The 288,358-nt window shown below is 39.4% G+C and overlaps 1 protein-coding gene across 1 annotated transcript; it reads left to right on the top strand.

Annotated features, from left to right (window-relative positions):
* The first annotated feature begins 71,026 nt into the window (after positions 1–71,026).
* Positions 71,027–261,224, top strand: MSANTD1 (Myb/SANT DNA binding domain containing 1). The gene is made up of 3 exons (XM_053700912.1): positions 71,027–71,457; positions 242,937–243,209; positions 260,491–261,224. Exons 1-3 carry the CDS (start codon positions 71,042–71,044, stop codon positions 260,729–260,731), a joined length of 930 nt encoding a protein of 309 aa, XP_053556887.1. The 5' UTR covers positions 71,027–71,041; the 3' UTR covers positions 260,732–261,224.
* Positions 261,225–288,358: the final 27,134 nt, after the last annotated feature.

The following is a 288,358-nucleotide window of genomic DNA, read 5'->3' as shown; positions in this document are numbered from 1 at the left end:
AGGCATTACCAGTTTGTAGCTCTTCCCTTCGGGTTAGCTACGGCTCCAAGAATCTTTACAAAGGTTCTGGGCTCACTTCTGGCAGTACTAAGACCGCAAGGCATAGCGGTGGCTCCGTACCTAGACGACATTCTGATACAAGCGTCAAGTTTCAAACTGCCAAGTCTCATACAGAGATAGTTCTGGCATTTCTGAGGTCGCATGGGTGGAAGGTGAACGTGGAAAAGAGTTCTCTATTACCACTCACAAGGGTTCCCTTCCTAGGGACTCTTATAGATTCTGTAGAGATGAAAATTTACCTGACGGAGGCCAGGTTATCAAAACTTCTAAATGCTTGCCGTGCCCTTCATTCCATTCCACACCCGTCAGTAGCTCAGTGCATGGAAGTAATCGGCTTAATGGTAGCGGCAATGGACATAGTACCATTTGCGCGCCTGCATCTCAGACCGCTGCAATTGTGCATGCTAAGTCAGTGGAATGGGGATTACTCAGATTTGTCCCCTCTACTAAATCTGGATCAAGAGACCAGAGATTCTCTTCTATGGTGGCTTTCTCTGCCCCACCTGTCCAAGGGGATGACCTTTCGCAGGCCAGATTGGACGATTGTAACAACAGACGCCAGCCTTCTAGGTTGGGGCGCAGTCTGGAATTCCCTGAAGGCTCAGGGATCATGGACTCAGGAGGAGAAACTCCTCCCAATAAATATTCTGGAGTTAAGAGCAATATTCAATGCTCTTCTAGCTTGGCCTCAGTTAGCAACTCTGAGGTTCATCAGATTTCAGTCGGACAACATCACGACTGTGGCTTACATCAATCATCAAGGGGGAACCAGGAGTTCCCTAGCGATGTTGGAAGTCTCAAAGATAATTCGCTGGGCAGAGTCTCACTCTTGCCACCTGTCAGGGATCTACATCCCAGGCGTGGAGAACTGGGAGGCGGATTTTCTAAGTCGCCAGACTTTTCATCCGGGGGAGTGGGAACTTCATCCGGAGGTCTTCGCTCAACTGATTCATCGTTGGGGCAAACCAGATCTGGATCTCATGGCGTCTCGCCAGAACGCCAAGCTTCCTTGTTTCGGATCCAGGTCCAGGGACCTGGGAGCGGTGCTGATAGATGCTCTGACAGCCCCTTGGGCCTTCAACATGGCTTATGTGTTTCCACCATTTCCGATGCTTCCTCGACTGATTGCCAAGATCAAACAGGAGAGAGCATCGGTGATTCTGATAGCGCCTGCGTGGCCACGCAGGACCTGGTATGCAGACCTAGTGGACATGTCGTCCTGTCCACCATGGTCTCTGCCTCTGAGGCAGGACCTTCTAATTCAGGGTCCTTTCAACCATCCAAATCTAATTTCTCTGAGGCTGACTGCATGGAGATTTAACGCTTGATTCTATCAAAGCGTGGCTTCTCGGAGTTGGTTATTGATACCTTAATACAGGCTAGGAAACCTGTTACCAGAAGAATTTACCATAAGATATGGCGTAAATATTTATATTGGTGCGAATCCAAGACTTACTCATGGAGTAAGGTTAGGATTCCTAGGATATTGTCTTTTCTACAAGAGGGTTTAGAAAAGGGCTTATCCGCTAGTTCGTTAAAGGGACAGATTTCTGCTCTGTCTATTCTTCTACACAAGCGTCTGGCAGAAGTTCCAGACGTTCAGGCTTTTTGTCAGGCTTTGGCTAGGATTAAGCCTGTGTTTAAGACTGTTGCTCCGCCGTGGAGCTTAAACTTAGTTCTTAACGTTCTGCAAGGCGTTCCATTTGAACCCCTTCATTCCATTGATATCAAGCTGTTATCTTGGAAAGTTCTGTTTTTGATGGCTATTTCCTCGGCTCGAAGAGTCTCTGAGTTATCGGCCTTACATTGTGATTCTCCTTATCTGATATTTCATTCAGACAAGGTAGTTCTGCGTACTAAACCTGGGTTCTTACCTAAGGTAGTTTCTAACAGGAATATCAATCAAGAGATTGTTGTTCCATCATTGTGTCCTAACCCTTCTTCAAAGAAGGAACGACTTTTGCATAATCTGGACGTAGTCCGTGCCCTGAAGTTCTATTTGCAGGCAACTAAAGATTTTCGTCAAACTTCTTCCCTGTTTGTCGTTTACTCTGGACAGAGGAGAGGTCAAAAGGCTTCGGCTACCTCTCTCTCCTTTTGGCTTCGTAGCATAATACGTTTAGCCTATGAGACTGCTGGACAGCAGCCTCCTGAAAGAATTACAGCTCATTCTACTAGAGCTGTGGCTTCCACCTGGGCCTTTAAAAATGAGGCCTCTGTTGAACAGATTTGCAAGGCTGCAACTTGGTCTTCACTTCACACTTTTTCAAAATTTTACAAATTTGACACTTTTGCTTCTTCGGAAGCTATTTTTGGGAGAAAGGTACTTCAGGCAGTGGTTCCCTCCGTTTAAAGTTCCTGCCTTGTCCCTCCCTTCATCCGTGTACTTTAGCTTTGGTATTGGTATCCCATAAGTAATGGATGACCCGTGGACTGACTACACTTAACAAGAGAAAACATAATTTATGCTTACCTGATAAATTTATTTCTCTTGTAGTGTAGTCAGTCCACGGCCCGCCCTGTCTTTCAAGGCAGATCTAAATTTTAATTAAACTCCAGTCACCACTGCACCCTATGGTTTCTCCTTTCTCGTCTTGTTTCGGTCGAATGACTGGATATGACATGTGAGGGGAGGAGCTATATAGCAGCTCTGCTTGGGTGATCCTCTTGCAACTTCCTGTTGGGGAAGAGATATAATCCCATAAGTAATGGATGACCCGTGGACTGACTACACTACAAGAGAAATAAATTTATCAGGTAAGCATAAATTATGTTTTTTCATCTTGGCCCTGTCATCCTAAAATTATTTTCTATGAGGTCTGTTACAGAAAAATGTTTCCCAACCCTGGACTGACAAACATGGAATCTGCAAAGCAGGCTAAAACGTAAAAAAACAAATCTGTTATGTTTAGCATCTAAAAAAAAAATGAAGAGTCATGTAATTTATAAGGGGGGGGGGGATAAGCAGTATTAATATTTTTTTAACACATATAAGCAAAACCTTTATGCATATTGAGGGGGCTGTTTGATTGTAGAATAGACTCCAACTGTGAAGCAACTTAGCTTCTCTGTATTCAACAATCAGACTGGGTAGGAAAATGTCCAGTCAGGTAAGCATTGGTCCTGCCTTAATGCAGGGGTGAGGTGATATCATTTTTAAAAAATAGAGCAAGTTCAAAGACACAGGATTTTACTCCTAGATCTTGCCTGTCCCATGAGTGCATGATATTCTTTTGTGACTAAATAATACATATTGGAAATAATATTAAAGAAACAGAAAAAGTCAAAATTGCTCCAGCATAGCCTCGCAGGGTTTGGTATGTAGATCTGGTTCAGATGTCCAGTTACCCTCCAAGGTCACTTCCTCTGTGTCCGGACCTTTTGTTTTAAAGGGACAGTCTAGTCCAAAATAAACTTTCATGATTCAGATAGGGCATGTAATTTTAAACAATTTTCCAATTTACTTTTATCACCAATTTTGCTTTGTTCTCTTGGTATTCTTAGTTGAAAGCTCAACCTAGGAGGTTCATATGCTAATTTCTTAGACCTTGAAGGCCACCTCTTTTCAGAATGCATTTTAACAGTTTTTCACCACTAGAGGATGTTAGTGCATGTGTTTCATATAGATAACACTGTGCACATGCATGTGAAGTTATCTGGGAGCAGGCACTGATTGGCTAAACTGCAAATCTGTCAAAAGAACTGAAATAAAGGGGCAGTTTGCAGAGGCTTAGATACAAGATAATCACAGAGGTTAAAAGTATATTAATATAACTGTGTTGGTTATGCAAAACTGGGGAATGGTTAATAAAGGGATTATATATCTTTTAAGACAATAAAAATTCTGGTGTAGACTGTCCCTTTAAGATCTGTTTTTCCATCAGGATCTCATACCTCTGTTTAATTGCTAAACCGTTTCTGAGGTTTGCCTTTCTGGAGAGGCATTTTCAGTTTGTTTGTCTTCCATTTGGTGGCTATGGCTCCAAGAATATTCACATAGGTTTTGGGTGCCACTTTGTCTGTGATCAGGTCGGTATTGTAGTGTTTCCATACCTGGACGACATCTTGGTTCAAGCTCCATCTTTTCCTTTAGCTAAATCTCAACCCAACCAACTCTTATTGTTTTTTTTAAATAGCATGGTTGGAGGATCAATTTTCCAAAGAGTTCCCCAGACAAAGGTAATTTTTTTTAGGTTTTCAAATAGATTCAGTATCCATGATTCTTTCTCTAGCAGAGCAGGTTAAAATTGATGTCAGCCTATCTGAACCTTCAGTCTCTCTCATTTCCCTCACTGGCTCTGTGTATGGAAGTTTTAGGTCTCATAAGTGCAGCCTCAAATGCAATTCCATTTGCTCAATTTCACGAGGCCTCTTCAGCTTTGTATGCTCCGTTAATGGTGCAGGGAATATTCTCAGCTGTCTCAAAGATAATTTTGGATCCTAGTACAAGTCGGTCTCTAACTTGGTGGTTGGATTATCAATTTATTATTCAGGGGGCTTCTTTTTGCTCGTCCTAGCTGGACTGTGATCACTACAGATGCAAGTCTTTCAGGTTGGGGAGCTGTTTTGGGGTCTCTGACAACACAGGGGAAATGGGATCCTTGGAAGGCAAAGATGCCAATCAATGTTCTGGAACTCTGTGCAATTTTCAGGGACCTTCGGGCTTGGCCTCTGTTGAAAATGGAGTTTCCAGACAGGCAATGTCACAGCAGTAACTTATGTTAACCATCAGGGGGAACTCACAGTTCCCTGGCTATAATGGAGGTGTCTCTGATTCTCTCTTGGGCAGAAGCCAATTCTTGTCTAGTTCCTGCAATTTTCATTCCAGGAGTGAACAATTGGGAGGCAGACTTTCTTAGTCATCAGTCTCTACATCCAGGGAAGTGGTCTCTTCACCAGAAAGTGGTCAATCAGATTGTGGATCTTCGGGGTCTCCCCAAAATATTTCTGATGGCCTCTTATTTGAACAACAAACTTCCAAGGTACTTTTCAATGTCCAAAGATCCTCAGGCACAGGTAGTGGATGCAAGTAGTCCCTTGGTCATTTCAGCCTGCTTATCTGTTTCCTCTTCTGGTTCTTCTTGCCGGGGTGATTTCCAAGGTAAGGCTAGACAAGTCATTCTTAATCCTGATTGCCCCCAGCATGGCCTCAAAGGATTTGGTATGCGGATCTGGTTCAAATGTCCAGTTGCCTTCCTTGGCTTCCTCTGCGGTCAGACCTTCTTTTTCAATGCCCTTTCTTCCATCCAGATCTCAAGTCTCTAAACTTGATGGCATGGAAATTGAACACTTAGTTCTTAGACATAGGGTTTGTTTCAGATTATGTGATTGAAACTCTGATTCAGGCTCGTAAACCTTTTTCTAGTAAATTTATCACAAGGTTTGGAAAGTTTTCATTTCCTGGTTTATAAATCCTGTTTTTTCCTGGCATTCTTTTAGAATTAAAGGGTCTATCTGCCAGTTTTCTGAAAGGGCAGATTTCTTTTCGTTTTGTTCAACAGAAAGATTGCTAATCTTCCTGATGTTCATTGTTTTGTTCAGTTTTTGGTCCATATTAAACCTGTTATCAAGCCTATTTCTCCTCTATGGAATCTTAACCTAGTGTTAAGGGTTTTGCAGGTTCCTCCTTTAGAACCTATGCGTACATTGGACATTAAACTACTTTCTTGGAAAGTGTTATTTATTTTGTCTATATCTTCTGCTAGAAGAGTTTCTGAATTGTCTGCTCTCTCTTGTGAGCCTCCTTATCCGATTCATCAGGATAAAGCTGTTTTTTAAGGACATCATTTAATTTTTTTGACAGCTCCAAGAATATTTTGTCTGTAATCAGAGCTCAGGGTATTGCAGTGTTTCCTTACCTGGATGATATCTTAGTACTAGGTAAATATTTTAATTTAGCAGAATTTCATATAAAATAATTGTTGTTTCTTCAAAAACATGGTTGGAGGATCAATTTACCAAAGAGTTCCTCGATTCCTCAGACAAAGGTTACCTTTTTAGGTTTCCAAATAGAGAAAAGAGAAAAAAATGGGATAGCGCTAATGAAAGCAAAAGAGAACTGGTAAATAAATATGACCCATATGTCGTATATATAAAACGATCATATAAAAAATATATGTGTATAAAAAATAAATTGTGATTGATAAGAAAATATTCTAGTGTACCAATATAATGTGATCAAAAAAATATGTGAAAAAATATACTTGAATGATCTACTAGGGTATGGTAAAAAGGCGTGTTACTATTGAACATTAAATATAATGACCTAGAAGTAGTAACAAATATAAGGTGTTGATAATTATAAAAATGTATTTAATGATAAAAAATATTATATAAAAGATGCCGGCATCACATTTTACAAAAAAATAATACATATTGAAACAAAATAAAATTGACACAATATTAGATTAACATAAAATAACCGTAACACTAGTAAAGCACAAAGTACGAGTGATATTGGATGTGAACCAATATTGGATAAGTTGGTCAAGTTATATCGCTAAAAACAAAATACCAGACTGTGCAATACGCATAACTAAGTGCCTACTAATACCTAATAAAAAAATAACTCCCAATGGGGTAAAAGTCTGCTTACAATGGTATTAGTCCAGCAAAGTGTCCAGAAAGATATCCTTACTTTTATTGGATCCAAAGTAAAAGTTAAAGCTGGAGATGGTTCGTGAACCCAAAAATGTGGATGGTCTCCGGGAATAACGCTCCATTTGAGCCTTGAAAGATGATATAGATCCTCGATGTTTCAGACAGTTAGGTTAGTGGTTTAAGATAGATACTGGGGCAAGGAGTGTGTTTTCAAACCAGGGAATGAATATGGCGATGCCTCTCAGTCCTACTACCGATTCCGGTTTAAGGGTCAAAGTAAACAGGTCACTTTGTGTGAGAGCTGTGTATACAGCAAAGATTCAGATATCCATTTCAAAGGAAGACTCCGTAGACTGGTAGATCCTGGGGCAGGAATTACACATAGAGACCATTCATGTGAATGTAAAAATGGCTCAATGTACCTGACCTAACTACCAGTACTTACAGGAATCAATATAAAATAAGAGTGAGCAGATCAACGCGTTTCAGCCTCTTGGGCCTTTATCAAGATGCTCACTAGTTGCTGGGTTTAAATAGCATGTGCGTTGTCCTGATTGTTGAAATTGTAACAGCCAATAATAACATACAAGTATATGCGCATTGTTAAAGGTACATATAATAGTATAAACGAAATAATGTTAATATCTACATAGTTACTGGGTCCTGAAAATAAGTTGGTATTAAAAATGTAATGATGTTAAACTAGAGTAAATATGTTACAGTGTTCTCATATCGTGTGTATGTTGTATAAAGTGATTAGCGCCCAGATAAAAGATCGATAGTCGTGTGCATAGGTGTTAATAAGATATTAAAGTAGTGAAATTTAAAAATGGTGAATTGAGGAAGAAATACAAAAATTATATATATGTATAAGAATTTAGAGGAGGGTAAAAAATAGAAAAAAATATATATCTCTGCACATATAAAATACTTGTGCACTTTGAGAAAAATTGAGGTTTTAGATCGTTTATATAAATAACATATGGGCTTAAAACATTATTGTAATAGTTTAGTTTATATTAGACTAACTTAAAATTAATTAGTATGGTTGAATTTAATTGAGATAGAAGCAAAAAAAATTCAGAAAATGTGAAACAACTGAAATATATATATTTAAGTATCTATATATTTGAATCTCAGATTCCATAGTATAGGTTTTTGTATAAAATAATACGTTTTTAGGGAAATATTTAGAAAAAAATATTTATTTCACATTTAGATAGCGGTGATATTTTGAACTATGGATAACATATGTTCGATCAGAGATACATGACGTAAAAGGTCTAAATGATGTTAACAACTCATGATGACTTATTATTAGTTGGTATTCTAGATAAGTGAGTTTAAATCCAATTCAGAGTTTAGACCATAAGGATGGAGCGTTTTGAAATGGAATATGAGTTCAGCTTCCTTTTTGGATAATAGTGTGCTCATGTTTCCTCCTCTAATCCCTAAATAGAGTTTCCAGGGGCGTATTTAGATTTTGTGCTGCCCTAGGCACTCAAAATTCTGCTCCACCCCACCCCAGGTTTAAGGTATTTTTTTTAGACATAATATTTTTGGGGCAGAGTGTAAAAAAATAAAAAAATAATGTCTTTTTAAGTAGATGTTCACCAGGGCTTGCATTCACTCTGGTCACACACACACATATATATATATATATATATATATATAGATATATATATATATAGATATATATATATATATATATATATATATATATATATATATATATACAGGTAGCCCTCAGTTTACGCCGGGGTTAGGTTCCAGAAGGAATGGTTGTAAATCGAAACCCAGTTTATAATGTAAGTCAATTGGAAGTGAGGGAGATAGGTTCCAGGCCACTCTCAAAATTGTCATAAGTAACACCTAATACATTATTTTTAAAGCTTTGAAATGAAGACTTTAAATGCTAAACAGCATTATAAACCTAATAAAATAATCACACAACACAGAATATATAATTAAACTAAGTTAAAGGGACACTGAACCCAAATTTTTTCTTTTGTAATTCAGAAAGAGCATGCAATTTTAAGCAACTTTCTAATTTACTCCTATTATCAATTTTTCTTCGTTCTCTTGCTATCTTTATTTGAAAAAGAAGGCATCTAAGCTTTTTTTTGGTTTCAGTACTCTGGACAGCACTTTTTTATTGGTGGATTAATTTATCCACCAATCAGCAAGGACAACCCAGGTTGTTCACCAAAAATGGGCCGGCATCTAAACTTACATTCTTGCATTTCAAATAAAGATACCAAGAGAATGAAGAAAATTTGATAATAGGAGTAAATGAGAAAGTTTCTTAAAATTTCATGCTCTATCTGAATCACAAAAGAAAAATTTTGGGTACAGTGTCCCTTTAAATGAACAAAAACATTTGCTAAACAGCATTATAAACCTAATAAAATAATCACACAACACAGACTTCACTTGCATTTTTCTGCAAACAGTTCTTTCTATGCATTCCAATCTGGACTGATTTATAGACAGGAGAGATCTTGTTCCCTTGATATCTGCTCGATAGCTCAGGTCTGGTTAAACTGATTAATTTCAGCTTGCTTCGCTTTGCTGCAACACAAGCGGACAGCTCCACCTACTGGCTATTTTAATAAATGCACTGCTTCTCAATGCTTTTCAATAGCAGTCACATGACTGGAAAAAAAGGTTGTTATTCTGAAACGGTGTAAATTGAACCGTTGTAAAACGAGGGCCACCTGTATGTATGTGGCACCCAGGGCTGAGCATGTTGCAGGGTCATGGGATGTGTACCCGGTCCGGTATGAGAGTGCAGTTCCCTTCCGTGTTTTGTATATGTCTAGGGTGATTACATATTCCTGTGCACCCTTCCCTTGTTTTCAGTTTGTTTGGATTTGAAAGCTTGCATTGTGTGGCTGTTTTAGGGTCTCAGGTATTGGAAAGGACCTTGACGTGGTACCTGAGCTTGTCCCATTTGGCCAGATGCGGTGACTAACCTTTCCATTTTTGCTTTTAAATCTTAGCTGAGAGCTTGTAAGTGAGTGCTGGGTTTTATCTGTGTGTTGTATTAATTTGTTTTGTAATTTTCCCTATGGTTCTTGCACCCAGACCTGTCTGGGGTTAACTGCTTGTGGCTCTGGGGACAGCACAGCTTCCTGTGAGTGCCAGTGGCACCCAGGGCTGAGCATGTTGCAGGGTCATGGGATGTGTACCCAGTCCGGTATGAGAGTTCAGTTCCCTTCCGTGTTTTGTATATGTCTAGGGTGATTACATATTCCTGTGCACCCTTCCCTTGTTTTCAGTTTGTTTGGATTTGAAAGCTTGCATTGTGTGGCTGTTTTAGGGTCTCAGGTATTGGAAAGGACCTTGACGTGGTACCTGAGCTTGTCCCATTTGGCCAGATGCGGTGACTAACCTTTCCATTTTTGCTTTTAAATCTTAGCTGAGAGCTTGTAAGTGAGTGATGGGTTTTCTCTGTGTGTTGTATTAATTTGTTTTGTAATTTTCCCTATGGTTCTTGCACCCAGACCTGTCTGGGGTTAACTGCTTGTGGCTCTGGGGACAGCACAGCTTCATGTGAGTGCTAGTGGCACCCAGGGCTGAGCATGTTGCAGGGTCATGGGATGTGTACCCGGTCCGGTATGAGAGTTCAGTTCCCTTCCGTGTTTTGTATATGTCTAGGGTGATTACATATTCCTGTGCACCCTTCCCTTGTTTTAAGTTTGTTTGGATTTGAAAGCTTGCATTGTGTGGCTGTTTTAGGGTCTCAGGTATTGGAAAGGACCTTGACGTGGTACCTGAGCTTGTCCCATTTGGCCAGATGCGGTGACTAACCTTTCCATATACATATTAAGACATTATTTTGCAAGTCAGATGATTAAAGTGTTTATATCAGAAAAAAATATCCTTCACTGTATGATAGTTTGTCAGTAGGTAGTTGTTTAACCTTAAACATCTTCTTTGGTGATTGACAGTTATTTAAGCAAAATATTTGCTTGGATAAATATGTAATGAATATACAAACTGGCCTTTAAAAGTACTTAAAAAATACAACAGTAGTTATGATAGGTTTAGGAATTGTATCCTAGGGGATAAAGTCACATGATACAATCATAATAAAGTATATACTTCTATTGTTTCTGAATGTATTAAATGCATACAACATATTTTCAGTTGTGTTTTAAGTCACATAGTTGTATATATTCAGCAATAAATACTTATTCTTTGCATGTATGACAGATAGACAAACAGTAAATGTACAAGTATGTAGTGACTAATCCGTTTAAGTATTTTAATGCCTAATGAAGATGTATTGAAGGGAGAAAGGCATATGCTGTTTCACAGTGGTCACGTTGTAGTGCACACTGCACTGTGTAGTCTGTGTGAGTCTCAATCACGCGGTGGAGCCAAGAAGAATACCGCATTCCCTCTCAGTCCAGGCCAGGCTGCGCAAGTGAGCGCTCTGCCTCCACTGTCACCACGTCATGCGCACCCACATACAATCCCATAGGATAGCAATAGCCGGGTCAGCCATTTAAGTCATTAGTCATTGGTTGATTTAGCCACCCGGCCCTGAGTTCAGTAGAGTGGCCCTAGGGACTCAAAATTCTGCTGCCCCTTAAAAATCTGCTGCCCTAGGCACCAGCCTTGTTGGCCTATGCCTTAATACGCCCCTGAGAGTTTCTTAACACCTCAATATTTGAAATCTTTCAAATTACCCTGATGTGTCTCTTTAAAATGAGAGTATAGATTGGTGTCTGTTGATTCATGTTCTATTTTAAGTATATGTTCACGTATCCTATCCCTTAACATTCTGCTAGTTTGGCCAAAGTAGAATAGATTACAAGAACATTGGATACAATATTTTATATTTTTATCTGAACATCTGATTAGCTCATTTATTCTGATGGAGTAACCTGTGTTAGGTGATTTTATTTCTTTCATTTTGGTACTGGATTTACATGATTTACACGTGTTACAGGGATAAAAGCCAACTACTGCATTTCCTATTAAATCTCTGTTTGCGATCTATGCCCTTTGTATTCGCTCAAGGAGAGTATATTTTTTAAATTTTTTGCTTTCTTAAAAATGATTTCTGGGTAGTTTTTTAACTTTATTGCCCAATATGTGATCTTGTTTTATGAAATGCCAATGTCTGTTAAGGATTTTTTTAATCTCAAAATGTTGTGAACTAAAATCTGTAATAAATGGTAAAAAGAGATGATCTTGTGTATTGGTTTTCTTCTCTCTATTTTTGGTTGCAAATAATACCTCTCTACCAATATTTGCGATCTCTTGTGTTCTTTCTATTATTTTTGGGTCATAGCCTTTTTCAATAAATCTTGTAGTGTGAATTTGAGACTGTGATTGGTAACTATCTATTGAAGAAGTTATTTTTGATCCTCATGAATTGACCTTTAGGGATATTAGATTTCCATTAGCCCAGATGACAACTTTCGTAGTGTATGTAATTATTAGCATCAATGGCTTTAAAATATGTCTTAGTGTGTATTTGATTTTCAATTATTTCCACTTCAATGTCCAGGAAATTGATTTTCTGGCTACTATATTCATGAGTGAAGGAGATACCCAATTCATTGGTGTTAGTTTCAACCATAAAGGAATCTAGTAGTTCAATATCTCCCCTCCAAACGATTAAAATATCATCTATGTATCTGCAATAGTGCACAAGGTTCGCCCCCCAGGGTTTCCAAATAGATTGTGTCCATTCATTTTTCTGTAACAGAACGGAGACTAATAAAATTGATATCAGCCTGTCTGAATCTTCATTCTCTCTTATTCCCTTAAATGGCTTTTTGTATGGAAGTTCTAGGTCTCATGATTGCAGCTTACAGATGTAATTGCATTTCCTCCTTTTCACACAAGACTTCTTTAGCTTTGTATGCTACGTCAATGGTGCAGAGATCATACCCAGATATCTCAAAATATATTCTTAGATTTCAGCACAAACCTGTCTCTAACTTGGTGGCTGAATCATCAGTCTATTATTCAGGGGGTTCTTTTGCTCATTCTACCTGGTCTGTGATCACCACAGATGCAAGTCTTTCAGGTTGGGGAGCTGTTTGGGGCTCTAACAGCACAAGGGGTTTGGGATCCTCAGGAGGCGAGGTTACCAATTAATATTCTAGAACTCTGTGTACTTTTCAGGGCCCTTCAGGCTTGGCCTTTGTTGAAAAGGGAGCCTTATTTCCGTTTCCAGACAGACAATGTTATAGCAGTAGCTTATGTCAACCATCAAGGGGGAAACTCACAGTTCCCTGGTGATGATGGAGGTGTCTTGAATCCTCTCTTGGGCAGAAATCAATTCTGGCCTAACAACTGCGATTCACATCCCAGGAGTGGACAATTGGGAGGCAGACTTTCTCAGTCGTCAGTCTCTACATCAGGATGTGCTCTATCTGATTGTAGATATTTGGGGCCCTCACAGAAATAGATCTGATGGCCTCTCGTTTGAACAACAAACACAACAGGTACTTTGCGAGATCCAGGGATCCTAAGGCAGAGGTAGTGGATGCTCTAATAGTTCCTTGGTTCTTCTAGTCTACCTATCTGTTTCCTCATCTGACTCTACTTTCCAGAGTAATTTTCAAGAAGTAATTTGTAATCATTATTGCCCCAGCAAGGCCTCACAGGATTTGGTATGCAGATCTGTTTTGAATGTCCAGTTACCCGCCTTGGCCTCTTCCTCTAAGATCAGACCTTCTATCTCAAGGTCCTTTTTTCAATCCAGATCTAAAGTCTCTAAACTTGATCGCATAGAAATTGAACGCTTAGTCCTAGAGGATTCTCAGATTCTGTGATTAACACTTTGATTCAGGCTTGTAAGCCTGTTTCTAGAAAAATTTGTCACAAACTTTGGAAAACGTACATTTATTGGTGTATAGACCATAATTTTTCCTGGCATTGTTTTAGAATTCCTAGGATTCATATATCTTTGCAGGATGGATTAGATAAAGGTTTATCTGCCAGTTCTATGAAAGGACTGATTTCTGCTTTTTCTGTATTATTTCACAGGAAGATTGCTAATCTTCATGCTATTCATTGTTTCATTCAGGTTTTAGTCCAAATTAAACCTGTTATTAAGCCTATGGGGCTGATTTATCAAGCTCCGTATGGAGATGTATGCCGGAAACAGGAGTTAAGAAGCAGCGGTCTTAAGACCGCTGCTCCTTAACCCGTCCGCCCCCTCTGAGGCAGCGGACAGCAATTGGCCCAATCGCATGCGATTGGGTTGATTGACACCCTGATTGGCCACGAATGTGCAGGGGCGGCATTGCACAAGAATTTCTAGTGAAATGCTTGTGCAATGATAAATGACAACAGCGTATGCTGTCCTCATTTATCGATGTGCGGCGGAAATGATCCGCTACAGCGGCTCATGTCCGCCCGCACATTGATAATTCGGCCCCAATTTCTCCTTCGCAATTTGTGCAATTTGAGCCATAGCCTGTTAGAAATGGACTTACCAAACTCTGGTGCTCAGCTGGAATCTTGGGAACACTGTGGAGTCAGGTGTATGAGCTACAACAGGTCAAAGTGACTCCTTGCCTCCCCCCACTTGGACGGTATATACTGTGTGCCCTTAAGATAGCTCATAATTCTTTGTGTTTTTTTAAATGTGAATGTGTTTTTATGTTTTATATTAAATGTTTTTACACTGAATACTACACTTAGATCTGGCTGTTAGCGCTTCTGTTTCTTTGCCAGCACTGGTTGTTTCTGACCAACAGTTTATGAAGAACAGCAAAGCAGATCTTTAGAGAGACTTTTGCTAAAATTTTCAAACATCCTTTTGTTTTGTTTTTGTTTGTTTTTTACTTACATATTTTGGTTACCACATGAAAGTTTATTGTACAAAAGTAAGGGACTGTGAATAGCTGAAAATGTTAGCTCATGGATTAATAACTAGATAAAAGACAGTGAGCAACGAATAGTAGTAAATTAATCATCCTCAGATTGGACAAAGGGTAATCAGTAAAGTCCCCCAGGGATCAGTTCTGGGTCCTGTTCTTTTTAATATTCTTTTTAGTTGTGTAAGATCATTATGTCATTGCAGGAGGAAATTGCTTTGCAAGGAGATTTACAACAATTGGAAGAATAAGCTGGTAAATGGAAAATGAGATATACTATAATTCTGAAAAATGTAAGGTTCTACATTTTGGAAGTAAAAATAAGAAGGCAACCTAATATTTAAATGGGACTAAATAGCAAAACAAGAGGAAAGGGATTTTGGCATACTTTTAGATAATAAGCTAAAAATGGATGCACAATCCAGGGCCGTGGCTTCTACGGCAAATACGATACTAACATGTATTAAAAGAGGCATTGATGCAATGGAGGAAAGCATAATTCTGTCATATAAATCCCTGGTAAGACCTCACCTTGAGTATGGAGTGCAGTTCTGGGGACCGATTTTAAAAAAAGACATTGAGGCGTTAGAAAAAGTTTAGAGAAGGGCCACAAAACTAATAAGGGGAATGGAGAATTTAAACTATAAGGAGAGGTTAGCCAAACTGTTTCTGTTTTCCCTAGAAAAAATGTGCTTTAGAGGTGATATGATTACTTTATATAAATATGTTCAAGCCCCATTTACAGAGTTGGTGGAAGCTCTGTTTATTCCGAGGAAATTGTTTGCAATAGGAGGTCACAATTTAAGGCTAGATGAAATGAGATTTAATCTCCAGCAACGTAAATGTTTTTTTCACTGTAATAGCAATCAAATTGTGGATCTTATATATGCCAATACGTTAGATACATTTAAAAATGGCTTAGATATATTTTGGGCTAGAAACAGAATTCAGGTAGATGATTGTGTTAAATAGGTCACCTTTTTAATGGAAGTTTGCTCAATTAAAGCTTTATTGTAAATCAGGTTGCATCTGTATAGGTTGGACTTTGGTCTCCTTTCAACCTCATCTACTATGTTACTATGTAATATTTCAATTTCTTTCATAAAGGTTGCGAGAGTCCACAAGCTAGTTACTGATGGATATACATTCCTACCAGGAGGGGGCAAAGTTTGACAAACTTCAAATGCCTATAAATACACCCCCCACTTCACTCATACCTCAGTTTTAAAAACTTTGCTTCCTTAGGAGGTGGTAAAACATGATGTGCTTGACAGGAACAAGGATTGGGTTTTTATTCAAATATATACATTGTACCAAAGAAGGAAAATTCTTTCAGTCCAATTTTGAAATTCTGAAACCTAAATCGTTTTGTAAGAGTCCCAACTTTTAAGATGGTGACTATAAGGATTATTCTGCCTTTTGTTCAGCAAGCACAATAGATTTACCGCATGCTTACCTTCACATTCCGATTCATCCAGATCACTATTGATTTCTGAGATTCTCTTTTCTAAACAAGTATGACATCTTCCGTTTGGCCTTGCAACAGCACCAATAATTTTCTCAAAGGTTCTAGGTTCCCTTCTATCTGTAATCAGGGAGCAGGGTATTGCGGTGTTTCCTTATTTGGACAGCATCTTGGTACTAGCTGAATCTTTTCATTTAGCAGAATCTCACACAAAATAACTTGTTGTTTATTCAAAGACATGGTTGGAGGATCAATTTACTGAAGAGTTTATTGATTCCTCAGACAAAGGTCACCTTTTTAGGTTTCCAGATAGATTCAGTGTCCATGATTATATCCCTAACAAAAAAGAAAAGTTTGAGATTGGTTTCAGTCTCTTATCATTCCCTTCAGTGGCTATGCGCATGGAACTTTTAGGTCTCATGATTGCAGCATCAGGCGCGATCCCTTTTGCTTGTTTTCATATGAGACCTCTACAGCTTTGCATGTTGCACCAATGGTGAAGGGATTATACTCAGATATCACAACTGATATACTTAAATCCTAACATCCAGAATTGATATTCTTAAATCTTTCTGACTTGGTGGTTAAACCATCTCCTTATTGTTCAAGGGGCCTCTTTTGTTCATCCTACCTGAACTGAGATCACAACAGATGCAAGTCTCACAGGTTGGGGAGCTGTCTGGGGGTCTCTGACAGCACAAGGAGTTTGGAATCCTCGAGAGGCGAGGTTACCAATCAATATCTTAGAACTCTGTGCTATTTTCAGAGCTCTTCAGACTTGGCCTCTATTAAAGAGAGAACCGTATATTCGGTTTCAAATAGACAATGTCACAACAGTGGCATATGTCAATCATCAAGGGGGGATGTCCCCTAGCAATGAATGAAGTATCTCTAATACTTTTTTTGGGTGGAATCCAACTCTTGTCTAATCAGGTGTAGACAATTAGGAAGCAGATTATCTCAGCCGTCAGACTCTACATCCAATCACTAATGAACCTAATTACATTATGTTGTGTTTTCTAGATATTGATGAATGTGAGGATAACCCAGAAATCTGTGATGTCTTGGGATCACACACCTATGCAACATTTCTCGTCAAATTCACTTTTTACTTACCCAAGAGATCAGAAAAATACTAATTAATTCCCTCATTTTGTCATGTTTTGACTTCTGCAACCTACTTCTAAATGGTCCTCCAAAACACTGCCTCCCCCCCCCATCATGAATGCTTCAGCTATGCTAATACACCTAAGTCACTGATCTACATCCGCTGGTTCGCTCTGTCAGTCCCTACACTTTAGAATACAATTCAAACACTAAGCCTAATCTATAAAGCAATCAACAACCTCACTCATCTCCAAAGAGTTTAGTATAACAAGTATATTTTAGGGTAACTGAAGATGCCCAAATGTAAAAGTCTTGGTGGTGGCAGCTTTTAATAATCTGGAGTGGTGTAGGTAGGATTTGGGGTAATATAGTGCTTCTTTATGTCCTTTAAGGTGATATGCATAAGATAACCAGTGGCCTTTTGCCATTAACCCTTTAGTGTTCACACTCTCGTCACTGTGGCAGTTGGGCACATTGTCCTGTCCATGAGTAACTGATAACATCATGAGTATCTTTAGCAGGGGCGTAACTAGAAACCACAGGGTCCAGGTGCAAGAATCTAAGAAGCCCCCCCCCCACCCCAAAAATGTGAATTTGATACATCTTTTTTTTTTTTTCTTCAACATAATAATGTCAAAATTAAACTTTCATGTTTTAGATAGAGCATGCAATTTTAAACAAATTTCTAATTTACATCTTTTATCTGATTTGATTTGTTCCCTTGGTATCCTTTATTGAAAATGCTCAGAAGCAGCAGCAGCGCACTGCTGGAACCTATGTGCTGATTGGTACACTTTAAAACAAAGTGTATAGATATATGTATATATATATATATATATATATATAGAGAGAGAGAGAGAGAGAGAGAGAGAGAGAGATAGATATATCTATATATAGATATAAAGAATTATATCTGAATATATATTTATTTTGGTTTATATTCTATATATATATATATATATAAATAATATGATATCAGTCTTCTGTAACTATTCTAGAGACTAGAGCTGAAAAAAATTAGTTGCATCCATCTAGGTTTTTTTTAACAGTGCTATTCACTGGGCATCCATGCAGGAGTACTAGATGGCTGCCTCCATGCTGACAATGTGAGTTACTCTCTGAATTGACACTCTGGTTGCCTGGCATGTAGCTAGATGCATCATGGTCCCACTCACACAGGACCCCAAGACAGCCCTGATTCTCCACCTGCCCCCCTGGGTAGCTGCCCATATTGTCAGTGGCGTGCCTGATAAGGGACCTGCCTCTCTGTAAAAGTCTAGGCTCACTGCACTGTGTCTGCGCCAGTCTTTTAGAATTTAAAATAAATAATAATAATATTATGTGTACGACGGGGGCGAGGCAGACACGGTAGCAGAACAGCATTCACAAGCTCAGCAAGTACAATGTACTCACAGGCAACTCACTATTTGTCTAGCTGCTGCAACTGACTGCTGAAAGTTCTTCATGTCTGCTGCTGTGCAATGCCTGTGACTTCTGAATTCTGGGGATGGGTGGGTCCCCCCGTGTGACAGGAACGGATGATCTTTGCGCAGCATTGTGCTGTAGCCTGATTGTGTGTGACTGATCTTCTAGCACAAGGCCTGTGCTGGAAGATCAGAGTCGTACACAGCCAGGCTATAGTGGTAAAGCTGAGTGCGTTGCACCCGTCGAGAGTCTGCCCAGTGCCCACACTTGAACTCCTTATCCAGGTGGCAGCCTTGTAAGGTGGGACTGGGGATCATGACGTAGCCATGGAAATGTGCCTTCAGCAGAGCAGCATCCCATGAAGAAAGAAAAATAAAAATTTGGGGGTTTTTTTGTGTGTGCTAAAGCTGTTGGGGCACCCTGAGGGCAGTTGCAACCTCTGCATCTCTGGTAGTTCCGTCCCTGAACTTTAGAGATTTTTAGTGCCATTTGATTTGTTTGGTAAGGAGGTTTTATCAATTAAATAAGTTAAACTTTTTTTGTGTAATAGCCAAATACAGAGCTTCGTGCTTAAAAGTACACTGAACACCTCTTGGTTTTGTGTCAAAATGGTGCTTGTCCCACACTCCCTTGCAAGATAAAAAGCAAATGATGTGGTCAAAACTCTGTAATTCCCCAAACCAGGCTCAGATTGAGCATCGGGCAAATGCCCAGTCCGCCGGTTGCCATAGCCCCACACAGGCAGTTCAAGTCCAGTGTGTGTGATTTTTTTTATTTTTTTTCCCATAATAACTAAGTTCCATAGGAGACCAACTGTATGTCACATATATACATCTGTGGAACAGTGTTTTTTGTCCTCATGTAACTGTTATCATGTTTAGAATAGACAAAAGAAAAAATTATCACAAGGTGGGGGGAAGGCTGGATGGATTATCCCTCTAATAAAGACTGCCCTTGAAATCTTGAATCACACAAGAAAACATTCACAGTACATGACAATTACATATATATACATTATTTTAGTTTTCCCTACATAAAAGCAGGGACACGAACAGTGTGGTTAAATGACTTATTTAGAACAAAAGTGAATAAGGGACTTGGATTAAGTCACTAGACCAGGCAAGAAATGGTGAAAAAGGTCAGTCACCCCATATCTGTAGGAGCAGAAAAAAGAGAGGCGCCTTATGGGACAGTATCGTTTACACAACGATCGGGGAACAGGAGATAACACACAAACCCAAGAGCGGGGTACTCACAAGGATTGCGGCATAAACGTATGCCTCACTGCGCAGGACGGGACCTTAGTCGCCCGACAGACAGACCAGTAGGAGAGAGTGTCCGGAACTCCAGGGTCCAATCAGCAGCTGCTGGTAGTAGGAGTGTCAGGAGATAGCCGTCCGTGGTGCATCCAATCACCGATGACTCTTACAGAAATACATCTACGACCACACAAAATGAGGGAGTGCCTTGTGTGTCTATAGGATAGGTCAGTGTTAAGGTGCTGGTCATCTGTTTCCAATAGAACTTCCCATCATAGAAGAAGATATGTTGTTGTTGCCTGAAATAACGGTCTTCTAGTGACATTTATTCTGATGTCCTATTTATCCAAGCTGATAAGGAAGGTATATTTGAAGACTTACAATATCGGGAAATCAGGGATTTGGTACTATTGAGTATGATTTGAGCTATTGTGCATCTAAATGGAGTTTTACTTTTGTTATACGATATGTTTGGCAAATTACATTAAGGCGTAAATAAACGTCAAAGTTGGGGAAGGGGTTAATTATTGCTATTTCTTATGGGTCATTTTGAGTGGAATGTTCTTTTAAAGGGATATTGTAGTCAACTTTTTTCTTTGTTAAAAAGACATTTCAAAATGCCCATAATAACGCCACTTGTGATATGGTCCCACTCACAACATGGCGACGAGCCCATTATGACCACCTGCATCCTAAAAAGCCACAGAGCAATGTTAGGAGGTATGCTTCAGTATTTTTTACTTTAAATCAAATAGCTTTTAGTTAACCGTTTTTCAGACAAGGAAAAAAAATATTTTTATGCTTGCATACTTCTGTATGTACAACAAAAAATGTGAGAGTACAATGGAGGAGAGTGAGGACCTTTACTCAAATATAAAGACACAGTACCTGACCTTGACTGAACTTGTTTCTGTGCCATATTCCTTTGCTCTGTTATCTTGCCACTTCCTTCTTGTAGTTCTAATTTAAAAATCACCTAATTATCTGGAATGATTGTCACCTGGACCTAATCAAGTCCTGTTAGTGAGCCTGTAAAAACATATTTTCTGCTGCTACTGATCTTCATATAATTGTGAATCTTTTGCCCTGTTGTCCAGGTATTTCCTGACTTATTGGTCCTAGTGTACTGACTCCTGCAGGGTTTACTAACTACTCTGCCTTCTCCTGCCCTTTGACCAGGTTTATCTTCTGCTGGATTCACTACTTAATTATTGTTTGCTGCTTGCTCCTGCCTAAAGCTGTAGCTTCTCTGCCTTCTGTTGATTTTGCTGCTTTAGCCATTGAACGTTAGCCTCCTTGCGGAAAAGACTGGCCACACTATTGAGTCCTCTGGAACAGATTCAGACCTCTCACAGCAAGTTAAAAGGACAGTCTACTCCAAAAATGTTCATTTTTAAAAAGATAAAAAACACATTTACTACCCATTGCCCAACTTTGTACAACCAACATTGTTATATTAATATACTTTATAACCTTTAAACTTTTAAATAAATTCCTGTCTTTAAGCCACTACAGACAGCCTCTTATCTCAGTGCATTTGTATAGCTTTTCACAGCAAGACACTGCTAGTTCATGTGAGCCATATAGATAACATTGTGTTTCATCCCGTGGAGTTATTCATGAGTCAGCACTAACTGGCTAAAATGCAAGTCTGTAAATAGCACTGAGATAAGGGGGCAGTCTGCAGAGGCTTAGATACAAGGTAATCTCACAGGTAAAAAGTGTATTAATATAACTGTGTTGGTTATGCAAAACTGGCGAATGGGTAATAAAGGAATTAGCTATCTTTTTAAACAATAAATATTTTAGAGTAGACTGTCCCTTTAATCTCAATGTTCAAACTATGCAAGCTTATACACTCATTACTGGATCAAGTGACTGTACTAGATAATGTGTCTGTTTAAACTGCTCCTGCTGTTCCTTCACCAGAATTTAATTTGCCTTTGACACAATAATTCGGGTAAGACCAAAGCAGGTTATGTGGGTTCCATAAATAGTGTCACTTGTATTTTATAATGCATCCCGCTCAATGCTTCACAGAGAAAACTAAGGTGGCATTTGTGTTATCTCTGGTAATGGATGATGCATTAGCCTGAGCCTCACGTTCGCTTGAGCAGGAAAACCCAGTCTTGAGCCAGTTACAAAAGTTTCTCAATACTATGAGTTTAGACCACAACTGTTTTGCTACTGCTGAAGTCACTTTACTAAAGCAGCGCCAAGGCAGACTATCTGTAGCGGAATATACTGCTGATTTTCGACAATGTGTTGCAGACACTACAGGGAATCAGTCCATCATTATGCTATCCATTGCATTTGCAAAACCGGAAGACATGAACTGCTCAAGGACAAGTTACAAAGCAATCCAAACCCTGGCAGTTTAGATATGGTTGATAAACCTTTATTGTCTCTGGCACACGGAGAGGAGGGAGAGTTAACTAGACACCCTCATTTGTTACTGCCAATTACACTTAATGATGCAGAGTGTAAACATTCTAATAAAGCTATGCTTTACTCAGGTGCAGGAGGTAACTTTATATATGAAAAGCAGGGAAAGTGGCACTCAGGTAAAAGACAATACCTTTATTAAGAAGAGCAATGTTTCGGCATCTGGCCATTTCTCAAGCTGATTTGTTATACATACAAAGCACAATTTATAGGCATAACACTTAAAACAGGTGACCAATCAACTCATGGTGGGAGTGGTTAAACAAATTGACATCATCACTGCCATGACCTATAACTTACACATTTACTCCCTCTGGTTGAAAAGAACACGGAAATAACAGATGCAGCAAGTTACTAACTATTATACAGACTAAAAGTCTACTTTTATTATTATTCTTTTTTATTATTAAGGTCAAAAAATCCGCTTTCATTTTTTTCTGAACATTGTTGCCAATGGTTCGATTGCAAGATTGAAGAGGAGAAATTGGAGATCCTTGTCGTGTTCCCGTAGTAATAGGGAAAGATTTTGTAGGTGAGCTATTGACCAATAGCATTGAGGATGCGTTTGCATAAATACTGTAGCCCGAATACAGTTTAGATAATGACCTCTAAAGCCAAACATTTTCATGGTATAAAACAGATGGTCCCAAGTAATTGAGCCAAACGCCTTTGAGCGTTGACTGATAGTATAGCTGAATCAGAGTTACGGCTGCACTTAGAAGTGGTATAAAAGTCTAAAAGAAGAAATATTTTTCGAATATTTGCAGAGGGATTCCTTTGTGACATGAAACCGACCTGGTCCACATGAATCAAAGAACAGAGAATTGATTTAAGCCTATGCGCCAAAATAGTTGTAAATATTTTATAATCTGAGTTTGATAATGATATTGGACAATAGGAATCTATTGCTTCAGGGTCTTTGCCCTTTTATGAGAATCAACGTAATTTTGGACGCTGAAAAATTAGCTGAAGGAGTTGTACCGTTACAAAGATAATCATTAAATAGATTCACAAGAGGGGTGTTTATCTCATTTCTAAGAATTTTATATAATTCAGCCAGCAGGTAAAAGGTCTGGACCCGCAGCTTTATCGCCTTTAAGATTATCAATAGCTTGCAATACTTCTAGATTCGATATAGGGGCATTAAGTTTGTCAGCCTCATATGTAGGCAATTTTGGCAACACAATTTTTTCCCAAAAAGCCTCTTTATTTTGCTCATCAATCTGTGGGACAGAATATAGTTTTTTGTTTAATTCATAGAACCCTGTTTTAATTGCCTCAGCATTGATTACTCTTTTCCCATCTATAGTGATAGCTTTTATAGACTTATAAGATTTATCCATGTTCACACATTTAGGTAGTAATTTCTCTATCTTATTACCATATCTATAAAAATTAGTTCTATGTCGCAGTTCCTGAATAGAAGCTTTCTGTAGACTGATGATTTCCTATTCCTGTTTTGCCGTATTGCTCGCCGTATTCAGCGAAGTCTGGCGGACCTGATCCGCACTGTCGGATCAGGTCCGCCAGACTTTGATAACTTGGGGTCTATATGTGTTTTTAAGATAGTTTGGTAGTTCAGATTCCCTGAAAAGGATTTTTTTTAAGTCTACAAGTGTACTTTTTAATTTCTCCTCTGATCATAGCTTTGGCCATTTCCCAAAAGATCTCTTTTTTATGTACATAAGATATATTTTGAGTGGCGTATTCATGCCAGATAGAGACAATACGATTTCTAAACTCAGTGTTATTAAATAAGTATTGAGGAAAAGTATAGCTTCTAGCAGGTTCATAATTGCTATCACCCCACTTCAGTTCTAATGATATGGGAGAATGATCGGAGATAGTAAAGTCCCCTATCTGAGCTTTAATATCGCAAACAAATAATCTATCTGAACCCAAAAAGAAATCAATACGTGAAAACGATCTATATTGTTTAGATTCATATGTAAATGCTTGATTATTAGGGTATAAAAGCCACCAAATATCCTTAATCTTGAGTGTACTGCAAAAGGATTTAAGAGTTCTTGACGCTTTTTTAGGGATCTTAATACTTTGTTGGCTGGTGGTCTGTAGTCTATCAATATTGTTAAAGACCATATTAAAATCGCTAGCTACTATCAAATTTGTATTAACGTATTCGAACAATTTAACCTTCAGCCGTTCCCAAAAGTTCTCATCAGTGTTATTTGGGCCGTATACATTGCATAAAGTAAGTATACGGAATCCCAGATTTATTTTTAGAATAATATAACGTTCCCCAGGGTCTATGTCCTGTAAAATAATTTTCTAAATAACACTGCAACTCCCCGTTTGCGCGTAGAGCAGGGAGTGAAAACAACTTCTCCCACCCAATTGACTTTCAGCTTTTTATGCTCTACTTCTGATAAGTGTGTCTCTTGTAGAAGAACTAAATCTGCCTTACTTTTATTGAGTTGGGCTAAAATCCGTTTTTTTTTTTATCGGGCTTGTGATCCCTCCTACATTCCAGGATATGATCTTTATCATAGACATTTTATTCTATAAACAACAACAGCCCCAGGAGAAACCCCCCCAAAAAACGCTGACTCACATAATTAAACATTATAGTACTTTTCAGAAAAACAAACTTCATTATACCATTTGTGCATGTGTATACAATAAACCTCATTCTCATATATGTAGAAAAGTAACCATTTTCTGTATAGTATCTACTGTCTATCTTTATACTTGTCTGTAAAGGCCTTGGCCTCTTGGGGGGTTTCTAGCGTAATTGTTTCATTATCATTAAAGAGCTTAATCTTAGCTGGATATATTAGTCTAGCAGAGAGGCCCAAATTAATAAGTGTGGTGCAATATGGCGCCATTTCTTTCCGTTTATTAGCTGTCTGAGAGGAAAAATCCTGGAATAACAATATTTTGTTATGATCAACTTTCAAATTTTGGATTTTCCTATATGCTCTTAGAATATTATTTTTTTCCTGAAAATTCAGGTATTTGATCATAATGGGTCGCGTCTGTACAATATTTTCTGGTAAGTTTCTAATAGTGCCAATCCGGTGGGCTCTTTCTACATGGATGTTCTGCAATTGTAAATTAATACCAAGTAATTGTGGAAGAGTTATGGCCGCAAAGTATATTAAATCTTGATAGCTGGCGCTCTCTGGTAGGCCTACTACCTTTAGATTGTTCCGGCGTGACCTGTCCTCTAACTCTTCAATTTTTTCATTGAGTTCACAGATTTTATTAGTATGTTGCTGGGTAATTTGTTCTAATTTAATCGAGGAGTCCTCAATATCAGAGATTCTGGTCTCCACCTCTGAAAGTCTGGAGGTGAAATTTTTCATCTCAGAAGAGAGTGAGGAGAGCTCATTTTTAATTAGATCAAATTGAGGTAATAGTAACTGCGCTACTTGTTTTGAAATCTCATCGATATTAGATGTACTTATATTTAAGCTATGCATCTCTAATCTAAGGTCTGAATTAGCTTCCAAGCTATTCCTTGGTCTCCTGTCTTTAGATTTTGCTGGCATTGCATGTATTTTGAGTGAAAGATATTTATCCATATGTAGTATTATCAAGTTTGTGTGAATAAAAATAACAGAGGAGGAGAAGAAAATGTAATAAGAGGCCAAAAAGGCTTGTGGGAAGAAGAGAAAAAGAAAATGTAAGTTAGGAGTTAATGTGTAATTTATAATATCATGAGTGAGGAGAAGGTAATGTGAGGTGTGCAAGGTTGGATTCTATGGAGAAATAATCCCAGTGTGAGAAGGCAATTGCCAGCAAGTACAAATTCATGAACCTAACTTCTGATCAAGAGACAAAGGGGCCTATTTATCAAAGGTCTTGCGGACCTGATCCGACAGTGCGGACCAGGTCCGCAAGATCTTGCTGAATGCGGAGAGCAATACGGTCTCCATATTCAGCATTGCACCAGCAGCTCACAAGAGCTGCTGGTGCAACGCCGCCCCCTGCAGACTCACGGCCAATGGGCCGCCAGCAGGGAGGTGTCAATCAACCCGATCGTATTCGATCAGGTTGAATTCTGGCAATTCCTGTCCGCCTGCTCAAAGCAGGCCGACAAGGTTATGGAGCAGCTGTCTTTGTGACTGCTGCTTCATAACTGCTGTTTCTGGCAAGTCTGAAGACTTGCCAGAAACACGGGCCCACAAGCTGCGTTCGGAGCTTGATAGATAGGCCCCTATAAATTTTCAATACTTTTTGATGTTTGGAAAAGTATATATTCTTTATGGAAGATAGTGTATCTACTGTATATGGCATAGCAACAATCTAATCAGTTGATTCTCTTCTATTAACTTTGTTAAGTAAAGGACTTTATGGAATTAGAATTACCACCTCTGCACCTTATAGGTCAGTGTGAACCCATAAAATTGCCACTTTCTAAATAGATTAGTCTATATATATTATAGCAATTATCTTACTATGGCCTATAATCTCCTGTAGAAATGAAAAGAAAAGAAAGGACGCCTCCTAGTGTAGCCAATATGTAATAGGACAATTTTTATCAGAAAAAATTATACTCACAAATTTTAGAGGCAAAGATAATGCCTAGGTAAACGGTCTGGGAACTCTGCAGTGTCCCAGTTGACTGTGCACCAATGCAAGGGCAGCTCCTCCTGAAGAATGTTGTTTTATGTAATCTAAAAAGTGAAAGAATACAGAGGGCGACTCCTAGTGCACGTGATTACGTTAGATTAGACCCACTTACTGTTCCCAACAGATGGATACTCACAAAGTGTAAAGCACACTATAGTGCAATTGTAGCCTGCTGGGTATATTATAGTGGCCCAGCGCACATTATGACCAGGGTTGTTTGCTGCTCCAAATTCTTTTGGTAATCAATGAAGGAACGGAGACTCCAGTGTATAAAAAAAGTTTTATATTAAAAATATAAAAACAATTTCACAGATAAAAATGAATCAATTTTATCAGTATAACACGCTACGCGTTTCTCAGTGCTAACCTTGCTGTTTCCTCAGGCAGGTAATACTGATATGTGACTGAAGTCTCCTATTTATGTAACCATTAGCCAATGTTGTTACAGGCTACACCCAGGTCACACCCTTTTCAACAGGTGTTGCAGTAATTCATTATACAATACATCAATAAAAGTGAATGAATACAATGTGTTTTACCTAATTAAACCCACAATAACATTGCCCAAAAACATTTACATATAAAACTGTGACAAGGAATACATGATCAATTCTCACTTTACCTAAAGAAAACATACATAGTGAACTCTAACTTAAACCTAAAAAAGGTAATCTATATATCAGTAGCACACTCGATAAAATATACCTTGTGAAGATTGTTTCTTTTAGAACCCAGGGCTCCTATCGTTGTCCATATTGAACCGAGCCTCTTATTTGTATTTAATAACTATGTTATTACGATTGAAGTGTTTGGTAATTTAACACAACGTTTGTGTATGCCAACCAATCAAATTAGTATTGTATGGGGTGTGTGAATCTCAACCAATAGCTGTGTATTATTTTGAGCATGTTCCGGTATCAGCGATATAGCTAGTATGTTTACTTTTGAGCTTGTGCATATTGATAACCTGTTAGAGTGTATGAGCATAGTATCAAACACATTTGTCCCAACACTCCAAAAGAAAATATAGAACGAGTATATAGTGCTCTATAAATGTTGTGGATAGTGGATGCCAGATTTTTATGTTATGGTGACGTTTCACGAGTGATCAGCCTATGAGAATTATACCTAAAAGTGGGTGTGTAAATTTAAAGCAATGGCTGTGAGTGGTTCTATCTTGCCTAACCAGCCTAGCAAAATGCTTGCAATTTTCCTAGCCTTCTCCTTCACCGCGGCTATATTGTCGTCAAACAAATGCAGCTCTGTCTGCAACAATAAATACAACCTTAATAACCTGTGAGAGTGTGTGAGCTAAATATCAAACACATTTGTCCCAACACTCAATAAGAAAAGAAAGTACAAGTGTCTAGTGCCTTACAAATGTTGCGGATAGTAAATGCCAGATTTCTATGTTGTGGTGACGCTCCACTAGTGATTAGCCTATGAGAACTATACCTAAACGTGGGTGTGTAAATTTGAACCAATGGCTGTGAGTGGTTCTATCTTGTCTAACAAGCCTAGCAAAATGCTCGCAATTTTCCTAGCCCTCACCTTCACCACGGCAACACTATCGTCAAACAAATGCAGTTCTGTCTGCAACAATAAATATAACTAAAATGGCCTACAAATGTACCTAGTCCCTTAAATCCCGATGGGCAATTGATAATGTATCTGTGTATGAGTGTTAAAATAAATAATATAAGTGTGTGATAGTGAGATCTTAAAATTTGATCATTTCTAAACTAATAAAAACCTAAAGTGGCAAAATGAATACCATACATAATGTATAGACTAAACTATATATCACTTATGTCTATACTAAAAATCCTCTATACAATAGATATTATCCTAATATATACCTAATAACTAATATAAAATCAAAACAGTGTAAGTCTTCCATTCTAAATAGAAATAAATAAGTGATATCATATAGTGACACTAAAAAGTGCATATTATGTACCTAATGCCTAGAAAATAAGAGAATAAATATATTTCTACCATTGTACATATAGAAAATGGATAACCATCTTACTGATAACTAAATAGTGACCCATTAAAAAAGTGCATGTATATGTAAACGACTATGTATAACTTCATATATGCATATAAATGCATATATGTATATAAATTATATATTTATACTAAAAAAATAAAATAATATATTTATGAAAGCTATATAGTCACAATTTGTTATATATAAAGAATATATGTTATAAAACTACCATGATATTTATTGTGACAGTGACAATAAGGAATTTCCATTGTCACTGTTGGATTTTTGAATTTCAAAATTATTACCACAAAGTATAAATATGGTGTGTCTATATATAAACACTAAAATAAAATGTGTATCAATTTGACAACTACATTTGTTGAGTGTGTATAAACTAATAAACTGTAAGATCCTAATACATACTATAATAGTGCACTAACTAATATATTGTGTGATATTAAAGAATTGCCACTTTCTAAATAGATTAGTCTATATATATTATAGCAAATATCTTACTATGGCCTATAATCTCCTGTGTTACGTATGTTGGTAGATTTCACATATGAAAGTTAGTTATATAAGCACAGAAAATTTCCAATTTGTAAGTAACTAAACTCTTATAGCAATTTTACACCATCAAGATACTCTACCCAGACTGAAGATTATACTTTCTAGCTTCACAGAAATGACCACCTACTGTATTTCAGTCTCCTAGCTTAATATAACGGGCCATTCAGCTATCCTTTATATAGCTCCATGTATCCTATATAAAGGAATATGATAATTAGAGCAATTTAATACCAGAAATAAACACCTAGGACATTACTCTGAAAAACTCCTCAACGAGAGCTTAGATACTTATTGATAATTCTTTAAAACTTTTTTAGCTCTCATATTACTAATATCTTTAGAATGGCAGGCTATGGCCCCTATTTAAGAAAGTCTGGCGGACCTGATCCGACAGTGCGGATCAGGTCCGCCAGACCTCGCTGAATACGGCGAGCAATACGCTCACCGTATTCAGCATTGCACCAGCAGCTCACAAGAGCTGCTGGTGCAACGCAGCCCCTGCAGACTCGCGGCCAATGGGCAGCCAGCAGGGGGTGTCAATCAACCCGATCATACTCGATCTGGTTGATTCCCGGCGATGTCTGTCTGCCTGCTCAGAGCAGGCGGACAGGTTATGGAACAGCGGTCTTTGTGACCGCTGCTTCATAACTGCTGTTTCTGGCGAGCCTGCAGGCTCGCCAGAAACACGGGGCATCAAGCTCCATACGGAGCTTGATTGATAGGCCCCTGTACATTTTCAATACTTTTTGATGTTTGAAAAAGTATAGATTCTTTATGAAGGATAGTGAAAGTATGACGTATGACGTAGCAACAATCTAGATAGTTGATTCTATAGCTTCTATTGGCTTTATTAAGTAAAAATTGTAATTACCACCTCTGCACCTTATAGGTCAGTGTGAACCCATAGAATTACCACTTTCTAAATAGATTAGTCTATATATATTATAGCAATTATCTTACTATGGCCTATAATCTCCTATGTTACGGATGTTGATAGATTTCACATATGAAAGTTAGTTATATAAGCACATACAATTTCCAATTTGTAAATTTGTAAGTAAATAATATAGCAATTTTACACCTTCAAGACTGAAGATTATACTTTCTACATTTGTAAGTAAATAATGTCTTATAGCAATTTTACACCATCAAAATACTGTACCCAGCCTGAAGATTATACTTTCTAATTTCACAGAAATGACCACCTATTTCAGTCTCCTAGCTTAATGTAACGGGCCAGTCAGCTATCCTTTATATAGCTCCATGTATCCTTTGCAAAGTAATATGATGTTTAGAGCAGATTAATACCAAAAATAAACACCTAGGATATTACTCTGAAAGACTCATCAATGAGAGCTTAGATACTTATTGATACTTCTTTAAAAATTATTGGCTCTCATATTTTACATATATGATATTACTAATATCTTTAGAATGGCAAATCAGAGAGAGCCAGGGCCTAGTTGACGAGCAACATATACAACATATACAGTGTGTCCCACTGCAGAAAAGTTAGTTGGCAACCAAGGCATCTCCACCCACAACTGGGAGGCTGCAGTTCACATAACTGTAGGGACCACAAAAGGAGTCCCTCTGAGAGCATAGCGTGCTTCGAGCTCCTACGAATGCCTTTGATATGAAATTCCCAGCTATCTGTCTGATAGCAGTTAACAAAAATAGACAAACCATCAAGCCCACTCAGCAGGTCTGATATCCACAGTTTATCAGTAATACCCGATTTCTTGGAAAGTGGCAGATGTAGTTCTGTACAAACTTAGCCCAGCTCAGCTTTTTTTTGTTTGTTTTTTGTTGTTAAAAGATATTAGTTGACGTTGGTATAATTTTGAGTAGAGTTACAGTCACTGTTGTCTTATGTTATCCAGACATTCACATATCCTATGAGTATATCAGCGTATCTCTGACTTGAAAAGTCCAAAAGATCTGTAGGCTTTCAATAAATAAGTATACAGATATAAAGCTGTCTCCGTCAGTAATTAATGTAGCCTTCAGCATATGGCAATAAGTCAGGGCAGTTGATTCATTATACTTATAAAAAACGTAGTATAAGAGAGTACTTCTACCCCACAGTCTCTTCTTACCTTCACCCTGTTGTAGCTCAGGGACTTACACATAAGATGACTGGGGTTATTCGTTCCTTCCATAGAGTGTGCCAGATAGACCAAGCTGCTGAGATGGTACGGACTCTTGAGGCAGCTATATTCAGTTTACCAGCAGTGATTTTGAGCCAGTGCACAAATTCCTAGATCGGGTCTTCCCCGGTAACGCTCCACCTCCCCTGAAGCAGATGCGTCCCGGGCAGTACAATCTAGTCAGTTTCCAGCAGGCTTTGAGGTTGTGCGTTGGTTCCTCCGTGGGGTCTATTCTGCAAGTGACCGCAGCTAATCGGCGGCTAGCTGTATTAGGACTTCCACACGCCGACAACTGTTCGGTGCAGCTGTCCTATGGCTTCCGGGCTAGAGTGTGTTATCCTCGGCCTATGGAAAATGGCGCGTCCGCACGATGTCAAGGGCAAGGGCTGAGGAGCGCGCAGCGATCTGCACGAGGCTGCTCCTCCCACCGGAAGTTCTACTTTTCTTTATATATTTTTAAACAAATTATTAAACATAATTTGAACATTTCATATAGACTAGATCAAAGGAAGCAAGTCAAATTCCATATGTAAACCTTTAGGGTGCATTGTATTGAGCCGCCAAATCCACTTGGCTTCTCTACTTAAAAGACCTCTAGCCCTATCACCCTCTCAATCTTTAGGGGTGACTATCCATGACCATAAATCTTAATTGATTAGCTTGGTGGCCCATTTCTAAGAAATTGGCTGGAACAGGGAGGTGGGCTGTATTTTCCTTCTTGATAGTCGTCTTATGTTGGCAAATGTTATCTTTGATCTTTTGGGTCGTCTTGCGAACATATAAAAGCCCACATGGGAATTTGAGGGCGTATACCACATAAGTCGAGTTACAGGTAAAATGTCCATTGATATATTTTTTGCCTATATGTGGATAAGAAATTAGCCCTCCCTTAATTACATTATTACACTGTGCACATCCAGGACAAGGAAAGGTCCCATGTCTAGGAGTACCAAAAAACTTTTTTGGGTCATTACCAGGGCATTTTTGGGAATTGCATGAACCAACCTCCTACCTATGGTATTACCCCTACGGTAAGAGGATCTGGGAATTTCTTGAAATTCTTTCATGTCATGACATGATTCCTTCAGAAGAAACCAATTTTTCTTAATAATTGAAAAAACTTTTTACTCATGGTATATGTGCTGACAAAATTCATTGCATGTATAACAAATCAACTTGAGAAAGGGGCAGGTGCCTGAAACGTTGCTCTTTTTAATAAAGGTATTGTCTTTTATCTGAGTGCCACCTTTCCTGATTTTCCTTTATGCTGACTGGGACCCAGTGAGGGGGGTCTACAAGGTGTTGCACTGGCACTAAACGCATTTCACTTGCTTACCGAAAGGATAATATGTGTTTGTACTGATCCTTTGACTTTGTTCACATGAAGGTAACTTTATAGACATTAAGGACTGCTCCAGTATTGATGGATACAGTAGACTGCTCTCCCCTTATACTGGGCCTATAACTCACAAAACTAGTTCTTTAAATCTTGTTGAAGTTTATCAGGAAAAATTCTCCTAATTAATTTCATCAACCCAGTTTCTAGTAATTTTAGGTATTCCTTGGCTTCCCATACACAACCCACAAATTGACTGGAGTAGTAAGAAAATATATTTCCCTTCCAAATATTGCTTACAGCATCAGCAGTTCAAGAGACAGAACTTTTTTGATGTTGGTGATAAAAGAATTAAACTTCCTCCTCACCAACCATATGACTGCCCTGTCACGAAGGATTCATGATTTTAGTATGTCAGGGGTTAAATTTGGCATTGTTTTTCTTCGCTGCTATTTACCACCCTGTATCAGAAATGTCTAAAATAATCAGACTTATGGGACTACCAACATTTACTATCTGCAGCTGTTCAACAAGATATGGGGGAGGGGGTTTAATTAAGCCTTTGCACTATGGTGATTTGTATGCTCCAAAGGTTGCAAAGATAGTGACAGAAAACATTGTCTCTATCAAAATACACGCTTAGGTGAATCAGAGGTGACACTGATATATCCTGAAACATGTTCTTATAACATATATGACACTGGATGATAAAATATGACAACCATATAATATTTGATATCAAACTAATCTCATGATGTCTCAAGGGGATTGCTTATATGTGTGTATGTACTGAATATACATAGCAAAAGTTATACATTTTTATATAATCCCAGCCAAGGATTTAGAGTTTTATGACATGTCATAAAAGAGAGGGGTGGGTACTTCCCTGGCCCACTCTGGAAGAAGGTTTGGTCAAGAAATCTGATATCAGAGTTAAGTGTATAGAGCTCTGATGTCAACAATATAATTTTGTCAATCTACATGGGAAGCTGTTCATAACAGGGTGTCTGACCAATTTCGATTCCATTTCCCTGGAAGCAGAAGACTATATTCAGGTAAAGTTATAGGTTCTGTTATTCCTTCTTTTTGTTTTTAAAACTGGTTGCTGTGTGTAATTGTATTTTTTACCACCTTTTTCTTATATCTATTCACTGTAACTCTTTTTTTTGCTCATAATAAATTATCCTTTAATAAGTTTTGCCTTTGTCTTATATTTGAACCACGTTACTGAGACTGGTGATAATAGCACAGTCTTTTTCTTTAGCTTAATTTTTGCTAAATTGTGTTCTGAGATTTTTATTTGTTAGACTGGGTTTTCCTTAATATTTCCCATATAATAATAAATCTTAGGTGGTGGCAGCCTAGAGATAGCTTAGTGTGGGTGGCATTAAAGATCACTTTTTTTGGCATTTTGTTCTAGGCATAGAACAGACTAGAGAGTGTTTGTCAACCCTTTCACCCACTGTACTAAGTCACAGGCTTGCCTGAAGTGGCTAGATTGTGACAGATTGTTTAAGGTGTAAAAGCTCTGTTAACTTGTGCCAAACAAGTGCCTGTTGGCAGGATTGGTTAACCCTGGGTGTCACATGCCCCATTAAACTTCTTCCTGGATCAGCTATTCCTTTTGGCTTAATTTATTCCCTCAATGAACCTGAGTTGAAAGTTTTCTGATAATATCTACAGGACAATTTAGAAAAGGGATTTATCAGACCATCATGTTGTTACATCCGAGTGCCTTTTATTCATGATAGATGTCTTCAGCAGAGAAGAATTATTATATTGGGGATACAAAAATATCTATTAAGTCAACCTTTACAGAATGGAGACATATATAACAGGGAGCAAAGCAACAAATTGTCACGCTTACTGACCACAAGAACCATAAATTAATTCAGACTGTTAAAAGACTTTCAGCTCGACAGGCTCATTGGTCAATATTTTTCTTACCATTCGACTTTGCAAAGTCATAAAGACCAGGTTCCAGAAAAGTACGAACTACCATTTTACCAACAACATACCTCTTAGTACTCCTAATCTCATCTGATTTCCTGTCCCGTTTTAGGATAAGCTATACTGATGACCCATTTATTTCAGAATTCCCACAAAATATCCATATGGTCATGATTTATGGATTTTTTTTTTTCAGGAACCATTTTTTTTTTTGCCAGAATCATTACCTCTTGGAATTTTGTGTTTATGATATAATACTACAACACTATGCCATCCAGGTAATCTAAAAGACTCAAGAACTACTTTTTTGTTCTTTCTGGTGGCCAACATACAAGAAAGGTTAAAGATATGTTTTATCCTGTGGTACTTGCTCTTGAAATAAGCCTCCTCATCCTGCCTCTTCTATTACCTACTTGTCCTTGGGGTGCAATATCTATGGACTTAATTGTTGATTTGCCCCCATCTAGAAGATATACAGCTATTTTGGTAGTTGTGGGCCAGCTTACAAACATGAATCATTTTATAGCTACACATGGTCTTCTAACAGCTACGCTAATTCTGAAAGAGGAGTACAGTTCATGTCAAGATTATGGAAGAGTTTCTGCTCAGCTCTAAATATAGATGTGTAACTGTACTCAGCTTTTTATCTGCAAAAAAAAGGGAAAACTTTGTAAGCTATCATCATGATAATAGGGTTGGTTTCTTACCTACGGCAGAGTTTGCTTACAATAATATATATATATATATATATAAGTCCATTTCTTACTAATTATGTTTATTAGCCTGCTATCATAGTTAAAGGGACAATAAACACATTTGGTTAGATTACGAGTCTTGCGTTATGAGTAAAAAAGCAGCGTTAAGCCTCTTGACGCTGCTTTTTTACTACCGCTGCTATTACGAGTCTTGCAGATTTAGGGGCACCGCACACTTTTTTGGCCTTACCTCAAATAAACTTACGCAAATTGCATATAGTCTTTTTTCTATGGGACTTCCATAGCACCGGTATTACGAGCTTGTCTGGGAGGCCAAAAAGTGAGCAGTACACCCTATCCCATCAAGATTCGTACCGCATTTTAAAGTCAGTAGTTATGAGTTTTACACTACAAAGCTGTAGCATAAAACTCATAACTAAAGTGCTAAAATGTACACTAACACCCATAAACTACCTATTAATCCCTAAACCGAGGCCCTCCCACATCGCAAACACTAAAATAAAATTATTAACCCCTAATCTGATGCTTCCAACATCGCCGCCACTATAATAAACATATTAACCTCTAAACCGCCATACTCCCACCTCGCAAACATTAGTTAAATATTAATAACCCCTAATCTGCTGTCTCTAACATCGCCACCACCTACCTACATTTATTAACCCCTAATCTGCCGCCCCCAACGTAGCCGCCACTATACTAAATTTATTAACCCCTTAATCTAAGTCTAACCCTAACACCCCCTAACTTAAATATAATTAAAATAAATCTAAATAAAACTTACTATTAATAACTAAATAATTCCTATTTAAAACTAAATACTTACCTATAAAATAAACCCTAAGCTAGCTACAATATAACTAATAGTTACATTGTATCTAGCTTAGGGTTTATTTTTATTTTACAGGCAAGTTTGTATTTATTTTAACTAGGTAGAATAGTTACTAAATAGTTATTAACTATTAACTAACTACATAGCTAAAATAAATACAAATTTACCTTTAAAATAAAACCTAACCTAAGTTACACTAACACCTAACACTACACTACAATTAAATAAATTATCTAAATTAAATACAATTAAATAAATTAAATACAATTAGCTAAATTACAAAAAAAACCACTAAATTACAGAAAATAAAAAACAAATTACAAGATATTTAAACTAATTACACCTAATCTAATAGCCCTATCAAAATAAAAAAGACCCCCAAAATAAAAAAAAAACCCTAGCCTAAACTAAACTACCAATAGCCCTTAAAAGGGCCTTTTGCTGGGAATTGCCCCAAATAAATCAGCTCTTTTACCTGAAAAAATACAAACAACCCCCCCAACAGTAAAACCCACCACCCACACAACCAACCCCCAAATAAAACCCTAACTAAAAAAACCTAAGCTCCCGTTGCCCTGAAAAGGGCATATGGATGGGCATTGCCCTTAAAAGGGCATTTAGCTCTATTGCGGCCCAAAGCCCTAACCTAAAAATAAAACCCACCCAATAAACCCTTTAAAAACCTAACACTAACCCCTGAAGATTCACTTACAGTTTTGAAGATCCGACATCCATCCTCAATGAAGCCGGGAGAAGTCTTCATCCAAGCCGGGAGAAGAGGTCCTCCAAACGGGCAGAAGTCTTCATCCAGACGGCATCTTCTATCTTCATCCATCTGGCACGGAGCGGGTCCATCTTCAAGACATCGGACGCGGAGCATCCTCCTCTTCCAACGATTACCCGACAAATGAAGGTTCCTTTAAGTGACGTCATTCAAGATGGCATCCCTTAGATTCCGATTGGCTGATAGAATCAGCCAATCGGAATTAAGGTTGAAAAAATCCTATTGGCTGATGCAATCAGCCAATGGGGGGTAGTTATCAAGCCGTCTACTTTTCTGACTTCGCCGGCCCAATACGCCCGCCTAAGCTCGCCTACCTTCGCCGCCGCGGACCTTGAATACGTTCGCCTAAGTTATCAAAAAAAGCTGTCAAAAAGCCGCGTGGCGATGAGCAGCGGACTGTGAGAGTTATCACTCATCCGATCTCGCTGCCCTTCGGCTTTTTCCCAGCTTTATTGCTAGCCTGTCACTAAGCACTCACAATAAACTACACTGTTCTATCCCTATACCGGCGCCCCCGGAGCCTCCCGCAACTAAATAAAGTTACTAACCCCTAAACCGCCGCTCCTAGACCCTGCCGCAACTCTGATAAATGTATTAACCCCTAAACCTCTGCTCCTAGACTCTGCCGCAAGTCTTATAAATGTATTAACCCCTAAACCGCCACTCCCGGACACCGCTGCCACCTACAGTATACCTAGTAACCCCTATCCTGCCCCCCCTATACTGTCGCCCTCTATAATAAAATTATTAACCCCTATCCTGCTGATCCCGCACCTCGCCACAACTAAATAAATAGTTTAACCCCTAAACCGCCGCTCCCTGAACCTGCCGCAACCTATATTAAACCTATTAACCCCTATCCTGCCCCCCCTACACCATCGTCACCTATAATAAATTTATTAACCCCTATCCTGCCCCCCACTACACTGCCGCCACTGTAATAAAATTATTAACCCCTAAACCTAAGTCTAACACTAACCCTAACACCCCCCTAACTTAAATATTAATTAAATAAATCTAAATAATATTTTTATTATTAACTAAATTAATCCTATTTAAAACTAAATACTTACCTATAAAATAAACCCTAATATAGCTACAATATAAATAATAATTATATTCTAGCTATTTTAGGATTTATTTTTATTTTACAGGCAACTTTCAATTTATTTTAACTAGGTACAATAGCTATTAAATAGTTATTAACTATTTAATAGCTTACCTAGCTAAAATAAACTGAAATTTACCTGTAAAATAAATCCTAACCTAAGTTACAATTATACCTAACACTAAACTATACTTTAATAAATTATTCCTATTTAAAACTAAATACTTACCTATAAAATAAACCCTAATATAGCTACAATATAAATAATAATTATATTGTAGCTATCTTAGGATTTATATTTATTTTACAGGTAACTTTGTATTTATTTTAGCTAGTTAGAATAGTTATTAAATAGTTATTAACTATTTAATGACTACCTAGCTAAAAGAAATACAAAATTACCTGTAAAATAAATCCTAACCTAAGTTACAATTAAACCTAATACTACACTATCATTAAATTAATTAAATAAACTACCTACAAATAACTACAATTAAATACAATTACATAAACTAACTAAAGTACAAAAAATAAAAAAAGCTAAGTTACAAAAAATAAAAAAATAAGTTACAAACATTTTAAAAATATTACAACAATTTTAAGCTACTTATACCTAATCTAAGCCCCCTAATAAAATAACAAACCCCCCAAAATAAAAAATGCCCTACCCTATTCTAAATTAAATAAAGTTCAAAGCTCTTTTACCTTACCAGCCCTTAAAAGGGCCATTTGTGGGGGCATGCCCCAAAGAAAACAGCTCTTTTGCCTGTAAAAGAAAAATACAACCCCCCCAACATTATAACCCACCACCCACATACCCCTAATCTAACCCAAACCCCCCTTACAAAAACCTAACACTAATCCCCTGAAGATCATCCTACCTTGTCTTCACTCATCAGCCAATCAGATTGAGCTTGCATTCTATTGGCTGATCGGAACAGCCAATAGAATGCGAGCTCAATCTGATTGGCTGATTCCATCAGCCAATCAGATTTTTCCTACCTTAATTCCGATTGGCTGATAGAATCCTATCAGCCAATCGGAATTGAGGGGACGCCATCTTGGATGACGTCCCTTAAAGGAGCCTTCATTCGTCGTAGTCCGTCAGTGAAGAAGGAGGTTCCGCGTCGGCGGGAGGAAGATTCAAGACCCGGCTTGGAAGATGACATCGCCCGGATAGAAGACATCTTCAGCGCCTCTTGGAAGATGACATCGGCCGGATCAAAGACTTCTTCAGCGCCGCCTGGATGATGACTTCATCGGATGGAAGATTTCTTCAGCGCCGCTTGGAGGATTAACTTCTTCCGCTCCGGATGTCCACTTCGGTTCCATCGCTGCTCGGCTGAGTGAAGACAAGGTAGGATGATCTTCAGGGGATTAGTGTTAGGTTTTTGTAAGGGGGGTTTGGGTTAGATTAGGGGTATGTGGGTGGTGGGTTTTAATGTTGGGGGGGGTTGTATTTTTCTTTTACAGGCAAAAGAGCTGTTTTCTTTGGGGCATGCCCCCACAAATGGCCCTTTTAAGGGCTGGTAAGGTAAAAGAGCTTTGAACTTTATTTAATTTAGAATAGGGTAGGGCATTTTTTTTATTTTGGGGGGTTTGTTATTTTATTAGGGGGCTTAGATTAGGTGTAAATAGCTTAAAATTGTTGTAATATTTTTAAAATGTTTGTAACTTATTTTTTTATTTTTTGTAACTTAGCTTTTTTTTTTTTTTTTTTTTAATTTTTCCTTTATTTGTTGAAAAATAACAATACAGAGTCAAGTCATACATTTGAAGACAATTAACTTTCATCAATACAAAAATGCAAATCTGCAACGCATACATATAATTTTATAGAAGCTAACAGTTCTACTATATCCCAATATAGTCAGAGTTGATTACTCGAGCCCAATCTGACCCAATCCTGTCATTAAGTTGATGCTATATAATCCTCCCAAAGAAACCTCATGTTAGAATAGAATTCCATTTGTTGGGTCTGCATGAAATGATATTTCTCTAGGGTCAATAATTGCGTGATATAATCTCTCCAGTGTGCTATGTTGGGGATATTAGGTGTCTTCCACAGACGTGGGATCAATTGTTTGGCTCCATTAATCATGATATACAATAATCGTAATCTCAGCTTGCATTTCAGTTTGGGGGTGTAGTTGAAAAGTAAAATCATTGGGTCTAGTGTGAGTTTGACAGAAATAACTCTCTCTATTTCTACCCTAATATCCTCCCAGTATTGCTTAATCAAATGACAGTCCCACCATATGTGTGTCAGTGTTCCAACCTCCCCACAGTTTCTCCAGCATTTATTGTTTGTATTAGGGTATATCTTTGAGAGTCTATGTGGCGTAAGGTACCATCGATACAGGAGTTTCAAGTTAGTCTCCGTAACACTGATGGATGATGGTGATTTACCCATATTAGTGAAAATTATCTTCCACTCTTTAAGAGAAATCTCCTTATTGAATTCCTTTTCCCATATTTTACAATAGGCTGGTAGTGATCTAGAATGATTTTCTATTAGTAATTTATATATTGTCGACATGCCACCTTTTACAGGGGTCTGGGAAAAACATAAGTTTTCAAATAGAGTAAGTGGTCTACTTAAATTAGCCTTGTATTGAGCACTATGTAGAAAATGTAATATTGTCTGGAGAGTGAGCCAGTCTTTAACTATTTGTGGAGCAATCTCAATTAGTTCATCCTTGCTTTTAAGTTTACCTTCAGACAGGATCTTATGAAAGGGTATAAAAGACAAAATGTGGTCAGTATCTTTTGGTGTCGGTAGCCCCTGTATTGGGATCTCCGGATTGTAAAGGATTGGAGTTAAAGGGGAGGGGTTTGAGGAGATACCTTTTGTTTTGTTTGAGAGTTTATCCCAGGTTTCAAGGGTCACCTGGACTAATTGGGGCATATCTTTATCTAGACGTCTATGTATCTTATTTGTCCAGCACAGGCCTCCTAGGTTAGGATGTCCCGTTAATTGTTTTTCTAAGGCAACCCATTCTTTGTGCTGTCCGTGTTTACACCAATCTATCACTCTGTTGAGGAGAATCGCTTGTCTATAATATAATAAGCAGGGCACACTAAGGCCTCCATTTTTTCGTGGTCTATACATAATCTTTTTGGAAATTCTAGGTCTTTTCTTTTGCCAGATATATGTGTTAACTATATTCTGCATGCTGGTAATGTAAGACTGTGGAACTGATATGGGCAGTGTTTGGAATATGTATAGTATTTTTGGCAGAATAGACATCTTAAAGGCGTCCACTCTACCCAGCCACGCTATGTTTTTATGTTCCCAGCTGTGTAATTCAGACTGTATCTCTTTCAAAAGAGTTTGATAATTTAGTAGAAAGAGTGCTTGTGGATCATGCGAGATCTGGACTCCTAGGTATTTTATAGAGGAAGTTTGTATTTTATATTTATATTTGTCGGCTATTTCTTGGAGTTCTGATGTGGGGATATGGATCCCCATCACTTCTGACTTGGTTGGGTTAATTTTGAAATTAGAGTATCTGCTATAAATGTCAATTTCTGTGGTTAGTGCTTCTAGAGATTGTAGCGGTGATGTAAGGGTCAAAAGCACGTCATCTGCATATAGGGCTTGTTTATATTGGGTATCTTTTACCATTACACCATGTATAGAGGAATTATTTCTAATAGCCGCAGCCAAGACTTCTATTTTAAGTACAAACAGTAATGGCGACAGGGGGCAGCCCTGCCTGGTTCCATTTAATATCGGGAATTTATTTGAGAGTGAGTCGTTAAGTTTAATCCTGGCCGTTGGCTTATTATATAATGCGAATATTTTGCTTATAATACTGTCACCCAGCCCAAAACGCTTCAGTGTGTTCTGTAGGAAGGCCCAGTGTAACCTATCAAAGGCCTTTTCGGCATCCATTGCAAGCATAATGGATGGTATTTTGTGTGTTTGTGTATATTCTAGCAGGTTTAACAATTTTATAGTGTTGTCTCTTGCTTCTCTAAATGGCGTAAAGCCTACCTGATTCACATGTATTAATTGTGGTAAGAATCGATTGATCCTAGTAGCCAGTATTTTTGCAAAGATTTTTACATCCACATTTAATAATGATATAGGTCTGAAATTCTGAGGTACTACATCAGGAGCCCTACCAGGTTTTGGAAGAACCGTGATATGTGCTTCTAGCATACTTGGGTGGAATGGGTAATGTGCATCAATTTTGTTAAATATTTGCAAGAGATGTGGAATTATAAGCGCAGCAAATTTCTTATAATATTGTACGGTATACCCGTCGGGACCCGGGCTTTTGCCTACATTAAGGTCTTGTATTGCTAACTGAATTTCCCTGTGCGTGATGGGTGTGTCTAGTTCTTTTGATTGTTCTTCGTTCAATTTGGGGAGTGGAACCCTACTCAAATATTCCTGTATTACATCATCTGATTCTGTGGCCTGTCCGGGAACTGTTATGTTATATAGTTGAGCATAGTATGTCTCAAACTGGGAAAGTATATCTTTGGTTGAGTGTAATTTGGTCTTTTTAGGTGTTTTTAGTTCATGAACAAAGGTTTTATATTTCTTAATTTTTAAGGTTCTAGCCAGCATTTTTCCCGCTCTATTTCCTTCATAGTACATTTTTTGCTTGAAGCTGGCCGTTTTAGCCTTGTATTCTTTTAACAGTAATTCATTTACAGCTGCCCTAGTCTCCTGTAAGTCTTTATAGATTTGTTGATCATTCGGGGTCATTTTGTGTTTACATTCTAGGGTTGCTAATTTAGCAGTGAGGGTTTCATACTGCAATCTTGCTAACTTTCTATAATGTGCTCTCATTTTTATAAATTCTCCCCTCATAAAACACTTATGTGCTTCCCATACTGTTATAGGATCACTATCCGGTGTTGAGTTGAAACTAAAGTATTCCTGCAGTGAGGTCTGTAATTTTGTAAACCTTTCGTCCCCTAACAGCAGGGAATCGTCTAATCTCCATATGTATGGGGTTATCGGTGTATCTGGCCACTCTATTGTAATGGATACTGCAGAATGGTCTGACCATACTGTATGTGAAATTGTTGCATCTCGAATGTATGATAAACCTGATTGGTTTGTGAACAAGTAGTCTAGTCTGCTATATGTATGATTTGGGGAAGAAAAAAAAGTGTATTCCACAGTGTTGGGGTGAATAAACCTCCATATATCATATAGATTTGAGTCTTTCAATAGCTTCCAGAAGTGTCTGAGCGTCCTTTTAGATGTGTGGGGATTTGAGTTTGAACTGTCTACCTCGGGATGTAGTGGTATATTAAAATCCCCCCCTATGAATATCAAGCCTTTAGAAATGTCTATAATTTTTTTCAATGTTTTCTTATAGAAAGGGAGTTGTTGGGTATTCGGTGCATATATGTTTATTAGTGTAGTAGGCTTACCATAGAGTAGCCCAAAAACCCCTAAAAATCTACCGTCTAAGTCTGTGTGTGTCTGAATGTGTTGAAAAGGAATTGTCTTACTCAAAAGAATACTCACACCACATTTCTTAGAAGTGTATGAGCTATGGAAGTGTTGTGTGTAATGAGGTCCCATATATTTGGGTTCGTGTAACTTCCTAAAGTGCGTCTCCTGGAGAAAGAGAACATCACCCTTCTTTTTATGTAAATCTGACATTGCCATGGATCTCTTCGCAGGTGAATTTAACCCCTTAACATTCTGTGTGATAAATTTAAGTATCTTTCCCGTCTTATCCATTTATGTAAAACAAAACATGTAGCATCCGCATCAATTGTTTTCTGCAATGTATTATATACCACATTTCTTCTCTGACTATACGGCTTGACCCCTGACTCACTAAACATGTTAGGAAAATAACATATCTAAACAAACATAAAAAAATACATAGAAAAAACGACAAAAATAAGTCTCCCCTCTGTTTGGGGGAAGACCTAGGAACCGTTTCCATTCACGGGTCCACTTTAGCAGGGGGACCAGACCCCTATTATTCAAGTGTATAACATTCAAATTTAACCTTAAATTTGCCTCTGTTTTTAACTAATTAAACATTTATAAAACAGTGAATAAACATCTATCTCAAACATGAATCTATAACGCAACATACATTTCGCATATACATGGCCTTTCAGAGTCCCATTACATAGAAATCGTTAAAAAGTCATTCAATTGCCTATGTCTGTTACTTTACCACATCCTGTGAGAGCAGTCTCTTTACTTCGCCATTTCTCGGCTGTATCCGCCAGTCATACATATTTGTTTTTCTGTAATATGTATACATATACAGTCATTTTTTGGAGTGTCCTTTGGGAACTTGTTTCCATAGTTCTGATTGTGGTCTTTTTTCCCCTCGCATCATGGATGGTTGTTGATTGTCCAATGTTGTAAGTTCCGGGGGGTCTAAGTTTAAAGCACTGCAAAATCCAGGGACATCTGCAGGTCTTCTGCAGGTTAGACGTTTGTGATCTTGTAGGACATAGAGTTGGAATGGGAACCCCCACCTGTATAATATTTTTTTATCTCGGAGCATCTTAGTCAAAGGTGCCAGTTCTTTTCTCCTCTGTAAGGTCCTTGTTGCAAGATCCGCATAAAATTGCAATACTGTCCCTCTAAACCTTGCAGGTTGATTTTTCCTAGATAGCATAAGGATTTCCTCTTTTTCTAGAAAGTTTTTGAATTTCATGATGACATCCCTAGGCGGTGCCGTGTCTGGGGGTTTGGGCCTTAGTGCTCGGTGGGCTCTGACCCACTGGATGTCTATAGCTGGCGGCGCCCCTTTCAAATGAGTAAATAGTGCAGCAAAGTATGTGTAAAAGTCCTTGGGGAGCACAGACTCAGGGATACCCCGAATACGGATATTTTTCCTTCGGCCTCTATTTTCGAGGTCCTCTAATTTGTCGTTCAATTCCTCTATAGTCGACATTTGTGCATTCAATTGATCCTGCATTTCTGTAATCTCCTCAGTAACTGAGCCTGATTGGTCTTCTAAGGCCTCTACCCTGAAGCCTAATGCATGAATATCTTGTTTTATCTCCGCCATTTCTTCCCTCATGCAGGCCCTCACTATGTCAGCAATATCTTGCTTTGAAGGTAAAGAGGACAATAATGCTAATGGCACCTGAGTAGTGAGTTCCGTCTCTTGTGAAGTGTCTTCACCCACTGATTGTGCTGGGGATCTTTGCCCCCTCGAGTCTTGTAGTATCGGTGATCTCTGCTTGTCTGTGGGTGTGAAAAAGGAGCTAACAGGGGTCTCCCTTGCCTGCATTTTTGTTAATTTTGGTTTTTGTATGCTTTTCCTTGATGCCATAATTTTATATACGATATAAAATAAAGATATGAAAATACCTCTTGCCCTCCTCTTCTTTCTTACTTTTAAGAGATTAGCCTGGCGTATTTTTCAGTATGGCTCCCTGAAGATTTGTGTACTTTTACACGTGCTACTGCTTGCTGTTGCGTGCTCAGTATTTTGTTAATGCGCCTGCTATTTTGTGTTCATTCTAGGTGATCTTTCTAGAAATTTATAGCATATACCTTCATATGTGGGGTGCTAACTTATGATGAGTCGGTATATCCTTATGTTCTGCCAAAAGTTAGATCCCCTGTATATATCTCTGCCGTGCTCCATGCTGTGAGGCAGCCGTCTCCTCCGTCGTCATTACAGTGCAGCCGGTGCTCCCGTTTTTCTCTGTGGCGTCTTAAAGATATATAAATGTGAAGCTCCCACCTCACTCTGCCTCTCTGCGGTCACCCTTTATGCTGCTCATAACACTGTTTTGGGTTGTATCTGCCTCCAATGTGGCCTCAATAGGGTGCTGGTACTCCGGAGCTATGGGATTACACAGCCATCTTAGCTGCGGCCAAGCTCCGCCCCCGTAATTTAGCTTTTTTATTTTTTGTACTTTAGTTAGTTTATGTAATTGTATTTAATTGTAGTTATTTGTAGGTAGTTTATTTAATTAATTTAATGATAGTGTAGTATTAGGTTTAATTGTAACTTAGGTTAGGATTTATTTTACAGGTAATTTTGTATTTCTTTTAGCTAGGTAGTTATTAAATAGTTAATAACTATTTAATAACTATTCTAACTAGCTAAAATAAATACAAAGTTACCTGTAAAATAAATTTTACAGGTAAGTATTTAGTTTTAAATAGGAATAATTTATTAAAGTATAGTGTAGTGTTAGGTGTAATTGTAACTTAGGTTAGGATTTATTTTACAGGTAAATTTCCGTTTATTTTAGCTAGGTAAGCTATTAAATAGTTAATAACTATTTAATAGCTATTGTACCTAGTTAAAATAAATTGAAAGTTACCTGTAAAATAAATATAAATCCTAAAATAGCTAGAATATAATTATTAATTACATTGTAGCTATATTAGGGCTTATTTTAAAGGTAAGTATTTAGTTTTAAATAGGATTGATTTAGTTAATAATAAAAATATTATTTAGATTTATTTAATTAATATTTAAGTTAGGGGGGCGTTAGGGTTAGTGTTAGACTTAGGTTTAGGGGTTAATCATTTTATTACAGTGGCGGCGGCGTAGTGGGGGGCAGGATAGGGGTTAATAAATTTATTATAGGTGGGGACGGTGTAGGGGGGGCAGATTAGGGGTTAATAAATTTATTATAGGTGGCGACGGGTTCAGGGAGCGGCGGTTTAGGGGTTAATACATTTATTATAGTTGCGGTGGGCTCCGGGAGCGGCGGTTTAGGGGTTAATATGTATAGAGTAGCTTGCGGTGGGCTCCGGGAGCGGCGGTTTAGGGGTTAATATGTATAGAGTAGCTTGCGGTGGGCTCCGGGAGCGGCGGTTTAGGGGGCAATAACTTTATTTAGTTGCGGCGGTGTAGGGGGGGGGGTCAGATTAGCGGTGTTTAGACTCGGGGTACATATTAGGGTGTTAGGTGCAGACAGCTCCCATAGGAATGAATGGGATGTCTGTCAGCAGCGAACTTGTACTTTCGCTATGGTCAGACTCCCATTGATTACTATGGGATCCGCCGCCTCCAGGGGTGGCGGTTTGAAAACCAGGTACGCTGGGCCGTAAAAGTGCCGAGCGTACCTGCTAGTCATTTGATAACTAGCAAAAGTAGTGAGATTGTGCCGCACTTGTGTGCGGAACATCTGGAGTGACGTAAGAATCGATCTGTGTCAGACTGAGTCCGGCGGATCGAAGCTTACGTCACTAAATTCTACTTTAGCCGGTCTCGAGCCTTTGATAACTAAGGCGAATCAGCCTCGCCACAAATACGCTGCGGAATTCCAGCGTATTTGAGGTTGACGGCTTGATAACTACCCCCCAATAGGATTGAACTTCAATCCTATTGGCTGATCCAATCAGCCAATAGGATTGAGCTCGCATTCTATTGGCTGATTGCATCAGCCAATAGGATTTTTTCAACCTTAATTCCGATTGGCTGATAGAATTCTATCAGCCAAGCGGAATCTAAGGGACGCCATCTTAGCGCCATCTTGGATCTAAGTGGAAACCCAAGCGAGATCTTACCAACAGCACAGGAAGAGGTAAATGTAGTTAATCTGTCTTCTAGGACATTGACTGTTCATGACATTTCTGTGCTCAATAAGGGGTTATCGTTTTGCCCCACTGAGGAACCTGACCCGTTTGCCCTGATGATTGACCTCACACGATTCTTTAGGTTATTTAGATTAAAGGCCTTCTTTAATAATCCTACTAGGCCTATTATGAATCTCCCATTGGATTCCAACTCAGAGATGTTTGATATTAGTAACCTGGGACTGCATAGTAAGAGTACATTTAACCCCTCAGGGGACAATCCAGCTGTGGAGACCTACATTAAGACTGTGGAGACCGAATTTAAAGCAATGGTTGACAAACACAAACAGAAACAAAGGAATTATAATGTGACCAGAAAAGAATATCAGGCCCTTAGATCTCTTCAGAATGACAGAGACATTACCATCAAGCCGGCCGACAAAGGCGGTGCCTTGGTCATTTTGGACACTTCAAAATATAATACTGAGATATTGAGACAGTTGGGTGACTCTGATGTCTACAAAAGACTGGATAGTGACCCCCTTAGAGAAATTGTTAAAATACTTAAGAGAAAGATTGAAAGGGGTGTTTGTTATAATATCATCAGTCAAAAACTGGCCCAGTTTTTACTAATTAAGAATCCTGTCACTCCAGTTTTTTATGTGATGCCTAAGATTCACAAGAGCTTAACTGACCCTCCTGGCCGCCCCATTGTGGCGGGCATAGGCTCAGTATTAAGTCCTACAGCCCAGTTCTTAGACAAGATTTTGTCACCTCTAGTTAGTTCTGGCAAATCCTATGTTAAAGATACTTTGGATTTTATTTCTAAAATTCAACAATATGATGATTTACAAGATGTGTTGTTGTCAACTTGGGATGTGGCATCGTTGTACACTGTCATCCCCCATGGTGTGGGGGTTGAGAGTGTACACAGTGCCCTATCCCAATGTGGTCTTTACAGTGATGTACAATGTGATTTTCTGACCAGGCTACTTGAGCTGGTATTAACTAATAATTATTTTATGTATGACAATCATTTCTATCTTCAAAAGAAAGGGACGGCGATGGGGTCAAATGTGGCCCCATCTTACACCTGTTTAACAATGAATTGGGTGGAAGACAAGTATGTTTACACGCATCCGTTGTTTCAGAAAAGGTGTTTAGGGTGGATTCGCTATATAGATGACCTTTTCATCTTGTGGCGGGGCACCCAAGAGGAACTCAATATATTGAAAGGTGATATAGAAAGGGAAGTCCCATTTTTAAGATTCAGCGCAAAAGCAAGTACCACTAATATTGAGTTCCTTGACACCATGGTATATGTCTCAGGAGGTAAATTACAGACAGATTTATATACAAAGCCTAATGATCGCAACACTTTGTTGCATAGATCTAGCTTTCATCCCCCTAGAACATTCAAAAGCATACCAAAGTCCCAACTAATATGAGTTAATAGAATTGTCAGTGACCCAGAGAAACGTCAGGCAAGATCAGGTCAGATGGTGGAGAAATTCATCAAGAGAGGGTATAGCCCACATGAACTTAATCAGATCCAGGTGGATCCTACTGTTGATCCTGTAGCTAAAAACACAGGGTTTTCTAATAGGATCTCTTTTGTGAGTACGTTCAGTACTATGAGTAAGAGCATTTTTCATATAATTAAAAAATATTGGTTTGTGCTGAAGGAGACTTGTCCAGAGATTTCAGAATTTAAAGAATTTCCACGAGCAGCTTATCGTAAAGGCAATACTATGGGCAAAAAATTGGTGCATGCGTATGTTAATACCTCTACCAAGGGTCAAACGTTTTTGGGTACCCCTAGGAATGGAACTTTTCCATGCCTGGGGTGTGCACAATGTAATAGCGTAATTAAAGGCGGGGAAATATCTCACCCATACACAGGCAAGAAATTTAAGATCCCAGGGTATTTTACATGTAACTCTACATATGTAGTCTATGCCCTTAAGTGCCCATGTGGTCTATTATATATAGGCGAGACCACCCAGAAGGTCAAGGACCGCTTCTGTCAGCACAAGTCCAGTATTGGCAATGAGAAATTGTCTCACCTTCCTGTCCCCTCACATTTTCTGGATAAAGGCCACCAAGCCAATCAATTAAGATTCATGGTGATTGACCATGCAAATAAATAACCCAGAGGAGGAGACAGGTTGAGAGACTTGTTGTATAGAGAGGCCAAATGGATTTGGCATTTAGATACCATGTCACCAAAAGGTCTCAATAGAGAGTTTGATCTCTTGCCATTAATTTAAAATATTTTTGTTTTTTAAGTATTCTGTTTTATATTTTTGTTTAAACATTTTCATTTTTTGTTCCTATTATGCTATCTCTTGGCTCTGTGTAATTGCTTTTGATTTATATTTGTATTTAGTTGTTGGACCAATCCTCCAGTTAGTCTCTAATGGGTTAACAATTGAATTTTTCCTTGCAAGTGTGATGTCATTTTGCACACGCCCCTTGTGAGCTTGGGGATTGGCCCTCCAATAATTGCCATGTGAATAAAGTCTTGTTCACTTTTCAGTATGTGTAAGCTTGAGAAAGAGGCAAGTAGCCTCGAAACGTTGCTCCTATTAAAGGTGTTTTCCTGTTGCTAAGAGTGCTACCTTCATCTTTTTGTCCAATTATATTCCTTCAGATCTTGGTTGGGGGTCTGTGAAGGTTTGAGCACCTATCTCCTGCTAACTCTGCAGTGTTACATATGGAGGGGATGACCCAGGAGTGCTGATCCTAACATTCACTTTAGCCATCTTGGATGACGTCACTTAAAGGAACCTTCATTCGTCGGGTAGTCGTCCGAAGAAGAGGATGCTCCGCGTCGGATGTCTTGAAGATGGACCCGCTCGGCGCCAGATGGATGAATATAGAATATGCAGTCTGGATGAAGACTTCTGCCCGTCTGGAGGACCACTTCTACCGGCTTGGATGAAGACTTCTCCCGGTTTCGTTGAGGACTTCTCCCGGCTTCATTGAGGATGGATGTCGGATCTTCAAAACTGTAAGTGGATCTTCAGGGGTTAGTGTTTTTTTAAGGGTTTATTGGGTGTGTTTTATTTTTAGGTTAGGGCTTTGGGCCGCAATAGAGCTAAATGCCCTTTTAAGGGCAATGCCCATCCAAATGCCCTTTTCAGGGCAATGGGGAGCTTAGGTTTTTTTAGATAGGATTTTATTTGGGGGGGTTGGTTGTGTGGGTGGTGGGTTTTACTGTTGGGGGGGGTTTGTATTTTTTTTCAGGTAAAAGAGCTGATTTCTTTGGAGCAGTGCCCCGCAAAAGGCCCTTTTAAGAGCTATTGGTAGTTTAGTTTAGGCTAGGGTTTTTTTTTATTTGGGGGGGGGCTTTTTTATTTTGATAGGGCTATTAGATTAGGTGTAATTAGTTTAAATATCTTGTAATTTGTTTTTTATTTTCTGTAATTTAGTGTTTTTTTGTAATTTAGCTAATTGTATTTAATGTATTTAATTGTATTTAATTTAGGTAATTTATTTAATTGTAGTGTAGTGTTAGGTGTTAGTGTAACTTAGGTTAGGTTTTATTTTACAGGTAAATTTGTATTTATTTTAGCTAGGTAGTTAGTAAATACTTAATAACTATTTAGTAACTATTCTACCTAGTTAAAATAAATACAAACTTGCCTGTAAAATAAAAATAAACCCTAAGCTAGATACAATGTAACTATTAGTTATATTGTAGCAAGCTTAGGGTTTATTTTACAGGTAAGTATTTATTTTTAAATAGGAATTATTTAGTTATTAATAGTAAGTTTTATTTAGATTTATTTTAATTATATTTAAGTTAGGGGGTGTTAGGGTTAGACTTAGATTTAGGGGTTAATAAATTTAGAATAGTGGTGGCGACGTTGGGGGCGGCAGATTAGGGGTTAATAAATGTAGATAGGTGGCGGCGATGTTAGGGGCGGCAGATTAGGGATTAATACTATTTAACTAGTGTTTGCGAGGCGGGAGTGTGGCGGTTTAGAGGTTAATATGTTTATTATAGTGGCAGCGGTGTCCGGAGTGGCAGATTAGGGGTTAATAAGTATAAAGCAGGTGTAGGCGATGTTGGGGGCGGCAGATTAGGGGTTAATAAGTGTAAGATTAGGGGTGTTTAGACTCAGGGTTCATGTTAGGGTGTTAGGTGTAAACATAAATTTAGTTTCCCCATAGGAATCAATGGGGCTGTGTTACGGAGTTTTACGCTGCTTTATTGCAGGTGTTAGAGTTTTTCTCAGCTGGCTCTCCCCATTGATGTCTTATTGGGGAAATCGTGCTCTACGCTCACTACTTGCCTTTTAACGCCGGGTTTGTAAAACCTGTAAAACCTGTAATACCAGCGCTGTAAGAAAGTAAGCGGTGAGAATAACATGCACCCCTCATAACGCAAAACTCGTAATCTAGCCGATTGTAATTACAATACATTTCTGCTATTCTGCTAAAGAATAACATGTCAGCCAAGTCTTAACATTTAAAAAAAAAAATTAACATATTTTTTTCTGCAATTATTTTTCAATAGCCAAGCTTCACAATTTGTCTTATTTTCAGGAGCCAGTCTGGGCAGACTACCAGGGTAGCCATGGTCATAACATTAGTATAAAATGCAATTATTGGCAGTCGTTATCAGTTAAAGCCAATTAGAGACAGATATCAGAATAAACATTGAAAAGTCGGTGGGGTGCATTTCAGGTTCAGTATTAGAAATTGTATAATTTTCAGAGCTAAATTATATGAAAAGGGGGCAGATTTGACAAATTAAGTTAAATTCAGGCTCTTTTAAAGGAAACCCTTGCTGGAGCTATAAAAAAAAGCTGCCGATCGACACAAAAGACAAATCCCATGCTATTCTATTGGGGATAATGTATGGATTTCCAAAAAAAATCTAAATGTAGCCAACAATCAGCAAGCGCTACCCAGGGTTCTGAACCATAAATGGGCTGGCTCCTAAGCACTGCGGAATCTGTTGGCGCTCTACAAATACTTGATAATAATAATAATAAGGTTACATTCCTGCTTTTTCAAATAAAAATACCAAGAGAATGAAGAAAAAATTATACAAATGTAAATTAGAAAGTTGCTTAAATTGCATGCTCTATCTGAATCATGAAAGAAAAAAATGTGGGTTTCATGTCCCTTTAAGCTCAATTAGAGCTTTTTTTGTAAATTAGGTAGGAAGGACTTCTGTCTTCCTTCAACCTCATCTACTATGTTACTATGTTACATACACACACATACTCACACATCCACATATACACACACACACAAACATACTCACACATGCACATATACACACACACACAGTGGCGTAGTGTGGGCGGGGCCACAGGGGTGGTTGCCCTGGGCGCAGAATTCTTGGGGCGCAAAATTAAAGTGCCATCTCCTTATCATGAAGTGCACTTTCCAATTGTCAGACGATCTGTGAATGTTATTAAATAATATATATATATAATTATTATTTAATATATATAGATGGTTATATACACCATCTAATTCATTTTATTTGTAAGACTCTAAAAGGTCACTGTGTGGGCAAAACCCCCTCCTCTCATTCATCAAAGGAATTACTTGCATAATTATTTCAGAAAGAAAGAACAAAGACTTAGACTGCTTTATAAGATAAGACCAGTAAACCATTTCAAGGTAAATATTAGCATTTTGGAACCTTCAGATGTGTAATCAAATTTACTACTTCTTACAAAGGAGGCCTGGATAAAGAGTTCCCCTATCTAGAGGAGTGGACGGTCCGTCTGGAAGGATAATTGAATGAACAAACGTTTTCAAAAGATATGGGGCCCCTATTATATTTGAATCCACAAATTCTAGACAATGGAGGTTTGACCATGCAAAAACACATGTTTATAGTGTAGCTATTTTGAATTCAATTATTTTTTATATATAGCTGGTATTATTTTGTTTCTTGTAGAACAATGTGTAAAATGCTGGGTTTCATACGAATATGGGAGATTGGGGACCTAAGAAGCAGAGACAAATAACATTCATATTAGATAAATATTTGCTGAGATGGATAAATATTGCGAATAAATATATGAATGTTTAACATTTCTAACAATTATTTCTTTCATTTCAGGTGCCTAGTAAGTACACAAATAATTGGTATTAATCTGTATGGGCTAATAATCCAATATAGATATAATTGTGTGAAAACCACATATATTTGCTGATCTAAAAGCATGTATGTGATGTTGAGCGGATGGCTGAAGAAGGAAATTGAATCCAGGCTGAAGATATTATAATCCTTTAAATTGTTTCATAGAAAATATGGTTTAAATGCATTTTATACATTATAAGTGAAATACATACATACTGTGTTTGATATTGAAGTGATCAGGAAAAATGATACTGTGTAACCCATGTGTATTTGAACATGTAACTTATTAATATAAAGAAATTATAACATTTTAAATACACATTTTAAAGAAATATTTTTTTTACAGTATAGAATTGATTGAATGAAACTGTTTGTCTCTGTCTGCTGCCCACGATGGCCAAAATCCAGTATTACAGCCAGAAGGCCTTTGGCTGTTAAAAATGAAATTCCCCAGGGCCAATCTCCACTGACGCAAACTCCTCCGCCCGCCACCTACATCGCTGGATCACAGACTGCACAAATAGCCTCGGCCCCCTCAAGAAACCGTCCTTCCGCCAGCCCACCAACAAGGCCAGCTGGTTCACCCCCACCCTCCAGGACTCCAAACGCCACTGCAGACGATTAGAGAGAATATGGAGATCCCCCTCGGACAAATCCGCCTACAAAGAAGCCGTCACCACCCACCACCACCTCATCAAAACCACAAAGAAAACCGCTATCTTAGACAGAATCCACGCCAAAACCCACAACAGCAAAGAGCTGTTCACAGTCATCAAGGAATTCTCCAAACCCAACAGTGATACTAATGACATCCCACCCTCCCAGGACCTCTGTGGCAACATCGCTACTTACTTCAACCGCAAGATCATCAACATCTACAACAGCCTTGAGCTCCAGAACTCACCACTCACCGCTGACCCACCGACCACCACCTCACCCAAACCCACCACCCGCCACCTTCTACGCACTACCTGGAGCCCCCTCACCACAGAGGACACACTCAGAATCATGAAATCTATCCACTCTGGAGCACCCTCAGACCCATGCCCGCACCACATATTCAACAAAGCGGGTTTTACCATCGCCCACGAACTCTGCCTCACCATAAACTGCTCCATCAAAACTGGCATCTTCCCAGAAGACTGGAAGCATGCAGAGCTGAAACCCCTGCTGAAGAAACCCACAGCTGACCCCATAGATCCGAAAAACTACCGCCCCATCTATCTTCTCCCCTTTCCAGCCAAAGTAATCGAGAAGGCCATCAACGCACAACTTGTTGACCACATCGAGACCAACCACATCGTGGACCCCTCCCAATCCGGTTTCAGGAGCAATCACAGCACCGAGACCGCCGTCCTCGCTGCCACAGACGACATCCGCACCCTGCTCGACCAAGGAGAGACTGCTGCGCTCATTCTTCTAGACCTCTCAGCCGCATTCGACACTGTAGCCCACAGCACCCTCCTGACGTGCCTACACGATGCTGGCATCTGCAATAAGGCCCTGGAATGGATCACCTCCTTCCTCAGCGGCAGAACCCAGAAAGTCAGACTCCCACCCTTCTGCTCCAATCCCACAGCAATCAGCTGCAGCGTACCCCAAGGCTCTTCTCTTAGCCCCACCCTCTTCAACATCTACATGGCCCCCCTCGCTGCCCCGCCGCCATCATCCGACAACACAACCTCAATATCGTTGAAGAGGAGGGTGGCACTAGCACTACAATATTATTGATGCAGGGGTGCTCAATTAAATTTGTTAGATATATTTGTATATATATATATATATATATATATATATATGTATATCTCTCTTGTGAGCAGGGGTGCTTGTGCACAAGGACAACTTTTAGATTAAGTCTTGAGCCCAGAAGGAATCAAGACTGGAAAGTGTGCACTTTTACAGCACTTCCGTCCCTGAATTAAATGAGTGATAAACTCACAGTTTGGACCAAAAGATTCTAATCAGAACAATTAAAACATAACTTTTATTTCAACAATGGTTATATAAAATCATTGTGTGTGTGTGTGCACTTTAAAAACACATAGGAACTTGATTGGGAATACTAGTTACTTTTAGGTTAAGTAACCTAATTGTGAGAATATTAAAGGCGCCTCATTAGGGTTCCACTAAAATACTGTGGATAATGTGGGCAAAAATTACTAGCGGTTGAATCAGTAGATGTTGAGGTTTTGCTTTGACACTTGTTTTCTTGTCTACAATCAGTACAGTAGAATGGATATTGGATTGTAATAATATACACTGTCACACGATATTTATATGAACTTTATTATATACCACAGAGAATACCCTGTGTCTGTAGTAGACTGTAATCAGTCAAATTGGTTCATATGGTAAATATGTATTTAACAATATATAAAACCTGGTTTTGATAGACCAGCATCCCATTAATGATTCTGTGTGTACAAACAAACATGAGCCAAAGTAATCATTTTTAAATTGACTTGTTCAAGACACTTGAATCTGGCCTGGTTTTGGCTTTCGGTACTTCAAATTGTAAGATAAGATAGCTATAGTTTTATTTGGGTAATTTGTCTGTGATAATTTGTGGCTGTGCAGTTTATAGCGGGTTTGTTCAAAAATCACTATCCCTGATAATCTTAACCTACTGTGCCAGTCTGAGTAACGTCTTATTATATCATACAATACTGGAAGTTTATATTGTATTGTATTAATAGTATAGATTCACTTGTTGGCTTGAGGTTAGGGACGTATAAGACATGCACAGTATTAATTTGGAGTTAGACTGTAAATATCGCTTGGCCCCGAAAAAAACAAATATCTGTTAGATTAGAATAATTATCGTTAAAGACATCTAAGTACCGCTATATTAGGATTTTCAGTGCTTAAGATTACAGGCAGGTATATAGTGTCTGTCACCTATCTAGACAATTTTTGTATCACAGTTTGTAACTCTACGCTTTGTAGCAGGATTTATTTAAATAAATATTACCATTACAACTAGTTTACAACATAAGTTTGGATAACGCCTTATTTTGGCATTTGATGCTTACAGACATCTGAATAGCGCATTAATTTATCTTTCAGTACTTGAGATAAAAGGCTGATATACAGTCTCTGTTGCCTTGTTTAAATGATTAGTGTGTTAAGATTTGTGGTTATACGCTTTTTTACAGGCTTATTTCAAGTAATTTGGATATAATAAAATTAAATAAATTAAAATAATAAATTGTTTTATTTTATTATATCCAAATCAGGTGATCATACACTATTACTTAAGCAACCTTCATTTAATTCCCCCCTAACATCCTTCCCCCACCAATCTAGTAGCACCAAGCACTCATCACACAATCTATCCAAAATTTAGCACATCTATTTTCATCATCATATTAGATCCGGTGAATAAATATTAATTTTTATTAATTCCAGCTAATGTGTAAAATCCAGCAAATTTTAACACGGCTATAGCATCATGATAATAATAAACCAGAACCTCTCAGGCATATTCCTCTTACTATTGCTCATTCTAACATAATACCCCATTAATAATAAAATACAACAGACAAAATGGACACACACACACACTTTTCACATTTTTCAGCCTTAATAAACCTACGCAAAGAATATAAATATTTATGCAATATATTGTTTTTAATCCGTCATGAAACATAATTCTTTAAGTCAGAATTTTCTGACATTTACATCTAGATCTCACACCCCCTATGGACACAGATAATGACTATACGATACAGCATAGTGGAGGAGTGACATCATTTGAATCCAACACACCTTCTGTTCAGAGCACCAGGATTGGTTGATATGGACCAATCGCTTCCACTCATTGCATATAAAAAAAAAAAGGACGCCGGCGCGCGTCACCTTTGAAAAAGCCGAGATAGTATCGGCGAAACATGTCAGGGAGGGGTATAGTGTAATAATACCCTACTTTGCCGTTTTTAAATGGCATAGGAACTCGTGGGATTAATGCATTTTGTTATGAATATAGAATTTGGTAAACTTAATCTAGTTACTTAATTTGGGCCAAGGTATATCAGCATTTGTGTTCTGAGTTATCACGGTAACTCTGTTACACGCTAGATGCGGTTGCCGGGGGTAGCAAATAACAGATCTATCCCTATAAATGTAACACTGGTATAACTTTAAATATTGCATGCCAAAATAAGGCGCTATCTAGACTCGCTTTGTAAATCAGTGTGCAATGGGAATATTTACTTGAAACAAGCCTGCTAAAAAGCGTATAACCAGAAATCTTAACACACTAAGTATTTAAACAAGGCAACAGAGACTGTATATCAGCCTTTTATCATAAGTACTGAAAGATAAATTAATGCTCTATTCAGATGTTTGTAAGCACCGTATGCCAAAATAAGGCGTTATCCAGACTTATGTTGCAAGATAGATGTAATGGTAATATTTATTTTAAAAAAATTCTGCTACAGAGCGTAGAGTTACAAACTGTGATACATAAAGTGTTTAGATAGGTGACAGACACTATATATCTGTCTGCAACCTTAAGTACTGAAAATACAAATATAGCGGTACTTAGATGTCTTTAACGATAATTATTCTAATCCAGCAGCTACTTGTATAACTCTAAGTATGACATGCCAAAATAAGGCGCTATCCAGACTCGCTTTGCAAACCAGTGTGTAATGGGAATATTTACTTGAAATAAGCCTGTAAAAAAGCATATAACCACAAATCTTAACACACTAATCATTTAAACAAGGCAACAGAGACTGTATATCAGCCTTTTATCTCAAGTACTGAAAGATAAATTAATGCGCTATTCAGATGTCTGTAAGCATCATATGCCAAAATAAGGCGTTATCCAAACTTATGTTGTAAGCTAGTTGTAATGGTAATATTTATGTAAATAAATCCTGCTACAAAGCGTAGAGTTACAAACTGTGATACAAAAATTGTCTAGATAGGTGACAGACACTAACCTCAAGCCAACAAGTGAATCTATACTATTAATACAATACAATATAAACTTCCAGTATTGTATGATATAATAAGACGTTACTCAGACTGGCACAGTAGGTTAAGATTATCAGGGATAGTGATTTTTGAACAAACCCGCTATAAACTTACAGCAATCGCCACCTGGATGAACAACAACCGTCTCAAACTCAACACTGACAAGACCGAAATCCTCCTCCTCGGACCCACCAAATCTGCATGGGATTACTCCTGGTGGCCCACAGCCCTCGGACACCCTCCAAGTCCAACACACCACGCACGAAATCTAGGCGTCATCCTCGACTCATCACTTTCCATGGACCGCCAAGTCAACGCCGTCTCTTCGACTTGTTTTCACGTACTCCACCTACTGCGAAAAATCTTCAAGTGGATCCCCACTGAAACTAGAAAATCTGTCACCCATGCCCTTGTCAGTAGTCGACTGGACTACGGCAATGCACTCTACGCCGGGTCCACCAGCAAGCTCCAGAAACGACTCCAACGCATCCAAAACCACATCACCGAACACCTAAGGAACCTACACTGGCTCCCCGTCAACAAGAGATTCCCCTTCAAGCTCCTAACCCATGCATTCAAGGCCCTCCACAACATCGGTCCTGAATACATCAACCACCGTGTCAATTTCTACACCCCCTCCAGACAACTCCGCTCTGCCAACCAAGCACTCGCAGTCATCCCTCGCATCAAGAAAAAAACAGCTGGAGGAAAATCCTTCTCCTATATGGCAGCAAAGTCATGGAACTCCCTCCCACTGCACCTCAGACAATCCCCCTCCCTTACAAACTTCCGGAAGGACCTCAAGACCTGGCTCTTTGAATGAATCGTCTTCCCTTAGCCCCCCCCCCATAGCGCCTTGAGACCCTCACAGGTGATTAGTTTGCGCTTTACAAGTACCCAATAGAATAGAATAGAATCCATGCTCAGCTCCGTAAGGGCAAATCACAAAGCAGATCCGAAGGGCCTATCCAATTCACCAATGATGGTACAGAACAAAAAGGGGTGGGGTTATATCAGATGATAAAATCCCAAGCATAGGAGAGTGAGAGGGCTGTCTGCTAACTGGTAACTGAAATTGACTGCGTTTGAAATACAGTTACAAAAAGGCATAATAGCTACCCTTACTTTTCCATATTGCAAAGCACTCCTGTTGTATTCTGAGGTGAACTGGACGTACATTGAAAATTCTGGAATCAGGAAAATATTCTTTGATCTCCTGGTGATGTATGATTGTTCTAATTTTTTATATTTAAATCAAAGGTTTTAGTAACTATAGTCAAATAGCAGATTTAAAAGAACAATTGTATTTTAACCTTGTATTTCATAGTCCTATACAGTGTTAAGCTTGTCTGTTGTATGCTAAGTAATTCATCTTTGCAAATAATATATACAATTTCTGATGTTTTAAATTGGAATTATATTGGATAAATTGTGGCTAAACAACTTAATTGTACCAGTCTGAATGTTAGTGACTTATATCTTGGTCTTATTGTGGTAATTTAATACAATTCAATTGTGAATAAATAAGGTAAACTTTTATGATCTTTGCATAGCATATTTTAATAAATTAAACGTGTATAGTATTGATTCACATCTGGCTTTCTACAAATATATTTCAATGTATTTATAAATAATAACTAAAAAAAAGAATTTATATTAATTTTATGGTTTTGTATATGCATTTTATTGGGGTTTAGTTTAAAGGATAATTATTAAATATATTGTGTTATAACCTGGCCATATACTGACATATTATTTGGAGGCACTTTGCTTTAGATATTATTATTCAAAAAGATATTATGTCAAAGCCCTATAGAATTCCTTTCTGTACTGAAAAATGCATACAGTATGGCTGAAGATAATCCCATATTTGAATGCTCAGAATTTGTGAATTTATTTTTTGAAGCACTGCCCGCACCCATCAAAATTAATTTAGCTAGAGATTTTGATGAGAACTGCTCATTGGAATGGCTGATCAAAGCGAGTACAAAGTTATACTCTATTCAGCAGTCCGGTGAAAAGGGGGTTAAAAAGGAATCAAAACCCAAAATTGTGGCAGAAACTAGGGTGTCACCTAGCCCCCTCAATTTGGAGTCTAAAAAGAAAACCTATGCGGAGGTGGCCAGAGAAAACAGGCCATCCACACAAAGGTTTAACTCTACCCCTCCCCCAACACAGGCTGAGGCACAGAGAGACTATACCCAAAATGGGGGGTATTCCCAGGTCAATAATTACTCCCAAAGAGAAGAATACCCACAAGATAATAGGTATCCCCACAAAGGTAGATACAATAAGTGGCAAAAATACTCTCAGGGTAACCAGACACCCCAAGTAAATAGTGCTCCCCAAAATACTAACTCTGAACAAGTTAAACCCCAGGGGCAATCATGCCAGGATAGTATTAGCGGCCCTGATTCTGAGGGGACCCAATGGTCCAGGAATCACTACTATGGAGCATCAAGAGACAGGCCCAGGGGTAGAGGTAACTTATATGATCAAGTAGATCAGCTTAGTACCCAGCTAATTTGGTTGAGTGAACAGTTCACTAATATGAGTCAAGCGTTTACGGCTCAGCAACCTAATAATCCTTTTTTAGGGGTACAGCCAGTGGCCAGCAGTGGGCCGCAGGCACAGTCATAAATACTGCAGTATCACCTGAAAGGGAGGGGAGAGATATAAAAAAAATGATAAATGTCAATAATGGTACTAATAATGTTATCTCCCCACAGACCGGAAACGCGCGATTTAGCTGTGATGACAAGCAACCTCAGCCGGAAAAATTTGGCCAATCTCTTCCTTTGCAGCATTCTCTTAACCTTATTTCCACAGATGCAGTACACAAGAACCCAGTCGACCCTATTATAGAGGGGACCGGTAAGAATGACGTTTCTTCTGCATCAGGTAACACGGCGGATTCAGGTAACACGTGGCAGAGCCCACAAGTGTGCAATCATGCCAATTTTATGTGTGAAATGGTAGAAACTGCAGGGAGATATTATGTATTAGCTGAGCTGCAGGATTCAGTTTCCAACCCTATCATGGGATTAATTGATACTGGGTCTCAGGCAACTATTCTATCCCACAGGTACTACACACAGCTAAATGAGCCAACACCCCACAAACCTAAAATAAAAGAATTTGATGGTTCACTAATAGGTGTTGGGGGTGACTCTCTAAAAGTCCACTGTACGGCATGGTTAAAATTTAAACTGGGGAACATAAGACACCCTGTCATTATAGTGGATCTACCAACTGATTGTTTAATTATTGGTAGTGATCTCCTGAAGCGATTAAGCACCATAATTTATTGCATAAATAATGTAATTTGGTCACAAGTAAAACGGGCAATTAATTACGAGCAATCCGGCATATCTCACACACGACATAACTGTCATGTGGTGGAAGAGAAGCAAGATGCTGTGGAGATTCATTTCAGGAATAACTCTATACCTGAAGTCACTATCCTACAAATAGATAATCAGACTCCTTTAAGTGGCTCTGATGGTAATACTTTTAAAATTTCATCTGGAAAGATAGCGAATATTTCCTTAGACGACAATGTATTAACCATATCTCTCCACAAGGGGGATGCTAAAATCCCTAAGGGGGAAGGCCACGCTCAATACCTCGCAGGAATTGAGAGAGAGAAGAGGATCTATTTATCCCTATACAAGTGCATGACCTTGGGAAACCCAAATACAAGTAGCCCTCAGTTTACGCCGGGGTTAGTTTCCAGAAGGAATGGTTGTAAATTGAAACTGTTGTAAATTGAAACCCAGTTTATAATGTAAGTCAATGGGAAGTGAGGGAGATAGGTTCCAGGCCCCTCTCAAAATTGTCATAAGTAACATCTAATACATTATTTTTAAAGCTTTGAAATGAAGACTTTAAATGCTAAACAGCATTATAAACCTAATAAAATAATCACTCAACACAGAATATATAATTAAACTAAGTTAAATGAACAAAAACATTTGCTAAACAGCATTATAAACCTAATAAAATAATCACACAACACAGACTTCACTTGCATTTTTCTGCAAACAGTTCTTTCTATGCATTCCAATCTGGACTGATTTATTGACAGGAAGATCTTGTTCCTTTGAAATCTGCTCGATAGCTCAGGTCTGGTTAAACTGATTAATTTCAGCTTGCTTGGCTTTGCTGCAACACAAGCGGACAGCTCCACCTACTGGCTATTTTAATAAATGCACTGCTTCTCAATGCTTTTCAATAGCAGTCACATGACTGGAAAAAAAGGTTGTTATTCTGAAACGGTGTAAATTGAACCATTGTAAAACGAGGGCCACCTATATGCCAAATTGAGCTTAAAACAGGAAGCTAGCTATATAAGTGAAGGCTTGTTAGCGCAGATAGCTGAACTTAAAGTGATTAAATTTCTTTCTCCCCAAGACCACTGTGTCCACGGCCTGGATGACAGGTTTGAAAGCTATAATATCACAGCTAAATGTTTATTATCTATCTCTATGGGTAATAAATCACCAAAGCACCTGTTTTTTGTTTTAAATACTCCCCATAATCTAATATACATTGGCAATGATCTCTTACATAGATATGCCATACAAATAGATTTGATTAACTCTTGCCTCTGGAGCAGGTTAAAGCGGGACCCTGAAGTATTCCAGGATGAAAACACAGCCCTGAAATCAAACCAGCAATTGCCATATGCTGTGAATATGCAGGTGTCTAACAATGTTATAATTCCTGCTGGGGCTGATAAATTCCTTTTACCCTTACAGGTAAAGAGAGGTCAGAAATTAAAAACTTCTGAAACACTAATTTGCCTCTCCCATAGAATACAAAATCTTGGTGTCACAATGGCCCACACTCCTTTGGTAAATATTGGAACTATTCAAATACATGTTATTGTGCATAACATGACCCCACAGGATATAACCTTATTCAAGGGAACTACCACAGAATATGCGCTGGAATCAAGTTATTACACTTTTGGATTCCAGAATAATGTAATTGGGCTAATACCTGAAGGATATTTAACTGAAGAACAATTAATAGAACAATCCTTTGCATCTATGCCAGAGGGACTATTTACAATTCAGTCTATTTATCCCTTCAGCTCAGAGGAAGGCATCTGTATAATTTAAGAAGCCTCTCTAGTATTTGATCAGCCGATCAAACACCAAGATTACCCCAATACCCAAAGTCATGGGGGCAATATAAATTATAATCAAGGGGATCTCACCTCTAAATTGGAAGAAGCCTATGAAATAGGACAGCCTGAAATCTTTCCAGGATTTCAGCAAATAGACGAAGAGCAAATATCCTTAGCTAATGACTGTTCCAGTGATGATGAACGCCAACAGCTGCGAGAACTCCTGATGGAGTACAAGGATATGTTTGCTAGGGATTCTTATGACTGTGGGACTACAGACTTGCACATTGCAAGAATACAAACAGATCCCAATGCGCCACCTGCTTTGTTAAACAATACAGACTTCCTTTAGCCTCATATGATTCTCTTGCAGAAATCATAAGGAACTTGGAAGAAAGGGGTATTATTCGATAGGTGCACAGCTCTTATAACAATCCTATTCTAGGTGTTCTTAAGCCCAATGGACAATGGCGTTTGTGTGCTGACTTAAGACAGCTAAACATGTCTGGCTGGCCTGTGCCATATATTGACCAGTGCCTAGCACAAATGCAGGGATCCAAAATATGAACTGCCATTGATTGCGCGCAGGGATATTGGACCATAAAGGTACATGAGGAGGACCAGTATAAGCTGGCATTCTCATTCCAAAAGGTCTAGAATGCAGAGACTCCCATTTGGATACATAAATTCTGGACATGAATTTGCTGTATTCAATCATAAGGCTATGCCTGATGCACTGGAAAGGGGGACCTTATCTTATGATGATGATGTCTTAATCAAAAGCACAGACTTTGAAAAACACATCGCAGAGCTTAAACACGTCCTCAGCCAACTTAAAAGCGCAGGTGTCAAATTATCTCTACAAAAAGCTCAATGGTGCCGCACTCGTGTAAACTTCTTGGGACATGAAGTTACTTTTGAAGGGCTAAATCCTCAGAAGAAAAAGGTGGAAGCTATAACAAATTCTAAAAACCCAACTAACTTAAAGGAATTGAGATCATTCCTGGGTATTATTTATTTTATTTATTTATTTATAAAATATTTTACCAGGAAATATACATTGAGATTTCTCTCATTTTCAAGTATGTCCTGGGTACACAAAACATTGCTTTGATACAATGGGTACAATAAAATAAAAACAATAATACACAATATATGCACAATAATTTAACATAGAACAGGTAGGAAATATATAATCAACAATGACAGGCGCATTCTGTTTTGAAATATGTAGAGAGGGATCTCTTAAAGGATATTAGGCATGGGGAAGGTATGACAAAATATTCTTGCAAATTCATTGATAATTATGCAGAATTAGCTAAACCACTGCTACATCTTCTAAAAAAGGATGTGAAATGGCACTGGAGTGAGACTCAAGAGACAGCCATCAGAGAGCTGAAGAGAAAACTCACTCAAGCACCTTGCTTAGTGTACCCTGAAGGTGGTAAACCTTTCTTTTTAGAGACAGGTTACACAGATATAGGCAAAGTCATTGCTTATGCGAGCAAGACTCTATCCCCAGTAGAAATAAAATTTAGCGATTGCGAAAAAGCCCTCTTATCTACTGTATGGGCTCTACAAAATTTCTGCAGCTACATACAGGGCGAGAAAATTATTGTAGAAACGGCCCACCAGCCTTTGCTATATCTGCAAAGTGAGAGAATAAGAGATGGGAATTTTTCTAATAGCCGCATAACAGTGTGGACTCTTTCCTTACAAGGCTGGCCCTTAGAAATTCACTACAAGTAGAATAAAGAGAATCCGGTCGCACAGGGGCTTCCCGAGCTCCACGACTGTACTGCTAAAGATTCTGGGAAGAATTATCAGAAGATGATTTCCTGGATAAGCAATTGCTTTACACATATGAAATGGCTATTGAACATGGTATTCATGAATTTGTGATCTGACTCAAATTATGTGCGCAACAGTTTTGTTGAATACCTGCCAACTTGGAAAAGAAATGACATGCAGAAAAGTAACAACAAACCAGTCAAGCATGGCAAGTTGTTCTGCGAACTTAATAATCCAATGATTTAACCATACAATGGAAAAAGACCAAGTGTCATTCGAGGGTTCTAGGTCCTGATAAGGAAGGAAATGATCTTGCGGATTCATTAGCCAAACAAGGAGCCATAAATGGAGAACTCCTTAATATTGACCACTTAATGGGTGCAATTCAGGTAGAAACCATTACCAGAAACCAGGCAAAACAACAGAGTGAGCCTAACCTGGTACAATGGAGTCAGGATTCTCCTAGTGAAGACCTGATTACTAGTCAAAAAGAAGACCCTATTGTAGGCATCTTCTATAAACACATAGAAGATCCTGAAAGCAACCTCATCTCAAAAGATGATTGTACTGGCAAAGAAGATCTTAGAATCTTAATTAAATCCAGATCACAATTCAAGTTACAGGATGGTTTGTTAATTAGAACCTCCAAAACTGGCACCCAACATTGGGTAGTACCCATCAAGTTCAGAGGTCTAATGCTTCAACATGCCCATGATGCTCCAATATCTGGCCATTGTGGCGCCAAATTAACGTATGAAATATTGCGTGATTACGCTTTTTGGCCACACATGTTGAAAGATGTTCAAACTTACTGTCAAGGTTGTCTAATCTGTCCACAGTTCCAACCCACTGCACCAACGCATAGAGCGCCATTGTAGAAAAGGGGGATGGTAATGCCATGGTCAGATATACAAATTGATTTTTTTGGTCCAGTAACAAGGTCATCAAGAGGTAACAAATAAATGTTAACAGTGACATGCCTGTTCACTAAATGGGTAGAGTGCATCAGTGCACCTAACAATAGTGCTGAAACATGCGCAGCATTGCTCATCAACCACGTGTTTTCCAGATTTGGTTTGCCCCAAAGAATCGAATCAGATCGGGGAACCCACTTCCCTAACAAAGTGATGACCAAAATGTGGAAAATACTAGGGGTTAAAAGAAAGCTCCATAGTGCATATAGAGCTGCCTCAAGTGGTGGTGTAGAGTGTTACAACCAGTCCATTGTGAAAATCCTCAAAAAGTTTGTGAGTGAAATGGGTAAAGACTGGGATGTAAAACTACCTCTAGTCCTAATGGCATTAAGAGCAACTCCAAGTAGTGCTACCAAGGTGTCACCTTTTGAACTGATAACTGGTAGAAGAATGGTTCTACCTCAGCATCTACTGCACCGTACATCAGACCAGAACTTGATAAATGCTGCCAATACACATCAATATGAGGAGAACGTAAAAATAGTTCAAAAGGAGCGCCACTCAAGAGGCAAGGACTGATAGTCAGCGGGCTCAAATCAATGTGTTGTAAACAGAGATAGAACCAAGTTTAAAGTTGAGATAAGGTAATAAGAATATACAGTAAAATATTTAATAACATACAAGTATCAATATTAAAAATGCATACATGGATCCATAATTAAAAGGGTTAACAAGCAGTGTAAAAATAAAACAATAATAGTATAAGTGAACAATGCTTATGCGGTCTAAAAACGAACTCTAAAATAATAGCTACGTATCCTGCAGGATTACAGATAATCTGGTTAATAAGGTAGTTCAAGAAACAATCAGCTTCAAAAATACAATATAGTGTAAATCAACAATAGTACATAAAAATGCAAAGTGCTGGTGCAATAGAAAAATTCAGATAAGTGATGGTGTACACATATAAAAAACACAAATGTCCGAAAAAAAAAGTTTTTCGGACATTTGTTTTAAGGGAATACATATTTGCACACATACACATACTCACACATACACATACACTCATGCACACATTCATATAGGCACACATAAACACACACTCATGCACACATTCATATAGGCACACATAAACACATACATACACACTCATTCACACACACACACACAAACACACACGTGCATACTTACACATGCACACATACATACACACAAACACATGGATACATTATCACACACACTTATGCACATACATGCACATATACACATAAATATACACACACGCATGCACACTTATACACTCACATACATTCCCATACACATGCACACACGCACACAAATGTACTCATATATACACAATCTCACACACACACATACATACATACATATTCATACACACATTCACGCACACATATACATACACAAACACACATACATACACACTCATTCACAAACACCCATACACATATATACATACACACAAACACACATGGATACATACTCACACACACACTTATGCACACGCATGCACATGCACAAATACACATAAATATACATATACACATGCACACTTACAAGCACGCACACACACATACATACATACATATCCATACACACACGCATGCATACATACAAATACACTCACACATACGACTTTCTTTTATAAAAAATATATAAATGATAGGAAATTGCATGAGAGGCCGAGCTCTAAACATAGTAATAACTGAGACATACACACACAAGTACACATATTTATTACAGACTTCATAGAACAAGCAAACTCCTGCCCAGTACAGTGCAGGCATTCCTGATATATATTAAAGGGTCAGTCAAGTCCAAAAAAAACTTTCATGATTTAAATAGAGCATGTAATTTTAAACAACTTTCCAATTTACTTTTATCACCAATTTTGCTTTGTTCTCTTCGTATTCTTAGTTAAAAGCTAATTCTAGGAGGTTCATATGCTAATTTCTTAGACTGCCTCTAATCTGAATGCATTTTGACCACTAGAGTTATCTTGGAGCCAGCACTGATTGGTTAAAATGGATGTCTGTCAAAAGAACTGAAATAAGGGGGCAGTCTGCAGAGGCTTAGATACAAGGTAATCACAGAGGTAAAAAGTGTATTTCTATAACAGTGTTGGTTATGCAAAACTGGGGAATGGGTAAAAAAGGGATTATCTATCTTTTTTAAACAACAAAAATTCTGGTGTTGACTGTCCCTTTAAGGGCTAGATTACAAATGGATCGCAATTGATAGCGCAGGTTGCACAACCACACACAAGGAATAGTGCAGAATCTAGTATTACATACAAATGGATGGTTAAATATTTGAACTAAAGCATCTTAACACTGCTAAAACTTTTAATCATGTCCTATACTTTTAATGGATTAGAGTTCTTGCATTACAAGTGAGTTAAGCACTCAAGTACAATCCAAACTACTGCTATAACATGTAGAGTTTTTAAATAAAGGACATTAAACGCACATGATTCAGATAGACCATGCAATTTTAAACAACTTTCTAATTTACTTCTATTAGCAAATGTTTTTTGTCTTGGTATCTTTTTTGAAAAGCAGGGACGCAAACTCAAAAGTGTGTACGCGACCGCTCCTGAAGCACTATATGGCAGCGGTTTTGCAAGAAAGGTATCCATTTGCAAGAGCACTAGATGGCAGCACTATATCCTGTCATGTAGCGCTCCGGACACCTAACTAGCTATCTCTTCAACACAGATTATCATGGGAACAAAACACATTTGATAAATGATAATAGAGGTAATGTGGCAACTTTTTTTTAAATTGGATGCTGTGCCTGAATCACAAAAGCTATTTTTTTGGGTTTCATATCCCTTTAAAGGGACATAATACTCATATTCTAAATCACTTGAAACTGATGCAGTATAACTGTAAAAAGCTGACAGGAAAATATCACTTGAGCATCTCTATGTAAAAAAGGAAGATATTTTACCTCACAATCTCCTCAGCTCAGCAGAGTAAGTTCTGTGTAAAAAGTTATACTCAGCTGCTCCCAGCTGCAGGTAAAAATAAAAAAAAAATTAAGAAATGAACAGCAGCCAATCAGCATCAGCAGTGCTGAGGTCATGAACTCTTACTGTGATCTCATGAGATTTGACTTAACTCTCATGAGATTTCATAGTAAGCTTCTTTTACCTGATTGGTGAAATAATATGAGTGTGCACGAGGCTCATCCCCTAAGCTGTCCTAGGACAGACACACTAAAATGCTGCTTAGAAATCCTTTACAATGGGAGGTGGCTACTGAGGAACTTTTGAGGTAAAATATCTTTCTTTTTTACATAGAGTTGTTCAGGAGATATTTTCTAGTCAGCTTTTTATAGCTATGCTGCATCACTTTCAAGTGTTTAAACATTTGGGTATTATGGCCCTTTAAGTAACCCATTTCTAATTATAGCGCTATAGTACAAAACTACTTGGAAAATCTCCACTACTTGCGCACGATCGGCTTAGCGCTCCCTCATCTTAGCGCACCATCGGCCTAGCACTCAAGCAACATCCGACATCATTGTTATGTAATAGTAATTTATTATGTGCAGGAATTAGTGCACCTTCACCATCCGACAGATGTTAGCACATCCTACAAAATCGCTTGAACAGGGAGAAAATATGACTTGAAATATGAGTGCAAAAATAAAAGCTCAAGTGATCTTAACGCACAATATTTTATTTTAAATATATACATATGTGTAAGTGTGTGTGTGTGCATTATATATGCAAACTATTCCCTATTTTATGTAGGTAGACACATGTTCTAGCATTATATAACATTATGAACATAAATAAATGATGAATTATTAGCATTATACATTTTTATATATATATATATATATATATACTGTTTATACAAGTACTATTATTTACAGTTTATAGATGTAAAATTGCATGTGCACTGTTGTAGTAAATCTATATGTTTATAGATATACAGTGTTGTTTAAAACACAGTATACATCTACAGAATAGTCTGTGCTAGCCCTTAAATACAGCCTCTAATGTTCTGTCTGAAAGGTTTCCTTTGTGTTTAGAATTCTTTCTCCAGCCTTTCAGCAAATCTGCTATAAAGAACAACTTAAAAGCTCCTTGAAAAAAATATGACCCCAAAGCGTGTGTGGATCTTTTATTGCTGAACCTTTTTTTTTAAGTGTTTAAAAGCTTTAATATTGAAGGCCTGTCAACTTTGTCCTGATTATTGGCTTTCAGTTAAAAGGTTTTTGTTGTTGTAGCTTATGCAGTGGCTCAGTTGCTATGGGAACGTGACATCAAAATGACGTCTCCCTGTTTAAAAGCTTTTAACTAAATTCCAGCCTGTCAGATGTAGGCCCCATTTCATGCTCCCAGGCTTCAAGCTGTTACAAAAGGGTTTCATATGTTCCCTTGTCATTCAAATTCTTCAGTCATACACATACGCATGCCTGGCAGTGCAAGCAAATCTAAACTTAAAACCATTTCTTTCCTGTCCTCTTTTAAAAACCCTTTCAGCTGCACTAGAAATGGCTGAAGCAGAAATCCCCAGTTATATTATCTCATCTCAGAGTGAGAAGCACAGGAGAGCCAGGAACTGGACTGAAGCAGAGATGAGAGGTCTAATGCTGGTTTGGGAAGAATTCTTTGATGAATTGAAACAAACTAAAAGGAATGCAAAAGTTTATGAGAGAATGGCGCACAAACTGTTTGAGATGACTGGAGAACTTCGTCAAGGGGAGGAAATAAAGATTAAAATTACAAACATGACATTCCAGTATAGGTAAGTTTATTTTATTTGTTCCAGATTAACTCTTTCTATATGTGTAGCTCACTGTCGTTTTCTGATATGAAAAAATGCTTTTCATGCTTGTTAAAGGGACATAATAGTGTATTCATAAAATGCTCTAATCCATTAGATCATTTTATTATGGCACAAATATTTGCCTCTAACTATGTGTTTATTCCCAGCAAAAGAGGTTAAAAACACGGTTAATGTTACAAATCAGAAGTGCTGCTGAGTTTGTGCTGAACAGGATATGGCTGGTGATTGGCAGCTCCTGATTGGCCAACTATTTGTTATCTGTTAATAAACAGCAGTGCATTGTGGTCCTAAATGGACTTTATGTGACTGTATAACCTCTACGTGGTAAGTGTACAGTTATGGCAGTGCTTTGAAACACTAGAACCTTTTAGTATTGCACTATTATGCTCTTTTAAGGTGACAATAAAATAAATATTAGGTAATTTATTATTTACACCAATGAAATCAGTTACCACATAGCATAGCTCTTATTCCTGCTTTTCTGTGTAAAAACATGAAATCATGTTCTCTCTTGTTTTTTGTTTTCTTAATTGTTTCTGCTTAAAGATTAGTACATTTTAAATCAACTTCCAGGCAAGTGTGGTATTATATTTTACCATTTAATAGTGTTTAAAGGGACATATAAAGGATATTTGAAATACACAACAATGTATTTCAAAGGCTATTAACAGCATTGTTGCATTATACCTGTGTTTACAAAAATAATTCAATTAAAAGTTGTCACTGCTAAGGTCATAACTTTTAATGTTCACATGTGCTGCTATTGATATGATGTTCACGCTTGTGCACCCTCATTTGCATAAATTAAATGCATGGGTAGAATATTCTTATGTGGGCAGCCTATCACCATGTCAGAAGCGGACTGCATAAATATGTAAAGGGGCATTTTAATGCAGAAATATAGTATTTTATTGTTACACAAATTCTTGCTGGTAAATATGTGTTTATCGCCATGTGTTTAACCATATAGGGTTTAAGAAATCAAGATGTGGAAGCAGCTGCAGTGCTGGCTCTCTCATAAGATCTGGCAAACCACTAGTTAATGCTTTATAACTTCTTCACCACTTCAAAGGTGGCAGAGTAAGATCACCCCAAGCTTTTTTCCACGGGGCTATTAATAGGCCCTCTAGAGCCAAGGAGTAGTGGTGCACAAGCATATGCCTGTGAAATAATAAATGCTGGCAGCATCATTTTGCTCTCTCTGTGCCCTGCAGAGCCAGTCTGAACAGGGCAAGGTTGGTGATTGGTGGTTATGTGTTTATACTGCTCCTGATTGGCACACTGGCCTGCTCAGGATCTGCAATTGTGACTTTAACTAAATGTGTAACCATTTGCAGTGGTTAAACACATAATGGTATATTCTAATACACAACTCTCTCATACATATACTCACTTGTACATACACTTACTTATACATACACACACACTCACTTATACATACACAAAACACTCACTTATACATACATACACACAACACACTCACTTACACATATACACACACAACACACTCACTTACACATATACACACACAACACACTCACTTATACATACATACACACAACACACTCACTTACACATATACACACACAACACACTCACTTATACATACATACATACATACACACAACACACTCACTTATACATACATACACACAACACACTCACTTATACATACATACATACACACAACACACTCACTTATACATACATACACACAACACACTCACTTATACATACATACATACATACATACACACAACACACTCACTTATACATACATACACACAACACACTCACTTATACATACATACATACATACATACACACAACACACTCACTTATACATATACACACACACAACACACTCACTTATACATACACACACACCACACTCACTTATGCATACACTTACTTATACATACACACACACTCACTTATACATATACAACACACTCACTTATACATACACAACACACTCACTTATACATACATACACACAACACACTCACTTACACATATACACACACAACACACTCACTTATACATATACACACACAACACACTCACTTATACATACATACATACACACAACACACTCAATTATACATACACACACAACACACTCACTTATACATACACACACACAACACACTCACTTATACATACACAACACACCCACTAATACATACACCCACACACAATACACTCACTTATACATACACAACACACCCACTAATACATACACAACACACTCACTTATACATATACACACACAACACACTCACTTATACATATACACACACAACACACTCCCTTATACATACATACACACAACACACTCACTTATGCATACACACACAACACACTCACTTATACATACACACACACAACACACTCACTTATACATACACAACACACCCACTAATACATACACACACACAATACACTCACTTATACATACACAACACACCCACTAATACATACACAACACACTCACTTATACATACACAAACACACAACACACTCACTTATACATACACAACACACTCACTTATACATACACATACTTTTAAATACACACACACACAACACACTCACTTATACATACACACACAGACACACTCACTTATACATACACACTCACTTTTACATACACACCCACTCACTTATACATACATACACACTTATACATACTCACTTATACATATACACACACACTAATACCCACTCACTCACTTATACATACATACACACAGCACACTCACTTATACATACACACATACACAACACACTTAAACATACACTCACATTCACTTATACATACACTCAAATTCACTTATACATACAAACACACTTATACATACCCACTTACTCACTTATATACACATACTTACTAATACACGCACTTATGCATATACACAGCACACTCACTTATACATACACAACACATTCACTTATACATACACACAAACTCACTTAAGCATACACTTATATTCACTTACACATACACAAACAACATACACACTAACTTATACACACTCATACATAAACACTCATACACACACACACACACACACTCAGAGTCACTCATACATACACATACACACTCACACAGTCACTCATACATACACACACTCACTTAAACATACATACACAATCACTCATACATACACACACTCACTTATACATACATACACAAACACTCACTGATACATACACACTAATACATACACACACTCACTCATGCTCACTCATACACACATTCATACACACACACACACACACACAGAGTCACTCATACATACACACACAATTTATATATACACACATACTTATGCATACACACTCACTCACTCACTTAAACATACACACTCACACATACTGGCACTTATACATACACACACTCACTTATACATACACACATAATACACTCACTTATACATACACATACACTCACTTATACATACACACACAACACAATCACTTATACATACACACTTTTAAATACACACACAACACACTCACTTATACACACACACACACTTATACCCACTCACTCACTTATACATACATACACACAGCACACTCACTTATACATACACACATACACAACACACTTAAACATACACTCACATTCACTTATACATACACTCAAATTCACTTATACATACAAACACACTTATACATACCCACTTACTCACTTATATACACATACTTACTAATACACGCACTTATGCATATACACAGCACACTCACTTATACATACACAACACATTCACTTATACATACACACAAACTCACTTAAGCATACACTTATATTCACTTACACATACACAAACAACATACACACTAACTTATACACACTCATACATAAACACTCATACACACACACACACACACACACAGAGTCACTCATACATACACACACTCACTTAAACATACATACACAATCACTCATACATACACTCACTCACTTATACATACATACACAAACACTCACTGATACATACACACTAATACATACACACACTCACTCATGCTCACTAATACACACATTCATACACACACACACACACACAGAGTCACTCATACATACACACACAATTTATATATACACACATACTTATGCATACACACTCACTCACTCACTTATACATACACACTCACTTACACATACTGGCACTTATACATACACACACTCACTTATACATACACACATAATACACTCACTTATACATACACTCACTTATACATACACACACAACACAATCACTTATACATACACACTTTTAAATACACACACAACACACTCACTTATACATACACACACACTTATACATACACACCCACTCACTTATACATACACACACACTTATACACACTCACTTATACATACACACACACTAATACACACTCACTCAGTTATAAATACATACACACAGCACACTCACTTTTACATACACACACACTTAAACATACACTCACATTCACTTATACATACACTCACATCCACGTATACATACAAACACACTTATACATACCCACTTACTCACTTATATACACATACTTACTCATACACTCACTTATACATACATATACACAGCACACTCACTTATACATACACAAACAACATACACACTAACTTATACACACTCATACATATACACTCATACACACACACACACAGAGTCACTTATACATACACATACACACTCACACAGAGTCACTCATATATACACACACTCACTTAAATATACATACACAATCACTCATACATACACACACTCCACACTCACTTAAACATACATACACAAACACTCACTGATACATACACACTAATACATACACCACACACACTCATGCACACACATACTCACTCACTCATACACACACACATTCATACACACACACTCACTTAAACATACACAATCACTCATGTACACACAAACAGAGCCACTCATACATACACATTTACACAGAGTCACTCATACATACACACTCATATATACACAGAGTCACTCATACATACACACACACACATTTATATATACACACACTTATACTTGCACACACACACACTCACTTATACATACACACACACCACATTCACATATACATACACACTCACTTATACATACACTCACATTCACTTATACATACACAAACACTCAATTATACATACACTCACATTCGTTTATACATACACACACAACATACACACTCATTCATAGATACACGCTCACTCATACACACACACACTCAGAGTCACTCAGACATACACACTCACACACCCAGAGTCACTCATACATACACACTCACTCATACATACACAATCACTCATACATACACAAACACTCACTCACACAACACACACTCATACCATAGTTGCCAACATTTAAAAAAAATTCCAGGGACACTTTGCAGAAGAGCAAGCAAGCGGGTTACTGGAGTATTGACGACCTACTGTTCAACTGCTCCGCCCACTCAGTTCTGCAATCAAAACACACCCATTTGAAAGTAATAGTATAATTTAGACTGATCCATAGTTTATTATACAGATTACAACACCAAGCTCTTACACCTACCCAGTCTCTGGAACACATTCTGGGCATATGGTTATTTTTACAACACAGCATCAAAATTAGAAAGACAAATAATATGTGAACCCATTCAATAATAATAATAATATTCCATTAGGAATGAATTATATTTAAATAATACACTATATCTATTTATCATCTATCTATCTGTATATATGTATGTATGTATATATATATATATATATATATATATATATATATATATATATATATATATATATATATATATATATATATATATAAAAACAACAAAATGTGCAAAAGAGATTTTCAGGGACATTTCCAGGGGCAAAAAAAATCCAGGGACATACAACAGAATCCAGGGACTGTCCCTGGAAATCAGGGACTGTTGGCAACTACATACACACACTCACTTATATATACACACTCATAGATACACACTCTCTCATACATACACACACACAGAGTCACTAATACATACACACTCACTCATATATACACTCACACACTCACTCACTTATGTGATACAGTATAGGATGTTGATAATTATAGCTGATACACTTCCTTTTTTGGTTCCCCACTTCCTGCTACTTCCTGTTTAGTTCCTCACTTCCTGTTTTCCTGTTGTGGTTTTTCTGAGGCAAGAAAAGCTGCTGAAGCAAGCAGTGTGTAATAAGGCAGCAATATGAGAATATGATTAATAAAGTGAGTACTTGTTAACACATTTATGTGACTGTTATAAACATGTCAGAGCTGTAATATCAAGAACAGAAGCACATACACTAAACATCACATTGGTGACACGGCTGTACAACCTAGCAGACATGGCAATCCAGGCATGCAAGTATTGGCACTGTAAGGAACTTTTTTTTTCTTCAGATTTTTATTGAGGTTGTTAGAAGGTGCAACAATAATAGAGCATTTTACAGGAATGAAGAACAATATAACAGTACATTATGGGGGGTAGTTATCAACGCGTCTACTTAACCTGCCTTCGCCGGTTCAATACGCCCGCCTAAGCTCGCCTCACATCGCCGCCGCGGACCTGCAAAATTTCGCCTAAGTTATCAAAAAAGCTGTCAAAAAGCCGGGCACCAAGTACGGGGCGATGAGCAGCGGACTGTGAGAGTTATCACTCATCTGATCTCGCTGCTCTTCGGCTTTTTGACAGCTTTCTTGCTAGCCTGTCACTAAGCACCCACACTAAACTACACTGTTCTACCCACGCAACTAAATAAAGTTATTAACCCCTAAGCCGCCGCTCCTAGACCCCGCCGCAACTCTTATAAATGTATTAACCCCTAAACCGCCGCTCCCCGACACCGCCGACACCTACATTATACCTAGTAACCCCTATCCTGCCCCCCCTATACCGCCGCCCTCTATAATAAAGTTATTAACCCCTATCCTGCCGATCCCGGACCTCGACGCAACTAAATAAATAGTTTAACCCCTAAACCGCCGCTCCCGGACCCCGCCACAACCTATATTAAACTTATTAACCCCTAATCTGCCCCCCTACACCTATAATACATTTATTAACCCCTATCCTGCCCCCCTACACCGTCGCCACCTATAATAAATTTATTAACCCCTATCCTGCCCCCCCTACACCGTCGCCACTGTAATAAAATTATTAACCCCTAAACCTAAGTCTAACCCTAACACCCCCCAACTTAAATATTAATTAAATAAATCTAAATAATATTTCTATTATTAACTAAATTAATCCTATTTAAAACTAAATACTTACCTTTAAAATAAACCCTAATATAGCTACAATATAAATAATAATTATATTGTAGCTATCTTAGGATTTATATTTATTTTACAGGCAAATTTCAATTTATTTTAACTAGGTACAATAGCTATTAAATAGTTATTAACTATTTAATAGCTACCTAGCTAAAATAAAGAGAAAATTACCTGTAAAATAAAAACTAACCTAAGTTACAAATACACCTAACACTACACTATCATTAAATAAATTATTCCTGGGGGCGGAGCCAACAGCCAACTAAGATGGCCGCATTATACTGAAGCTCCTGCAATATATTGAGGGCATTTAGAGATATTACACCCTAATCTGCCTTGGAGTATGAGATCCTGATATAGGGCTTGTGTGGGAAGATTCCACGGCTACAATGGCATGTTTATATCACCCTATGGTGCATTTGAACTGAGGCCCTGACTAACTGCTGAACGTGAGGCCTCTGTTACACCAGTCCTCCGTCTAAGATGCGGCCTGAAGCAGCAGAGCTTTGTGTAAAGCTGACAAAAGTCCCGGCGCCTACAACTTAGAAGTGAGCTAACCATCTACACTGAGAACATGGCGTCCGCACTGAGTGACACAGAAATACTTACCCGGTTGGACTCTCACTTCTGTAAGTTACGTCTACTGATCGTAAGGAGCTTTGGGGCAGCTGAAATTGAGGTCCGGGAGTGGGGCGGAGACTTACCGGACGAAAATACAGGACAGTTGGAGGCGCTCGTAAGTGAGAGCAACGCTCCTGAATTTGTGATACCTGCTCCTTTGGCTTCAGGGAGAGCAGTCTGGGGAGACAGCCTTGCAGACATGGCCCCTGGAGTAGACACAATATGGCCGACACCTGCTCTACGAGATTTGAAGGTGGTGGCGGCGGGATTGAGATCCGATGCCTTTGCGGATGCAGCGGAGGACAGTATTCCCTGGTGGAATAGGGCCATGGCCTCTTGCCAACTCACAACTAAGATGGACCTGTTCCTGTGCTCCACGCTGTGTCTCTGCATAGCCCAACCTGCATTAGCAGGACACCCTGAACTGCTGAGATGGTTAGAGGTATGGGAAGGGGCCTCTCATGCTGTTACCTGCGTTACGACTGGGATCGGATAAATGAGTGGCAGAGGCTCATGTAATTTCAACACTTTCAAGCTCCATGGGACAAACATTGCTAGCAAAATAGCAGCCTGCTTCTGTTCTTATCTTTTGTTTATGTTTTGCTTACTAGCAGGCTGCGACTGCCTACCCACCCTTATATGTTGCTATAACTTTTCTATTGTTAGTGTTAAGCGGCCACTGAGGCTAATCTTTTTCATTACCTACTCAGAAGTTATGGGTATGGCACAGTATACCTTATATCCACAGTCAGTGTTTCTTGCACCATTACACATTGTAAATTTACCAATGCTACATATTACATGCTATGGTTCTCTACTACTAAGTGTCCATTACTAGGTCTATCTCATATTTACCCCTATGGCCTGAGTCATTCCACCACCTTATTGTATGAAATTCTAATAAGACTGACATGGTAACTTTTAAAGACAATTTTCATAACAACACAATGGGACCTTTGTGTTACCTTAACTCGCTGTTTGCTTTTTAATGTATAGTTGGCTGATAGCTTTTACAATATTGGCTGCGGACATCTTGTCTTAACATTTTGCCTGTGGGTTTGTGGGGAGCCCCGGGAGAGATCCTTGCATAAGCGTATGTGAAACAGATGCCATAGCAGCCATATCTCAACCGTAATGAGCGTGGGTCTAATGATACTGATAAACCAGTTATATGTGTCTGCCCAGTCTGGGGGTTTGAGGGGGCCCTCGACGAGGACAAGTATACATTGTTATTTCTTTCTTTTGTTATGTATCATTACTATTCATGGTTTCTCCTTCTGGACCAGTGGCCAGGGTCTGGGGGGAGCTTAAAGGATGGTTAACCCACGAACACGCCAATTTACGATAAATTACTCAATCTAGCGAAGTTTTATGACAAGATCCCATAGCATGGTAGGTGGGCCCTCGGTTATACAGTATGTCCAGAGCTATGTAACCTACAATATCCTAGGGCACATTATATCTTAAGGAAAGATAAGGAAATACTATCATAACTAGAGCAACTAACACTTATTTTTAATCATTATGTTGTGTTATGTCCACCCACCTACATATTTTCAATGTTGGATATTTTTCACTGGTACACCTCCCCCCCCCCCCCCACCACCTACAGAGCCCTCACCAGGGTTCAAATTAGGCGGACTATTTCCGACACAATTCCTCCCATTTCACAGGAATATAAACTCCCCTTTGGCTAGAATTCCCTTGTTTATCTCTAGAATGGGGAAATATGATTCTATATATGGATATTCTTTTATGTACTAAGTGTATGTCCATTTATCTAAGACACGTTTGTTTGATTTTCATGCTTATTATGTCTAATGGAGCAGGGGTCCTACGTGTCCCCAGTTGTTATCTTTTATACTTTAAACCAAATAAAATATATTAAACAAAAAAAAAATGATTCCTATTTAAAACTAAATACCTATAAAATAAACCCTAAGGCCTAGATTTGGAGTTTGGCGGTAGCCGTGAAAACCAGCGTTAGAGGCTCCTAACGCTGGTTTTAGGCTACCGCCGGTATTTGGAGTCAGTCAAAAAAGGGTCTAACGCTCACTTTTCAGCCGCGACTTTTCCATACCGCAGATCCCCTTACGTCAATTGCGTATCCTATCTTTTCAATGGGATCTTTCTAACACCGGTATTTAGAGTCGTGGCTGAAGTGAGCGTTAGAAATCTAACGACAAAACTCCAGCCGCAGAAAAAAGTCAGTAGTTAAGAGCTTTCTGGGCTAACGCCGGTTCATAAAGCTCTTAACTACTGTGCCTTAAAGTACACTAACACCAATAAACTACCTATGTACCCCTAAACCGAGGTCACCCCACATCGCCGACACTCGATTAATTTTTTTTAACCCCTAATCTGCCGAACGCCACCTACGTTATACTTATGTACCCCTAATCTGCTGCCCCTAACACCGCCGACCGCTATATTATATTTATTAACCCCTAATCTGCCCCCTCAACGTCGCCTCCACCTGCCTACACTTATTAACCCCTAATCTGCCGAGCGGACCGCACCGCTACTATAATAAAGTTATTAATCCCTAATCCGCCTCACTAACCCTATAATAAATAGTATTAACCCCTAATCTGCCCTCCCTAACATCGCCGACACCTAACTTCAATTATTAATCCCTAATCTGCCGACTGGAGATCACCGCTATTCTAATAAATGTATTAACCCCTAAAGCTAAATCTAACCCTAACACTAACACCCCCCTAAATTAAATATAATTTTAATCTAACGAAATTAATTAACTCTTCTTAAATAAATTATTCCTATTTAAAGCTAAATACTTACCTGTAAAATAAATCCTAATATAGCTACAATATAAATTATAATGATATTATAGCTATTTTAGGATTAATATTTATTTTACAGGTAACTTTGTATTTATTTTAACCAGGTACAATAGCTATTAAATAGTTAAGAACTATTTAATAGCTAAAATAGTTAAAATAATTACAAATTTATCTGTAAAATAAATCCTAACCTAAGTTACAATTAAACCTAACACTACACTATCAATAAATAAATTAAATAAAATACCTATAATTATCTACAATTAAACCTAACACTACACTATCAATAAATAAATTAAATACAATGGATGGATGTTCCGCGTCGGAGGTCTTCAGGATGCTGCCGCTCCGCTCCGGATGGATGACGATAGAAGATGCCGCTTGGATGAAGACTTCAATCGGATGGAAGACCTCTTCTGCCCCGCTTGGATGAAGACTTCTACCGGATGGAGGACCTCTTCTTGCTCCGCTTGGATGAAGAATTTGGCTCGGCTGGGTGAAGACGACTCAAGGTAGGGAGATCTTCAGGGGCTTAGTGTTAGGTTTATTTAAGGGGGGTTTGGGTTAGATTAGGGGTATGTGGGTGGTGGGTTGAAACGTTGGGGGGGTATTGTATGTTTTTTTTTACAGGCAAAAGAGCTGAACTTCTTGGGGCATGCCCCGCAAAGGGTAAGGTAAAAGAGCTTTGAACTTTAGTAATTTAGAATAGGGTAGGGCATTTTTTTATTTTGGGGGGCTTTGTTATTTTATTAGGGGGCTTAGAGTAGGTGTAATTAGTTTAAAATTGTTGTAATATTTTTCTAATGTTTGTAAATATTTTTTTATTTTTTGTAACTTAGTTCTTTTTTATTTTTTGTACTTTAGTTATTTTATTTCATTGTATTTATTTGTAGGAATTGTATTTAATTTATTTATTGATAGTGTAGTGTTAGGTTTAATTGTAGATAATTATAGGTATTTTATTTAATTTATTTATTGATAGTGTAGTGTTAGGTTTAATTGTAACTTAGGTTAGGATTTATTTTACAGATAAATTTGTAATTATTTTAACTATTTTAGCTATTAAATAGTTCTTAACTATTTAATAGCTATTGTACCTGGTTAAAATAAATACAAAGTTACCTGTAAAATAAATATTAATCCTAAAATAGCTATAATATCATTATAATTTATATTGTAGCTATATTAGGATTTATTTTACAGGTAAGTATTTAGCTTTAAATAGGAATAATTTATTTAAGAAGAGTTAATTAATTTCGTTAGATTAAAATTATATTTAATTTAGGGGGGTGTTAGTTAGGGTTAGACTTAGCTTTAGGGGTTAATACATTTATTAGAATAGCGGTGAGCTCCAGTCGGCAGATTAGGGATTAATAATTGAAGTTAGGTGTCGGCGATGTTAGGGAGGGCAGATTAGGGGTTAATACTATTTATTATAGGGTTAGTGAGGCGGATTAGGGGTTAATAACTTTATTATAGTAGCGGCGGTTTAGGGGTTAACATGTTTATTATAGTGGCGGTGGGCTCCGGGAGCGGCGGTTTAGGGGGTAATAAGTTTATTATAGTGGCGGTGGGCTCCGGGAGCGGCGGTTTAGGGGGTAATAACTTTATTTAGTTGTGGCGGTGTAGGGGGGGCAGATTAGGGGTGTTTAGACTCGGGGTACATGTTAGGGTGTTAGGTGCAGACATCTTCCATAGGAATCAATGGGATGTCTGGCAGCAGCGAACATGAACTTTCGCTATGGTCAGACTCCCATTGATTCCTATGGGATCCGCCGCCTCCAGGGCAGCGGTTTGAAAACCAGGTACGCTGGGCCGGAAAAGTGCCGAGCGTACCTGCTAGTTTTTTGATAACTAGCAAAAGTAGTCAGATTGTGCCGCACTTGTGTGCGGAACATCTGGAGTGACGTAAGAATCGATCTGTGTCGGACTGAGTCCGGCGGATCGAAGCTTACGTCACACAATATTCTACTTTTGCCGGTCTCTAGCCTTTGAGAACTAAGGCGAATCAGCCTCGCCACAAATACGCTGCGGAATTCCAGCGTATTTGAGGTTGACGGCTTGATAACTACCCCCCTATATGTTAATATGCCTTTTTCAATACAAACAGCTAAAAGTTGTCAAGAAAACAAAGAACAAAAAAAATGCAAGAAATTAAACAGTAATAATTGTAATACACAAAACAACTTGCAACCTCTATTTTTCAATGTTAGTTCCTCTCCATTTTCTAAGGGTCACTCATGGACCCAGATGGACTTACATTTCACATAGAGGAGATCTAGTGATAGAAATGGACCCTAGCACCATGAAAATAAAATTATACAATATAAGATTATACTTTTGCAAAACTGTTGAAGAGCTTTTGTTATCCACAGTCTATTGTACATAGGGTTGCCACCCGCCCCGGTTTCACCGGGACAGTCCCGGTCTGAGGCTCTGTGTCCCGTGTCCCGGAACTACCCTGAAATGCCCCGGGCTAAGCCTTCCCCTGGCGCAGCAGTGAGCAGTGCACAGACTTTACAAAAAATTAGCTGGCCAGAGGAGCGCTTAGCCCGGGTAGGTGGAGTCTGGAGGAGATACGGAGGATGGTGATGACAGTGGGATGGAGCTTTTCAGGGAACAGGAATACAGGTGAGCTTGGTGTATGGCCAGCACGAAGCATCAGGAATAGCCTCATTAGTGAAGGCCTTACGGTAAGCTGTCAGCCGGTTTGGTACAGGAGCAATGACGTAACGATGAGCTGTGTTGTGGTGCAAGGCTAAAGGTCTCTTATCACAGTCTGTTAGCTGGCCTGTCTATGTACAGGGGCACGGCACTGTGAGGAGCTTTGAGCCGACGTCTCTAGGTGTAGTGGTAAAAACTAAGCCACATTGATAGCTAATGGTATAAGGGTAAGTGTCTAATCACAAGCTGCAAGCAGGTGTGTATGTGTAGATGTAGGGCTAAGGTTTTGCTGACAAGAACATAGCATTTTTAGGTACAGGGATAAAGGTTTAATGACAAGCTGTGAGTCGGTATATTGTGCAGGTGTCAGGGTTTAATAACTTGCCCATTCAATTGCTGTTATTTGCCTGTTACCTGTAGTGTGATGACATAGTGCAAAGTTGGCAAACCCATAACAATCAAGTTTACAATCACTTTAAATGGCATGCAAAAATTGTTATGCCGATGTTCACTACAGCCTCTGGGCTACTACAATTTTTTTTTTTTTTAGTTTTTAACTAGATGGTTACCCTACATTAAAGGTTTGCATTCCTAATTGTAGTGTGGTTGAATGGTATAGTGAGATTGCTTGCAAACACGTGCCATACATATACATATATATATATATATATATATATATATATATATATATATATATATATCACAGTCAGTAGAATAGGCACTACATAAAACAATAGCAACCTCCAGGGTGCACTTTCAGAAAGATATTCAAATAAGCAGGTAGAAAAAAGGCACTCGCTGAAAAAATGTAAAACTTAACATTTAATAAATAACATTAAAATGCATAACGTTTCGGGAGCATTACGCCCCCTTTGTCAAATGCATGATACAGCTATTGAAAAATTACAAAGCGTTATACCCAGTGTTTAAACCCATTACCCTAAATACCCATGTGTTGCTCCTTAGAACGCAGAGCCGCGAATGCGGCCCGTGTGCAGCGTCGGAAAATAGTGATGTCATCAGCGTGAGTCACGCATAGGCGTCTGTTCCCAAGGAAACGTAAGGATGCAGTGTCACGACTATGCGCACCAATAGAAAAAGATGTCAACAGCCTGTCAAAATAAAGTAAACACATAAGCACATTTTATGTACCATCTAAACACAATCGGAGACAGGCAGGATTATAGACAAAGATTAGATTAGGACGCTGCACGGAGACAACACATTGTGAATGATAAAAACAATTTAAAAAACTGCAAAGTATAATTCATCAATAGAGAACATGTAATGTATATTAATATACACACGAATGGGTGAATGATATTGTATAGAGACATCATATATAGTTGATTGCTGTTGAGGCAATAGGAGCAATCAACTCCTCAGATTGGAAACCAGATGGATATACACATTGGACACCATAACACCTAAAGGGTTGAATACTATGTTGGATTTTGGACCATTCTACACAGACACCTAAAAAACCATGGCTGTATACATTCTGAACCACATCATTATCTTAATCCGGTCAAATTAATTACATAAAATTGAACCTATGCCACATTCCTTCGCTTAAGTCCTCTGGTATCTGGTTCTCTACCATACTCTTGGGTGCATGAAGGATTAATGTAGATACATGTAGACTATGTTATACAAGAATGAGTTTGATATATAATAATAATGCCATTCTTGTTGTCTAACAAAGTAATTATATGATGTCTCTATACATTATCATTCACCCATTCGTGTGTATATTAATATACATTACATGTTCTCTATTGATGAATTATACTTTGCAGTTTTTTAAATTGTTTTTATCATTCACAATGTGTTGTCTCCATGCAGCGTCCTAATCTAATCTTTGTCTATAATCCTGCCTGTCTCCAATTGTGTTTAGATGGTACATATAATGTGCTTATGTGTTTACTTTATTTTGACAGGCTGTTGACATCTTTTTCTATTGGTGCTCGTAGTCGTGACACTGCACCCTTACGTTTCCTTGGGAACAGACGCCTATGCGTGACTCACGCTGATGACGTCACTATTTTGCGACGCTGCACACGGGCCGCATTCGTGGCCCGGCGTTCTAAGGAGCAACACATGGGTATTTAAGGTGATGGGTTTAAACACTGGGTATAACGCTTTGTAATTTTTCAATAGCTGTATCATGCATTTGACAAAGGGGGCGTAATGCTCCCGAAACATTATGCATTTTAATGTTATTTATTAAATGCTAAGTTTTACATTTTTTCAGTGAGTGCCTTTTTTCTACCTGCTTATTCATATATATATATATATATAAATTGATTTCATAATGAATTTGAGGCCGCAAGATGCCACATCCAAGCCACACCCTGAGCCACACCCTCTCCACGCCCACTTAAAAAGTGTCCAGGAATTTTCTGGGCAAAAGGTGGCAACCCTTCCCATGTCCCTGAACTACCCTCAAATGCCCCAGACTAAGCGCTCCCCTGGTGAGGCAAGCAGCAGTGAGCACAGACTTTCCAAAAAATTAGCTGGCCAGAGGAGCGCTTATCCTGGGGTTACAAAAAAAAAGGGTAGGTGGAGTCTGGAGGAGAGACGGAAGATGGATGGTGTGGGACAGTGGGAGGGGGGAAGAGGGTCGAGGATGGGAGTCGTCACATCCTGCAGGCTGCAGCTAGGGTTGCCACCCACCCCGGTTTCACCAGGACAGTCCCGGTCTGAGGCTCTGTTTCCCGGGAACTACCCACAAATGCCCCGGGCTAAGCGCTCCCCTGGCGCAGCAAGGAGCAGTGAGCACAGACTTTCCAAAAAATTAGCTGACCAGAGGAGCGCTTAGCCTGGGGTTACAAAAAAAACGGGTAGGTGGAGTCTTACTGTCTGGAGGAGAGATGGAGGACGGTGTGGGACAGTGGGAGGGGGGAAGAGGCCGGTCGAGGAGGGGAGTCGTCACATCCTGCAGGCTGCAGCTGAGAGCGACTGAGAGCAGCAGAGAGAGGCAGGTGTTGGTGCGGTGCCAGGAAGGACCTAGGAGGCAGAGTTTATAAGCCCAAACAGCGAGGTAATGGGGGGAAATTGGAATCATATAGGCAGTCCGGGTGTTGAGCTTGTTTAGGACAATAAGCTTACAATTATTTAGAGGAAGGGTCTGTGTACAGTGAGCACATCTGAAATTTGACGTGTCTATATATATATATATATATATATGTCTATATATATAAAAAGCCACACCCAAGCCACTCCCTGAAACACACCCTCTCCACGCCCACTTAAACAGTGTCCAGGAAATTTTTGGGTAAAAGGTGGTAACCCTAGCTGCAGCTGAGTCTGAGAGCGGCAGAGAGAGACAGGTGTTGGTGTGGTGCCAGGAGGCAGAGTTTGTAAGCAGCGGGGTAATGGGGAAATCATCATATAGGCAGTCCGGGTGTTGAGCTTGTTTAGGACAATGAACTTACAATCATTTAGAGAAAGGGTCTGTGTACAGTGAGTACATCTGAAATTTGACATATCTTTTATATATATAAATTGATTTCATAATGAATTTGAGGCCATGAGAAGCCATGCCCTGAGACACACCCTCTCCACGCCCACTTAAAAAGTGTCCAGGAATTTTCAGTGCAAAAGGTGGCAACCCTAATTGTATATAGTAACAGTCATGAACAATATGAATCTAGCCAAGACCTACAGTATTATTTTAGTCATATTTGAGTTGCATAATAAATTATGGTCTAATCATAACTATACTTAAACAAAATCCAAAGCTGTTGGAGATATAGGGTTTACCATACTATATATCTGATGGGGAAGGAGAATACATGGATATTTAAAGTTATTAATATAGATTATGAGTTGCAGAGTATACTACCAGGATCTACAGATATGTATACCATGGGTCTGAATGAAGGGTACCACACAATCGGGTAGATTCACTATATCATTGTTTCCCATACTACAAAGTCCTATGTGGAGAATAAGAAACTATCGGCTAAATTAAGAGTTTTGCGTTAGGAGCTGTGCGGTGCTAACAAGCAGTTTATTGTCACCGCTCACTTACCTACAGCGCTGGTATTACAGGTTTTTACAAACCCGGCGTTAAAAGACAGAAAGTGAGCGTAGAGCAAAATATTGCTCCATATCTCACTTCAATACCAGCGCTGCTTAAGTCAGCGATGAGCTGGTCGTACGTGCTCGTGCACGATTTCCCCATAGGAATCAACGGGGAGAGCCGGCTGAGAAAAAGTCTAACACCTGCAAAAAAGCAGCGTAAAACTCAGTAACGCAGCTCCATTGATTCCTATGGGGAAATAAAATTTATGTTTACACCTAACACCCTAACAGGAACCCCGAGTCTAAACACCCCTAATCTTACACTTATTAACCCCTAATCTGCCGCCCCCGACATCACCGACACCTACATTATACTTATTAACCCATAATCTGCCACTCCGCCACCTACATTATACTTATGAATCCCTAATCTGCTTCCCCCAACATCGCCGATACCTACATTATATTTATTAACCCCTAATCTGCCGCCCCCTATTATCGCCGTCACCTACCTACATTTATTAACCCCTAATCTGCCGCCCCCAACGTCGCTGCCACTATACTAAATGTATTAACCCCTAAACCTAAGTCTAACCCTAACCCCCCTAACTTAAATATAATTACAATAAATCTAAAGAAAAATTAATATTATTACCTAAATAATTCCTATTTAAAACTAAATACTTACCTGTAAAATAAACTCTAAGCTAGCTACAATATAACTAATCAAATGAAAATATGTTAAAGTGAAATTAGAGGCGCCCTCGTGTACTGGCAGTTGTTAAATTGCCAGTATTGGTGTGCTATGTGCTACAATAAAGTGTTAAATGTAAAACTTGTCACTAATTGTTTTTATAATAACAATACAATGTATGATGTAACAAGCGAAATAACAACCTACATATATAAATATAAATTGTTAGACTCAAACGATTTTATTAAAGTATACTACAATGATATGACTATCCCTCTGTCAATATAAGTTAGATAGTCCACACTCTCAGAGGTATTAAAATCTCCAGGCAGCAGACTCATTCCAGATAGGTGTTGGCAATCACAGGTTCTGTTCAAAAAGAGAAAAGAGAAGAGGCGCCAAATGGTGTGTATCGTTTTAAATTCAGTAGGCCATGCCCCCAGATAAAAACTACTTACAAAATTTCCAGCACTTGAGAAGTGCCACAAATGCCTTCTGAACTGTTAGCAGCCGTCCAGCTAGCTGAATTGTACCAGTACTACTTCAATAATGTGCTGTATGAGACAAAAAACACAAAAGTGCCACAATAGTGTGTATCAGTGTGATCACTTGTGAAAGCGCAATAATTGAAATGTACTCACAGGATATAGGGCACTTGAGAAGTGCCACAAAGACCTCCTGGACACTTGTCAGCTGTCCAGCTCACTGATTTCACCGATATCCTCTGGGTTCAATAGTTCAGGTCACAAAAGGGCTCCAATGAAGCACTCTACGATATACCTGCAGCTCAGTGTCCTGTTACTTGCATAAATGGCTGTCAGTATTAAATGCCAAAAAATGCCGTGCTACTTGTAATTGTAATATAAAAAGATATTTATTTAAAAACAATGTTACACTACGCGTTTCCCGGTTGCTAAGACCGCTTCCTCAGGTGTAAATACAAATACAAAGTAGCCAAATTTTATATCCCATTGTCGGCGTCTATCCCGACCTAGGGCGCATGCGTGAGCAACTTAAACATCGTTAGCCAATCCGTGTCTGTATAAGAATTATCTGTGGTATAATAGGTTCCCACTTAGGGGCTTGGCCTGTGACGTTACCCACTATCATATGAGTGCAGTGAATGACACTAGGTGCCGATGTGCCACATCAATGGCCAACACCGGTAAACAAACACATCGTAAGTGTTTTTTACATATTGCAAAAATTATTAAAGGATCGCCCCATTAATTTCAGTACTTATTGTTTAAGCTCAGATTGGATTAGAGAATGTTGACCACGCATTTACAAATCATAAAAACCTTAAAAAATACAAGCATTGCTTCATAATGCATATATCTCGACATCTAAATACATAAACTCGATAAAAAAGCCACTATATTTGAACAAAATTATTTTCAAACATAATTTCTCATGCATATAACTAAACTAAAACACAAATTCAGCATGTTCTAATTTTTCGGTTCCCAGTGGCTATAACATTAATCTAATTCCTTACAAAATCCTATAAATATTACGATAAAAATTATATAGTGATCATAATTAAAAATAGAATTGATTTACCTAAAATGAATTAACATGGGTGTCGATGAATGGTGGAATGTGATGGTTATTGATTATTAACCAAGCTCATGATAGCTATCATGATGCTAAAAATTACGTGAATATATATGAAAATATAAAATAATGTAAAATGATATAAATTAATGGTGTTCTAATTAGTGAAATGTCTCATCAACAGATCTAATAGAATCAATAATTCCAATGTGTATAACCTAAAAACTATTTGTTGAGCTATAACTCATACTAAAAGTATCTGAGTGTATTCATATACTATTTCATCTAGTGTGTCTGATGATGTTGTTGTCATTTAACAACAACCCCATCAACAGATATGATGCATTTCTACATTTATGTGTCCTAAACCTTAATTAAAAGCAGCCATGTCTATATTCTCATTTAAGCCATATGGTTGCAGAGTCTTGAGTTTCCAGATCCAAAATGTCTCCCTCTGTCTTAGGTGGATCAGCCTATTTCTACCCCATTTGGGAGCAATGTGTTCTAAAGGAAAAATGCTGAATATGTCTGTTTGTCCATCATGACAGTTTAAACTATGTCTTGGGACACTATGATTAACAACCCCATTTTTTATGTTTCTATTATGTTCCCCCCACCTTTTCTTGAGGGGTCTTGAGGACCTGCCAATATATTGAATTCCACATTGGCACTCAAGGAGATATACCACATAACTAGAATCACAAGTGAATCTAGAGGTTATCTCAAATTCTTCCTTAGTGGAAGTAGATTGAAATTTTATCCTATTTCCTGGAGTGTATTTACATAGGCCACAATTGGGACGATTGCATTTGAAGAAACCCCTTTTACCTATTGGCCAGTTATCTTTAATAATTTTGTTCTTTCCCCCTTTAATATATTTGTTCATTACCACCTTACTCGGAGCTAATTTGTTTTTTAGAGTTGGAGCTCTCTTGAAAGTGCATGTGGGGACCTCCTCCAAGATATTTTTAAGGATACAATCATTGCGTAAAATGTACCAATGTTTGCATAAAATATGTTTGATTTTATTGTGGTTACTATTGAATTTGGTAATAAATCTTAGATTATTAAATTTGGACTTTGAATTTTTGGCTTCTTTTTCTCCAATATCGTTAGAATTTTCATTGCCTTCATGTTTCTTTTTAAAGTTAAAAAACTCTTCTCTATCTCTGATCCTGGCTTTTCTATAACTTTCTTCTACCAGGTTTTTGGGGTAACCTTTTTCTAGAAACCTTGACCTTAGGATCTCTGCCTGATCATCAAAAATGTTTAAAGATGTACAGTTTCTACGGATCCTCGCAAACTGGTTATATGGTATATTGTTTACCCAGGTTTTATAATGATTACTTTTATAGTTTAAATAGCTGTTTTTGTCAACTGATTTAAAAAAAGTTTTGGTGGTCACTCGTCCACTCTCATCCCAGCTTAAGATTAAATCCAGATATTCTATGGTATGTCTATTTATATTAGATGTTAATTTTAGGCCCATATTGTTGTTATTTAAAGATGAAATGAATTCCTGTGCAGATTCCTCTGTACCATTCCATACTAGTAACAGGTCATCAATAAAACGGCCATAGTACACCAGGCCTGCCCCCAAAGGAGACTTATATATATATTGCTCCTCAAATATCCCCATAAACAGATTTGCGAAACTGGGGGCAAACCTGGTGCCCATGGCCGTTCCCTTGATTTGTAGAAAAAACCTTTCCTGATATACCAAATAATTGTGTTTTAACACAAAAGATATAGCCTCCAATAAAAACTGTCTTTGATTGGAAGGTAGATATTGATCTCTTTTTAAAAAATCATCTATTGCTTTCAAGCCCAGATCGTGACAAATATTTGAATATAAGGAGGATACATCACATGTACACCAAATTAGATCATGCCCTGCTTTTTCAATTTTAGAGATCTTAGATATAAGATCTGGGGTATCTTTAATAAAGGATTCTAAGCCCATAACAGGTTTTTTGAGATAGGTGTCTACATATTCTGATAAATTGCAAGTTAGATTCCCAATACCAGAAATAATGGGTCTCCCCGGTGGACATTTTGGGTCTTTGTGTATTTTTGGGAGGTGGTAATAATAGGCCAAATTGGGAGATGTAGGTACCAGATAATCTCTCTCTTTTTTATTAAGGATCCCTTCTGAAAAGCCTTTATCTATTAGTTTGGTGAGTTTAGCCATATACGCCAAAGTGGGATTAAAAGTCAATTCCCTGTAATAACATGGGTCTAACAGGATTTTATTAGCTTCTGCAATATAGTCTGGCATATCTTTTAGAACTACCCCTCCCCCCTTGTCCGCCTGTCTGATAACTATATCTTTGTTATTAGCCAAGTTGACGAGGGCCTTGTATTCAAACTTATTCAAATTATGATTGTTAATTTTATGGTTCATTGTTCCAAAATCTTCTAGTACTAAATTTTGAAAGAGAGTGATATTCTGACATATGGTGGGGGGATTAAAATTGGATCTAGGTGTAAGGTTGGAGTGTATGAAATCATCAAATAATGAATCACAGAATTCTTCAGGTTCACAATATACAATTTCCCTAGTGGGTCTCTCAGGCATGTCGTTTGTAATGATGGGAATTTGATTTGTTGACTTTAATTTTTTGTCACAAAAATACCTTTGTAGATTTAACTTTCTGACAAACCTGTTCAGGTCCACAAATAACTCAAACATGTTGTGTTTATTAGAAGGACAAAATGAAAGTCCTCTACTCAAAATACAGATTTCCTCATTAGTTAATGTGTGACTAGATAAATTAAAGATCCCTTCTTTCATTTTCGCAAGTTTTTGTTTTTTGGTTGATTTGGCTCTACCTCTGCAGCCACGCTTGCGTAGCTTCTCTTTCTTGGGGTTGATACTGGAATGTATTCTTCTCTTATGGGTGTTCTGTCTAATTGTTTCAGGTGCATAGTTTTTAGGTTATACACATTGGAATTATTGATTCTATTAGATCTGTTGATGAGACATTTCACTAATTAGAACACCATTAATTTATATCATTTTACATTATTTTATATTTTCATATATATTCACGTAATTTTTAGCATCATGATAGCTATCATGAGCTTGGTTAATAATAAATAGCCATCACATTCCACCATTCATCGACACCCATGTTAATTCATTTTAGGTAAATCAATTCTATTTTTAATTATGATCACTATATAATTTTTATCGTAATATTTATAGGATTTTGTAAGGAATTAGATTAATGTTATAGCCACTGGGAACCGAAAAATTAGAACATGCTGAATTTGTGTTTTAGTTTAGTTATATGCATGAGAAATTATGTTTGAAAATAATTTTGTTCAAATATAGTGGCTTTTTTATCGAGTTTATGTATTTAGATGTCGAGATATATCCATTATGAAGCAATGCTTGTATTTTTTAAGGTTTTTATGATTTGTAAATGCGTGGTCAACATTCTCTAATCCAATCTGAGCTTAAACAATAAGTACTGAAATTAATGGGGCGATCCTTTAATAATTTTTGCAATATGTAAAAAACACTTACGATGTGTTTGTTTACCGGTGTTGGCCATTGATGTGGCACATCGGCACCTAGTGTCATTCACTGCACTCATATGATAGTGGGTAACGTCACAGGCCAAGCCCCTAAGTGGGAACCTATTATACCACAGATAATTCTTATACAGACACGGATTGGCTAACGATGTTTAAGTTGCTCACGCATGCGCCCTAGGTCGGGATAGACGCCGACAATGGGATATAAAATTTGGCTACTTTGTATTTGTATTTACACCTGAGGAAGCGGTCTTAGCAACCGGGAAACGCGTAGTGTAACATTGTTTTTAAATAAATATCTTTTTATATTACAATTACAAGTAGCACGGCTTTTTTTTGGCATTTAATACTGACAGCCATTTATGCAAGTAACAGGACACTGAGCTGCAGGTATATCATAGAGTGCTTCATTGGAGCCCTTTTGTGACCTGAACTATTGAACCCAGAGGATATCGGTGAAATCAGTGAGCTGGACAGCTGACAAGTGTCCAGGAGGTCTTTTTGGCACTTCTCAAGTGCCCTATATCCTGTGAGTACATTTCAATTATTGCGCTTTCACAAGTGATCACACTGATACACACTATTGTGGCACTTTTGTGTTTTTTGTCTCATACAGCACATTATTGAAGTAGTACTGGTACAATTCAGCTAGCTGGACGGCTGCTAACAGTTCAGAAGGCATTTGTGGCACTTCTCAAGTGCTGGAAATTTTGTAAGTAGTTTTTATCTGGGGGCATGGCCTACTGAATTTAAAACGATACACACCATTTGGCGCCTCTTCTCTTTTCTCTTTTTGAACAATATAACTAATAGTTACATTGTAGCTAGCTTAGGTTTTATTTTTATTTTACAGGCAAGTTTGTATTTATTTTAACTTGGTAGAATAGTTACTAAATAGTTATTAACTATTTAATAACTACCTAACTAAAATAAATACAAAAGTACCTGTAAAATAAAACCTAACCTAAGTTACACTAACACCTAACACTACACTATAATTAAATAAATTAACTAAATTAACAACAATTAAATAAATTAAATTAAATTAGCTAAAGTACAAAAAACAAAACACTAAATTACAGAAAATAATAAACAAATTACAAGATATGTAAACTAATTACACCTAATCTAATAAATAAAAATAATCAAAATAAAAAAAGCCCTAGCCTAAACTAAACTATCAATAGCCCTTAAAAGGGCCTTTTGCGGGGCATTGCCCCAAAGTAATCAGCTCTTTTACCTGTAAAAAAAATACAAACAACCCCCCCAACAGTAAAACCCACCACCCACACAACTAACCCCCCAAATAAAATACTATCTAAAAAAAACCTAAGCTCCCCATTGCCCTGAAAAGGGCATTTGGATGGGCATTGCCCTTAAAAGGGCAGTTTGCTCTTTTGCAGCCCAAACCCTAATCTAAAAAATAAAACCCACCCAATACACCCTTAAAAAAAAACTAACACTAACCCCCTGAAGATCGACTTACTGTTCTGAAGACCGGACATCCATCCTCAAGGAAGCAGCAGAAGTCTTCATCCAACCGGGCCGAAGTCCTCAATGAAGCCGGGAGAAGTCTTCATCCAAGCCGGGCGAAGTGGTCCTCCAGACGGGCAGAAGTCTTCATCCAGATGGCATCTTCTATCTTCATCCATCCGACGCAGAGCGGCTCCATCTTCAAGACATCCGACGAGGAGCATCCTCTTCATCCGGAGTCTTCTTACTGAATGACGGTTCCTTTAAGTGACATCATCCAAGATGGCGTCCCTTAGATTCCGATTGGCTGATAGAATTCTATCAGCCAATCGGAATTAAGGTGTAAAGAATCCTATTGGCTGATGCAATCAGCCAATAGGATTGAAGTTCAATCCTATTGGCTGATTCCATCAGCCAATAGGATTGAGCTTGCATTCTATTGGCTGATTGGAACAGCCAATAGAATGCAAGCTCAATCCTGTAGTGTAGTGTTAGGTGTTATTGTAACTTAGGTTAGGTTTTATTTTACAGGTACTTTTGTATTTATTTTAGCTAGGTAGTTATTAAATAGTTAATAACTATTTAGTAACTATTCTACCTAGTTAAAATAAATACAAACTTGCCTGTAAAATAAAAAATAAAACCTAAGCTAGCTACAATGTAACTATTAGTTATATTGTAGCTGTTAGGTTTTATTTTACAGGTAAGTATTTAGTTTTAAATAGGAATTATTTAGGTAATAATATTAATTTTTCTTTAGATTTATTATAATTATATTTAAGTTAGGGGGTGTTAGGGTTAGGGTTAGACTTAGGTTTAGGGGTTAATACATTTAGTATAGTGGCAGCGACGTTGGGGATGGCAGATTAGGGGTTAATAAATGTAGGTAGTTGGCGGCGATGTTAGGGACGGCAGATTAGGGGTTAATAATATTTAACTAGTGTTTGCGAGGCAGGAGTGCGGCGGTTTATGGGTTAATATGTTTATTATAGTTGCGGCGATGTCCGGAGCGGCAGATTAGGGGTTAAAATTTTTATTTGAGTGTTTGCGATGTGGGAGGGCTTCGGTTTAGGGGTTAATAGGTAGTTTATGGGTGCTAGTGTACTTTTTAGCACATTAGTTATGAGTTTTATGCTACGACGGTGTACCATAAAACTCTTAACTACTGACTTTTAAATGCGTTAGGACTCTTGACGGAGTAGGGTGTACTGCTCACTTTTTGGCCTCCCAGGACAGACTCGTAATACCGGCGTTTTGCGATAAGGCCAAAAAATATCGTTTTGCGGTAAGGCCAAAAATGTGTGCGGTGACCCTAAACCTGCAAGACTCGTAATACCAGCGGTAGTGAAAAAGCAGCGTTAGGACCTGTTAACGCTGCTTTTTCAGCCTAACGCAAAACTCGTAATCTAGCCGTATGTATCTGTGGCAAATTTAATATAGACACAATGATGAATAAGCACATGAAAACTAAAACTATATGTCCCAGGCGATATGATAAGTTGTCAGGGTTAGGGGGGAGAGTAACAACAATAATTCTGGTCTCATTTTAATTAATACTAGTTTAGGCGCATACCAATATATAATCTGCTGAGATGTCTATGGTAATTAACTCTTTTTGACCCATTCCAGAGGTAGGAAACTGACGCCTAGATTTGGAGTTTCGCGGCCACAGGGGTGCGTTAGCTACGCGTGCTTTTTTCTGGCCGCACCTTTAAATACCGCTGGTATTTAGAGTTCACAGAAGGGCAGCGTTAGGCTCCAAAAAAGGAGCGTATAGCATATTTACTGCCACTGCAACTCTCAATACCAGCGGCGCTTACGGATGCGGCCAGCTTCAAAAACGTGCTCGTGCATGATTCCCCCATAGGAAACAATGGGACAGTTTGAGCTGAAAAAAAACCTAACACCTGCAAAAAAGCAGCGTTCAGCTCCTAACGCGGCCCCATTGTTTCCTATGGGGAAACACTTCCTAAGTCTGCACCTAACACCCTAACATGAACCCGAGTCTAAACACCCCTAACCTTACACTTATTAACCCCTAATCTGCCGCCCCCGCTATTGCTGACACCTGCATATTTTTTAACCCCTAATCTGCCGCTCCGTACACCGCCGCAACCTACATTATAGCTATGTACCCCTAATCTGCTGCCCCTAACCCCCGCCGATCCCTATATTATATTTATTAACCCCTTATCTGCCGCCTGCAACGTCGCCGCCACCTACCTACAATTATTAACCCCTAATCTGCCGACCGGACCTCACCGCTACTATAATAAAGTTATTAACCCCTAATCCGCCTCACTCCCGCCTCAATAACACTATAATAAATAGTATTAACCCCTAATCTGCCCTCCCTAACATCGCCGACACCTAACTTCAAGTATTAACCCCTAATCTGCCGACCGGACCTCACCGCTACTCTAATAAATGTATTAACCCCTAAAGCTAAGTCTAACCCTAACACTAACACCCCTCTAAGTTAAATATAATTTTTATCTAACGAAATAAATTAACTCTTATTAAATTAATTAATCCTATTTAAAACTAAATACTTACCTGTAAAATAAAACCTAATATAGCTACAATATAACAAATAATTATATTGTAGCTATTTTAGGATTTATATTTATTTTACAGGCAACTTTGTAATTATTTTAACTAGGTACAATAGCTATTAAATAGTTATTTAATATTTAATAGTTACCTAGTTAAAATAATTACAAAATTACCTGTAAAATAAATCCTAACCTAAGTTACAATTAAACCTAACACTACACTATCAATAAATTACTTAAATAAAATACCTACAATTATCTACAATTAAACCTAACACTACACTATCAATAAATTAATTAAATACGATACCTACAAATAAATACAATTAAATAAACTAACTAAAGTACAAAAAATAAAAAAGAACTAAGTTACAAAAAATAAAAAAAATATTTACAGACATTAGAAAAATATTATAACAATTTTAAGCTAATTACACCTACTCTAAGCCCCCTAATAAAATAACAAAGACCCCCAAAATAAAAAAATGCCCTACCCTATTCTAAATTAAAAAATTTCAAAGCTCTTTTACATTAAAAGGGCCTTTAGCGGGGCATGCCCCAAAGAAAACTGCTCTTTTGCCTGTAAAAAAAAATACAACCCCCCCCAACATTAAAACCCACCACCCACATACCCCTAATCTAACCCAAACCCCCCTTACATGGATCCGGAAGAAAGAAGATTGAAGATGCCGCTTGATAGAAGACTTCATCCGGATCATGGACCTCTTCAGCTCCCGCTTGGATGAAGACTTCAGCCGGATTTTTTGTACTTTAGTTAGTTTATTTAATTGTATTTATTTGTAGGTATCGTATTTAATTAATTTATTGATAGTGTAGTGTTAGGTTTAATTGTAGATAATTGTAGGTATTTTATTTAAGTAATTTATTGATAGTGTAGTGTTAGGTTTAATTGTAACTTAGGTTAGGATTTATTTTACAGGTAATTTTGTAATTATTTTAACTAGGTAACTATTAAATAGTTATTAACTATTTAATAGCTATTGTACCTGGTTAAAATAATTACAAAGTTGCCTGTAAAATAAATATTATTCCTAAAATAGCTACAATATAATTATTCGTTATATTGTAGCTATATTAGGGTTTATTTTACAGGTAAGTATTTAGTTTTAAATAGGATTCATTTATTTAATAAGAGTTAATTTATTTCGTTAGATTTAAATTATATTTAACTTAGGGGGGTGTTAGGGTTAGGGTTAGACTTAGCTTTAGGGGTTAATAACTTTATTATAGTAGCGGTGAGCAGATTAGGGGTTAATAATTGTAGGTAGGTGGCGGCGATGTAAGGGAGGGCAGATTAGGGGTTAATACTATTTATTATAGGGTTAGTGAGGCGGGAGTGAGGCGGATTAGGGGTTAATACATTTATTATAGTGGCGGTGAGGTCCGGTCGGCAGATTAGGGGTTAATAATTGTAGGTAGGTGGAGGCGACGTTGGGGGCGGCAGATTAGGGGTTAATAAATATAATATAGGGGTCGGCGGTGTTAGGGGCAGCAGATTAGGGGTTCATAGTGATAACGTAGGTGGCGGCGGTGTGCGGTCGGCAGATTAGGGGTTAAAAAATTTTTAATAGAGTGGCGGCGATGTGGGGGGACCTCGGTTTAGGGGTACATAGGTAGTTTATGGGTGTTAGTGTACTTTAGAGCACAGTAGTTAAGAGCTTTATGAACCGGCGTTAGCCCAGAAAGCTCTTAACTACTGACTTTTTTCTGCGGCTGGAGTTTTGTCGTTAGATTTCTAACGCTCACTTCAGCCAAGACTCTAAATACCAGCGTTAGAAAGATCCCATTGAAAAGATAGGATACGCAAATGGCGTAGGGGGATCTGCGGTATGGAAAAGTCGCGGCTGGAAAGTGAGCGTTAGACCCTTTCCTGACTGACTCCAAATACCAGCGGTAGCCCAAAACCAGCGTTAGGAGCCTCTAATGCTGGTTTTGACGGCTAACGCAAAACTCCAAATCTAGGTGTGAGGCTTAGTTTGCAGTCATATATTATGAAGAAAGCCATTATCATAAGGTACAAATGAACTTAATACTTTAAAGAAAGGAGATCTATACCTTATTTAGAGGCAGTAGGAAAATAAAGGAAAAATAAATTAAAAAACAAACAAAAAAACCCCAACACCTCTCAAGCATCCATAAGGGTGAGGCTCAGCATGTTAAAATCTAGGTTTTTGCTGTAGGGGACATAAACTAATAGCACTTAAAAGTAGATGTCACTCCTAGGCATGAATTGTAAACAGAGTTGTGGCTTATATGGGTCTTGGTATTAGGGATATTAAATGTAAAATTGGTGAAAGTGAGACACAGCTCTTAACTGCTGGCTCGTCCTCTTATGTCATAGATAGTGGAAACAGATACTACCCCTAACAGAAATATATCCACAGCAACAAAGGTCCACAGCACCAAATCACAAGGAATTTTTTTTTTCTTGTTTTTATGTCATTTATTGAACCTTTAGCTTACACAAAGCATATAGGCACACAGCAGCAAAAAAGCAACGTTTCAGGTTATTCACCCTTAATCATGATTTAGGGCTGTGGACCTTTGTTGCTGTGGATACATTGAGAGGTGTTTGCAGTGGCCCTCTACCACCTGCACCAGGTAGTGTGCTCTTTGTCTACTCTGAACTGTCCTAACAGAAATATAGAGGGGCTAGCAAACATTAAGCATCACATATGTGGAATATTTAAACAGCAATGTATGTAGCTTCAATCTAACTTCCACCCAAACATCTGCAACTGTAGGTCATATGTTGGAGTTATATTAGTAGAGGATGCATGGTTTATTGGCTAACATAGGATTGCCTACATATACATTTTAATGGCATGATGTCCCATATTAGCAAACAAATATTTCCTCACCTCGGTAATAACAGTAAGTGGTATTAGGCAGTGAGCAAAATGTAAGCATGTACTTTGTACAATGATAAAAGTCCCAACATCAAACTGAGTAGTTCTCATTAGGGTATACATACAGTATATCAAATTAGAAACAAAGTAGTTTAACTGAAAGGGCAGATATTGAACTTTGCCTGCAACTCTGTCTTCCCCGTCAACTCCTTCTCAGCTAATTCCAGCTCTGTTATGGCAGAAACAGTATACAAGTCCAAAATTCCATTCTGATGTTACTGCCAGTCCATGTGTTTCAGCATAGAGGGAAAATAGAATGTTTGAGTGATACTTCCCTATTAGAAGTTGTGTTTTACCTTTAAACTTAAGGAGGTCTCTGCACCAAACAGCAGCTGAGTTTTGAGGGTTGACTTGGTAGGAGATCCAGACTGTCACATCTTTGCTATTTAGTCTCTTACTGTCATATTCATTCATGGCAGCAGGAGCTCCTTCACTGAGCAGGGTCCCTTCAACTCAAAATTAATTTCCAACTTCTCTGTAGCCACTGGTTCCTTTCTTGGATCAGGCCTACAGCTCCAGTATGCCACAGACAGGTTGCCGGTTTGAATTTAGATTTCCCGGTTGCTCATAGCAAATCCCTTTAGTCTCTGGGTCCTCAGACCTCATGGCTGTTTCATTTGATATCACCAAAGAGGCACAAACGTTTCCCATATAATCTGCTTCCTCTGTACTGTCTTTACCACTGTCAACTGTGATCGTATTCCTCTGCTGCTTACGTTCATCGTCATTACACCATGCTGCAAGCAAATGGTGCTCAAGCTGTGTCACATGTACCATTGAGAATGTCTCTGATCTTTGCCATTAGGTTATCTTTAGAGGGTTCCATCCTATAAGTATGTGTCTAGTATTTAAGTAGAATGGATGCAGCACTTTACACTGCTCACTAACCCTCTTGAGGGGAATTATGCGGCCAGCCCAACACCCATACACTCAAATCCACAGGGAAGTTGGAATCAAATGCTGTGTATCTAGCTGAAGAGCATAGGCAGATCCGCGGATTAAGTCGATGCTTCAGATTCACCCAAAGTTTCTCAGGGTTAGAGATATTTGGAAATTAAGTGATAATATTAGGATTTAACGCCTTAAAAAAACAAATATTATCTGGAGCTTTTCTCAAATGCGTCTCACTGCAACAGCTGTAGGCTCCGCCCCCCTGTAAGGGACTTTTATCCAGACTGATTCTTGGACATCCTGGAGTGAAATACTTGAACAATATTTTACAGCTAATGATATACCTGACAACAAGCAGGTTGCTGTATTTTTAACTGCTACTGGAGACACAATACATGAAACCCTAAGAAACCTATTGAGAAACCTGCCAGTAAGCCATTGGCAATCTTAATAGCTTTGTTAAGTGACAATTTCCAGCCAAAACCACTAGAGATAGCAGAGAGATTTAAATTCTGTAAACCAAGGCGAGAGCCTGGTGAATCAGTTTCTGCGTATGCCATTACGTAAACTTGCAATTGCAAGCACCTGCTCTTTTGGGGATCACCTTTCCACTGCATTGCAAGACCAGTTTGTTATGGGAATTTAAAAAAATGTGTAGAGGAGAGAAAGAAGCACTATAATGGCACACTAATGAAGCATAGAGAGAGTGTGTACCAAATCAATGAAAAGGTAGGAAGGGGTGACCAAAATTATTAAAATTTAACTTTTAATTCATATTATTATAGAAAAATAAGGACAAATAAAATTCTAAAAAACACATATACTCATGCCTGCCCCCTGTTCCGCTCATATATGATAAAATTAAAGCTACAAAAGTATCAGGTCTCCAATAATATACCTTAGATTAGTACAAAATGGGTAATTATCCCCATTGCACAGTGTACTGCGAATAAAAAGATCCCTATCTGGGGGGGCGTGTCCGTGCAGCGTTCAGGACTGGACGCATTTTCTGAAAGCTCCAAACGAACTTTTGATAATCCGCCGATTATTAATATCTCACAGTGAAGATACGAACATAAAAACTGAAAGCCTCATAGTACTGGTACTTGGGGATCTAAAGTATTCATATTTGCTGTATTAATGAAATTGGACATTCAGATCGGAGAACGGCCAAAGGCGGCGGCCTACTAGTTGGTATCCACCTCCCCCCCGGGAAGAGCCGGGTTATCGGTGCTGTCAGATCAGGCTGACTTACCGAATCTCTTCAAAACTCAATCACACCTGATATATATGAGGACACACCGATAAGACACTGGGAAACAGGTATATGACAGAGGAGTGTGTGTGCTTATGTACTTCTTCCTTCACTATGATCTGCATAGGAGAACCAGATTTTCAATACTGCCTAACACCTTCTTTTGAGAGGCTGGAGAGACTCTTTGAAAAATTACTTGATAAAGCGCCATACGATTATCTAGTGGCCAAGATTTATAATAACAATATATTATGCGCTCAAAGGAACAGTTTCTATGACTCAAACAAACCATATGGCGCCAATTCCACGGCGCACAATACCAGAGATAGAGCCTCACAATTTTGCTACGAGACAACAAAGCCTTCGTGATGATTTCACTCAGATGCAGATGAGCTCGATGCCGGTCTCAGACTGCGAGCATTTCAAAGGAGCTTGCTATACTGCTGAAGGCCCGGCCACCGGCGACCACTACGCATCATCAGATGTTTTTTACATGCGGGTACTCGATAACTTACAGGTAGGGCCTCAGCTGACATACTCGACACGCAGACACATTGCGCTAGCTGGGGAACCTGACGGACACTCGCAGACAGAGGCAACCACTTGGCCGAAACTCATTAACAGGGAAATTGGACATGAACAATATAATGCTGCACGCCCCGAATATCCATACAGGCGCAAAACAAAGATGGACACGTCCTACACAAACGCCTGGTCAGCGATCTCGCGACAAACTCTAGTGACACCCAAAAAACCCACTGACCAGTTTGCCCACTGCTGGTTTGCAGTAACTCACAGGCCTGGAGAAAGAGGATGTTTATCTGCTTTGGAGGGGATCATTTTACAATCACAAGATGTCGGCTATATTCCAAAGACAGGAGAGGGGTAGACTGCAGCTGCCCCTCTCAGACAGCTGATTTCTCATATCGGCATCCTCCCATTCTGACTTAACCACCAAGGGGCCTAGTTATCAAGCCGTCAACCTCAAATACGCTGCGTATTCCGCAGCGTATTTGTGGCGAGGCTGATACGCCTTAGTTATCAAAGGCTCGAGACCGGCAAAAGTAGAATTTTGTGACGTAAGCTTCGATCCGCCGGACTCAGTCCGACACAGATCGATTCTTACGTCACTCCAGATGCGGCACATTCTCACTACTTTTGCTAGCTATCAAAAAACTAGCAGGTACGCTCGGCACTTTTACGGCCCAGCGTACCTGGTTTTCAAAGCGCCAGCCTGGAGGCGGCGGATCCCATAGGAATCAATGGGAGTCTGACCATAGCGAAAGTACAAGTTCGCTGCTGACAGACATCCCATTGATTTCTATGGGAGCTGTCTACACCTAACACCCTAACATGTACCCCGAGTCTAAACACCACTAATCTGACCCCCCCCTACACCGCTGCAACTAAATAAAGTTATTACCCCCTAAACCGCCGCTCCCGGAGCCCACCGCAAGCTACTCTATACATATTAACCCCTAAACCGCCGCTCCCGGAGCCCACCGCAACTATAATAAATGTATTAACCCCTAAACCGCCGCTCCCTGAACCCGCCGCAACCTATATTAAATGTATTAACCCCTATCCTGCCCCCCCTACACCGTCGCCACCTATAATACATTTATTAACCCCTAATCTGCCCCCCCTACACCGTCGCCACCTATAATAAATTTATTAACCCCTATCCTGCCCCCCACTACGCCGCCGCCACTGTAATAAAATTATTAACCCCTAAACCTAACCCTAACCCTAACGCCCCCTAACTTAAATATTAATTAAATAAATCTAAATAAATTAACTCTTATTAACTAAATGAATCCTATTTAAAACTAAATACTTACCTTTAAAATAAACCCTAATATAGCTACAATATAAATAATAATTATATTCTAGCTATCTTAGGATTTATTTTTATTTTACAGGTACCTTTCAATTTATTTTAACCATGTACAATAGCTATTAAATAGTTATTAACTATTTAATAGCTTACCTAGCTAAAATAAAGAGAAATGTACCTGTGAAATAAATCCTAACCTAAGTTACAATTACACCTAACACTACACTATACTTTAATAAATTATTCCTATTTAAAAATAAATACTTACCTGTAAAATAAACCCTAAGATAGCTACAATGTAATTAATAATTATATTATAGCTATCTTAGGATTTATATTTATTTTACAGGTAACTTTGTATTTATTTTAGCTAGTTAGAATAGTTATTAAATAGTTATTAACTATTTAATAACTACCTAGCTAAAAGAAATACAAAATTACCTGTAAAATAAATCCTAACTTAAGTTACAATTAAACCTAATACTACACTATCATTAAATTAACTAAATAAACTACCTACAAATAACTACAATGAAATACAATTACATAAACTAACTAAAGTACAAAAAATAAAAAATGTCATCTTCAAAGAGGCGCTGAAGAGGTCTTCTATCCGGGCGAAGTCATCTTCCAAGCCGGGTCTTGAATCTTCCTTCCGCCGACGCGGAACCACCTTCTTCACCGACGGACTACGACGAATGACAGCTCCTTTAAGGGACGTCCCCTCAATTCCGATTGGCTGATAGGATTCTATCAGCCAATCGGAATTAAGGTAGGAAAATCTGATTGGCTGATGGAATCAGCCAATCAGATTCAAGTTCAATCCGATTGGCTGATCCAATCAGCCAATCAGATTGAGCTCGCATTCTATTGGCTGATCGGAACAGCCAATAGAATGCGAGCTCAATCTGATTGGCTGATTGGATTCCATCAGCCAATCAGATTTTCCTACCTTAATTCCGATTGGCTGATAGAATCCTATCAGCCAATCGGAATTGAGGGGACGCCATCTTGGATGACGTCCCTTAAAGGAGCCGTCATTCGTCGTAGTCCGTCGGTGAAGAAGGTGGTTCCGCGTCGGCGGAAGGAAGATTCAAGACCCGGCTTGGAAGATGACTTCGCCCGGATAGAAGACCTCTTCAGCACCTCTTTGAAGATGACATCGGCCGGATCGAAGACTTCTTCAGCGCCGCCTGGATGATGACTTCATCGGATGGAATATTTCTTCAGTGCCGCTTGGAGGATTAACTTCTTCCGCTCCGGATGTCCTCTTCAGTTCCATCGGTGGCTCGGCTGAGTGAAGACGACTCAAGGTAGGATGATCTTCAGGGGATTAGTGTTAGGTTTTTGTAAGGGGGGTTTGGGTTAGATTAGGGGTATGTGGGTGGTGGGTTTTAATGTTGGGGGGGGGTTGTATTTTTATTTTACAGGCAAAAGAGCTGAACTTTTTGGGGCATGCCCCCACAAATGGCCCTTTTAAGGGCTGGTAAGGTAAAAGAGCTTTGAAATTTATGTAATTTAGAATAGGGTAGGGATTTTTTTTATTTTGGGGGGGTTTGTTATTTTATTAGGGGGCTTAGATTAGGTGTAAGTAGCTTAAAATTGTTGTAATATTTTTAACATGTTTGTAACTTAATTTTTTATTTTTTGTAACTTCGCTTTTTTTATTTTTTGTACTTTAGTTAGTTTATGTAATTGTATTTCATTGTAGTTCTTTGTAGGTAGTTTATTTAGTTAATTTAATGATAGTGTAGTATTAGGTTTAATTGTAACTTAAGTTAGGATTTATTTTACAGGTAATTTTATATTTCTTTTAGCTAGGTAGTTATTAAATAGTTAATAACTATTTAATAACTATTCTAACTAGCTAAAATAAATACAAAGTTACCTGTAAAATAAATATAAATCCTAAGATAGCTAGAATATAATTATTAATTATATTGTAGCTATCTTAGGGTTTATTTTACAGGTAAGTATTTAGTTTAAATAGGAATAAAAGTATAGTGTAGTGTTAGGTGTAATTGTAACTTAGGTTAGGATTTATTTCACAGGTACATTTCTCTTTATTTTAGCTAGGTAAGCTATTAAATAGTTAATAACTATTTAATAGTTATTGTACATGGTTAAAATAAATTGAAAGGTACCTGTAAAATAAAAATAAATCCTAAGATAGCTAGAATATAATTATTATTTATATTGTAGCTATATTAGGGTTTATTTTAAAGGTAAGTATTTAGTTTTAAATAGGATTCATTTAGTTAATAAGAGTTAATTTATTTAGATTTATTTAATTAATATTTAAGTTAGGAGGGCGTTATGGTTAGGGTTAGACTTAGGTTTAGGGGTTAATCATTTTATTACAGTGGCGGCGGCGTAGTGAGGGGCAGGATAGGGGTTAATAAATTTATTATAGGTTGCGGCGGGTTCATGGAGCGGCGGTTTAGGGGTTAAACTATTTATTTAGTTGCGGAGAGGTGCGGGATCAGCAGGATAGGGGTTAATAATTTTATAATAGAGGGCGACGGTATAGGGGGGGCAGGATAGGGGTTACTAGGTATAATGTAGGTGGCAGCGGTGTCCGGGAGCGGCGGTTTAGGGGTTAATACATTTATCAGAGTTGCGGCAGGGTCTAGGAGCGGCGGTTTAGGGGTTAGTAACTTTATTGAGTTGCGGGGGGCTCCGGGGGCGCCGGTATAGGGGGTAGAACAGTGCAGTTTAGTGTGAGTGCTTAGTGACAGGCTAGCAATAAAGCTGGGAAAAAGCCGAAGGGCAGCGAGATCGGATGAGTGATAACTGTCACAGTCCGCTGCTCATCGCCCCGCGGCTTTTTGACAGCTTTATTTGATAACTTAGGCGTATTTTTTCAGGTCCGCGGCGGCGAAGGTAGGCGAGCTTAGGCGGACGTATTGGGCCGGCGAAGCCAGAAAAGTAGACGGCTTGATAACTAGCCCCCATAGGCTCCAAAAGGGTCTATTGTTAATCATTTTTCCTTATCCCAACATGTTATCCCTAATGACTTAAGTTTTACTTTCCATTCTTTAAAAAAAAAAAAAAGTTACGGTATCTATGTATAACCTATATTAATTATTGCCTACTGCTGTCTGTTGGGGACAACTTAATGGTGTGGTACATGGGGGCTCAGAAGCAGGTCCAGACTTGTGGGGGAAACTGAGAGCTTCAGATTTTGGTTAATATTTGTTTTTATCTTATCACTCCTTATTGGTAGCCTTACCTTATATTTGGACACCTGCATAAAACTAGTTTCTTACATAATTTGGCCGTATATGATAAGTGCTCCACAGCATATGGGTTAGACCTGTCATACCACTTTATGTTGGGTACTTCCACTACCTTGCGGGGCCTACGGCCGGGGCTCACAGTGGAGGGAGCATATTATATGTCAATGCCAGGTTAATTTCCCGTTGACTCCCTGAGAACAATGGAGCACATTAACACCTTCTTTAAGAATGCGGCTAAAAATACCTTGAATTTCCATGTCGCCACTCTATCAATCCCTAAATGTAATCATTACCCCCTTCTGTTTCCAGATCTAAACTGGCATTTTTAACAGCCAATCAGTCGATCGGGTATACAAATGTGGCAGTGGTGCCGGAGTCACGGTTTACAATGTAACTTCCCTAAAAGTACTTATATAACACTGCAATCTTATAGTTTTAAATTTAATGTCACGCTCATACACATATTTAACTGTTTTGCCTCTATCCGATTTTATTAACATTAATTCAAAAGCGCAAGGTGTCATCTGTATATTGGATTAAATCTCAATTATAGCTCTAAACTCTATCAGATTCCCAATTGAACCTTAACCCTTTTAAATGAACATTGATAAATGCTGATATTGCACTTATATGGTTTTATGGGGTTGAATCAGCTTATTTCAAGTTATCCCTGTTTTACTGTTATGTTTATTATGCTTATCAACAATCTCTTACAATGGACTTACACAATACCACCGGTCCAAGTGTGACCTCTTTAATTAAAAGAGATGGAAAAAAGAGGACTATCACTATGTCCACTATGACTGAATATTTGATGTGTATGATCATTATGTTGTTATTACTTCATTTTTATATTGTCCTCAATAAAAAATTGATAAAAAAAAAAAAAAAAAGATCCCTATCTAACTAAATGCCATGATGGCTTAATCTATACTCTCGCAGTGCTCCTGTGATCTTTAGTTACTTAGGTTTATCTAAGGAGGGATTTTAGAGTGTATACCCATCTCTTACTTCCCTGACTCGTGTCAGAGAACTATTCAATGTTATGGTCACAGAAGAAGATTTAACATTTAAAAGTGCTATGTACATTGCAAGCATTACAGAACAAGCCTCTAAAGATTCTGATGTTTTGCACAGCAGAATAAACAACACTGGGGAGGCAGAGCTGGAAGTTTTTGCAGAAGCTGCAGTTGCTGTATTAAAGAAACTGTTTGAAATGTTTGGCTTTCCCAGAAAGCTTGTTTCAGATAATAGACCACAGTTTGTTTCTAGGCAATTTTAAGCTTTTCTCAAAGAAAATTTGGTCGACCCTTTACGCTGCTTACGGACCATAAACCCTTATTGACAAATTTTAACCCACAGAAAGGTATTTCAAACACAACAGCAGCAAGGCTTCAGAGTTATGCCTTGACTATGGGCGCCTACCAGTATCACATACAATATCGTCTAAATGCCCTACATGCTAATGCAGAGGCCTTCTTTAGGCTTCCTTTGACAATGGATTCAGAATTAACCATAACAAAAAGATAAAATATTTACCAAATTTCACAGGAGACAGCCTAGGACTTTGTGCTGGGGGAGCTACTTGCTTATGTACGCAAAGGTTGGCCATTAAACACACTAATACATCTCAAATCATTTCAAAACAGGGCTCTGGAGTAATTTGGGGTGGCTGTTTAGTCTGGGAGAAAGGCTTCTTATTCCTTTTGTGTTACAACAACAAATTATTGAAATTCTTCATGAAGCTCATCCTGGCATAATCCGCATGAAACAGAAGGGGAGGGGTCAAGTGTGGTGGACAACTCCTGATAAGGATATTGCCAGTTATGTTTCAGCTTGCACTGGATGTGCCAAAGCACAGCGTGATTTCTTCGCATTCAGAGATGTCTGTCGGACATGATCCGCTGATTGTATCATGTCTGACAGACATTTGTTAAAGGAACACTAAACCATGAGAAAAGATAATCTTCAATTGCAAGATTAATAAATTTCACCTATATTTGTAATTGGCATTGCATTTCCAATTACTACCGTTTATTATATTTATAACATTGAAAATAAATTGTTTTCCAAACCCACCGTTCTGCTAGTCTTTAGCATCCTCAAATCATTAACGATAACCTGGGTTATGAAAATGGCGGACAAATGTAGCTTTGCGCATGCGCGATATTCACGACTCGTCATAGTATACGTCACGTAGCTTTGCGCATGCGCGATATTCAGGACTCGTCATAGTACACGTCACTCACCATCAAACCAGCAGGTAAATGTGGTAACAGAGATAGTATATGCGCATGCGTGAGTGAGCGGATCGCAATGCGCATGTGAGGGGTGACAGAATCGTCAGTTAATGATATTCAAGAAATCGCAATAAGATTGGCTATTGAGTTTGGTAGTGATTTGCCCATAATAGAGGGTTGGATTTACTGACGTCATCATGGAAACATAAATTATAATTTTATATTATTATGAACGATCGTTTTCCTGTAAAAGTAGGTAAGTTATGCAATATATAAACGTTGGTGATTAGAAATTGATGGTCATGTTGTGCCGAAAATAGTAAAGTTTTGGAATCCTTTAAATAGGCCCCATAGAACCTATAGATCATCTACCACAGTAATTCATTATTATTGAGTCTCATATTGTTTTTAAACTATTTTTTAAGTGTTTACAACCCCTATTTTAATTTGATAAATAAAAGTTAAATTTTAACAACATACTGGAATTTCTTTTCCTCTCTAGTCTGGGCATAGAGTGCTATAGTTGCATTCTTTCTGTGGATCTCTCTTCTATATCCACAAATCTTTTGTATTTAATTACTAATGCAAAGCACCACCCCACCTGAAATATATCTTTGTCACATAATATAGCAGCAAATTTGCTTATTGCATACTGCTATTAAGAAATAAGTAATAGTGGTGATTGCCTTTAATAGTGCTATTGTTTACTGTTTGTCCTATAGAAAACAGGGTTTGTAGGGAGATCCTTTGGCTCACTTACCGAGAGGGACACCCTAAGCAGCCACTTAGGATTGTAGGCCCCTACTTTTGGCCCAGCCATCATTCCACCCCATTTATTCAGCCAAAGATGGTAAGGAAAAGGGGCCAAGACCTACCGCCACAACTCTTGCCGCCAACCACATAAATTAGCTAGACACCTTAAAGGTGAGCTGCCAAAGCGACTTTCAGGTCATCCAGGAAAATATTTAGACCGACATCATTCAGATGAACTCAGTCCGGCTTAAATTAGCCCCTTCTGTCAGCCATAATGTCATTGTGTCGAATGACAAAACCGCTCAACTCTGTAACAGCCCTGCCTACCACACGGTTCACCTTTTTGCAAACCCTATAAGCAGCCCCCGAGGATCCCATGTATCTCCAATTTAACCGGGCAACTAGGAAGGACCACCCGATTACCACCCCCGGACACAAAGCTCTCAGCCACACGAGGTCTGACCTCATAATCCTATTCAATTCAAGAGCTAGCAGCCCCCTAAATCGTTACCTCCCACATGTAAAACTATAGTATCGGGAAGACCTAACCTCCTAAGTGCATCCTGCAATAAAGAAGGGAGGTCCCTCCATAATAACCCTCTACATCCCAGCCACCTCAATGATGCCCTATCTGCGGGGAATCCTAGGTTCTGTCTGACCGGGGAGTTCTGAGCTCGTATGGATGCCCAATGTATGAATGAGTGACCCACCAGCCAAACCCATGTCAATCGAGAGGTACCTGTAAAGAAAACAACACAATAACAACAAAATATAACACAGCACAACAGAACACTTCCACAATCAAATAAAACCAACTGTCCCAAGAGGCCAATTAGACCTCCAACTCCCCAGCTTGCATATGTTGCCTAGTGACAAGCCCTTGGCCACTGCCGCCGAAGTGGCAGCTCCTATACGAAAAGAATGAGGGGTTATTGTTGATGGATCCCACCAAGAGTGCTGAACTGTTGCCCTCAACACCCTCCCAAACTGAAATCTAGAGAGAGCTGAGCCATCCTTGTGCACCAAGAATTGCTGACCCCCTGCAGGGTGAGCAGCCTTGTATTCATGCACCAGACGCATCGGACAACAATCCTCCACCGCCTGAGCACACAATGTCAACCACGCACCCTTCGCATCCTGATCAACTTTTGAACGTGGAATAAACAACAGAACCACCCTTTCAAACAACCTAACGCGATCCCATTGAATGCCACAACCCACTGGGGGACACTAATTCACCAACCCTCAGAGCCCTAAAGAATGCCAATGCAAATGCCACTTGGAACAGTCTGACCTCAAATGTTGAACAACACACACCCTCCAAGGCATCCATTAACATATGGAAACGTTCAAACGTCACCGGTTCACGTTTATCCACTCTACGAAGCTCTCTGCGCCGCCAGCCTTTCACAATTTGTTGGAAGCTCAAAGCCACTAAACTGCTCTGCACCGCCCCTTGCTATACTCCCTTGACACGCAGGCAAGCCAGCCTTTTAAGCAATGTTACCTGTGATCCAGAAGAAGCCTCCCCACCTTGAGAAACACAAAAGAGATGCCACTCACTCCAGTGCTTCTGATAAGTTGACCAAGTCGCCGATGCTAAGGACGCTCTCACCAAGCCCCAAAGGTTGATCCTAAATATGCCAGTTGCCAAAGTAAAGTAGGGTAAATGAGCCCAGTGTCATTGGCCATAGGTTGCACCTTCCTAAATAGCCGCCAATTAAAGCGTGATAAAGCATCAGCAACAATATTCTGCACCACAGGCACATGTTTTGCCCAAAACTGAATATTAAAGTCAATGCACTGGAGGACCAAGAACCTCAGGTACCTGATGACCAATGGGAAGGAGGCTGATAAACTGTTTATGGTGTAAACTACACTTAGGTTGTCAGACCAAAACACCACAGATCTATCCCGCAAATGTGAGGCCCACAATTCTACAGCAACCACAATAGGGAATAGCTCCAAGAGCGTAAGGTTGCGAGTAAGACCCCCAGAACGCCATTCCTCTGGCCACTCACCTGCACACCACTTACCTCCAAAATATGCACCAAACTCTACAGATCCTGCTGCATCTGTGAACAACTCCAATCGTGCCAAAGTCTAACACCGTTAAAGTGATGGAGAAAATGCTCCCACACCACTAAGTCTTCGACCATGTCCCTCAATACCCTGATCCTGACAGCCCCTTACCACCCTTCAACGGTGCTTCTCCTCCCCATCGGGAAAATTTAAGAGGCAGAGTAACAACTGTAGATCTCGCAGACAAAGAAACTGAGCCACAGCAGCCACACGAATCGCCTCCAGCAATCTAGCCACCTTATCAGCGGGCAAACAGCAAAGCTGAGCCACAGTGTCAATCTCAATGCCCAAAAACGTCAACGCTGTGCAGGGGCCCTGGGTCTTGTCCTTGGCTAGAGGCACCCCAAACCTTTCCATCAAAACATGCATGACCTTCATCAGCCGGGCACATTCATCAGAATCCCGAGGCCCAATCAGCAAAAAATCATCCAAATAGTGAGCAATGAAGTTGCTACAGCCACTGCTGACACCGCCCAGTGCAAAATATAACTAAAGGATTTGAAGAATGCACAGGAAACGGCGCAGCCCATGGGCAAGCACCTGTCCGCATAAAACATGCCACCCACTTTACAACCCATCAGTTTAAAACAGGACGGATGTAGACGGAGCAACCTAAAGGCTGATTCGATGTCCAACTTTGCCAATAAGGCCCATCAGCCCAATGACTGCACAATACTCACCGCTTCATCAAATGATTGGTAATGAACAGAACTCAGGACAGGGTCAATGGCATCATTGACCGAACCCCCTTTTGGATAGGACAAGTGTTGTATTAGGCAGTACTTACCTTGCTCTTTCTTTAGATCAACCCACAAAGGAGACACCACAAGATCTGCTAAAGGCACTGCACGAAAGGGGTCCACAATGCGCCCATAACTCACCTCCTTTGAGACATTGTCACGCACCACCTCAGGAAACTGTTAGGCCGATTTCAGGTTCCTATGTGTAGATGACCCCATAACCAGGTGGCTAACTGGAATGACAAACCCCTCACGGATCCCAGACAAAAGCAGGGCAACCGTCCGCCTATCGGGGTAAAGCCCCAACCACCTGGCTCAAGAGTGTCCACCTTCAATGTCGATCCTACAATTTTTCAGCACTCCCAGGACTTCTTCTTGGCCTTCGGCATCAGACGATCTCCAGGTGTTTTTGCAGGTGCTGTAGGAGAATGGGGACCACAGCTGCATGTCGGTCATCCCAAACGTCAATGTGGGGTCGCTAGACATCTTCCTCCTGTACTCTGCATCGTAATTCCTCCATGTTCCATTTCCGAACTTCCGTCGTATCCAGTCAATCGTATCCTGATACTTTAGGATGGCGTGTTGTTGGTCGGGATACCTATCTAAGTAGTAGAAAGCAAGAACTCTAAAACATCTTTCCCATTCCTCAAACATGTCAGAACACTTCACCTTCTTTGGGCCTGTCCCGCCCTTGCTTCTCTCTTTTGCCCTGCAAGCCTCCACAGACAACTCAAATATATTGATAAACCTCCCCTCCTGAATTTTCTTGATCACCTTGCCGTTGAGATGTGCGTGGAGTGAATAAATAGTACAGGGGTATGTGCCCCCCTGGACGGCCGCCTTGCGCACTTCTGCCACCATGGGAACCAAGATCACAACCACCGCCCCCCCTTGAGTGGCCTGAGGCGCTGCTCCTGGAACAACAGTTGCTACAATCTTTTTCATCATTCTAAACATTCTCCTCTGCCCTTTCCCAACAAATCTTCCTCACTCTCAGAACCACAGGCAGATGAAGAATCAGACAACATAGTACGTGTATGAGAAAAAGATTGGCACTCGCCCCCACTAGGAGAAACTGTCAAAGCCGCTGCATTCCCTGATGGACCGTCAGCCAACGACCCCTTCTGCCCAGCAGCGCTGACATTCATCTGATCTGTGGAGGCCCTTCTGGAAGACCCTCCAGCCAGAGACATTGTCATGGTAGCTGCAGCACTCTGCTCTTCCACCGATCTGGACAAGGCCTCCTGTAACAAAGCAAAGACATCGGGAGTACCCCGGACCACAGCACTAGAGCCAGCCTGCGTGGCACCCCCTATTTGCTGTCCTCCCTGCACACCCCCTAAGCTACTTGAAACAGCAGACCCCATCACTGCACCGCTATCATCTGGGAATACTGGTGCTGGGCAAGCAGCCCTGTCCACACTCACACGCGCTGTGACATGGTCTCCCAAAGCAGACTCCCTAATACACAAACCCGAATCCCCCAATCGGAAAGCCGACCGAGCACGGCTGGCCGAATCATGTCCCACACTCACGTCAAGACCCCTTTCCTGCCCTGATCACATGGAACTAACAGGCCCCCCATTGAAGTTCCTGCCATCCTTCCTTGAGCCTCACTCACACCAGCCGCACCCAAAGTAGCAGCGGACACAGTTCCGCTGTCACCAAGCATGCCCCCAATGTAATACTCTCCCTCAGCACCAACACACTGCTGACCGTCATAAGCACCACGCCCCCTTGTAGCAGAACCAAGCATGCTGCCAAACCCAGTGACCCTTTAAAAACTCCTGCCACCTCTTGTGCGTGTTAGGGCCACCCCGCAACCCACCCTGGAACCAGTTGCGGCCCAGAGCACTCCCTTACCTGTCCTAGGTGCTCCGCGCTGAAGTAGGCCTCAACCGCCCCTCTCCCTCACGCGTGCCGATGCTACCAGAAGTGACGTCACTCGCGCCGACACAACCGGAAGCTAGGAGGGGGAGTAGGGGGCACAATCTCCTCATCAACACTTATCTGCTCTCTTCCAGGCCTCATCTTCCTGGCTCCTGACACAAATTTCAGCTCTTCCCTGGGTGGTACCACCGACCTCCGAGCATGCTCCATGATGCAACTAGGGAGCAACAGGACCATAACAGCAAACAAGAATCTTCAGCCAACAGAATGGAAAAGAGGCTTCGCAATTCCTGACAGGGCCTTATAAAGGTAAGAAATCCCACATGGCCTTAACCTTAAGCCTTCTCCGGGCTTATACTAAGCCATACACTATCATTCTAAGTGCCAAATCATGTCACAGACTACTGCAAAAGCTGCAGTTGCTGCATTAATGAAACTGTTTGCAATGTTTGGCTTTCCCAGATAATGGACTACAGTTTGTTTCTAGGCAATTTCACGCTATTCTCAAAGAAAATGGTATTTGTCATCATCAAACAGAACCCTATTACCCTATTATCCAGCCACTAATGGTCAAGCAGAACGTTTTGTGTAAATGCTTAAAGGTTTTCTGTCCCTTTAGCAGTATAGAAATACACCTCATCCAACCACTGGACAACCTCCAGCATGCCTTATGTTAGGCCGAGTACTTAGAACAAAATTGGACCTATTAAAACCTGAAATTCAGCATAGAGTCTGTGATGAGAGCAGGAAGTGACGTCACTAGATTGGGGGCGGGGCTTAGGTCCGTTTGTCTGTGTCGCAGTTAGTGAGATCAACCATACCAGATGTATATTTCCATGCTCTGTAGTAAAATAGAGTTGTACTATCCTTGCTGTGTCCTGCATGTGTCCTGCATCTCATGACATGGTGTCAGAAGTTCTTGCCTACGCTTCTGTTTCCTGATCGATGACGATGTCAAAGTTTTCCCCACCTGAGCCTTTTGACTTCTCTCAGCCTGCAGCTTGGCCTACATGGCGTCAGCGGTTTCAGTGCTTCAGGATTGCTTCCAAGCTGGGCAAGGAGAGTAGTGAAGTACAAGTTTTATACTCTATGGGGAAAGCTGTGGAGCCAGTGTTCAATGCTTTTACTTTCCAAGAAGGGGAAGAATTTAACTTTGAAATAGTTATGGATAAACTCAGTGCCCACTTTATGCCCAAAAGAAATGTGATTCATGAGAGAGCTTGTTTTCACAAACGTGATCAGCATGTGGGAGAATCTGTGGAGTCATTTGTGCGCAGCCTGTATGAACTATCTGAATTCTGTGAGTTTGGTGTTGCTAAAGAAGAGCAAATCAGAGACAGAATAGTTACTGGAATTGCAGATGCTGAAGTCTCACTGAAGCTACAGATAGAGCCTGATTTAACATTAGATGGGGCTATTAGGATGGCCCGCCAGAGTGAACTGGTGAAAAAACAAATTGCTGATCTGAGGTCTGAGAGTATTGTGGATGAAGTGCAGCAGTTCAGGAGAGCTGCTGGTGAAAGGCACAATGTGAGCGGTAGACCTAAGATAACAGATAGACCTAGAAGTGGATGGGCGCAGCATGTTTTATGCACACGGTGCAACCGTGCCCATGATCAGAGTGTCATATGCCCTGCTAAAGACAAAAGATGCAGAAAATGTAACAGGATGGGCCATTTTGAAGTGGTGTGTAAAACTGAATATATTAAGGAGATGCAGGTGGATAGCGACCAGGAGGATCAAGAAGAGTCCTTTGTAGGGTCTGTTGTTGAACGGCCGGGTTCAGAAGAAGATTGGAAGGTTACTTTTACTGTAATGGGAGCCAAAGTTGCCTTTAAGATTGACACAGGAGCAGATATCACTGTAATGTCCTTTGCAGCATTCATAAAACTGCCTCGACAGCCCCAGCTGGCAAAGGTTACTACAAATGTCCATAGTCCTGGTGGCCGCATTGATTGTGCGGGGAAATTTCTTGCCAGCTGCGAGTACAAGCAAAGGAAATTCACCATGTGGGTGCATGTGATTTGAGGTCAGTGTGTTAACAATTTATTGAGCAGAAAAGCAGCCTGTGGTTTGGGCCTAGTAGCCAGAGTGAATGAGATTTCTTAAGATATGTTTGGTGAATTGGGCCTACTGAATTGCAAGTCAGTCCGTATATCAATTAAAGGGACACTGTACCCAAAATTTTTCTTTCGTGATTCAGATTGAGCATGAAATTTTAAGCAACTTTTTAATTTACTCCTATTATCAAATTTTCTTCATTCTCTTGGTATCTTTATTTGAAATGCAAGAATGTAAATTTAGATGCCGGCCCATTTTTGATGAACAACCTGGGTTGTCCTTGCTAATTGGTGGATAAATTCATCCACCAATAAAAAAGTGCTGTCCAGAGTACTGAAACAAAAAAAAAGCTTAGATGCCTTCTTTTTCAAATAATGATAGCAAGAGAACAAAGAAAAATTGATAATAGGAGTAAATTAGAAAGTTGCTTAAAATTGCATGCTCTTTCTGAATTACAAAAGAAAAAAATTGGGTTCAGTGTCCCTTTAAAGGTGACGCAGTCCCATACAGTATTACTACTCCCCGTAGAATTCCGTTCCCGCTCATGCCTCAAGTGGAGAAGGAGCTAATGCGCATGAAGAATATGGGGGTTATTGAAGAGGTTTTTGAAGCAACTGACTGGTGTGCCCCCATTGTACCTGTTGCAAAGAAAAAAGGGAAGGTGCGCATCTGTGTAGACCTTAAAAAGTTGAATTTGGCAGTGAAGAGAGAGAGATTTGTGCTGCCGACACTGGAAGACATTTCTCCGAAATTGGCTGGGGCGAAGTTCTTCTCTACATCGGACACTTCTAGCGGCTTCTGTCAGAATCCTCAAGATCCAAAGTGCCGCAAACTGACTACCTTTATTACACTAGTAGGTCGGTTTTGCTTCTGCAGACTCCCCTTCGGGATATCCTCTGCTCCTGAAATCTTTCAAAGGGAAATTAGTTCTCTCCTAAGAGACCACATGGGCACGGCAGTCGTCATGGACGACATCTTAGTGTATGGGTCTACTTTGGAGGAACACGATCAGCGATTGAGCTGTGTGTTGCAGACTATCAGAGAGTCTGGGCTGAAGCTAAATAAAGAAAAATTCCATTTTAGAAAAGGTGAATTAAGTTATTTGGGCATATCATCAATTGGGATGGCATCAAGCCAGACCCCGAGAAAATTTGTGCTATTGAACAGATGAAAAGTTCTTCCGACGTACATGAGCTGAGACAAATATTGGGCCTTGTAAATTATGTGGACAGGTTCCTTCCAGATTTATCCACAGTACTACACCCTATCACAGAGTTGCTAAAGAAAGATGTTGCCTGGGTCTGGGGACCTTCGCAGGAAGAATCTTTTATGCAGGCCAAGTCCCTGCTGGGGTCTGCCCCAGTGCTGTGGTTCTACGACCCTTCCAAAAAGACTGTGGTTAGTGCTGATGCGAGCAGTTATGGGTTAGGGGCCACCCTCCTGCAGTTAAATGAAAATAAACTACAGCCCATCGCCTACTGTTCCCGCACACTGACGGCTGCTGAGTCAAATTGAGAAAGAGTGCCTGGCTGCAGTTTGGGCCTGTGAGCGCTTTCAGAGTTACCTAGTGGGTTTAGAGAAATTTAGTCTGGAGACTGACCATAAACCACTAGTCCCTCTAATCAACTCCTACAATATCGACAAAACACCCTTAAGATGCCAGAGACTTCTAATGAGGCTGCTCAGGTTCAACGTTCAGGCAGTGCATGTGCCGGGGAAACAACTGGTTGTGGCAGATACACTATCCAGGCTCCCGCTGGCTGCTGCCGAAGAGTCTTCAACCGAATCGGATTTGAAAGTGTATGTAGATTCAGTTCTGCCCTCAAAGTCCATCTCTTCAAGGAAACTAGAAGAAATAAAGAAAGAGACATATTTAGATACAGACCTTCAAGAAGTTATAAAGTACATAAAAGAAGGTTGGCCCGAAAGTCGGGCAGCCTGGATGTCTTTAAGTTCTTACCAGTCAGAGAGGTCGCAGCTCACAGAGCTGGAGGGGTTGGTGCTGTTCTAGGACGGCATCATTATTCCTGTCAGCATGAGGCAGGAGATGTTAAACAGGATTCACGATGGCCACTTAGGCATTACAAAATGCAGAGAAAGGGCAGCTACGGCCGTATGGTGGCCTGGGATCAGCTCCGACATTGCAAGTCATGTGTCTAAATGTGCCTTTTGCGGGGAACGCCGGCCTACTCAGAGAAGGGAGTCCTTGATTTCTACTCCGCTGCCTGCAGGCCCGTGGCAGAAAATAGCTGCTGATTTGTGCGAACTGCACGGGAAAAAGTTCCTAGTTGTGATCGACTACTATTCCAGGTATTTGGAAATTGCAGCTTTGAATGAAATCACAAGTCCGTTATCATTCGTCTTAAAAGCTTGTTCGCCCGGTGGGGCATTCCAATGGAGCTGGTGAGTGATAACGGAATGCAGTTCGCTTCTACAGAGTTCAGTGCTTTCAGCAGGGAATATGATTTTATACATTCCATGTCAAGTCAACATTACCCGCAGGCCAACAGAATGGCTGAAAGGGCAGTTCAAACAACAAAATTCATTTTAAAGCAATCTGAGCCGTACCTAGCCCTCTTGTCCTGTAGGGCGATGCCCATTCAAGCCACAGGGTTTAGCCCAGCACAGCTGATGCTAGGACTCCAGATTCGCACCACCTTACCTTCTGTGGGTGTCTTCCAGCTGACTTGCTCTATTCCTCGGGATGAAGTCCTTAGGATGGATGAAGAGACAAAAAGGAGCTATCGATTCTTCTACCACAGGAGACATTCTGTGAGGCCCTTACAGGAGCTGAATGTGGGGCAAAGTGTCAGAATTAAACTGGATGATGAGAAGAAATGGAAGACGCCTGTTACAGTAATTGGACGCTCTCCAGAACCAAGGTCTTATGTAGTCCTTACTGATGGAGGGACAGTTACACGCAGTAACCGAAAACATCTTCAGCCTGTACCCGAGAGTTTGGAACTGGATGCCTCTGTACCACAGCCGGTGGGATCCCCTGTTTTAAAAGGGGTGCCTCCCCCTCAGCAAGATCACAGCAGGGATATGTCTTTGCCTCCAGCGTACTCTCAATCACCTTCTTCTGTATCAGAGGACAGTTCATGTAGAGTTACATCTAGCGGAAGAGTGGTGAAACTTCCGGCCCGATATCGGGATTAACTTTAGTTAGAACAGTGACTGGAAGTATGGGCAGAATAATCCCATGGTCACTGTGGACTAGGGTAGTCTACCCCGATGTTCAAGTCAGGATGTAATTCATGTTGTTTATATTTTCTGTAACTTATTTGTAATATACTATACAAAATTGTTGTTGTATACTCTGTTTGTATACCTTGTTATTTGTTATATTCAAATGCATGCTTTGTCCTTTGAAAAGGGGGAAGATGTGATGAGAGCAGGAAGTGACATCACTAGATTGGGGGCGGGGCTTAGGTCCATTTGTCTGTGTCGCAGTTAGTTAGTGAGATCAACCATACCAGATGTATATTTCCATGCTCTGTAATAAAATAGAGTTGTACCATCCTTGCTGTGTCCTGCATGTGTCTTGCATCTCATGACAGAGTCATCCACCAACAATTGAAGATGCAAGGCAGTAAAGCAGGTAGTGGCTACCAGACCGGGATTCTGTTTGGATGCGTGTTTATCATCAGGACAATTGTAATTAAGAAAATTCTGGGGTCAGCACACTATGAAGTTTTAACCTCTGATGGACTTGCACACGGAGGCATACAAATCAGCTTCGCCCTTGTATAACAGATAACCAGACAAAGCCAGCTGGGCCAACCATGCAGCCCGGACACTGATATCTGGCATGGAGTCTGTAATGATGACTCCTCAAATGTCTGTAACACACATGTTCCTAAGGCTCAAGATAAAAATAATCTTTAAGATAACATAGGGGAAGAATGGGAGGTGACACATCATGAAACTCAGGAACAAGTAGTTTCAAGGCAAGGTGCAGAGAACAATCAGGTCAATGGTCAAGAAAATACTGGCCATTCCAACATAATAAGATGGGCCACAAATCGCTGGCAGCATACAAATCCATTAAGGGACTATAGTCAGAGGCACTCCACAGTGAGAAGGCGTCAATGGTATCCTAGTAGAAGAAGTATAAGGTCTCCTGAAAAAGATGTTGTGGGTTTAGAAGATGATGGACAAAGAGATACTGATTAAGACACCATATCTGAATTGTTCATTTATTATTGTTGACTTTTGTAAATTTGTTTTTGAGAAGGAAAGGAGGTTTAATGTATAGGCTGTTGTTAGTTATAGCTGATACACTTCCTGCTACTTCTTGTTTTATTTTTCACTTACTGTTTCCCTGTTGTTGTGATGTTTCTGAGGCAAAAAAAGCTGCTGAAGCAAGCAGTGTGTAATAAGGCAACACTATGAGAAAACAGTTGAATCTTGATTAACCCCTTAATGACCAGGATCATGCTATTCTAGAATGACTGCCACCAGAAGGGAGGTCATAATAGCTACTAGGACCTGAAAAAAACTTAGCGACCAGTTATGTACAGGGTACATCGCAGTCGTTAAGGGGGTTAATAAAATGTGTACTTGTTAACACAGAATTTAGGTGACTGTTATATACATGTCAGAGCTGTAACATCAGGAACAGAAGCACATACACTAAAAATCACAACTTATACATACACACACACGCACTCATACATACACACAACACAATCACTCATACATACACACACACTCACTTATACATACACACACACAAAACACAGTCACTCATACACACACACACTAACTCAGACACTCATACATACACACACACACTCATACATACACACGCAACACACACACAGTCACTCATACATACACACACAACACACACAGTCACTCTTACACACACACACAACACACACAGAGTCACTCTTATACACACACACACACACACACACTCACTCATACATACACACACAACACACACACAGTCACTCTTACATGAATACACACACAACACAGTTAATCATATTCACTTTGGGATAAAACTGGTAAGGTTTTAGCTGCAGCAAATACATTAATTTGCACAGGTCAGCATTCTGCAGAGAATCTGGCCTGCTGACCTTAAATTCATAGACATACAGACACCAACATAGATAAACAGACTGCATATACTATTAGTGTATAAGATAAAGTAATTGGACTTATCCTACTTCAAGATGATTCACAAACACCTTAAATTGCAAGGACTATTTTCTTTTGTGTGTACACTTGTATTTCCCTTACAAACCTCATCCCAGCTATCTCTGGAAGAACTAAACTAAAAGGATGTCAGAAAGAAAGCAGGAAGCTGGAAGGACATGACTCTTCCCTACTTAATGAGCATATTTTTTCTTTAGTGAAACACTGAACTTTTTTAAAAACAATTTTAAAATAACTAAACTAGACACAGACACCTGTTTTAATGACAAGATACAGGGTGTCCATACTTTGTTTCTAACCCACATGGTCCATAGCCAGCTTAGCTTCAGTTCCTCGCACCCTCCTCCCTCCCTTCTCCTTCCTTTCCAAAGCAGGGTGTTACTGCCCATTACAAGAGTATCTCACTATCCCTATAACCAAACTGTGCTCCAGCTCCTCCAACCAGCAGCAATGTTTACTGAAGCGTTTCTGTTCTCTGTCCAGGGGGGAACTAAGTTCCTCCTGAAAAAAATATTACAGGAACTCCATTCCCATGCGTTCCCGCTGGACTTGAACCCTGGTCAATTAGAACATTTTTTTAAATCATACACTGTATCATGACGATTTAATTATGACTTGCATGTCCCTTCAGTGGGACATATGACATTTATGTTTTAAAAAACAATATATTGTAAATGCACTTAGGAGTATTTAATACAAGTGTGCAAAAATGCTTTTGTTAAATGTTATTACTGGTAACTTTAATTATGAATGTCGACTGCTGCTAACATGACTGTATACCTTGTGCACATGCATTTGATTCCCACACATGTCCAGACTGAGAGGATTAGTGTGATTTAGAGAGATCCATGGGAAGAGTCACAGGTGTTTAGTAAGTGTAGCCATAATGGATGGAATAGAGCCTTGAGTGGGGCATAGTGTGGGAGGGTTGGGGATACTGAGGGCGTGGCTCTAGGGTCCCTGGTTTCACTTATAGAAACCGGGACTTTTATAAGGGAGAGCAAGCTCAAGGACAGTGGGGAAGAGCTCTTAAGCTGTGATAATGCCACAAGATGAGGGACGGTTTGGAGCACTTCCATCAGATGCGACATCACTACCACTTGCAGCACTCACAAAAGGCTAATTTATGTATTAAAAAATGTTTTAATTATATTTGAATGCAATCTGTGCATTTAAAATATAACTTTTATATTCCTTTAACAGAACACTGGACTTTCAGGACCTTAATTCAGAGATTATAAAAGTTGGAAACAGGAGTCACAAAAGATCAGGTGCCCCTAGTCACTTGCTTACTTCTCCAAGCATTATAAAAAATAAAGGAAGCTGGTAATAAATAAACCATGTCACTGATCTTATTTAGGACTAGATCATAATTGGTGCACTAATTGTTATTGCTCTTGAGCGCTAACTGTGCTCAATGCTACGGAATTTTGTGGTACTATACAAATAAATGATAATATTAATATTAATAATAAAAGTTAAAAATGTCGAATTAGCACTGGTATTACAAATTTAATTATAAGACTTACGCTAACTTAAGGACTTCTGATATCGCCACAGCAATAACTCCCTCTCCCCACAGTCTTTATGGGGGTGGAGCTAAAGAAAGCCTTTTCCATTTATTGCTGACGTGCGAACCCGACACTGCACTGGGTCAACTGCGATAAAGCCGAAGATGTGTTAGGAATACTTTAAATTCCTATGTTTTTCACTTAGAAGAATATATTATTTTTATATATCTATACCTATATATCTATTTGAAAATATACAGATATAGATAGATACAGTATATATTTTATACACATATATATATAGATATATATACTAAAAGAAAAAGTGAAGAACACAAGTATTTCTTTTCAAAACAAATTAAAACATATTAACCCCTTAATGCCCTTAAAAAGTTCCATGCCATCCTAAAGGTGCTGTGCTTAAACGCCCCTAAAGACGGCATGGAATGGCCAACTATTCTGGTGTTTTGCTTCTCTCCTCAAGTAAGCGCTGCTGGATCTGATTGGGGGACGTACCTAGCAATGCAGGTAGTGCCCCAGGAACCAGTCAGCCCCTGCGATCATGTGACTTCCGGTTTGGCCCTTTGTTGACATGGGAAGGGCTCAAAAGTGTGTGTATATATATATATTTATATATATATATATATATATATATATATAAACATATGTGTGTGTGTAAATATGTATATATATATATATATATATATATAAGTGTTTATATGTGTATATATGTATGTATGTGTGCAGATACATATTTACACATATAAGCATATAAATACACATGTACAGTTGTAATCAAAACTATTTAACCCCCATTGCAAATCAGGTTAATCGTCAAAATGTACAGACTTTCAGCTGTTTGCAATGAACAAATCAAACAAAAGCAATTGAAATAGTTTAAGACAACGAATGCTTCAAGTGGTTTCCCCAAATTCAACTGAAAATGCAACTTTAATGAATTCTGCAGTCTTTGTAGAGGACCCTTTTGCCTCCAGTTCAGTAATATTATTGTGTTTGTGTGCTGCAACCGCCTTCTTCAAATCCCACCAGAGATTTTCTATGGGGTACAAGTCAGGTGACTGTGATGGCCACTGTAGAATCTTCCAGGACTTCTTCTGCAACCAAGCCTTGGTGGAATATGAGGAATGCTCAAAATCATATAAATAAACCACAGCGGTATGTCTGGAGGAAGAAGAAAGAAGCATTCCCTGAAAAGAACACTCTGTCCACCGTTACGCCTGTTGGTGGTTCGGTGATGCTCTGGGGCTGCTTTGCATCCTCTGGCACTGGAAACCTGCAGTGTGTGGAAGGCAAGATGAATTAATTAAAGTATCAGGAAATCCTAGGATAAAACATCATGCTGTCTGAGGAAGCTGAAGCTTGGGCGTCATTGGACCTTCCAACAGGACAATGATCCCAAGCATACATCAAATTCCACCAAGGCTTGGTTGCAGAAGAAGTCCTGGAGAATTCTAGCAGCAGGTCATAACAGCAAAAGGGTGCTCTACTATGTACTAAAGGTGCTTGGAATAAAGGGGTTGAATAATTCTGCAGAATTCATTAAAAGTTGCATTTTCAGTTAAATTTGGGGAAACCACTTGAAGCATTCTTTGTGCTGAGCTATTTCAATTTTTGTTTGATTTATTCATTGCAAACAGCTAAAAGTCTGTAAATTTTGACAATAAACCTGATTTGCAATAGGTGTTGAATTATTTTGACTACAACTATATACAGGTAGCCCTCAGTTTATGCCGGGGTTAGGTTCCAGAAGGAATGGTTGTAAATCGAAACCGTTGTAAATTGAAGCCCAGTTTATAGTGTAAGTCAATGGGAAGTGAGGGAGTTAGGTTCCAGGCCCCTCTCAAAATTGTTATAAGTAACACCTAATACATTATTTTTAAAGCTTTAAAATGAAGACTTTAAATGCTAAACAGCATTATAAACCTAATAAAATAATTACACAACACAGAATATATAATTAAACTAATTTAAATGAACAAAAACATTTGCTAAACAGCATTATAATCCTAATAAAATAATCACACAACACAGACTTCACTTGCATTTTTCTGCAAACAGTTCTTTCTATGCATTCCAATCTGGACTGATTTATAGACAGGAAGATCTTGTTCCTTTGAAATCTGCTCAATAGCTCAGGTCTGGTTAAACTGATTAATTTCAGCTTGCTTGGCTTTGCTGCAACACAAGCGGACAGCTCAACCTACTGGCTATTTTAATAAATGCACTGCTTCTCAATGCTTTTCAATAGCAGTCACATGACTGGAGAAAAAGGTTGTTATTCTGAAACTGTGTAAATTGAACCGTTGTAAACCGAGGGCCACCTGTATATGTATATATATATATATATATATATATATATATAAATATATATTGCGTGTGTATGTGTATGTATGTGTATATATATATATATATATATATATATATATATATAGCAGTCTCTGGTGAACTCTGCACTCACTTTGTATTACATCCACCCAGGGTGCATCCAAACAACATTCAGTAATAGCGACAAAAAAGAGCACTCACTGGGTCTATCACTGATATAGCATAAAATGCTTTTTATTTGTACAGGTAACGTTTCGGGGATTCCAACCCCGTCCTCAGACCTTACATAATACACACTAAGTCTTACCTTAAATACCCTCCACCGACTGTGCATATCGCTGTACCGGAAGTCGACCGGCGTTCTGCCCGCACCACTGCGCATGCCCAGAGCGTCGGCATGACAAGCGGACCCAGCGTCATGCTTGAAAAAATATATACACATAACACCGTGGTTAAAAACAAGAACATGGAATAAGTGAAAAACAATGCAGCCTCATATTTAGTCTAAAGTAAGCACAAAAGAATTATTATTTACCTGCTAGCCTAATATTTAAACTTCGATCCTAGAACACATTGTGATATTGTACCTGAGGTAACCAAATAGTTGTATCATTTTATTGCATTTACTTGCCTGAGAACCGACACTAACTATCTTAATTATATTTCAGTTTTTAGTTTTTGGCTACGCATACTAGACGATCCTAGATCATAGGGAGCACTGTATATTTCCTAAGCAGACAATACAGAGATATAACAATCTAAAGAATCTGATACCTGATTACACTGTTGTCTGATATCTAGTCTGCAATAACCTTGCTAATGAATTAGGGACAAATTCATTTTTTAAATATTATTGGGTACTATAGAAAGCAGTGCCAATCTAGGTGGGTATTAAGCCCACCAGGTACAATAGTACCTAAATTGAAAATCCATCTCGATTCGCACTGAAGCAACATCCTGTCTCTATCTCCACCCCTCGTAAGTGGTGGTATGTGATCTATGATCACATATCTCAGGTCCGCTACCATATGGCCATTCAGCACAAAATGTCGCGCATCTGGTTGTTCCGAATCATGTTTTTTAATTGCCAATCGGATTGCCGTGCGGTGACTAGCCATACGGGTGCGGAGGTCGTCAATAGTTTTTCCGACATAGAATAACCCGCACGGACAATGTAACAAATACACAATATGTGTGGTCGTGCAGGTTACCCTATGTCGGATGGTATATCTCTGGTTAGTTGTAGGGTGGGTGAAAAATTTGGCATTGGTTAGACCATTGCACGTAGTGCAACCCATGCACTTGTAACAACCAGGCTTGGAAGTCTGCAACCAGTTCTTTTTTGTGTAGTTGTGGACCGGGTCCACTTTTACCAGGATATCACGTAGTGATCTTGCTCTTCTATATCCCACTTGAGGGTGTAAAGTCCCTTTGAACGGTAATTTTTTATTGCTCTCTATAATGTTCCAATTCTTTTTCACTAGCTGATGCATGTTGTATTTATCAGCAGTGTATTCAGTAGATAGCGTCATTCTTTTGTTTTGCTTCCGAGTGCCACTCGTCTGTAGAGCCTCATCTTGAGACATGGAGGTGAATCGTCCCAGATGTTTATCAATCTTCTTTTCTTGATAACCTCTATTCAGGAATCTTGATTTCATCTCCTTAAGTTGTTGTTGTGCATTTTCTTGATTGCTGTTGTTACGAATGACCCTCTTAAATTGCGAGATAGGTAGTGCATTCTTTAGAGCTGGTGGGTGACAACTAGTAGCTTCCAATAAGGAATTTCTGTCAGTGGTCTTTTTGAAGAGTGTGGTACATAAAACCCCTGCTTCCAGATAAATTCTTAAATCTAAGAAGTCCACAGATGTAGTACTCCTTGTCATTTTGAATTGTAGGTCCACTGAAACTGAATTTAACATCTCGAACCAAACATCAAGTTCTTGCTCTGTGCCAGACCATAGAATGAATGTCATCTATATATCTTTTAAAGTATCTGACTTGTCGATGTTTGAAGAGTTCTGTGTCATGTTCTTCGAATTCCGCCATAAACAGGTTGGCGTATGATGGGGCCATATTCGACCCCATCGCTGTGCCTTTTAGTTGTAGATAAAATGATTTTTCAAATTTAAAATAATTCCTGTATAGGCATAGTTCTAGTAATTCTAGCAGTAGATCAATAGGTGGCCCCACATATGGATATCGATTTAGTTGTTTCTGGGTTGCTACAATCCCCTGTCCGTGGGGGATAGCAGTATAGAGGCTCACCACGTCTAATGTAACTAGAATAATTGGTTCCTCGATTTTTGGAAATCCTCTTAATTGATTGATTAGACTGATTGAGTCCAGTAAAAATGAGGGCATATTGCTTACCATTGGTTGCAATATGCTATCCAAGAATATAGCTATAGGTTGAAGCAGTGACCCAATAGAAGATACATTAGGTCTTCCAGGGGGGCTGGTAGGATTTTTATGGACCTTGGGCAATGTATAAAATGCTGGTACCCGAGGGTGTTGCACTTTCATAAAACCTCTTTCTTGTTTGTTGATCCAGCCATTCTCAAATGCTCGATCCAATACTGTATCAATATGTTGTTTAAACATTCTTGTGGGGTTACAAGTTAATGCCTTATACGTTGATACATCCCCAAGCTGTGAAAGGACTTCTTGCTGATAATATGTATAGTCCATTATTACCAGTGCTCCTCCTTTGTCCGCTTCCCTAAATATCAACTCCTTATTATTGCTTAGATTGTCAAGCACCTGCCTCTCTTCCTTAGACAAATTGTTCCTGCAATCTGCTTTTGCTTTTCTGCACATTGAGTCAGTATCTTCCAATAGTAATCTGGTATATGTCTTGATGCTAGAGTTCGTACTAGAGCAATAATATGTGCTCCTAGGTTTCATTTTCTTAATGTCACCAAGTTCTATGTCGGTGTCTCCCTGTAGTGTACTGAAGTGTTCGTTCAATCTGAGATTTCGCTCAAATTTTAATATATCAATATACATGTCAAATGGTTTATATAAAGTGGTGGGGATGAAAGACAAACCTTTGTTAAGTATTTTCGTCTTTGCTGAGGTTAGTTGGTATGAGCTCAAATTGATGACTATATCATTTACAGCATCCTGCGGCGGGCTCTTGGTGGTCTTCCTCGTACCACCACCTCTCCGGATGTGTGTCCGATGCCTCTCAAGTTTTTTGACCTGGTTGTAATGCCCACCTCCACATGTCTTTGTGAAGTCTCCGTCCTCATGGCACCTTCTGAATCAGAGCTGTTGCCAGAGGAATCAACTGTCGTTATATTCCTGGGCCTGTAGAAGCGTGCTCTTCTTGGTCTGGTGTCAAAACTCCTCTGCCTGTCTTCTGCAGATAGTAACCACCTGTAGACCCTTTTGTCTTTATAATCAGCTTCCACTGCATCCCATTTCCGATTTTCGAAGGTTAGTAATTCCGTTTCAAATTCTTTTATTTGTTTGTTCAGTTTTTCCATCCACCTATTCTCCTCATCAGCCTCCAAAGCTGCTTTATAGGTTTGTTCAAACTGTTGTACTTCAGTGTCTGTTTTATTCATTAGCACCCTGACCTCCTCAATAACTAGGAGCATCAAGTCCAGAGAGCATTTGTTCAAAATGCTACACCACTTGGTGCAAAAAGCAGGGTTATTCCTCTCTATGGAGGACTATCATAGAAAATTGTTCATTCCTAGGGGTTTCAGGATGAAAAATGTTCCTACCATAGGGAGGAATAACCCTGCTTTTTGCACCAAGTGGTGTAGCATTTTGAACAAATGCTCTCTGGACTTGATGCTCCTAGTTATTGAGGAGGTCAGGGTGCTAATGAATAAAACAGACACTGAAGTACAACAGTTTGAACAAACCTATAAAGCAGCTTTGGAGGCTGATGAGGAGAATAGGTGGATGGAAAAACTGAACAAACAAATAAAAGAATTTGAAACGGAATTACTAACCTTCAAAAATCGGAAATGGGATGCAGTGGAAGCTGATTATAAAGACAAAAGGGTCTACAGGTGGTTACTATGTGCAGAAGACAGGCAGAGGAGTTTTGACACCAGACCAAGAAGAGCACGCTTCTACAGGCCCAGGAATATAACGACAGTTGATTCCTCTGGCAACAGCTCTGATTCAGAAGGTGCCATGAGGACGGAGACTTCACAAAGACATGTGGAGGTGGGAATTACAACCAGGTCAAAAAACTTGAGAGGCATCGGACACACATCCGGAGAGGTGGTGGTACGAGGAAGACCACCAAGAGCCCGCCGCAGGATGCTGTAAATGATATAGTCATCAATTTGAGCTCATACCAACTAACCTCAGCAGAGACGAAAATACTTAACAAAGGTTTGTCTTTCATCCCCACCACTTTATATAAACCATTTGACATGTATATTGATATATTAAAATTTGAGCGAAATCTCAGATTGAAAGAACACTTCAGTACACTACAGGGAGACACCGACATAGAACTTGGTGACATTAAGAAAATGAAACCTAGGAGCACATATGATTGCTCTAGTACGAACTCTAGCATCAAGACATATACCAGATTACTATTGGAAGATACTGACTCAATGTGCAAAAAAGCAAAAGCAGATTGCAGGAACAATTTGTCTAAGGAAGAGAGGCAGGTGCTTGACAATCTAAGCAATAATAAGGAGTTGATATTTAGGGAAGCGGACAAAGGAGGAGCACTGGTAATAATGGACTATACATATTATCAGCAAGAAGTCCTTTCACAGCTTGGGGATGTATCAACGTATAAAGCATTAACTTGTAACCCCACAAGAATGTTTAAACAACATTTGATACAGTATTGGATCGGGCATTTGAGAATGGCTGGATCAACAAACAAGAAAGGGGTTTTATGAAAGTGCAACACCCTCGGGTACCAGCATTTTATACATTGCCCAAGGTCCATAAAAATCCTACCAGCCCACCTGGAAGACCTATTGTATCTTCTATTGGGTCACTGCTTCAACCTATAGCTATATTCTTGGATAGCATATTGCAACCAATGGTAAGCAATATGCCCTCATTTTTACTGGACTCAATCAGTCTAATCAATCAATTAGGAGGATTTCCAAAAATCGAGGAACCAATTATTCTAGTTACATTAGACGTGGTGAGCCTCTATACTGCTATCCCCCACGGACAGGGGATTGTAGCAACCCAGAAACAACTAAATCGATATCCATATGTGGGGCCCCCTTTTGATCTACTGCTAGAATTACTAGAACTATGCCTATACAGGAATTATTTTAAATTTGAAAAATCATTTTATCTACAACTAAAAGGCACAGCGATGGGGTCGAATATGGCCCCATCATACGCCAACCTGTTTATGGCGGAATTCGAAGAACATGACACAGAACTCTTCAAACATCGACAAGTCAGATACTTTAAAAGATATATAGATGACTTATTCATTCTATGGTCTGGCACAGAGCAAGAACTTGATGTTTGGTTCGAGATGTTAAATTCAGTTTCAGTGGACCTACAATTCAAAATGACAAGGAGTACTACATCTGTGGACTTCTTAGATTTAAGAATTTATCTGGAAGCAGGGGTTTTATGTACCACACTCTTCAAAAAGACCACTGACAGAAATTCCTTATTGGAAGCTACTAGTTGTCACCCACCAGCTCTAAAGAATGCACTACCTATCTCGCAATTTAAGAGGGTCATTCGTAACAACAGCAATCAAGAAAATGCACAACAACAACTTAAGGAGATGAAATCAAGATTCCTGAATAGAGGTTATCAAGAAAAGAAGATTGATAAACATCTGGGACGATTCACCTCCATGTCTCAAGATGAGGCTCTACAGACGAGTGGCACTCGGAAGCAAAACAAAAGAATGACGCTATCTACTGAATACACTGCTGATAAATACAACATGCATCAGCTAGTGAAAAAGAATTGGAACATTATAGAGAGCGATAAAAAATTACCGTTCAAAGGGACTTTACACCCTCAAGTGGGATATAGAAGAGCAAGATCACTACGTGATATCCTGGTAAAAGTGGACCCGGTCCACAACTACACAAAAAAGAACTGGTTGCAGACTTCCAAGCCTGGTTGTTACAAGTGCATGGGTTGCACTACGTGCAATGGTCTAACCAATGCCAAATTTTTCACCCACCCTACAACTAACCAGAGATATACCATCCGACATAGGGTAACCTGCACGACCACACATATTGTGTATTTGTTACATTGTCCGTGTGGGTTATTCTATGTCGGAAAAACTATTGACGACCTCCGCACCCGTATGGCTAATCACCGCACGGCAATCCGATTGGCAATTAAAAACCATGATTCGGAACAACCAGTTGCGCGACATTTTGCGCTGAAGGGCCATACGGTAGCGGACCTGAGATATGTGATCATAGATCACATACCACCACTTACGAGGGGTGGAGATAGAGACAGGATGTTGCTTCAGTGCGAATCGAGATGGATTTTCAATGTAGGTACTATTGTACCTGGTGGGCTTAATACCCACCTAGATTGGCACTGCTTTCTATAGTACCCAATAATATTTAAAAAATGAATTTGTCCCTAATTCATTAGCAAGATTATTGCAGACTAGATATCAGACAACAGTGTAATCAGGTATCAGATTCTTTAGATTGTTATATCTCTGTATTGTCTGCTTAGGAAATATACAGTGCTCCCTATGATCTAGGATCGTCTAGTATGCGTAGCCAAAAACTAAAAACTGAAATATAATTAAGATAGTTAGTATCGGTTCTCAGGCAAGTAAATGCAATAAAATGATACAACTATTTGGTTACCTCAGGTACAATATCACAATGTGTTCTAGGATCGAAGTTTAAATATTTGGCTAGCAGGTAAATAATAATTCTTTTGTGCTTACTTTAGACTAAATATGAGGCTGCATTGTTTTTCACTTATTCCATGTTCTTGTTTTTAACGCCGGTCGACTTCCGGTACAGCGATATGCACAGTCGGTGGAGGGTATTTAAGGTAAGACTTAGTGTGTATTATGTAAGGTCTGAGGACGGGGTTGGAATCCCCGAAACGTTACCTGTACAAATAAAAAGCATTTTATGCCATATCAGTGATAGACCCAGTGAGTGCTCTTTTTTTTCGCTATTACTATATATATGGTAATGAAAGAGAAAAATCAAAGTACTTCTGCGCAGCTACAAACAATTGTATACAAGTTAAGTCCAATATAATAGAGGAATCAGTAATTGTCAGTTGAGATGAGTCTTTATGGACAAAATATATATATGAATGTTATATATTTTGAATTAATATGCAGTAAATCCCAGGCAAAAAGGAATGTATAGTTGTCTTCTTACCGGAAGGTACCTCAATCATATGAGGTAATGTGTAGTCATATGATATAGGTGGGGGTCTGTGGTCCGCCGCTGTCTGTGTTTGTTCTTTCCGTGCAGCCTTGTGTATGGTAGTCCTGGTTGAGGAACTTCCTGAATCTGGTGCTTCGATAGATCTTGGCAATATGGTAGTTGTCTTGTCCCAGGGTCTTTCCCAGTTGTCTCACAGGTAGAGGTGGAGGAAAGAAAACAAAGCAGACATAGCGTAATCCAGTAAAAATAAAGCAATTTATTTACATTAAAATCATAAGAATTGCACTCACATGTAATAACCTCAATCGTGTATGAGGTAAGTATAGGCACATAAACAGTTAAGGTGTTGAATGGGTAGTAAATGCTGTCACCACTGAAGATAAGGTAATGAGGTGATAATGTCTCTAATGTGGCTGTAAAAACAGACTTCAAATCCTTTTAAAACCCCTTAAAAAAAAACTCTAGACCGTCTGCAGCAGGTCAGAGTATGGTTTCCAGCAGGGAAAAGTCTGCCGTGTGAATAGCAGAGAACAGTGTTCTAATCACGATGGTTTGTCCTGAGGTCAGGAGCTGTAGGAGACGCCGGTACACACTGTAAGTACAAGTGGGGAAACAGTACTGCCACACCTGGAGAGCCTTTAGAGGTGTTCTGTGTAGTTTTTTCTTTTTCTTTCCCCTTGAGGAGTGTATTTCTATCTAAGTCTTTGACCTTTTTTTGTGAGTTCTCGACTAGATGTCTTGGGTATTTTTTCTGTAGAAATTTTTGTTTTAGAATATCTGCTTCTTTGTTATAATCACTGATTTTGGTACAGTTTCTCCTAACCCGTTGGAACTGTCCATACGGTATATTATTAATCCATGGTTTATAATGGGCACTATCAGCTCTCAAATACCCATTACAGTCGGTGCTTTTGGTAAAAAGTTTGGTCATGATGGTTTCCCCTTTATTGAAGAGTATTAGATCCAGAATCAATCTCTCCTCCATTGCCTTTACCGACACTCAAATACAAGTGCTCTCTAAAGGCCTGAGTTTTGCCCCCACCCGAGGACCTAACCCTTTCAACCTGTTTATAGATTTAAACAAATTTGTACGCAAATTGACACTTAGCAGACACTATGAAAAAATAAAACAAAAACAGAAAGAACCCGATCAACCGATGGGTGATCTATCCGAACCTGATCAAGAAACACTTAAAATTCTAGAAGAACTTCAGCTAGAGAGCGAATACCCTATGGGGGATATATATCTAGAAAATAAAAAAAAACTCAAATTTAAAACCAGTTTCCATTTTTTACCCTACACAATCAAAAGGGAACTTCATTCCTACTTTTTACAATCTAGTCTCTAAAGAAATAGAAAACCTATGCACGAATTTTAAGATTAAAAATGATAATCTGTGCAAAAGAGAAAAAGAGGCTCTAAAACAGATTATGGATATGGACAATATTATATTAAGGGAAGCAGATAAAGGAGGAGGTCTGGTAATCCAAAATAAAGAGGATTACATCGCAGAAGCATATAGGCTTCTCAATGATCCCCTAACGTATATAAAACTAAGAGGAGATCCAACCACCACCTTTCTAACAGCATATAAGTCTCTTATAGACACAGCCAACTTCAATAAAATACTTAACCAACAGGAATTAGAATATCTTACTCATTTGCATCCAAGAAAAGCAATATTTTATCACTTACCCAAAATACACAAGGATCAACAAAACCCTCCAGGGCGACCCATTGTATCGGGTATTGACTCACTAACGGCTCGACTATCAGAGTACGTAGATTGCTTCCTGAAACCATTGGTACCAGAACTACCCTCATACATCAGAGACTCCACAGACCTGATTACCAAAGTCAGTCAATTACATTGGAAAGACACCTACAAATGGATGGCACTAGACGTGTCCTCTCTATATACATGTATCCCACATGAATTGGGAATACAAACTCTTTCTAAAGTAATCAAAAGGACACAACTTTCAGAAAATCATCAAGCGTTTCTCCTGGACTGTATCAGGTTCATTTTTGAGAAAAATTATTTTTTGTTCGACGGAAACTACTTCCTCCAAATCAGTGGGACGGCTATGGGGACCATTATGGCCCCCAGTTACGCAAATCTGTACATGGGGGAATGGGAATCCATGTATATCCATACCAACAACCCCTACAGTAATAACATAATTTGGTGGGGACGTTACATAGACGATATTATAGTGATTTGGAATGGCAATGATGATCTTTGTCAAGAGTTTATTCACTACATCAACAATAACTCTTTAAACCTCCAATTCACTTAAAAAATATCATGTGATACATGTGAGTGCAATTCTTATGATTTTAATGTAAATAAATTGCTTTATTTTTACTGGATTACGCTATGTCTGCTTTGTTTTCTTTCCTCCACCTCTACCTGTGAGACAACTGGGAAAGACCCTGGGACAAGACAACTACCATATAGCCAAGATCTATCGAAGCACCAGATTCAGGAAGTTCCTCAACCAGGACTACCATACACAAGGCTGCACGGAAAGAACAAACACAGACAGCGGCTGACCACAGACCCCCACCTATAGCATATGACTACACATTACCTCATATGATTGAGGTACCTTCCGGTAAGAAGACAACTATACATTCCTTTTTGCCTGGGATTTACTGCATATTAATTCAAAATATATACCATTCATATATATATTTTGTCCATAAAGACTCATCTCAACTGACAATTACTGATTCCTCTATTATATTGGACTTAACTTGTATACAATTGTTTGTAGCTGCGCAGAAGTACTTTGATTTTTCTCTTTCATTACCATTCATTACAGTGTCAGGGGTACACTTATTATCTCCACTTCTTGCTGCACTCCCATACACACTATCATTTTATTGTAGTTGTGGCAATTACCAACACTACTACCAATACTGGTAATTTATCACACTTATTGCAAAAAAATACATACACACACCTATATATAGACAAACACAAAAACATACACACACATACATATATATATATATATATATATATATATATATATATATATATATGTGTGTGTGTGTGTTTTTGGGTGTGTATATATATATATATATATATATATATATATATGTATGTGTGTGTATGTTTTTGTGTTTGTCTATATATAGGTGTGTGTATGTATTTTTTTTTCTGTGTATGTATATAATGGTGTGTGTATGTGTGTGTGTGTATATATATATATATATATATATATATATATAGTATATAGTATATAGATAGATATAGGTGTGTATGTATATGTTTTTGTGTGTGTGTGTGTGTGTATTTATAGGTGTGTGTGTGTATGTTTTCATGTGTGTAATATATCTTCAGCAGATATTCCAGATGCCCTAATTGAAGAACTAATATTACATCTAATTATAAAAATGAAAATAAATGTAGATAATTATAACAGTCATTTATAAACATATACTTTACCTCTGTACACATTTATTTTATTTTATTTATTTAGTGCTCACTGTATGCTGCAGCAGTGTGATGCCACACCCACATGACATATTACCTACACCACACCCCTTCAAAATGTGTCCAGCAAAGAGCTATGTTGAAGGCTTTTTGACATGAGTCTTGTTAATTTTAGTTTTTAGTCTCTGGGCCAGCTCTTTCTGACAGTTCTCAGGTAGGGTGAAATCAAAGTCACCTTACCCAGCCACTGGGAAGAGCATTATATGTAGCACTGCCACCCTCAACACACTACAGAGGAGGAAAAGTATAAACAAGAACACATAATGAGGTATTGTCAAAGCTATTTCAAGATATCATTATACGTTTCTTGAGTAAATTTCATACTATTTTACATTGTGATTTTCCTTTAAATGTATAAAGTAATTGTGAATTGCAGAGAAGTTCTGCTAGTTAGAATTTTATAGCACCTTGCTGCAGCCTATAGCAATTACAGCCTACCTCAGTGCAAGAACATTCCTTTCCTACATACAATGCTCCTGCTGAGACAATCTCACAAAATTAGACCATTATGGAGAATTACAGAACTTCTAAAGTCTGGTTATAGACTTTCAAGAGAGCTTTAGAACATTGTATATGTACTTAGCTGAAAAAATAACAGAGAAGTGAAATCCCACAGCTAAAAGCTGAGCTTACTCTATTATATCGAAACCCGCTGAAATCAATACGCCTATCCAAACTTAATTCTACCATTCTGTGACAGGAGATTTCCTACATCATTTTTTATCTTTGTTTTCATATTAATTAAAAGATTTTTGTATCATGAGATATATGAGATATATTCCAATCTTGTAGGAAAGGATGTGCAAAATCATTGTTCTCTGGATTTTTTTTACTTTCCTTAAAGGGTTATAAAATTATCGGCTAGATTACGAGTTTTGCGTTAGGAGCTGAGCGGTGCTAACAAGCAGTTTATTGTCACCGCTCACTTACCTACAGCGCTGGTATTACAGGTTTTTACAAACCCGGCGTTAAAAGACAAAAAGTGAGCGTAGAGCAACATTTTGCTCCATATCTCACTTCAATACCAGCGCTGCTTAAGTCAGCGGTGAGCTGGTCGTACGTGCTCGTGCACGATTTCCCCATAGGAATCAACGGGGAGAGCCGGCTGACAAAAAGTCTAACACCTGCAAAAAAGCAGCTTAAAACTCACTAACGCAGCCCCATTGATTCCTATGGGGAAATAAAATTTATGTTTACACCTAACACCCTAACATGAACCCCGAGTCTAAACACCCCTAATCTTACACTTATTAACCCCTAATCTGCCGCCGCCGCCACCTACATTATACTTATTAACCCCTAATCTGCCGCTATGGACACCGCCGCCACCTGCATTATACTTATTAACCCCTAATCTGCTGCCCCCAAAGTCGCCGCCACTATAATAAACATATTAACCCCTAAACCACCAATAGGATTGAACGTCAATCCTATTGGCTGATTGCATCAGCCAATAGGATTTTTTACACCTTCATTCCGTTTGGCTGATAGAATTCTATCAGCCAATTGGAATCTAAGGGACGCCATCTTGGATGACGTCACTTAAAGGAACCGTCATTCAGTAAGAAGACTCCGGATGAAGAGGATGCTCCACGTCGGATGTCTTGAAGATGGAGCCACTCCGCGTCGAATGGATGAAGATAGAGGATTCCGTCTGGATGAAGACTTCTGCCCATCTGGAGGACCACTTCGCCCGGCTTGGATGAAGACTTCTCCCGGCTTCGTTGAGGACTTCCGCCCTGTTGGATGAAGACTTCTGCCGCTTCCTTGAGGATGGATGTCCGGTCTTCAGAACAGTAAGTCGATCTTCAGGGGGTTAGTGTTAGGTTTTTTTAAGGGTGTATTGGGTGGGTTTTATTTTTTAGATTAGGGTTTGGGCCGCAAAAGAGCTAACTGCCCTTTTAAGGGAAATGCCCATCCAAATGCCCTTTTCAGGGCAATGGGGAGCTTAGGTTTTTTTAGATAGTATTTTATTTGGGGGGTTGGTTGTGTGGGTGGTGGGTTTTATTGTTGGGGGTTGTTTGTATTTTTTTTACAGGTAAAATAGCTGATTACTTTGGGGTAATTGCCCCGCAAAAGGCCCTTTTAAGGGCTATTGATAGTTTTGTTTAGGCTAGGGTTTTTTTTTTATTTTGGGGGGGCTTTTTTTATTTTGATAGGGCTATTAGATTAGGTGTAATTAGTTTAAATATCTTGTAATTTGTTTATTATTTTCTGCAATTTAGTGGGGTTTTTTTTGTACTTTAGCTAATTTAATTTATTTAATTGTTGTTAATTTAGTTAATTTATTTAATTATAGTGTAGTGTTAGGTGTTAATGTAACTTAGGTTAGGTTTTATTTTACAGGTACTTTTGTATTTATTTTAGCTAGGTAGTTATTAAATAGTTAATAACTATTTAGTAACTATTCTACTTAGTTAAAATAAATATAAATAAAGTGTTTGCAAGGCGGGAGTGCGGCGGTTTAGGGGTTAATATGTTTATTATAGTTGCGGCGATGTCCGGAGCGGCAGATTAGGGGTTAAAATTTTTATTTTAGTGTTTGCGATGCGGGAGGGCCTCGGTTTAGGGGTTAATAGATAGTTTATGGGTTTCATTGTACTTTTTAGCACTTTAGTTATGAGTTTTATGCTACGGCGTTGTACTATAAAACTCTTAACTACTGACTTTTAAATGCGTTAGGACTCTTGACGGGGTAGGGTGTACCGCTCACTTTTTGGCCTCCCAGGACAGACTCGTAATACCGGCGTTTTGCGGTAAGGCCAAAAAATATCGTTTTGCGGTAAGGCCAAAAAAGTGTGCGGTGACCCTAAACCTGCAAGACTCGTAATACCAGCGGTAGTGAAAAAGCAGCGTTAGGACCTGTTAAGACTGCTTTTTCAGCCAAACGCAAAACTCATAATCTAGCCGTATGTTTCTTAGACAACATAAAAAAAACATATTTTGATATAAATAGTTTTATAGATCAAATAGAACTTACTTGCATTCTAAAACAAAGCCTCCAATATTATTAAAAATGTAATTTAATTTAACTCGGTGACATCACGCAATCCAGCCCATAATTTTATCAATTAGCATGTTCACCCCGCATGCACACTTTATATTGAGCCCTTCATTAAATATCCTATGTGCTCTACCCCTTTCCTTTCTCTACAGCCCTACTACAAATTGAAATGATGTGAAATATCTCTCTGTGGCATTTAACTGCAGATGGCTTTACAGGCGCAGTGAGAGATAGCTCCACAGCCTGCGGCACCACATTGGGCTGGAGAAAGCATAATCTCCGTACATGAGCAATGCAGTGTGTGTTGTTGTGTGTAAAGGACACTGTAATATCAGCATGCTTACTTGATTCTCTGAGCTGTGGTTGCATTGCCAATGTAAGCTCAGGCCAGGAAGAGCAGATACAGATAATAGTAATATAGCGCCAAATGAGACACACAAGCTTTTAGAAATTAGATCACCTAACTAAATCGCAGATAGGAAGTGGTAGTTGCATCAACAAAAGAGTTCCTAATATGACTTAAATGTGATTCTAAATGTGCATATGGTATATACAATGCAAATTATAATAATGCATATAATATAAATAAACCAATATTTAGTGAACAAGACAATCATTTATATATATATATATAAAAGAAAAAACTTAAAATAAATGATAAAATAGAAACTATGCGCATATATAAAAATGTGAGACTAAAGAAAATACATTTGTCCAATGTGATGATCCTAAAGAGGAGTATGTTCTTAAATATGCATTAAAGGGACAGTCAAGTATAAATTAAACTTTCATTATTCAGATAGGACTTTTAATTTTAATCAACTTTCCAATTTACTTTTATCATAAAATTTGCTTTTTCTCTTGGTATTCTTAGTTTAAACTAAACATAGGTAGGCTCATATGCTAATTTCTAAGCCTTTGAGGGCTGCCTCTTATCACATGCTTTTTAAATCTCTTTTCAACACAAAGAGACAGAAAGTACATGTGGGCCATATAGATAACACTGTGTTCAGGCACAGGGGGTTATTTAAGATCTAGCACAAAACAATGCTAAATTTAAGACAATAGATAATAAACAGTCACAGTCATGTGATCAGGGGGCTGGAAGAAGGTTCATAGATACAAGGTAATCACAGAGGTAAAAAGTATATTAATATAATCATATTGGCTGTGCAAAACTGGGGAATGGGTAATAAAGGGATTATCTATCTTTTAAAACAATAACAATTCTATGGTAGACTGTCCCTTTAATGTTATAATAGATAAAAGTAGAATGACAGATGATTCTGTGTCCTAGAATCAATTACAAAATTTGAATTTAAAGAATAGCTGAGATGTCTCAGTCTTCATCTGATTCTACTGCTAAAAACTTATTATAAGTTGTTTTTTCTTTTTTTTCTCTGTCCCCATTGTGTGAATATCTATAAATTAAGAGGTTTCCTATTTAGGGAATAATAACCAGCCTTGTTAAATTAGTACAGAGCTGAACCAACTGGAAAAACAGGCTAAGATATTATAAAATATGGATAATCACCTTTGGGAAAGGAGAAGTTACTGAGGTGTCTTTAAAGTTCTGTGAATATTTTGATTTAATCTATTGTATTAAGATCAAACAAGATATAGATATTCAACGGTAAAGAATTTGGTAAAACAACTTTAATATGGTATAAAAATAGCTTAAAGGTATTACAATAACCCACTGTACCAGAACTATAGGTACAATTTATATCTGTCAAGCATTTGATACAAGATTGTTATTGGTTCATATATCTGTCTATACAACTGTCTGCTGCTATAGTCAAACATATATATATACCAGGGTTGTTTGGTAAAGACTACACTCTCACTAGAGTATCCTGTCCTTCAAATATATTTATGGTCAGGCCTGAGTTTAACTCTATTATGATATAAAACTGTTCATAGTTATAAGGCAGTTTAATTATAGCCTGAAGATCTGGGGACAGTGCACCAGAGCTGCTACCGCAATATAAACTGACTGAAATACAACTAACTCAAAATAAATTATATAAATCCCTTATACATCTTGCAAGCTTATAGGAGCGACCAGTTCTGCACGCTCTTCTTCTACCTATAGGTATTTACCACTCAGCTTCGCGCTGTAATTAATTTTTTTAGACACTTAATAGATCACCTAATCCATTATCTCTCTCACATCTGCTCCTTTCAGTAGATTAATACGATACACACAGCTAACACTTAGATTGCTTTACACACATCTTTTCTCTCTTTTTTTCTTTTCACTTTTTATATAGACCAACACACGTCTTCTATTTTTTTTTCTCTCTTCTTTTTCCGCTGTGCCTCTCCCCCTATATGGACACATTTTTAGGGATTACCAGAACAGATACAGGTATAATGCCACCAAAAATTAAGGACAGAAAGCCTAGATCAAGTATAGGCAGTATAGAAGCAGGGGCAGCAGACATTCTCCCTGGACCTAATACTCTCATTGACACGAATAACCTAGTAAAACAAATCTCGGACCTATTCCTGCCACAATTTGAAGGAGTTAAGATAGAGCTAACGACTGTAACAAATTAACTAAAACAGGTTTCAAGTAGACTTGGGGAAATAGAAAATAGAATTTCAAATTTAGATGACATGCAGCATACACAACAGAACCTTCTAGACGACCAGACGAAGATAATTAAATCTTTGCAATCACGACTTGACGATTTAGAAGATAGGTCACGGAGAAACAATCTGAAAATAGTAAGCCTCCCAGAGACCCCAGAGTTTACTGACCTATCGACATTCATTAAAAAAACATTACCAGAAATACTTGATATGCCTCCAAGCAGTACAGAGATAGTAGTGGAAAGGGCTCACAGATTGGGCACAAACGCAAAAAAAGATAGCTCTACAAAGTATAAAAGACCAGTATTAGTGAAGCTTTTAAACTTCCAAGACAAGCAAAGAATCTTATCATACTACAGGAAAAAAGCTGTCGTTGAGATAAATAAAGAACGTATCTATCTATTTTCAGATTTCTCTGCTGAGACACTTAATAAGAGGAGACTGATGGCCCCCTGGTGTACCCAACTGATTAATGCAGGTTTTAGGGCTACAATGATTTATCCGGCAAAAATTAAAATTTTCTTAGATAATAACGTGTTTACATTAAATACAGCAGAGGAGGTTAGACAATTCTTGGATAATAAAAAGGTATAACCAGAATATGTACATGTACTTTTACGGTTCAAGCAGACGAATACCGGTCCGGTTGCTATGTATTATGTTATTTATCTTTCTGTTTTTGTGTTTGTTCCTTTCTTTTTTTTTTTTTTTTTGTTTCTCTACCTCTCCCTCGTCTTTCTTCTCATATTATGTCTTCCACGGGTTATTCATCTCTGGTCTCTCAGCAGTACTGAGAGTTCATCTCAACAGACATGAAAAAATTACTTAATTTACTTTCCTGGAATGTGGGGGCTTCTCCTCCCCCGCTAAAAGGAAAAAAATAATACACCATTTGAAAACATACAAACCAGATATCGTATTCCTGCAGGAAACTCATTTGAGCCTGCAGGAAGCAGAGAAACTCAGAATAGGTTGGATTGGGGAGGTGATTGCAACCCCAGCAGTAAAAAGAAAGAGAGGAGTGGCATGTATTTTCAGTAAGGATTTAAACTTCCAGCTAATATCCCAAGAAAGAGATGTGGAGGGTAGATATCTAATTTTAGAAATAGAGATCAATGACTGCCGCTATGTACTATGCAATTTATATGCACCAAACGAATGTAAGCCAGATTTTTGGGATAGATTATATTCAAAATTAATTAAATCCATAGACGCTCAACTAATTATAGGTGGGGACTTCAATAGTGTGTTCGTTCCCCAACTGGATAGACTGAGGACTAGTGGTTCATATAGATCTAGGAAAGAAGCCAAGATACTGACCTCCTTTCTAAAAGGTCTTAAATTAAGGGATATATGGAGAATCCAACACCCAGACGATAAAATGTTTACATGTGAATCTAAAACATTTCGCACATTTTCGAGAATAGATATGTTTTTGGTGACGGAAAGGCTCTTACATTTAGAAATTAAGACAGATATTAAAAACATAGTTCTATCAGACCATGCCATTATTTCTATGTCTATCCAGTTGGGGAATAAAAGAGACAGTCTATATGCCAAGTTTTTTTTCCCCTCCTTTATGTACTTTAATATGCATTTCAGAAATTGGTTAATTCAAAAATGGAGGGACTATGCTATTCTAAATAACAAATATTTTTCTAAAACAGAAATATTCTGGGAGGCCACTAAGGCCTTTCTCAGAGGCGAGATAAAGGCCTATATGGTTAAGAGAAAAAGAAAGCTAAGAGCTAGGGAACTTCAATTAACGAATTATCTTAAAAATAAATTTATAAAATATATCGACAGCCCAAATAGCGATAACTGGGCTATCTATCAGAAGGCTAAAAAAGAAAGGGAAGTATTCCTAATCCAAAATCAGTTACAAGAAGATGCCAAATATAAAGCCACATATGGTACCTTCTCCCCAAAAACAGCAAAAATGCTTGCAAATATCTCCAAAAGTAAGAAAAAAAATAATTACATAGGGTCAATTATAGCGGAGGATAAAAAATACACAGCTCCAAAGGATATTATTAGGCAATTTTATTCATTTTTTCAAAAGATATACTCCCCTGTTAAAGTCAATCAGGAGGCAAAAAACAGGTTCTGGAATAGTATTAAAATCCCAAAAATATCTGCTGCTCAGCTGACCGAAATGAACAATGAGATCACATTAGAGGAGGTGCTTAAGGCCATTAACGAGTCAGTCCTAGGGAAAGCTCCAGGTCCTGATCAATTGCCGATCGAATTCTATAAAATACTTTTGGAGGAGATAGCCCCAACTTTGACAAAGCTATTCAATAACTACTTTCTTTTACATCTTAAGCCCGCTCAAACCTTTACTGCATCTAATATTACTCTTATCCTAAAAAAGGATAAGGACCCTAATTCTATGGATTCATATAGACCAATCTCGCTTCTTAATAACGATTATAAAATCTTGGCAAATATATTAGCTGTTCATAGGGGACGTTATTCACCCAGATCAAACTGGGTTTATTCCAGGTAGAACTGCGCAGAAAAATATAAGAAAAGTTATGACGATAATTGAATATATACTATCATCCCATAGGACAGGGTCAGGCACAAAACAAGATTTCGCTATATTAACGGTTGATGCAGAAAAAGCCTTTGACTCTGTCCTATGGGATCATTTATTAACCACCCTAAATAATTTTGGATTTAAAGGCAATTTTTATAATTATATTTCCATATTATATCAGAATCCAATCTCATACCTTAGCCTAAATAATATTCTCTCTCCCCCAATAACTCTTTGTAAAGGAACAAGACAGGGATGTCCCCTTTCACCCTTACTGTTTGATCTAGCTATTGAACCCCTTGCTATCAAGAGTAGAGAAATATTGGAGGGCATTAAGATCAAACAGTATAAGGTGGTACTATCACTATATGCTGACGACATTTTATTTTTCATAAGGAACTCAAGCAAGAATATTCCAGTTCTAGTAGATACTCTAGCAGAGTTTAGTAAATTTGCTGGGTATAAAATAAATCTTAATAAATCTGAGATCCTATGGATAATTAAAAATAAAAATAGTCTTCTAGAGAATCCCTTTAAATTAACTGATAAATATATCAAATATCTAGGAATAAATCTCTTGAGAAATCCAGAAGATTGGTATGATATAAATTTTTCCTATATATATGGAAGAAATGTCTAGCCGAGATGCAGAATTGGAGTAGACTCCCCCTTACACTTTCAGCAAGGATAGCACTAATTAAAATGCGAACACTTCCCAAAATTTTATTTGTTATACAAAACATTCCTACATTCATACGTAAGGGAGACATACAAAAATTTAACTCAGCTTGCTCTCGCTTTCTCTGGGCTCCCAAAAAAAACGCGAATTGCACTTTCGAGATTAATGCATCCTAAAGATATGGGAGGATTCGCCTTTCCGAACCTGGTAAATTATAATCTGGCATGTTTTGCTAGGATCGCCTTGGACTGGCTAACTACAGCCAATTATGTCACTAGCAGGGAGATAGAGGAGAACATAATATTTCCCTATGCTCTCAAAGCACTGTTACACGTCTCCCACCATATAAAGCTACCAGAACCTACATTAAAATATACAATAAACAATGTAATTATAGCATGGCATAAGATTTGTAAGTCTCTGGAGGTAAATCATACTCTCTCCAAATTCTTACCTATCAGAGGAAATCCGGAATTTGAAAGTGGCTGTACATCTGCGGCCTTTAGAAAATGGTCAGCAGATAATCTGAACTACCTGATCCAAATGGTAGATCCGGTCTCCAACCATATAAGAACATTTGAATCCTTAAGTAACGAGTTAAACTTAGATAGGAGATCTTTCTTTGCATATCTACAGATTAGACACTTTTATTACAATCAGAAAACTCCGGGAGGAGACTGCTGGAAATTAGGTCCATTGGATACTATTATTAGAAGATTCTCTAGAGGGGATCACTCCATTGCACCCATCTATAGACTACTAATACTTAAGGAGGCAGAGGCAAGGGTAGACAGTCTTGTCTGTATTTGGAAACTAGACATTCCCGAAATTGATTCAGACCTCTTCCAAATAAGCTTAAATAGGATAAACAACTTTTCTAATAACATGGCAATAAGAGAATCACACCTGAAACTCTTGAATAGAGCCTACCTAACCCCCAGCAGAATGGGTAAATGGAAAGGGGAAATGGCATGTTATAGATGCAAATTTCCCCTGGCTGACCTATTCCATGCTTTTTATACATGTCCAAAAATCACTAAACTATGGAAACAAGTGGAATACTGGCTAAATAGATTTTTGCCCGATAAGGTATTGCTCAGCCCGCTATCTATCTTCTTTTTGGTCCATGACCAGACTCTGAATAAATCCCTGATTAATACTGTAATTTTATTAGTTAGACAATTGATTTTAAAAGTATGGAAGAACAAGAATGCCCCTACTATAGCGTCTGTGGTAGGTAATATTCAACACCAAATGGTGATAGAACAATATGATCCACTAATATTCGAGGAAAAAAAATTAAAAAACTATTTACAAAAATGGGACAAAGTAATCATGGGCCAGCCTAGAGAGGTCCAACTACAGCTACTAGGATATTTTCGTAAGTCACCGGACTTTTTACAACTGATACTCTCAGATAGATATCCCGAATTTTGGAGACAACATTTTTTCTGAGGATGGGGGTAGAGAGCTAGGGAGGTACTCCCTTTTTTTTTTTTCCCTTTTTTTTTTTTTTAGAGCAAAGTATGGCTAATTTAGGTTTAGGTTTTTTACAGAGTAAGAAACAAAAGAGTCTGTATATTGTCAATATGGTTTTTGTAGACTACTCTGATTATTGTATTACTCTGCTTCATGAATGCTGTTCCTTGCTCATGTTTCTCCTTTTTTTTTTTTTCCTTTCTGTAATTGTAAACTGCAATAAAAATTATATTTAAAAAAAAAAAAATGAGAAGTATGAAAAAAATAGGTGATGATCCCCTATTTTTATTTCTATGTGCAATACCAAAGTTATAAATGCCCTTGCCCTAAACGTTATGGGATTACCGGACTCCCACAGTGGTAGTATTGGAAAACTCAAGCTGGAAATGTCTGTTATGGTCAAAGCATTTTGGCCCTGATTAGGGCCTTTATCAAGACTAGGCCAGCTTAGATCGATAATGGAATATAAAGAGAGTAACCTCCAATCAAAATATCACATTAATCACAATTTGCCCACCAAAAATATGTATTCTTCCCGTCACGTAAGCGCCACTTCTGGTTTTGCCACGTCATTTCATTTTGAATGTGGGCAAAATCAATAATGTAATGTGAGATTCTGAGTTTGAACATGTTAATAAAGTAAAGTACTTCTTGACTTCTGCTTATTAAGAATGTACATACTGTATATGAGAGATATTATATATGAAAATATGAAAAATTATATCAATGATTATTATTAAAAAATATTATAAACAATATACTATAAAAAATATATAAAAATATGACAAACAGCTATAGTTTTACAAATACCATAGATGTAAAACGAAGTGTTTTAACACGTTTGGTGTATTTAGTATGGTTCGTACTTATTTTTATGGTGTTTTCTAATAATTTTAGAATGATTATAAATACAGGTGTTCGTTGGATTATAATATGATACATATAACATAATTTATAAGATTCAAGATTTTAAATTATTTTATTGTACAGTATATGTAAGCACTCTATATTATCTTTATGGTTTTAGATGTGTAACTTTCCTTTGAGAATTCAATGACATCTTATACATATTGTGTATAAAATATGTATAAGATGTCATTGAATTCTCAAAGGATAGTTACACATCTAAAACCATAGAGATAATATAGAGTGCTTATATATACAATAAAATAATTTAAAATCTTGAATCTTATAAAGTATATTTCTATGTATCATATTAGAATCCAACAAAACACCTGTATTTGTAATCATTCTAAAATTATTAGAAAACACAATAAAAATAAGTACAAACCATAGGTACCGGTATAATCTAGGTGTTTCCCTAACACAAACTTATCTTAGCTAATAGTATTATAATGTTCTTAAGTAAATTACTTTAGAATATTGAACAATCTTTGTGAATCTTTTTAAAAAAATATATTGGGAATATCAAAATATTCCTTTGGAAATGGAACAGCTACTGGAAATAACACTGTGCTTGTGTAGACTGTGGAAACTGCCCGTTCCACTAATATCAGTCCATAAAAATATATTGTCCACAGCACTAGTATAAATATAAAAAGTCTTTATTTGACAAAAAGCCCACAACAATGGTATAGCATGATTAAGTGATATTGATCATGAAATGTTGCTAGTCTTTTTGTCAAATAAAGACTTTTTATATTTATACTAGTGCTATGGACAATATATTTTTATGGGAATATCAAAATAAATGGACTACTTCAAAATTAGCTTCGAGACCATTAGGATAAATACAATCCAATAGGAAAATCCACTTGGATTCAACTAGGAGGAGTATTTTCTCCAAACTACTTCCTCTCCAATGTTTAGACACCTTGCACAAGCTCATATATTTAAAACTGGTATCATTACTATCATGGTGTTCTTTAAAATCCTGTCTTTAAATTTCCTAGAGGTTTGTCCAATGTATTGTAGCCCACAGCCAAACTTAATTAGGTATAAACCATGTTTATATGCTTTACATTTATTAGAAGAACCTATAAATGTAAACATGGTAAAAAGATAGATACCTTTTAATCTAGGGTCACGAGTGAGGTATTTAAGGTTAATGACTTGATACATTGTGACAATAAAGGTGTCATTTACCTAATAGCTTGTCTTGCACATCAAATGGGTTAATGGAACATCCTAAAAATTTCTTGTTATTATAAATCAGTGCATTACAGACATTACAGTTGTACCACTCGCTTTTTTAGCCAGACTTGGAAATACCGCAAATCCACTTATGTCATTTGCGTATCCTATATTTTCAATGGGACTTGCATAGTGCCGGTATTACGAGTCTGACAAAAAGTACGTGGTAGACCCTCTCTTGTCAAGACTGGTACCGCATTTAAAAGTCAGTAGTTAAGAGTTTTACACTACAATACCATAGCATAAAACTCTTAACTAAAGTGCTAAAAAGTACACTAACACCCATAAACTACCTATTAACCCCTAAACCGAGGCCCTACAACATCGCAAACACTATAATAAAAATTTTAACCCCTAATCTGCCAAACCTGACATTGCCACCACTATAAGAAATATATTAACCCCTAAACCGCCGCACACTCCTGCCTCGCAAACACTAGTTAAATTTTATTAACCTCTAATCTGCCGTTCCTAACATCACCGCCACCTACCTACATTTATTAACCCCTGATCTGCCACCCCAACATCACCACCACTATACTAAATGTATTAACCCCTAAACCTAAGTCTAACCCTAGCCCTAACACCTCCTAACTTAAATATAATTTAAATAAATCTAAATAACATTACTATTATTACCTAAAAAATTCCTATTTAAAACTAAATACTTACCTATAAAATAAACCCTAAGCTAGCTACAATATAACTAATAGTTACGTTGTAGCTAGCTTAGGGTTTATTTTTATTTTACAGGCAAGTTTGTATTTATTTTAACTAGGTACAATAGTTATTAAATAGTTATTAACTATTTAATAACTACCTAGTTAAAATAAAGACAAATTTACCTGTAAAATAAAACCTAACCTAAGTTACAATTACACCTAACACTACACTATAATTAAATTAATTCCCTAAATTAAATACAATTAAATACAAATACATAAAATTATCTAAAGTACAAAAAAAAACCAAACACTAAATTACAGAAAATAATAAACAAATTACAAGATTTTAAAACTAATTACACCTAATCTAATCCCCCTAACAAAATAAAAAAGCCCCCCAAAATAAAAAAGCCCTACCCTACACTAGATTACAAATAGCCCTTAAAAGGGCCTTTTGTGGGGTATTGCCCCAAAGTAATCAGCTCTTTTACCTGTAAAAAAAGTACAAATCCCCCCCATAAGTATAATGTAGGTGGCGGCGGTGTTGGGTGTGGAAGATTAGGGGTTAATCAATATAATGCAGGTGTCGGTGATGTCAGGGATGTCAGATTAGGGGTTAATAAGCATAAGATTAGGGGTGTTTAGACTCGGGGTTCATGTTAGGGTGTTAGGTGTAGACATAAATGTATTTTCCTCATAGGAATCAATGGGGCTGCGTTAGGAGCTAAACGCTGCTTTTTTGCAGGTGTTAGGGTTTTTTTCAGCCGGCTCTCCCCCATTGATTCCTATGGGGAAATTGTGCACGAGTACGTTCAGCCAGCTCACCGCTAACGTAAGCAGTGCTGGTATTGAGGTGAGATGTGGAGCAAAATTTTGCTCTATGATCACTTTTTTGCAATTAACGCCGGGTTTGTAAAAACCCGTAATACCAGCGCTGTCTGTAAGTGAGCGGTGAGCATAAACTGCTCGTTAGCACCACATAGCCTCTAACGCCAAACTCGTAATCTAACCGTATGTTTTTAACCCACAAAACAAAAAACTTACACTAGTAGCACAGTCCTACAAACAGGAAACTTACACTATTAGCACACACACACCTACACACACAACAGGAAAGTTTCACGAGAGATGAGAAAGAGAGAGAGACACACACCTACACATAGCAGGAAACTTACACTAGTAGCACACACACACACACACAGAGAGAGAGAGACATTTACTTTCAACTCGTAATACGCGCGCTACATGTTAAGTGAGATGAAAGCAAGGATAGTACCAGAGTTATCATCCTGAGTATCCATGCTGGTTTGGTATTAAATCTGCTTTGCACAGACTGTTGTATAGTTTTAGTGCCACTCATGAGCGCCTAGAAGGGGGGCAAGAGGGGACATCTGCCTCCTCTGAATTTTCCTCCCCACCTGGAGTAAAACTGCAGAAACAAAAATGAAATAGAATGTCTGTTTCTATGTCTTTTAATCATCTTAATGTAATTCAGTTTTAGAGGAGGAAGCACAGTATTCTGGGAGTTACAAAGCATTCTGAAATTTATAGTTCACCATTTGATTCTTAGTATTGTGTAAATGCAGTTTTGGACTCCAATTCCCAGCATGTATTGTTTCCCTCCCTCTTGACAGCAGCTTCCTCCCCTCACACACAGCCAGAGACTGTGAACTTTAGAAGCACAGTGCAGGCTCTTAAAGTGAGGGATTGCTTGTTCATTGCATGCTGGGCAGCAACCTCCACTGATGACCACATCTTTCAGCTAAAAACACCTTCACCAGCCACAACAGCAAGCTAGAGTCTTTCCTGTAAGTAAATTTACAGAAATTACTCTATTCTGGCAGATGTGTGGGGAGGAGGGTGATATGAGAAATTGCATTTATTTAAGAAGGTATCTATCTGCTTGGTATGGCTTATTTAGTGAATTGTATATAGTTGCCATAGTTCCATGTGAGTTATATTTTCATATATGTTTCAAATTCAGAATTTGACACTTATACTTTTTTTTCTGTGGTGGTTGTGCCTGAATAGCTTTTGTCTGTTGACTATGAGTAATATAAAAGAATAGCAATATTTTTTATCTGGATCTGAGGACAATTCTTATATCTGAAGACCTTTTTTAACCCAGTTACTACTAGAAAGATTTGATGAGGACCTGTTCCATATTAAATATTTTAAAATTAAAATGCTACTTTAGCCTTTTTAAATATTTAATAGGCATTATTAGCTGCTGATTGGTAGGTGTGTTTACTGCACAGAGCATATGTACCTACCTGTCAACACCTGTGTAAAAGCAGAAAACTACATAGAGTGTGCGGATGTGGGCATTAAAAAACAAAACAAAAAAACCCACATCATTTTATAAACTGCTACAAGGGTAATTCAAAAGGGTACATCTGTTTTGCTTCCATTGTCAAGCTAGAAGGCTTATATAATTTGAAAATATTTTTAAAATTATCTTTATATTTTTTTTTATCTATGTGTTTTCCCAGCAGTCAAGGGTGTAAAACTGTTCTCTACGGCTATAGTGGAAAACTCATTGCTAAGTCTATATCACTGGAAGTCGGTGGGTGTAAAACAGTTCAATATTTCCATAGCGGTTAAAGAGACAGTCTAGTCAAAATTAAATAGGACATGCAATTTTAAACAACTTTCCAATTTACATTTATCATCAAATTTGCTTTGTTCTCTTGGTATTCTTAGTTAAAAGCTAAACCTAGGGTAGGCTCATATGCTAATTTCTAAGACCTTGAAGGCCGCCTCTTATCTCAATGCATTTTGACAGTTTTTCACAGCTAAAAAGCACTAGTTCATGTGTACCATATTGATAACATTGTACTCACTCTCGTGGAGTTATTTAGTCAGCACTGATTAGCTAAAATGCAAGTCTGTCAAAAGAACTGAGATAAGGGCGCAGTCTGACTCTGCAGAGGCTTAGATACAAGGTAATCACAGAAGTAAAAAGTGTATTAACATAACCGTGTGGGTTATGCAAAACTAGGGAATAAAAGGATTATCTATCTTTTTAAAGGGACACTGAACCCAAAAAATTATTTCATGATTCAGATAGAGCATACAATTTTAAGCAACTTTCTAATTTACTCCTATTATCAATTTTTCTTTGTTTTCTTGCTATCTTTATTTGAAAAAGAGGACATCTAAGCTAAGGAGCCAGACAATTTTTGGTTTAGAACCCTGGACAGCGCTTGTTTATTGGTGGGTGCATTTAGCCACCAATCAGCAAGAAAACCCAAGTTTGTTCACCAAAAATGGGCTGGCATCTAAACTTACATTCTTGCTTTTCAAATAAAGATACCAAGAGAATGAATAAAATGTGATAATAGGAGTAAATTAGAAAGTTGCTTAAAATTGCATGCTCTATCTGAATCACAAAAGAAAAAAAAATGGGTTCAGTGCCCCTTTAACCCCTTAATGACCAAGGACGTACGCCACACGTCCTCAAAAAAAATACAGTTAATGACCGAGGACGTGTGGCGTACGTCCTTGGTCTGGAAAGCAGCTGGAAGCGATCCTGCTCGCTTCCAGCTGCTTTCCGGTTATTGCAGTGATGCCTCGATATCGAGGCATCCTGCAATAACCCCCCTTGGCCATCCGATGCAGAGAGAGCCACTCTGTGGCCCTCTCTGCACCGGACATCGGTGGCCGGTATCGTTGGTGGGTGGGAGCAAGTCTGGGAGGCGGGTGGGCGGCCATCGATGTGCCGAGTGGAGGGAAGGGGGGCGGGATCGGGGGCGGAACCGTCGGGAGCGCATACGGGAGCGCGCGCGTGCACGGGGGGTGGCGGGGGCGGGCGCGTGCACGGGGCGGGAGCAGGAGGGAACCGCTACACTACAGAAAAATAAAGCTGGTAAAAGCTAAAAAAAAAAGTATTTAAAGTTATAAATAACAGCTAAGGGATCTGGAAGGGGTGGGGGGTTGGTCTTGGGGGGGGGGGGGAAGCTACACTACAGAAAAGGGCATTTTTTAAAAAAAAAGGCACATTTGTTACTAAACTGTGTACTGGCAGACAGCTGCCAGTACCCAAGATGGCGCCCATTAAGGCAGAGGGGGAGGGTTAGAGAGCTGTTTGGTGGGGGATCAGTGAGGTTGGGGACTAAGGGGGGATCCTACACAGCAGCATATGTAAATATGCCAAAAAAACAAACCAAAAAAAAGCCCAAGTATAGCTTTTATTTTAGTACTGGCAGAGTTTCTGCCAGTACTTAAGATGGCGGGGACAATTGTGGGGTGGGGGAGGGAAGAGAACTGTTTGGGAGGAATCAGGGGGTCTCATGTTTCAGGTGGGAGGCTGAGCTCTACACTAAAGCTAAAATTAACCCTGCAAGCTACATAATTAACCCCTTCACTGCATTAACCCCTTCACTGCTAGCCATAATACACGTGTGAAATGCAGCGGCATTTGGCGGCCTTCTAATTACCAAAAAGCAACACCAAAGCCATATATGTCTGCTATTTCTGAACAAAGGGGATCCCAGAGAAGCATTTACAACCATTTGTGCCATAATTGCACAAGCTGTTTGTAAATGATTTCAGTGAGAAACCTAAAATTGTGAAAAATGTAACGTTTTTTTTTATTTGATCGCATTTGGCGGTGAAATGGTGGCATGAAATATACCAAAATTGGCCTAGATCAATACTTGGGGTTGTCTACTACACTACACTAAAGCTAAAAGTATCCCTAAAAGCTCCCTACATGCTCCATAATTAACCCCTTCACTGCTGGGCATAATACACGTGTAGTGCGCAGTGGCATTTAGCAGCCTTCTAATTACTAAAAAGCAACACCAAAGCCATATATGTCTGCTATTTCTGAACAAAGGGGATCCCAGAGAAGCATTTACAACCATTTAAGCCATAATTGCACAAGCTGTTTGTAAATAATTTCAGTGAGAAACCAAAAGTTTGTGAAAAAATTAGTAAAAAAGTGAACGATTTTTTGTATTTAATCGCATTTGGCGGTGAAATGGTGGCATGAAATATACCAAAATGGGCCTAGATGAATACTTTGGGATGTCTACTAAAAAAAAAAATATACACATGTCAATGGATATTCAGAGATTCCTGAAAGATATTAGTGTTCCAATGTAACTAGCGCTAATTTTGAAAAATAATGGTTTGGTAATAGCAAAGTGCTACTTGTATTTATGGCCCTATAACTTACTTAAATTATAAGATATGATGAAAATAATGGTATCTTTAGAAAGTCCATTTAATGGCGAGAAAAACAGTATATAATATGTGTGGGTACAGTAAATGAGTAAGAGGAAAATTACAGATAAACACAAACACAGCAGAAATGTAAAAATAGCCTTGGTCCCAAACGGACAGAAAATGGAAAAGTGCTGTGGTCATTAAGGGGTTTGGGACCAAGGCTATTTTTACATTTTTGCTGTGTTTGTGTTTAGCTGTAATTTTCCTCTTACTCATTTACTCTACCCACACATATTATATACCATTTTTCTCGCCATTAAATAGACTTTCTAAAGATACCATTATTTTCATCATATCTTATAATTTACTATAAATTTTTTTATAAAATATGAGGAAAAATGGAAAAAAACCCACACCTTTTCTAACTTTGACCCCCAAAATCTGTTACACATCTACAACCACCAAAAAACACCCAGGCTAAATAGTTTCTAAATTTTGTCCTGAGTTTAGAAATACCCAATGTTAACATGTTCTTTGCTTTTTTTGCAAGTTATAGGGCCATAAATACAAGTAGCACTTTGCTATTTCCAAACCACTTTTTTTTTTCAAAATTAGCGCTAGTTACGTTGGGACACTGATATCTTTCAGGAATCCCTGAATATCCATTGACATGTGTATATTTTTTTTTAGAAGACATCCCAAAGTATTGATCCCATTTTAGTATATTTCATGCCACCATTTCACCGCCAAATGCGATCAAATAAAAAAAATTGTTCACTTTCTCACAAATTTTTTCACAAACTTAAAGTTTCTCACTGAAATTATTTACAAACAACTTATACAATTATGAAATAAATGGTTGTAAATGCTTCTCTTGGATCCCCTTTGTTCATAAATAGCAGAGATATATGGCTTTGGCTTTGCTTTTTGGTAATTAGAAGACTGCTAAATGCCACTGCGCATCACACGTGTATTATGCCCAGCAGTGAAGGGGTTAATTAGGGAGCATGTAGGGAGCTTTTAGGGTTAATTTTAGCTTTAGTGTAGTGTAGTAGAGAACCCCAAGTATTGATCTAGGCCCATTTTGGTATATTTCATGCCACCATTTCACCGGCAAATGCGATCAAATAAAAAAAAACTTTAATTTTTTCACAATTTTAGGTTTCTCACTGAAATTATTTACAAACAGCTTGTGCAATTATGGCACAAATGGTTGTAAATGCTTCTCTGGGATCCCCTTTGTTCAGAAATAGCAGACATATATGACTTTGGCGTTGCTTTTTGGTAATTAGAAGGCCGCTAAATGCTGCTGCGCATCACATATGTGTTATGGCTAGCAGTGAAGGGGTTAATTAGGTAGTTTGCAGGGAGCTTGAAGGGTTAATTTTAGCTTTAGAGTAGAGATCAGCCTCCCACCTGACACATCACACCTCCTGATCCCTCCCAAATAGCTTCCTTCCCTCCCCCACCCCACAATTGTCCCCGCCATCTTAAGTACTGGCAGAAAGTCTGCCAGTACTAAAATAAAAGGTATTTTTTTTTTCTTTTTTGGGGGGCATATTTACATATGCTGCTTTGTAGAATCTCCCCATAGCCCCCAACCTCCCTGACCCCCCCCAACAGCTCTCTAACCGTCCCCCTCTGCCTTACTGGGGGCCATCTTGGGTACTGGCAGCTGTGCAGGGTACGTCCTTGGTCGTTAAGGGTATTTTTTTTAGAGGACGTACCCTGCACGTCCTCGGTCGTTAATGGGGTAATTAAACAATTACAATTCTGGTGCAGACTGTCCCTTTAACTCACTGATATCTCTGTATCACAGGCAGGCTTGCAGTAGCAATGCCTCTTTTATTACCAACATCACTGATCCTTCTCCTTTACCTTATTTATTCCCCTCCCTCTCAGTGCCATTCACTGCAAAAGAAAATTGTTTGTTAAAAGGTAAGACTAACTGTGTCTGTCTCTGGGAGTGTGCATTTTGATGTTTATGTGCACTATATGCTCCTTCTATTTTCATTTATAATTTAGGAGTCTAGAGAAAAACATTTATTTTATTACACCTAATTTTTTTTTATTAAAGTGTATTAACTCCTTAATGACCAAGGACGTGTCAGGCACGTCCTCATTGGGATGTCAGTTAGCGAACAAGGACGTGCCTGACACGTCCTCTGGGGTTTGAAGCTCTGGAAGCGATCATGATCGATATTGAGGCATCACTGCAATACCCTTTTTACCACTCTGTGGCCCTCTTTGCATCGGCCAGCGATGGTGCCGATTGTTGGTGGGTGGGAGCTGTAGCAGGGAGAAGGATGGACGGCCCATCGCTGGTCTACTTCCTTCCAAGTGCCGGGAGCGGAGGGCGGGTGCGCGCGTGGGTGCACGAGAGCGCTCGGGAGCGGGTGGGACCTGGACTGCTACACTACAGAAAAATCTAAGCGGGAGAGGGGGACAAATAAATATTTGGAAAGGGATCTGGGAGGGGGAGGGGGTAGGGATATGAGGGGGGGCAGCTACACTACAGAAAATTGTTTATTTATTTATTTATAAATATGGGTATTTTTATAACAATCTGGGTACCAGCAGACAGCTGCCAGTACCCAAGATGACGGCTACTAGCTAGAGGGGGGAGGGTTAGAAAGCTGTTTAGGGGGAATCAGGGAGGTTGGGGGCTGAGGGGGGATCCAACACTGCATTTTTTTGTAAAATGGCTTTTATTTTAGTACAGGCAGACCTTCTGCCAGTACTTAAGATGGCAGTGACAATTGTGAGGTGGGGGAGAGAAGAGAGGGGGTTGTTTGAGGGGGGTCAGGGAGGGATCAGGGGGTGGGATGTGTCAGGTGGGAGGCTGATCTCTACACTGAAGCTAAAATTAACCCTGCAAGCTACCTAATTAACTCCTTAACTGCTGGGAAATATACAAGTGTGGTGCGCAGCAGAATTTAGCAGCCTTCTAATTACCAAAAAGCAATGCCAAAGCCATACATGTCTGCTATTTCTGAACAAAAGGGATCCCAGAGAAGCATTTACAACCATTTGTGCCATGATTGCGCTGTTTATAAATAATTTTTTTATTTAATCGCATTTGGCGGTGAAATGGCGGCATGAAATATACCAAAATGGCCTAGTTCAATACGTTGGGTTGTCTACTACACTGCACTAAAGCTAAAATTAACCCTACAAGCTCCCTACAATCTCCCTAATTAACCCCTTCACTGCTGGGCATAATACATAATCCATTTAATGGCGAGAAAAACGGTATATAATATGTGTGGGTACAGTAAATGAGTAAGAGGAAAATACAGCTAAACACAAACACCACAGAAATGTAAAAATAGCCCTGGTCCAAAAACAGTCAGAAAATGGAAAAGTGGTCTGGTCACTAAGGGGTTAAAGTTTAGCATACAGTGACTCCAAAATGTATAATGTACTAGTAAACTAAGACTAGTAGTATTTTGGGATCATTCAAATGTATGTGTATATATGTGTGTGTATATATATATATATATATATATATATATATATATATATATATATATACACTGTGTATATATATATATATATATATATATATATATATATATATATATATATATATATATATATATATATATATATATATATATATATATATATACAGTATATATATATATAAAAATAATATTGTCTGAGCATATTTCACATCCCCCCCCTGGAGAAATGTCTGTGGATGCCCATGGTGCCACTCTATTATGTGGCAGTGATTTTTTTTAATTTGCAGTGTTTCATGGGTACCCCTGGTGAATTTATAAAGAAGCTGACTGTACAGAATTTATTACATAATTGGGTACATTTTGCAGCTATAAAATATACTGATAATCAATTGGGACATAACTTTCATTATAATACTCAGTTAAATTATTCTTAATGGGTTAATACATTGGAGACTTTTACATTTGATGGTATTTTATATCAATTTGTGTAACTGAATTTTACCATAAATTTTTTGAAGTTTAGTTGAAAATATGCAGTATTTCTTTCTTTCATACTATTTCTATAGCAGAGGTGACCTGTTGACCAGAATGTACCCCTTTAGCTGCCAATAACAGAGAACACTATGAGTAATATATGAACTGCAACTATCACAAAGAATAGTAGTCAATATCATTAAACCTCAGTAGAGATGCATTTGTCCAGCAAGCAACGTTGTGGCCAAAACAAGACCTGAAAACGGATCCATGTTCCCATAGTGGGCCTGGCTGCCACACTAACACTGAGCCAGTTTAACCCTAAACACGTATGAAATGCATGCTAACACACTCTGCAGAGATGGAGGAGATGCATCAAACGGTGTAGTAGAGCAGTAATAGAATGGGAACTATGAAAGGGTAAGATCAGGAGAGAAGTTTGAGGATGGAGAGGGTAAGGGGAGTAATGTTGGCCACTCAACCTGATGGAAATTTCTGATTATCAGTCACCATAAGAACATGGAGATCTGTTGAGCCCTGCATTAGACATTGATGATAGTAAGTAAAATCTATTTCTCTACATGTAGATCTGGATGGCCAAATATCATAATAATGAATTCACTATGTACATTACGTACGTTACCTATACATTTATTTCAAATTAGAATTTAATGCTCTCAGTTTTGTTTTCAGTCTTTGACTTTCCCATTTTGGCACTTAGGGAGTATGCTTTCTCCCTTGGCCAATCATTTATACAATCTTATGCCCAGGATGTTAAAATCTATATGACAAATATTTGGATGTAACTCTGAATATGATTTGGCAAGTGTGCAGGACTGATGTTAAATAATGCTGCTTCTTTTCCAAGAGACCCCCTCAACATTTCACATATCTATATTATATCTATATTATGATGTCCAATTTAATATTATAGATACAGCAAATATTTAAGAGCCTGTGCCTTCTACACATGTTGGAAATAGCTGGTATGCCTCTCCAGATAACACACACACATTGAAATGTAATCTGAATAGAATGGGCAGAGGTAAAATAGTTCCTAATAAAATATCCAAATTATATGATGGGGTAGCAAACCTTCCTGATGGTATGTGCCCAAAAGGATGATAATATTCATAAAGACAAGATTTTGTATAGAAAACCACCACTACCAGTTTGTGAAACTAAATATACCGATCACCCTTATTTCAAGAATCAGAGAACATTGTCTCAAAATCTTTCACTACTATTTAATTCAAAATGGAGACATGGTTGTAGCTAGCTAATAAATCAGGAATAAAGTCAATTTGTTTTAAACATAAATATGGATGTGTTTCTTGAAGCAGAATTTCAGACTTCCAGTAATAGAGTATTCATGTCCAATGTAAAAATATAAAGTTTCTGCAGTGCCTTATTGTTTTTAAAACACACAACCACCAGGCGGTGAGGTTTTGATTGTAATTACTGGAAAAAGTTGCCTCCTTAATTCCAATATTTCTCTTGGTCAGATGGAGGATGAAACTTATCTAGAATATGCCCCAGAACACGTACATCAAACCAGGCGTGGAACTACCATTGGTGCAGCAGGTGCAGTCGCACCAGGGCCCAAGAGCTGGAGGGGGCCCATAATAGCCAGTCTATACATAGTTATGTGCAGAATGTTCACAATCCTAATGCAGGGCAGGTTGTAGGTCCATCTGTCGATCGATCCATTTGTCTGTATGTCTATCTATCCTCAAAATCATTATACAGAGCAGAATGTATATTAATACTTTCTTCTATAAAGGTAAGACGAGTCCACGGATTCATCCATTACTTGTGGGATATTATCCTTCCCTACAGGAAGTGGCAAAGAGCACCACAGCAGAGCTGTCTATATAGCTCATCCCTTAGCTCCACCCCCAGTCATTCTCTTTGCCTACTCTAAGTACTAGGAAGGGTAAAGTGAAAGAGGTGATAAAATATTAGTTTTTAATTTCTCTGGCAGTACCCTGGTCGTTCAACCTGGCTTATGTGTTTCCACCATTTCCTCTGCTTCCTCATTTGATTGCCAGAATCAAACAGGAGAGAGCTTCAGTGATTTTGATAGCACCTGCGTGGCCATGCAGGACTTGGTATGCAGACCTGGTGGACATGTCATCTCTTCCACCATGGACTCTGCCACTGAGACAGGACCTTCTGATTCAAGGTCCGTTCCGGCATCCAAATCTAGTTTCTCTGCGACTGACTGCTTGGAGATTGAACGCTTGATCTTATCCAAGCGGGGGTTCTCTGAGTCGGTCATAGATACCTTGATTCAGGCTCGAAAGCCTGTCACCAGGAAAATTTACCATAAGATATGGCGTAAATATCTTTATTGGTGCGAATCCAAAGGCTACTCATGGAGTAAGATCAGGATTCCTAGGATTTTGTCCTTTCTCCAAGAAGGATTGGAGAAGGGGCTATCAGCTAGTTCCTTAAAGGGACAGATATCTGGTTTATCAATTCTACTGCACAAACGTCTGGCAGATGTTCCAGACGTTCAGTCGTTCTGTTAGGCTTTAGTTAGAATCAAGCCTGTGTTTAAACCTGTTGCTCCGCCATGGAGTTTGAATTTAGTTCTTAAAGTTCTTCAAGGGGTTCCGTTTGAACCTATGCATTTCATAGATATTAAGCTTCTATCTTGGAAAGTTCTGTTTTTAGTTGCTATCTCTTCGGCTCAAAGAGTTTCTGAACTATCTGCATTGCAATGCGACTCGCCTTATCTTGTTTTCCATGCTGATAAGGTGGTTCTGCGTACCAAACCTGGATTCCTTCCTAAGGCTGTTTCTAATAATAATATTAATCAGGAAATTGTTGTTCCTTCTCTGTGTCCTAATCCTTCCTCTAAGAAGGAGCGTCTATTGCACAACTTGGACGTGGTTCGTGCTTTAAAGTTTTACTTGCAAGCGACCAAAGATTTTCGTCAAACATCTTCTTTGTTTGTTGCCTATTCTGGAAAACATAGAGGTCAAAAAGCTATGGCTACCTCTCTTGCCTTTTGGTTAAAAAGCATCATCCGTTTGGCATACGAGACTGCTGGACAGCAGCCTCCTGAAAGAATTACAGCTCACTCTACTAGAGCGGTGGCTTCCACATGGGCTTTTAAAAATGATGCTTCTGTTGAACAGATTTGTAAGGCTGCGACTTGGTCTTCGCTTCATACCTTTTCCAAATTTTACAAATTTGATACCTTTGCTTCTTCGGAGGCTGTTTTTGGGAGAAAAGTTCTTCAAGCAGTGGTGCCTTCTGTTTAACCATCTGTCTTGTCCCTCCCGTTCATCCGTGTCCTGTAGCTTTGGTATTGTATCCCACAAGTAATGGATGAATCGTCTTACCTTTATAAAAGAAAACTAAATTTATGCTTACCTGATAAATTGATTTCTTCTATGGTAAGATGAGTCCATGGCCCGCCCTGTCATTTTAAGACAGATTATATTTTTTTATTTAAACTCAGTCACCTCTGCACCTTGTAGTTTCTCCTTTTTCTTCCTGTACCTTCGGTCGAATGACTGGGGGGTGGAGCTAAGGGAGGAGTTATATAGACAGCTCTGCTGTGGTGCTCTTTGCCACTTCCTGTAGGGAAGGATAATATCCCACAAGTAATGGATGAATCCGTGGACTCGTCTTACCATAGAAGAAATCAATTTATCAGGTAAGCATAAATTTAGTTTTTGCTTTCTACTGAGTTACCTTTGGGGGCCCCCAGAAAAATCTTGCACCAGGGCCCTCTGTTGAGTAGGTCCACTACTGCATCAAACATTCAAAACCTTCAAACAGGCTGGCAGAACTCCACTGGGAGATCATTACTTAAGCATGCCAAGACAGGGTGCAACCAAAAGAGGTCAGTATTGTCAAGGAATATAGTCTGAGAAGGGGTCTAAATTGCCATCAGTCTTCTAGAGCTGCTATCCATTTAATTCTAATATATATTCAGCAACAGTCATAAGACCAAGCAATCCTCTTAAAGGAACATAAAATTAAAAAAATATTATTTTATGATTTGGATAGAAATTGCAATTTAAAAAAAAATAATCAAATTTACGTTTGTTATCAAATTTACTTCATTCAAGCTAATTTTGGGGTGTATGTCCCTTTAAAAATCTATACAGAAAACCCCTAATGTATGTTTGCCTTATGTGGGCCTTGTCAGGGGCGGTGCAACTATATCACTTCACCAAAAAGAGGTCTAGGGTCGACATATGTCCAATTAGGAGGGGCATACCAATGTATCTGGTAATCACCAGATATCTCCTACTCAGTGCCGCCAGGCAGCATGGTGGCCGCAGGACTTTTACTATGTAATATGTGCAAGGGTTAATCATGGTTATGTGTAAGGGTTAAGTGCAATAATAATATGCAGTGTTATGTCTTTGTAATGTTATTCCCATTTCAAACAAGCAGTTTTATGGAACTGAAACATAACTAATATAATAATGAAATATCCCTTAGAATGTAAGCCTATGAGCCCAGCTGTTTGTAGATTGCCTTCACAAGAGCCGACTACAACAGTTTAACTCTCGGTAGGGCCCTCTATCCATCTGATCCCTATAAATGATATCTTGTATACCGCCTATGTTTATAGCGCTGCGGAATCTGTTGGCGCTCTACAAATACCTGATAATAATAATAATATATCATCATGAATGTTACTGGAGTTATTCTAATAATACTTATACAAAGAAGTATCAGAATCCCATGTCATAAGATATTTGTATTCTAACATACTGTAGCTGTATATATGTACTGAATGTGATGACTATGGTGCAATGCCAGCACATATACCTAAAACACACTATCAAATAGAGGAAAACTGATTGTATATTAGTAATTACTTAAAGGGACAGTAAAGTTAAAATGAAACTTGTATGATAGAATATGCAATTAACAACTTTTCAGTTTACTTCTATTATTTAATTTACTTTGTTCTCTTGGTATCCTCTGTTGAAAATCATAGTAAGGTAAACTCAGGAGCTGCAATGTGCTACTGGTAGCCAGCTGCTGATTGGTGACTGCATATAAAGGCCTCTTCTCATTGACTCACTCAATGTGTTCAGCAAGCTCCCAATAATGCATTGTTGCACCTTCAACTAAGGATACCAAGAAAAGTAAGTAAAGGGATACTAAACCCAAATGTTTTCTTTCATGAGTCAGATAGAGCATGCGATTTTAAGCATCTTTCTAATCTACTCCTACTATCAATTTTTCTTTGTTCTCTTGCTATCTTTATTTATAAAGCAGGAATTTAAAGCTTAGGAGACAGCCCATGTTAGGTTCAGCACCCTGGATAGTGCTTGCTTATTGGTGGCTACATTTAGCAAACCAATAAGCATACATAACCCAGTTTCTGAACTAAAAATGGTCCGGCTCTTAAGCTTTACATTCCTGCTTTTTAAATAAAGATAGCAAGAGAACGAAGAAAAATTGATATCAGGAGTAAATTAGAAAGTTGCTTAAAATGCCATGCTCTATCTGAATCATTAAAGAAAAAAATTGGGTTTAGTGTCCCTTAAATTAGGCAATAGAAGTAAATTCGAAAGTTGTTTAAAATTGTATTTTCTATCTGAAAAATAAAAGGAAAAAAAATGAGTTTCATGTTCCTTTAAGATCTTAGAAGAGAATATCTCTATGTATAGTCCTGTGTATTACTCTGGTTTATCAACTTATAAAAACTCAAATTCCCCTGGGACTCTACAAGAGCAGTATCTTCTTCCTGGGCTATAGAAGCTTCTATCTCAGTAAAAGAACTCTGCAAAGCAGAAGTGTGATCTTCGCCACATAATTCTTCAACCATCATAATGTAGATGTCAAAGGGTCTACTGTAGATGAGCTACTATACTGATCAAGCAATCACTGTGTAGAATGTGTCAGGGTTGGGTTTCTGAAAACTGAAGTTCAAACTTCACATGAATATAAAACAAAAACAAAGTTCAGTCTAAAATGTAAGGAACGCAGGTAAAACAAATAACAATCCTCTAACCAAGCACTGGAAGCACATATTTCCATTATCCTTAAACCGGGTAAAGATCCTTCACACGTAGAAAACTACAGACCAATTTCCCTATTAAATACTGATCTCAAGATATTTGCCAAACTCCTAGGTAACCGGTTAAACTCTATCCTCCAAAACTTAATCCACAGAGATCAAGTTGGATTTGTCCCTTCTAGGATGGCAAAAGACAACACGGCTCAAGCTATTCATCTAATTGATTACGTCACAACTCACCACATCCCCCTTCTAGTTCTGTCAACTGAAGCGGAAAAAGCATTTGACCGCGTCAGTTGGCAGTTTCTGAAAGATGTGCTTCTCAGAATGGAAATGGGACCCGAATTCATAACTAAAACTTTTGCAATGTACTCATCTCCCTCAGCCTGCGTGCGGGTAAACGGTTCGTTATCAGCTCACTTCAGTATCCCAAACGGTACTAGACAGGGCTGACCCCTATCCCCGCTACTTTTTGCCTGTGTGATCGAAGTGCTTGCCCTAAAAATTCAGAATCGTCCCAATGTTACAGGTCTGACGATAACAAACACACACCATAAAATGTTATATGCAGAAAACTTATTTGTATTACTAACCCCCTACTATACCTCATATTGTACAACAGCTGGATGACTTTGGTCACATGTCAATTTTTCTAATCAATAAAAATAAATCCAAAATTTTAAATATTAATCTCCCCCCCCACTGAAGAACATAAAGTTGAGAATATATGCATATTTAAATGGCAACAACTCTCTCTCAAACATTTAGGGATAAATTTAACCCTCAACACAGACGACCTTTTCAACTTCAATTACAAACCACTTCTTTCAGCCATAATGACAGAACTCTCCTCTTGGATGAGAAAACATATATCATGGCTAGGTAGAATTAACCTCATCAAAATGAATATCCTCGCGGTCTTCATATTCCTTTTTGCTACCTCTTGTCTCTATAACAAACTACATTACTCACTTACTCCTTCTCCCTCTCCACCTGCACTGTTCATTAGCCCATCTCTCTTATACTCACCTTACTTTTGTACTCATGAACTCTACCTATTCCTAAATACTCTCTCTCCCCCCTGCACTTCAGCCAAACAACAGTCTCATTACTGCAAATCTGCTTCTCATCTCATGTCACTCTCCCTCTTGCTCATACTAGCTGCTGGCGACATCTCCCCTAACCCTGGTCCCTCACAACCTCCTAACCTTTCACATCCTTGTGTGCCTTTCAATAGACTTCATAAACTAAACTCTGGTAACCTTAATCGCATTCCTCTTACATCTAAAAACCCCTCCCCCTTCACTTATGCACTCTGGAACTCTCGCTCTGTTTGCAACAAGCTCACTTCTATCCATGATCTCTTTATCTCCCACTCTCTTAACCTTCTGGCTCTTACAGAAACCTGGCTCTCTGCTTCAGACACAGCATCCACTGCTGCACTGTCACATGGGGGTCTCCATTTCAGCCACACTCCTAGGTCTGGCAATAGACAAGGAGGTGGTGTCGGTATTTTACTTTCCTCTTGTTGCACCTTCCAACAAATACAGCCCTTCTCTTCACTCACATTTTCTTCATTTGAAGCACACATGATTCGGTTATTCTCTCCCCTCTCTATACATGTTGCAGTCATATACCGCCCCCCTAGCTCCCCAACTCAATTTTTAGATCACTTTGCTGCCTGGCTTCCTTATTTCCTTTCCTCAGACACCCCTGCCCTCATTCTTGGCGACTTTAACATCCCTCTTGACAATCCCAATGCCTCCTCTGCAATACAACTTCTTCAACTGACTTCCTCTTTTGGCCTGTCACAATGGACTGACTCTCCCACTCACAAAGATGGTCATTCCCTTGATCTGATTTTCACCTATCGATGCACTCTTTCAAATTTAATAAACTCCCCTTTTCCTCTCTCTGACCATCATCTCCTAACTTGCAACATCACTTCCCTACCTACAACTCCCCCTCCCTCTACCCCTTACACCAAACTTCACAGAAGAACTAAGTCACTAGATCTGCATCAGCTCTCTCAAACCTCTCCTCTCATCCATCACCTCCTTTTCCTGCCCTGACCAATCTATCTGCCAGTATAATTCCACCCTTACATCGGTCATTGACACTCTGGCCCCTCCAACCTTAGCTCAGAAACCACACTCTCATCCTCAGCCCTGGCATACTCCTCTGACACGATACCTACGCAGATGCTCCCATACTGCTGAGCGACATTGGAGGAAATCTCGGAGTTCAGCTGACTTTCTTCACTACAAGTTCATCCTGAACTCCTACTATTCTGCCCTTAATCTTTATAAGCAACAATAGTTTTCTAATCTCATCTCTACTCTTTCCTCTAACCCTAAACGTCTGTTCAACATGTTCAACACTCTTCTCCGCCCACTCCCACCTCCTAACACAAAGTCTCTCTCAGCTCAAGATTTTGCAAGCCACTTCAACAACAAAATTGACTCCATCAGAAGTGAAATCAGCTCTCAACATACTTCCAATCTCCCACCCCCTCAAAAGCTCACGATCACCCAAAACCCAAATATCAAAAAATGCAGCTCTTTTGCCCCTGTTAATGAGGATGAAGTTTCTGCCCTTATACTGTCCTCCCACCTCACTACCTGTCCCCTCGACCCCATCCCCTCACAGCTACTCCCCTCCCTCTCTTCTACCCTCACCCCCATACTCACACACATTTTCAACCTCTCCCTCAGCACTGGTATATTTCCCTCATCTCTAAAACATGCACTGGTCACACCTATCCTCAAAAAACCTTCCCTTGATCCAACCTCCCCTTCCAATTACCGCCCATTTAGTGTAGCCTTCTCCGGAGCATCCTCTGCCCCGTTACCACTTTCTGTTGGGGTACCTCAAGGCTCTGTCCTTGGTCCCCTTCTCTTCTCAATCTACACGTCGTCACTAGGTTCCTTAATAAAGTCCCATGGGTTTCAATACCATTTGTATGCTGATGACACCCAAATCTACCTCTCTGCACCAGACCTACCTCCTTCCTTACTAACCCGTGTCACTAACTGTCTTTCTCACATCTCATCTTGGATGTCCTCTCATTACCTTAAGCTAAATCTCTCCAAAACTGAACTCCTTATTTTTCCCCCTTCTTCCAATGTCTCCACCCCCAAAATTTATATAACTGTTGATAATTCCATCATTACCCCTACCCCGCTTGCCCGATGTCTTGGGGTCACACTTGACTCAGATCTTTCCTTCACTCCTCACATCCAGTCCTTGGCTAAAGCCTGCCGCTTCCACCTTAAAAACATTGCTAAAATTAGACATTTCCTTACACAAGATACAACCAAGATTTTAATCCACTCTCTCATCCTTTCCCGCCTCGACTACTGCAATTCCGTCCTCTCTGGTCTACCTAGCTGCCGCATAGCTCCTTTACAATCCATTATGAATGCCTCTGCCAGGCTCATCTTCCTTACTCATTGCTCTTCATCTGCTGCACCTCTCTGCCAATCCCTTCACTGGCTTCCTCTTGCCTCTAGGATTAAACATAAAATCCTCACCCTGACATATAAAGCTCTCAACTGCACTGCTCCCCCCTACATCTCAGAACTTGTCTCTAGATACTCTCCCTCCCGTCCCCTTCGATCAGCTCAGGATCTCCTCCTCTCCTCCTCTCTTGTTACTTCTTCACATTCACGTTTACAGGACTTCTCCAGACTGGCCCCCATCTTGTGGAATTCCCTGCCTCGCTCCATAAGACTCTCCCCTAGTTTTAAAGCTTCAAGCACTCCCTAAAAACTCTACTATTCAGGGATGCATACAACCAACACTAACCTTTCCTAACGCCATTGCTTTCCCCTTGAACCCCTTAGATTGTAAGCCTATGAGCCCAGCTGTTTGCAGATCGCCTTCATAAGAGCCCACTACAACAGTGAAACTCTCGGCAGGGCCCTCTACCCACTTGACCCCTACAAAAGCTATCCTGTACACCGACTATGTTTACAGCGCTGCGGAATCTGTTGGCGCTCTACAAATACCTGATAATAATAATAATAATAATAATAATAATCCTCCCAAGATAATTATACATACTACAGACCATCCCCATCCCAGTATCACACTTTTATAGTTTCACTACAGAAAAAAAATATTCAAATTTATCTGGAGACACTTTAAAGCCTGGATTAACAGAAAATGTATGCTCCTTCTGATAACAATGGGTGTCCTGGGAGTCCCTGACCTTCATAAATACCGACAATCGGTCTACCTTAAACGCATTACAGATTGTTTTTCTAACACACAAAATAAGATATAGGTTCAACTCGAACATGACATCTCTCAATCTACTCATTTAGGACACTATGTTGGTCCCCAAAAGACAGAGATAAATTACTAAAGGAGCCTACACATGTTATAAAAGAAAAATTCTCTGTTTGGGACAAAATTATTGTAGAATACCCTCATATCTCCTCTATAATATCACCACTAACACCCTTGACTCATAACCTAGAATTCACACCAGGACTTTCACACCCCAAAAAAATATTAGGTCCAATCAATAGGTCGCTCCAGATTTATCATCTGGGAAATGAACGTCAATCTGCCACGTCAGCTGATCTGGTCACATTGGGCAACTCTGCCTTTCATAACTGTCTCTTCTACAGGTAATGCCTTTCATACATATATCAACCCACCCTCAAAATAGGAACATGACTAGACCTCTAACATCCTTTGAATCCCTATGTACCAAACCTTCCCTAACCAGGCATGCTCTCTCTTTAACATACACCATACTACAACAATTACCCCCTGGACACACACCATACTACATAGGTGGAATACCGAACTCGGAATAGACATTTCCTACGCAGATTTACTACATATCTACACAAGCATTTAAAAATCCTCCATCTCCTGTAGATACCTGGAACTCAATATTAAAATACTGCTGAGATGGTACCTTACACCAGCAAGATGCAAAAACATGTATAACCTCAGCACTGCAAACTGCTGGAGATGCGGATCACCTACAGGAAACATAGCCCATATCTGGTGGCAATGTCCCAACATATCAGATATTTGGGCTAAAATATCACATGAAACGAGCAAAACCCTAGAAATCCCTATCCCACTAAATCCCGAAAAAAACTCACCACACCCAACAGAAAGCTGTTTAATATCCTAAGTAATAGTATTAAATATCTCATAGCAAGAAACTGGAAATCAGACAAAATCCCCACAATAGCACAATGGCTCCAAGAAAGCAATCACACTCTTTCTCTAGAAGAATTCCACTTTATGAAAACCAAAACCTCGACACTTATGCACAAATGCAATCACTATGGGAATCATACCATGGAAACACACCCAGGAATTCATCCACCCTGCCAACGCTCCCCATATAAAACTTAGTTAGTACCCATAAACTCCTCTTTCCTGCCCTGGACACCACTAAAATTACCCTCCAAGAGTTGGCCCCGCTGTTGTAGATTTCCCCCTCTATTCGAATATCTTATACTTTGTCTTGAAAGTAGAATTCTGCATTGAAGATCACACATTATATACCTACTCCGCCATATAAAGGCGTTCTACAAATTGTTCTACAAATTGTTATTGTTTTCCTTTGTTCTATTGTTTTCCCTTCCCCCCTTTCTTTTTCCCTTTTATTATATATGAAAAACTGTTCACGAAAGACGACAATATCGTAAACTGCCAATACTTTTATTGTCATCATTTGAAATCTCTATGACTTTGGCCTTCAATAAAACTGTTTGAAAAAAAAAAAAAAATAGCAATCAATCAAAATGATAGAAAAATATTTTATGGCACATAATTAAGTAACCTTGAGTTACTTAATTATTAAGTAACCTTGAGTGCTAATGACGGCTCAGAGCCGTCATTAGCACTCAACTACCTTTTTTGCAATCTGGGGGCCCCCACCTGCTCCTACCCCGGCGATCGGGCCTGCATAGTGACAGGCATTGCCGGGGCTTCCCGTTACGTGCAGTGACGTCACGTGCAATGATGTAATGACATCACCACGCAACTTTATTTAATATTGTCAATACAATATTAGAAACCTGTATTTCAGAGATCTAAGCAGCTACAGACCCCCAATACCCACCATTGGAAAGGTAATCACCTAACCTTTCCAATGGTATAAGGGATCTGGGGGGGAAATAAAAAAGTAAAAAAAATGTTTTTTGAAAATAGTAAAAAACAGAAAAATATTAAATTCAGCTTAGCACTCAAAGGGTTAAAAGTTATATTGTCATTAGTTTCATATGTTAAGGACATTAAACACCTCTAGCTTTATTTATTTATTTATTTATTTATTTATTTATTTATTTATTTTAATTGAGCTTTTCCCACATTGTTTAGAGTGGCCAAAAAACCTTATGTTTTCAAAATGCTGCAAATTACCTCTACCAGCTATTTGATTTGCAGCATTTTGAAAACCGAGGTTAAGGATGTCCCTTTTAGCCTCTTTAGGGAGTGTGGGACAAGCATAATTGTTTACACAAATATAAGAGGTGTTTAATGTCCCTTTAACTAAGGGTTCAATATGTTACTTTAAAGGGACAGTCAAGTCCATAATAAAGGGACAGTCAACACCAGAATTTTTGTTGTTTTAAAAGATAGATAATCCCTTAATTACCAATTCCACAGTTTTGCATAACCAATACAGTTATAATTATACACGTTTTACCTCTGTAATTACCTTGTATCTAAGTTTTATCAGACTGCCCCCTTATTTCAGTTCTTTTGACAGACTTGCATTTTACCCAATCAGAGATGACTCCATGGTAAATTCACATGCATGAGCTCAATGTTATCTATATGAAACACATGAACTAATGCCCTCTAGTGGTGAAAAACTATCAAAATGCATTTAGATTAGAGGCGGCCTTCAAGGTCTAAGAAATTAGCATATGCACCTCTTAGGTTTAGCTTTCAACTAAGAATACCAAGAGAACAAAACAAAATTGGTGATAAAAGTAAATTGGAAAGTTTTTAATTACATGCCCTATTTGAATCCTGAAAGTTTTTTTTACTTGACTGTCCCTTTAAACTTTCATGATTCAGATAGGGCATGTAATTTTAAACAACTTTCTTATTTACTTTTAGCATACAATTTGCTTTGTTCGCTTGGTATTCTTAGTTGAAAGCTAAACCTAGGTAGGAAATGCTAATTTTTAAGCCCTTGAATGCTGCCTATTTCCCTGAATGCATTTGACAGTTTTTCACAGCTAGAGGGCATTAGTTCATGTGGGCCATGAAGATAACTTTGTGCTCACGCCCGTGGAGTTATTTAAGAGTCAGCACTAACTGCCTGAAATGCAAGTCTTTCAAAAGATCTGAGATAAGGAGGAAGTCTGCAGATGCTTAGATACAAGGAAATTAGAGAGGTAAAAAGTATATTAATATAACAGTGTTTGTTATACAGAACTGGGGAATGGTAAATAAAAGGATTGTCTATCTTTTTAAACAATAACATTTTTGGTGTTTACTGTCACTTTAAAAGCTGTCAGTCTGTGTCCTTTTAATAGGAAATAATGGTTGTCAGTTCTTGCCCACTGCAACCTGCTGAGACTGATCCGTGTGGCTAAAATAAAATCAGAATGACGTGATTAGCCATTTCTTTTGGGTGCTTTACCAACTGATTGCATTTACAGTTTAGATGCATATTAAGCTAACCATATCCTTCATGTAGCTTAATATATGTGACAGCTTTGGCAGGCTTATAATAATCAGGGTCCATTAATAATTGTTAGGGAATTATCTGAGCTCTAAGTCTGTGTTAAGACTCATTCATCTGACTGTGTTCAGTCTCAAATTCTAAAATGATATTTTATGTATCAGTAATCCCTCTTCATTACTGGCCTTGTGAGACTTCCCCAAATCAGCCAATGTGTTAAAATAGAATGATTTCGCCTTCTGTGTAAAACGTGATTGAGTATATGAGCGCATCAAATCTAGTTTGTAGTTTACTTTCATTACTTGGTCTGGTCATCCTAACCTATTACCATAGAAATGTAAGATATATCTGAACCTCCTAAGAAGAACATTTACATTTATATTATAGATATTCTCACTTAAAATGGCCCTGAAATATTTATGTTGTTTATATATAAATGATATGTTATTTTCTATGATATGTGATCAAGGCACTGCTGGAAATGTCTGCTCTTTTATAAATGTACTTTGTAGACAGGGAAAATGTTAAATGCTTCTACTGATAAATGTTATATCAACCTAATATAAAGATGATAGATAGATAGATAGATAGATAGATAGACAGACTTCTTGGAGCTAGCTTAACACATCTGGGGGTCCATCCGATAAAAATCGTCGCCCGCAAAAGCCGGCGACGCCAATATTTGCGCGGGTTTGGTATCACATATACGGCGTAACCTAGAAGTTACGCGCGTATATTTCTGCCGTCGCCCGTAGTTTTTTGGGCTATAGGCAGGTATACCAAACCCGCGCAGTTTGGTATCCAATATGCAGCGTAAGGACTTACGTGGCGAAAATGGAGAAAACTTACTCCATTTTCACCTCGCCACAAAAAGCAGCCGTAAGAAGCCTTACGCTGACTATTGGAGCCCCGTAACTTCCTAAACTGGCTGCTAAAATAAACCTAACACCTAACGCATGCGCAATGTCTATCTACCTGTCAACCGCAATCCCCCCCCCCCCGAAATCCCTAATAAAGTTATTAACCGCTAATCTAATCCCCCTATACCGCCGCCAGCTATATTAATATTATTAACCCCTAATGTAAGCCACTTACACCGCCGCCATCTCTATTAAAATGATTAATCCCTTATTTAATCTACCTACCCCGCCGCCAGCTATATTATCTATATTAACCCTAAGTATATTATAGTTAATATAGGTATTACATTATATATATTAACTATATTAACCCTAATTATATTAGGGTTAATATAGTTAATATAGTTACTATAGTATTTATATTAACTATATTAACTCTATCTAACCCTAACACCCCTAACTAAATTTATATTAAATTAATCTAATTCATTTATAAACTAAAATATTCCTATTTAAATCTAAATACTTACCTATAAAATAAACCCTAAGATAGCTACAATATAATTAATAATTACATTGTAGCTATGTTAGGGTTAATATTTATTTTACAGGTAAATTGTTAATTATTTTAACTAGGTATAATAGCTATTAAATAGTTATTAACTATTTAATATCTACCTAGTTAAAATAATTACCCAATTACCTTTAAAATAAATCCTAACCTAAGTTACAAATACACCTACACTATCAATAAATTTAATAAACTACAAACATCTATCTAAAAATACAATTAAATTAACTAAACTACAAAAAAAAACAAACACTAAATTACAAAAAATAAAAAAAAGATTACAAGATTTTTAAGCTAATTACACCTATTCTAAGCCCCCTAATAAAATAATAAACCCCCAAAATAAAAAAAATTCCCTGCCCTATTCTAAATTAAACAAATTTCAAAGCTCTTTACCTTACCAGCCCTTAAAAGGGCCTTTTGTGGGGCATGCCCCAAAGAATTCAGCTCTTTTGCATACAAATACAATACCCCCCCCATTACAACCCACCACCCACATACCCCTATTCTAAAACCACCCAAACCCCCCTTAAAAAAGCCTAACACTACCCCCCTGAAGATCTCCCTACCTTGTCTTCACCACACCGGGCCGAACTCCTGATCCGATCCGGGCGATGTCTTCCTCCAAGCGGCAAAGAAGAATTCTTCCTCCGGCGATGTCTTCCTCCAAGCGGCAAAGAAGAATTCTTCCTCCGGCGACGTCTTCCTCAAAGCGGCAGCAAAGTCTTCATTCTTCCGGCGGCATCTTCAATCTTCTTTCTTCGCTCCGCCGCCGCGGAGCATCCATCCCGGCCGACTGCTGAACTACGAATGAGGTACCTTTAAATTACGTCATCCAAGATGGCGTCCGCCGAATTCCGATTGGCTGATAGGATTCTATCAGCCAATCGGAATTAAGTTAGAAAAATCTGATTGGCTGATTGAATCAGCCAATCAGATTCAAGTTCAATCCGATTGGCTGATCCGAACAGCCAATCAGATTGAGCTCGCATTCTATTGGCTGATCGGAACAGCCAATAGAATGCAAGCTCAATCTGATTGGCTGATTGGATCAGCCAATCGGATTGAACTTGAATCTGATTGGCTGATTCAATCAGCCAATCAGATTTTTCTAACTTAATTCCGATTGGCTGATAGAATCCTATCAGCCAATCGGAATTCGGCGGACACCATCTTGGATGACGTCATTTAAAGGTACCTCATTCGTAGTTCAGCAGTCGGCCGGGATGGATGCTCCGCGGCGGCGGAGCAAAGAAAGAAGATTGAAGATGCCGCCGGAAGAATGAAGACTTTGCTGCCGCTTGGAGGAAGACGTCGCCGGAGGAAGAATTCTTCTTTGCCACTTGGAGGAAGACATCGCCGGAGGAAGAATTCTTCTTTGCCGCTTGGAGGAAGACATCGCCCGGATCGGATCAGGAGTTCGGCCCGGTGTGGTGAAGACAAGGTAGGGAGATCTTCAGGGGGGTAGTGTTAGGCTTTTTAAGGGGGGTTTGGGTGGTTTTAGAATAGGGGTATGTGGGTGGTGGGTTGTAATGGGGGGGGGGGTATTGTATTTGTATGCAAAAGAGCTGAATTCTTTGGGGCATGCCCCACAAAAGGCCCTTTTAAGGGCTGGTAAGGTAAAGAGCTTTGAAATTTGTTTAATTTAGAATAGGGCAGGGAATTTTTTTTAGAATAGGTGTAATTAGCTTAAATATCTTGTAATCTTTTTTTTATTTTTTGTAATTTAGTGTTTTGTTTTTTTGTAGTTTAGTTAATTTAATTGTATTTTTAGATAGATGTTTGTAGTTTATTAAATTTATTGATAGTGTAGGTGTATTTGTAACTTAGGTTAGGATTTATTTTACAGGTAATTGGGTAATTATTTTAACTAGGTAGATATTAAATAGTTAATAACTATTTAATAGCTATTATACCTAGTTAAAATAATTAACAATTTACCTGTAAAATAAATATTAACCCTAACATAGCTACAATGTAATTATTAATTATATTGTAGCTATCTTAGGGTTTATTTTATAGGTAAGTATTTAGATTTAAATAGGAATATTTTAGTTTATAATATAAATTAGATTTATTTAATAAGAATTTAGTTAGGGGTGTTAGGGTTAGATAGAGTTAATATAGTTAATATAAATACTATAGTAACTATATTAACTATATTAACCCTAATATAATTAGGGTTAATATAGTTAATATATATAATGTAATACCTATATTAACTATAATATACTTAGGGTTAATATAGATAATATAGCTGGCGGCGGGGTAGGTAGATTAAATTAGGGGTTAATCATTTTAATAGAGATGGCGGCGGTGTAAGGGGCTTACATTAGGGGTTAATAATTTTAATATAGATGGCGGCGGTGTTAGGGGCTCACTTTAGGGGGTTATAGATATAATATAGCTGGCGGCGGGGTACGGGAGCGGCGGTTTAGGGGTTAATAACTTTATTAGGTTGCGGCGGGGTATGGGAGCGGCGGTTTAGGGGTTAATAGCTTTTTTATTGTTAGGCTAGTGAGGGGGGATAGCGGATAGAGGGTTAGACGTGTCGGGCTATGTTAGGGAGGCGTGTTAGACAGTGCGGGTGTTTTAGACTTTAGTCAGGTTTTATAGGCGCCGGCAGTTTCTAACGTGCCGCAAGTCACTGGCGACGCCAGAAATTTGTACTTGCGCAGATTTCTGGACATCGCTGGTTTGTCAGACTTACGGCACGTTAGCATCTGACGGCGACTTATATGGGATAGCTCGAGTTGCGAGCTGAAACTGCGGGCGACGCCGGTTCCCTCGCTTGCGCCGCAAACTGCGATCTATATCGGATCGCGCCCCTGGTGAGCTAATGACAAAAGGTATATTTGTGCAGTCACCAGCTTCCAGTACAGCATTTCTGCTCATGAGCAAACCTATGTATGCTTTTCACCAAAATATAATCAAGAGAATAAAGCAAATTAGATAATAGACATAAACTAAAAAAGAAGTAAACACATTTGGCACAGTGCAACAGTGATATTAGAAGTAAACCCGTTTAGTATATTGTTAAAGGGACAGTCTACACCAGAATTTTTATTGTTTAAAAAGATATATAATCCCTTTATTACCCATTCCCTAGTTTTGCATAACCAATACAGTTATAGAAATACACTTTTTACCTCTGTGAAAACCTTGTATCTAAGCCTCTGCAAACTGCCCTCTTATTTCAGTTCTTTTGACAGACATCCATTTTAGCCAATCAGAGCTGGCTCCCTGGAACTCCACGTGCGTGAGCACAGTGTTATCTATATGACACACATGAACTAACACCCTCTAGTGGTGAAAAACTTTAAAAAATGCCCTGAGAGAAGAGGTGGCCCTCAAGGGCTTAGAAATTAACATATGAACCTCCTAGATTTAGCTTTCAACTAAGAATACCAAGAGAACAAAGCAAAATTGGTGATAAAAGTACATTGGAAAATTGTTTAAAACTACATTCTCTATCTGAATCATGAAAATTTATTTTGGACTAGACTGTCCCTTTAACTTACTTTAAAGTTGCATTATTTTAGCTGCTGAATAAATACAATTAAAAAAAGTAATCTTTTACAAATACAACTTAAATATTGCAATGTTTAAAAAACGCACTTATTGTAAATTGAAAAACTTACTGCTACTGTCTGCAACAGGATATTAATATCTCGTATACAAAATCTTGTTTCTAAAAAAATTCCCAAATATTAAAAACAAATATTTAAATAACAAACGCCTAGATTACGAGTTTTGTCGGTAATGGTGTGCGGTGCTAACGAGCAGTTTATGCTCACCGCTCACCTACAGACAACGCTGGTATTACGGGTGTTTACAAACCCGGCATTAGCCACAGAAAAGTGAGCGGAGACCAAAATTTAGCTCTGCATCTCACCTCAATACTAGCGCTGCTTATGGTAGCAGTGAGCTGGCTAAACGTGCTCGTGCACGATTTCCCGATAGGAATCAATGGGGCAGAGTCGGCTGAAAAAAAAACGAACACCTGCAAAAAAGCAGTGTAAAGCTCCTAACGCAGCCCCATTGATTCCTATGGGGAAATACTTTTTATGTCTACACCTAACACCCTAACATGAACCCTGAGTCTAAACACCCCTAATCTTACACTTATTAACCCCTAATCTGCCGCCCCCGACATAGCTGACACCTGCATCATATTATTAACCCCTAATCTGCCGCTCCGGACACCGCCGCCACCTACATTATATGTATTAACCCCTAATCTGCCCCCAACATCACCGACACCTACATTATATTTATTAACCCCTAATCTGTCACCCCCAATGTCGCCGCAACCTACCTACACTTATTAACCCCTAATCTGCCGCTACCAATGTCGCCGCCACTATATTAAAGTTATTAACCCCTAAATCTAAGTCTAACCCTAACACCCCCCCAACTTAAATATAATTTAAATAAATCTAAATAAAATTACTACAATTAACTAAATTATTCCTATTTAAAACTAAATACTTACCTATAAAATAAACCCTAAGATAGCTACAATATAACTAATAGTTACATTGTAGCTAGCTTAGGATTTATTTTTATTTTACAGGCAAGTTTGTATTTATTTTAACTAGGTAGAATAGTTATTAAATAGTTATTAACTATTTAATAGCTACCTAGTTAAAATAAAGATAAAAATTTACCTGTAAAATAAAACCTAACCTAAGTTACAATCACATCTAACACTACACTATAATTAAATTAATTCCCTAAATTAACTACAATTAAATACAATTAAATACAATTATCTAAAGTATGAACCCCCCCCCACACTAAATTACGGAAAATAATATAATAATTGCAAGTTTTTTAAACTAATTACACCTAATCTAATCCCCCTAATAAAATAAAAAAGCCTCCCAAAATAATAAAAAGCCCTACCCTATACTAAATTACAAATAGCCCTTAAAAGGGCCTTTTGCGGGGCATTGTCCCAAAGTAATCAGCTCTTTTACCTGTAAAAAAAAGTACAATACCCCCCCAACATTAAAACCCACCACCCACACACCCAACCCTACTCTAAAACCCACCCAATCCCACCTTAATAAAACCTAACACTAACCCCTTGAAGATCACCCTACCTTGAGAAGTCTTCACCCAACCGGGCCGAAGTCCTCAACGAAGCGGGGCGAAGTGGTCCTCCAGACAGGCAGAAGTCTTCATCCAAGCCGGGCAGAAGAGGTCCTCCAGACGGGCAGAAGTCTTCATCCAGGCGGCATCTTCTATCTTCATCCATCCGGCGCGGAGCGGGTCTATCTTCAAGACATCCGACACGGAGCATCCTCTTCATTCTTCATCCGACGACTCAATGAAGGTTCCTTTAAATGACCTCATCCAAGATGGCATCCCTTCAATTCCGATTGGCTGATAGAATTCTATCAGCCAATCGGAATTAAGGTAGAAAAAATCCTATTGGCTGATGCAATCAGTCAATAGGATTGAACTTCAATAGGATTGAGGTCGCATTCTATTGGCTGATTGCATCAGCTAATAGGATTTTTTCTACCTTAATTCCGATTGGCTGATAGAATTCTATCAGCCAGTCGGAATTGAAGGGACGCCATCTTGGATGACGTCATTTAAAGGAACCTTCATTCAGTCGTCGGATGAAGAGCGAAGAGGATGCTCCGCGTCGGATGTCTTGAATATGGAGCTGCTCCGCGCCGGATGGATGAAGATAGAAGATGCCGTCTGGATGAAGACTTCTGCCTGTCTGGAGGACCTCTTATGGCCGGCTTGGATGAAGACTTCTGCCCGTCTGGAGGACCACTTCGCCCAGCTTCGTTGAGGACTTCGGCCCAGTTGGGTGAAGACTTCTCAAGGTAGGGTGATCTTCAAGGGGTTAGTGTTAGGTTTTATTAAGGGGGATTGGGTGGGTTTTAGAGTAGGGTTGAGTGTGTGGGTAGTGGGTTTTAATGTTGGGGGGTTATTGTACTTTTTTTTACAGGTAAAAGAGCTGATTACTTTTTGGCAATGCCCCGCAAAAGGCCCTTTTAAGGGCTATTTGTAATTTAGTATAGGGTAGGGCTTTTTATTATTTTGGGGGGCTTTTTTATTTTATTAAGGGGATTAGATTAGGTGTAATTAGTTTAAAAAACTTGTAATTATTTTATTATTTTCTGTAATTTAGTGGGGGGGGGTTTTCCGTACTTTAGATAATTGTATTTAATTGTATTTAATTGTAGTTAATTTAGGGAATTAATTTAATTATAGTGTAGAGTTAGATGTAATTGTAACTTAGGTTAGGTTTTATTTTACAGGTAAATTTGTCTTTATTTTAACTAGGTAGCTATTAAATAGTTAATAACTATTTAGTAACTATTCTACCTAGTTAAAATACATACAAAGTTGCCTGTAAAATAAAAATAAATCCTAAGCTAGCTACAATGTAACTATTAGTTATATTGTAGCTAGCTTAGGGTTTATTTTAGAGGTAAGTATTTAGTTTTAAATAGGAATAATTTAGTTAATGATAGTTATTTTATTTAGATTTATTTAAATTATATTTAAGTTAGGGGGTGTTAGGGTTAGACTTAGATTTAGGGGTTAATAACTTTAATATAGTGGCGGCGATGTTAGGGACGGCAGATTAGGAGTTAATAAAATTTAACTAGTGTTTGTGATGCGGGAGTGCGGCAGTTTAGGGGTTAATATGTTTATTATAGTGGCGGGGATGTCCGGTTCGGCGGATTAGGGGTTCATTTTTTTTTTTTTTAGTATTTGCGATGTGGGGGGGGGGCCTCGGTTTAGGGGTTAATAGGTAGTTTATGGGTGTTAGTGAACCTTTTAGCACTTTAGTTAAGAGTTTTATGCTACGGCGTTAGCCCATAAAACTCTTAACTACTGACATTAAAATGCGGTACCAGTCTTGACAGGAGAGGGTACCACTCACTTTTTGGAAGACTCGTAATAACGGCGTTATGCAAGTCCCATTGAAAAAATAGGATGCGCAATTGACGTAAGTGGATTCGCTGTATTTTCGAGTCTGGCCGAAAAAGTGAGCGGTACACCTGTACCTGCAAGACTCGTAATACCAGCGGGCATTAAAAAGCAGCGTTGGGACCTCTCAACGCTGCTTTTTAAGGCTAACGCAAGACTCGTAATCTAGCAGAAACGTAGTTAAAAAACATAACATACAATTTTACTGTGGAGAAAAAAATATTATATATAAAACATACACATGCACTATATACCCACAATCCCCCATATCAAATAGGCTTATTATTAATGTACTGTATTGTAAGTTTCAATTCACACATGTAACTTGCATTGTCATTCCATACTGTCTGAAGCTGGAGGTTTTCAAAGTCTTAGGCGATTGGCCTCCCCTGTGATGAAATGTACAAGACTGCACGCTCCACCCATAATAAATAGTTTTTTTGTTGTTTTTTTCCCTTTAAAGAAAATTAAAATTTTTAGTTTTAGTTTTAATTTGGTTATTTACATTTGATCCAGGGTTCACACACACAGCTCTCAAGAGCTGATTCTGCTGAACTCATGTTTCAATTCACTCATGTTTCAATTTGTACATGGGTGTGAATGGGCGGAGTCTGAGCGGGGCGGGGCCGGGCGGGAGCTGCCGTGGCTGTCTGAGTGTCTGCATGAGAGAGAGAGCAGCACAAGAGGGGAGATATAGAGCAAAGAGGGGAAGAGAGAGCAAAATAGAGGGGTGAGAGAGAGCAAAAGAGAAGGGTGAGAGAGAGCAAAATAGAGGGGTGAGAGAGAGTAAAAAAGAGGGATGAGAGAGAGAGCAAAATACAGGGGAGGGAGAGAGAAAAAGAGAGGGGGAGAGAGAGCAAAAGAGGGGGGAGAGCAAAAGAGGAGGAGAGAGAAAGCAAAAGAGAGGGGGAGAGAGAGAGCAAAATAGAGGGGGAGACAGAGAGAGCAAAAGAGAGGGGGGAGACAGAGAGAGCAAAAGAGAGGGGAGAGAGAGCAAAAGAGAGGGGGTGAGAGAGAGATCAAAAGAGAGGGGAGAGAGAGAGCAAAAAAGAGGGGGAGAGAGACAGAAAAAGAGAGAGGGAGAGAGCAAAAGAGAGGGGGAGACAGAGAGAAATAGCAAAAGAGAGGGGAGAGAGAGCAAAAAAGAGGGGAGAGAGAGCAAAAAAGAGGGGGAGAGAGAGAGCAAAAGAGAGGGTGGAGAGAGAGCGCAAAAGAGAGGGGGGAGAGAGCAAAAGAGGGGGAGAGAGAGTGCAAAGAGGGGGAGAGAGAGAGAGCAAAAAGAGGGGGAGACAGAGAGAGCAAAAGAGAGGGGGGAGACAGAGAGAGCAAAAGAGAGGGGGGAGACAGAGAGAGCAAAAGAGAGGGGTGAGAAAGAGATCAAAAGAGAGGGGGGGGAGAGAGAGAGAGAAAAAAAGAGGGGGAGAGAGAGACAGCAAAAGAGAGAGGGAGAGAGGGGGAGACAGAGAGAAAGAGCAAAAGAGAGGGGAGAGAGCAAAAAAGAGAGTGGAGAGAGAGCAAAAGAGAGGGGGTAGAGAGAGCAAAAAAGAGAGGGGGAAAGAGAGAGCAAAAGAGAGGGGAGAGAGTGCAAAAGAGAGGGGGAGAGAGAGAGAGAGCAAAAGAGAGGGGGGAGAGAGACCAAAAGAGGGGGGGAGACAGCAAAAGAGAGGGGGGGGGAGAGAGAGCAAGCAAAAGAGACAGTGAGAGAGAGAGTGGGCAAAAGAGAAGGTGAGAGGGAGAATGCAAAAGAGAGAGGGGGGGAGAGAGAGAGCAAAATAGAGAAGAGAGAGCACAAAAGAGGGGGGAGAGAGCGCAAAAGAGAGGGGGAGAGAGAGCAAAAGAGAGGGGGGAGAGAGAGCAAAATAAATGGGAGAGAGCAAAAGAGAGGGGGGAGAGCGCAAAACAGAATGGGGGAGAGAAAACAAAAGAGAGGGGGAGAGAGAGAGCAAAAGAGAGGGGGAGAGAGAGCAAAAGAGAGGGGGGAGAGAGAGAGAGCAAAAGAGAGGTGGAAGAGAGAGAGCAAAAGAGAGGGGGGAGAGAGAGCAAAAGAGAGGGGGGGAGAGAGAGCAAAAGAGAGGGGGAGAGAGCAAAAGAGAGGGGGGAGAGAGAGCAAAAGAGAGGGGGAGAGAGAGAGAGCAAAAGAAAGGGGGGGAGAGTGCAAAAGAGAGGAGGGAGAGAGCGCAAAATAGAGGGGTAAGAGAGACCAAGAGAGGGTTGAGAGAGAGAGAGAGAGAGAGCAAAAGAGAGGGGGGAGAGAGAGAGAGAGCAAGAGAGGGGGAGAGAGCGAGCAAAAGAGTGGGGGAGAGAAAGAGCAAAAGAGAGGGGGAGAGAGAGAGAGAAAAAGAGAGGGGGGAGAGAGAAAAAGAGAGGGGGAGAGAGAGAGCAAAAGAAAGGGGGGAGAGAGAGCAAAAGAAAGAGGGGGGGGGAGGGTGCAAAAGAGAGGGGGAAGAGAGAGAGAGCAAGGTATGGGACGGCTGTACTGCAAAAAACGGCCCGTGTACACGGGCTTTAGGACTAGTATGATATAATTCTGAAACAAAATATTGGGGGAAGGAGTATCTGTCAGGGTTTTTTTCCCTGCTTTGTTTGCCATGTGCTGCTGGCAGCCATTTTCCTTACCTCTTACTGAATCTGGTGCAGAGTGTCTGATGCTGCTCATTTCTTGCACGCCCTCTTATGGCCAGACTGGTGTACATCATCCGTGTGAGACAGGTTGCAGTCTCAAAAGAAAGGGGGGAGAGAGAGCAAAAGAAAGGGGGGGAGAGAGTGCAAAAGAAAGGGGAGAGAGTGCAAAAGAGAGGTGGGAGAGAGAGAGAGCAAACGAGAGGGGGGAGAGAGAGCAAAAGAGAGGGGGGAGAGAGCAAAAGAGAGGGGGGAGAGAGAGAGAGCAAAAGAGAGGGGGAGAGAGAGAGCAAAAGAAAGGGGGGAGAGAGAGCAAAAGAAAGGGGGGGAGAGTGCAAAAGAGAGGAGGGAGAGAGCACAAAATAGAGGGGTAAGAGAGAGACCAAGAGAGGGTTGAGAAAGAGAGAGAGCAAAAGAGAGGGGGGAGTGAGAGAGAGCAAGAGAGGGGGAGAGAGAGAGCAAAAGAGTGGGGGAGAGAAAGAGCAAAAGAGAGGGGGAGAGAGAGAGCAAAAGAGAGGGGGGAGAGAGAGAGAGAGAAAGAGAGGGGGGGAGAAAGAGCAAAAGTGAGGGGGGAGAGAGCAAAAGAGAGGGGGGAGAGAGAGAGCAAAAGAAAGGGGGGGAGAGAGAGCAAAAGAAAGGGGGGAGAGAGAGCAAAAGAAAGGGGGGAGAGAGTGCAAAAGAGAGGGGGGAGAGAGAGCGCAAAAGAGAGGGGGAAGAGAGAGAGAGCAAGGTATGGGACGGCTGTACTGCAAAAAACGGCCCGTGTACACGGGCTTTAGGACTAGTATGATATAATTCTGAAACAAAATATTGGGGGAAGGAGTATCTGTCAGGGTTTTTTCCCTGCTTTGTTTGCCATGTGCTGCTGGCAGCCATTTTCCTTACCTCTTACTGAATCTGGTGCAGAGTGTGTGATGCTGCTCATTTCTTGCACGCCCTCTTATGGCCAGACTGGTGTACATCATCCGTGTGAGACAGGTTGCAGTCTCAAAAGAAAGGGGGGAGAGAGAGCAAAAGAAAGGGTGGGAGAGAGTGCAAAAGAGAGGGGAGAGAGTGCAAAAGAGAGGTGGGAGAGAGAGAGAGCAAAAGAGAGGGGGGAGAGAGAGCAAAAGAGAGGGGGAGAGAGAGAGCAAAAGAGAGGGGGAGAGAGAGAGCAAAAGAAAGGGGGGGGGAGAGAGCAAAAGAAAGGGGTGGGAGAGAGTGCAAAAGAGAGGAGGGAGAGAGCGCAAAATAGAGGGGTAAGAGAGAGACCAAGAGAGGGTTGAGAGAGAGCGAGCAAAAGAGAGGGGGGAGAGAGAGAGAGCAAGAGAGGGGGAGAGAGCAAAAGAGTGGGGAAGAGAAAGAGCAAAAGAGAGGGGAGAGAGAGAGAGAGAGAGAGCAAAAGAGAGGGGGGAGAGAGAGAGCAAAAGTGAGGGGGAAGAGAGAAAAAGAGAGGGGGGAGAGAGAGAGCAAAAGAAAGGGGGGGAGAGAGTGCAAAAGAGAGGGGAGAGAGTGCAAAAGAGAGGGGAGAGAGTGCAAAAGAAAGGGGGGGAGAGAGAGCGCAAAAGAGAGGGGAAGACAGAGAGCAAGAGGTGGGACGGCTGTACTGCAAAAAACGGCCCGTGTACACGGGCTTTAGGATTAGTATGATATAATTCTAAAACAAAATATTGGGGGAAGGAGTATCTGTCAGGGTTTTTTCCCTGCTTTATTTGCCATGTGCTGCTGGCAGCCATTTTCCTTACCTCTTACTGAATCTGGTGCAGAGTGTATGATGCTGCTCATTTCTTGCACGCCCTGTTATGGCCAGACTGGTGTACATCATCCGTGTGAGACAGGTTACAATCTCAGTATTGTGATGTCATCACTTATTATATAAAGGGCCTCTGTTCAGTATGCTTTGCCCTTGCATTGTCTCAGACCTGTCTGAGTTCCTGTTCCTGTGTATTACCTGGCTGTCTGACGTCCCTCCTGACTCGACTCGTCTGACTACTCACTTTGGCTCCTGACTAGGCTCATCTGACTACCAGCTCTGGCTTTGACTCCTGGTTTGTTATTTGACTTGTGGACTTTTTATTATTTCTTTGTTATTAATAAAGGTGTGATTATTTTTGCACTTCTCGTCTCAGTCTGATTCCTGGCACCCTGACATTACGCAAAGGCCATGAATACTGATGGTGCTAATAATCCACCTTTACCTACCATCATTTCCAGGATGGATGAACAGGATCACCGCTTGGATCCATTTGCACTAGCCCTGCAAACCCTGCTGACTCGCACTGCACATTTGGACCAGAGTGTCCCACAAGTTATGGCTGCTCCTGTTTCCTACCAGGAGCATTTTCAGTTCTGCACCTCTACCTCAGCGATATGGAGGCAATCCTATTCAGTGAGGGTTTTTGAACCAGGTTGGCATTTACTTTGAGATATTACCTCAGGCGTTTCCCTCTGACAGAGCTAAGGTGGGATTTCTCATTTTGTTACTCTCTGACACAGCTCTTGCCTGGGCTAATCCCTTGTGGGAGACTAATAAACCTGTGATTTCAAATTACCCTGAATTTGTGGCCTCCTTTCAAAGGGTTTTTGATTTTCTGGCTCGCTCCTCCTCTGCTGCTAAATGACTCATGTCCATTCAGCAAGGTATGAGTTCCGTACGCTTGCCGCAGAGGTAGGTTGGGCTTGGGCTCTCTGATGCGATTAAAGACGAAGTTGCTGCCAGAGATTTATCAGAGGATCTCAGGGCATTAGTGTCTTTCTTAATCCTAATTGACATCAGACTAAGTGAGAGAACCTCTTTCAAGGAGCACTTGCAGAAGCCTCCTGTTACGTTGTCTCCTACGTGTTCGTTCCCACCCATGCCTCCCTCTCCTTCCATGCATCCTGGTCCCGAGTCACCAAGTACTGCTGAGCCGATGCAGTTGGGATTCACGCATCTCTCCGCGGCGGAGAGGACCTTTAGGAGGAGGGAGGGGCTCTGCCTCTATTGTGGGTTACTGGGCCACCTTTTAAAGTCTTGTCCTACACGGCCGGGAAACGCTTGCACCTAAGGTCCTGTCAGGGGCAGACATTGGGTGGTTTATCCTCGTCCTCGAAACCGCTAAAGGAGAAACCTTTGGTCATGTTTGTCCTTTTCTGGGTGGACTCCTCCATAGTCACCCAGGCTCTTATTGACTCCAGTGCTGCGGGCTATTTCATTGACAGTGCTTTTGTATCAAAGCACTCCATTCCTGTATTGCCTCGGTCTGTTCCGCTTGCTTTTGAGGCCATTGATGGCAGGCCCCTTCAGCCCCACATACGTTACTAATTAAACCGCTCCGTTATCCATGGCTGTTGGGGCTTTCCATTTTGAAACCCTCCAGTTCCAGGTGATAAACTCTCCGCATTTTTCGGTTGTTCTGGGTTATCCCTGACTCCAAAAGCACAATTCCAGTCTCGACTGGCGCAGGTCCGAAATTTTGTCATGGTCCCAGCAATGTATCTCCACTTGTCTTAGGAAACCAGTCAAAGTCTTGTGCACTTCTTCGGTATCTCAATTGCCAGAGGAGTAAAGAGAGTTCCTAGACGTTTTTGACAAGGTATGTGCCGGTATGTTGCCTCCTCACCGGTCTTATGATTGTGCCATAGACCTGCAACCTAGAGCCATTCCTCCTCGGGGGCCGGGTTTATCCTCTGTCTGTTTTGCAGAATTGTGCTATGGAGGATTATGTTGCCGATGCTCTGTCACGGGGGATCATCCGCAAATCCTGCTCTCCTGCAGGGGCTGGCTTGTTCTTTGTGAAGAAAAAGTGTGGCGAGTTAAGACCATGCATCGATTATAGGGGTCTTAGTCGTCTTACCATTAAGAATTCTTACCCTATTCCGCTCATTACAGAACTCTTTGACCTCTTCAAGGGAGCTACAGTCTTTTTTAAACTTGATTTGAGAGGAGCATACAATCTTGTTAGGATTAAGGAGGGCCACGAATGGAAAACAGCATTTAACACCAGGACCGGGCATTATGAGTATCTTGTAATGCCCTTTGGCCTATGTAATGCTCCAGCTGTTTTCCAGGAATTTATTAATGATGTCCTATGAGATATGTTGCAACAGTGTGTTGTGGTGTACTAAGATGATATCCTCATACACTCACCCACTCTTGAGGCTCATCATTCTGATGTTACACGGGTACTTCAGAGATTATGTGAGAATGGTCTGTTTTGTAAACTTGAGAAATGTGAGTTCCATCATACTCAAATAACCTTCCTAGGTTATGTAATCTCCGTTGCAGGGTTTTCCATGGATCCTGACAAGTTGTCTGCAGTCCTGCAGTGGCCTCGCCCAGTTGGTCTTCGCTCTATTCAACTTTTTTGGGCTTTGCCAATTACTATAGGAAGTTTATTAAAAACTTTTCTTCCTTGGTCAAACCTATCACTGACATGAACCGTAAGGAGAATGATCCACTCCATTGGTCACCTACTGCCAATAAGGCTTTTGAGACTCTTAAGACTTCCTTTGCTGCCGCTCCAGTTCTGGCTCATCCTAACCCTGTCCTGCCTTTCATTCTTGAGGTTGATGCGTCTGAGACTGGAGTAGGTGCCCTCTTGTCTCAACGTCCTACACCTGACGGTTCCTTGTATCCGTGCGGTTTCTTCTCTAAGAAATTGTCTCCAGCGGAGTGCAATCATGAAATTGGCGACAGGGAATTACTGGCCATAATTTTGGCACTCAAGGAATGGAGGCACCTTCTCGAGGGTACTAGCGTACCAGTGCTCATTCTTACTGACCACAAGAATTTGACTTATCTATCCGAAGCAAAACGTTTGTCACCCTGACAGGCCAGATGAGCGCTATTTTTGTCTCGGTTTAATTATATGGTCTCCTACCTGCCTGGTAGTAAGAATGTTAGGGCTGATGCCCTCTCTCGACAATTTTCGCCTCTGTCCAAGGAGGAGTCTGTACCAATTCCAGTTATACCTCCTGACCATATTTTGGCTACCATACGTACTAATTTGACTTCTCCCTTGGGGGAGGAGATCCTGGTTGCACAAACCAATGCACCTCCTGAGAAACCTAGTGGTAAGTGCTTTGTTACTGAGAATCTTCAAACTAAACTATTGCACACTACTTACTACTATCCTAAAGCCGCAGGTTACCCCTGGACAAGATCCAAATGATTTGGTCTGTCACTCGACAATTCTGTTGGCCAGGTCTTCGTTCTGATGTTGCTGCGTATGTTGCCTCCTGCTCAGTCTGTGCACAGAATAAGACTCCTTGATGTCTTCCTGTGGGTCTTCTTCAACCTATTGCTAATGTTGAGCATCCTTGGACACATCTTTCCATGGACTTCATTGTTGAGCTCCCTGTTCCCAATGGCAATACCGTTATCCTAATGGTGGTTGACCGTTTTTCTAAAATGTCACATTGCATTCCCTTGAAGAAACTGCCTACTGCTCAGGAACTTGCTTCAATTTTTTTGTGCTCAAATGGGGATCCAGCTTTCATTCTCCTTGGCATATCACCCTCAATCCAATTGGGTTGCGGAACAGCCTAATCAAGCTCTGGAACAGTCCCTCTGTTGCTATGTCTCAGATCACCACAATAATTGGTCTGAACTGTTACCTTGGGCAGAGTTCGCTCGTAATAGTGCTATTAATGCTTCCTTACAGTTATCCCCGTTCATGCCGAATTATGGGTTCCAACCATCCTTGTTGCCCGATTCATTCATGTCTCAGGGTATTCCGGCTTTGGAGGAGCATCTCCGGCAACTCCATTCCACGTGGGTGCAGATTCAGGGTTGCCTTCATCGTTCTATGCAGCGCCAAAAGTTCCAGGCTGATCGTGCCTTCCTACCAGGTTGGTGAGAGGGTTTGGCTGTCCTTCCGCAACTTGAACTTTTGGTTGCCTTCCAATAAACTGGCTCCCCGTTATGTTTGTTCTTTTCTAATACTCTGACGGGTCAATCCTGGGGCCTACGCTCTTGACCTTCCTCCTGCAATGCACATCTCCAAAGTTTTTCATGTCTCCCTCTTGAAACCATTGGTTTGTAATCAGTTTAACACTGTGTTGCCTCGTCCTCGTCCTATCTCTGTTGACAACCATGAAGAATATGAGTAATATACAGTATTTGGCTCACTGGGGGGGCTACGGTATGGAGGAGCGTTCATGGGTTCCCTCCTCTGATGTTCATGATGCCGTCCTCCTCTGTGCCTTCCATGCCCTTTTCCCAAATAAGCTTGTTGTCCTCCCGCGGGGGAGGGGTTGTTAAGGGGAAGGGTACTGTCAGGGTTTTTTCCCTGCTTTGTTTGCCATGTGCTGCTGGCAGCCATTTTAATTACCTCTTACTGAATCTGGTGCAGAGTGTCTGATGCTGCTCATTTCCTGCACGCCCTCTTATGGCCAGACTAGTGTACATCATCCGTGTGAGACAGGTTGCAGTCTCAGTATTGTGATGTCATCACTTATTATTTAAAGGGTCTCTGTTCAGTATGCTTTTCCCTTGCATTGTCTCAGACCTGTCTGTGAGTTCCTGTTCATGTGTATTACCTGGCTGTCTGACGTTCCTCCTGACTCGGCTCGTCTGACTATTCACTTTGGCTCCTGACTCGGCTCGTCTGACTACCAGCTCTGGCTTTGACACCTGGCTTGTTATTTGACTTGTGGACTTTTTATTATTTATTTGTTATTAATGAAGGTGTGATTATTTTTGCACTTCTCGTCTCAGTCTGATTCCTGGCACCCTGACAGTATCTCAATAATCCCCTTTGAGAAAAATGGGGTGTGCGCATTATACTAAGTGAACAAAAATTAGGGCTGGTCTCCAAATTTTCTAGGGCTGCTTTTTATTCCGAGTTCGGCCCTGGCACCCTTTGCTTTATTTACAATATGACCTGGCAAGTGTCATTGTCTGCTCTTAAAAAAAGTTCTATGTTTTGCCGAATTCAGCTACAGCTTGTGGTTTCTATAGGATAGTGTGAAGTATCTTCCTTTATATGCTGTAAAGGGATTATTTATATTAACCCTTGCTGCACAAGGCAATGCTGCTTTGAACATTCCACTACTGGCAGAGAAGCCTCATATCCTACAGTGACATGTCCTAAAATGCCTCTTTGCCAGATTACCTTGAAACAAGCATCTGATCCCTTGAGAACATTTTACCTGCAATGTTCATTGCAATGAAGATACCTGTAAAACATAGCACTATTGTGACTATCCTTTGATCATCCGGCCCCATATGAGATCAGACGGACTTAACGTCTGAAGGTTTGTGTAGTAAATTATAAAGTGTCTTTTATATATTTCTTGAGGTTTTTCAGTTGCTATGTTGTTAATAACTATGATTTCCCTTACACCTATATAAGATCAAAGTCCAATAATAATCATAAATATTTTTATTAACACCAGCGATTCCACATATTCTTGTACCTTTTTTCCTATATACAAGAGCTTGCAATGTGTTCTATTTCACAAGCAAAGTAGCTTGCAATCCAGCTGTATGTCGTTTTATTGCAATTCTCTGCTCAATCAATAGAAGGTTTAAAAAAAAAAAAAAGTTTGCAATTAGAATTTACTCCACAGTCTGTAACACAAAATTACATTTCTGATAAAATACACACTAACAGCTTTTTTTTTCTATTAGGCCTAAAATGATTTTTTACGCTGTTATATGATTGTCTATTTATATATAATCGAACTATGTTTGAGAGATTGCAATTTACTTTATTCAAAACTATCAATTTTATTGCAAAGTACTTTAAAAAAATAAAATGAAAATATTAATTATTTTTTGCTACTATGGAGCCAGCCAGGTGGGAAAATTAACACCTAGATTTAGAGTTTTGCATTAGAAGGGGTGCGTTAGCTACGCGTGCTTTTTTCTGGCCGCAACTTTTAAATACCACTGGTATTTATAGTTCACAGAAGGGCTGCGTTAGGCTCCAAAACAGGAGCGTATAGCATATTTACCGCAACTGCAACTCTCAATACCAGCGGTGCTTACAGACGCGGCCAGCTTCAAAAACGTGCTCGTGCACGATTCCCCCATACGAAACAAAGGGACAGTTTGAGCTGAAAAAAAACCTAACACCTGCAAAAAAGCAGCGTTCAGCTCCTAACGCGGCCCCATTGTTTCCTATAGGGAAACACTTCCTATGTCTGCACCTAACACCCTAACATGTACCCCGAGTCTAAACACCCCTAACCTTACACTTATTAACCCCTATTCTGCCGCCGCCGCTATCGCTGACCCCTGCATTATATTATTAACCCCTAATCTGCCGCTCCGTACACCGCCGCAACCTACGTTATCCCTATGTACCCCTAATCTGCTGCCCCTAACACCGCCGACCCCTATATTATATTTATTAACCCCTAATCTGCCCCCCCAACGTCGCCGCCAGCTACCTACAATAATTAACCCCTAATCTGCCGACCGCACACCGCCGCCACCTACGTTATACTTATGTACCCCTAATCTGCTGCCCCTAACACCGCCGACCCCTGTATTATATTTATTAACCCCTAATCTGCCCCCCACAACATCGCCGCCAGCTACCTACAATAATTAACCCCTAATCTGCCGACCGGACCTCACCGCTACTATAATAAAGTTATTAACCCCTAATCCGCCTCACTCCCGCCTCAATAACCCTATAAGAAATAGTATTAACCCCTAATCTGCCCTCCCTAACATCGCCAACACCTAACTTCAATTATTAACCCCTAATCTGCCGACCGGACCTCACCGCTACTCTAATAAATGGATTAACCCCTAAAGCTAAGTCTAACCCTAACACTAACACCCCCCTAAATTATTCCTATTTAAAGCTAAATACTTACCTGTAAAATAAACCCTAATATAGCTACTATATAACAAATAATTATATTGTAGCTATTTTAGGATTAATATTTATTTTACAGGCAACTTTGTATTTATTTTAACCAGGTACAATAGCTATTAAATAGTTATTTACTATTTAATAGCTACCTAGTTAAAATAATTACAAAATTACCTGTAAAATAAATCCTAACATAAGTTACAATTAAACCTAACACTACACTATCAATAAATTAATTACATAAAATACCTACAAATAACTACAATTAAATAAACTATCTAAAGTACAAAAAAATTAAAAAGAACTAAGTTACAAAAAATAAAAAAATATTTACAAACATTAGAAAAATATTACAACAATTTTAAACTAATTACACCTACTCTAAGCCCCCTAATAAAATAACAAAGCCCCCCAAAATAAAAAAATGCCCTACCCTATTCTAAATTAAAAAAGTTCAAAGCTCTTTTACCTTACCAGCCCCGAAAAGGGCCATTTGCGGGGCATGCCCCAAATAATTCAGCTCTTTTGCCTGTAAAAAAAACATACAATACCCCCCCAACATTACAACCCACCACCCACATACCCCTAATCTAACCCAAACCCCCCTTAAATAAACCTAACACTAAGCCCCTGAAGATCTTCCTACCTTATCTTCACCACGCCGGGTTCACCGATCCGTCCTCCGAAGTCTTGATCCAAGCCTCCGAAGTCTTGATCCAAGCCCAAGCGGGGGCTGAAGAGTGACGTCCATCCTCCGGCTGAAGTCTTGATCCAAGCGGCAAATGAAGAAGTCCATCTTCGGGAAGAAATCTTCATCCTATCCGGGCAGAAGAGGACATCCGGACCGGCAAACAGCTTCATCCAGGCGGCATCTTCTATGGTGTTCCATCCGATGACGAGCGGCTGATCTTGAAGACCTCCGGCGCGGATCCATCCTCTTCTTTCGACGTCCAACTGAAGAATGAAGGTTCCTTTAAGGGACGTCATCCAAGATGGCGTCCCTCGAATTCCGATTGGCTGATAGGATTCTATCAGCCAATCGGAATTAAGGTAGGAAAAATCTGATTGGCTGATGGAATCAGCCAATCAGATTCAAGTTCAATCCGATTGGCTGATCCAATCAGCCAATCAGTTTGAGCTTGCATTCTATTGGCTGATCGGAACAGCCAATAGAATGCGAGCTCAATCTGATTGGCTGATCCAATCAGCCAATCGGATTGAACTTGAATCTGATTGGCTGATTCCATCAGCCAATCAGATTTTTCCTACCTTAATTCCGATTGGCTGATAGAATCCTATCAGCCAATCGGAATTCGAGGGACGCCATCTTGGATGACGTCCCTTAAAGGAACCTTCATTCTTCAGTTGGACGTCGAAAGAAGAGGATGGATCCGCGCCGGAGGTCTTCAAGATCAGCCGCTCGTCATCGGATGGAACACCATAGAAGATGCCGCCTGAATGAAGCTGTTTGCCGGTCCGGATGTCCTCTTCTGCCCGGATAGGATGAAGATTTCTTCCCGAAGATGGACTTCTTCATTTGCCGCTTGGATCAAGACTTCAGCCGGAGGATGGACGTCACTCTTCAGCCCCCGCTTGGGCTTGGATCAAGATTTTGGAGGCTTGGATCAAGACTTCGGAGGACGGATCAGTGAACCCGGCGTGGTGAAGATAAGGTAGGAAGATCTTCAGGGGCTTAGTGTTAGGTTTATTTAAGGGGGGTTTGGGTTAGATTAGGGGTATGTGGGTGGTGGGTTGTAATGTTGGGGGGGTATTGTATGTTTTTTTTACAGGCAAAAGAGCTGAATTATTTGGGGCATGCCCCGCAAATGGCCCTTTTCAGGGCTGGTAAGGTAAAAGAGCTTTGAACTTTTTTAATTTAGAATATGGTAGGGCATTTTTTTATTTTGGGGGGCTTTGTTATTTTATTAGGGGGCTTAGAGTAGGTGTAATTAGTTTAAAATTGTTGTAATATTTTTCTAATGTTTGTAAAAAAAAAATTATTTTTTGTACTTTAGTTAGTTTATTTAATTGTAGTTATTTGTAGGTATTTTATGTAATTAATTTATTGATAGTGTAGTGTTAGGTTTAATTGTAACTTAGGTTAGGATTTATTTTACAGGTAATTTTGTAATTATTTTAACTAGGTAGCTATTAAATAGTAAATAACTATTTAATAGCTATTGTAACTGGTTAAAATAAATACAAAGTTGCCTGTAAAATAAATATTAATCCTAAAATAGCTACAATATAATTATTCGTTATATTGTAGCTATATTAGGGTTTATTTTACAGGTAAGTATTTAGCTTTAAATAGGAATAATTTATTTTGTTAGATTTAAATTATATTTAACTTAGGGGGGTGTTAGTGTTAGGGTTAGACTTAGCTTTAGGGGTTAATCCATTTATTAGAGTAGCGGTGAGGTCCGGTCGGCAGATTAGGGGTTAATTATTGTAGGTAGCTGGCGGCGACGTTGTGGGGGGCAGATTAGGGGTTAATAAATATAATATAGGGGTCGGCGGTGTTAGGGGCAGCAGATTAGGGGTACATAAGTATAACGTAGGTGGCGGCGGTGTGCGGTCGGCAGATTAGGGGTTAATTATTGTAGGTAGCTGGCGGCGACGTTGGGGGGGGCAGATTAGGGATTAATAAATATTATGTAGGGGTTGGCGGTGTTAGGGGCAGCAGATTAGGGGTACATAAGTATAACGTAGGTGGCAGTGGTGTGCGGTCGGCAGATTAGGGGTTAAAAATTTTTAATAGAGTGGCGGCGATGTGGGGGGACCTCGGTTTAGGGGTACATAGGTAGTTTATGGGTGTTAGTGTACTTTAGAGCACAGTAGTTAAGAGCTTTATAAACCGGCGTTAGCCCAAAAAGCTCTTAAATACTGACTTTTTTCTGCGGCTGGAGTCTTGTCGGTAGAGGCTCTACCGCTCACTTCAGCCAAGACTCTAAATACCGGCGTTAGAAAGATCCCATTGAAAAGATAGGATACGCAAATGGCGTAGGGGGATCTGCGGTATGGAAAAGTCGCGGCTGCAAAGTGAGCGTTAGACCCTTTCATGACTGACTCCAAATACCAGCGGGCGGTAAAAACCAGCGTTAGGAGCCTCTAATGCTGGTTTTGACGGCTAACGCAGAACTCTAAATATAGGCCTAAGAGTTTAAAATGACGTGTATAAAACAAAATACTCTATGTAGTGGGTCTCAATTCCAATTCTCAATGACCCCTAACTGGCCAGATTTCAAGTATTTTCTTACCTGAGCACAGGCAAGGCAGTTATAACGATTGAGATAATGAACAACCTTAGAAGGGAAATACTAAAAGGGATATCTGGTAAAAACAAATATGTTAAATCAAAGTAAATATAAAAAGAATGTGTAAAAAACAGAAAATAACTTACTTGTTTTCTTGTAAAAGTAGCACTTAGAAATTCTCAATGTAGCTCTGACCCCAGTGTGATAAGAGCAGAGGATTTCCATAACCTATGTTTTTATTCTGTCCGTTCTGGGCATGAACAAATCTGACTCCCTGTTTTCTAGTCTATTCATTGGCCTAGAAGATTTATCAGGCTAAGATAAAACTTCCTGCAAATGCCGCCTCCTCCTTGTAGAGCTGTGACAGGAAGCACAAATGTAGTGTAAAAAATAAATAAAAGGTAAAATTCATTCTTTCATTCAAATAGATCAATAATAAATATTGCAATTATTTCTATTAAGTATAAGCAACAGCTTAGTGGGTTTTTTTTTATTACAACAATGAAACAGACTGTTTAACATCCCTTTAAACCTCTTGCCTGGTAGGCATGCTTGATGACTGGAATTGAGAAACATTGTGCATGTTATTATTGCACTATTGTTGATCTATAACTATGTGTTTATCCTCTGTATACATATAGCTCTTGAGCAGCAATGCACTACTGGGACCCATCTGAGCACATCTGATGAGCCAATAAAAAGAGACACATGTGCATAGCCACCAATCACCAGCTAGCTCATAGTAGTGACTTGCTGCTGCTAAGCCTACCTAGGTATGCTTTCCAGCAAAGGATACCAAGAGAAAAAAGTATATGTGGGAAAAATAAGTCAATTGAAAAGGCTTTTACAATTGCATGTTCTATCTGAATAAGTAAAGTTTAATTTTGACTTTCATTTACCTTGAACTTTAATGGCCAATTAATTTTACAGATTAACACATTTTCCAATATTTTCATTTTCTTTTAACTAAAACAAAAATATTTACTATTTTCTTAAACCTTAAGTGTTTTTTTTTTGTAAAGGAAAATAAATGCTACAAACCTACGGGTACACAGGGGTTAACTGGTGAAATAAAAATAAAATATAAAATATATATATATACGTGCACATGCGTGTATTTATTGGCCGCAGGAAAATCCGACAGGACAACTTCCTTATCAGAATTTGCTACCTTTCAGTGCGCATGCTGCTAATTACCAAATCACATTCCACACATTCCTTTTTAACATATGTGGAGTGCGATTTTATTACAAGACCAGAGACTCATATTTTGCTTTACTTTCATTTTACTGATCTGACAGCTTTTAAAAGTATACAGTGAAACATTAGTAAACATAAAACAAATGAAACAACAGAGAAAACAAAAGGACCAATAAGGACAAAGCCATGTCTGTAGAAGATGATTTCAGCCAATCAGCATACGCATAGTGTCCATAAATAGTTCAGAGCGCACCAATACCTCCTCTTTCTTTTTGCTGCTCTGAAAAGATAAGTACCTTGTGCATTGTCTCTAAATAAAGTGTCATTTTATGTTATATCCTAGTAAAATTTTGAAAGTTTTCTTTTGTTTAATCCTATTATACTTTATCTATTCCTTATCCTTATCCTGTATGTTTTTCTTTGGTGGGAATGATATTTTCCCTTGTTTCTCTTAATTTCCTTTTATATGTAGTTTTCTATTCTAACTTACCTTTTTCTCTATCGTTTGGGGCTCCCTTCCTAACCACTTTTTTATTTTCGGTTATTTTTGTGTTTGAGATGTTTTTTTTCCCTTTGCTCTCTTCTGTAGTGCTGTACACTTCACTCGGCATCATTTTGGTCCACCCATTTTTCCCGACCCTTCTTCCCGCCTCTTTTCCTGTCTAGGCGGAGTCAATTCTGCTTTCCAACAATATCTTTATATCCGGATTTACCAGGGCTTAATACACGCCCTTTTTGCCATTCGTAAGCTACGGTTTTGAAACTTTGTAAGTTTATTTCCCTCATTCAATTAAATAGTTTTTTCAAGTAATTCTTGAAGTAATATTAATTTCTACCTCTATGTGTCACTGTTCTATCATTTACAGATTAGAATTCGTTTTTCTTGCTGTTGGGCTGCTTTTATTGCTGTTAAGAATTTGTTACAAATTTATAATACATTTTTTTGTCTTTACCCCCTTTTTTTGTGGTCTGAAGATGTCTCATGAAGAGAATAATCTTGTTAATTCTGAACCTTCCCTTCAGAACATTATGTCCTCTATGCAGTCTTTAATGAGGAAAATGGATAACAAAATGAATAGCTTTATTGCTAATTTCTTCTGTTAAGTGTGATCAGTCCACGGGTCATCATTACTTGTGGGATATTAACTGCTCCCCTACAGGAAGTGCAAGAGGATTCACCCAGCAGAGTTGCTATATAGCTCCTCCCCTCTACGTCACCTCCAGTCATTCTCTTGCACCCAACGACTAGATAGGATGTGTGAGAGGACTATGGTGATATATTTAGTTTTTATATCTTCAATCAAAAGTTTGTTATTTTATAATAGCACCGGAGTGTGTTATTCCTTCTCTGGTAGAATTTGAAGAAGAATCTACCTGAGTTTTTCTATGATTTTAGCCGGAGTAGTTAAGATCATATTGCTGTTTCTCGGCCATCTGAGGAGAGGTAAACTTCAGATCAGGGGACAGCAGGCATATTAATCTGCAAAGAGGTATGTAGCAGCTTATTATTTTCTGACATGGAATTGATGAGAAAATCCTGCCATACCGTTATAATGTAAACTCAGCCTTGAATGCAGTAGATGTAGCTGATATCAGGCTGTCATGTATGTATATTTTACACTTCAGTTTTCTGGGAAATGGTACTTCTCTGGCTTTTAAACTGTATACATAGACTTAACCTATTTTGCAGGGACTTGCAATAGGTTTTAAATGACAATTAATTATTGAGGTAAAACGTTTTTTTGCTGGCATGTAAAAACGTTTTTTTCTCTGAGGTACTGGGTGAAAAAATGTTTTGGGCACTTTTTTTCCACTTGGCAATAGTTTTGATTTAAATTAGAGCAGTTCACTGATCCCTCTCACTGTTATGTGTGTGGGGGAGGGGCCATTTTTGGCACTTTTACTATGCATCAGAAAAACTCAGTCAGAGGTTCATTTTCTTCCTGCATGATCCGGTTCATCTCTACAGAGTTCAGGGATCTCAAGAGTCTTTTTTGAGGGAAGTAATCATTACAGCAGAGCTGTGCTGATTGTATTGACTGTGATATAAAAAACGTTTATTTGTGTATTTTTTTCTGCTGCCTGGGTTAGTTATCATTTGCTGAGGGGAACAATCCTTTGCTAAAACTGTATATTCTGACAAAGATTGATGCTATAACTTAATTATTTTATCTGTTATAATATTTTCTGTGCTTCTTAAAGGCACAGTTCGTTTTCATATTATTTGTAAATTACTTTGAAAAGTATTTCCAAGTTGCTGTTTATTTGCTAGTGTGTTAAACATGTCTGATTCAGAGGAATATCTCTGTGCTATATGTGTTAATGCCAAAGTGGAGCCCAATAGAAATTTATGTACTAAATGTATTGATGCTACTTTAAAAAATAGTCAATCTGTACAAATTGAACATATTTCACCAAACAACGAGGGGAGAGTTATGCCGACTAACTCGCCTCACGTGTCAGTACCTGCATCTCCCGCTCAGGAGGTGCGTGATATTGTAGCGCCGAGTGCATCTGGGCGGCCATTACAAATCACATTACAAGATATGGCTACTGTTATGACTGAAGTTTTGGCTAAACTACCAGAACTAAGAGGTAAACGTGATCACTCTGGGATGAGAACAGAGTGCGCTGATAATGCAAGGGCCATGTCTGATACTGCGTCACAGTTTGCAGAACGTGAAGACGGAGAGCTTCATTCTGTGGGTGACGGTTCTGATCCAAATAAACTGGACTCAGACATTTCAAATTTTAAATTTAAGCTTGAGAACCTCCGTGTGTTACTAGGGGAGGTATTAGCGGCTCTGAATGATTGTAACACAGTTGCAATCCCAGAAAAAATGTGTAGGTTGGATAAATATTTTGCGGTACCGACGAGTACTGACGTTTTTCCTATACCTAAGAGACTTACTGACATTGTTACTAAGGAGTGGGATAGACCCGGTGTGCCTTTCTCACCCCCTCCTATATTCAGAAAAATGTTTCCAATAGACGCCGCCACACGGGACTTATGGCAAATGGTCCCTAAGGTGGAGGGAGCAGTTTCTACTTTAGCTAAGCGTACCACTATCCCAGTGGAGGATAGCTGTGCTTTTTCAGATCCAATGGATAAAAAATTAGAGGGTTACCTTAAGAAAATGTTTGTTCAACAAGGGTTTATATTGCAACCTCTTGCATGTATTGCGCCTGTCACGGCTGCAGCAGCATTTTGGTTTGAGTCTCTGGAAGAGACACTTCAATCATCCACACTAGATGACATCACACACAAACTTAAATTCCTTAAGTTAGCTAATTCATTTATTTCAGATGCCGTAGTACATTTAACTAAACTTGCGGCTAAAAATTCAGGATTCGCCATTCAGGCACGCAGAGCTCTGTGGCTAAAATCCTGGTCAGCTGATGTTACGTCTAAATCTAAATTGCTTAATATTCCTTTCAAAGGGCAGACCTTATTCGGGCCCGGCTTGAAAGAGATTATTGATGACATTACAGGAGGTAAAGGTCATGCCCTGCCTCAGGACAAGGCCAAAGCCAAGGCTAGACAGTCCAATTTTCGTTCCTTTCGTAATTTCAAAGCAGGAGCAGCATCAACTTCCTCTGCACCAAAACAGGAAGGAGCTGTTGCTCGCTACAGACAAGGCTGGAAACCTAACCAGTCCTGGAACAGGGGCAAACAGGCCAGAAAACCTGCTGCTGCCCCTAAGACAGCATGAATTGAGGGCCCCCGATCCGGGACCGGATCTAGTGGGGGGCAGACTTTCCCTCTTCGCCCAGGCTTGGGCAAGAGATGTTCAGGATCCCTGGGCGTTAGAGATCATATCTCAGGGATACCTTCTGGACTTCAAATCCTCTCCCCCAAGAGGGAGATTTCATCTGTCAAGGTTGTCAACAAACCTAACAAAGAAGGAAGCGTTTCTACGCTGCGTACAAGATCTTTTATTAATGGGAGTGATCCATCCAGTTCCGCGGTTGGAACAAGGACAAGGGTTTTACTCAAATCTGTTTGTAGTTCCCAAAAAAGAGGGAACCTTCAGGCCAATCTTGGATTTAAAGATCCTAAACAAATTCCTAAGAGTTCCATCGTTCAAGATGGAAACTATTCGAACAATTTTGCCCATGATCCAAGAGGGTCAGTACTTGACCACAGTGGATTTAAAGGATGCTTACCTTCACATACCGATTCACAGAAGTCATTACCGGTATCTAAGGTTTGCCTTTTTAGACAGGCATTACCAGTTTGTAGCTCTTCCATTCGGACTGGCTACGGCTCCAAGAATCTTCACAAAGGTTCTGGGCACTCTTCTGGCGGTACTAAGACCGCGAGGAATTTCAGTAGCTCCGTACTTAGACGACATACTGATACAAGCTTCAAGCTTTCAAACTGCCAAATCTCATACAGAGATAGTACTGGCATTTCTAAGGTCGCATGGATGGAAAGTGAACGAAGAGAAAAGTTCTCTCTTTCCACTCACAAGAGTTCCCTTCCTGGGGACTCTGATAGATTCTGTAGAAATGAAGATTTACCTGACAGAGGACAGGTTAACAAAACTTCAAAATGCATGCCGTGTCCTTCATTCCATTCAAGAGACCAGAAATTCTCTTCTATGGTGGCTTTATCGGCCACATCTGTCCAGGGGAATGCCATTCAGCAGGCCAGACTGGTCAATTGTAACAACAGACGCCAGCCTACTAGGTTGGGGCGCTGTCTGGAATTCTCTGAAGGCTCAGGGACTATGGAATCAGGAGGAGAGTCTTCTTCCAATAAACATTCTGGAATTGAGAGCAGTCCTCAATGCTCTTCTGGCTTGGCCCCAGTTAGCAACTCGGGGGTTCATCAGGTTCCAGTCGGACAACATCACGACTGTAGCTTATATCAACCATCAGGGAGGGACAAGAAGCTCCCTAGCAATGATGGAAGTATCGAAGATAATTCGCTGGGCAGAGTCTCACTCTTGCCACCTGTCTGCAATCCACATCCCGGGAGTGGAGAACTGGGAGGCGGATTTCTTAAATCGTCAGACTTTTCATCCGGGGGAGTGGGAACTTCATCCAGAGGTCTTTGCCCAAATACTTCCACGTTGGGGCAAACCAGAGATAGATCTCATGGCGTCTCGACAGAACGCCAAGCTTCCGCGCTACGGGTCCAGATCCAGGGATCCGGGAGCGGTCCTGATAGATGCCTTGACAGCACCATGGACCTTCAGGATGGCTTATGTGTTTCCACCTTTCCCGATGCTTCCTCGATTGATTGCCAGAATCAAACAGGAGAAAGCATCAGTGATTCTAATAGCGCCTGCATGGCCACGCAGGACTTGGTATACAGATCTGGTGGACATGTCATTCTGTCCACCTTGGTCGTTACCTCTGAAACAGGACCTTCTGATTCAGGGTCCTTTCAAACATCAAAATCTAACTTCTCTGAAGCTGACTGCTTGGAAATTGAACGCTTGATCTTATCAAAGCGTGGTTTTTCTGAGTCAGTTATTGATACCTTAATACAGGCTAGGAAGCCTGTCACCAGAAAGATTTACCATAAAATATGGCGTAAATACCTATATTGGTGCGAATCCAAAGGTTACTCTTGGAGTAAGGTTAGGATTCCTAGGATATTGTCTTTTCTACAAGAAGGTTTAGAAAAGGGGTTATCCGCTAGTTCCTTAAAGGGACAGATCTCAGCTCTGTCCATTCTGTTACACAAGCGTCTGTCAGAAGTTCCAGACGTTCAGGCTTTTTGTCAGGCTTTGGCCAGGATTAAACCTGTGTTTAAAGCTGTGGCTCCACCATGGAGTTTAAACCTTGTTCTTAACGTTTTACAGGGTGTTCCGTTTGAACCCCTTCATTCCATTGATATAAAGTTGTTATCTTGGAAAGTTCTATTTTTAATGGCTATTTCCTCGGCTCGAAGAGTCTCTGAGTTATCAGCCTTACATTGTGATTCTCCTTATTTGATTTTTCTCTCGGATAAGGTAGTTCTGCGTACTAAGCCTGGGTTCTTACCTAAGGTAGTCACTAACAGGAATATCAATCAGGAGATTGTTGTTCCATCCTTGTGCCCAAATCCTTCTTCGAGGAAGGAACGTCTTTTGCACAATCTGGATGTAGTTCGTGCCCTTAAATTTTATTTACAGGCAACTAAAGATTTTCGACAAACGTCTTCCCTGTTTGTCGTTTACTCTGGTCAGAGGAGAGGTCAAAAAGCTTCTGCTACCTCTCTCTCTTTTTGGCTTCGTAGCATAATTCGTTTAGCTTATGAGACTGCTGGACAGCAGCCTCCTGAAAGAATTACAGCTCATTCCACTAGAGCTGTGGCTTCCACTTGGGCCTTTAAGAATGAGGCCTCTGTTGAACAGATTTGCAAGGCTGCAACTTGGTCTTCGCTTCATACTTTTTCCAAATTTTACAAATTTGACACTTTTGCTTCCTCGGAGGCTATTTTTGGGAGAAAGGTTCTTCAGGCAGTGGTTCCTTCTGTATAAAGAGCCTGCCTATCCCTCCCGTCATCCGTGTACTTTTGCTTTGGTATTGGTATCCCACAAGTAATGATGACCCGTGGACTGATCACACTTAACAGAAGAAAACATAATTTATGCTTACCTGATAAATTCCTTTCTTCTGTAGTGTGATCAGTCCACGGCCCGCCCTGTTTTTTAAGGCAGGTAAATATTTTTTAAATTATACTCCAGTCACCACTACACCCTTGGCTTCTCCTTTCTCGTTGGTCCTTGGTCGAATGACTGGAGGTGACGTAGAGGGGAGGAGCTATATAGCAACTCTGCTGGGTGAATCCTCTTGCACTTCCTGTAGGGGAGCAGTTAATATCCCACAAGTAATGATGACCCGTGGACTGATCACACTACAGAAGAAAGGAATTTATCAGGTAAGCATAAATTATGTTTTTCAGCCAGAATCTCCTCAAGTACATAAAAAACATACTTCTAAAATTAAGCATCTTTCCCCATCTCATATTGATAAAGATGCAAATACTCTGCTTCAAACAGACAACCCTCATAGATTAACAATGCTGTTAGCCAGCAGTCATCCGGCCCCAGAACTTCTGAGTGTGTTGAGAGTCCAAACTCAGAAGGTACTCTTACTGATGGTTATTCAAAAAAGATCTGGTCTTAAAAGACAAGCATACAATTTTTTACAAACTCTCTCTGAGAATGTTTCCACCTCTTCTGCTGAGGAGGAATTTTCAGATGATTATAAATATGAGAAATTTCAATCCTATGATGATGAGTCAGATTATTCTATTAAATTTTATTAAATTCAAAAGACGCAAAAAATCTTTGCCTGCTATTAATTCTGAAATTGTTTTTTGTAGACCCCCTAGGTAAACCTAGATTTAAACATGAGGAGGTTAAGCACCCCAGAAAGTCTGAGTGGTTTCCTTCCTCAGGTGTTGCAGAATACATTGATTTTTATTTAAGGCATCCCTTATTGCAAGAAGTTCGTAGTAAACTTTGTGCCGAATGTCCTTCCCTCCCAGGTAACTCCACTGTCACTCCTAATATTGACCCCCAAATTTTAAAATTTCTGGGTACTCCTGGATCCAGTATTAAACGAGGATCTGATAAGTTACATAGATCTTGTCAAGACAAGCTTTTGGATATTTCTGCCCCTTTGTCAATTTATTTTTGAATTGACTGAGGATTCTCTTACAAATAGCTCTTCCATGGATCCTCAAATTATCATAGAGTATATTCAAACAACATTTTTCTTATTAGGCAATGCCAACACTGCTATAGCTTGCGAACGCAGAAGGTCCATTCTTCGCAGGCTTAACCCAAAATTTTGCCAATAATGAGACATCTACAGACCCTAATGGTCTTCTCTTTGGGGAAGTTAAGCTTAAAAAACTCAGTGACTATACCAAAACGTTTTCCAGTTTGTCCAAAACCAAAGCCACTGTGAGGAAGACTCTTTATCAGAATCCTCGTCCCCTTTTTGATAAGGCCGGGTAAAGAAGGGGTCGTTTTCCCGGCCTCCAACCCTTTTCTCTAGACCCCAATTTTACCAACATCAGCAATAACAATTTGTCTTCCCTTTCTTTCCCACAAAAGCCCGCTTCTGGCCCAGAGGTGCAAGATCAAGAGGTTGCTATAGAACCCCTTCAGGTAATTTCTCCTCCTCCCTTTTCTCCTTTTTCCCTAAAAAAGATGGGTGGTCGACTGGCTCATTTTCTTCCAAATTGGTGTCTAATAACATCAGACCCCTGGATTCTTCAGACTGTTTCTGGTGTCCTTATAGATTTAATTTCCATTCCCATCCAAATTGTTCGTCCTCGTCCAATTTTATTTTCAAATTCAGATCTCTAAGCTATAGATTCAGATATTTCCTCCTTAATTTCAAAACAAGCTGTAGAACCCGTTCTTCTAGACAAGAACAGTTACATAAGCAATATTTTCTTAGTAAAAAACAAAATGGCCAATTTCGACCAGTTATCAATCTAAAAACTCTAAATCATTACGTAACCAATCAACATTTCAAAATGGAAGGTATTCATCTTCTGAGGGATTCTCTTTTAGACAGGGATTGGCTTGTCTGATTGGACCTCAAGGATGCAGTTCCCATACATTCTTTCCACAGGAAATGTCCTCATTTTTTCTGGAACCAATCTCTATGGCAATTCACTTGCCTCCCATTTGGCCTTTTATCTGCCCCATGGATATTCACGAAGTTTCTGAAACTAGTCATAGCCTGGTTAAGATTCAGAGGGATCCGCCTGATAGTTTATCTGGACGACATTCTTATCATGAATCAAGTTCTTTCGACTCTCCTTCTTCACTTGAACATCACTTGTTCTCTACTGGAGAACTTGGGATTCAAAATCAACAAAGAAAAATCTTTTTTTCTCCCATCCACAACCATTGTCTTCTTTGGATTTCAGATCAACACTCTAGATTCCACTTTAAGCCTGCCATTAGAGAAATTGAAAAACATCAAGAAGGAACTTTCCTCTCTTTTGAAGAAAACCTGCTTTCCCCTTCGCTTGTTAGCCCGTATAATCGGCCTCCTCTCCACTTTCATTCAAGCAATCTTTTCTTGCCCCTCTTCATTATCGGGCTCTTCAACGCCTGAAAATATCTCACCTTCAAAAAGGCTTCTCTTACCAGCATCAAATCTCCTTATCCCCAGAAGCCAAAGAAGAACTCATCTGGTGGATTCAAAACATAGAGGCATGGAACGGCAAGGCAATCTTCAGTTGTGTTCCAGATTTCATTATAGAATTGGATACAAGCAATTCTGGTTGGGGAGCTTGTTGCGGTTCCACAATCACAGGTGGCAAATGGACCCTTCTAGAATCCAACCTTCATATCAACTGCAAAGAACTTCTGGCGAGTTCCTTTGCAATTCAAAGTTTTCTCAAGTCCAATCTCCCTACTTCAATTCTCCTTCGCATGGACAACCTGTCGGCAGTCCGTTATCTAAATCATTTAGGAGGCACAAAATCGAAACCTCTATCAGACCTTACAAAAAATTTCATTCATTTTTGCCTCAACAAGAATATTTCTATTTCAGCAGAATTCATTCCAGGATTATCCAATCAAGCTGCAGACTGGGGTTCTCGCCATTTGAAGGACTCCAGCGATTGGAAATTGGACAGGAACATTTTCCTTCAGATTTCCTTTCTCAGGGGTCCTTTCACTCTAGACCTCTTCGCTTCTCTATCCAATTTCCAGGTCTCCCCCTTTTTCAGTTGGAGACCGGATCCAGAGGCTCGGCCGTCGACGCTTTCCTTCAAGTGTGGCCCCCCTTTTCTATGATTGCTCGGACTTTGGCTTATCACGCAGGAACCCGGTATCTCTTCTTCTAATCGCTCCCCTTGGGCCGTCTAAATCTTGGTACCCTTCTCTACTGGAACTCTCCTTCCTTTCTCCCCTACTTCTTCCTTCCCTCCCTCATCTCCTTCTGGATCCCCTGGGATTGTAATGTTCTGGTATAAACTAGTATCCTGATATTTTATAGGACCACTCAGTCTCACACCTTACCTCGGGCTCATTAAGATCTAACTTATAGAACCCTGTTGTGCTCATAGATCTGAGGGTCACTACTGTAAGGATACAGTGTGAACATGTTATTAGAGAAAATATAAGGAATGAGTCAATCCTATGATATGGCAGATGAAATAGGATTGCTCTAATTCCAGAAAAAGTAACAAACAGAATAAATGAAAATCTGTTCCCAGAGTAAATTTCAGTCTTCAAATCCAGACATATAAAATATATACAGTTGTTTACACACTCTCATACAGACACACTATCTTCAGCCTTAATTGTGCAGGCTATTAGCACTGTAATTGATTTATCTTCATATGAGCAATATAAGTCTTAAGAGAATTATGCAGGGTTAGTTTCAGGCACAAACAGCAAGCTTATGGTTAAATGCTTAAATGTGAGAAGCGTGATAAGTTGTTTGCAATCAAGTAAAAGTCATTCAACAAACAGCAATAACAAGCAGACAGATTTGTTTACCAGAAGCTGTGTATAAGCATGAGAGGAGTAACATATGAATCCACAGTGATATTGTTATTATACAGACCGGAGTAAGCTGTGTGAAGGTGAGTACAGACCGGCATCAGAAACTTGTCTAGCAGTTGTCCTGTGAGCTAATCCGGAGAGACAGGCAAGCTATCTGTAATGAAAGGCAGTGTGTGAGCTGCAGCAGCCGTTTGATTACACAGAGGAGCTGGGAGTGATGTCATAGGCCAGGCTGCAGTGCAGAGAGTAGAGATCTGTGAGCAGGCAAAACCAAACGATATCCAGAATTGGAGTTATGTGACAATCTTTCAGAGGAGACTCAGGAGAGGTGCTGCAATGTCACAGAATACTTGAAATTCAGATATCCAGGTAAGTGTAATACAAAGAGGAATCCCCACTTAGACAGCAAGGAATGGCTGGGTCAATATCAAACAGCATACACAAAGGTACTGAATTAAAATTACTAAGCAAAGGGTAACACTAGGTGGAGCCTTAAATACTGCTGTGGTAATTAGAATTTAAAGACACAGTGAAATATATGATGACAACCCTGACAGAACTCCCCCCTTAAGGAGTCGCTCAGCGGATCAAGGACCAGGATTGTCAGGATTTCGGCGGTGATATATCGAGAGAAGACGAGGAGCAGATAAGTTAACAGACGGTTCCCAAGAATCCTCCTCAGGGGCAAAACCCTTCCATCTCACCAAGTACTGAAGCTGATTCCTACAATATCTAGAGTCCAGTATAGATTCAATTTCATACTCAACCTCATTGGATACTTGGGGAACACTTAAAGACCCTTGAGGGGCATTTCTGATCTCGCCATAAGGTTTTAGTAACAACACATGGAAAGTTGAGTGTATCTTCATATTAGGTGGTAATTGTAACGTTACAGCATTAGAGTTGATTATTTTGGTGATCTCATACGGTCCTATATACAAAGCACCTAGTTTTTTACTGGGAATCTTTAACCATAGATTTTTTGTACTTAGCCAAACCTTATCCCCAACAACATAATCTGGAGGCTTAGAGCGTCTTAAATCATAATGACATTTCTGAGTTGCTTGGGCGTCTTGTAGTACAGATTTTAGGGATGCAAATCCTTTAGCTATTGTATTAACAGTGTCATTCACTGTAGGTAATGTAGACTCAGAAGTAAGAGTAGGATGATAAGAAGGATGAAATCCATAATTGATATAGAATGGTGTGGATTTCATGGAAGAATGAAGAGAATTGTTATGAGCAAATTCAGCAGTAGCCAAAAGTGAGTACCAGTTATCTTGTTCCAAAGTACAATAACAACGGAGATACTGTTCAAGAGATTGATTAGTTCTCTCTGACTGCCCATCTGTCTGAGGATGGTAAGCTGAGCTCAATTTACAACTGATATTGAGGGTGCGACATAAATGTGTCCGAAACCTAGATGTAAACTGCGACCCTCTGTCCGTGGTAACTGATTTAGGCAAACCATGAAGTTTGACTATGTGATTTAGGAATAAAGTGGCAGCTTCTGAAGCTGTTGGTAAACCCCTGTGGGGAATGAAATGGGCCATTTTTGAAAATAAATCAACTACTACTAGTATAGTGTTATAATTTGCTGATGTAGGTAAATCAACTATATAGTCCATAGCAATATCCAACCATGGTCTGTCTGGTATTGGAAGGGAAAGGAGGAAACCGTATGGAGCAGGTTTGGATATACCGTGTAACAGTGTCAATCATCCTAGGCCACCAGTAATTTCTTTTAAGTAAATGCAAGGTCTTATGTACTCCTGGATGACCTGCAAGGAGAGAATCATTTGCAGTACCAATAATTTCATTTCTGAGAGGATCTGGAATGTATAACTGATTCTCATGGTAATACAAGCCATCAGTACGTTTACTTTAAGCAAGATGTGATAAAGAAGGGACCTGTGTTAGTTGTTGTTTTAAAGCAGTTGTAAAACCTGTAGTCAAACAGATAATTCAATCTGAGGGTATTATAGACTCAGGGGTGTTTACATTGAGAGGTTTAGGATAGTTTGAGAGAGAGAGTCTGCTTTAAGATTCTTTGAACCAGGACGGTATGTTATAATGTAATCAAATCGGGAAAAAAAAAGACTCCATCGGACCTGGCGTGAAGTCAGGGTCTTATTAGATTTCAAAAACTCCAGATTCCGATGGTCTGTGTATATAAGAATGGGATGTTGTGTTCCTTCCAAAAGATGCCTCCAGAATTCCAAAGCAGACATGATAGCCAGGAGTTCCTTATCACCAATACCATAATTTATTTCTGCAGAGTTCATAACCCTGGAGTAGTAAGATATTGGATGGAGAGGTTCTTTAGGAGATTTTCTTTGAGAAAGAATTGCGCCTAAGGCATACTCGGAAACATCAACCTCAAGCGTATATTGACGACTGGGATCTGGGAATTGCAGAATTTGTGCTGTAATAAATTTATGTTTAAGAGTTTTAAAGGAATCATCAGCTGATTGATTCCAAACATATTTTACGTGCTTACGTGTTAAATAAGTGAGAGGTTGAGCGATATGTGAAAAACCCTTAAAGGGCCACTGTAAGTAAATATTTTCTATGCCTGTTACTAACTAACTACCCCAAATACGCTTTTTATCAATAGCATTTCATTAACATATCTCTACCGTATATCAGAAATCTTGTCTGCAAATTTAATTGTTTTCCAAACCCACTCCGTGGGTATCCTTTGCTCTGTACCAATCCGTTTACAATACCTAGGTTTCAAAATGGCGCTTTAAACACAAAGTTATTGGCTAAGTATTTTGAACATGCAGTGCTGAAAATAGTGGGCAGGATAACGTGACATCATCGGCGAATAAAAGATATAACTTTTAGAACGTTATGAAACTTTGTTTTGGAGAAAATATAGGTCAGTAGGTTTTAATTAATGTTTATTAACTTTAATATGTTAGTTGTTTAGCTTAAAAATTATAACAGAAAGTAATCCTTTAATGAATTTCCTGTAGAAATTCGCAAATCCTAAAAATCTCTGGATTTCTTTCTTGTTTCTGGGGACAGGCCACTTTGTTACAGCATCTACTTTATTAGACTCCATAGAAATACCTAGAGGTGAAATGTGATAACCCAAGAATGAAATTGTATCTGTGTTGAATATACATTTTTCAAGTTTAGCAAAAAGACGGTGGATTCTTAAGCGTGACAAAACTTCTTTAACATGGGACAGATGTCTTTCATAGGAATCTGAAAATATGAGAATGTCATCTAAATAAATGACTATACAGACATCCAAAATATCGTGAAATACATCATTTATGAAACACTGAAATGTCGCCGGGGCGTTGCATAGCCCGAACGGCATAACAGTGTATTCATAAAGTCCCTAGCACGTACGGAAAGCTGTCAACCACTCATCCCCTGCTCTCATCCTGATCAAATTGTAGGCTCCTCTAAGATCTAATTTTGTATAAATTGTGGCACCACGTAAATGTTTAATTAGTTCAGGGATGAGGGGCAGGGGGTATTTGTTATTTTTTGTACATTTATTGAGTTGTCTATAATCAATGATAGGTCTTAAACTATCGTCTTTATTTTTTACAAAAAACATAGCTGCTCCAGCTGAAGAAGTGGAAGTCCTAATAAAACCTTTCTTTAAGTTTTCGTCTAAGTAATCTTTCAAATAAACTAATTCTGGCTCGGAGAGTGGGTATACATGGCCATAGGGAATGGTACTGCCCGGTATAAGGTCAATAGGACAGTCATAAGACCTAAGAGGTGGCAGAGTTTCCGCCTCAACTTTATCAAACACATCAACAAATTCTTTGTAACTATCAGGCAGGGTATGTACTGATATATGGTTTATGTGATGTATATTGAAACATGACTGTTTACAAAAATCAGAATCAAAGGACACTGAACCATTACTCCAAGAAATAGAGGGGTTATGTCTTATCAACCAATTTAAGCCAAGTATCATAGGATAAACAGAAGTAGGAAGTACATCAAAAGATAACTGCTCAATATGTCCAGAGGCTGATATTAAAGTAATGGGAATAGTGTGATGCATTATAGGGCCTGAACTAAACAGAGAACCATCAACCAAACGTATAGCCAGTGAAACACTCTTTTTTATTAGTGGAATCTTATTTTTAACAACAAAAGAAAAATCCAAAAAATTCCCAGATGCGCCAGAGTCAACTACGGCCTGTGCATCTATCTTCCGACGATGCCACTGTAAGGAGAATGGAAGTGATAAATGAGAAATTGAATTGTGTACCAAATTTACTATATGATCATTGGAAGGTATCTTACCCTTCTTTTGACGAAGAAGTGATGGGCAATCTTTGACACCATGATCTTTATCAGCGCAATATAAACAAAGATTTAATAATTTGCGCCTGGTTCTTCAGGTTTCAAAGGGCCTCTTATAATTGCCACATCCATTGGTTCATCAGAAGACCTTGTTGGTATAGTTGAAGGGTTTGAATGGAATATAGGAATTCTCCTGAAACTAGAATCAATAGAGGATTTCTCTGACTTCCTCTCCCTTAATCTTCGATCAATAACAATGCTAAGTGTCATTAGAGCTTCTAAATCATCTGGAATTATACCACGTGCAAGCTCATCCTTTACAGCTTCACTGACACCTAAGCGGTACTGATTCCTCAAAGATGGCTTGTTCCACTGAGTATCAGGTGCCCAACGCTTGAAATCTGTTATATACTCTTCCACCATTCTTTTTCCCTGATGCAGGGACCTAATAGCTGTTTCTGCTGTGTTCTGTTTATTGTGATCTTCATAAAGCAGAGACATAGCAGCAAAAAATGAATCCAAAGAATTCAAAATAGGATCTTCATTCTCATAAAAAGTGTTAGCCCAAGATCTGGCCTCACCGCGTAAAAATGAAATAACAGTTAGTACCCGAATCTTATCTGTTGGGTATGATTTAGGTTTCAAAGTAAACATTAATGTACAAGAATTTTTGAAGTCTCTGAACATAGCTCTATCACCAGAGAATTTTTCAGGAGGATTGATGATAGGTTCAGGAGTGTTTTCCACTACAGGAGGTTTTTTAGCAAGATGTTCATTAATACATTTCTTAATGTTTTGATTTTCCAATTGTATCTCCCTTAATCCCTGTATCAGGTGGTCCATGCTCTGGGCAAGGGAGCCAACCCTGTTGGAAAGTTCTGTAACATCCATTGTACAGGATACAAGTAATTTTCTTAGGCTTGGCAATATGTAATGTTCTGGTATAAACTAGTATCCTGATATTTTATAGGACCACTCAGTCTCACACCTTACCTCGGGCTCATTAAGATCTAACTTATAGAACCCTGTTGTGCTCATAGATCTGAGGGTCACTACTGTAAGGATACAGTGTGAAGATGTTATTAGAGAAAATATAAGGAATGAGTCAATCCTATGATATGGCAGATGAAATAGGATTGCTCTAATTCCAGAGAAAGTAACAAACAGAATAAATGAAAATCTGTTCCCAGAGTAAATTTCAGTCTTCAAATCCAGACATATAAAATATATACAGTTGGACTTCCGGTGGGCGGGCACGGCGAGAGGACGCAGGTTTGCTGAGCTCCGTGTCTCTAAGCTCGCAGACCTGTGTTTTTAGCCACCCAAAGTGCCAAAAAGCTGCAATCCTTGGCAGGACATTCATCGGACACCTGCCCGGACAAGACAAAGTGAGGGGCGCCTTCAATCCGCTCCCCCGCTGGCAGCCGTACAGACAAGTAGCTGAAACACGATCGCGGCGGCGATCAGAAAATCCAGACCTCCCGTACCACCGAAAGGGAGTAGGTGAGAAGCCAAATAGGCCGGGGTTTAACAGAAGAGGGTTAAATCCCAGTCTCTTGAAAAGCAGAAACAGACAAGGTAATCTGCCCCAATACCCAGAGAACCACGCATCAAACTGACGGCGGCCATCTTAGGTATCGGCCATACTATAACAGCGCTAAGTAACAACACTCACGGGAAAAAAGTGAACTGCTTTATATTTGGGGGCTCAATAGCCTTATTATCTCCCCTCTCCTCCCAAGTTTATTATACTGTTCCTGCCACCTGCAGGGGAACCTGCCTACCACTGGGCGGCCGCCAGCAAAGAGCCTAAGAAAGCTGTCAGCGTTACACAGATAGATCCCACGTGGGGAGGAGATGACTCTGTAACACAGCAGTGCCAGACTCGCAGGCGAGGCGGACAACTAGAGAACAATCCACCTTACCATAAGACTGACTACCAACAGCTCAATCGTTAAATCTACTTAGGGGGCCACAATAGATATGGCACACTAAACCGGAGCCACTGTACCCCCCCTCCCCAACCACAAACCTCCAGACATAGAAGAGAAACTAAATCTCCTAGTCCTATGGGAAAAGTTTAATCCCCCTACTAAGTTACATCTACAGTACAACCTTTACTGGGATTTGCCTGTATGCAAAAATACTATACCCCATATACTAAAAAGACTGACAACATGGCAGGTAGACAGAAGCAAACGGAGAGACGCCAGAGAACCCAAACTGATAACCAAGACCTGACTCAGTCAATGCTAGAAACATCCATTACCTCGACACAAGATACACATCCTATTGTATCGCAATTATCTGCGCTGTTCTTGCCTAAAATAGAACAATTGCAAACAGGAATGGACAGCCTATCCACAGACCTCAGAGCCTTCTCCACACGCCTAACAGCCGTGGAACAGAAAACAGCAGAGGGAGAAGAAAGACACAGGGACACAACTTCCTCCATCACTACTCTCCAAAGGCAAAACAAATTGCTACAGGCCAAAGTAGAGGACTTGGAGAACCGTTCAAGACGGAACAATTTAAGAATAGTTGGAGTGCCAGAATCTGTCCCCTCGGGGGACCTAATGAACTTTGTAGAGACTATTCTCCCAGGTATACTCAAACTCCCACCTACAAGTATACCTTGCATAGCAGAAAGAGCACACAGAGTGGGAACTTCCCAGCAAGATGGTGCACCTAGACAGATAATGGTGCGCTACCTAAATTTCAAAGATAAAACGCTAATACTCAGAGCGTACAGACAAAAGACACCTATTGATTTTGAGGGGAGGAAAATCTTTATCTTCCAAGATTATTCCGCTGATGTCTCAAAGAAAAGGAGAGAATTCACGCCTTACTGCAGAGACCTTATAGCTCAAGGTGAATCCATAGCACTTCTCTACCCAGCCAGATTGCGACTTCAGACGCCACAAGGCCCAAAGATATTCGATTCTCCAAAACACCTTCAACTGTTCCTAGATCAAATCAAGAGGCGTGCAGATAGGCCAAGACAGGCCCAGCAAGAAGAAGAAGAAGACACATGAAGTAGGAGAGAACCAAGCAAGATTCAAAATCCTCAACTCAGGACTTTTTAACCTATCAGGACTCACTGGAGGGACATAATGCACAGAAATTGATGCAACAAACTGCATATATATCCTTTTCAAAATGGGAGGGGGGGAGGGCTTTTGGGATTTTGTAAAGTTTGACAGTTGAATAGTTTACAAGTTCAGTTACTGTTTGAAATTTAAACAAGCCAGGAATTGCTGATACCTATTGCTAACTGTAAACAGCAGGAAATAACACCTATCTGTGTATGTATTTATTGTGCTAATTTATAATTTAGAACTTATTGTTTACCTCTGCAGAGAGCTGATCAACAGTACCGCTGCCTTAAAACATTTGGATAATCATACACGCTCTCCCCTGGGCAGCTGGCGGTAAGTAAAAAAAAAAGACAGACTTACTCTATTTTTTCTCCTACCACTTTCTTACATTTCCACTGCACACACCCCTTCTAGTTTCCCCATGAAATTAGTTTCCTGGAACGTGGGGGGCATCACGTCCCCCATCAAAAGAAAAACCATTCTAAAACATTTGAGGAACCAACATGCAGACATAGCAATCTTGGAAGAAACCCACTTGACTAACGCAGAGCATCAGAAACTAAGACAGGGATGGGTGGGTGAAGTTATCCACACTACGTATGAAGGGAAAAGAGCCAGAGGAGTAGCTGTCCTCTTTAGGAAAAATCTAGATTACACTATAGTTAAACAACTGACAGATCCTGAGGGCAGATACGTGTTAATAAAACTCAAACTCAATCATAAACACATTATTATAGGAGGAGTCTACGGCCCACACACTGATAAAAAGGACTTCTGGGGAAATTTCAGCACTCTCACAACAAAATTTGCTGACTCCCCGATAATTCTAGGGGGAGACTATAATATAGCCCCCCAAACCCCAGCAGACAGATTCAGAGATCCAAACTCTGCAACAAGACATAACACGACCTATAGAAACGCAAAGAGAGATTCCCTGATCCTGTCCAAATTCAAACACTCTTTAGCACTGACTGACATATGGCGAGATCAGCACCCAGAAGAAAAAAATTACACTTGCACCACCACAGCCAAAGACACTCTTTCCAGAATAGATCTATTCCTCACAACACACACCCTGGGACACCAGATCACCAACACCTCCATAGATCCTGCAACCATATCTGACCATGCCCCCATTAGCCTCAAAATCAATCTCATGCCAGCTAGAGAGGGACCCCGTAGGTGGTTCTTTCCCACTTATTTATATGGGGACATAAATTTTAAGAGATATCTAAAGGGAGAATGGAAAACTTACATGACTCTAAACTCCGAACACCGAAATGACACCCTACTACTCTGGGAGGCGGGAAAAGCGGTGATGAGGGGTCTTATATCCTCTTACATAATCAGAAGGTCCAAACGCCTGAAACAAAAGAGCGAGAACCTACTGAGAAGGGTGATCAGCGCTAGAAATAAATACTTACGAAACCCAAACCTGACGACGAAGAAACAATACACTGATGCAAAAACACTTAGAGACCTATCACTACATCAGAACACTGTCAGGAAGATGACAGCAGCTCAAGCAAACTTTTACAGACACGGAGATAAGACAGGGAAACTCCTGGCCAGACTCACTAAATTTGCTAAACCCAATAAATATATAGGAGCCATCAAAGTAGGGAATGCTACTCACACCACCACATCGCAGATACAAACCGCCTTCATGAACTATTACAAAACCTTATATAAAGTGGAGGCAGTAGACAGTACACAGAAAACATCCTTTTGGGAAACCATACACAACCCTACCATCTCAGAAGAACATCTAACTCTCCTCAACACACCCATCTCAGAGACAGAAATAGTAAAGACCATAAATACTCTGCCCCTTGACAAAACCCCAGGTCCGGATGGACTACCAGGAGAGTTTTACAAACTAGTGAAGGAGGAGGTGGTGGTAACACTTACCACTCTCTACAATAAAATCATGAAAGGTGAGGAAAAGATCTCTACCCGCTTCACAGAAGCTAACATCTGTGTAATTCCCAAGGAAGGAAGAGACAATTTACTCACCCAATCCTACCGCCCAATATCCCTGTTAAACCAGGACTACAAACTGCTAACCAAGATCCTGGCGGATAGACTCGCAATATCCCTACCCACACTGATACACCAAGACCAGACGGGGTTTGTGAAGGGTAGATCCTCGGTATTAAACATTCTCAAGCTCCAATTTATACTGACACACTTCTGGAATCAGGCCGGCGAAGGGGGGGACGCAGACATAGATGCCTGCGCCCTGCTTATAGACGCGGAGAAGGCCTTTGACATGGTCCTTTGGGATCATCTTTTTAACACCTTAGATAAATTCGGTATCAAGGGCCCTTTCGCATCCACAATCAAATCCCTATACGCGAGTCCACGCATTCCCTCACCTCCATTCCAATTGGGCAGGGGTACAAGACAGGGCTGCCCACTGTCACCCCTCCTTTTTGACATTGCCATCGAACCCCTGGCTATCAAGATTAGAGCAGAGTCAGAAGGACTGTGGGTGGGTAAAGTCCAGTGCCATCTGTCCCTCTTTGCAGACGACATGATTCTGTACTTACAAAACCCAAAAACAAACATCCCACACGTCATGCAAATCATACTCCAGTTTAGTCAGATCTCAGGCTACAAGATAAACGCGGACAAGTCAGAGTTAGTCTGGCTACTCCCAAGAGCACCCTGTGCTACCCTACCATATAACTTCAAACAAGTTACCCACTCTTTCAAATACCTGGGAGTCAAGCTATCCCATAACCCCGGAGAGTGGTACCAGCTAAATTACCGTCCCCTGATAAAAGACCTCCAAGAGACATTGCTCAGATGGAGTAGCCTCCCGGTAGCATTACCAGGTAGGATCGCCCTCTTCAAAATGATCATATTCCCGAAACTCTTGTACTTATTTCAGATGATACCTCATTACATCCAGAAAGCGGATACACAAACACTAAATAAAGCGATGCTCGCTTTTATATGGGCAGGGAAAAAGCATAAAATAAACTCTTCTAGACTGACGGCAGAGATCAATTCAGGGGGCTTAGCTGTCCCCAACCTCGAGGCATACTGTGAGGCAGCCCAGGTCAAATATGTACTGGACTGGTTGACAGAAAAAGGACACTTCACACTGCCAGATCTTGAAAAGCAGGCTACGGCTCCATGGTCCCTACAGGCGCTCCCACATATGGCACCGTCAAGCACACTCAAGCTAACTAGAAATTACCCACTAATATCTCAGCCCCTCTCTACTTGGTGGAGACTCTGCAAGAGATCCCGATTTGACCCTACCTATACAAAATACCTCCCTCTGAGAGGTAACCCAGGATTTCCCGCAGGGATTGATTCCCCAGTGTTTTCCACATGGGAAACTAAGGGGTTGACTGCTGTGTCCCAATTGATAAATGGGTTGGACATGAAGGTCAAGCCCTTTCAGGAACTGCAAACCCAATTCAATCTACCCCGCACACACCATTTCGCATACCTACAAGCAAGACACTACATCCAAGACTTACTAGGACACATAGAACTTACTGACCAAAACTCTGACGTCAACAGACTGCTACATATGACAATGCAAGGTAACACGTCTATCTCTCCAACTTACAGACTGCATATGAAACCGACGAACGTAGCCACGATCACGCATATCAGTGACACATGGACACGCACCCTAAACACTGAAATCACACCAGACGTAATACAGCGCAGCATACAAAATACAAGAGGAGCAACTTTATCAGCAACTACTAGAGAATCACATACCAGACTGTTGCAAGCAGCATACATACCACCTAAGACATTCAAAAAATGGAGGCCAGAAACAGAAGGTCACTGTAAGAAATGCAAAGCAGCAGATGCGGACCTGCCCCACTTGCTGTGGCTTTGCCCTAGGATACGGAAATTTTGGGGCATGACAGCATATTGGATAAAATCCACGTTCCACACTGAACTGATAGTATCCCCCAGACTGATAGTGTTCTTGGAGATCCCAACCTCTACACCTAACTCCCTTAAAAAAATGATCACTAACATCATCTTACAAGCTAGGAAACTTATATTCAAAAATTGGTTGAGCCCAGGGTCACCCACACTATCACAACTCAAAACAAACATCCAGAAACAGCTTACATATGAAGCAGCAGACACCCTAAGAGATGTACAATTGAGAACCAGACCTTTTCTGAAAAAATGGGAGCCCTACATACACACTCTACATACCACTGTGCAAACACAGCTTTTATTCCCCCTTAGAAACACTGAGATCCTATTAGAACAACACCTGAGAGGCAAATGGGGTTTTCTGTATGAAGAGAAACATGAAACATGAAAGATGAGTTAGTAGACATCTGCCCACACAATGCGAAGTCTGTCTTCCTGCTACTGCCCAGGGGAGAACAAGAGACCTAACTATGAGAGACGGTCAGGATCCCAACAGATCAGTGCAGAGAGAGGATCGAATTCAACTCTGATTGTTACCGTTATGATGATTATTATTTGTACCAATTTAGTATTGAACGCTGTACTTTTGGGAGGAGTTGGGGGGGGGGGTGAGGGAGGGATGGGAGGAGACTGAGAGAAGGAAAAGGAAAAGAGGGATTTATCATGGACTATTGCTGCAAAAAGACCAACTCTTGGGACACAGTTCGTAAAACTTCCTTTTTGCCTTAAGAGAAAAACTTGGAAACACCTGCTGAGAGACTGTATGTAATAATACCACTCGTAACAAGATAGACCCAGTTTTGCAGTGTAAACACTTAATTGTAACATGTTTTTGTTTGCCATTGATCTGTGACCCATGAGAGAGACATCTCCACATGGTAACCCTTGTTATGATAAATAAAAGTTTAAAAAAAATAAATATATACAGTTGTTTGCACACTCTCATACAGACACACTATCTTCAGCCTTAATTGTGCAGGCTATTAGCACTGTAATTGATTTATCTTCATATGAGCAATATAAGTCTTAAGAGAATTATGCAGGGTTAGTTTCAGGCACAAACGGCAAGCTTATGGTTAAATGCTTAAATGTGAGAAGCGTGATAAGTTGTTTGCAATCAAGTAAAAGTCATTCAACAAACAGCAATAACAAGCAGACAGATTTGTTTACCAGAAGCTGTGTATAAGCATGAGAAGAGTAACATATGAATCCACAGTGATATTGTTATTATACAGACCGGAGTATGCTGTGTGAAGGTGAGTACAGACCGGCATCAGAAACTTGTCTAGCAGTTGTCCTGTGAGCTAATCGGGAGAGACAGGCAAGCTATCTGTAAAAGGCAGTGTGTGAGCTGCAGCAGCCGTTTGATTACACAGAGGAGCTGGGAGTGATGTCATAGGCCAGGCTGCAGTGCAGAGAGTAGAGATCTGTGAGCAGGCAAAACCAAACGATATCCAGAATTGGAGTTATGTGACAATCTTTCAGAGGAGACTCAGGAGAGGTGCTGCAATGTCACAGAATACTTGAGATTCAGATATCCAGGTAAGTGTAATACAAAGAGGAATCCCCACTTAGACAGCAAGGAATGGCTGGGTCAATATCAAACAGCATACACAAAGGTACTGAATTAAAATTACCAAGCAAAGGGTAACACTAGGTGGAGCCTTAAATACTGCGGTGGTAATTAGAATTTAAAGACACAGTGAAATATATGATGACAACCCTGACAGGGATTTCCTCATCCTCTTCTGCTTTCCAACTCCCTAACTCTTGTAGCTTGGATGCGTTCAGGGGATACTGGTCAATGGACTTTCAGGCCGAGCTTGATCTTTATTACAGGACTCTTGGGCTCCTGGAACCAAAAGATGTTATCTCTCAGCTTGGTCAAAGTGGTCTGGCTGGTGTGTCCATAGGGACGTGGATCCCTTTTCAGCTCCTTTGAATTTTATTTTAGATTATTTCTCTTTTCTTTTTGACTCAGGTCTTGCCTATAGATCTATCAATATAGCTCGTTCTGCTATTTCTGCTGGTCACGACCTCATTAATAATACCCCTGTTGGGAAAATTCATCATGTTTGCAGACTTCTCAAAGCAATTTGTATCCAAAAGCTTCTTACTTATAAATATTCTTCCTTTTGGGACGTAGATTTGGTTTTATCTTTCCTTAGAAATTGGCCTTCTAACAATCTTCTTTCTCTCAAACAGCTATCAGCTAAACTTGCCACTTTTGTCTGTCTTCTCACTTTTTGCAGAGTTTCTGATGTACTGTACCTGCCATTGATATTAATTCTCAAATGTTTTCTCCTTTTGGTGTCACTTTTATTCTTTCTAAAAGAACTAAGTGTCTTTCTCAATCTATTTTTTACCCTTATTTCTCCGATCATCCTAAATTGTGTGTTGTCCTTTGTCTAAAAGAGTATTTGTCTCAAACTCAACCCTTACGTTGTTCTTCTTATTCTCAACTTCTCATCTCTTTCGTTTCTCCTTTCAAATCTGTCTCCTCTACTTCTATTGCCAGGGGGTAAAGTGGATTATGCTTCTTGCTGGTGTGGAAGAGTCTTTTTCGGCTCACTCCGTTTGCGGAGCTTCTGCCTCTAAAGCCTTTTTAAAATCCTCTTCCCTCTAAGATATTTTAAATGCAGCAGACTGGTCTTCGGACGCTACCTTTAGACAATTTTATTTTAACTAAATATTAACGCTGCTTTTTCCTTAATTTCATGATCCATTTTGCTTCAAACTAGCAAAATATGAGTCTCTGGTCTTGTTATAAAATTCTGATTATCGTAGCATTAGTGTAGCTATAATCTAGATTTTATTAAAGACACAGAGACAGATAAAACCATAATAAAATTGCACTGTATTCAATTTTAAATCAAATAGTAATGCATATTTACAGTATATAACATATATTGTAAAAACTTGTCCCATAGTTTAACATTAGAAATCTTCCCAAGCTGGTTATCACATTTTATGCAACTGCCACGTGCTGGCAGCAGGGCCGCCATCAGGGGGTGACAGGGGTGACTCCTGTCAGGGGCCCAATGAGCCAGGGGGGCCCCATGAGGCAAGAACTAAAAAAAAAAAAAAAAAATTTTTTTTTTTTTTTTTTAAATTTTGGCAGCCACCAGTGAGTACTACAGCAGAGTGCTAATTGAGCATGGGAAATGTTATTACAAGGAGTAAAGTATTAGCATTTGAGAGGATTTCTTAGTGTGCACTAAACCACTATGCTCAGTGTGAGACAGACTTGGCACTTTGTACAGTGTGTGCCTGAGTCAGACAGCAGATCACTTTCATTTGAAGAGGAGGTAGGACTTACTTAGCAAATGTTTTTTATTTCTTTGTGCAATTTTGGATTGTAACTTCAGTGTGGTAGTAGTTGTATGGTGGGGCTAGGGGTCCATAAAAACACATTTTTTTAGCAGCAGTGTATTTATGATTATTTGACAATGTTGTAGAAATTCTATATTTAAAACCATGCAGAAATGTTTCCTCCTCAATACACAAATGGTAGATGCCCTTTTGGCAGATATGCATTTTATATATATATATATATATATATATATATATATATATATATATATATATATATATATGATATATTATATATATATGATATATTATATATATATATATATATTACATTCCAGATTACTGCCCCTTTATGCAAGGACTTTCCAGATGCAAGGAGGCATTTTATCTAAGATTTTTACATCTGTATAAAATTTTATACTCTCAGACTAAGATTGCTTCCTGTTTGAAATGAGACAGGTTAACTTAAAACTGTTCAGTTTACACTACAGCTGACTTAGTTTTGAAATACATACCAACAAGCCTAAACCCTGCATTTAACCAGATCTAATGGTATGAGTACCACAGCTTATGGTCCCACCAAGACCATATAGAGTACAGTATTTTCAAAATCCATAAGTACAGCTGACAGATGGGAAAATTTGTACACTTTATTTGAAGTGGTGCTCTTGGTTGGGGAAAATGGGAAAAAAACAAACAAACATATGTCAACCTTTTAAAGGTACTTTTCTTCATATAGCCATCTACCCAGCTCATTAATTTACAATTTTGAATTCACAGAATTATTTTTGTTTGCACATTTACAAATATGATTCTTTAAAAAGTGATCTCTTAATTTCTGCATTTTTTTTTATCATGCATGTCACACACTGTTGATTTAGGGGATGCAAGGTGCATAAATGTTTCCTCCTGTGAGAGTTTCTGTGGGTGTATGTGTTTATGTCTTTGTGCTTTGGTTTGTGTCTCTATGTGTATGTATTTTTATCTGTGGGTCTCTCTGTGAGGGTGGGTGTGTATATCTTTGTGCATTTTCTGTGGATGGTGTTTGTGTGTATGTATGTCTGTGTTTTCTGTGGGTGTCTCTGTGAGGGTGTGTGTATGTCTTTGTGTGTTTTCTGTGGATGTCTCAGTGAGGGTGTGTGTATGTATGTCTTTCTGTGTTTTTCATGGGGTTGTCTCTCTGTGTGTGTGTGTGTGTGTCTTTGTGTGTTTTCTGTGGGTGTCTCTGTGTTTGTATGTGTGTATATGTCTTTGTGTGTTTTCTGAGGCTGTCTCTGTCTGTGTTTCCTTGGGTGTATGTGCAAGTTTGAGTTTGTGTGTGTGTGTCCATTGTCTGTTCCTTTTTAGGACATTTTGACCTTACTGCTAATTATTCACATCTTTCTACAGACTTTGAGACTAACAAGACCTTTCTGGAAGTACCCACTCCACCATTTAACCTTTAAATTATTGTTTAGGCAGTTCAGGGCCCTTCCTTTCAGCCACTGCATGCTGTTGTCATAATTTAGTTGTCATCTTCCTTTACAAAAAGATAATCAGAACTCCATATTTTGTTTTCTAAATCTCCTTTTTTTTACAAAACTGTAGTTTACCTCATTACTTGTCAGGTCAATGTAAACAAGTGCTAAGTGTCTGTTTGGGTATCTGTGTATGAGTGTGTTTCTTTGCGTGTCTGCTAGAGTGTCTATATGTGAATCCTTATGTGTGAGTGTGTTTGTGTGTTTCAGTGTATGAGTGTGTCTGTGTGTGTGTGTGTATGTTACTACCTTTACAACATTTCCAAGTTTAAATAGACAATTAAGAATAAAGTGCATATACATTTTAGTCACTTGGTCAAAAATTGCACATGTCAAAGGAGGGGGGGGGGCCCTGATCAATGGTTGAGTCAGGGGCCCCAAAATTTCTAGTGGCGGCCCTGGCTGGCAGCACAGAAGTAAAGCAAAACCAAGAAAAGAAACTGAAAATTTCATGATACATTTTATTAAAGGGACATGAAACCCACAATTTTTCTTTCATTTTTTAGAAAGAGAATGCAATTTTAAAGATCTTTCTAATTTACTTCTATTATCTAATTTGTTTTATTCTCTTGATATTCTTTGCTGAAAAGCATATCTAGATATGCTCAGTAGATGCTGATTGGTTGCTGCACATAGAAGCCTTGTGTGATTGGCTCACCCATGTGCATTGCTTTTTCTTCAACTAAGGATATCTAAAAAATGAAGCAAAATAAATAATACAGGGAGTGCAGAATTATTAGGCAAATGAGTATTTTGACCACATCATCCTCTTTATGCATGTTGTCTTACTCCAAGCTGTATAGGCTCGAAAGCCTACTACCAATTAAGCATATTAGGTGATGGGCATCTCTGTAATGAGAAGGGGTGTGGTCTAATGACATCAACACTCTATATCAGGTGTGCATAATTATTAGGCAACTTCCTTTCCTTTGGAAAAATGGGTCAAAAGAAGGACTTGACAGGCTCAGAAAAGTCAAAAATAGTGAGATATCTTGCAGAGGGATGCAGCACTCTTAAAATTGCAAAGCTTCTGAAGCGTGATCATCGAACAATCAAGCGTTTCATTCAAAATAGTCAACAGGGTCGCAAGAAGCGTGTGGAAAAACCAAGGCGCAAAATAACTGCCCATGAACTGAGAAAAGTCAAGCGTGCAGCTGCCAAGATGCCACTTGCCACCAGTTTGGCCATATTTCAGAGCTGCAACATCACTGGAGTGCCCAAAAGCACAAGGTGTGCAATACTCAGAGACATGGCCAAGGTAAGAAAGGCTGAAAGACGACCACCACTGAACAAGACACACAAGCTGAAACGTCAAGACTGGGCCAAGAAATATCTCAAGACTGATTTTTCTAAGATTTTATGGACTGATGAAATGAGAGTGAGTCTTGATGGGCCAGATGGATGGGCCCGTGGCTGGATTGGTAAAGGGCAGAGAGCTCCAGTCCGACTCAGACGCCAGCAAGGTGGAGGTGGAGTACTGGTTTGGGCTGGTATCATCAAAGATGAGCTTGTGGGGCCTTTTCGGGTTGAGGATGGAGTCAAGCTCAACTCCCAGTCCTACTGCCAGTTTCTGGAAGACACCTTCTTCAAGCAGTGGTACAGGAAGAAGTCTGCATCCTTCAAGAAAAACATGATTTTCATGCAGGACAATGCTCCATCACACGCGTCCAAGTACTCCACAGCGTGGCTGGCAAGAAAGGGTATAAAAGAAGAAAATCTAATGACATGGCCTCCTTGTTCACCTGATCTGAACCCCATTGAGAACCTGTGGTCCATCATCAAATGTGAGATTTACAAGGAGGGAAAACAGTACACCTCTCTGAACAGTGTCTGGGAGGCTGTGGTTGCTGCTGCACGCAATGTTGATGGTGAACAGATCAAAACACTGACAGAATCCATGGATGGCAGGCTTTTGAGTGTCCTTGCAAAGAAAGGTGGCTATATTGGTCACTGATTTGTTTTTGTTTTGTTTTTGAATGTCAGAAATGTATATTTGTGAATGTTGAGATGTTATATTGGTTTCACTGGTAAAAATAAATAATTGAAATGGGTATATATTTGTTTTTTGTTAAGTTGCCTAATAATTATGCACAGTAATACTCACCTGCACACACAGATATCCCCCTAAAATAGCTAAAACTAAAAACAAACTAAAAACTACTTCCAAAAATATTCAGCTTTGATATTAATGAGTTTTTGGGTTCATTGAGAACATGGTTGTTGTTCAATAATAAAATTAATCCTCAAAAATACAACTTGCCTAATAATTCTGCACTCCCTGTAGAAGTAAATTGTAATGTTGTTTAAATTTGTATTCTCTATCTGAATCATGAAAGAAAGATTTTGGGTTTAGTGGCCCTTTAACTAACAGAAAATATTATTCCACTCAATGACTTATTAAGAGATTATGTAAAATATTGCAGAGGAAAACAATGTATATGGAAGAAATTGAGTAATGTGAGATTGAACATAAATTTACCTAGCAGCTATCAAGTTTGCAGGTCCAGTCTCTTTCAATTTGTGATTATTTTTTTAGTGCTCTATAAAGAGGTACTGCACTGATTACTGTAAATGGTGTCAATTGTCAAGGCACATCTTAAAATAATAATGCTTAAAGGGACATAAAACCCAACATTTTTATTTCATGATTCAGATAGAGAATACAATTTTAAAAATCGCAATTTACTTCTATTATCTAATTTGCTTTATTCTTCAGATTTCATTTGTTGAAGAAATAGCAATGCACATGGGTGAGCCAATCACATGAGGCATCTATGTGCAGCCACCAATCAGCATCTACTGAGCCTATTTAGATATGCTTTCTAACAAATTATGTCAAGAGAATGAAGCAAATTAGCCAATACAAGTAAAATAGAAAGTTGTTTAAAATTGAATGTTCTTTCTATATCATGAAAGAAAAAAAATTGAGTTACATGTCCCTTTAATGTTTAGCTAACTTCCTTTTTTTTATATTTATTGAGGGAAGTTAGCATACATCAATCAAGGAAGGATCATATATTAACAACATTAATTTGACAGTTTCTGGATGATACAATCAAGAGCTAATTACATTCCCATCTTTATGGTTTTGAGTTTTTCAATAAACAATAAACAGTAAACAATAACCTAGTTCACTTTTAAGACTAATTGGTTAATATCTATGAGTCTGAGCGCTGTTTCTTTTACCTCCACATGGTGTAATGTGAGAAACCATGCAGGTGTCCTTATGTTGGGTCCTGAGGCTACCATTAAGATACAAACTGTAACATCTATAACATAATATGACGAAGTCAAAGGGCTAAAAGCATTCTGCCCCAGTGCAATAAGGAGGCAAGTTATTGGAAGGGGAAGAAGATGAGAGAGAGGGAGGGAGGAAGAGGGATAGAGGTAGGGGAGAGGGATGGAGGAGGAGGATGATCTGCCCACTGAGTCAATCTTGTATAACTAGTTAATCGGTCAAGTTTATGTGTTATGGGGTATGAAGGGAGTCCTCTCACAGGAATTTGATCTCTGCAAAAGAGATGCGGGAATTATTCTTCAAGTGGCCATGTTCCTCAAGCTCTAAAAGATAGTTTACTCTATCTAGCCAGGATGTAATAGTGGGCCTCGAGGGGGACTTCCAATGTCTGGCTAATAGTGATTTGGCTGCATTTAGGTAAATTTGTATAAGGCGTAGTCTTAGTTTACACTTAATATTCGGGAGATCGCTGAGCAGGGCAACCCTAGGGGTTAGTGATATATCTGATGAAAGAGATTTCTGGAGGTGTGATTCTATCGCTCACCAGAATGGGACCAGATTGGGGCACTGCCACGAAATATGTATCAATGAGCCATGTTACCCACATCCTCTCCAACAAAGATGAGAGGCTTCTGGGTAGATGGAGTGTAGACGGGTTAGCACTTTATAATTCAGTTCTAAAATTTGTGGCGAGGTTGAGGATTTACTTGTCTTGTGGAAGATTTTATACCAACCTGCTTTGTCTATATCTAGATGTAAGTCCTGTTGCCATTTAACTGCATAGTTTGGTAGTGTGTAGACCTCTGAAGTTTGTAGTAGTTTATGGGATAGTGATAGAGGGTGTTGGACTGTTTTGCCCCTCAAGCACAATTTCTAGAAAAAAGTTAGGGGTCTTAGTAAATCTGATCTATGGGTACATGTCGCAATGTAATGAGAGAGTTGCACGTGTTTTAGCCAGCTTCCAGGCCTGTCTTCACAGTTCGATATGTATTTGTCTATATCAACTAGCCTCCCATTGTCAGTGAAATTAGCTAATGGTATGGTGTGATCCTATTCTCGTGTTCTTCGGAATTTGTTATCGATCCCTCCCACCAGTTCCGCATTGAGGGGAATCGGGAAAAGATGTGATCAGGAATGGGTCATGTTGTTTTTGGTAGAGACTACCGAGTCTCACATGTGGAAAAAATGTTGATGTATGTCCAAAAAAGTACATTGGGGTGGTCTCAGATCACGTGGGACCCATTACACTGCCCCAATGTTAGGAACTCTTAACAGGTGAGAGTCTAAGGAAACCCAGGATTTTGTGCCTAGTTATCCGTGTCAGTCTAAGACTCTTTGTAGTGTGACTGCTACATAATAGTCCTTTATGTTTTGGCAGGCCCAGTCCGTCCATCTATTTGTGTCTATAAAGTGTTTGTTTGTTTATGCATGGTTTATGTTTGCCCCATATAAAAGTGTTGATTGTGGCTTGTAACTGGGATAGATACCAGTTAGGCAAGTGTATTGGCATAGCTTGCAGGATGTAGAGGATTTTAGGTAAAATAGTCATTTTGATGGACTGAATCCTGCCCCACCAAGACAGAGGTTTGGAAGACCAGCTTAATAAGTCCCTTTGAGTATTGTGGAGGAGAGTTTTGTAATTTCTTTCAAAGAGAATTGATGAATTGGACAAGAGGGTAATGCCCAAATATTTAACCAAGTCTCTCTGTAGCTTAAGGAGGCTGATTTTATTTAGTTGATGAAAGTCACTAAATGGTATTGAAATGTTCAAAATTTCTGATTTCTGTAGGTTAATTGAAAAAATGGAAAAATTGCCAAATGTATGGAGTTCCTCTAATAGGATTGGGATGATTACGTTGGGGGATGTGATCGAGAGAAGAAGGTTGTCCGCAAATAGGGCAATTTTGAGATTGTGAGGGCCAGTTGGGATTCCCTTAATGTTCTGGTTCAATCTAACATGGGAAGCCAGGACTTCCATTGACAGGACAAACAGGATTGGGGACAGCGGGCAGCCCTGGCGAGTGCCATTAGTAATGTAAAAAGTGTCCGATAGGGTATTATTTACTTTAACTCTAGAAGAGGGTGTGGTGTATAAACTAAAGATTCTCATTATCATTTTGTCGCCGAAGCCAAAAGACTCTAAAGTAGCTCTGAGAAAGTCCCAACTTATGTGGTTGAAGGCCCTCTCTGCGTCGATAGTTAGAAAGACCGACCTGATCTTGTGATATTTTACATATGAGGCCAGTTGCAATGCTCTTATGGAATTTTCTTGCGCCTCTCAGCTCGGGACAAAAACGACCTGGTCTGTATGGATCAAGTCTTGGATTATGGTATTTAGTCTCTTGGACAGTATTTTGCCTAGGATCTTCAGATCCGAATTTAATAGCGAGATTGGTCTTCCGCTAGTGTCTTCCGGGCTTTTCCCGGGCTTTAATATTACTGCTATTTGCACTTCCTGCATAGTAGCAGACAATGTGGCCTTGTTATCTAATTAATGGAAGAGTTTAAGCATATGAGGTGCTAAAATAGCGCTCTATTGTTTATAGTACGAGTTTGTAAGGCCATCTGGACCAGGGCTTTTTCTTAGTGGTAAATCTTTAATGGCATTTATTATTTCTGATAAATAGATTGGGTCTTCCAGTTTATCCCTCTGGACAGGACTCAGTGCATTCAATTGGGCTCTCTTTATATACTCTTTCATATGGGCAGTGTGTTTCGGGGAGTTATCCTTAGGAAGGTTATAGAGCTGATTATAGTAGGCATTAAATTGGTTTGCTATTTGTTTGCTATCATGTTCCAGCCTCCCGTCCCCTGTCCTTATTATGTGGATATGAGTTTTCTCTGGGCTTCTCTAGTTAGCATGTAATTAATTTCCTTTCTAACCTTGATTAGCTCTCGCTGAATTTCAGAATCCCTAGGGTTTAGTTTGTGTTGTAGTTTGAGACTATTTAGTTTAGTTGTGTTTTGTAGCATAGCTTGGTTAAAGTTTTTCCTCATCTTAGCCCTCTGCTTAATATATTCACCTCTAATTACAGCTTTGTGTGCGTCCCACAAGGTGAGGGGTGAGGTCTCGGGTAAAGTGTTGTGGTTGAAGTATTCTTGAAGAGTTTGAAGGATTTTAAGGTGAATAGGGGTATGTTTAAGAAGTGATTCATCCAATTTCCAAATGTATGGAGTTAAGGGACCTTCTAGCCAATCTATAGATAAGATGATGAGCGAATGTGCAACTAATGTCGGAGTCCCTCACCTGACTCATGCTAAGTTGGTCAATAAATAGATAATCAATGCGTGTATATTGGGACCAAGGGTTAGAATAAAAAGTGTAATTACGCTGTGTGGGGTGTTGTATTCTCCAAATGTCTACCACTCCTGTTCATTTGAGAAAGTCAAAAACAATGTTTGGGGGTCTGGAGGATGGGTTCAGTTTAGTAGTTGTGGAATCAAAATTAGAATCTAGTATGACATTAAAGTCCCCGCCTATGATCAGTGCTCCCTTTCTATGTTCTGTAATTAATGATATTAGCTTTTTGAAAAAGGGGACTCTTTTCAAATTCTGAGCATACACGTTCACCAGAGTGACCAGGCGCTGGAATATCAGGCCTACTAAAATTAGAATCCTGCCCTCTTTGTCGGATATTTTGTTAAGTAGTTGAAACGCTATATCTTTATGAAACAGTGTCCCTGTTGATGTGAGGTCTCTCTGTTGATGTGAGGTCTCTTACCCAGCCGTCCTGATGAATGAAACTGTGACGATCTCCTTCCTCCCAGGGAAAAGGGGAAAGGAAAGCAACTTATCAATAATAGCCAACACTCATAGTCGTCTGTGTGTAATCTGTGTGAACAAGTAAACATTAGAACATAACAAGTAACAAAAAGAACAATATCATACAAGTGCTTGTTGCCCACCAAGGGAAAGGAACTTGACTTATTAGGGTGAAGGGGGGATGAACATTGGATGATGTTTCTACTCCTGGGGCAATAAAAAATTACAGATAAATTTGAAACTAGGAGAATCATAACTAGTGGTTGCAAGAATCACTTAGTACTTTAGTGTCTGCAGGCACCTCAGTCCCTGTACATTGAGTGTCGTACAGGGATGTGTAGGCTCTTGAGAGTCACAGATGTAATCATGGTGGTTTATCTCTATTGCCAGAGAAGCTCGCTTTGTTAGATGTTTGGCCTTTTCTTTTCCTGGATATGGTGGTCCACTCCGGGTGGTCTAGGAATCTGTGCATCTTTTGGGGTCTTATCTTCTGAGAGAGAAGGTAATGATGGCATGGGGATATCAAGGCTAGAACAGAAGTTCTCTATGTCTTCGGGATCTCTATAGGTATAGGTTTTGTTTTCTTTAACCACTTTTAGGGAAAAAGGGAAACCCCAACGATAGGGGATGCCAAGATCCTTGAGATGTATTGTTAAGTATCTAGCCTTTTTCCTTTTGAAAAGTGTGGTTTGGCTGAGGTCAGCATATATTTGAATGGCGTTTCCTTCAAAGTTAGTCTGTGATTGTTTCCTGGATGTTGAGGAGAGGGTTGTGGTCTGAGAGCTCTATGGGCTCTGTCAATCAGGATAGATGCAGGTTCTGTGGGCTTAAGTAGGTGGTCAAAAAGCTTTTGGAGGTAGGTGTTTATCTGAGTGGGTGCTACGGTATGAGGTAATCCCCTAACTCTTAGATTCTGTTGTCTGTTTCTATTATCCAGATCTTCCATCTGGGTCTGCAATTAAAGGATTGTGGCATTTTGTTGTTCAATGATACTCGCCATGGTGTTAGACTCTGTGGTTAGTTCCTCTGTCTGCTCTTCAACCTGCAGCACTCTCTGACCGAGTTCTGATACGTCTCTCTTCACCTCTGAGATGCTGTCTTTTATAATCTGGCTCACTTGTACCATGAATGTTTTAAAGCCTTCTTTCGAAGGCAGTAGCAGTAAATCCGCTTTAGTGATAGGGCTATCCGTTAAATGTGTTGCGGCTTCTGCATTGCCCTCCTCTGGGTCCGTAGGGATTATTGATTGAAGCGAAGAGATTGATGCTTCAATGGCTTTAAAGTAAGAATCCATTTTCACCCCTGCAGAGGTATAGCTTTTTGTCATCTTGTCTAGTTTAGTCACCCTTCGGGAAGACATCTTAGGGGGTTGACTTAGTTTATGGGTCTTTGCTCTCTGTGTCTTTCAAGTGAAATTTTTACACTGTGTCAAGAGGTTTTGTGCAGGTCAGCTGATGTGGACTCCAATCAGGCCTATAGTGCTAATGCAATCTGGGACATGTCCGAATATGGTTTGATGCTTTTATCCCGAGCTGTCAACTTGAGCCTAATGGTACCTCCCCCTTTATCCAGTGGTTTAATATAAGAGCTCAGCAGAGTGTGCTATTAAAAGGAGGTTGTAAATTATACAGAATCCCTTATTCTTTTTTTAGTCTGGAGATACACAAGGACCCAATCCAGTTATATCCAGATAAACACTGTCTTGAAAGTAGAAGCCGCCCACAGAGCTGCCTACGTGTGCTTTTATGCAAGATTGATAAAGTATATCTTCCATGTGCTTAGGCCATAGCTCGTGGTAGTTGCATTAGTGATCAGAAGAAATCTGTCTGGATTTCCGTGCATATGAAAGAATGCTTATCAATTAAGCCACGTGGTCTGCTCAGCGTGTGGCATCAGCAAAGAAAAAAGGGCTTTGGTGAAGGTGCTTGATATGCCACGTTATGCTTTATTCCCTAATGTAGACTCATACATAATGCATGCGCTGCATTAGCAGTGTGTGTTGATATGTGTGAGTTGTATATCGGCAAGTCTTTTACTCACATTAGGATCTTGTTTAAGGGCCCCTATGTTCTCTCTCTGTGTTGTTGCCCGTGCAATGGTTGTGTGCCACACTTGCAGGCCACAGCTGTAAAATCGTGACCTGGCAGTCCGGAGGGAGGTTCAAGTCTCACAGTCCTATTCACGGGGCTATCCACATGTATGTTTCAAAGTTGACAGGTCTGTTAATGCGACCAACATTTTCTTAGCATGCTTACTTTTATGGATAGAGCAGGGTGCACTATTATCACTCATATTACAGAGCAACGCAAAATATCTCTGAAAATGTTTGCGCTTTGGGAGATCTGACGTAACACTTGCTAAGTATGAATAACAAAGCACATGAAAAAAATATATTAAAATAAAGTATTTCACTTATATTTATACATATTGAATGTAAAATAAAATTTTATTATTGAAAAAAATCAAAGTGGGTATGGGGTATGTGTGTATTTATGTATGAATGTGTGTGTATGTGTATGTATGTATGTATGTATGTATGCAGTGCATTAAACTTACAATTCAATACAACACCATAGTTTTTATATCTAATTGAAGAACTCCACTATTTCAGTAGGAGGTTTAGTGTACCTTTGGCTTAGCACTTGAATAGTAATAGACATGAGTTTTTCAGTGTGCCTCATAGACATCTATTACGTGAGATATTTAGCTCATACACACTATTCACCATGCAGATGCCAAAAAATACAATCAACTTGGTATATAAGCACAAAATAAAAGTGCTATTGGTTTAACTTGAGGGGTGTTAGTGCTCAATAGTTCTAATATTTTTGAGCTTCACTTGTAATCTAGGCCACTATATTTAATAATTTTTGGATTTTTGAGCTGTGGGTTTTTGGGCAGTGGAATAAGCTATGAAAACGTGGTGGCCATCATTAATGCTTAGTAACCTACTTACTTCATTGCTTTGCTGCAAAGTCTTCCTTAGATATGTTTTCCAGATGCTGATGAGAGAAGCAGACTGAGACCAACCAGGGCCCCCAGGTAAAAATTAGGAAAGGGTCCACCACAGCATCCCCTTATGATCCACCCCACCTCATACGCCCCTCCCTCACCCTGTCCCTCCACATCCACCAATGCCCACCAACCTCTAGGGCCAGGAACCCCAAACACAAGGGTCATAGACAGGCCTCTAATTTCCAGGGCCAGACCCCACACTCCAGGCCCCCCCACCGTCCTTGGCCAGAGCCAACACTATGGCCCCTGAGCAGCAAACCCACCATCCAGGTACAGGGCCCCCACTCCAGGGCTAGGGCCCACAATCCACACACCCTTAACTGCTTAGTTACTGATAGCATAGATGTCAGTGCTACTCTATTCCCTGATAATCTGTTGCCTGTCCCATTTTACAACCACTAGCACGGTTATTGGTGCTGCAGATGCGCTAGCTCTTTAGACATGGAAGGGAAGGGCTGTAGACACTCACTGTGTGTGTGGACCCATACTATAATTTGCCTGGCTGTTGTCGCCCGCTTGCAGTCACAAAAGATTGTGCAGGTTTTCTGTGACTGTAAGCGAAGCCAGTACACCAGGAGCTTTGGCGACACAACTAGTGCCCACTCATGTGCCAGGCCCTTGGTCCGGGTCCTATTTGCTGACAGCTCAGTCCAGGGATAGGCACAGACAAAGGCTGTGGCGGACATTTTCCAAAGTACAGACCTTAGTGAAGGACACCAAGGTACATTTGAAATGAAATAATTATTTTATAGTTTTTGGTGTTATTATACTGATGCAGATACCACTGATCCTATAATCAGCCCTCCTCTGGCTATACCCATGTGCCAGTGTCACTACTGTGTCATTATATAGTGCTGGGTGTTATTATACTGATGCAGATACCACTGATCCTATAACCAGCCCTCCTATGGCTATACCCATGTGCCAGTGTCACTACTTTGTCATTATATAGTGTAGGGTGCTATTATACTGATGCAGATACCACTGATCCTATAACCAGCCCTCTTCTGGCTATACCCATGTGCCAGTGTCACTACTGTGTCATTATATAGTTCTGGGTGTTATTATACTGATGCAGATACCACTGATCCTATAGCCAGCCCTCCTCTGGCTATACCCATGAGCCAGTGTCACTACTGTGTCATTATATAGTGCTGGGTGTTATTATACGGATGCAGATACCACTGATCATATAACCAGCCCTCCTCTGGCTATACCCATGTGCCAGTGTAACTACTGTGTCATTATATAGTGCTGGGTGTTATTATGCTAATGCAGATACCACTGATCCTATAACTAGCCCTCCTCTGGCTATACCCATGTGCCAGTGTCACTACTATGTCATTATATAGTGCTGGGTGTTATTATACTGATGCAGATACCACTGATCTGATAACCAGCCCTCCTTTGTCATACCCATGTGCCAGTGTCACTACTGTGTCATTAGATAGTGCTGGGTGTTATTATACTGATGCAGATACCACTGATCCTATAACCAGCCCCCCTCTGGCTATACCCATGTGCCAGTGTCACTACTGTGCCATTATATAGTGCTGGGTGTTATTATACTGATGCAGATACCACTGATCTTATAACCAGCCCTCCTTTGGCTATACCCATGAGCCAGTGTCACTACTGTGTCATTATATAGTGCTGGGTGTTATTATACTGAGGCAGATACCACTGATCCTATAACCAGCCCTCCTTTGGCTATACCCATGAGCCAGTGTCCCTACTGTGTCATTATATAGTGCTGGGTGTTATTATACTGATGCAGATACCACTGATCCTATAACCAGCCCTCCTTTGGCTATACCCATGAGCCAGTGTCCCTACTGTGTCATTATATAGTGCTGGGTGTTATTATACTGATGCAGATACCACTGATTCTATAACTAGCCCTCCTCTGGCTATACCCATGTGCCAGTGTCACTACTGTGTCATTATATAGTGCTGGGTGTTATTATACTGATGCAGATACCACTGATCCGATAACCAGCCCTCCTTTGGCTATACCCATGAGCCAGTGTCCCTACTGTGTCATTATATAGTGCTGGGTGTTATTATACTGATGCAGATACCACTGATCGTATAACCAGCCCTCCTTTGGCTATACCCATGAGCCAGTGTAACTAATGTGTCATTATATAGCACTTGGTGTTATTATACTGATGCAGATACCAATGACCCTATAACCAGGCCATGTCTGGCTATACGCATGTGCCAGTGTCACTAGTGTGTCTTTGTATAGAGCTGGGTGTTATTTCACTGATGCAGATACACATCCAGGCTTTATTTATTCCATAACTTATCACCCAATATTGCTAGCAGTCTCTTGACAAGCCACTAACTTTATTCACACTACATATTTTTTTCATTCCTATTATTTAATCAGAAAGAAAAGATATACTAAGGTTGTGGCGGACACTGCAAGGGCTAGTCACGGACACCTTGCCTATCCCTGGCTCAGTCCACCCCTGTGAGTACTGCATCTAAAGTTGTTACATTAGTACTCTGGGAGCTGCTGTAAAAAGGTTCAAATAAACTATTCCACACAATAATCTTTATTTAACTGATTAAAAATAAATAATTTTTATATTCAATTTTATATTTTTAATATTTAACAGTATACTTTATTTATTGTGTCCTTTATGCATAAACCCATTTTGAGTCAATATTTTGAAGTAAATTAATCATCCTTCATGAAAGTTAAAGAACAAATATTAAATGTCTTTACCCAAATAAAAAATAAAACAACTTCCTGTTCACTAAAGGAGTACAAACTCAAAAGTATCCATTAAATGAATATGGTTATGGTTATAGTTTAGTGGGCATTAAAGTAGTTTGGGTCTTTAATTGTGCGTATTATCTATCTATTTATCTGTCATCTATCCATCAATCTGTGCATTGTTTTGAAGCCCAGTAATTTTGAAAATCTTAAGGCCTAGATTTGGAGTTCGGCGGTAAAAGGGCTGTTAACGCTCCGCGGGCTTTTTTCTGGCCGCACCATAAAATTAACTCTGGTATCGAGAGTTCAAACAAATGCTGCGTTAGGCTCCAAAAAAGGAGCGTAGAGAATTTTTACCGCAAATGCAACTCTCGATACCAGAGTTGCTTACGGACGCGGCCGGCCTCAAAAACGTGCTCGTGCACGATTCTCCCATAGGAAACAATGGGACTGTTTGAGCTGAAAAAAAACCTAACACCTGCAAAAAAGCAGCGTTCAGCTCCTAACGCAGCCCCATTGTTTCCTATGGGGAAACACTTCCTACGTCTGCACCTAACACCCTAACATGTACCCCGAGTCTAAACACCCCTACCCTTACACTTATTAACCCCTAATCTGCCGCCCCCGCTATCGCTGACCCCTGCATATTTTTTTAACCCCTAATCTGCCGCTCCGTAAACCGCCGCAACCTACGTTCTCCCTATGTACCCCTAATCTGCTACCCCTAACACCGCCGACCCCTATATTATATTTATTAACCCCTAACCTGCCCCCCTCAACGTCGCCGACACCTGCCTACACTTATTAACCCCTAATCTGCCGAGCGGACCTGAGCGCTACTATAATAAAGTTATTAACCCCTAATCCGCCTCACTAACCCTATCATAAATAGTATTAACCCCTAATCTGCCCTCCCTAACATCGCCGACACCTAACTTCAATTATTAACCCCTAATCTGCCGACCGGAGCTCACCGCTATTCTAATAAATGTATTAACCCCTAAAGCTAAGTCTAACCCTAACACTAACACCCCCCTAACTTAAATATAATTTTTATCTAACGAAATAAATTAACTCTTATTAAATAACATTCCTATTTAAAGCTAAATACTTACCTGTAAAATAAATCCTAATATAGCTACAATATAAATTCTAATTATATTATAGCTATTTTAGGATTAATATTTATTTTACAGGCAACTTTGTAATTATTTTAACCAGGTACAATAGCTATTAAATAGTTAAGAACTATTTAATAGTTACCTAGTTAAAATAATAACAAATTTACCTGTAAAATAAATCCTAACCTAAGTTATAATTAAACCTAACACTACCCTATCAATAAAATAATTAAAAAAACTACCTACAATTACCTACAATTAACCTAACACTACACTATCAATAAATTAATTAAACACAATTCCTACAATTAAATAAACTAGCTAAAGTACAAAAAATAAAAAAGAACTAAGTTACAGAAAATAAAAAAATATTTACAAACATAAGAAAAATATTACAACAATTTTAAACTAATTACACCTACTCTAAGCCCCCTAATAAAATAACAAAGCCCCCCAAAATAAAAAATTCCCTACCCTATTCTAAATTAAAAAAGTTACAAGCTCTTTTACCTTACCAGCCCTGAACAGGGCCCTTTGCGGGGCATGCCCCAAGAATTTCAGCTCTTTTGCCTGTAAAAAAAAACATACAATACCCCCCCCCCAACATTACAACCCACCACCCACATACCCCTAATCTAACCCAAACCCCCCTTAAATAAACCTAACACTAATCCCCTGAAGATCTTCCTACCTTGTCTTCACCATCCAGGTATCACCGATCCGTCCTGGCTCCAAGATCTTCATCCAACCCAAGCGGGGGTTGGCGATCCATAATCCGGTGCTGAAGAGGTCCAGAAGAGGCTCCAAAGTCTTCCTCCTATCCGGCAAGAAGAGGACATCCGGACCGGCAAACATCTTCTCCAAGCGGCATCTTCGATCTTCTTCCATCCGGAGCGAAGTGGCAGGATCCTGAAGACCTCCAGCGCGGAACATCCATCCGGACCGACGACTGAACGACGAATGACTGTTCCTTTAAGGGACGTCATCCAAGATGGCGTCCCTCGAATTCCAATTGGCTGATAGGATTCTATCAGCCAATCGGAATTAAGGTAGGAATTTTCTGATTGGCTGATGGAATCAGCCAATCAGAATCAAGTTCAATCCGATTGGCTGATCCAATCAGCCAATCAGATTGAGCTCGCATTCTATTGGCTGTTCCGATCAGCCAATAGAATGCAAGCTCAATCTGATTGGCTGATTGGATCGGCCAATCGGATTGAACTAGATTCTGATTGGCTGATTCCATCAGCCAATCAGAAAATTCCTACCTTAATTCCGATTGGCTGATAGAATCCTATCAGCCAATCGGAATTCGAGGGACGCCATCTTGGATGACGTCCCTTAAAGGAACAGTCATTCGTCGTTCAGTCGTCGGTCCGGATGGATGTTCCGCGCTGGAGGTCTTCAGGATCCTGCCACTTCGCTCCGGATGGAAGAAGATCGAAGATGCCGCTTGGAGAAGATGTTTGCCGGTCCGGATGTCCTCTTCTTGCCGGATAGGAGGAAGACTTTGGAGCCTCTTCTGGACCTCTTCAGCACCGGATTATGGATCGCCAACCCCCGCTTGGGTTGGATGAAGATCTTGGAGCCAGGACGGATCGGTGATACCTGGATGGTGAAGACAAGGTAGGAAGATCTTCAGGGGATTAGTGTTAGGTTTATTTAAGGGGGGTTTGGGTTAGATTAGGGGTATGTGGGTGGTGGGTTGTAATGTTGGGGGGGGGGTATTGTATGTTTTTTTTTACAGGCAAAAGAGCTGAAATTCTTGGGGCATGCCCCGCAAAGGGCCCTGTTCAGGGCTGGTAAGGTAAAAGAGCTTGTAACTTTTTTAATTTAGAATAGGGTAGGGAATTTTTTATTTTGGGGGGCTTTGTTATTTTATTAGGGGGCTTAGAGTAGGTGTAATTAGTTTAAAATTGTTGTAATATTTTTCTTATGTTTGTAAATATTTTTTTATTTTCTGTAACTTAGTTCTTTTTTATTTTTTGTACTTTAGCTAGTTTATTTAATTGTAGGAATTTTGTTTAATTAATTTATTGATAGTGTAGTGTTAGGTTAATTGTAGGTAATTGTAGATAGTTTATTTAATTATTTTATTGATAGGGTAGTGTTAGGTTTAATTATAACTTAGGTTAGGATTTATTTTACAGGTAAATTTGTTTTTATTTTAACTAGGTAACTATTAAATAGTTCTTAACTATTTAATAGCTATTTTACCTGGTTAAAATAATTACAAAGTTGCCTGTAAAATAAATATTAATCCTAAAATAGCTATAATATAATTATAATTTATATTGTAGCTATATTAGGATTTATTTTACAGGTAAGTATTTAGCTTTAAATAGGAATAAGTTATTTAATAAGAGTTAATTTATTTCGTTAGATAAAAATTATATTTAAGTTAGGGGGGTGTTAGTGTTAGGGTTAGACTTAGCTTTAGGGGTTAATACATTTATTAGAATAGCGGTGAGCTCCGGTCGGCAGATTAGGGGTTAATAATTGAAGTTAGGTGTCGGCGATGTTAGGGAGGGCAGATTAGGGGTTAATAAATATAATATAGGGGTCGGCGATGTTAGGGGCAGCAGATTAGGGGTACATAAGTATAACGTAGGTGGCGGTCGGCAGATTAGGGGTTAAAAATTTAAATAGAGTGGCGGCGATGTGGGGGGAGCTCGGTTTAGGGGTACATAGGTAGTTTATGGGTGTTAGTGTACTTTAGGGTACAGTAGTTAAGAGCTTTATAAACCGGCGTTAGCCAGAAAGCTCTTAACTCCTGCTATTTTCAGGCGGCTGGAATTTTGTCGTTAGAGCTCTAACGCTCACTTCAGAAACGACTCTAAATACCAGCGTTAGAAAGATCCCATTGAAAAGATAGGCTACGCAAATGGCGTAGGGGGATCTGCGGTATGGAAAAGTCGCGGCTGAAAAGTGAGCGTTAGACCCTTTAATCACTGACTCCAAATACCAGCGGGCGGCCAAAACCAGCGTTAGGAGCCTCTAACGCTGGTTTTGACGGCTACCGCCGAACTCCAAATCTAGGCCTAAGTATGTTCTTTTCTCCTTTGATGTGGCCAATTAGAATCAGTTATTGCTAGAGTGTTCTATGGTCAGATTTCAGATTCATGAAGCACTCTAGTCACTCTTTGGGCAGTGAAAAAAAGGCAATAAAAAAAAAGCAAAATATGTAAAAAAAAAAAAAAAAAAAAAATTTTCACTACACATAATTAAAGGGATAGAAAAGTCAATATTAATCTTGCATGATTCAGATAGAGCATGTCATTTTAAAATTCACTTCTATTTTCAAATGTGCTTCGTTCTCTTGGTATCCCTTGTTGGAAAAGAATACGCAGATATCCTACACTAATGGGAGTTAGCTGCTGATTGGTGCCTGCACCTGTGATTGGCTAACTAGATAAGTCCATCTAGTTGCCTGTAGTGCAATGCTGTTCCTTCAGCAAAGGATAACTAGATAATGAAGCAAATTTGATAATAGAAGTAAATTGGAAAGTTGTTTAAAATTGTATGTTTTATCCAAATCATGAAAGAAAATGTTGGGGTTTCCTGTCCCTTTAAGCATTTTATTGTGAATTACATTTTGAATTTAATGTCCCTTCAGACGTATCGTAATTGATGCTATTTTAGCTTAAATGATTTTAGTGAGTTTTTGCAGTTCTATGTGTTAAACATGTACAACTCATATTTACTGCATCCATCTTTGTTTTACAGGAAATTGAAGTGTATGACTGATAGTGAGTCACTTGCTCCTGATTGGCCGTATTACAAAACGATTGATCGGATCCTGTCTAAATTACCAGAACACAATGATATAAAGCTGCAGCCTGGACCTTCCACTTCCCATACTGAAGCTTCGCAATCTCCATCCTCAAAGTCAACACCACATTACTTGCCGTACAATCAGTTTCCCTATGAAGAAAGGGAAGAATGCTTTGATGATGACAATTCAGAGAGTTCCGCTAGCCTCCTGTCATACAAACTAAGGTACATTTTCACAAGAGTTATTTGTCTTTTTTTTTTTTTTTTATTAGATTTTTATTTATTTTCAATTTTGAAACAAAAACAAAATCATAAACAAAAACAAATACAAGACCAATACAATTACAAACATTCCGTATGTCTCTACTTTGTTAACCCCAAATAAATGTCCGTGTCCAATTTCAAGGCACTCCTCGAGACAGTCCGAGTGATACCTAAACAATCCATTGATGCTTATGAATTAGGTTAACAGTTTCTCATTGAAATGCAAGTTCTTCTGGGTATAAAGGTAACCTAGGCTACTATTAACAGACTGTGGTAAGGAGGCCCCCGTTGGCAGAACCTTGTGTGAACTATCCAGCATTCTGCGACTAAAGTCACTGAGTACTATTTGGGGAATCATCTCAGTCAGTAATACCATGTATTAATAAAGAAACAATATCATTTTAACATTTATATTTGAACACAACATTAACTGATAAAAAACAAGAACCTTGGTTGCCCAGAGCCGCCCTTTCTACATCTCTAGACAAAATTGTAACTTAATTCTTGATCTTATATTTATATGAGTCCCACAGAAATACCATATCCTCATGTAAATCTAACCTGCCCCCACATAGATAATAAAATCTTTCCATAATGAGATCTGAGTCTATACGAGTTATCCACTCTTTAATGTCAGGGATGTTAGATGTCTTCCAGTTCCTGGGAATCATTTGCTTTGCCACATTAACCAGAATGAGGAATAACTGCCTTCTAATCTTACATGTGATTTGTGGAGATTCAAACAAATAAGTTACCTCTAAAGTGGGAGATAGTTGTGTGTGTAGTACTGCATTAATTTCTTCAAAAAATTTTCTCCAGAAGACATTAATTGGATCACACCTCCACCATATATGACTCATGTTGCCAATCTGATCCCCACATCTCCAGCAAATGTTAGAACACTTTTTGAAAATGTGTTTAAGTTTTGAAGGTGTTAAGTACCATCTCATGAATATTTTAATATTTGTTTCGTTAGCTCTAGAAGAATGAGCAGACTTTGAAAGGTTACGAAATCTGTTATACCATTCTTTGGGCGAAGTATGTGTGCCCAGTTCCTTGTCCCAACTTTTTGTATATGCTGAAAGGTTAGGAAATCTGTTCTCTAGAACTATTTTGTACAATGTGGCTATAGACTTCTGAGATTTCCTATCATATATACAAGCTTGTTCAAATTGTGTTGGAGATCATGAATAAATAAAGTGTCTAGTTTGGTGATATCTAAACCATGAGGGAAAAAACGGAATTCCCATGTCATTTAGCTGTTGTTTTGATTTAAACGTACCTTTATCTATGATTGTATAAATGGGGATATGGGAAGTGAATGTACTGTCAGTCTTTGAAAGTTCTTTAAGGCCTGGGGGAAATTCTTGATTTAACAGTAATTGTGTGAGAGGGGAGAATTTGGAAGAAATATTTTTATATGTTTTTAATATGTGTTGCCAGTCTTTCCAAGTTTCATTTATGGTTGAGAGTTGGGAAATAACCGAGTGTTTCAAAGCTGATAGATCCCAGCAACAACCGCCCAGGTTTTTTACATCCGCCAAGAAATTTTCTAACTGTACCCACCCTTTGGAATTTATTTCGTTATAACTGCACCATTCTGCTATTCTCTGTAGAGAAATTGCTCGTTTGTATGAGTTAAGGTGTGGTATTCCCAACCCACCTCTATCCAAAGTCTTGTAAATTGTGCTTTTATTAATACGTGGGGCCTTTCTTCCCCACACATAATCATTTATAATTTTCTGCAAGATATATATATCCTTTGAAACATTCTGGATATGGACTGTTTGTAACAAATATAATGCTTTTGGTAGTAGTTCCAGTTTTGTTGCATGAATACGCCCCAGCCAAGAAATATTTTTTAAAGACCAAGAAGAGGTCAGGGACTGAAACTCATTGATTTATCTCTTATAGTTGAGTTGTCGTGTTTGTTGTAACTCAGGAGTTAGGAAAATGCCCAAGTATTTTAGACATTTTGGTTGGACTTTCAAAGAACAACGGGAATTTATAGATTCTAGGGTTTGCTGAGAGATATTTACCGGCATGAATTCAGATTTTGACATATTTACTAAGAAGTTAGAGACTTCTCCAAATGCAGAAATCTCTTGCATGGCATGGGTTACCGAGTTCAAAGGGTCTGATAGCGTTAACAGCAGATCATCCGCAAATATTGCCATCTTATGAGCTCTGTCCCCAATATTAATGCCCTGTATATTGGAATTCGCCCTAATCTGGATAGCCAGTGGTTCAAGGGAAAGGATAAATAACAGTGGGGATAGGGGGCAGCCCTGTCTGGAACCGTTTCTAATTTCAAAAGTATCAGAGGATACCATTTACCCTAACCTGAGCCGTCAGATTGGAATAAAGAGCCAGAATTTTCTGTATAAAAGGGGGAGGGAAGTTGAATCGTCGTAATGTCGAGTCTAAGTATGTCCAGTCCAACCTGTCGAATGCCTTTTTGGCGTCTGTTGAAAGGAATATGGTAGAAGAATTTGTATTCACGGCGTATTCAATCAGATTAAGAACCTTTACCGTCTTATCTTTAGCTTCCCTGTTGGGCACAAAGCCAACCTGATCTTGATGTATTAACTGAGGAAGTAATTTACTTACATGGGTGGCTAGAATTTTGGCATATATTTTTAAATCAATATTAAGTAGAGATATTGGGCGAAAATTAGCCGGTTTATCTGGGCTCTTCCCTGGTTTTTCCAGGACTGTGATATGAGCCTGAAGCATGGAATCTGGGAAAGGTGAAGTGTCTGAAATGGAATTAAAGAGATTAGTCAAGTGAGGTGCTAGAAGCTTTACAAAAGTTTTATAATACAGGCCTGTAAAGTCATCTGGGCCAGGGGCCTTATTTAGTTTTAATAACTTTATAGCATCCAAAACCTCTTTAATGGTTATTGGTTGGGTTAGGGCTTCTTTTTGTTCCGGTTTAACCTGTGGCAAATTTACTTGGTCTATGTACTGGTTGCATTTACGGGAGTGTAGGTTGACATCTCTGTTGGGGAATAAATTGTATAATTTGTGATAAAATGTCTTAAATTCTGATGCAATAGTAAATGTGTCTTCTTTGTTTTTTCCCACCTTGGTTTTAATTGAATGGATGTATGTGGACCTTTGTTTTTTTTGTTAGGGCACTAGCTAACCACCTTCCAGATTTGTTGCCTTCTTGGTAGAAAGATTGGTTAAAAGACAATAATTGTTGTTGTGTGATGATTTGTAAAGCCTTGTTATATTGATTTCTTTTAATGTTCAGATTATCCAGTATCTGAGTGTCTCCGGGTGATAACTTGTGTAAATGGTCTAACTCTGAGATCTCTTTGGCATGTTTTGTGTGGGTGTCTCTGTTCTGTCTTAGTAATTGGGCCTTCAGTTTCAGAAATTCGCCACTGATGGTGCATTTATGGGCTTCCCACAAAGTCATGGTTTGAATGTCAGGTGTATCGTTTATTAAAAAATAAGATTTGATTAATTTTGACATCTTCCTAATCCACTTTTTCCCCTTGAGAAGAGACTCATCAAGTCTTCATTGGTATGCTTTAAGAGGTGCGTCGGGCCAAATTAATCTACATGAGACCAGTGAATGATCCGACCATGTGGAATGTATTATTTTTGCTTCTTTTATGAAAGAAAGCACTAGGTGATCTACAAAAATATAATCTAATCTGGAGTAACTTTTCTGGGGATTGGAAAAAAAGGTGAAGTCTTTTTTTTGTTGGTGCATATACCTCCATGTATCGTGCAATCCCAGCAATTTAAGTTTTTTCCAAATGGATTCTAAATAGGGATCTTTAACTCTTGTTTCTGGGTTGGTGCAGTCCATCAAGGGTTCAAGTGGGACATTAAAATCTCCAGCCATCACTAGAGGACCTTTATGCTGTTCTAGAATAATATTAGTAATATTAGTGATGAACCTATTCTGATTCCTATTTGGTGTATAAAAATTCACTAAAGTTATGGGTTTTCCATATAGGAGGCCTGTGAGGCATAAAAATCCCCCCTCTCTATCTTTTTCTATATGGGTTTTCGTAAAGGGTATAGACTTGTGTATCAATATACAAACTCTGTTGATTTTTTTTTGAGGGATGAGTGCTGTAGAAGTGTTGGGGATAGTATGAAGACATAAAGTTGGGGTTGTGTTTATTCTTAAAGTGAGACTCTTGGCGCATGAGTATATGACCTCCCTTCCTGTGTAAGTCTAATAGGGCTAGTCTACGTTTTTTTGGGGCAATTTAGCCCTTTGGTGTTTTGTGTGATAATGTTCAATATCTGAGAATCTTGTTTACTTACACTAGACATGGCTTCTACATCCTTCCCTCCCACTACCTGAAATTCTGTGACTCTTCGTGGCAATCTCTGAGCAACCGGTCCTGTAAATACATATAAACAAACATACCAAACAAAAGCAAAAATAAAGAAAAAACAAAACAAATAACAGTCCCCTTTGTAAAGGGGAAAATTACTTTTTAATATACATAATACCAAAAAGTAGGAATTTATCCTAACTGACTAAGAATATTTTAACAATCAGATATTTTAACCAATGTATTAACTTATAACTAGAACATAGCAATGAATAACTGTTACTATCTATCTATGTCCTCAGGACATAAAATTAACCATATACTTTTACCTGTAACTTTGGATTGTCATGCCTAAACCTTATGTGTCAACATCAGTACTCAAAACACATAACACTGAAAAATTCTGTAAATTAGAATGTAATAGGAACTCTGTTCGAATATTTGGGAATATACCCAAAGGACCCTCATCCTTTTCCAGGAGACGCAACACTTTTGGCCAGTGTGTTTCTTCTTGTCTTCCTCTGCGAGGCTAGTTGCTATTCTTTCCTCTGGGGTAAAGGATTGATGACTGCTCCTAATATGTGACCCTTATGATTTTCATCTACTTCTGGAGCTTGGATATCCAAATCTCTGCATATTTTGAGGATGTCTCTCTGTGAAAGGCAGACAAGGCGTCTGCCCTTGTAGACAATTATCAGTTGAAATGGAAATCCCCACCTGTAAGAGATGTTATGTTTCCGCAGCAGTGAAGTTAAGGGATTAAGCTCTCTTCTTTAAATTAGGGTTCTCTGTGAAAGATCTACAAATATCTGGAGATCCGCATTTTCAAACTTAATAGGTTGTAACTCTCTGGCAAGTTTCATGATGTCCTCTTTAATATGATACTTCGTGATACGTGCTATAACATCCCTGGGAGGCTGAGTGTCCAATGGTTTTGGACGAAGAGCTCTATGTACTCTGTCGATTTCCATTTTAATTGGCACTTCAGATTTTTTGAGGAAAGTATAGAGATCTTGTACATACTGCTCCAGATCTGTAGGGGTTATAGTCTCCGGGATACCTCTGATCCTAATATTTTGCCTTCTGGACCTGTTCTCTGTGTCGTCAATCTTGTCTTCAAGCTCCTGGATCGTAGAGTTTTGGCCACTAATGATATTTTGCAGGTCTGTGACTGCAAGCATGTGTGTGTCCTGTGTGGCTTCAACCGCTTCTACTCTGAGACCTATGTCAGTTATTTCTTTCTTTAAGTCGCTGATCCCCTCTTTAATACAATCTCTTACTTGAGATATTATGTTGGAAAAGTCTTTTTTTGGATGGTATAGATTCAAATAAAGCTTTAGGCACAGTAATAGAATAAGTGATGGTGTCTGCGTCAGATTCAGATGAAGAGAAAGACTCATCAAAATCCTGCTCCTCTGCTGCAGCAATAACTGATGATTTATCTTCAATGGCTTTGAAAAAATTATTTACAGAGGGAGTTTTATTGCTTTTATGCTTTGAGCCATTGCCCCTCTTTGCCTGTTTTTTTGGCGACATGTTTGTGTGGTAGGGGTCCCAGTGAGACTAGTATTATAAATTATAAAAGCTTTCTTGGGTGTAAAACTTTAAGATTTATTGCACAACCATTACTTCTTGTTAGAATTTGATATGTTCACAAAGATCTCTATACAGAAACAAGCATGTATTTAATCCTCAGAGAATTTGATACCAGAAGTCTTTCCAGATGTTTATTATTTAATGATGTAGTAAAGGCCTGTGTAAATTATACTGAGCGTTATATATTCATTGCTCAACCTTTGGTGTCCTGACATTATTGCCTTATATGGTCCACCTTTCATCTCTCATGTGCACTGACATCGTATATGAAGCCCCTTGATTGCATACCTCTAAATTATTTATGTAATTCTGAATATGCAGTGCTTTAGGCAGAACTTAAGAGAACCCTCGCGGGCCACGTGGGAGCCGTTGCAATCTGAAAGTCCCAGGTGAGATAAATGTCGCCTCACTGTTTAAAGCCTCTATTTGTTAACCAGACAGCTCCCCAGCCTCTCAGCTCATCTCCCAACTTTAAAGGGATCGAACCGAGAGCTGTTCTATGTGTCCAAGCTGATATAAAGGCCCGGCAACCGGACCGCTACTGATCAGGCTCACCAGTGATGACGGAGCTTCTCCTCAGCTGCCCTCTATGTCCGCCTCTCCTCCTGGTCTGTTAAATGATGTATCCGTCTCTCAGCTGTGTTAAATCATAGCTGGACACTCTGATTGCTGATGGAACATCTTTTTAACTGCTCTTTAGTCAGTTTGGGTTTCCAGAGCTCTCTCAAGCCGCTGCCATCTTCTTGGCTGGCTAGCTCCGCCCCCTCGAGTTATTTGTCTTTTATTCATAAAGCTTCACAGTTTTAGCTTCTGTGTTCAATTTAAATGGAAATAGTATTGGTAAGCTAAAAATCCTTAAAACAAAACAACATTATTTTATAAATTAAATGCAAAACATAAGAAAACTTGTTTAACAGTTTAGGAGCTTAGCCCCACTGTCCCTCCTGCAGCTCCACTGTCTCTCCTGCAGCTTCTCCTTAAAGCAAATGTACCAGTTTCCAGAGCAAAACCAGACCCCAGCTCCGAACCATAGATCAACAAGCCTCATCTGTGGCAGCCAAACTCCACCCACACTACCCCTCTGGTCACAGCTCTGCCTACAAAGCATTTATGGCCACCACTCACAAGTCTTTCTGACATCCCAGTCCCATGAGGCCTCTGGGAAAATGTGCTGAGGTATTCATAAAGATAATACTTTTCTCAGAAGTCTGCTGTTTCTCCATTTCACATTGGGGAGAAGCCAGAGCTACTTTTGACAAGACCTGCAGACAGCAATGGCTTTCCCATTGTACAACTGAGTAACAGAGGATGCTGCTTCAGAGCTCTAGCTGTGTCCAAACACTGCTCTGTAATTCAGGAGACCTGGAGTATCTGGAAATTAATCCTTTCTTAACATTCAGATTTATCTTCTCTACCATCTCCAATAACTTCTATCTTTAAGAATCCTACAGGTAGCCGGTTTATCATCCCAAAATACTAGACATCATCAGATGATTGCCCATCTACCTTGTATTAGACTTTGTAAAATTGAAACAATGCAATACTTTTGAATCTCAAGATGGCACTTTTTTTCTTTATTGAGGAATTATGCAATACAGTTATCAAGGTTACATAGGGTTATACATTTGGTGAACGTACAGGCAATGTTTAGTAACATTATTGCATTTCCCTAATAACTGTCCTCATTTTTGTCCCGTTCTATAACAATGTGGACCACTCTTGGGTCTACTATATCCATGTGAAACATAGGTTTAGGAATTGTAGGTAAAAAAAAAAAAAGAGTAACACAGCTATATAATCAATACACTATAGAAAATATAGAATTGGGTCCACAACCAATATCTGCTATATCAATGTTAAGATCTAAAATGAAATGGACCTTGCTCTGACTTATATTTTCTAAGGTACAAGGAATATGGTTTCTGAGTGATTATTGTATAGGGGAACATTATGCTATTATTGGAACATATGGAAAAACAAATCAAAAAGGGAAATAAACATATTGGGTGAAGTCTAAGCTTATAAACAGCAATACTATGTGGATAACTCAAAGAGCGGTTTTATAACTCTTTCTCCAACATTGAGACATATTGTACTATAGATTATATAAATAGTCACTTAGCTCCCCTCCTCACGGCTCTGTGAGGGAGACCCGTAACACTTCAGTCCAGTATATAAATATGCAGGTGCAATAGAAACCGTACTTGTGACACTGGTGTTATGCAGAATGCAGAAATAAAAGTCACCCAATCTTTAACTGTAACTAGATAACTTGGGTAAAACAATAACAGAGAGGGGAACCTTTCTAATATATTTGATCATTTAAATATAAGCTTAAGTTATAACCCGTGTAAAACTCAAAGAACTATTTAAAGGTCCTCACTTATCTTCTCATGTCCTTTCAAAGGACCCAGATACCGGAGTTTTAGTTTGGTATCAGCCCCATGCTTTGTTTTGCCGGAGGGTGTGTTGATCTCCCTGTGTGGAATTGTTGGGGTATTTCAATGAGTAGGTGATTCAAGTCTATGCTTGCACATTAAGTGTTACCATGCTGTTGGCCTGGAACTTTGGCCTGACGGATGATCTTCTTATAGGTATGCAGTGCAGCAGTAAACGTGGATGGATAGGTAGACACATTTTCATTCACAGCCCTGCGGGGACCTCCTTCAAACCCCTTCTGAGTTGCGGTCTTTATTGGATGTTTTCCCATCCGTTAGGTAAGTGTTATCGAGCTGATGGCATGGGACCTCCGCCTGACTGATGGATGTTATATAGACATCTAGTGCGTCAGTGATCACAGATAGATAGTTTAGCAATTTTTCACTCGTGGCTGCACAGGGGCTCCCCATTATCCACCGCGGAGTTGCTGCTTTTATCAAGTGTTTCTCAGTTTGTGGAAATTTGTCTAATTCACTTAAGAGTGAACCAGCCTCTTTAGTTGTGCCTAGTGCCGTGAGTCTCTTTGAAGTAACCGCATAAATCAGGGCCTCCGGAGATGTCTTGTTATTTGATGGGACTTGCTGTGATGTAGAAGTTGTCTCCATGTAACGTGACCCTTTTTGTCTGTGACTTTTTGCGGAGCTGGTATTTTCTGGCGGATCATCCGTGGGTGTAACTGGTGCCCTTATAGTGTAGAATTTGTGCATCAGAAGTCTAATTGGGGCTTTATCAATGAGTTCCTGACATAGTACCTCAAATTTATACCAGTGGATGCTAAAGTTATCATGAGGTTTGATGTCTCCGGCGGCGGCCATTTTAGCTGCAGTATGTTGACGCCTTTTCTTCTGTTAAGTGTGATCAGTCCACGGGTCATCATTACTTCTGGGATATTACTCCTCCCCAACAGGAAGTGCAAGAGGATTCACCCAGCAGAGCTGCATATAGCTCCTCCCCTCTACGTCACTCCCAGTCATTCTCTTGCACCCAACGACTAGATAGGATGTGTGAGAGGACTATGGTGATTATACTTAGTTTTATATCTTCAATCAAAAGTTTGTTATTTTAAAATAGCACCGGAGTGTGTTATTATCTCTCTGGCAGAGTTTGAAGAAGAATCTACCAGAGTTTTTGTTATGATTTTAGCCGGAGTAGTTAAGATCATATTGCTGTTTCTCGGCCATCTGAGGAGAGGTAAACTTCAGATCAGGGGACAGCGGGCAGATGAATCTGCATAGAGGTATGTAGCAGTTTTTATTTTCTGACAATGGAATTGATGAGAAAATCCTGCCATACCGATATAATGTCATGTATGTATACTTTACACTTCAGTATTCTGGGGAATGGTACTTCACTAGAATTACACTGTAAGAAATACATAAAGCTGTTTAATAACTAGAGATTATGTTTAACGTTTTTGCTGGAATGTAAAATCGTTTTCATTTACTGAGGTACTGAGTGAATAAATGTTTGGGCACTATTTTTCCACTTGGCAGTTGCTTAATCTGTTTTCTGACAGTTTCTGTTCTCCCTCACTGCTGTGTGTGAGGGGGAGGGGCCGTTTTTTGGCGCTTTTACTACACATCAAATATTTCAGTCAGCAACTCATTGTATTCCCTGCATGATCCGGTTCATCTCTACAGAGCTCAGGGGTCTTCAAAACTTATTTTGAGGGAGGTAATTTCTCTCAGCAGAGCTGTGAGAATTATAGTTTGACTGAGATAAAAAACGTTTATTCTGTAATTTGTTTCCTGCTTTCAGAATTTGTTATCTTTGCTAATGGGATTAAACCTTTGCTAAAGTTGTGTTATTTACAAGGATTGAGGCTATAACTGTTTCAATTTATTAATTTTCAACTGTCATAGATCTTCTGTGCTTCTTAAAGGCACAGTACGTTTTAATATTATTCTAATTGAATTGTATTTCCAAGTTACAAGTTTATTTGCTAGTGTGTTAAACATGTCTGATTCAGAGGATGATACCTGTGTCATTTGTTGCAATGCCAAAGTGGAGCCCAATAGAAATTTATGTACTAACTGTATTGATGCTACTTTAAATAAAAGTCAATCTGTACAAATTGAACAAATTTCACCAAACAACGAGGGGAGAGTTATGCCGACTAACTCGCCTCACGTGTCAGTACCTACATCTCCCGCTCAGAGGGAGGTGCGTGATATTGTAGCGCCGAGTACATCTGGGCGGCCATTACAAATCACATTACAGGATATGGCTACTGTTATGACTGAGGTTTTGGCTAAATTACCAGAGCTAAGAGGTAAGCGTGATCACTCTGGGGTGAGAACAGAGTGCGCTGATAATATTAGGGCCATGTCAGACACTGCGTCACAGGTGGCAGAACATGAGGACGGAGAGCTTCATTCTGTGGGTGACGGTTCTGATCCAAACAGACTGGATTCAGATATTTCAAATTTTAAATTTAAACTGGAAAACCTCCGTGTATTACTAGGGGAGGTGTTAGCGGCTCTGAATGATTGTAACACAGTTGCAATACCAGAGAAAATGTGTAGGTTGGATAAATATTTTGCGGTACCGACGAGTACTGAGGTTTTTCCTATACCTAAGAGACTTACTGAAATTGGTACTAAGGAGTGGGATAGACCCGGTGTGCCGTTCTCACCCCCTCCGATATTTAGAAAAATGTTTCCAATAGACGCCACCACAAGGGACTTATGGCAAACGGTCCCTAAGGTGGAGGGAGCAGTTTCTACCTTAGCTAAGCGTACCACTATCCCGGTGGAGGATAGCTGTGCTTTTTCAGATCCAATGGATAAAAAATTAGAGGGTTACCTTAAGAAAATGTTTGTTCAACAAGGTTTTATATTGCAACCCCTTGCATGCATTGCGCCGATCACGGCTGCAGCGGCATTCTGGATTGAGTCTCTGGAAGAGAACATTGGTTCAGCTACTCTGGACGACATTACGGACAGGCTTAGAGTCCTTAAACTAGCTAATTCATTCATTTCGGAGGCCGTAGTACATCTTACTAAACTTACGGCGAAGAATTCAGGATTCGCCATTCAGGCACGCAGGGCGCTGTGGCTAAAATCCTGGTCAGCTGATGTTACTTCTAAGTCTAAATTGCTTAATATACCTTTCAAAGGGCAGACCTTATTCGGGCCCGGGTTGAAAGAGATTATCGCTGACATTACAGGAGGTAAAGGCCATGCCCTGCCTCAGGACAAAGCCAAAGCCAAGACTTGACAGTCTAATTTTCGTTCCTTTCGTAATTTCAAAGCAGGAGCAGCATCAACTTCCTCTGCACCAAAACAGGAAGGAGCTGTTGCTCGCTACAGACAAGGCTGGAAACCTAACCAGTCCTGGAACAAGGGCAAGCAGACTAGGAAACCTGCTGCTGCCCCTAAAACAGCATGAATTGAGGGCCCCCGATCCGGGATCGGATCTAGTGGGGGGCAGACTTTCTCTCTTCGCCCAGGCTTGGGCAAGAGATGTTCAGGATCCCTGGGCTCTAGAGATAATATCTCAGGGATACCTTCTGGACTTCAAATACTCTCCTCCAAGAGAGAGATTTCATCTGTCAAGATTGTCAACAATCCAGACAAAGAAAGAGGCGTTTCTACGCTGCGTACAAGAGCTCTTGTTAATGGGAGTAATCCATCCAGTTCCACGATCGGAACAGGGACAGGGGTTTTACTCAAATCTGTTTGTGGTTCCCAAAAAAGAGGGAACTTTCAGACCAATCCTGGACTTAAAGATCCTAAACAAATTCCTAAGAGTTCCATCGTTCAAGATGGAGACTATTCGGACAATTTTACCTATGATTCAAGAGGGTCAGTACATGACCACTGTAGATTTAAAAGATGCTTACCTTCACATACCGATTCACAAAGATCATTATCGGTACCTAAGGTTTGCCTTCCTAGACAGGCATTACCAGTTTGTGGCTCTTCCATTCGGATTGGCTACAGCTCCAAGAATCTTCACAAAGGTTCTGGGTGCTCTTATGGCGGTACTAAGACCGCGGGGAATCTCGGTAGCTCCATACCTAGACGACATTCTGATACAAGCTTCAAGCTTTCAAACTGCCAAGTCTCATACAGAGTTAGTGCTGGCATTTCTAAGGTCACATGGATGGAAGGTGAACGAAAAGAAAAGTTCACTCGTTCCACTCACAAGAGTTCCCTTCCTGGGGACTCTTATAGATTCTGTAGAAATGAAGATTTACCTGACAGAGGACAGGCTAACAAGACTTCAAAGTGCTTGCCGCACCCTTCATTCCATTCAACACCCGTCAGTGGCTCAATGCATGGAGGTAATCGGCTTAATGGTAGCGGCAATGGACATAGTACCCTTTGCACGCTTACACCTCAGACCACTGCAACTGTGCATGCTAAGTCAGTGGAATGGGGATTACTCAGACTTATCCCCTTCTCTGAATCTGGATCAAGAGACCAGAAATTCTCTTCTATGGTGGCTTTCTCGGCCACATCTGTCCAGGGGGATGCCATTCAGCAGACCAGACTGGACAATTGTAACAACAGACGCCAGCCTTCTAGGTTGGGGTGCCGTCTGGAATTCTCTGAAGGCTCAGGGACAATGGAGTCAGGAGGAGAGTCTCCTGCCAATAAACATTCTGGAATTGAGAGCAGTTCTCAATGCCCTCCTGGCTTGGCCCCAGTTGACAACTCGGGGGTTCATCAGGTTTCAGTCGGACAACATCACGACTGTAGCTTACATCAACCATCAGGGAGGGACAAGAAGCTCCCTAGCTATGACGGAAGTATCAAAGATAATTCGCTGGGCAGAGTCTCACTCTTGCCACCTGTCAGCAATCCACATCCCGGGAGTGGAGAACTGGGAGGCGGATTTCTTAAGTCGTCAGACTTTTCATCCGGGGGAGTGGGAACTTCATCCGGAGGTCTTTGCCCAAATACTTCGACGTTGGGGCAAACCAGAGATAGATCTCATGGCGTCTCGACAGAACGCCAAGCTTCCTCGTTACGGGTCCAGATCCAGGGATCCAGGAGCAGTCCTGATAGATGCTCTGACAGCACCTTGGGACTTCAGGATGGCTTACGTGTTTCCACCCTTCCCGTTACTTCCTCGATTGATTGCCAGAATCAAACAAGAGAGAGCATCAGTGATTCTAATAGCACCTGCGTGGCCACGCAGGACTTGGTATGCAGACCTGGTGGACTTGTCATCCTGTCCACCTTGGTCTCTACCTCTGAAACAGGACCTTCTGATACAGGGTCCCTTCAAACATCAAAATCTAACTTCTCTGAAGCTGACTGCTTGGAAATTGAACGCTTGATTTTATCAAGACGTGGGTTTTCTGAGTCAGTTATTGATACCTTAATACAGGCTAGGAAACCTGTTACCAGAAAGATTTACCATAAGATATGGCGTAAATACCTATATTGGTGTGAATCCAAAGGTTACTCTTGGAGTAAGGTTAGGATTCCTAGGATATTGTCTTTTCTACAAGAAGGTTTAGAAAAGGGTTTATCTGCTAGTTCATTAAAGGGACAGATCTCAGCTCTGTCCATTCTGTTACACAAACGTCTGTCAGAAGTTCCTGACGTCCAGGCTTTTTGTCAGGCTTTGGCCAGGATTAAGCCTGTGTTTAAAACTGTTGCTCCACCATGGAGTTTAAACCTTGTTCTTAATGTTTTACAGGGCGTTCCGTTTGAACCCCTTCATTCCACTGATATAAAGTTGTTATCTTGGAAAGTTCTATTTTTAATGGCTATTTCCTCGGCTCGAAGAGTCTCTGAATTATCAGCCTTACATTGTGATTCTCCTTATTTGATTTTTCATTCGGATAAGGTAGTCCTGCGTACTAAACCTGGGTTCTTACCTAAGGTAGTTACTAACAGGAATATCAATCAAGAGATTGTTGTTCCTTCTTTATGCCCAAATCCTTCTTCAAAGAAGGAACGTCTACTGCACAACCTGGATGTAGTCCGTGCTCTAAAATTTTACTTACAGGCAACTAAGGAATTTCGACAAACGTCTTCTCTGTTTGTCATTTACTCTGGGCAGAGGAGAGGTCAAAAAGCTTCCGCTACCTCTCTTTCTTTTTGGCTTCGTAGCATAATTCGTTTAGCTTATGAGACTGCTGGACAGCAGCCTCCTGAAAGAATTACAGCTCATTCTACTAGAGCTGTGGCTTCCACTTGGGCCTTCAAGAATGAGGCCTCTGTTGAACAGATTTGCAAGGCTGCAACTTGGTCTTCGCTTCATACTTTTTCCAAATTTTACAAATTTGACACTTTTGCTTCATCGGAGGCTATTTTTGGGAGAAAGGTTCTTCAGGCAGTGGTTCCTTCTGTATAAAGAGCCTGCCTATCCCTCCCGTCATCCGTGTACTTTTGCTTTGGTATTGGTATCCCAGAAGTAATGATGACCCGTGGACTGATCACACTTAACAGAAGAAAACATAATTTATGCTTACCTGATAAATTCCTTTCTTCTGTAGTGTGATCAGTCCACGGCCCGCCCTGTTTTTAAGGCAGGTAAATATTTTTTAATTTATACTCCAGTCACCACTTCACCCTTGGCTTTTCCTTTCTCGTTGGTCCTTGGTCGAATGACTGGGAGTGACGTAGAGGGGAGGAGCTATATGCAGCTCTGCTGGGTGAATCCTCTTGCACTTCCTGTTGGGGAGGAGTAATATCCCAGAAGTAATGATGACCCGTGGACTGATCACACTACAGAAGAAAGGAATTTATCAGGTAAGCATAAATTATGTTTTTGTATCGTTAGCCTTTACTTGGTCTTTATCTTTTTTTTTCCTTTTTCTTATGTGGTCCCCTTTTATGTGATTAGGGTTGATAAGTTCTGAGCAGGCTTGCCAATGGTATCGGCTGTGGCTAAGTACCTTGGATTACCGAGGAGGGTAGCGTTGCCTATAATAGGCCACCGACCTAGGACTCAGATGTCTGCTTCGGGGCTCCAGAATAAAAAATACAGCTTGTTTAGAAAAGATTAGGAAACCCCTACGTAGTGGAGTGCTTCTATGAAGTGGTGGAGTAATTTTCGCTGTAGAGTTTCTCCTGTAAACAGCTGTTTATTGGAGTTTCAGCAGGAGCTCTGAAGAATGCAACCTCTTGGAATTGCTGTGCAGACACGCCCCTCTGCACTTTTTTTAAAAAAATATGTTGATATACTTTATTCAGATTGTTACATTCAAATATTTCAATAAAGCTTTGGAAAAAAGAGACAGTCCAGACTCCCCATTCCAAGTTATTCAAAACTAGAGATTCTATGTTTTGGCCTTCTGTAGGCTTCATCAGTAAGGTTTATAAAGAAAAGAAAGAAGGATGCTGTACTAAATGTAGTAATCCTATAATAGTCCTAATCATAGGCCCATACACTCAAACAAACATTAGGAAGGAGAGTGGGGGGTGCTTATAACCAATATCTCAAAAGAAAAAAAAGGAATATACTAAGGGCACTCACTTAATACGGACTGAGGACTACAGAGGAGGCTGCACTTAAACATAACTTTTATTAAATCATACATAAAAGGCAAAAATATAGTACCAAAAAGGTACTAGGTTAAAATCAATTAAAAAAAAAAAACTGTTCTCAAATAGCACTGTCTGTGTCTCTGGTAAAGGATACAGAGAGGTATCTCAAATTTCTAAATACACTTTAGTCACTGTTGATCGAGGGCTGCAGTAATACAGGTGTTGGTAGGATATAGATGCCACTGTGGATTTTTCAGCAATGAAAAAGATCCCTATATATATTAGACTATGTTTTTTTTGAGACGCAAAGGGGTGTAGTAAGGAGTGGGCTTATTACTATGTGCTGACGCTGAAAATCTCCACAGTTATTGGTCAGGGCAGTATCCACTGCAAGTTAGATCAGACAAGTGACAACAAAGACCTCCCAGAAGGCCCATAATTAACCAAAATTATTACAGAGTATACCCAGAGTTACACAGACAGGTGAACGCCTTGATGCGCGTTTCACCTGAGCTTTTTCAAAGGCGTACACGGTCCCGCAAGAGTCCTCTATTTATTCGTCTATTGTCCTATCACATCTTAATGCTAGTACACACCTCACCAATATGGACCGCTTATTGGATGCTCACAAGAACCAATCGTCTAGGCTAATCTATTCCGACCACAGGCCGCATCATAGGGGGAGTGTTTTTACTTATGCGCACTGGTTGGTTCCTATGCTGTTATTTGGATGAGATCACTGACTCATCTTGAGCATATACACGGCAATATAATGCCGTGATGAAATCTGACAGCTTATATGATGTTTATTGACAGGTAAAAAGGGTGATTTAAGTGATTACCCGTTAAATCATTTATAACATCCTGTAGCTCAGCATAATGTAAGGCAGTAGTAGTGGACACTAGGGCATCTCATATATGCTTCAGCACTGGTATAGTGATACTCAGTTATATATGTCCATAACTGCTAAAATGTGTCTGATGCTCGTCAGTAAGGTGTAGCCATATTCCTCTAGAGACACTGCTCCTGGGGTGGAGACAAGCCACAGAATAAGTAATCACCCCATTGTCAATTCCCTGGTTGATCACTGCTCTTGTTTGTTTTTAATTGAATTTAGAATCAACTGTTTACTATGCATTTAAAAAATTGCATTTTAAAGAATTTGGAAGTTTCTTGCCATTAGAATTTATGATATCCTGTACCAATGAAAAAACCTAAGTAGAAAATCTGCATATTGTGACTAAAGTACCATAACTGTGACACATTAAGTGTGTGAACTATGGATATTATTAAAAATAATATAAACATCAAAATCCATGTAATAAAGAGAGTCTAGAAGATCTATATACTCATAAGACAGTAACCAAACATCCCATTACATTTGCAAAATGATAATCACTTTTATATTCACTTTCATTACGTAAATTATTCTTTTTCGCTTGTCTCAGGTCCGGAGAGCGAGTATTAAAAAAACGGAAATTACAGAGCTCCAACTTCCAAAAGAAGAAATTAAAAATTATGGAGAATATGTTAGAAGAGCAGAAAAGATTAAGCAGAGCTATGGAAGAAACCTGCCGCGAAGTGCGTAGGATACTTGACCAACAAAATCTCATTCAAGTTCAGAATTTACAGCTTCAGGAGAGAATGATGAATTTACTAGAAAAAATGGTTTCCAAATCTTCGCCATAAAAGGATATAAAATGCTTGTTATTGAGCAACTAAAACACAGTTCCAACAGATGTCGTGTTAATGTGTAAGCCTTTTTGCAGTTTTTAATATTGTTATAATTTTTATAGCAACATTAAAAAAATGGTTTAAGAAGTCCATAAATCGCTCTGTCATTTCAAGGACAACATGAAGCACATAGGGCATTTCTGCAGTTCTGTCTTTTTGTGTCCTAAAGATAGCATTGAGACTATAAAAAATATAACTGGCACCATTCCATTTTATTTAGTGGAAACTCCGTTTTTTGCACAAGCAGAGCGTAATTTTGTTGAAATGTACATATTTTTTTTCTTGTTCACTTTTATCTGTAGCTACCAGTGCCTGTTCCTATTTGCAAAGCTTTTAGTTTTTTGCCCAGTAGCTTTTATCAGTGTTAAAGAATGACACAGTTAGCAGTTTGCTTTAATAACTGGACATTTTAACATACTACATGACTAGTGTAAGATAAAATAGTGTCTCTCATTATATCACAGACTGTATATACAGTATATATATATATATATATATATATATATATATATATATATATATATATATATATATATATATGTATCCACATACATACAATAGTTTAAAACTGGTATAAATCCAAAGTGACTGTTTTAGCCAAAATATTCAGATTTATCTGAAATTTCTAAATTCTTGTTTTTATTGGAAATTGTATCCTTTAAAATGGATATGAAACTCTTCAAGATTGTAATATAAAATATTAATTATGCATAGTAAAAAAACAGCAATATACTTTTGTTATTTATTTTGCCTGCTTTTTTTGTACTTTAAAAGTTGAGGGTTTTCCAATTTCACAAACCTAACTATGCTACATATCTTGAATGGCCTCAGCAGAGGTGAGAAGATACTGCAAACCAATTTCAGTTTCACTTTTCTACAACAAAGCTGTTTGACCACTAAAATACAAAAGTAGCAAACAAGGTGTTAATTTATTCTGAAAAGTTTCACACTTGGTATGTTAATTTATTTCAATACTGCAGAAAAGTATTGCAATTACAAGGTGTTTATGTCCCAAAATTTTGATTATCAGGGTTTGCTCATTACATTCTAAACTAATTAGGATTGAATAAAAAGACCTTTACAAGTAAAATCTTCTTTGTTTGGGGGATAGTGCCTAAATTCAATAAGAATTGAGATGTCTGTGCACCACCCAAAAACACACAATATGCTCAAAGTTCTAATTCTGCTGTTCTCTTGTATCTGCTGCAGGAGACTCAATATGTCACAATATGTAAATAAATGCATAAAAAGTGATGTCTGATTCCCACAGGCCACCAGACTTTCATGCCAAGCCCACACCAGAGGGAAGGGCAGCTAGCTAGATGAGATCACAAACAATTACTGCAGCTCTCAGCTTCCTCCAGCTCCAGTTCCTGAAAGATATATCTCCCTCTAGCCTGGAGTGCCCTAGCCACGGCAGATCAGACTCTATGAGAACTAGAAGATGCAAGCACTGTTCGGTGTGTACATAAAAAAATGCTAAAGTATTTATTGGAAAACACATTTAAAACCATCAGGCAGACATGGTAAGATGTCTAAAGCAGCAAGAGATCCGCGCGTTTCGTGCCCGCCAGTGGCGGTTATTTATAGACTAATCGCCACTAGGATTTTTTTTTTTGTCTGAATGGAGGGACCACTCGATCAAACCTTTGTATCTAGTGAATATAAATTTATGCACCAGAAAAAAATCCTTATAGAATAAGGATTTGCTGGAAAATGCACTGTTTTGAAAATGGAAACTAAAATGAACCTTTCGTAGTTATCTGGGATTTATGATTTTGCTATCACTTGTATGAATATAGTTCAAAGTATAGAACAATGGTCTAATTTGAGGCTAAAAGTGACATTAAGCTAATTTATAGTATAGTATTTTCTATAATGCCCATAAAGCAGCAAATTTAAACATTAAAAATATATATTTTGTATAACAAATGGTTAAAGGGCCATAATACCCAAATGTTGAAACACTTGAAAGTGATGCAGTATAGCTGTAAAAAGCTGACTAGAAAATATCACCTGAGCATCTCTATGTAAAAAAGAAAGATATTTTACCTCAAAATTTTCTCAGTAGCCACATCCCATTGTAAAGGACTTCTAAGCAACAAATCAGTATGTCTGTCCCGGGACAGCAGAAGGAGCGAGCTTTGTACACTCTCATCTTATTTCCCTATTCAGTGTAAGGAAGTTTACAATGTAATCTCTTGAGAGTTAAGTCAAATCTCATGAGATCACAGTAAAAGAGATCAAGACCTCAGCACGGTTGATGCTGATTGGCTGCAGGTCATTTCTTCATTTATTTATTTTTTCCTGCAGCTGGGCAGCAGTTGAATATAACTTTTTACACAGAACTTACTCTGCTGAGCTGAGGAGATTGTGAGGTAAAATTTCTTCCTTTCTTACATAGAGATGCTCAGGTGATATTTTCCTGTCAGCTTTTTACAGTTATACTGCATCAGTTTTAAATGATTTAGCATATGAGTATTATGTCCCTTTAAGGAAAATAAATGAATATTTTGGTTTTGTGGCATAGAATCTTACTGGCTAATACAGACAGCTCCCACAATTCTGTTGGCAAGTCTCATAAGCATAACAATAATACCTTTTGCAATTCACTACTTAAAGGGACATGAAACCCAAAAACTTTATTTCATGATTTAGGTAGAACATACAATTTTAAACAACTTTCCAGTTTACTTCTATTATCAAATGTGTTTCAATCTCTTGGTATCATTTGTTGAAGGAGCAGCAATGCACTACTGGTTTCTAAGGCCTAGATTTAGAGTTTTGTCGGTAACGACCCGCGTAGCTAACGCCGGCTTTTTTCTGGCCGCACCATAAAAATAACTCTGGTATTGAGAGTCCACAAAAAGGCTCCAAAAAAGGAGCGTAGAGCATTTTTAACGCAGCTTCAACTCTCGATACCAGAGTTGCTTACGCAAGCGGCCAGCCTCAAAAACGTGCTCGTGCACGATTCCCCCATAGGAAACAATGGGGCTGTTTGAGCTGAAAAAAAACCTAACACCTGCAAAAAAGCCGCGTTCAGCTCCTAACGCAGCCCCATTGTTTGCTATGGGGAAACACTTCCTACGTCTGCACCTAACACCCTAACATGTCCCCCGAGTCTAAACACCCCTAGCCTTACACTTATTAACCCCTAATCTGCCACCCCCGCTATCGCTGACCCCTGCATATTATTTTTAACCCCTAATCAGCCGCTCCGTAAACCGCCGCTACTTACATTATCCTTATGTACCCCTAATCTGCTGCCCTTAACACCGCCGACCCCTATATTATATTTATTAACCCCTAATCTGCCCCCCTCAACGTCGCCTCCACCTGCCTACACTTATTAACCCCTAATCTGCCGAGCGGACCTGAGCGCTACTATAATAAAGTAATTAACCCCTAATCCGCATCACTAACCCTATAATAAATAGTATTAACCCCTAATCTGCCCTCCCTAACATCGCCGACACCTAACTTCAAACATTAACCCCTAATCTGCCGACCGGAGCTCACCGCTACTATAATAAATGTATTAACCCCTAAAGCTAAGTCTAACCCTAACACTAACACCCCCCTAAATTAAATATAATTTTAATCTAACGAAATTAATTAACTCTTATTAAATAAATTATTCCTATTTAAAGATAAATACTTACCTGTAAAATAAATCCTAATATAGCTACAATATAAATTATAATTACATTGTAGCTATTTTAGGATTAATATTTATTTTACAGGCAACTTTGTAATTATTTTAACCAGGTACAATAGCTAAGAACTATTTAATAGTTACCTAGTTAAAATAATAACAAAATTACCTGTAAAATAAATCCTAACCTAAGTTACAATTAAACCTAACACTACACTATCAATAAATTAATTAAATAAAATACCTATAATTATCTACAATTAAACCTACCACTACACTATCAATAAATAAATTAAATACAATACCTACAAATAACTACAATGAAATAAACTATCTAAAGTACAAAAAATAAAAAAGAACTAAGTTACAAAAAATAAAAAAATATTTACAAACATAAGAAAAATATTACAACAATTTTAAACTAATTACACCTACTCTAAGCCCCCTAATAAAATATCAAAGACCCCCAAAATAACAAAATGCCCTACCCTATTCTAAATTACTACATTTCAAAGCTCTTTTACCTTACCAGCCCTGAACAGGGCCCTTTGCGGGGCATGCCCCAAGAAATTCAGCTCTTTTGCCTGTAAAAAAAAACATACAATACCCCCCCCCCCAACATTACAACCCACCACCCACATACCCCTAATCTAACCCAAACCACCCTTAAATAAACCTAACACTAAGCCCCTGAAGATCTTCCTACCTTGTCTTCACCCTACCAGGTTCACCGATCCGTCCTGAAGAGCTCCTCCGATGTCCTGATCCAAGCTCAAGCGGGGGGCTGAAGAGGTCCATGATCCAGGTGAAGTCTTCATCCAAGCGGGAGCTGAAGAGGTCCATGATCCGGATGAAGTCTTCTATCAACGGCATCTTCAATCTTCTTTCTTCCGGATCCATCTTGCAGACCTCCGACGCGGAACATCCTCTTCTCCCGACGCCTACTAGCCGAATGACGGTTCCTTTAAGGGACGTCATCCAAGATGGCGTCCCTCGAATTCCGATTGGCTGATAGGATTCTATCAGCCAATCGGAATTAAGGTAGGAATATTCTGATTGGCTGATGGAATCAGCCAATCAGAATCAAGTTCAATCCGATTTGCTGATTCGATCAGCCAATCAGATTGAGCTTGCATTCTATTGGCTGTTCCGATCAGCCAATAGAATGCGAGCTCAATCTGATTGGCTGATTGGATCAGCCAATCGGATTGATCTTGATTCTGATTGGCTGATTCCATCAGCCAATCAGAATATTCCTACCTTAATTCCGATTGGCTATCAGCCAATCGGAATTCGAGGGACGCCATCTTGGATGACGTCCCTTAAAGGAACCATCATTCGGCTAGTAGGCGTCGGGAGAAGAGGATGTTCCACGTCGGAGGTCTGCAAGATGGATCCGGAAGAAAGAAGATTGAAGATGCCGTTGATAGAAGACGTCATCCGGATCATGGACCTCTTCAGCTCCCCCTTGGATGAAGACTTCAGCCGGATCATGGACCTCTTCAGCCCCCCGCTTGGGCTTGGATCAGGACATCGGAGGAGCTCTTCAGGACGGATCGGTGAACCTGGTAGGGTGAAGACAAGGTAGGAAGATCTTCAGGGGCTTAGTGTTAGGTTTATTTAAGGGGGGTTTGGGTTAGATTAGGGGTATGTGGGTGGTGGGTTGTAATGTTGGGGGGGGTATTGTATGGTTTTTTTTACAGGCAAAAGAGCTGAATTTCTTGGGGCATGCCCCGCAAAGGGCCCTGTTCAGGGCTGGTAAGGTAAAAGAGCTTTGAAATGTAGTAATTTAGAATAGGGTAGGGCATTTTGTTATTTTGGGGGTCTTTGATATTTTATTAGGGGGCTTAGAGTAGGTGTAATTAGTTTAAAATTGTTGTAATATTTTTCTTATGTTTGTAAATATTTTTTTATTTTTTGTAACTTAGTTCTTTTTTATTTTTTGTACTTTAGATAGTTTATTTCATTGTAGTTATTTGTAGGTATTGTATTTAATTTATTTATTGATAGTGTAGTGGTAGGTTTAATTGTAGATAATTATAGGTATTTTATTTAATTAATTTATTGATAGTGTAGTGTTAGGTTTAATTGTAACTTAGGTTAGGATTTATTTTACAGGTAAATTTGTAATTATTTTAACTATTTTAGCTATTAAATAGTTCTTAACTATTAAATAGCTATTGTACCTGGTTAAAATAATTACAAAGTTGCCTGTAAAATAAATATTAATCCTAAAATAGCTACAATGTAATTATTCGTTATATTGTAGCTATATTAGGGTTTATTTTACAGGTAAGTATTTAGCTTTAAATAGGAATAATTTATTTAATAAGAGTTAATTAATTTAGTTAGATTAAAATTATATTTAATTTAGGGGGGTGTTAGGGTTAGACTTAGCTTTAGGGGTTAATACATTTATTAGAATAGCGGTGAGCTCCGGTCGGCAGATTAGGGGTTAATAATTGAAGTTAGGTGTTGGCGATGTTAGGGAGGGCAGATTAGGGGTTAATACTATTTATTATAGGGTTAGTGAGGCGGATTAGGGGTTAATAACTTTATTATAGTAGCGGTGCGGTCCGCTCGGCAGATTAGGGGTTAATAAGTGTAGGCAGGTGGAGGCGACATTGTGGGGGGCAGATTAGGGGTTAATAAATATAATATAGGGGTCGGCGGTGTTAGGGGCAGCAGATTAGGGGTACATAGCTATAATGTAGGTGGCGGCGCTTTGCGGTCGGCAGATTAGGGGTTAATTATTGTAGGTAGTTGGCGGCGACGTTGTGGGGGGCAGATTAGGGGTTAATAAATATAATACAGGGGTCGACGGTGTTAGGGGCAGCAGATTAGGGGTACATAAGTATAACGTAGGTGGCGGTCGGCAGATTAGGGGTTAAAAAAATTTAATCGAGTGGCGGCGATGTGGGGGGGCCTCAGTTTAGGGGTACATAGGTAGTTTATGGGTGTTAGTGTACTTTAGAGTACAGTAGTTAAGAGCTTTATGAACCGGCGTTAGCCCAGAAAGCTCTTAACTACTGACTTTTTTCCTGCGGCTGGAGTTTTGTCGTTAGATGTCTAACGCTCACTTCAGACACGACTCTAAATACCGGAGTTAGAAAGATCCCATTGAAAAGATAGGATACGCAATTGACGTAAGGGGATCTGCGGTATGGAAAAGTCGCGGCTGAAAAGTGAGCGTTAGACCCTATTTTGAGTGACTCCAAATACCGGAGTTAGCCTAAAACCAGCGTTAGGAGCCTCTAACGCTGGTTTTCACGGCTAACGCCAAACTCCAAATCTAGGCCTAACTGAACACATGGGTGAGCCAATGACAATCGGTATATATGCAGCCACTAATCAGCAGCTAGAACCTTTACTGCTCCTGAGCTTACCTAGATAAACTGTTTAGCAAAGGATAACAAGAGAAGGAAGCAAACTAAATAATAGAAGTAAATTAGAAAGTTGTTTAAAATTGTATGCTCTGTCTAATTATAGGGACAGTATAATGTACAAATTTTTTCCCCTTTAATTTGACCTAAATTATCCATTTTACCTGCTGCAGTGTATTAAATTACCTTTAATTTGGTGATTGAAATTTCCCTCCTATACTGGAAATTTCAATACTTAAGTATTGGCTATAGAAAAGCTAAGTTAACATAACCACCAGAAGAAATTACACTTAAAGTGGGGGGTAGGAAAGAAATTTAATAAAATGTTACATTTCAATTGTTCTACGTGTTTGGCTTTGATATAGAGACAGAGATAATATAATGAAGCAAGTGTGTGTACAGAAAGTGGTCAAATAAGATCTGATTTCCCTGAAAGCTCATCCCATTTTAATGCGTTGGGGTTTCAAAGAACCAAAAAAATCAGAACAGCTATTTCATATACAAAAATAAACAAGTTAATAATTTCTCATATTATACTCTGTTGCTAGTATAACAAGTAATTGTAAACACATTCAGTGTAAAACAATTTTACCGTACACTGTCCCTTTAATTGTTAAAATAAACTATGTAACACATAAAATAAGTTAAAGGGATGTGAAAGACAAAATAAATCTTTTATGGTTCAGATAGAGCATGCTACTTTAATGTACTTTATAATGTCCTTCTATTATTACATTTGCATTAACCCAAGCTGCAAATGCCCAGTGTACATGCTTTAGCGCTGATTGGGGGTTTGTTCCCAGAGCATAGTTATCAAAAAGCGCATACGCTAGCTCAGTGGTCAGCAATACATGCGTGGTGCCAATATCAGCCTTATAAAAGGCTATGCAGACTTTTTTTAGCACTGCTTTGGGCTCTATTTACGAAGCTGTGAATTCAGCTTTGGAGCCCATAACAGTGCTCACTCATAAGAGCGTACAACTGTAATTTAAAGAGCAGCAGTCTTAAAGGGACATAACCCCCCAAAAAAATTATACCATGATCCTGATAGAGTACACAATTATAAACAACTTTCATTTTCTTGTTATCCTTGGTTCAAAAGCAGGGATGTAAGCTCAGGAATGTTCACGTGGCTGCAGAACTATGTGGCAGCAGTTTTGCAACATTGTTTGCAAGATCACTAGATGGCAGCACTATTTCCTGTCATGTACTGTTTCAGGCATGTGCACGCTATCTATCTAGGTATCTCTTCAACAAAGAATAACATGAGAATGAAGAAAATGTGATAATAGAAGTTAATTGGAAACTTTTTTTAAATTGTATTCTCTATCTGAATAATGAAAGAAAAATGTTGGGTTATGTCCCTTTAAGACCACTTATGAGGTTTAAAATCACCCAAACTAATTAGACCAGGGGTGATTGACAACCCCTGCTCTTGTGCAATTGGTGGTGCAAGAACAGGGGCGGCTTGTACAATCTTAAATTTCACCACCCGATGCTGCATAACTGGCAGCGATAATGGGTGGGCAGGTTCCCTGCTTGGAAACATTGTCTGCTCACTTTTTAAATATTGATGTTTGTAGCAGGAACTCTGTGCAACCCCAGCATGCTAAAAATAATATGTCCCTTGAAATACTTCATTGGAAAAGATATGTATCAAAATCATTTAACATTAATCACGTTTTATAAAGGTGTTTCAAAATTAAAGGGACACTAAAGTCAAAATTCATAATTTAGATAGAGCTTGCAATTTTAAACAACTTTCTAATTTACTTTCATTAACAAAATGTGCACAGTCTTTTTGTATTTACACTTTTTGAGTCACCAGCTCCTACTGAGCATGTGGAAGAATTCACAGAATATACGTATATGCATTTCTGATTGGCTGATGTCTGTGACATGATACAGGGGAAATAGACAGAACTGAAATTTTTCAGAAAAAAAATCAACTTCTCATTTGAAATTCAGACTAAGTGCAATTGCATTGACTTGTTATCATGTATTTGTTGTTTATGCAAATCTACTGTATTTACTGGTCCTTTAAATGCAGCTCAGGGATACACCCCTTAAAAAAAGCGATGTAATTCATGTTTCTGGTCTCTTTTGCTGTGACCAGTTAGGGAAAGATGGAAATGAGCTTGTACTCTGAACTGACCAGTCACTTTGTAGAATGTTACAGGGTCACATAAATGTCTCCATACAGATATATGATGGAGGCAATCTAGCCTCTCTAAGGCATTGGTTTTCAAACCTGTCCTCAGGCATCCGTAACAGGCCAGATTTTTATGATATCTGTACTAGAGCACAGGTGAAATAATCAGCTGATTAGTAAACATGGTTATTGTTCCTGCTTTCACCCAAGGTAATCCTTTAAATCTGGCCTGTTAGGGAGAACTGATGACAGGTTTGAAAACCAGTGCTTTAAAGGGAACAATCGTGGAACAAGTACCATTTTCAGATTTATTTAAAGCAAAAGCAAGCAACATCAAGCATGTACAGTATATAGAAATGTTGCTTTAAAGGGATATAATACTCATATGCTTATTCACTTGAAAGTGATGCAGCATAACTGTAAAAAAGCTGACAGGAAAATATCACCTGAGCATCTCTGTGTAAAAAAGAAATATATTTTACCTCAAAATGTATCAGCTCCCCAGAGTAAGTGCTGTGTAAACAGTTATACTTCAGCTGCTGCCCAGCTGCAAGTTTAAAAAAACAACAATAGCCAATCAGCATCAGCAGTGCCGAGGTAATGATTTGCCTTTGCTGTAATCTTATGATATTCCATAGAACTTACTTAAACTGAATAGGAAAATAACATGACTGTGTCTGCACATGCCAGATGCACACTCCCTGGCTTGTCCTGGAACAAGTATCCTGACTGGCTGCTTAAAGCTTCCTTACAGTGGGGTGTAAATAATTAGGCAATTTGAAGTAAAATATCTTCCTTGTTTACATAGAGATGTTCAGGTGATATTTTCTAGTCAGCCTTTTACAGATATCCTGCATCAGTTTCAAGTGCTTCAAAATTTGGGTATCATATCCCTTTAACCCCTTAATGACCAAGGACGTGCCAGGCATGTCCTACAAAAAACAGTTGTTGCCTGGCACGTCCTCTGGGGTTTCAAGCGGTGGAAGCGATACCCTATTTCAGGGTATTGCAGCGATGCCTCAATATTGAGGCATCCTGCAATACCCTTTTTTAAGCATCCGAGAGCCACTCTGTGACCCTCTCTGCATCGGCGGCCAGCGATGGTGCCGATCGTTGGTGGCATGGGAGGGCTTGGAGGGAGGCGGGCAGCCCATCGCTGGTAGCTTCCTGTTAGTGGGGATGATGAGTCTGGGAGCGTGCACATGCATGGGGGGAGGGGGGGAGTAACAGCTACACTATGGGACATCAGTGTGAAACGGAAGGAGGGAGAAGGGTTTATATGTATTGGGAAAGGGATCTCGGTGGGGGAGGGTATTGAGTGGGGGCAGCTACACTACAGAAAATGTTTTTTTTATTTTTTTATATATAAAAAGGGCACATTCTTAGTAAACTGGGTACTGGCAGACAGTTGCCAGTACCTAAGATGGAGGCCAATAGGTTGAGGGGGAGGCTTAGAGAGCTGTTTGGGGGGGATCAGGGAGGTTGGGGGGTAATGGGGGATCCTCCACTTAATAAAAAATATATACTGATCTCTATACTAAAGCTAAAATTAACCCTACAAGCTACCTAATTACCCCCTTCACTGTTGGGCATAATACAAATGTGGTTCGCAGCGGAATTTAGCGGCCTTCTAATTACCAAAAAGTAATGCCAAAAAGGCTGCTATTTCTAAACAAAGGGGATCCCAGAGAAGCATTTACAACCATTTGTGCCATAATTGCACAAGCTGTTTGTAAATAATTTCAGTGAGAAAAATAAAGTTTGTGAAAAAGTGAACAATTTGTTTTATTTGATCGCATTTGGCGGTGAAATGATGGCATGAAACATACCAAAATGGGCCTAGATCAATACTTTGGGTTGTCTACTAAAAAAAATATATACGTGTGAAGGGTTATTCAGGGATTCCTGACAGATATCAATGTTACAATGTAACTATCGCTAATTAAAAAAAAAGGAAATAGCAAAGTGTACTTATTGCCCTATAACTTGAAAAAAAAGCAAGGAACATGTAAACATTGGGTATTTATAAACTCAGGACAAAATTTAGAAACTATTTAGCATTGGAGTTTTTGGTGGTTGTAGATGTGTTAGAGATTTGGGGGGGCAAAGTTATAAAAAGTGTTTTTTTTCATCATATTTTATAATTTTTTTATAGTAATTTATAAGATATGATGAAAATAATGGTATCTTTAGAAAGTCAATTTAATGGCGAGAAAAATGGTATATAATATGTGTGGGTACAGTAAATTAGAGGGAAATTACAGCTAAACACAAACACAGCAGAAATGTAAAAATATCCCTGGTCCCTAACGGTAAGAAAATTGAAAAATGGTCCGGTCACTAAGGGGTTAATTAAACTTTTTGAATGTAATGTTTCTTTACTTGTGAGCTTGTGTGAGCCTGAATAGTGTAAGGTAGACAATGCAACAGACCACTTTTGATTTGCAAAACTATTAGATTTGTTCTTCTTGAAGAACCAAGAGTGGGTCTGAAAGCGTGAAGTCATTTTGTCGCATTCCTTTGTTCTTTCTTATGATGCTTGTCTGCTCTATAGCCTCTTAGCAACATTAAAAGACACAAATGAAATGAGATCTGTAGATTTGCAGCAAAAGGGAAATTGCTCAGGTTACAATGAGAGTCTGTTTTCTAGCCCTGTGTTTTTTTTAACTGGATAAGCAAGCGGTTTTGTATGTAACTGATAAGTGTATTCAAAGTGATAAAGGCAAGAAGAATATAGAGGGATTATTCAGTATTTTATATGATGTTATTCCACCCTTATACTATTTATCAGGTAAATTCATTTATAAGGGTCAGTCAAGTCAAAATTAAACGTTCATGATTCAGATAGGGCATGCAATTTTAAACAACTTTACTTTTATCATCAAATTTGCTTTGTCTCTTGGTATTCTTTGTTGAAAGCTATACCCAGGTAGTCTCATATGCCTTGAAGGCCGCTTCTTATCTCAGTGCATTTTGACTTTTGAGAGTAGGAGTTGCTCCCTCGCAGTATCAGGCTGCAATGTCAAGACCAGTCGATTTTGGCAACTAAGTTAGGGTGACCAGACGTCCTTTATCCGTGGACTGTCCTTGGACAAATTATGTCCCTGGGAAGACGGTCGGATCCCCGTGCATGTTAGCGGCGCTTGATAGATTTATCTATTTTAGACACTAATTAGTTGCGTAGAGCTACAGCAGAGGGTCCGCTTCCCCTGGATACTTCACCGCTGGCGCTCACAGCGCAACTGAAGCTAAAAGCTTCAGAGCCCTATCTATATAGATTGTGAGGTGCTGCACGGGGTTGCCAGCCCTGCTTTGCAAGGGCTCAAAAGTGCTTAGTGTTTAGTTAGTAGCGGAAGCATGATATATATGTGCAGGCGCAATGGAATCGAGAGGCTAAGCCCTTGTTGGGTTGGGTCTAGTATGTTAAATTGGAATGTTTAGAAGTACGTAATCTTTCTAAGATTTTGATTGGTCAAAAACTACAAAGTAGGAGTATCTTCTAGTGATTGATTTTACTAGTGGCCTATTGTGAGGCATTATCACTAAAGCGCGTATAGGAGATGTGTATATTTGGCTTTGAGTAACGAGTGCGTGTTAAAAACTGAAAGGGTACTGCATTGCTTGTAGGGGTATGTTATAGTACATGTTTGACATTTTTACTTGTGTTTTTTGGAAAAAAAAGGAATTCTAGTTCTCTATCAAAGAATAAGATTATTAAGAAATAACTTTTTTTTTATGTAGGTGGTTGAGCTGGTCCTGTACAGGCCTGGAATCCTTGGCCTTTATTAATGGATCACGCTGCTTGGACTGGTGGAAGAAGCAATGTGGGAAACCCCCCGGCTTTCTAAATTTTACTAGGGCTTTTTTTTTTTTGAGGGGAACAAAGCAGGGATTAAACACATAAGCAGGATTTAACCTGGCCGGTTAGTTTTGCAAGTGATGATTGTAGGGGGAAAATATAGTTTACTTTAAGGGGTTAAAAAAATGTGCCCGGGTTTCATTTTAAAAATTTGGTCACCTTAAACTAAGTAGCAAGCAGAAATCTTGTGCATCCTGAAATACTGACATGAGATCCCTGTGCAAGAATATTGTGGTAGACAAGCTTGATCTAGAGGTAAGCTTGCGGCTACGGATTGGCATTAGTGCGTTGCAGCTCTCTCTGGCATCCAGAGGGTTAACAAGAGTTTGCCTCCTCTCCAGTGGAAGTCCTGTTCCTGTCACGTGGCTGTAGCTTCAGTATGGCCATGGCTATAACATGGTCGTCGTTGTAACACTCCTGATGAGGAACAGTCTTACTTCTAAGTGAATAGTTATTCAAATGGACTTAAAGATTTATTTATATGTAATTCTATATTCTACTTAAATGTCCCTGAAGTAGCAAAAGGTGTCTTTAGTAAAACAAACCAACAGTGTTCCCTTTAAGGTCAGTTTTGTTAGGGACCCAGCAGTGAAACGGTTAATTAGAGCAATTAGCAAATACTACACAATGCAGACTGCAAAGTGTGGTTCCCATATTAACTGTTTCACTGCTGGGCCGCGCACAAAACTGGCCTTAGATAGAACACTGGTTACCAACATTTGAAAACATTTTCTACTGCAGCAGAGCTATCACGGAAGCAAGTTACAGGAGTATTGAGTACACCTACAGAAGGTTTCCATCCCAAACCAGCTAATGTGAATTGCATATTATGCATAAAATATGAAATGCTGTATTATTGAACCTAATCTGTAAACTGTTGGCAGTGACACCCTTAGCATTTGCGGGGCCCTGGTCAAGGGAAATTTTTGGGGCCCCACAGTCAAGCACTCGAATTCCCCTCCACAGTATGCCCTACCCCCTGTATGGCCCATTCCTGTGCCAACATTTATGTTACTAAATATAGGATGCACATTGCACCTTTTCATACCCTCACCCCTGACAGAGCGAGGCCCCCCAAAGCTCAAGGCCCTGGGTGAATGCCCCTCTCGCCCTGCACAAAGGGCAGCCCTGACTGTGTGGAACTCGCAGGAGATAATTCACCAAATTACATATATACATATTGTAATTATTCTAATTGCAGAAGACTCCGTTAACATAATATGCAAATAAATTGGCCAGTGCAAATGTATTGCTGAGCCAGAAAGATTTACAACAACCATAACTCCACGTTTCTTTTGGTGCCAATATAAATTGGAAAAAAAAAATGAAATATTTAAAAGTCAGCTGCTAATTGATGGCACATATGCCTCGTCATTGGCTCATCTGATGTGTTTAGCTGGCTCCCAGTAGTACATTGCTACTCCATCAACAAAGGATACCAAGAAAATAAAGCAATTCTGATAATAGAAGTAAATTGTAAAATTGTTTACAAATGTATTCTCTACCTGACTAATGAAATAACATGTCCTGTTGAGTACATATATGTATTGTATTTGACCTGTAGATGGCAGCATTGTGTTTATATTAATAAAGTATCCTTGCTGAGTTTTAGCCTTTTCATATTCAGTATGGATGTGCGTACAGTCAGCAAATAGCGGGTTATTTCTGTATTTCCTGGTGATATGTAAAAACATGTCATTAGACGTTTACCTTTATGTGATAAGCTACTATGTCTAATAATAATGGTCTGTGGGTTTTACTCCAAGCAAATCAATTTTCAGGTAATATTTCTTCAAAAACAGAAATATGCAGACTATGCTTACAAATAGTATTATAATTGCAAATAAAGATAGTATACTCTTGCATATTATAGCAGCCATGCACCGTGTACACCATTCCACTGTGTGCTGCTGATGGAAGTCTGTACTCCATTGCTGAAATGCATAAAGGAACAAAAGGTCAAATTCTGCAACATATGAATGTCATATGTTTTACTGACATGCATTTGCAAGTGAAATTATATTGCAGAAATGATCCTAATCACATTTTAAATGTGTTAGATTTCATATTCAACCTTAATGTCCCTAGGTGTTTCTTTTGGGGAAGGGATATTCTTTACAAAGAATAATATATACTAGTGCATTATAGAGGGGGGTGTCAAGGACACTCCTGTTCTGAAGGCCATGTCTGTTTCACATATAGGGAATTCAGCTACCTAATTTAATGTATAAATATACAGTATTTGTTTTTGTTTATATTCAATTAATATTGTAATCTCTATAGCCTCCTTCTGTGTTTTGTTTGAAAAATATCATGAAGAAAATAGTATTTTGTTAGGTCGCACAGAAATGAACGATATATGTCAGGATTTGCTGCATTTTTCTCAATCCTAAATATCAGAAATCAGAATAGTTTACATTTAATTTGACAGACCAGGTTCTTCGGTGGCCGGATGGGTGGAATAAGTCAACCGTCTTGACCAGTATGTGCTCTGTGAGTACCCCTGACTATTTGAGGGTCAGGAAGGTAGGTTGTTAGGTGCAGTGGCAGTTTTCTGCTCCTCCGTGCTCAGAGCTTCAGTGAGGTGTAGCCATCACGGAGGCCCGCCGGCCTTTAATCTCTATAAGCAACATTACTTCTCTAATCTTATCTCTACTCTTTCTTCAAACCCAAAATGTCTGTTCTCCACGTTCAATACTCTTCTCCGCCCACCCCCACCTCTTAATACAACTTCTATCTCAGCTCAAGATTTTGCCAGACACTTCAATAACAAAATCGACTCTATTAGAAATGAAATCAGCTCTCAGCATACTACAAATCTCCCACCTCCTCAAAAGTTCACAATCATAGCCATAAATTTAGCTCTTTCACCCGTTACAGAGGAAGAATTTTCTGCCCTTATATTGTCCTCTCACGTTTCTACCTTTCCCCTCGATCCCTTCCCATCACAGCTACTCCCCTCTCTCTCTTCTACCTTTACTCCTATACTCAAACATATCTTCAACCTCTCCCTCAGCACCAGTATATTTCCCTCTCATCTCTGAAGCATGCACTGGTCACACCTATCCTCAAAAAAAAACTGCCATCCTATTTTCCTACTCCCTCTTGCCTCAAAGCTTCTTGAAAAGCTAGTATATGCATGTCTATCCCATTTCCTTACATTAAACTCCCTTGACCCACTGCAATCTGGTTTTCGTCCCCATGATTACTCCACAGAAACAGCAATCTTTAAGGTTACCAACAACCTACTTACAGCAAAATCCAAAGGCCACTTCTCTCTGCTTATCCTCCTTGATCTGTCTATAGCCTTTGATGCTGTTGAGCACCCTATTCTGTTTCAAACCGTCCAATCCTTCGGCATTTGCAACACAGCTCACTCATGATTCTCTTCCTATCTATCTATCCGTACCTTTATTGCAGCCTTCTCTGGGGCATCCTCTGCCCCGTTACTACTTTATGTTGGGGTATCGCAAGGCTCTGTCCTCGGTCCCCTTCTGTTCTTAATCTACACGTCATCATTAGGTTTTTTAATAAAATCCCACAGGTTTCAATATCATTTGTATGCTGATGACACCCAAATCTACCTCTCTGCACCAGACCTATCTCCTTCCTTGCTAACCAGTGTCACTAACGGTCTTTCTCATATATCATCTTGGATGTCCTCTCACTATCTTAAGCTAACTCTCTAAAACAGAGCTCCTTATTTTCCCCGTTCTTAAAAAATCTCCACCCCCATTTCTCTATAACTCCAACATTACCCCTACTCTGCATGCCTGATGTCTTGGAGTCACACTTGCCTCACATTCAGTTCTTAGCTGAAGCCTGCCGTTCCACCTTAAAAACTTCTCTAAAATTAGACATTTCCTTACACAAGACACAACTAAGATTTTAATCCTCTCTCTCATCCTTTTCCTGCCTCAACTACTGCAACTCCATCCTTTCTGGTCTCCCTAGCTGCCGCTTAGCTCCTTTACAATCCATAATGAATCCCTCTGCCAGGCTCATCTTCCTTATAAGTCGCTCTTCATCTGCTGCACCTCTGTCAATCCCTTTACTGGCTTCCTCTTGCCTCCAGGATTAAACACAAAATCCTCACTCTGACATACAAAGCCCTCAACTGCACTGCTCCCCCCTACATCTCAGACCTTGTCTCCATATTCTTTCCCTCCCGTCACCTACGCTCTGCTCCCGATCTCCTACTCTCCTCCTCTCTTGTTACCTCCTCACATTCCCATTTACAGGACTTCTCCAGACTGGCTCCCATCTTGCGGAATTCTCTGCCCCGCTCCACAAGAATCTCCCCTAGTTCTAAAAGTTTCAAGCGCTCCCTAAAGACTCTTCTGTTCAGCGATGCATACAACCTACACTAACCTTTCCTATTTCCATTGCTATCCCCTTGAACCCCTTAGCATGTAAGCCTACGAGCCCAGCTGTTTGTAGGTCACCTTCATAAGAGCTGACTACAACAGCGCAACTCTCGGCAGGGCCCTCTACCCATTTGATCCCTATAAATATTATATTGTATACCGCCTATATTTATAGCGATGCAGAATCTATTGGCGCTCTACAAATACCTGATAATAATAATATATATGCTTATAAATGTGTAAAGATGTATTTATTTATTTGTATGTGTATATATGTATTTACAAACATATATATATATATATATATATATATATATATATATATATATATATATATATATATATATATATATATGTAAAGTGGATATAAAAAGTCTACACACCCCTGTTAAAATGTCAGGTTTCTGTGATGTAAAAAAATGAGACAAAGATAAATCATTTCAGAACTTTTTCCACCTTTAATGTGACCTATAAACTGTACAACTCAATTGAAAAACAAACTGAAATTTTTTAGGTAAAGGGAAATAAAAATAAAAAACTAAAATAATATGGTTGCATAAGTGTGAACACCCTTTTATAACTGGGGATGTAGCTGTGTTCAGAATTGAGCAATCACATTCAAAATCATGTTAAATAGGAGTCAGTACACACCTGTCATCATTTAAAGTGCATCTGATTAACCCCAAATAAAGTTCAGCTGTTCTAGTAGGTCTTTCCTGAAATTTTGTTAGTCGCATCCTACAGAAAAAGCCATGGTCCGCAGAGAGCTTCTAAAGCATCAGAGGGATCTCATTGTTAAAAGGTATCAGTCAGGAGAAGGGTACAAAAGAATTTCCTAGGCATTAGATACACCATGGAACATAGTGAAGACAGTCATCATCAAGTGGAGAAAATATGGTGCAACAGTGACATTACCAAGAACTGGATGTCCCTCCAAAATTGATGAAAAGACGAGAAGAAAACTGGTCTGGGAGGCTGCCAAGAGGCCTACAGCTACATTAAAGGAGCTGCAGGAATATCTGGCAAGTACTGGCTGTGTGGTACATGTGACAACAATCGCCCGTGTTCTTCATATGTCTGGGCTATGGGGTAGAGTGGCAAGACGGAAGCCTTTTCTTACAAAATAAAAATCTAAGCCCAGCTAAATTTTGCAAAAACACATCTGACGTTTCCCAAAAGCATGTTGCAAAAGGTGTTATGGTCTGATGAAACCAAAGTTGAACTTTTTGGCCATAATTCCAAAAGATATGTTTGGCGCAAAAACAACACTGCATATCACCAAAAGAACACCATACCCACAGTGAAGCATGGTGGTGGCAGCATCATGATTTGGGGCTGTTTTTCTTCAGCTGGAACTGGGGCCTTAGTCAAGGTAGAGGGAATAATGAACAGTTCCAAATACCAGTCAATATTGGCACAAAACCTTCAGGCTTCTGCTAGAAAGCTGAACATGAAGAGGAACTTCATCTTTCAGTATGACAACAACCAGGGGTGTGTAGACTTTTTATATCCACTGTATATATATATATATATATATATATATATATATATATATCTATATATATATACAGGTATACCCCGCTCATACAGCGGGTTAGGGACCGGAGCCCTGCTGTAAAGTGAAAACCGCCTTAAAGTGAAACAAGGCAGTTTTAGCTTTGTTTTCAATGTTTAAAATCTTACAACAAGTTTGAACTAACATATATTAGGCGTGCAATAGTGCTATGTTTAGTTTACTACTAGCACAGCCCAGTATTCAATTAGTATTCAATAAATACTGTACCTGTAAAATAGTGACAATTACTGTAGTACAATTTGCCAGACTATAGCACTGAGACACAGATTGCACTTCAATGCTGTTAACAGAGTGAACTAAGCATAACAAAATAGTGCTATTCACTTTTCTCGCAATCTCATGATGATTACAGCACTGTTTCAAAATCCTTGGAGGTTGAACTTCAGCTCCACAAAGCGCTGTATTAGCGAATCGCTGTAAAGTGAAGCGCTGTAAAGTGAGGTATACCTGTATATAAAACTATGTGTGTATATAGGTATAGATATATATTTTACCAAATATCTAAATATATATATATATGTATTTATTAATAAATAGAACATATTCTGCTATGTAAAGAACATTGGAATGTGTAATGTCGGGTTAGCGCACTTGAGAAAATGCAATTGGGTTTGCATGACTTTTCCTTCCCCCCCACGTTTCAAACTCCATTGAAGTCTATGGGAGACTACGTTAACACAATCGCGATATTGTAACTTTGGCTTTTTGCATGTGTCTGGTTAACATGCGAGCTAAAACTTTTTACTTTCAACTTGTAATACACGCGGTACCCAATGCGCGCAAAAAGCTGAAGTCGAACACAACGCGTGAGTTGGAGTGATAAATAACAATCCACTCCCAATCTATCCCTAAATGGGAATTTGATTTCTGTTGTTGCAGCATGTTTACATAGCTTTCCTATTAAAGGGATATGAAACCCAACATTTTCTTCTATTATCAAATTTGCTTCATTCTCTTTGTATCATTTATTGAAGGAACAGCAATGCACTACTGAGAGCTAGCTGAAAAAAATGTTAAGCCAATGAAAAGGCGCATATATGTACAGCCACCAATCAGCATCTAGCTCCCAGCTCCTGAGCCAACCTAGGTATGCTTTTCAACAAAGGATACCAAGAGAACTAAGCAAATTAGATTATAGAAGTAAATTGGAAAGTTGTTTAAAATTGTATACTCTATGTGAATCAAATCATGAAGGAAAAATGTTGGGATTCGTGTCCCTTTAAGAATACTACATTATTCCCATTTTCAGTATAGGAGGTGGTTACAACAGGGAAACGCAGGTATTTGTAAAAAAGTTAATAAACCCCAGCAGGTAAAATGGATCTTTAATACTGACACCATTGAACATTCAGTACTCAATGTCTGATAAAGTCTTAAAGTCTCACAGCATCTCATGTGACATTTAAATGTCTGAATGTAATGATAAAATGCATATTTTGAAAGTACAATTTTCATATTTACTTCTATGATCAAATGTACTATTTTTTCTGATGGTATTCTTTGTTAAGGAGAACACCTAGACTCCATTGCTGTTGTAAACAGTATAAAGTTGTGGTAACATAAAACATATCCATAGACTTTAATGAAGAAGCATGTTGTTACCACCTGTTTACATATTTTAAAATAGATAACTGGGGACAAATTAAAGGGTAGAATATTTTACAGTACACTGTCCCTTTAATTGCATGTCTACCACAGCTACATTTGCAAAAAGTAACCTCCAGCCTGTAAACCAGACACCTCCGTAAAGACATCTTTCACTTGTTCATCCACCCATTGAAAGATCGTTAGCAGACTCTAATTAAACCAGATCTTCCTAATTAATTCTCCAGCAGGAGATTAGATCCACTGTACATCTGCTTTTTATAACATCTCACATAAGTGATGAAAGAGAGTCATTCATTTGATAAATGTGGTAATGGGACTGTTTTATTCAGCCCTTACAGTACAACATGTCGCACCCAAACTAACCTTATAAATTGAAGTTTGAATATTTCCCTTTTATATTGCATATTAATGTTTACAATATTTACAATATTAGAAATCATAATGTAAATAAATGGGGACTTTTATTCATGAAAAGCTTTGTAAACGATAACTGTTTAAAATAATTACAATTTTATGTCTTTATATTTTCCCCCGTTCCTCTACCCATAACGGATACTCTATTTCTTACTTCATTGACGATTCAGGCTGTAGCCAATTGTATTGTGCCCCCTTTGGTGTCAAGCAAGGAAATAATAACGCCCCTTGCTTTGGACGCCAAAGGGGACGCAATATGATTGGCTACAGCCTGAATCCATTTCAGAGTATCCGTTACGGGTGGAGGAACGGCAGAAAATTTCAAGACATGAAATTGTAATTTAAAAAAAAAAGTAATCATTTACAAAGCTATCCATGAATTAAAGTCCCCATCTTTTACGTTATGATTACTAATTTTCACCTAGATTACGAGTTTTGCATTGCGGCTTTTAACTCTGAAAAAATGGCAATTTCAACGGAAAAGCAGTAACGCCGCTATTGGGAGTTGCGTCGGTAAAGCTAGCATTTTAGCCTGTAACGCAATGTCAATCCCGCACTCAAAAAAATGACGTTTTTACGTGCGATTTCTATAGCGCTGGTATTACAGGTTGTGCGGTGAGGCTAAAATGCTTGCGTTACAGCCTATACCGACACGATCCATACGGTATGGACCATACCGCCATCTGAAACCAGTAGTTATAAGTTTTTGCGCCACAATTTTTTTTACAAAACTCATAACTAAAGTGTTACAAAGCACACTAACACCCATAAACTACCTATTAACTCCTAAACCGCCACCCTCCCGCATTGCAAGCACTATATTAAACCTATTAACCTCTAATCTGCCACCCACATCGCGACTATTAGATAAACAGTCGCAACCCCTAATCTGCCGCCTACCCACATTGCAACTATTCATTAAAGTTATTAAAGGGACACTGAACCTAAAATGTTCCTTTCATGATTCAGCATGAAATTTTAATCAACTTTCTAATTTACTCCTATTATCAATTTTTCTTCGTTCTCTTGATATCTTTTTTTTAAAAGCAGGAATGTAAATCTTAGCAGCCAGCCCATTTTAGGTTCATCACCATGGATAGTGCTTGCTTATTGGAGGCTTACATTTACAAACGATAAAGCAAGCATAACCCAGGTTCTCAACCAAAAATGGGCCGGCTTCTATGCATCACATTCCTGCTTTTTAAATAAAGATAGCAAGAGAACAAAGAAAATTTGATAAAAGGAGTAAATTACATAGTTGCTTAAAATTGCATGCTCTATCTGAATCATGAAAGAAAAAAAATTGGGCTTAATGTACCTGTAACCCCTAATCTGCCGCCCACCCACATCGCAAACACTATTTAAATATATTAACCCCTATTCCGCTGCTCCCCGACATCGCCATCCAAGCAGCCCTGGGATTTTGTGCGGTATGGAGCTTAACACAACCATGTCGCACTCACAAGGAGGCTTTTCAGAAACTCGTAATAGCAGCGCTATGGAGGGTGAAATAATGCAACTTTGGATGCGTTCATTTCGCACCTTGTTTAGCGCAAAACTCGTAATCTAGGTAATTGTAAAGAAAAAGATTAAAGTTTTTTTTAAAGCAGTGTCCTCAGGACTCCTAACAGGCCAGATATTCATAATACTAAATACTAATACTAATACTAAACTAGAGCACAGGTGAAATAATCAGCTCACCTATTATTTGATTATTTCACCTGTGCTGTATGATGAATATCTGGCCTGTTAAGGGACCTGAGGACTGGAGTTGGGAATAGAGTGGCCACCTCAGCCATGTTTTCCTGGACACTTATGAGTTACGCATGCTGCAGGGTGTGCAGAGAGGAACATGAATAGTGCTGTCCAGGATCACTATTTGTGTGCTGTCCAGGGGTGCAATTTACACCCGGCAGCATGTGTAACTCATAAGTGTCCAGGAAAACATGGTTGAGGTGGCGACCCTAGTTGGGTAACAATACCTTAAAGAAACCATAAACACCATAGATCTCTGGTTTTCAAACCTGTCCTCAGACCTGTCAGGGTTTTTTCCCTGCTTTGTTTGCCATGTGCTGCTGGCAGCCATTTTACTCACCTCTCTTGCTGACTCTGGTGCATACTGTGTGATGCTGCTCATTTCCTGCACTTCCTTTATGGCCAGACTGGTGTACATCATCCGTGTGAGACAGGATGCAGTCTCAGAATTGTGGTCATCACTTATTATTTAAAGAGCCTCTGTTCAGTATGCTTTGCCCTTGCGTTGTCTCAGACCTGTTTGTGAGAGCTCCTGTGTATTACCTAGCTGTCTGATGTCCCTCCTGGTTACTGATCTCTGGCTTGTTCCTGACTCTGCTGTTCTCCTTGTTCCTGATTCCGGCTTGTCTGACTATTCGCTTTGGCTCCTGACTCGGCTCGTCTGACTACCAGCTCTGGTTTTGATTCCTGGCTTGTTATTTGACTTGAGGACTTTTAACCTTCCTAGGTTATGTTATCTCCGTTGCAGGGTTCTCCATGGATCCTGACAAGTTATCTGCAGTTCTGCAGTGGCCTCGCCCAGTAGGTCTTTGGTCTATTCAACGTTTTTTGGGGTTCGCCAATTACTATAGAAAGTTTATTAAAAACTTTTCTTCCTTGGTCAAACCTATCACAGACATGACCCGTAAAGAGAATGATCCACTCCATTGGTCACCTACTGCCATTAAGGCCTTTAATAGTCTTAAGACTGCCTTTGCTGTCGCTCCAGTTCTGGCTCATCCTAACCCTGTCCTGCCTTTCGTTCTTGAGATTGATGCATCTGAGACTGGAGTAGGTGCCCTCTTGTCTCAATGTCCTACGCCTGACGGTTCCTTGCATCCGTGTGGTTTCTTCTCTAAGAAATTGTCTCCAGCGGGGTGCAATTATGAAATTGGCGACAGGGAATTACTGGCCATAATTTTGGCACTCAAGGAATGGAGGCATCTTCTCGAGGGTACTAGCGTGCCAGTGCTCATTCTTACTGACCACAAGAATTTAACCTATCTATCTGAAGCAAAACGTTTGTCACCCCGACAGGCCAGATGGGCCTATTTTTGTCTCGGTTTAATTATGTGGTCTCCTACCTGCCTGGTAGTAAGAATGTTAGGGCTGATGCCCTCTCTCAACAATTTTCGCCTCTGTCCAAGGAGGAGTCTGTACCTACTCCAGTTATACCTCCTGACCATATTTTGACTACCATACGTACTAATTTGACTTCTCCCTTGGGGGAGTAGATCCTGGCTGCACAAACCAATGCACCTCCTGAGAAACCTAGTGGTAAGTGTTTTGTTCCTGAGAATCTTCGAACTAAACTTTTGCACACTTACCGCTATCCTAAAGCCACAGGTCACCCAGGCAAGAACCAAATGATTTGGTCTGTCACTCGACAATTCTGGTGGCCAGGTCTTCATTCTGATGTTGCTACGTATGTTGCCTCCTGCTCAGTTTGTGCACAGAATAAGACTCCTCGACGTCTTCCTATGGGTCTTCTTCAACCTATTGCTAATGGTGAGCGTCCTTGGACACATCTTTCCATGGACTTCATTGTCGAGCTCCCTGTTTCCAATGGCAATACTGTTATCCTTATGGTGGTTGACCGTTTTTCTAGAATGTCACATTGCATTCCCTTAATGAAGCTGCCTTCCGCTCAGGAGCTTGCTTCAATTTTTGTCCGGGAGGTCTTCCGTTTACATGGGTTACCCAAGGAGATAGTGTCGGACTGGGGTAGCCAATTTGTCTCCAGATTTTGGCGTTCCTTTTGTGCTTAAATGGGGATCCAGCATTCCTTCTCCTCTGCATATCACCCTCAATCCAATCGGGCTGCGGAACGGTCTAATCAAGCTCTGGAACAGTTCCTCCGTTGCTATGTCTCAGATCACCACAATAATTGGTCTGAACTGTTACCTTGGGCAGAGTTTGCTCGTAATAGTGCTATTAATGCTTCCTCCAAGTTATCCCCGTTCATGGCAAATTATGGGTTTCAACCATCCTTGTTGCCCGATTCATTCATGTCTCAGGGTATTCCGGCTTTGGAGGAGCATTTCCGGCAACTCCGTTCCACGTGGGTGCAGATTCAGGATTGCCTTCATCATTCTATGCAGCGCCAAAAGTTCCAGGCTGATCGTAGGTGTCTGCCTGCGCCTTCCTACCAAGTTGGTGAGTGAGTTTGGCTGTCCTCCTGCAACTTGAACCTTCGTGTGCCTTCCAATAAACTGGCTCCCCGTTATGTTGGTCCTTTTCGAATACTCCGACGGGTCAATCCTATGGCCTACGCTCTTAACCTTCCTCCTGCAATGCGCATCTCCAATGTTTTTCATGTCTCCCTCTTGAAACCATTGGTTTGTAATCGGTTTACCACTGTGTTGCCTCCTCCCCATCCTATCTTTGTTGACAACCATGAGGAGTATGAGGTCAGCAGCATTATTGACTCTCATATGTCCAGGGGCCGCGTACAGTATTTGGTTCTCTGGAGGGGCTACGGTCCAGAGGAGCGTTCATGGGTTCCCTCCTCTGATATTCATGCTCCCGCCCTCCTCTGTGCCTTCCATGCCCGTTTCCCCAATAAGCCTTTTGTCCTCCCGCGGGAGAGGGGTCGTTGAGGGGAGGATACTGTCAGGGTTTTTTCCCTGCTTTGTTTGCCATGTGTTGCTCGCAGCCATTTTACTCACCTCTCTTGCTGACTCTGGTGCATACTGTGTGATGCTGCTCATTTCCTGCACTTCCTTTTATGGCCAGACTGGTGTACATCATCCGTATGATACAGGATGCAGTCTCAGAATTGTGATGTCACACTTATTATTTAAAGGGCCTCTGTTCAGTATGCTTTGCCCTTGCATGTCTCAGACCTGTTTGTAAGAGCTCCTGTGTATTACCTGGCTGTCTGACGTCCCTCCTGGTTCCTGATCTCTGGCTTGTTCCTGACTCTGCTGTTCTCCTTGTTCCTGATTCCGTCTCGTCTGACTATTCGCTTTGGCTCCTGACTCGGCTCGTCTGACTACCAGCTCTGGTTTTGATTCCTGGCTTGTTATTTGACTTGAGGACTTTTTATTATTTTTTGCTATTAATAAAAGGTGTGATTATTTTTGCACTTCTCGTCTCAGTCTGATTCCTGGCACCCTGACAAGACCTCCCTAACAGGCCAGATTCTGAGGATATCTGAACTAGAGCACAGGTGAAATAATGAGCTGATTAGTAAACATGGTTATTTTACCTGCTCTCACCCAAAGTAATCCTGAAAATCTGGTCTGTTGGGGAGGCCTGAGGACAGGTTTGAAAAACAGAATATCAGAATAACAGTATATCAGCAAAGTCTAAACAATTTAAAAACAAATTAACATCTTGTTTGCTGCATTTGTTTTTCAATAGCCAAATTCCACCTTTCACTTGTCTTATTTGAAGGAGCAAATCTGAGCTTTAGTCTGCAGCTAACAAGAATAGCCATCAGTAGAGGACTGGCAATTTTTGGCCCAGGGGGCATGTACAACCCAGTGGCTCATATATAATCCAAAATGTTACAGTTTATATTACATGAAAAAACAGCTGAAGCAAAACACATAAAATAATAATACAATAAAAGTAAGGTTATTTAATTTTATGTGAACCCAGATTTCTTATTGCTACTCCGCATTGGTAGCAGCTCTTTGGTTATCATGTAGCCCTTTCTGCAGCACTTATGCAGGGCAGCCCACAGTAATAGGAACCCAGGGCTTCTGGTGGATATAGGTGGAAAAAATGAGGTGCACAGTAAACTGGGCAGGCACAGCAATGATAACAAGTGTATGAATTACAATATATTGTTTTTTAGTTGTTTTATACTAATGCCAATTAGGCAAAGATAAGTAGCAAGGTTAGATTTGTGAAGTCAGCATTGTGTCTTTCCAGGTTTGAGAATTAGAAAAGCTACACTTTTCAGAGCTAAATTACATGAAAAGGGGGGAAAATAAATAATGAATTAGTATACTACAAAGTTGTTTTACTATTGCATAAATTAAAATCTCAAGGTGTTAATTGTCCCTTAGTATGTTTTTTTTTGTTTTTTTTCAAAGGGTTTTAAATTGATATGGTACATGTCAAGATATTTGACTGGCAAGGGCTCAGATATATATATGTGTGTGTATAAATGTGTATACATGTGTATATATATATATATATGTGTATACATGTGTATATATATATGTGTATACATGTGTATATATGTGTAAATGTGCACACATACATACATATACACAAATAAGACTTTAATCCACTCTCTCATCATCTCCCGCCTTGACTATTGTAACTCCATCCTCTCTGGCCTCCCTAGCTGCCGTCTATCTCCCTTACAATCCATAATAAATGCCTCTGCCAGGCTATTCTTCCTTACACGTTGCTCCTTATCTGCTGCACCTCTCTGCCAGTCCCTTCACTGGCTTCCTCTAACCAACAGAATAAAACATAACATTGTGACTCTAACTTTTAAAGCTCTCAATAACACTGCTCCTACCTATATCTCCAACCTCATCTCCAGATATTCTCCCTCCGTTCCCTTTGCTCTGCTCATGACCTCTTGTTACCT

The sequence above is a fragment of the Bombina bombina genome, chromosome 2 (assembly GCF_027579735.1).
Source record: "Bombina bombina isolate aBomBom1 chromosome 2, aBomBom1.pri, whole genome shotgun sequence".
Classification (NCBI taxonomy): Eukaryota; Metazoa; Chordata; class Amphibia; order Anura; family Bombinatoridae; genus Bombina; species Bombina bombina.
Note: the sequence above shows the minus strand (reverse complement) of the source record. Positions and strands in the feature narration are given on the sequence as shown.

Bases quoted from the DNA above. Each gene is read 5' to 3' on its own strand.
- MSANTD1 (XM_053700912.1), top strand. From the start codon at position 71,042: ATGCTCCCAGGCTTCAAGCTGTTACAAAAGGGTTTCATATGTTCCCTT. The intron at 71,458-242,936 runs GTAAGTTTATTT...TTTGTTTTACAG, and splicing joins AACATGACATTCCAGTATAG to GAAATTGAAGTGTATGACTG. The intron at 243,210-260,490 runs GTACATTTTCAC...CGCTTGTCTCAG, and splicing joins CTCCTGTCATACAAACTAAG to GTCCGGAGAGCGAGTATTAA.